This window comes from Schistocerca serialis, chromosome 8 (genome assembly GCF_023864345.2).
Source record: "Schistocerca serialis cubense isolate TAMUIC-IGC-003099 chromosome 8, iqSchSeri2.2, whole genome shotgun sequence".
Classification (NCBI taxonomy): domain Eukaryota; kingdom Metazoa; phylum Arthropoda; class Insecta; order Orthoptera; family Acrididae; genus Schistocerca; species Schistocerca serialis.
Genome location: NC_064645.1, coordinates 428,387,962 through 428,620,669, shown reverse-complemented (window position 1 = coordinate 428,620,669; position 232,708 = coordinate 428,387,962). Strand labels below are relative to the sequence as shown.

Here is a 232,708-nt window from a genome sequence, read left to right as displayed (position 1 = left end):
TCTATAGAGATGAGTCAATTGCAGTCCTTCTGGTTATCATAACTCTTGTTATAAATTGTATGAAGGAGAGTTAGATAGTATGAAATGACAAGCGATTTGAGTATGGCTGTATGATAGATTTGCCCTCAACATTTAAATTAAAATATCCTCTTAATATTACAATAGGTGCTGGTACTTGTGTCATCCTGTTTAAAGGTTAAAAACTTTAACAATGCGTATAATTATTTAATACATAACTCAAAATCATAAGAGAGAGTTCTTTCTGTCAGGACTATGAACTTCCCATCAATTCTTTTCCTATAGAACAAGCTTCAAAATGCCAAATGGGAGCGTACATTTTCTATTACTTCTAGATACAAATGGTAACACTGGCACCCACTTCCCTTCTCAGAGTAGTTCGTGGTCTATGAATAACTTTAACCTAAATTTCCTACTCAACATGGGCAAGGCAAAATGAAACAAAACTGCACAACCATGCTTAATAAATAGAGAGGTGAGCCATTGCCATATTGACACACACCGCTGCTAACAGCAATGCCAGGTCTGCATTTTTTTAAAAAAATCATGTTTCCATACATTGTCCTGCATGCTGGATAAGTCTCACTCTCAGAGTGTAAATTAATATAGTTTGTGTAGAAGTGTGTGTAGTTATATAACAACTGGACATCGAAATGGAGGCAGACAGATGGACAATAACTGAAAAAAGCCACTATACTGTCGCAAGCCAGCACCCAGCATTATGATAGCAATAATGACGTAACTTCCTGAAACTGTCTGAAGATGAACCTGAAAAGGTTCGAAAACCAGTTCATGGAATAAAACATAATTATTCAAAAAAGTGACTGGTTGCAGTTTTGTATAACTTATTTACATATAAGTGTGAGGAGGAAGTTTGGGTTAGTTACACCAAACAACCCCCATTTAGCAGTAGTAGCACAAGCTAGGCTCACAAAGAACTGGACATTGCAGAAGAGAGAAAACATAATCTTAGCTTAGTTCAAAGGTAGATGCATCGATGTTTGTGTCGATTTCATCTGCGCCACATAGCCCCCCACCCCCCTCCCCACGCAGTATGGAGTACTCTTGAGAGGCTGGGGGGGGGGGGGGGGTGACTGTCGTCGGCAGGAGTGGTCCACGGGAGCTGGACCACGGTCAGCTCGACAGCGTCGTCGGGGAGCTGTGTGCGTAGATGTTGTGAAGGAAGGTTCGGCCACCAAACCTTGAAGTCATTGAAGCGAGCCGGGCGTCGTACTGGGTGTGCTGGTCGTGCGGCGACAGGTAGGCCGGCAGTTGCGGGTGGAACGGAGCGACGACAACGGTGTCTCAGGTTGGCATGGCGAACACACGAAGCATGTCCAGGTCAACGTCGGGCAGGAGGGAAACACATTTCACCAGGTGGCAGGGAATCGCCAAGGTTGTGTCATGAGCACTGGATGAAGAGAAACACTCTACGAACAGTGTATAATTGCGCAGTATTATTGAGATGTCGTGGATTATGTCCGGGGGGACAGGCACAAACACCTCGAGCAAGGGCACACTCAAGATGGGGGGGCATGAAAAACCTCGACAGAGCGAGGCAGGTGATGGTGGAGAGGTCGAAGGGAACGGCGAAGGGCCCAGTGGCGAGGGCATGATTGTAGGTAAGCTCAACGTGAGGAGCATGTGGTCACTCGACGGAGTGCGTGAGACTGGAGTAAAGGGCGAGATAGGAGGGGAGCTCGACGATTGGAGATGGAAGTCACTCGACCGAGTGTGTAAGTCCGACGTGGAGGGAGTGGTCGGAGCGTCGTGAGCCACGACAGTGAGTGACATGGTCGTGGCCTGAAGGGGGGTAGAAGAAGGCTCGACATGAGCAGGCTTAAGTTTGTTGAGAGAGACTGTAACAGCTGAATCTTTAATCTGGATGTCATAGGTGTTGGCTGAGCGCCGGAGAACTCGGTACGGGCTGGTATATGGAGGTTGGAGGGGGAGCACGGACAGTGTCATCATAGAGCATGACGTACTCGCAGTTGTCCAGAGATTTCCGGACACGAACCTTAGGGCGGGAGTGGCTGGCGGGCAGAGGGATATGGAGGTTGATGAAGTGGCGTCTGATGCGGTCCATGAAGGAAGGTTTGCTCGACAGAGCACAGGGGAAGTGAGTCTTAGATGGGTGATGAAACACGGTGTTTTGCACTAGGTCCGGTGAAAGTTTGTGGTGTCGCAAGAAGTCAATGCCTAGTATAGGTTCACCAGTTTCGCACACTAAAAAAGTCCACTCAAGTTTGCAGAGACTGAGACGACGTGGGAAGTTGAACCCGAGCATTGTAGTTTAGTTGAAGTCACGGGATACAGTGAAGTGTGATGAGGGCGGATGTTCGACGACGCTAAGGACGTAGGCAGCAGTGAAACATCGGCGCCTGTGTCCACTAGGAAAAGGTATCCCAATGAAATGTCTTTAATGTAGAGTCATCCGCAATTATCCGGTCGTTCCCGGACAGAATGGAGCACTGGGGGATGCCTGTCATGTTGTGCGCAGGAGGCGGCACCTGGACCTACCTGCGATTGGTGTTTGGGAAGTAGTAGGGTGGTCTGCAGTTCTGTGCCGCCTCACCAAACCGTGTGTGGAAGTAACAGTACGGGTAGTGCAGTTGCATTTCCTGCAGAACGTTCATTGCCAGTGGCGGTGGCCAAGGTTCGGTAGCCGCAGCAGGCTTGTTTGCAGGAGGAGGCGTGACCGTAGGTGGAGCCAGTGATGTCCCAGTAGCTTGTTTACTGCTTCCTGGAGCTAGCGGAACGGTCGGCACAGTGCAGCCCCGGCCGCAGGACGATGAGCCTGAACCTGAGACTTGTCAGGTAGGCAGTGACTGGAGAAATAGAGAAGTGATGCATCGTGTAGCTTGTCAGCAATTTTTATTCTTTGCTCGACAGGTTAGGGAGACCTCTGAGCCAGAGCAAAGCGGATGTGAGAAGATAGTTTATCTGACCAGATGGCGAGGAGAGCTGTGTCAGAGAGTACCCGTCTCCAGAGCTGGGAAGGTTTGTAATTGCCTAGTTGCTCGACGTGGAGCACTTGCCGTATTGCTGCCTCAGTTGAGTATGCAAGCCAACGTAGGACTGTCTTTTTGGCTAGAGTGTACCGGGTAGATGAGTCCAGGGTGTTGACCAGGTCAGCAATAAAGTCCTCCTGGTCGTGCAGGTGGGTGATGGGGCACAGAAACCTGGTTGACTCATAGAATTTGTAATGGTCGAACACTTCGTCTGCAATTTTGAACCAGGTTGTAGCTCTGTCATTTATTCACCCAAACACAAGCTAGGCTCACAAAGAACTGGACATGCCGGAAGAGAGCAAGGATAATCTTAGCCTACTTCAAAGATGGATGCATCAACGTTGGTGTCGATTTCATCGGTGCCACAACTGTTTTTTGCACCCCTTATCTGTTGGTCAAAAAACATGTAGCTTGAGACTAGCTGATTTAGGTTGCTTTTGCTGGGTACCACCCTCATGCTTTACTGTATCACTTTTACCACACACAGTTTTTAGATTACACCACATGCGTAACAATAGGCATTCTGACCTTTCTTGCTATTTCCAAGCCAACCACTAAACACTGTTTCTGTTTCCTGTTGGGGATTATGTTGTTGTCATTGTTGCGGTCTTCCATCCAAATACTGGTTTGATGCAGCTCTCCATACTAATCTATCCTGTGCAAGCCTTTTCATCCCCAAATAATTAGTGCGATCCCCAAATAATTAGTGCGACCTATTTTCTTCTGAATCTGCTTACTGTATTCATCTCTTGGCTCCCTCTAGGATCCCCCCCCCCCCCCCCCCCCACACACACACACTTCCATCCAATACTAAATTGGTGGTTCCCTGATGTCTCAGAATGTGCCATACCAACAAACCCCTTCTTCTAGTCAGGTTGCTCCACAAATTTCTGTTCTCCCCAGTTTTATTCAGCACCACCTCATTAGTTATGTGATCCATCCCGTCTAAACTGTTTTTCATCCATATTTTGCTTCCATATGTGGCTACACTCCATATAAATAGTTTCAGAAAAGACTTCCTAACACTTACATCTATATTCAGTGTTAACAAAATTCTTTTCTTCAGAAATGATTTTCTTGCAATTGCCAGCCTACACTTTATATCCTCTCTACTTCAGCCATTATCAGTTATTTTGCTGCCCAAACGGCAAAACTCATGTACGACTTCAAGTGTCTTGTTTCCTAATTTAATTCCCTCAGCATCACCTGATTTAATTCGACTACATTCTGTTATTCTCTTTGCTTTTATTAATGAACATCTTATACCCACCTTTCAAGACACTATCCATTCCATTCAACTGCTCTTCCATGTCGTTTGCAGTCTATGGCAGAATTACGGTGTCAGTGACAAACCTCAAAATTCTATTTCTTCTCTCTGAACTTTGATTCCTTCTCCAAATTTTTCTTTGGTTTCTTCTACTGCTTTCTGAATGTATAGATTGAGTAACATCGAGGATAAGCTAAACCCTGTCTCACTCCCTTCTCAGGTGCTGTGCTGTCCCCCCCCCCCCCCCCTCCATGCCCCTCGACTTATAACTGACATCTCCCTTTATTTAAACTGTGATACTTTCAGAATTTCAAAAGAGTAGTTCAGTCAACATTGTGAAAAGCTTTCTCTAAGTTTACAAATGCTATAAATGTGGTTTTGCCTTTCTGTAACCTATCTGGTAATATATGTCATAGGGTCAGTATTGCCTTGTGTGTTCCCATTTTTCTCCATATTCCAAACTGATCTTCTTCAAGGGCGTCTTCTATCAGTTTTTCACTTCTTCAGTAAAGAATTCGTGTTTAGTATCTAGCAAACATGACTTATTAAATTGATAGTTCGATAATATTCACAACTCTCAACACCTGCTTTCTTTGGAATTGGAATTACTACATATTTCATGAAGTCTGAAGGTATTTTGCCTGTCTAATATATCTCGCATGCCAGATGGAAAAGTTTTGTCACAGCTGGCTCTCCCAAGGCTATCATCACATCTGATGGAATGTCATCTACTCCAAGGGCCTTGATTTTACTTGGTCTTTCAGTGCTCTGTAAAATTCTTCTCACAATAGTGTGCCGCCCATCTCCTTTTATCTAAATCCTCTTTGATTTTTATAATATTGCTGTAAGTTCATTTCCCTCATACAGACCACTTATATATGTAGATTGGAACTTAAATAGTGGCAACACTACTGTGGAGACACTATGCGATGGAATCTACTATTTTCGCTAATAGCACACATTGTTGACATACCTACCTTACCTCCGAGCAAATGGATTCACCCGTCCCATGTCACCGGTGTGCGCACAATCGAGGGAAACACAGCCACTTGTGAGCAAGCGATCTAACGTAGTAGTGTCACTATGTTTCTGAAACAGGAACAACAGAGTTGGATCAAGACTGAATGTGCCAGAGGCTGTATAGCACACCAGTGTCATCAAGGTTTTCAAGAGGCATGCGGGGAATCGGCATTGCCATACAGGACAGTGGCACGTTCGGTAAAAGCCTTCAACAAAGGTCAGCAAACTGTGGCAGACATGCATCGGGCAGGTTGTCCTAGCGTCTCTGAAGTAGTAGTGCATGCTGTTGCCGGGTTAGTGGACAGTGATCGATGCCATACAGTTCATGAGCTCATCCACGAAATTGGATTAGTGCATATGACTGTGCTTCACATCCTGAAGGAACACCTGGGCATGAGAAAAACTGCATACCAATGGGTTCCACATGACTTGATGGAAATCCAGAAATGGATGTGTTATGATGCTGCTCAGATGCACTTGGAGCTCTATGAGCGCGAAGGAGAGGCTTTCTTACACCGTATCATAACACTGGATGAGACATGGGCCACATCGTACGAGCCAAAACTGAAATGCCAATACAACAAATGGTGTCATTATGGGTCGCTGCGAAAGTCAAAAGTGTATCAGGGCACTGTATGGTGAAATTATGGTGATTCTCATGTACAACAGTGATGGTGTTATCCTAATGCATTACTTTCCTCCACAGCAGACCGTCAATGCATAGTATTACTGTTCGTTGTTGGAGCGTCACCTGTGACCAGCTTTGCGAAAGAAGCAGTGACACTTTTTGTGCAACCCACCCATCATTTTGCACGACAATGCACTAGCGTATACAGCGCAAACTGTGGCTTCTCATCTTGGTCAATGGGACTGGGAAGTACTGTACCATCCACCTTACTCCCCAGACTTAAGTCCTTGTGACTTTGATCTGATTCCAAAGATGAAGGAACCACTTCATGGCATTAGCTTCGGAACTGTTCCAGAGATTCGACAGTCAGTAGACCACTGCATTCACATCGTCAGTAGAACAGGCTCTGCTAATGGTGTACTACGCATTCCACAATGCTGGCAACGGCATTCTTCTGACCAGAAGTCCTGTTCTTCATGCCACCAAACTTCACAAATGCCTACTATATCCAGTTTCAACCTGTCCATTTCCCTTTTTAAATTTTCTGACCTACCTGCCCGATTAAGGGATCTAACATTCCATGGTCATATACATAGAATGCCAGTTTTGTTTCTCTTGATGACGATATCCTTCTGCCAAGGGAAACTCCCGATTGCACCAGCCTCAGATTAGTGGTAAGATTGCCCACTGGATAGCCTGTCAAAAATTGAACACAGATCAAGCATGATAACAGGAAGAAGGTGTACTGCACTGTGAAAATAAAGCAAAATAAAAACAGTGAACGGTCCAAACTTAACAAGTGCAATATCAAGGGAATATGAACAGCCCCGGTGTCATGGTCCAGTGGTCACGATGTTGGACTGTAAACCAGACGAACCCTGTTCGAAACTCCCTTGTGTCATTTATTTATTTATTTTCACAACATTATGAACTGTCCGTCCAGTCATTGAAATGTTGGCAGTTGTCATACTATACGTTAGTTATAGAATATGAGTCATGTGGTGAGATGCATTACCGTTGCATGTAAATATTACGAATAGTGAGAGCAATCAATATACCACATAGACATCTCACAGAAATGAAAACAACAAGCAGACAGGTGTGAACTATGTTACAACAAAGGAATTCAAGAGTCAAAACTTCCAAAACAGAACACAACTTCAAAAATGTTAAAAACATATGTCTTGACAGAGCACAGGGAAACTGTGTGATTGTGAAAATGCTGCATTCCTTCATTGCAGTTTATGTGACAAACTATTATGTATTCATCATTTCCTTGCGAGTGATCACATTCACATTTGTGTGAACACCTGAATCGGGCAAGGAGGCATATCCTACTCACTCACAGGTATAGCTTAGGTACATCGATAAGAGAATTCTCTATCACATGACACATGTACTGTCATTAATGCCGTGTACAACACACCAGACATGTTTTCAGGTGGAGGATTTGGCTGACTTGCCACCTTCTCATCCAATGTTTGCGGTTCCCAATCAAAAGCCACTTTTTTTCAGCTGCTAATACAATAGTTGTGCAGAATCATCTGCCGTTATAGGTCCTTACCTTACACCTCACTGTTGCAAGTGGGTATTACATCATAGCACAGACACAAAGTTGAATACAGCGAACAAAAAAAAATTGGCATGCGGGAGTTTTGAACACGGCTCACCTGCTTGGCAGTCTGTCATCGTGACCACTTAACCACGACATTGTTGCTTTCTGCTACTCTGTATTGCACTTCTTGGCCTTGAACTATTCTCTGTTTCTATTTTGCTTTTTTTTCACAGTTCAGTACACCTTCTTCCTGTTTTCATGCTTAACCTGTGTACAGTTTCTGACAGGCTGTCCACTGGGCCTTCATACCACTAAATCTGATGGGGATGCGATAGGGAGTTTCCCCTGTGAGCAGTCCGCATCCGGAAATCTGAACGGAGCACTATTTTACCTCCAGAATATTTTATCCAAGAGGATGCCATCATCATTTAATTATACAGTAGAGCTGCATGCCCTTGGGAAAAGTTACGGCTGTAGCTTCCTCTTTCTTTCAGCCGTTCACAGTACCAGCACAGCAAGGCCATTTTGGTTGATGTTACAAGGCCAGATCAGTCAATCATCCAGACTCCAGCCCCTGCTGTTACTGAAGAGGCTAGTGCCCCTCTTCAGGAACCATACATTTGTCTAGCCTCTCAACAGATACCCCTTCAATGTGGTTGCACCTACAGAACAGCTACCTGTATTATTGAGTCATGCAAGACACCCCACCAGTGGTAAGGTCCATGGTTCATGGGTGGAGCCAGGAATTACATTTCGTACCACATTTCATTTTTTGGATGCTATCACCACAGATACAGATTCTAACTTTGAACACACATGTAAACAAGCACGGCACCCCACCACTTTTCACAAGTTTGTGGTGTCACCTGCTGACAGTCACAGACTGCTCAGAGCCTTGCACCCACCTTTTTGCCCATAAGCTGTTTTGTTGAATCAACAACAATCTGAATACATAACCTGCGCAGTTTGTTTGTTTTTCATGGCTTTGCTGGCCCTTGCATCAAAACAATACTGTTGTAGTACAGTGGTAGTCATAGTTAACAAAATGTTTCCTTGTGGTCAAATAGAGATGTATTATGTAGCAGCATATACTATCAACAAAGGAAGATAAGAAAATGTACACAAAATTTCGTATTTTGTGGAATTAAAAAAAAAAAAAAAACGGAAGATCTGAAATTTCAGAGGACCTGGCAACACTGGCTGCTACCCAGCAAGGAAGCCATATTGTAAGCGGTGCATGAATTGCGTGAGATGCATCAGATTGCCTGGAATTTCCATGTGATCAGTAACCAATCACTGCAATTTGCCCACACACAGGCATACGTGCAGTCTACAAAGCGATCCATTCTTCATGTGTGTGAGTGTGGGGGCTTTAGAAATGTAAACAGTTGTGACGTCACATTCATTGAAACGTGGCCCCACGTCACAAGCAGTTTATTGTTATGAAGTATTGCATAGTCTTCTTCCTAAAACCTTTGACACATTTTGCTGTCGCCAGACATCTGTGTATGCACTGTGTTTTATTGTTGTAAATGGGATTTTCTTTGCAGCTTAAATTTTAATTTGATATTATTCTCTTGTTTATGTTTTACTGCTGCATTAGCGGGTTAAAGTAAAATCTTATGTTACAGTATCAGTTCGATACCGGTCAAAATTACAAAAATTTAGCTGAAAGCTAAAACAATGAAAAATTTCTGGGTTCTCCCTGGCTGTCCCAAGATGTATATGTCCTGGCATAAACAAACAAGGACTACCTGTAAGACTGGTAGAGAGGGTGAGGGGGGAGGGGGGGGGGGGGGAGAATAGCAATGGTTCAACTCGTGTTTATGACAAACCTTGTTGAAAGTTTGAATAAACCAAGTTGGGACAAAATACTTGGGATGAAATTCAATGTCGTTTTCTCTCTTTTTGCATCTGCACGGATTACTACTCTGGCAGTTAACCAACCTCAACTTTGCTGTTTCCCATTTGGCGATTCTATATGTAGTCACGAGCTTGATTGATACTACATTTTTGGTCTTTGGCTTGAACATTTAAAGATAGACTTGTGAAAAACATGGAACATGCTGTACAGATTTTGACGGCTATAGGGTAATCGTAAGGTAGTCAAATGGCTGTTCACAATTATGACTGCATACCACACTACAGGCCATAATTTGGATATTTGGTTTGAATCTTTGAAGATAGACTTGTGAAACACCTGAAATTCGCCGTACAAATTTTTGACAGCCATGGTCGATCACGATCATGACTGCAGGCCATGATTTTGAGTCTATTGTTTTGAAATTTTGGAAGAAAAGCTTGTGAACCATCCGAGACTTGCTGTATAGACTTTAATGGCTATGCACTATCTTCAGATTGCCAAACAGAGTGTCAGGAGCACATATGGATATCGTGCTATAGGCTGCAATTTATTTTGAGATATACTTGTGAGACACTCAGAATTTACTGTAAACTCATTACAAGAATGAATGGATTACACTTTCCAGTTCGCCATTGCTTCTCGCAATTACTTTTGCACTCAAAATTGTAAACTAGGGCTGTTGATAAAATATCGATATTTTTCCCAAGAAACATCGTATATATGGGCGGTATTTTTCTCCCATTATATCGATATCAAAATGACAATATCGAGTGTCAATATTTCTATATTATATTATTATTTTCTCACAATCTTCGGTAAATATTTGAAGTTGTTCCTTTCAAATTGCAGTAGAACATAATTTTACTTTCACTATGTGAAGGAGTCTGACTACTTTCTGAGTTTTCATCATGTCCAATCTTTCACTGTCTGAAGAAAGTATATGTGGCACAAAACAAGAAGTGGCGGTGTGAATGGAATAACAAGATTTCTGATGTGAAGAAATAGCACACCAGTGGCATTAAATAAAGGAAAAAAGAAAATGAAAAATAAAATAACCATTTTTAATACAATTAGTGTGGTATTTCTTCACATCAGCATTTTAAAAACAGTTGCTGAAAATTATTTACAAAGATCTAAATGACAAGACTGGTCTTTGCAGTGGGCAGACACATTTGATGGGAAATGCTGCCATAATCGGCACTCGCTGATGCCAACATAAACTGCAACACTTAGCTTCACCATGCGTTGGCAGAATATCAAAGTACCTCCATAGCTGTTCAAACTTCTATAAAAACTTTAAACTAAACAGTGGCCTGATGGTTAATACACACATAGTTCATTCTCATTTAGCCAACATTTGTTAATACATAAACTAGAATTTTTGCTTTCTCCTAGAAGAAAACTAAGATTATCTACCTTATTTTTTAAGGGTGATACTGACATGCAAAAATACCATAGAGTTATAACAAAATAGGGGGAAGTTTGTTCTGTCTCAATGCAGTTCACTTTGTACTTTGTCACCACAGTCTGTCTCCACACTTAAACTAAAGAAGAGTGCTGAGAGTGTTGATCCCATCCTAACATTATTTTCTGTGTATTTAGTATGTGGGGCTTGTTTACTATTATACAAAGCATTTTCTTGGTCACTAGATGTTTACCTGCCCCATTTAAATGTAAAACATGGGAAGTGTGAAATTGGTGTCTGAGTCCATTTCCACTTGATGGAATCACATTTGAAGTGTTTACATATATTTTCAGACTATTGGTTTGTTGTAGTTATTTCTTGGTTAACACAGGACCACCATAGCAGATCATAACTAGGAGGTTGATATCTGTCAGCAGACCCAAACATTTCTTCAATTCTCGAGTGGTTATTTACAAAGAAAGCTGATGCATATTTCTGAGAAGGATAGATATTTGTTTTATTCATACTTGAAGAATTTAGTACCATTTTTGAAGAATGGTGAGATTTGCCAGCTACAAATTTTATGCATCTAGAAATACCCAACTGAGATGCCAGGCTGATCAGTCAAAAACCATATACGAGTCTGTGCTGAAAAGTAATGCCTCTGAATTTTTTATTCTATTCTTAAAATCAGTTGACGTGTTATGTGTCTTGCATTCAGTAGACTTTCCCACTTTGCAGACTCAAGTAGCGACCCTCTGCCACTAGTGTGGAACATAACTATGTTGGTGTGAGAAACAGCTTGCTGTAATCAAGCTTCTAACTGCAGAATGGTTCATCCACACATGAAGCACCTTCTCCTTCAGCATATGACAGTGCCAGACTACACAGGAATGCTGCGACATTTGCAACAATCAGACACCTTGGGTTCACTGTCATCATCATCCACCATGATTTTCATCAGTTTCCAAAACACGCTTGAAGACTTCACTCTGTTGGTGATGAAACAGTGCAAGAAGAGGTGAGGTTGTGGCTCCACCAACAGAGTCAAACATTCTACAGTGCTGGTGTCAACAAACTTGTCTCTTGTTGGAAGAAATGTGTTCATTGCTGGGGTGACTATGTTGAGAAATGAAAATGTAGACTGGAAGTATAAAGATGGAGAATGTTGATAACATTTGTTTTATTTAAAAGGCATTACGAGTTTTTGCATAAAAAACATGGAGCCATTACTTTTCAGCAAATTCAAAAGAATGTGAAAATTCCTGATTATCAGCCTGCACAATGGGTGTTACTCAGCAGCTCCTGTAAAAAGGGGCAAGACTAAAAAGTTAACACATCTCTAGGAAGGCCCTACTGAATAAGACACTTAATCTCACCAGTAAATTTGCAATTACAGCTGCCAGACCAAGTACTTGTGGTGCACTTTGGCTGCCTGCAAGCACTTTGACTGCCTGCAACTTCATACAACATGATGGCAGTGTTTGGCAGAAATCAGCCAACACAATGCCCCAGACCAACAAAAGGTCAGCCGCACATCGTGAAACCACGCCTTAGGCAGCAGTGTACGGTTAAGTGTCAGTACAATCTATGGTCGGCACCTCTGTATCATTTTTGTTCAAAGGACTGAACAGCTAACAGTTGTGAGAGTATATTAGATTAAGATAGTCAGAAAAGTTACTATTTTTAACATATTTAATTAATGATTAATACATACACAGTTAAACGATGTGCAAGATGTAACATACCATTTTGGGGAAAGTTGTGTTTTACTCTCTTGGCTTTCTTGCCAATAAATGATGATCATGACCGTTGCAATCATGGTTTCATATTTGTTAAGTATTACATTTTGAATAGTATACTATAGGAAATTACGTGCATGTTCATGAGTTGAGATAGATGCAGTTTATTTGCTGGCTGGGGTGCTGTAGACAGTCTTCCCATGTTGCTGCACTTGCTGCTCACCTGATTACTCTGTGCCATCACCGTCCCACCTAGGAAATGTTCTGCAGGCCATCAAAGAGTGGACTGTGATGTCCACACTATTGTCATGGGAACACAAGCTGAAGCTGTTATTACATTCAATCAGATATCTATCCGCCTGGAAAAGAACTGTCAAACAAGTGGCAATAACAGTTTGACTTGCAAGCGTATTTCATGTATATGAAATTGTAGGAGGTGTTACAATGGTACAACATTTTTACTTATGAATAGTAGTTCTCAGTTGAAGAAATAGATGAGCACTTGGTTCCAGCACAGACTGCAAACAAGAAGTCCATCAGAAGATTGCATGGTTTAGGAGAACCAGAAAATCAAGAGATATTACTCTGGCTTTTTAAAAAGGATCATAAATTGAAATTCAATGGCAATACCACTTAATACCAAGTGGCATTGCATCTAATGTGTTTTTCACTTTGTCCCTTATTTTTGTGTGTCCTGAATGAGAAGTTAATAAATGTGGTGGACTGCCTTGCCGAAGATAAAGTAGATGAAATTGGTAATGAGATCTAATGTTTCACGTTTGATGGACGTGCTCCTTTTATGTCTGATGCCTATAATTGATGGGGACCAATAATGTCAGCTTTGTCACATACTGGTTGATGTAGCAAATGCCTTTACCGTACTACATTTGTTAGTGTAGAGTTCAATAGCATGTAGTATGGCTTTGTGGCAACAGAGACATATCAGTGGATATTGGCACAAGGATGTTCAGCCATGCAACACTTGTGCACTGGCAGTCCTGACAGATGAGAGTTGACCGGAATAAACTTTCTCTTTTACTTGTAAAAAGAGAAAATAATGGAAAGAAGGAAATTTGGGTTTAATGTTCCATCGACATCAAGGTCATTAGAGACAGAGGAAAAGCCCCTAGGATAAGGATGGGGAAGGAAATCGGCCATACCCTTTCGAAGGAACCATCCCGGAATTTGCCTGGAGTAATTTAGGGAAATCACAGAAAACGTAAAATAGGATGACCGGATGCAGGTTTGAACCATCATCCTCCCAAATGCGAGTCCAGTGTGCTAACCACTGTACCATCTCGCTCGGTACGAGAAAATAATGTGGTTTAGATTTTGATCTGTTAACAGAAGTAATCTACCATGAGGGAGATAATGGTGCAGCCATTTGTAGTGTTCTTGCGATTTAGTCATACCTTCTGAGACAAAGCCTTGTGTATTACAGCTGCTTAAGTGCTTTCCACTTCTTCTGGAAAATTGCATAGGTTTCCATGTGACTTCAGATGATATCAAATACCCTGTAGATATAATAAAATGACATAGATTTCTGTGCTCCATGGAGTTGAACCTCAATTGTTCATTATTCACTATAAACAGATAATCCCCTTCCGCTGCAGTGCAATCTCACAATTCTCGATGGAAGGAAAATAGCTGACCGGCCACTGCGACTAATTTCCTTGTCCACCGCTATTTCACTTATGCTTTGGAGACCTTCTACATCCCAGCAGTATCTTTAGTAGTATACTATATCTATCCCCTCCTTAAAATACTTTTATTCCTAAACCAAAACACACAGTTTTTATATTTATGTTCTAATAATCACCTGTGCTTTGTACATTAATGTCAGATCTACAGTGGTGCTAATTGAACCACTATGACGTAGAACCCTCCGACCTAACATTAATACCACTAAGGTTCCCTATTACTATTGATATTTGTTCTATCATATATTCCTTCATTTCCCACTGAAGAGTTGAAAACTGCTGCAGCAAATAAAGAAATCACTGATAATATGTGATAGCCTTTTCTCATTGTCATTTTCAATGTATTCAATTACTGCATGCATGTTGATCTTACAAGCAAACTTTGCAGTGCTGTGAAGTCGGTGCTGCCGTACCCACTTGATGATGGTGAATGCTCACACTGACACTCGCAACTGTCTTGTGTCACTGTTATGCTTCTGCATTTTGCCCCAGCTTAGCTGTTCTGCTGCTCTTACACGCTCATCTTATCACTAGAATCCACAAATTCCCTTTTTATTTTTGCCTATTTTCCATCAATAAGTTTAATATTTGTATTATATTCGCAATTTTCATGTTCTGCTTTGAACATTCTGACCAACACCTGGAACTGCCTAGTTCTACTAATGATGAATTAATTATTCATTTGGAATGGTTACTATACAAAAGAAAGAGCATCTCTTGTTGGGAAAGGCAATTCCCTATACTGCAGGCTTGCATTACAACAGCAAAATACTTACTCCAATTTATTTGATTATAGTCACAACTTTATTAATCATAGGAATATTTTAATAATTGTAGAATGAAAATATGCCATTTCTATTACTGCCCTGCATAATCTGTGTACTGAAGGAAATTATAGTCCCCCAAGAACTGGCAGATACTGGTGTATAGCTGCATATGATTAATCCAATATTATTTCACATATGAGAAAATTGGTTATATTTTGTATGTTGTAAGAGCATAATTAACAGATTTGTAAAGTGTGGCAATACATTTCAATTTGTTCCACACGTTAGTTGTTGCAGCTGAAAGATATTAAATTTTTACTAAATACTTTATTTTGGGACTTTATTCCCTAATGTACGTTTATTTCTGTTAAGGAACAGATTCTACATAATTTCAGTGCTATGCCCATTTGAAAGATTGGTGTACTTGAAAACAACATACATGGCATGCAAGAAGTCTAAGCAAGCATTATCTTATTTACTTCTCCCCATCCTCACTCAGTAATGAGTTATTGTGTTTCTTGCACATTTTACCTACCTTTTGGGATGCCAAATGCACGTAATGCTTGTATACAAGCGTCTAGGAATATTTTATTACTTTCATATTCATTTTAACAATGGTCTAGCTCAAGACTTTTTTCTGCATCCATGTGCTTTCCTACAATGCCTCATTGCTGAAGAAATCAGTTGCTTCCCTCTTATTTTGTCTCATGATTGGTTCTTGCAAGTTAGGTAAACCGGAGGAGAATGTCCTAGCTATTATGACAGCTATAGTAGAAAACCTCTACCATTTTATTAGTTAAGTCCTGATGATAAGAATGATCATTTTGCTGTACTTAAACTATTCCCAGATATGTAAATGAGGTCAATCTAATGCCCACTCATTTTCTTAGTCTAGTTTAAAGTAGTTAATTTAGAACCTAATAAGGCATTGGGAATGTGTAGCTTTTGAGATGACTCAATGTACCATTTTATGATGAATCAAATATATTTGGTTTATGCCAGTTTGCCAGAAATATGTTTAAATTACTTACTTTTGATTTTGTCACTGATATTCTTACTGTAATAATGTGCAATCATTTTATTCTCAAAGCAAAAATGTAAAAACAAAAGTAATTACTGTGAAGTTCTAACTTCCCTGTATCAATTAAAAATTTTAAGATATAATGTTCCATGGCCCACCTGTAGGATGGTAATGTAGTAATTCCCCCCATCACTGTGCTCATACAAGTAACATGAGATTCAGCTCACCTTCATGTACGTATTAGTACCAGCCTGGTAGCTACTTTGTCCCGTCTACTGCTACTTTGGTGTCAATTATGTCTTCATCTTGTTACCTCTAAAGTCAGAGCCTATCCTGTTACCTTTACTTCTAGCTTTGTCATTCTGCACACTTTCAACAATACTAAGCTGTTTATGTGGCATGTAATGACGTCCAAATATATGGCTGGTATCTGGGATAAGGAGCCATGGTGGCAATTGAAAAAGATGAGAAAGGTGACAAAATATTTGAAAAATATGATTAAAAGGTGATAAAACACTTTTAAAATGTGATTAAAAGGTCTCAAATTATTTCAATAAACATTTATGGCACAAATGAATTGTTTTTATTTATGATAATCTTCTATCAAAAAGGCTGGTTAAGACCATAATAAATATTTCTATTATGATCCTTAATGGGGTATGGCCATGTTTTTCTTCGTACCTACTTATTAATCTATGTGGGTACATTGGTAATTCCATTTTGGTAATTGTATATTGGTGGTAATAATAATTCACAAACAAAATCTACATCACATTTTTAAAACTAACGACATTCTACACTTTAATACTGAAGAAAGATCAACATATATATTTTTGGATTAGTGTTATGAATCTTAGCAATAAAAGAAATAATTGTACTAGATTTTATTTTCACAAGATTTTTCCTAATAGTTTCCACCTCCCTTTCTTTCACTCTTTCTTCCACTTTTTTGATTTGTGCACCCTCAAGCACACCCTTGCCAATTTTGATGCCTTTAAATAATTTATTCGAGGGTGTTTTTTTTTTTAGCTGAACCTCGAAAGAGGTTTTTTTTCCATGCTTCCTTCAATTTATTATTATTATTATTATTATTATTATTAAGTTTTCTTTTCCTTTCATAGTTTTTCTTTTTGTACGGAGTATAAGTTGCATGTGCTTGTTGTCCATACCTAATGAGCGATGAGTCAAAGGGCACAGAAAGAAATGGGGGTGTTGTCCCAAAGCATCCCTCACAGTCAAAACACTGTTTAAAAATGTTTTGGTCTTCACCGCCTTGTCTTCTCCTAATGTGTGCTCCGAAATGGAATATCTTCTATCTGTGTCTGCATTTCCATGGGGTTATGTAAGAGAAGCCTCAACAAGTTTTGAAACACGGATCATGGGGCTCTTTCTGAGATGTGCTTCTATAGTTCACAATTCAGTAATTGTCAAAAAATGGTTCAAATGGCTCTGAGCACTATGGGACTTCACATATGAGGTCATCAGTCCCCTAGAACTTAGAACTACTTAAACCTAACTAACCTAAGGACATCACACACATCCATGCCAGAGGCAGGATTCGAACCTGCGACCGTAGTAGTCACACGGTTCCGGACTGAAGCGCCTAGAACTGCTCGGCCACAACGGCCGGCAGTAACTGTCAATACCTTTATTATCTAAAGCTAGGTTATCTTTTTCAAACTGAAGAACCTTCCACTCATCTAATACATAATCTTGCAGGACATTAAGCTGTATCATTTTTGCAGCTTTTAATGAATCACTGCAGCTTCTGCTCTTCATTCTTTCTTTGGTGCTTAAAAACCTAAAACTTGTCAGTGATGCACTTGACAAGCACACCTTTTCCTTCACGTTTCCAAGGTGCAATGTACTCTCATTGGGCATTATTTAGAAACCACAACTTTTCACTCTCTTTCAGTTCACTACGCTTTTTGGTTACTTGTTCACTAGCAACTAGTTGATGAAGAGGAAGCAGATTATTAAATGTAAGGAGTTCATTATCAAGAACTTTGGAAATACTCTCAATTTTCCTCAAAGCAGAAACCTTCAAAACATGAGCCAAAAAATTAATTTTTTTTCTGTTTCTGTCTGCAACTTGTGAATCAAAGGTGTCTGGCTTTAAAAATGTTGCATGAACTTACTGAGTAGTTCTTTGGCTGAAATTAAAACATAAAGATTCACTTTCACTAAAGGCTTTTTAAGGCATTCACAGTGGCATTGTAAGATTTGGACTAAACAGTAGCAGAATTTTTCTTCTGAGGTATTTAAGAAACTAATATTGAATATGATCCCACTGTTCCAAAATCCTGTTGTCTGACAGTCCTAAAGTAAGCCGGCTTGTAGTTGTATGTCTCAAAAATGTGTGATGCGAAATTTAAATTTAGACTCAATTCCTCTGAGCAGGCTAACTGTCAAAATAATGGTAAATATTGGCCAGAAATTTGGATGCTTCTTCATATAAACACTCCAAAACTTTTACATGGGCATTATGCAATGTATGAAAGTTCCAAGGTCTGATGTTTATAAGTTGTCTGCTCGGGTCTCCTGGACATCACTATCTAAAAGCCTTCATACTTTTTTATTGACATTCAACCTCTCTGATCCCAGTATAAGGCATTTATTTTGAGACAAGTTGGCTTTGGAAAGTGCTTCACACTACTTCTGAAACTTAAAAAAAAAAAAAAAAAAAACTTATTTTCTTCCTAAAAAAAGGAAAAAGAGGTGACAAAAGATGACAACACTGAAAAAAGGTGACTACAGGTGAGGAAGATGAATGACTCCTGTCATTGGGTATCTGATACATGGGTCATAATCACGATGACCTGATGCTAGACACTTTTCACTATCACCAAGATAAGAGAGATTGATAAGACACCTATATCAGCGAGCAATATACATTTTGGCAAACAATGCAAATATGTGAGATGCAATATTGTGCTCCAGTATGAAAGCATTGTAGACCTTTTGTTGAGCCCCATATTCCGTAACCTGCAATAAAACCTCTTATTGTGATATTCTTCCATTTTTATAAGGGCTGGACAAAGTACTGTAGCATCATGTTTGGATATAAACTGCTTAGCTGAGTGTTTTGTTTCACTGACAATCAGTTGAAGTAACGCTACATTTAAAAATAACTGAAATATTTAATAGCAGAAGATCCCATCAGTGGGATATGCTTTGGTCCAGGCAGCTCGTGAGATGGTTATGGTAGTGACTGTAGAGCTTCAGGTACAATCACTTCAGTGTACTGTGCCCCTTCCATTTCATCTTCACTTTCATTCAACATATGAGCAAAAACATCACTGTCACTTTCTGAACCATTGCTACTTTCACTGAAATACTCTTTGTCACTAGTATTTTCTCGTACCTCATGAACTTAATTGGCAGTAAGTCCCCTACTTGGGCCACAGATTGGACTCACTCAACAAAAAAAAAAAAAAAAAAAAGTTGGTGAAATAAACAAACTACAAAAAGTAACTTAAAGCAAAATAGCACAGACATAATATTTAAATAACTATACTGCCAAAAACAACACTACAGTATGAAAAAAAAACAGAATGTAAACAAGTATTATGAAGCATGATGTCAACAAATGGACAACACAGTACCAGAGTTGTATGCTATTGATATTTCACTGCAATGATGCTCAAAGGTCAATAACTATCAATGTACACATAAATAGATGCATCAAGCATCAATACTGGAGCATGATAGCACATTCTATGACGAATTTTGTAAGCTAAGCAAAACTAAATAGAATACTGATGAATTGGCACTCTGACAGTGCTGATATCTGCAGGGAATGATTATTGTTATCTTGATATACGAAGTGTTAATGAAGGCCACCTGCAACAGTGGCTGATGGGTAGGAAAATGTCACACATGACGACTCACTTTCAAGAGCAAGATACAAGTGGCAACTGAGATAGTGAAGCAGTCAATTAGAATTGCAATAAAGCATACCGATTGCCACTGTATTAGTTACATAACCTAAATTTCTTAGTTTCCCATTAAATGTTCTACATTGGAAACATTGATCACTGAAATGCGCACACATAGTTAACAGCCAATGTCAATACTCCTGTTCGCAAAAGCAGCACGTAAATTCAGCAACACACAAGATACTAAATATGGATACAATTCCATGTGTGTCAGCTTACAAAACATTGATTGCCAGACTGCATGACTGGGTTATCCTAAGCTAGAATGTCTAAGAGGAGAAACTTCCCTTCTTTTCACATCTCCACTGTAAACCTTATCTTGGGATGATTATTATTTGTGTGATCAATGAACTACTGCAGTATCCCAGCTATCAGGCCATTTCAAAACCCTATCATGCATATAATGAAGAAAAAACAGCAGGTATATGTAAGCAGTGTTTGAGGCACAATTCTATCCATAAAAAATTTGGCTGTGACTACTGATAAAGAAGAATTCATGATTACCACATTAGGAATTTATCATATACAGGGTGAACATTAATGAAACTGACAAATTGCAGGGGTGGATTCCTGACTGGAAATGGAGGAAAAAAGGTCCTATGGACATGTGTCCAGAAATGGATGGTGTGTGTGTGCAGTGACAACAAATTGTCCTGGAACCCAGTACAGAGCTGCATTGCATCCACATCACAACAGATGTTCAAAGTAAACTCCATGGTAGCAGTTCTCACGCAGGATGCACATAATTGTACTTTGGCTTACACCATGCAGGCAGGCCACTTGCCTGGAGCTCATATTAGGGTTCGTCTCAATATCCTGTAGAATCTGGTCCTCCAAATCTGGTGTACACTGTCGCATATTTAAAAATGCAACGCCTGAAAGGCAACAGAACAGCAGCCAGAACAAATAAGTTTTCTAGAAAGTGCACAGAGCATAAAGGACATGCCACAGGAAGGGTGTTGGTTTGGGCATTGGCTGGAAATGTTAGGTACTCTCATGAGGTATCACATAAGCTCTCGTGTTGAGCCACGAGGCACGGCTGTGCATTGGCAGTGATCATATATGGTCATACACAAAGCCCCGCAGGGCGCTGTCCGGAAGTGCTAACGTGGAAGAGGTGCCATGGCCTGCCGAACAGTATAAATGCAGAGGCAGCGTAGCCCGAGAGAGAGAGAGAGAGAGAGAGAGAGAGAGAGAGAGAGAGAGAGAGAGAGAGAGAGAGAGAGAGAGAGAGAGAGCGGTACAGACTGCAGTCCAGGAGGGCTGTCTGCGTAGGTCAAGCCCAGGGCCTGGACTTCTAGTTTTCGTTCTGGCTCTGCTTGCACTCATACCTAGCAGCGTGCCTCCCTCCATGCAATTCTGCAATCAGGAGTAGTTTACTTTCATTCAAGTCACTATCCAATTCTTGCTAAGATGAGCAATTAAAGATTATAGTTATTCAGGTCCTGGCTTTGTTCAATTATTTCCGGACTGAGTTCCATAACTCTTTCAAATTTCCAGTTATTCATCTTCACGTTAACTGGCTGGATGGGTCATCTCCAGTCTCCAATGCCACTGATTGTGTAGACAACTTGCTGGACATGACAACACACAGTCTGCCGCCTCCCTACTTGTCTGTCTGTCTGAAAAGACCCATGATCACACAAGTGCCCAAAAAAGGGCTTGAAATGTTGTGTGATGTAGTAGGTGTCTGTGAGGGTAGTTGTTTTGGTGTAGCCACACTGCCTCTCAACTGTTTCCATCCGCTTGGCTATACACAGAAACAATCTTGGCTTGTTCCTGACTTGAACACCGGACCTTTCTGCTGTTTGCAATATGCTGTATCAATCACACAGCCTGCAACACACAAGGAACACACAGCACATGATATGAGGAAAGTTCATTTGTCAGCCCATCTACTGTGGCAACGATGCATTTCCAGACACATATTCATAGGACCTTCTTTCCTCATTTCCAGTCAGGAATGCATCCCTGCAGTTTATCCTTTTTATTAATGTTCACCTTGTATATGACTGTAGGAAAAGTAAGTGGTGGTGAGAATATGACAAAAAAAATCTGATGATTTGGGAGACAAATGGACTGCCAGCCATTTCATGATCTACAGGCACCTTCACAAAGAGCACATTGTGATTGGTCAAAACTTCAACTGAGCCTATCTTCAGTCGTTTGATATCATCATCAAAAATTTGAGAGTTCTTAGTATGGTGATCATAGCACCTGACAATAGGTACCAGTAACTTAATCCAATATCTGACAATTCTGTACACGGGATGTGCGAACTTCCAAGATTACCCATGATGCACTGGTTCTGTCAGTGCCTACTGTGCACATGGAACCACTCGCACAAGATTCATGCATACAATCGCTTGTTGACAGAACTGGACGCATCCTATTTTCATCCTTATGAAGGTGCTTCAACATGCACTGATGACCGAGTGGGGAGTACAGCTGACAAACAGTGCAAAGTTTTTTTTGTGCATTTTGTAGCTCTTTTCTGCTCAGTGAAACTTTGCAGTTTGTTGGTCTCATAAATAGTTAACGGATGAAACGTCCACTATTTTCTGTGAGTGTTATTTGAAGCTTAGTATTAGTTACAGGTCTATGTGCAAACAGACTTTCACTGCAACTTGTTCATGTTTATTTTCAATTAAGAATACTTGTTCACTGTGTACGTATGTATTTTGTAGAAATGGAGTGGAATAGAAGATTGGCTGCAATGTTAATTTCAGTGTACCAGGAGTAAGCATCACTGTTTAATACAATAGATTCCTTGCACCAGAATGAGCTAAGCCAGTAATAATTTTTCTTTGAACTATTTTTAGGCTGGTGAATCAATAGATTAAATGCACAGTTGTTACATTTTTTTAAATTTTAGATGTTAGATGAAGTTGTAGATGTAAGCACAAAGTGTTATAACACTATTTATATAAAATGACTGTTTTCAGCATGCAAGGAAAGAAATAATCACAAGAATGGCGAAGAAAGTAGGAGAAGTATTGTCCAGCATCACAATGGAAGATTGTAGAATGAAGTTTTCAGTCATTTCCCTCCTTTGAAGGCAAATAAAATCTAGCAGCTTATATTTTTGGTGTGTTGTTCTTCTGGCTTTTTCTTTGTGATAATAGCCACAGTTACAGTAATAAGAGCCAAAGTGACATTTTCTTCCACCCTACTGAGCTTCCTGAGCATTGTCTTCTGACAGTATTTAAAAGGCAATTATAACGAGGATGTTTACACATACGAGCAACTTAGTTTCACATAATGTAATTGAACAGATGGAAAAAAAAAATCTACTTACCAAGTGGCAGCAGGAGAAAACACAGATAAAGATATTGAAATTTTCAAGCTTTCAGAGCCAGTAGCTCCTCCTCCTGGCAGAAGGGTTGAAGGGGAAGGAAGACGATTGAAGGAAAAGAACTGGTGACATTTAGGAAATGGAGTGAGTTCAGAAAAGTCACACAGAACACTGGGTCAGGATGCAAAGGAAAGACCAATTGTTGGGAACTGCACTGGGCGAGAATTGAAAACCTGAGAGCTTGAAGATGGAAGATAAGGTAATAGGAAGACATAAGTTACTGCCAAAAAATCATCCATGAGTTAATAAGAGAAGAAAGCTAAGTGCCTCGTATTTGCTAGAGGTGGAGGGTTGGAAAAAAACAGACAGGCCAGAAAATAGCATAGGGTCTTACAAGGATATAGTGGAGATTGGGAAGGGACAAAATGCTTTTCTATGTGTGGTGGGCAAAATGTTGGACAGAATGGACCTCACTTACGGGCACAAGTTTAGGAAGTCATTGCCTTGTAGAAGGAGCTGATTAATACATTCAAGACCAGGAAAATACTGAGCGATAAGAGGTGTACTCCTAAGTTGTTTTTTGGAGGCATCAGCATTACCAGGATTGGATGCGAAGGCCCACGAACTCTACTTCTGAACTAGGCTGGTGGGGCAGTTACGTCCATTGAAGACTGAGGTGAGAATGGTGGTCTGTGGTCCACTGTTGTAAGGAGTCTGCCCCTGAACAAATAAATTTGCCTTGAATGCCAAGGTTGTATGGGAGGGAACATTTGACATCAAAAGGATGGCAAATGTCAAAATATAAGTACTGTTGTTTGTTAGTGGGTTTAATGTGAACAGAAGTGCGTGGCTGACTCTCAGAGAAGATGAGTTCAACATCAAGGAAAATGGAAAGGGATTCGGTACAGGACCAAGTGAATTTTAATTGGAAGAATGTATTTAGAGATTCCATGAACAGGCCAGCCTCGCCAAAGTCCATATGGCAAACCCACAAACAAACAACAGTACTTACAATTGCCATATTTTCCACATCTAATGTTTCCTCTCCCATATAGCCCTGGCATTTGAGGCAAACATATTTTTCCAGATGCAGATTCTTTACAGCAATGCATCACCATTCTAAATTTGGCCTTCACTTATCCCACCAGCCTAGTTCAAATTCAGTTTTCATATGCCATCACATCCAATCCTCCAATCCTGGTACTGCTGGGAAAAAAAGAGAGAGAGAGAGAGAGAGAGAGAGAGAGAGAGAGAGAGAGAGAGGAGTATACCTCTCGCATCACTCAGTATTATCCTGGTCTTGTACGTATTAGTAAGGTGGTTTGGCAAGGGTATGATTTCCTGCAATCATGCCCTGAAATGAAGTCCACTCTGTTCCAGATTTTGCCCACCACACTTAGAATAACATTTTGTTGCCCTCCCAATCTTCACAATATTCTTGTCACACCCTATGCTCCTTCTGCACCCATTTCCCTACCCTATGGCTCCCACCCCTATGACCATCCCCACTGTAAGACTTGCCCTATGCACCTTTCTCCCATCAACTACACCAGCCCTTTAACTGGAAAAAATGTATTCCATCAAATGGAGAGCCACCAGTGAAACAACACATGTACACAATAGTGTGACGAAAGTCAAACACCATACTATGCATGATGTGAGATGTGACAGTTAATTGTTTGTCACTCATGGCACATATCATATGTTTTAGTGATGTCACTGTGTTTTATTGATTCTGGAGCAAAGGAGACTACCATCCAATTCTTATTCTGACATTGGCTTATCAATGGTTTGAGCCTATTCCACTTCTGAATATGAAAGTTCAAACTGTCGAAACCAGTAAAGTGACGCAAGTAAAGGTTTTCTTGTGCATCTGATGACTTAGTTTTTATCTTTGTTGAAGAAAATCATTTCTGAAAATGACAAATACGCATTAGTAAGTACTTTCTGAAAGCATTGTCTAGAGTGTAGCCTTACATCAAGGCCAGCCATGGTGTGCCAAACGACATGCGAGATGGATGTGCCTGCAGGCCGAGGCTTGGTCTGTCTCAGCTTTGCTCAGTCCTCCTCAGAAGTACCCAGAACAGCACAACATTTCATTTAGTATTGCGGTGTGACATTTTTCAGTCACCACAATGCTCTTCAGTTCAGGAGAACCAAGGTGTCAGTGCTGTTTGCCCTTCACTATTTATTTGTGGTATGAAGGATAATTACAGGTCCAGTGGCTGTTTGCACAAAAAGAGCAGCCTAGCAATCTATCACCACAAGCCTTTAAAAATGAATGGTAGTCATGGAAAAAAGGATGAGAATTCTCAATATCTATCATGCAGTTGCATCATTCTTTGGTACTGCAAATTATCTATGAAATAACATTACAACTCCATGCAGAAATAACATACGGATTTAGTTGACAAAAAGAGCAAAAAATTACAATGACCGACAAACAGGATTCGAGTTCGGTACATTATGAAGCAGTTTGTGCTAAATTTGTGGGCATGAAGCGTGTGAAGAATTTGCTGGTATGACCAATAAAATTTCTATATTTGCATGTATTGTTCCACTGTCAGTTGCGATAGTTTTCAATGGAACTGGACGAGGGGTATGGTCTTTGTATATTACTGCAAGTGACATACCTGGTATGATTTTTCAGTTTAAAACCTGCTATTATTGAATTTATGAAGGAAGAAGTAGTGCAAACGTAGAACTTAGATCATCTGGAATGGACTGCATACCACGCATTTTAAGTGGACTTTCCACAGTAAGACACTTTAAAGTGAGAAACAACTTATTTCTGATTTGATGGGGATGCATTTAAAAATTGCATTGTAGAAGGGGCAGATTCTGACAAACAGTCCATTTCCCTAAGCTCACTGGCATTAAAGAAAATGCAAGGTCTGAAGAAGTCACTGGGGCTTTGATAGAATTACAAGAATAGTTTCCAAATATTTTGAGGGCACTGCCAATCTTACACCTGTTTTTGAGACCGTTTGTCATTGCAGTTGAAAGTTCCACCCCTGTGCATGTGCAAATGTAACTGATTTATATGTAATGTAATTTTCATTTTAAAGACAAATCCTTTTATGTTAAAACTATCCAGGACATCTACGCTGTTTCCCTCAGTTTGTTTCCACGTCTCCATAATGAGGTTGCAAAAGTGCTACAATATTTCGATCAATATATGTGTGTGATTATGTAGCAATCTGAGTGGGAGAATTTGTGAAACTGTCCGTTTCTGTCTGTGTACTGACAATTTGCACCAGATAAAAATAATATTATGTCTTAAGAGTGCCAAAAATAATTAAATAATATTGAACATTTGCTTTTTTGTTGTGATCTATGTTGTTGAGAAATATGAAACACACTATATTATGAAAAGTATGGATTGCTGCTCACTGTAACGATGACAAGTTGAGCTGCAGACAGGCACAATAAAAAGACTTACACATTTATCTTTCGGCCTCACCTTCTCCAGGGGGGGAAAAAAAAACCACACTCACACAAGTAAGAACACCTCGTGTACACAGGACCACTATCTCCAGCCACTCTTGCTTGAATGCAACTGTCACATTGGACGAAAGCAGCAATCTGGAGAAGGACAGGCAAGGGGGAGGGGTAGCATGGTATGGATGGGGTAAGTGAAAAATGCTGTCTGGCAGAGCACACAGGGACTAAACGCTGACAGGACAAGGCTGCTGCGTGCAGTATTGGGAGACTGTGCGGGAGGAGCGGGAATGGGGAGCAGAAAAGCAGAGAAGGGGAAAAGACCAACGGATGTACTGACAGAGAGCAGTGCACAATGGGAGTCAAGGGATGTGAATTGGGAAGAAGTGACAGGACAGGGTCGGCAGAAACTTTTGGGTGAAGGGTGTGGACAGTAAAGTTGAGGCTGGGAGTAGCAATATATCCTTTTCATCGTCATCATCATCCTCAGTATTTCCTTCTAGATAGCCAAGTAGAAACTCTGAACAATATGCCTCCATCAATTTCTGTCCTGGTATAGCTTTTCTCTCTCCAGTGCATCCTACATTACTCTTCTCCTCATGAGATCTTCATTAAACTGATCTGCCCATCTTTTCCTAGGCTGTCCAAGTGATCTTTTCCTAGGTACCTTCATCCCCAAATACTAATGTGCACTTCAAGTCAGGTGCATTCACTTTAGGAAATCTTACCACTTCAATCTCACAGTGCTCATTCTTTCTTCCATGGTGAAGGTCACCTGCAGGTCTCTCCTTACATATTCATTCCTCCCTCTCTCTCTCTCTCTCTCCCTCCTGGTAGAGCTAACCTAAGGAGCTTCATTTCACATGCTTGCATCTCTCTCTCTTTTCTCTTATTTATAACACACGTCTCCAGACTAAATGTCATGACTGGCAGGAGGCGCTTTTTATATATATATATAAAATCAAAGATGAGGTGACTTACCGAACGAAAGCGCTGGCAGGTCGATAGACACACAAACAAACACAAACATACATACAAAATTCAAGCTTTCGCAACCAACGGTTGCTTCGTCAGGAAAGAGGGAAGGAGAGGGAAAGACGAAAGGATGTGGGTTTTAAGGGAGAGGGTAAGGAGTCATTCCAATCCCGGGAGCGGAAAGACTCACTTTAGGGGGAAAAAAGGACGGGTATACACTCACACACACACACACACACACACACACACACACACACACACACACAGATATATACAGACACAAGCAGAACACACACACAGATATATACAGACACAAGCAGACATATTCAAAGGCAAAGAGTTTGCCTTTGAATATGTCTGCTTGTGTCTGTATATGTGTGGATGGATATGTGTGTGTGTGCGAGTGTATACCCGTCCTTTTTTCCCCCTAATGTGAGTCTTTCCGCTCCCGGGATTGGAATGACTCCTTACCCTCTCCCTTAAAACCCACATCCTTTCGTCTTTCCCTCTCCTTCCCTCTTTCCCGACAAAGCAACCGTTGGTTGCGAAAGCTTGAACGAGAGCAGAAAGACTTACCTTAGGGGGAAAAAAGGACAGGTATACACTCGCACACGCACACATATCCATCCGCACATACACAGACACAAGCAGACATTTTCAGCTGAAAGTACTATTCTTATAATTTATTATAGGACAAGCATGTCCTCCACTGAAAGCTGCTGCAAGTTTAGGGAAAAACTGAAGCAATCTCCAATTCAGTAACAGGCAATGTTAGAAAGGAACGCAAAAACGATAAGTTACAGAGAGAAAAAAATAAAGCTGCCTCGCAGGATGATCGAAAGAAACTTAAACATATGCAAGATAGGGAAAGACAAAGGAGGTATCGAGAAAAGAATAAAATTTCTGCTCAAACTTCCACTTCATCTTGAAAATTGTCACCCTCTAAATCATATAGTTCCAAAAGATCACTTGGGAAGGCTGTAAACAAGGTGAAGAAAAGCGTAGCAGGCAGCCCAAGGAAACAAAAGGATGTAGTGGCAAAGCTGTATAATGATGAGCTGCCTGAAGTTGCAAATAAACTTAAAAAAAGACATGTTCAAGAAAGGGAGTAAGTTTCTCAGTGCAGATACAGAAAATAAAATTAAGAACTTCTACCTTCATGACGACATAAGCCAAAAAGAACCAGGAAGAAAAGATGTGGTTAGTGTCAAGAACCCTGAAACTGGAGAATGAGAACAGAAACAGAAGTGCTATATGATGATGACAATATCTGAAGCATATGAACAATTTATTCTTGAATATCCAGAGTGTCAGATAAAAAAATCAAAATCCTTCTCTCTTCGTCCACCTTTTGTATACCCTGTATCATTTATGCCACATAATGTGTGTATTTGTCGATACCACACATACAGTATTTGGTTGAAAGCGTTGCAAGAGAAACCAATACATTTCCAAGCAGAGCACAAGCACAGAAAATTATAAGTGTATGTCCAGTGCCTGCAAAAAGTGTAACACCTTAAATGCGAAGGGCCTTGTTGATGATGAAGTACTGAACAATGAGCTTCAATGGACGCAATGGAAAGATGCTGAAGGTCGCCCTAAGCGTATAGAAACAGTTGGGACAGTTTTGAATGCCATTAAAGAAATAGAAAAACAGCTTCTGGGATTCAAACTGCACTGTTATGTTAAGAAGAAGCAATCAAAGTACTTTGAGGATGCAAAAGTAAATTTCAGTAATCACGATTTGGTTTTGCAGGTTGACTATGCTGAATATTATACTTCTCTATGTCAGGTTGAGATTCAGAGTGCTCACTAGCACCAACAGCAGACAACTATATTTACAGCTGTGGCCTGGATTAAAGATGGCACCGTACGCAGCTATGCCATTGTTAGCGATGACTTATCCCACAATAAATATTCAGTTTGGACAATGTTTAAGGTGCTTTTTCAGAACTTAAAGAGAGAATTTCCTTATCTTCAAAGAGTCAAGATTTTCTCCGATGGTTGCGCAGCGCAGTTCAAGAATCACTTGACATTATTAAATGTTACATATTTACAAGACTCTGGCATTACTGGTGACTGGTATTTTTTTGCCAGTTGTCACAGTAAAGGTGCAGTTGATGGCACTGGTGGTGCCGTGAAAAGAACAGTGTGGAGAACTGTAAAATCACGGAGGTATACTATTAACACTCCTTATGATTTTAACAAGTGCGTCGAGGAGAAACTGAAAGGGATTACAACCCTCTACTTATCATCTGAAGAAATTAATTCAGCAATGGCATGTTGGATAATCGTTGGAAAGGCGTACAGCCTATTCCAGGATTGCACAAACTCCATTGCACAATTGCATTACAGCAGTTAAAGAGGGAGTTCTAAGGGTTTCTGCTACATCTGCTCAAGAGATTACAACAGTGACATTACTTCATAACCATGAAAATGCATACAATTCGATGTGTAGTGTTGATAGTGAAGAATCCTTGAAACTTACTATAGGAGACTTTGTACTGTCAGAGTTGACTGTCACTGGAAAGTCCTGTTTGAAGAAGAAATACTTTGCAGAAGTTCTTAAAGTTGATGAACAAGTTGAGCAGGTCTTGCTGAAGTTTTTATCATTTTAACATAATAATTAAAGTATTTTCTTGCTGTTCTGTTTTAAATTACTCTCAATAATATTGATGTATCTATGTGTCACAACTTTTACCTTAGGGGGAAAAAAGGACACATATACACTCGCACACACACACATATCCATCCGCACATATACCGACACAAGCAGACATTTGTAAAGGCCTTTACAAATTTCCGCTCCCGAGGTTGGAATGGCTCCTTACCCTCTCCCTTAAAACCCACATCCTTTCGTCTTTCCCTCTCCTTCCCTCTTTCCTGATGAAGCAACTCCTGGTTGCGAAAGCTTGAATTTTGTGATTGTGTTTGTTTGTGTGTCTATCAACATGCCAACGCTTTTGTTTGGTAAGTTACATCATCTTTGTATATATATATAGAGGGAAACATTCCACATAGGGAATATATATCTAAAAACAGAGATGATGTGACTTACCAAATGAAAGTGCTGGCAGGTCGACAGACACACAAACAAACACAAACATACACACAAAATTCAAGCTTTCGCAACAAACTGTTGCCTCATCAGGAAAGAGGGAAGGAGAGGGAAAGACGAAAGGATGTGGGTTTTAAGGGAGAGGGTAAGGAGTCATTCCAATCCCGGGAGCGGAAAGACTTACCTTAGGGGGAAAAAAGGACGGGTATACACTCGCACACACACACATATCCATCCACACATATACAGACACAAGCCTTTTTTCCCCCTAAGGTAACCAGCTGGTTACCAAGCCCCCACCGAACGCATCTCTGCCTACGTAGATCAACACCTTCAACCCATTACATGCAGTCTCCCATCCTTCATCAAAGACACCAACCACTTTCTCAAACGCCTGGAATCCCTACCCAGTCTGTTACCCCCGGAAACCATCCTTGTAACCATTGATGCCACTTCCTTATACACAAATATTCCGCATGTCCAGGGCCTCGCTGCGATGGAGCACTTCCTTTCACGCCGATCACCTGCCGCCCTACCTAAAACCTCTTTCCTCATTACCTTAGCCAGCTTCATCCTGACCCACAACTTCTTCACTTTTGAAGGCCAGACATACCAACAATTAAAGGGAACAGCCATGGGTACCAGGATGGCCCCCTCGTATGCCAACCTATTCATGGGTCGCTTAGAGGAAGCCTTCCTGGTTACCCAGGCCTGCCAACCCGAAGTTTGGTACAGATTTATTGATGACATTTTCGTGATCTGGACTCACAGTGAAGAAGAACTCCAGAATTTCCTCTCCAACCTCAACTCCTTTGGTTCCATCAGATTCACCTGGTCCTACTCCAAATCCCATGCCACTTTCCTTGACGTTGACCTCCACCTGTCCAATGGCCAGCTTCACACGTCCGTCCACATTAAACCCACCAACAAGCAACAGTACCTCCATTATGACAGCTGCCACCCATTCCACATCAAACGGTCCCTTCCCTACAGCCTAGGTCTTCGTGGCAAACGAATCTGCTCCAGTCCGGAATCCTTGAACCATTACACCAACAACCTGAAAACAGCTTTTGCATCCCGTAACTACCCTCCCGACCTGGTACAGAAGCAAATAACCAGAGCCACATCCTCATCTCCTCAAACCCGGAACCTTCCACAGAAGAACCCCAAAAGTGCCCCACTTGTGACAGGATACTTTCCAGGACTGGATCAGATTCTGAATGTGGCTCTCCAGCAGGGATACGACTTCCTCAAATCCTGCCCTGAAATGAGATCCATCCTTCATGAAATCCTCCCCACTCCACCAAGAGTGTCTTTCCGCCGTCCACCTAACCTTCGCAACCTCTTAGTTCATCCCTATGAAATCCCCAAACCACCTTCCCTACCCTCTGGCTCCTACCCCTGTAACCGCCCCCGGTGTAAAACCTGTCCCATGCACCCTCCCACCACCACCTATTCCAGTCCTGTAACCCGGAAGGTGTACACGATCAAAGGCAGAGCCACGTGTGAAAGCACCCACGTGATTTACCAACTGACCTGCCTACACTGTGAAGCGTTCTATGTGGGAATGACCAGCAACAAACTGTCCATTCGCATGAATGGACACAGGCAGACAGTGTTTGTTGGTAATGAGGATCACCCTGTGGCTAAACAAGCCTTGGTGCACGGCCAGCACATCTTGGCACAGTGTTACACCATCCGGGTTATCTGGATACTTCCCACTAACACCAACCTGTCAGAACTCCGGAGATGGGAATTTGCCCTTCAGCATATCCTTTCTTCTCGCTATCCGCCAGGCCTCAATCTCCGCTAATTTCTAATTTCAATTTGCCGCCGCTCATACCTCACCTGTCTTTCAACTTCATCTTTGCCTCTGTACATCCGCCCCGACTGACATCTCTGCCCAAAAAATGCCCAAACTCTTTGCCTTTACAAATGTCTGCTTGTGTCTGTGTATGTGTGGATGGATATGTGTGTGTGTGCGAGTGTATACCTGTCCTTTTTTCCCCCTAAGGTAAGTCTTTCCGCTCCCGGGATTGGAATGACTCCTTACCCTCTCCCTTAAAACCCATATCCTTTTGTCTTTCCTTCTCCTTCCCTCTTTCCTGACGAGGCAACCATTGGTTGCGAAAGCTAGAATTTTGTGTGTATGTTTGTGTTTGTTTGTGTGTCTATCGACCTGCCAGCGCTTTTGTTTGGTAAGTTTCATCATCTTTCTTTTTAGATATATTTTTCCCACGTGGAATGTTTCCCTCTATTATATTTATATATATCTATATCTATATCTATATATATATATATATATATATATATATATAAAAATAGAGGGAAACATTCCACGTGGGAAAAATTTTTTGTTTGTGTGTCTTTCGACCTGCCAGCGCTTTCATTTGGTAAGTCACATCATCTTTGTTTTGTGAGATATATATATATACATATGGTTATAATAGAGGGAAACATTCCACGTAGGAAAAATATATCTAAAAACAAAGATGATGTGACTTACCAAATGAAAGTGCTGGCAGGTCGACAGACACACAAACAAACACAAACATACACACAAAATTCAAGCTTTCGCAACAAACTGTTTCCTCATCAGGAAAGAGGGAAGGAGAGGGAAAGACGAGAAGGATGTGGGTTTTAAGGGAGAGGGTAAGGAGTCATTCCAATGCCGGGAGCGGAAAGACTTACCTTAGGGGGAAAAAAAGACGGGTATACACTCGCGCACACACACACACATATACAGACACAAGCAGACATAAATATATATATCAATATAATAGAGGGAAACATTCCACGTGGGAAAAATTATATATAAAAACAAAGATGAGGTGACTTACCGAACGAAAGCGCTGGCAGGTCGATAGACACACAAACAAACACAAACATACACACAAAATTCAAGCTTTCGCAAACTGTTGCCTCATCTGCTTGTGTCTGTATGTGTGGATGGATATGTGTGTGTGCACGAGTGTATACCTGTCCTTTTTTCCCCCTAAGGTAAGTCTTTCTGCTCCCGGGATTGGAATGACTCCTTACCCTCTCCCTTAAAACCCACATCCTTTTGTCTTTCCCTCTCCTTCCCTCTTCCTGATGAGGCAACAGTTTGTTGCGAAAGCTTGAATTTTGTGTGTATGTTTGTCTTTGTTTGTGTGTCTATCGACCTGCCAGCGCTTTCGTTCGGTAAGTCACCTCATCTTTGTTTTTTTTATATATATATATATATAGTCTGTTTTGCTTTTGAAGAGACTCCCTTGTCCCAGATAAGGTGTCGTAGTTGGTGGAAGAAGCTGGATTCTTTTGCTGTTCTATTTAAAATTTCTAGTTTGGCAGTTCCATTACTTGACATGACACTACTGCAATAATTGAAACTCTGCACTCATTCAACCTTCTTTCCTTCCATTATGACATGACAAGATGTGGGTGTCCTACTCACTTCTATTGTGACTCTCTTGATCTTACTCACACTCAACTTGAATTCTTTGATTTTTTATTCCAGTAATCTTGTCTCCTCTGAACCTCTGTTTCCATCTCTCCGTGAATGGCAGTGTCATCAGCAAAAACAAAAGCACTGAGATCTTCATTTTCTACTTCCTTGATTTCTGTCATGTTTGTGTCCATAAGTGTAATGGAGAAAGCAAACTACTTTACTGAACACCTCTCTTTGTCTTAAACCATTCTGATCTTCCATCTCCCATCTGTACACGGCTTTCAAAACCTTCATACAGTATCTTAGGTTTTTTAATTAATGAATCAGGAACATTATGTTTACTCAAGCGTTTCCTTATTTTACCCCTAAGTACACTGTTGTAACGTTTTTAAGTCCTGAAACATTACTATCCGATACTTTCCTTTTTCCCAATACTGACAGAGGAAAAAATGAGGTCTATCACTCCCCTGTTACAAACCATGCTGTTGTCCTCAAATTGGTGTTCTACGATATTTCATCCTGGACTCCCTGGTGACTAGCAATCTAGCCTTTTCAAGATACTGTTGATATTCCAATCTGGCCTTTCCATTGTTTGAAATATGGATCCAAGATATATGCAGTGTGACTGCACTGCTATCTAAATACAGCGTGTTCACAGTCCCCTCCCCCCTCTTCACCCTCAGACAGCATGGCAAGGCAGTGGGGGATATGTGCAGCCAGACTGAGCACTATGGCATACAAGCCAGGGTGCAACTGATGAGCCAAATTATTGGCTGTCCTTATCTTATGTGGAACCAAAACATGGATGACAAGCAGTTCAGACAAGAAATGAATACAACTTTTTGAAATGTGGTGCTACAGTAAAATGCTGGAGATTACACAAGTAGATCAGATTACCAATGAAGAGATACTCAACAGAATCAGAGAGAAAAGAAATTCATGGCATAACTTAAACCATTTGTGGGGACATTTTTTGTAGCAACTCAGCGAAGATAATTTTTTTGCTTTCCTATTAGAAATGTGATAAACTGACAGTATTTATTGTTTGATAATTTTATTTTTGTGATTTAGGACCAAAAACTATGTGGTACTCGTATCCCCAAGGCACCACTGAGAGATATTAAAACTGGTGGTAAATGGATTTCCCACTTCCCTTTTGTGTGCTGTTATGCGTTGCCATTACACGTAAAATAAATAATGAACACTGTTTTCACTGTGTTTTCTTTTACTTTGTTTAAAAAATATTTGTTCCTAATATTAAAGTTCACTTACCACAAAGTGAAAACAATCCTTGAAACTTTATCACACAATAAAGGTATGAGCTGAACAGATCACAATAATGTATATTGCAGAAGCAAAGCAATGTGTTCTGACAATAGTAGTGATCCCATGACAAACAGAAACTGATTGTTGTAGCAGTTTTCATACTCCTAGTGCAATGTACTACCACAGGATGTCAGGCGTAGGCAGAGGAGGTAAAACATATTCCCAAAAGCTTTGGGATAACCCTAAAGTTGGTACATATGCTTCCCAGGACCACAAATGACAGATTAATTTTGTACTAAGTATACTTCCTACACCCCTTCCAGAAACTACACTGGTGGCAACCACACTTCCCAATAACCATCAAAACACTGCTGTTTGCTGGGATATATACTCCCCATAGTCTGAAAGCTATATTTCACAACAAACAGAAACTACAGCTGGCGCAGGGGACTGCCACTGGATGTCAGGAGCGTAAAGAAGTATTCCTTAAATGCTGTAAAGAAATACCTTCAAAAGGGTTAACAAAAAGAGGAGATAAGTCAATAGAACATGTCTTGAGCATCAAGAAATATTTAAGTTGGTATAGAGGGGGATTTTAGAGGGAAACATCAAGACTTGACTACTACAGTAAGCAGGTTAAAGTGGATGTAGGATATTGTATTAATGCAGAGATAAAGAGACTTTTACAATCCTGTAAAGCATTGAGAGCTGCACCAAGCTAGTCTTCAGTCTGAAGACAAAAACAATGTCATGTTATACTATGCCTTTTCAGTGAGGTAAAATAACTATTCACATATCAGTAATTTAATTTCTCTTCTTCTATATCTCCAAAGAGAGTTACAATGAAAATTCTTCAAGTTTTATTACATGGTCCACCTTAAAAGTTACCCTTATGCAGTGTCGAAGGCACTATCACAATTCGCCTGTTAAACGTGGGCCTCTCTTTATTTCTTTCTTTTTCTTCTTCTTCTTAGCTGGAACCTGTGAAACATATTCTTCTGTATTTGATGAACGACTTTCCCTCCTGTAAGGGTTAATGTAATCAGGATGGCGCTCAGTTATATTAAGTTCCATACTGACCTGAAGCAAACAATTATTTCTAAGGAACATGCTCAGTTACACATTGGCAAAACTGAATGTTAGAATGGTAAAAAATTATTTCTTACAAGATCAATAAGCTTTCTGGTACTACTGTCTAACAGTTGCGACTGATTTGCAAAATTCAAGCTCCATTCGAACATAACACGCCATTCATTATTGGAGTCAAGAATCTTCGTAGAAATTTCTGGAAGATGAAGTAAAATATCTCCAAACAGTGCTGTATTTTCCAGGATGTTGGCCAGAGCTGTTGACAGTACATAATGGAATGAAAGCATAATTTTAATTTACACAAAATTGAGCAGAATTTTGATAACATAGTTAATCAGGATGTTGATAAAATGCCAAATTTTTACAGTGTATGCAGATTGCCTTATCAGACATTTTTTCCAGACACAACGGACAGTGTATCAGGTGGCTGCAACCTGACAATTTACACGGTGTGTATACATTTTCATTAAATGGAACACTAGATCCGTATTCATTAAAAAACATGTACAGTGAAACCTCTTTATAACGTTCCTCAATATAATGTTTTCCTCTATGTTACGTCCGTTTTTTTCGGTCCCGACTAAAAGCCCATATAAACAATGTTAAATATTCCTCTTTACTGCATTTCCTCTATATTACAATTTCCTCCATGTAACGCTCATATTTTTGGAACCCTGGTCAATTATTTACCTCTTTATAACGTTTAAGTGACTGGATGTAGATGCATCGTTTTCTGTTCTGTGGATTCACAGTTTGCACCGGCTCGGAAAGCCCACGATCAGCGTGTTTCATATGTCAGCTGCAGAACCCAGTCACATGACGTGACACACATTCTGCTTGCAATCTTTTTGGCACCATTTCCATCGATGCTTTGTATTTGTAGCGTGTTATGTGAGCTGAGCAGCAAACAGTTCATGTGTCTAGTGAGAGCGTGTCTTCAATATAACTTTTTTTTAAGCTTTCGTCAGTGGACATGAGTGAAAAGCGGAAGAACATTTCTCTGGAAGAGAAGGTTTATGTTATTAAAAAAGTGGAGGCATCTCCTGGTGTGAGTCGCGTGGAGAAAACCGGGAAGCCAGCAGAGCTCACAACTGGAGCTGAATATTTTACAGGCAGTGAATTTAATTATGTACTCGTGGAGGGAAGTCAGTGCTGAAACTATGAAAAACTGTTTCAGAAAAGCAGTATTCTGTGAGAATGAGATGGCAGCTCCTGTGGAAGATGTTGCAAGTGATTTGCAAGAATTTCAGGAATTAATAGGCAGTGATTCTGTCACTTTTGAGGACTTTGTGGCTGTGGATGACAACATGTCAACCACAGGAGTGCAAAGTATTGAGGAGCTGACTGCACAGAGAAGCTTGGAGAATAATAGTGGTAGTGACAGTGACAGTGACAGTGACAAGGAAGATGACCCTGTGTCCTCATATACTAAGGCAGCTGAAGCCTTTGAAACATTCACGAGATATACGATGGCCCATAGACTAGAGGACAGAACAGTAGTTCAGCTTGCTTATTTGGAGCAAGAAATGATTGCCATAGAGTCTAGGAGAAATAGAAAACAAACATGCTTGCTTGAATATTTTAAAAAATCATAGGTATGTGATTTCCGGATTGCATAGGTTCCTAGAGTTTTGTGCAAATTTAAGTTCCGTTTCATAATTTAATTATTAAAGTATTTTTTTTTTTTTTTTTTTTTTGTAACTAGTTCTTTATTAATCTGTACCATTTACTGTGTTTTTATGTAATATGTTCAGTATATTATAAACAAAATTTGGCTCATATTCTATAATTGGCGCAACTGAAGAACGGGATACCACCTGTCAGCTTTGGACAATGATGTCATATCTTAAGAATCTGTTATAACTTTTTACAGTACAAACTGATCCATTTACTTTCACCCATCAACCTAATGGGCCCCTTTTTTTAATTACAAAAAACTAATCATTTGATCATTTGCAATGAATATCATATTACAGTGTTGTGAAAATTTAAAATGTCATCTATGGCACCACCTGTCAAAGCTGATTAGTGGTATCCCGATCTCCAGTAATGCCCTATAATTATTATTTGGAAGCATTCCCATTTATAGTGTTTTCCTCTATACAGTGTTCAGAATTTGTGGTCCCTTGAAAAATGTTATATAGAGGTTTCACTGTAGTCAGTTAGATATTATTTATTAAAATCCACTATGGATAATTGCATAAGGAGATGAAAGTATCAACACTGGTTTGATAATGTATCTAGTTCCTTAAATAACTGTTTATTAGAGACTTTTACTCTTATTATATGTTTTTCGATAATGAATAATAATGTTGGTGCACCCTATAACATTACTTCTTAGTCATAAAAATACAAGGACAGTGCAAATTTACTGCGCTTAGGTGTTTAAGAATAATACCCAATTTATTCTTACTTGTGAACATATTCAAAACCCTTATTGTGTGTCAGCAATGATTTCTTCTGATTGAAGAAAATAAATTCCTTATACAAACTCATGGGCATTCCCAGAATGACTATCTCATTACACTAACCCCTTCATTAACGTACATACAAATGTTCAGTTGGTAGCACATCTAGAGAATGGTTTGGCGCAGAAGTTTCCAGTGTCTACTAGACAGAAAATGCAGCACATTTTCTGGCAGTGAATGGTCTATTGTTACCTTCCATAAGGATTTTAAAAAGTATCTCAACAGATAGGCAACCACTATTCAATATCTTAGAGTAAATCGACATAGAAAATGAGTAATGATGATGCACTCTAATGTGCTATTTACCTTACTTCTGGGTTAAATAATGCAAGAATGGGGAGAACAATGGGAGAAAGAAGGTGCAACAGCCATAAAGCTTGGCCACCAGAAGGGAAATGTGAATACAAGCTGCTTAGCCTTTGTTGATGATTTAGTAATCCTAGATGAAAGAGAAGGCAAGGGAAGATGATGCTGCAAGAGCTACATGAAGTAGCTGAGAAAACAGACCTGGAAACAAACAAAGAGATAAATGTGATGGCAGACTGGAAAACTGCATATGGTACAATGAAGAAAGTTGGACATCTATTTATTTCGTGTTCCAGTGATCCTTGTGAATGTATAACAGATTATGGAATGTGCCTGTTTTACAAGTTTGTTGTGGTTGCATTCTATGTTGTTACGTAAACAGTGCGCTACTAATTAGTTTCACATTAAAGTATCTACAAATTAGATTCTGTTCCAGAAAAATAGAGTGATAATAATTAAACTTTCAAACCACTGTAGAAATAGCACTACTGGTCAGAATGACGTCAAATTACAACGGAATATTATCGGAGAAGGGGGAAAACATATGGCAGAAGACAAATAAATAGTTACAAAATGTAACAATAGATGGTGCTGTAAGCATCATAATTTAATAGCTGTAGACTACAAATGACAAATGAATCATACAAAAATGCCTAAGGTGTACGTTTGACGTTAAACAAACTGTACAGCTCAGTGTGCATAGGTGTACACGAGTGGTACTGTTAGTTACATAAGCCCATCCACCACGGCAAGGTCATATCACATCGGATGGGAAAAATCAATTTTTAATTGTCCTGAGGCCAAAAACCACATACTAAGCATCAATCAAAATCAAATTGGATTATTAATTTCCGTGTGACTGGTGCAAAACAAGTTCAATATACTGTCCACCATTTTCTGCAACAAGTTGAAACCAAGAAATAGCTTGTTCTGCAACTGATCAAAGTGTTTCCAGGGTCACGTTCAGAATGTGTTGTGCGATGTGTGCCTTCAATGCAGCTAAGTTTGCAATCAGAACACTGAACACAACATCTTTCAGATAGCCCCACAGCCAGGAGTCACACAGATTAAGGTCAGGTGATTGGGATGGCCAGGCTGTAGGGAAATAGTGGCTGATAATTCTAGCATTTCCAAAATGGCACTTCAGCAGCTGCTTATCTGGATTTGAAATGTACGGATGTGTGCCATCTTGCATAAAAATTATCTCATCCATACATCCATGCTGTTGGAGAGCTGGACTGACGTGGTTGCAGAAAAGACACTCATAATGCTTACCAGTGGCGCTACAGGTAACAGGACCATAAGCACCGGTCTCTTCAAAAAAATATGGCCCTATCATAAATGATGCCATAAACCCACACCACACAGTGACCTATTCAGGATGAAGTGGTGATTTGCATGTGGATTTTCCATTGCCCATATACGACAATTCTGTGTAGTGACATATCCTGTCAGATGGAAATGGGCTTCACCTGTCCACAAAATCTTCCATGGCCAGTCATTGTCCACTTTCATGTGAGCAAGAAATTCTAAAGCAGAGGTCTCACTTGCTGGAAGGTCAACAGGAAGCAACTTGTGCACATGGGTAATTTTGAATAGCTAGCAAAGAAGGATGTTTCATAGGATTTTACGCACTGTGCTCATGGGTATGTCCAATGTTCGGGCAATTGCCCGTACACTACATGTTTGCACACCACCACTCGTCTCCTCCTGCATTTCTGTGGCCACTACTACCACTGACGTTGAATCAGTTCATTTCCTCCCTCTACCAGGATGCACACCAAATGAACAAGTCTTTTAGAATTTCTGAATCATTTTCTCCAGACTCACCGCAGCCATCGGACCAATGACTTTTTTCAAACCCTTCAGTGTCCAGAACTTCTCCAGAGCAATGAGTGCACAGTCACCATTCTTGTAATACAGCTATATAAGCAGAGCACAATCCTGCATTGAGACAGTCATGGTGAACATCGCAGATGCGAAAAGATGAAAAGCCATGCACCCGGCGCGTTTATACCAACGTCAATGGGTTGTGAGCATGACAGGTGTTTTCATTTACTATTCTGACACATCCAGCGCCATCTATTGATCAATTTTCACACCTTTTTTTTCATCTACCATATTTTTCCCCCTTTTCCAATAATATTCCGTTGCAATTAGGCATCATTCTGACCAGTGGTGTTATTTCTAGTGTTTTGAAAGTTTAACTTTAATTATAATCACCCAGTACATCATATAAAATAAATATTACAGAAAATTAATCTATTACAGAAAAATAAACATTTGTATAATAATAAACACACATGAACACAAATAAAGATCTGGAGATGCAGCTGAATGTTATGAGATACTAAACATCATGGCTAAGGAACTCTTCCATAACGTAAAATGACCCTTGGGAATAGACCTGCCTTAAGAATTTCTTTTCTTTTCTTTTCTTTTCTTTTCTTTTTAGATCTCATCATACACTAAATGCTTAATTTGTGAAGGGAGTGCACTAAAAATTTTACAGCCACTGGCCCCTTTCTGTACACAGTTTTGTATCCTCACAGTGGGCATCATCTTTTATTCTAGTATCATCACTATGTAATATGCAATATTAGGTAAAGGGGCTTTTTTCCCCTTATGAAACACGCAAGGGAGAACACAGATAGTGAGGTGGATATGAGAATTTCAAGTTCCTCAAAAGATTTCTGCAGGTGGCTGTAGGGTGGACTTCACTCATATTTTTAGGGTTCTTTTCTGTGCATTTAGCACTTTTGTAGCTAGTGGCAAATTTCCTGAAACTATGATTCCATATGCCATAATGGCATGACAATAACCATAATAATCTGATTTGATGGTTTCCTTGTTTCTATAAGAGCAAAAAATGCGTAATGAACAATTTGCAACACACAGTCTTTTGCACAGAGCCAGGATGTGGTCTGACAAGTTTAATTTGCTATCAATAAGTGTTCTGAGGCATCAAGGGATCACCAATTTAGTACTGGAGGGCAGTGTGGATGGTAAAAATTGTAGAGGGAGACCAAGAGATGAATACACTAAGCAGGTTCAGAAGAATGTACGCTGAAGTAGGTACTGGGAGATGAAGAAGCTTGCACAGGACAGAGTAGCATGGAGCGCTGCATAAAACCAGTCTCAGGACTGAAGATCACAACAACAACATGTAGGCCAAGGTATTTTGAATTATCCCCCCTAGCTATCTGCTGATGACCTAGTTTTTCTCCTGTTTCTACATCTTTAGAGGCTGTATGACAAGGCACATAGTTTAATGTAAATGGATAGATAAAAATCTACTCACCATGCAACAGCAGGGGAACACACGGTGGCAGGGGAGCACATGCACAAAACAGTTTAACTTTTACAAGCTTTCAGAGCCAATGGCTCCTTCTTGTGACAGATGAGTTGAAGGGGACAGAAGAGGTGTGAAGGAAAAGGGCTGGAGAGGTTTAGGGAAAGGGGTACAGTTCAGAAAAGTCACCCAGAACCCTGGGTCAGGGGACACTTACTAGATGTGATGAGAATGAAAGACTTTTTTACGGATGAGAAAGAGAGACTGATCGTTAGGAACTGCACCAGATGAGCTTCGAAAACCTGAGAGCTTAAAGGTGGAAGGCAGGGTAATATGCAAGACAGAGGTTACTACTAAAACATTGTGCACGAGTTAGTAAGAGTGAAAAGCTAAGTGCAGTGTCCGTGACAGAGGTGGGAGGGGGAATGGTGAAAAATAGACAGATCAGAAAATGAAATATATAAAAAACTAAAATGGATTGAATAAATGAGTAGTTACTGTGAAGAAATGCTGAAGCAGAAGAAATTAACACTGGCTAGCAGAAAATTCATGAATTAATTTATGGAGACTTGTGATCCTATTTGTTGTGTTACTATTAAAAAAAAATATTCAATCACTATATCAGCAACTGTTTTTGAGTCACTAACTAGATGATTCTCACTTTTGTATGGATATTTACTCTACAAACTGCACTTTCCCCTGCTTCCTTCTTTATGAAATTCCAGACAGTTTTTATTTTATTGCTTGAGTTATCAATTTCTACATTCAAGAACATGTCCTTTGATGCCTGTATGGTCTCATTAAGAATTCTATTGTACAATTTGTAATTTCTAATATTATTGGGATCATTTGATTTCTTAGCTGCCACGTAAAAATCGCTTCCCGTTCTGCAAGAAATTTTGCTGCCCTTTACAGTCCAACACCCACAGTCCGATTTAAAAAATGTTTTCTCTCACAAACCTTTTATGAAATGTTTCTTCAAATAGACATTTAACCTCGCTGATAAATATATTACATTTGGAGTTAACATCAATAGCAGTACATACATGAGGCCAGCCCACAAGCTGCATCTGATGATTAAAGTTTTCCATGGTGTGTCTGTCTATGTCTGTTTATTCTCATGTTTCTCCAAATGAAATTTACCTTCCTCTGTATATTTACTTGGTTTATGGTGAGAAACTGTCCCTCATGATCAGCGAGGCCATTTATAATATTTTAATATTATTTATAATATTTTTGACAGTTAAATTATTATATGTAACCATATCAGTAATTCTGTTATTTACTAAAGCACTAGAACTCAAACAATGGAAAATCCAGGAAGGAATAACGACAATATTATGGGAAGTACAGACTGCTATTCACCATTGGGGTGCAGACAGGCAGAACAAAAAGACAGCAATACACTTGAGCTTCCAACCAAAAGGCATCCTTTTAAAGTAGAAAACACATATATGTTTGCACAAGCACAACGCAGACACACACGACCTTTGTCTTTTTTTCCACTGAGGCTGGGCTGTGTGTAGCAACTGCATTGTTGGTATACGCAGTCCAGCATCAGCAGACAGAGACAGTGGTCGTGTGTGTGAGTTGTGTTTGTCCAAATGTATGTGTTTGTGTGTTTTCTACTATAGGTGAAGACTTTGTGGCTGCTAGCTCAAATGTATAGCTGTCTTTTTGTTGTGCCTGTCTGCAACTCAATATGTGCTTTATATGGTATGCAGCAATCTACCCTTTCCACAATATTGTCCTCAAAGCACTGGAACTGGCTCTTACCCTAGTTGGAAACTGTGCCATCGATACTACATCGTAAGCACAAATCAGGTGTTCAGGGTCCATTCTGATTCTATTCTTTTGTTACACATTACAGTCACCCATTACAATGAATGAATTAGTTTTTCTAGACAGATGGGAGAGGGTGATTCAGTGTATCTCAGAGAAACACTCAGATTTCCAGCAGGTGCGCTGTAAATTGACAGCACAATAACTGTTGCACACTCTGCTGTTATTTCGATGCCACACATCTGTTCAGCACACTATTTGCTTAAATCTAGAGATTTATATACACTATTTCGAATAAACATTGCGACTCCACCTTTTCCCATACTAGATTGATAATGATGAACAGCTAAACAATAGTTTTCAATCTGCAACATGTGATTTCCATTTGTATTATGATATTTAGAGAAACATATTGTTTCGAGTTCACTTCCATATTCAGTAATATTACAAAAAGGGGAGATTGCTATTCACCATAAAGAGAAAATGCTGAGTTCCTACAAAATGACTGTTACACAAATACTCACACATGCATACACACATGAGGTGGAATCCAAAATTTTTGGGACGGGTGCTGCCATCTGGAAAGTAGGAGTAGTAGATCTTTGCACTGCTAGGTGGAGAAAGCTGCATATCTGATCAGTCAGTGTGCAGAGTGGCATTCAGCTGGGAGGACGTGTTGCATATCCACAGTGATTTCCGTAATACTCTGTTTTTGGTGTGTGGTGATTTTATGATAGATCCGTGAACAGAACAGCGCGTGTTTATCAAATTCTGTGTGAATTTCAGGAAAAGTGCTACAGAGACCCTTGCAATGATTCAACAAGTGTTTGGGGGACAGAGCAAGAGCCGTATGCGTGTGTTTGAGTGGCATGCTCGATTCAGGGCCAGCCGTACAGATGTCGAAGATGATGCTCACGCTGAAAGGCTCGTTCGCTGCACAATGGCAGACATTGTTGCCAAACTTCAACAATTGGTTCATGTGGATCGACGTTGAACCATTCAAGACCTTGCGGCTGAAGTGGGTATTGGTTATGGGACATGTCAACGAATGCTGACTGATGAATTGGGCATGCATTGTGTCGCTGCAAAATTTGTGCCAAGAATCTTGACTGCCAATCAGAAGGCACAGCATGTTGAAGCGTGCATGGACCTTCGTCACACAGCATCTGATGATCCAACCTTCTTGTTAGGGGTTAACACCGGCGACAAGAGCTGGATTTACTGTTATGACCGAGACACAAAGCAACAATCGTCCCAGTGGAAGAGCCCAGGCTCTCCAAGACCCAAAAAAAGTGAGACAGGTGAAGAGCAAAGTGAAGAGCATGATTGTCGTTTTCTTTGATACAAGGGAATTGTGCATAAAGAATTCGTCCCACCCAACCAAACAGTGAATTCCATGTACTATTGTGATGTCTTGCGACGGCTCCGTGAAAACGTGCGGCGACAACGACCCGAACTTTCGCGTCAAGGGAACTGGCTGCTGCATCACAACAGTGCACCCTGTCACATGTCCCTTGCTCACCAAGACCTTTTTGGTAAAAAACAACATGGTGGTGGTACCCCCCCCCCCTCCCCCGCATAATAGAAATAATAGAAGCAACCGCCATTCAATTTGGATAAGCAATAAATATGTCTGTAAATTTAAATGAAAGTGAAGTTGTCATACTGTAAAGAACACAAAAAGCTGTAAAATGTCACAGTGTAATCAAAACATATAGTCTTGTATGTAATTATACAACATGTATCAATTGAAATACATCAAATGGCTGAATAAATAAATCAATAAATGATGTTGATTGTACTACAATTCCAGTTTGAACAGACTGCCAATGATGCCCTAAGAATTCACCACACCTTTTGTTTGCAGGGCATTCCAAGCAGACACTGGAATATCACAGATATAATTATCACTTGATGCCTATATGGCATACTATAGTCAAAGTGTGATTGATGCAATTTCCTCCCAACAGCACACATGTAAATATTTCTGTTGCAGTTTAAGCTTGATATGTTGACTGCTCAGTGTACAAGGAATCACTGTATGTAGTCCACTGTACAGCAATGAATAAAGGAAAGTATTGTACATAGTACTGCTCCCTGCCAGGTTAATTTGAGAGGTATCTTGACAGTTCATCAACAGCACATGGATGATATTTTTGATATCCACTTATGTTGGCCTTTCAGCCAAAAGCTAAAATGTATAGCAGTTTTTCACTTGCCTGTCTGGGACTCAACATCTCCTCTACACAGTGAATGGCAACATATCATTTTCATAATACTATTGTTATTCATCTTGGACTTTCAAAGATTAGGATCAGTGTTTTCATTTTAAATGCGTCATCAGTGGTACTGGAATTTCACCTCCTGATGTTAAATGATGGCCAGACACTTTTTTTCCCTTTCCAGCACTTTACCTGCAAGCCTCTAACACCATTCCAATAAAGCTAGGGAGCCTGGTAAGTACAGTTAGTGCGTACGTTCTCCCTGCTTTTGAAATCATGACTTCCAAAAAGGTTAACTTAGAGTTGTACAAGTTACTCAGTACAATTAGTGGAATTCTGTATGAATTTAACTGTAAAAGGTAAGGAATATGGATTATTTTGCGTAGCTTGTGAAAGCTTTTGTCTGTGCAAATAACAACATGTTACTGAGGGGGAAAATACACCCTACGATATCTACATCTACATGGATACTCTGCAAATCACATTTAAGTGCCTGGCAGAAGGTTCTTCGAACCACCTTCACAGTTCTCTATTATTCCAATCTCATATAGCGCTCGGAAAGAATGAACACCTATATCTTTCCGTACGAGCTCTGATTTCCCTTATTTATAGTGGTGATTGTTCCGCCCTATGTAGGTCAGTGTCAACAAAATATTTTCGCATTCGGAGGAGAAAGTTGGTGATTGGAATTTCTTGAGAAGATTCCGTCGCAATGAAAAACGCCTTTCTTTTAACGATTTCCAGCCCAATTCCTGTATCATTTCTGTGACACACTCTCCCATATTTCGAGATAATAGAAAACATGCTGCCTTTATTTGAACTTTTTCGATGTACTCCATCAGTCCCACCTGTTAAGGATCCCACACCGTGCAGCAGTATTCTAAAAGAGGACGGACAAGCATAGTGTAGGCAGTCTCCTTAATAGGTCTGTTACATTTTCTAAGTGTCCTGCCAATAAAAAGCAGCCTTCGGTTAGCCTTCCCCACAACATTTTCTATGTGTTCTTTCCAATTTAAGTTGTTCGTAATTGTAATACCTAGATATTTAGTTGAATTTATGGCTTTTAGATTAGACTGATTTATTGTGTAATTGAAGTTTAACGAGTTCCTTTTAGTACTCATGTGGATGAACTCACACTTTTCGTTATTTAGGGTCAACTGCCACTTTTTGCACCATTAGATATTTTTTCTAAATCGTTTTGCAGTTTTTTTTTATCTTCTGATGACTTTATTAGTCGATAAACGACAGTGTCATCTGCAAACAACCGAAGACGGCTGCTCAGATTGTCTCCCAAATCGTTTATATAGATAAGGAACAGCAAAGGGCCTATAACACCAACTTGGGGAAAGCCTGAAATCACTTCTGTTTTACTCGATGACTTTCCGTCAATTACTATGAACTGTGACCTCTCTGACAGGAAATCGCAAATCCAGTCACATAACTGAGATTATATTCCATAAGCACACAATTTTACTACGAGCCACTTGTGTGGTACAGTGTCAAAAGCCTTCCAGAAATCCAGGAATATGGAATCGATCTGAAATCCCTTGTCAATAGCTCTCAGCACTTCATGTGAATAAAGAGCTAGTTGTGTTTCACAGGAATGATGTTTTCTAAACCCATGTTCACTGTGTGTCAATAGACTGTTTCCTTCGAGGTAATTCATAATGTTCGAACACAATATATGTTCTAAAACCCTGCTGCATATCGACGTTAACGATATGGGCCTGTAATTTAGTAGATTACTCCTACCACCTTTCTTGAATATTCGTGTGACCTGTGCAACTTTCCATTGTTTGGGTACGGACCTTTCGTTGAGCGAATGGTTGTATATGATTGTTAAGTATGGAGCTAATGCATCAGCATACTCCAAAAGGAACCTAATTGGTATAGAGTCTGGACCAGAAGACTTGCTTTTATTAAGTGATTTGAGTTCTTCACTACTCCGAGGATATTTACTTCTACGTTACTCATGTTGGCAGCTGTTCTCAATTCAAATTCTCGAATATTTACTTGGTCTTCTTTTGTGAAGGCATTTCGGAAGGCTGTGTTTAGTAAATCTGCTTTGGCAGCACTGTCTTCGATAGTATCTCCGTTCAAATTGTGCAGAGAACGTATTGATTGTTTCTTGCCGCTAACATACTTCACATATGACCAGAATCTCTTTGGATTTTCTGCCAGGTTTCGAGACAAAGTTTCATTGTGGAAACTGTTATAGGCATCTCGCAGTGAACTCTGTGCTAAGTTTTGAGCTTCTGTAAAAGATCGCCAATCTTGGGGATTTTGTGTCTGTTTCAATTTGGCATGTTTGTTTCGTTGTTTCTGCAACAGTGTTCTAACCCATTTTGTGTGCCAAGGAGGATCAGCTCCGTTGTTTGTTTGTTTATTTGGTATAAACCTCTCAATTGCTGCCGATACTATTTCTTTGAATTTAAGCCACATCTGGTCTACACTTATATTATTAATTTGGAATGAGTGGAGATTGTCTCTCAGGAAGGCGTCAAGTGAATTTTTATCTGCTTTTTTGAATAGGTATATTTTGTGCTTATTTTTCGACGATTTGGGAATTACAATATTCAGTCTCAATACGACAACCCTGTGTTCACTAATCCCTATATCAGTTTTGATGCTGGTTATTAACTCAGGATTATTTATAGCTAAAAGGTCAAGTGTGTTTTCGCACCGTTTACTACTCGTGTGGGCTCATGAACTAACTGCTCGAAATAATTTTCAGAGAATGCATTTAGCACAATTTCGGATGATATTTTATGCATACCTCCGAAATTAAACACGTATTTTCGCCAACATATCGAGGGTAAATTAAAGTCACCTTTCAGCAACTATATCATCTGAATTGGGAGGTAGGTAAAAGGATCCAATTATTATTTTATTTCGGTTGCCAATAGTGACCTCTACTCATACTAACTCACAGGAAGTATCTACTTCAATTTCGCGACAAGTTAAACTACTTCCGACAGCAACAAACATGCCACCGCCAACTGTGTTTAGCCTATACTTTCAGAACACCATTAGGATTTTCACAAAAATTTCGGCTGAGCTTATATCCGGCTTTAGCCAGCTTTCAGTGCCTACAACGATTTGAGCATCAGTGCTTTCTATTAGCGCTTGGAGCTCTGGTACTTTCCCAACACAGCTATGACAATTTACAACTGTTATACCAATGGTTCCTGTATCTATGTTCTTCCTGTGCTCAGCCTGCACCCTTTGTGATTGAGGCCCATCTTGTGTTTTCCCGAGACCCTCTAACCTAAAAATCAAATATCAAGGCTGTACCCACTATTTCCCCTCCACCGTGAACCATGGACCTTGCCATTGGTGCGGAGGCTTGCATGCCTCAGCGATACAGATGGCCGTACTGTAGGTGCAACCACAATGGAGAGGTATCTGTTGAGAGGCTAGACAAATGTGTGGTTATTGAAGAGGGGCAGCAGCCTTTTCAGTAGTTGCAGGGGCAACAGTCTGGATGATTGACTGATCTGGCCTTGTAACACTAACCAAAACGGCCTTGCTGTGCTGCTACTGCGAACGGCAGAAAGCAAGGAGAAACTACAGCCGTAATTTTTCCCAAGGGCACGCAGCTTTACTATGGGTTAAATGATGATGGCGTCCTCTTGGGTAAAATATTCCGGAGATAAAATAGTCCCCCATTCGGATCTGTGGGCAGGGACTACTCAAGAGGATGTTGTTATCAGGAAAAAGAAAACTGGCGTTCTACGGATTGGAGTGTAAAATGTCAGATCCCTTAATCGGACAGGTAGGTTAGAAAATTTAAAAAGGGATATGGATAGGTTAAAGTTAGATATAGTGGTAATTAGTGAAGTTTGGTGGCAGGAGGAACAAGATTTTTTGTCTATATATGACGGTAGTATCTGTTCCCGAAAAAACAGTTACCGTGGATGACCATGCAGCTTTGCTAGAAATGAAATGATAATTAAATGGACACCCTAGCTGCAAACAGACGTTGATGTACTTCATTGGGGACATGTTGAAAATGTGTGCCCCGACTAGGACTCGAACCCGGGGTCTCCTGCTTACATGGCAGACGCTCTATCCATCTGAGCCACCGCGGGCACAGAGGATAGTGCAAGGGATACGCACTATCCTTTGTGCCCGCGGTGGCTCAGATGGATAGAGCGTCTGCCATGTAAGCAGGAGACCCCGGGTTCGAGTCCTGGTCGGGGCACACATTTTCAACATGTCCCCAATGAAGTACATCAACGTCTGTTTGCAGCTAGGGTGTCCATTTAATTATCATTTCATTTCTAGCAAAGCTGCATGGTCATCCACGGTAACTGTTCTTTCGGGAACAGATACTACCGTCATATATAGTTAAAATATGGCTTCCCGGCCATTGACCTTCTTGTGCGAACGCACACGCTATGCCCGAACTCGTACGGGACTTGGTAGATTAATCTGCCATGAGTAATGAGTATGACGGGCAAACATCTATTAGGCGCACTACGAATGTAGTGGTGTGGATATGTTGGGAAAGTGAATCTCACGGGGAGTGTGCAAGGGATAAGTCCCTGCAGACGCACTATCCTCTGTGCCCGCGGTGGCTCAGATGGATAGAGCGTCTGCCATGTAAGCAGGAGATCCCAGGTTCGAGTCCCGGTCGTGGCACACATTTTCAACATGTCCCCAATGAAGTACATCAACGTCTGTTTACAGCTAGGGCGTCCATTTAATTATCATTTCAAGATTTTTTGTCACGTGAATACAGGGTTATAAATACAAAATCAAATAGGGGTAATGTAGGAGTAGGTATAATAATGAATAAAAAAAATAGGAGTGCGGGTAGGCTACTGCAAACAGCATGATGAACACATTATTGTGGCCAAGATAGACACGAAGCCCACGCCTCCTACAGTAGTACAAGTTTATATGCCAACTAGCTCTGCAGATGATGAAGAAATTGATCAAATGTATGATGAGATAAAAGAAATTATTCAGGTAGAGAAGGGAGAGGAAAACTTAATACTCATGGCTGACTGGAATTCGAGAGTAGGAAAAGGGAGAGAGGAATCATAGTAGGTGAATACGGATTAGGGGTAAGAAATGAAAAAGGAAGCCGTCTGGTAGAATTTTGCACAGAGCACAACTTAATCATAGCTAACACTTGGTTCAAGAATCATGAAAGAAGGTTGTATACATGGAAGAATCCTGGAGATACTAGAAGGTATCAGATAGATTATATAATGGTAAGACAGAGATTTAGGAACCAGGTTTTAAATTGTAAGACATTTCCAGGGACAGATGTGGACTCTGACCACAATCTATTAGTTATGAACTGTAGATTGAAACTGAAGAAACTGCTAAAAGGTGGCAATTATAGGAAGTGGGACCTGGATAAACTGACTAAACCAGAGGTTGTACAGGGTTTCAGGGAGAGCATAAGGGAACAATTGACAGGAATGGGAGAAAGGACAGTAGAAGAAGAATGGGTAGCTCTGAGGGATGAAGTAGTGAAGGCAGCAGAGGATCAAGTAGGTAAAAAGTAAAGGGTAGTAGAAATGCTTGGGTAACAGAAGAAATATTGAATTTAATTGATGAAAGGAGAAAATATAAAAATGCAGTAAATGAAGCAGGCAAAAAAGAATACAAACATCCCAAAAATGAGATCAACAGGAAGTGCAAAATGGCTAAGCAGGGATGGCTAGAGGATAAATGTAAGAATGTAGAGGCTTATCTCACTAGGGGTAAGATAGATACTGCCTACAGGAAAATTAAAGAGACCTTTGGAGAGAAGAGAACCACTTGTATGAATAGCAAGAGCTCAGGTGGAAGCCCAGTTCTAAGCAAAGAAGGGAAAGCAGAAAGGTGGAAGGAGTGTATGGAGGGTCTATACAAGGGCGATGTACTTGAGGACAATATTATGGAAATGGAAGAGGATGTAGATGAAGATGAAATGGGAGATACGATACTGCGTGAAGAGTTTGACAGAGCACTGAAAGACCTGACTCAAAACAAGGCCCCGGGAGTAGACAACATTCCATTAGAACTACCGACGGCCTTGGGAGAGCCAGTCCTGACAAAACTGTACCATCTGGTGAGCAAGATGTATGAGACAGGCGAAATACCCTCAGACTTCAATAAGAATTTAATAATTCCAATCCCAAAGAAAGCAGGTGTTGACAGATGTGAAAATTACCGAACTATCAGTTTAATAAGTCACAGCTGCAAAATACTAACACGAACTCTTTACAGATGAATGGAAACACTTGTAGAAGACGACCTCGAGGAAGATCAGTTTGGATTCCGTAGAAATATTGGAACACATGAGGCAATACCGAGCTTACGACTTATCTTAGAAGAAAGATTAAGGAACGGAAAAACTACATTTGTAGCATTTGTAGACTTAGAGAAAGCTTTTGACAATGTTGACTGGAATACTCTCTTTCAAATTCTGAAGGTGGCAGGGGTAAAATACATGGAGCGAAAGGCTATTTACAATTTGTACAGAAACCAGATGGCAGTTATAAGAGTCGAGGGGCATGAAAGGGAAGCAATAGCTGGGAAGGGAGTGAGACAGGGTTGTAGCCTCTCCCCGATGTTATTCAATCTGTATATTGAGCAAGCAGTAAAGCAAACAAAAGAAAAATTTCGAGTACGTATTAAAATCCATGGAGAAGAAATAAAAACTTTGAGGTTCGCCGATGACATTGTAATTCTGTCAGAGACAGCAAAGGACCTGGAAGAGCAGTTGAACGGAATGGACAGTGTCTGGAAAGGGGGATATAAGATGAACATCAACAAAAGCATGGAATGTAGTTGAATTAAGTCAGGTGATGCTGATGGAATTAGATAGGAAATGAGACACTTAAAGTAGTAAAGGAGTTTTGCTATTTGGGGAGCAAACTAACTGATGATGGATGATGGTCAAAGTAGAGAAGATATAAAATGTAGACTGGCAATGGCAAGGGAAGCGTTTCTGAAGAAGAAAATTTGTTAACATTGAGTATAGATTTAAGTGTCAGGAAGTCGTTTCTGAAAGTATTTGTATGGAGTGTAGCCATGTATGGAAGTGAAACATGGACGATAAATAGTTTGGACAAGAAGAGAATACAAGCTTTCGAAATGTGGTACTACCGAAGAATCCTGAAGATTAGTCTAGTACCTTCTGCCGCAGAAGTCGAACATGCACCAGAACAAATGGACGTGGTCAGCCCATAGAGGGCTCCGCCTCCGTGGCGGCTATTCCGCGCAGCGGCTCTCGCGCAGCGAGGGCACCACCGCTACGCCACGTGCAGACAGCGGCCAATAGCCGCTCCCTCTGGTTTCGTACATAGGGGCCCGCTCTGTCCTAGTCCAGCCAGTCTGGTACTCGCTCTGGATTTCGTTTCTATCTCGGCGGTACTGCGTTCTGGTCCTTGCTCGTTGTTGACATTTGCCTGGCTCTGGTTCTGAGTGGATTTACTGTTGGTGTTTAGTGTTGTGGTTTCCACAAGCCTCCGTTGTTTATCTCTTCCTTGTTGTGTCGGTCATAGTCGGTCATGGTCAGTTGTTGTCAGTTGTCGTTGGTCTGTCGCCCAACTCGTCCTGTGATTACCCGGTGGCGCGTGCTCCACCGCCGGCGGCTTCCCCGCCTGGCGGCTCCGATCTGCAGCCCAAGGCGTTCCCGCAGTTGGTTTTGGTTACTACAATTAGATGGGTAGATCACATAACTAATGAGGAGGTACTGAATAGAATTGGGGAGAAGAGGAGTTTGTGGCACAACTTGACAAGAAGAAGGGACTGTTGGTAGGACATGTTCTGAGGCATCAAGGGATTACAAATTTAGCATTGGAGGGCAGCGTGGAGGGTAAAAATCATAGAAGGAGACCAAGAGATGAATACACTAAGCAGATTCAGAAGGATGTAGGTTGCAGTAAGTACTGGGAGATGAAGAAGCTTGCACAGGATAGAGTAGCATGGAGAGCTGCATCAAACCAGTCTCAGGACTGAAGAGCACAACAACAAGAACCCACTATTCGGCTAAATTTTTATGAGTAAATAAGAGTACTTTTAAAAAATAGGCATATAACACTAAATATTGTTAATATACATTAAATACTCCATTTTTAGGGTGTTCAACATAGAACCAATAACCAAATAATGTTTGACAGGTGTAATAATTAACAGCAATGAAGCTTTCATGTACATTTTGAGAGATCTATTTGTCAGCATTTTTCTTGGGTTTTTGGTTATTCTTCTTCCTGAAGTTTGATAGCATGAGTGGTTGACAGTGTTGAAGATCTATCCTTGATTACTGATATCAGGCTTGAATCAAGCTGCAGATGGAGGTTTTAGACAGTCATATGTGTTCAAGGGAATGTGACTGTAATGTGAAAACTCAAGACTATGAGCAAAATGCACACAAATTACTGGATTAGAATACTTTCAGAAAGCAGATATGACAAAGTGGGTTGTACAAACTATGAAGTGATTTATCAAGGTGTCTTATCCCACTGTAGAGTTACATAAAAATGTAGGTAGACAGAAGGCTTGAGTTTTCAAACACATTCATGTGCGCGACATTTCACAAGATTAATAACATCACGGTGCCACTAAACATTTAAATGGAGTTTTATAGTTTCATTTTTACTGATGATTTCGCAAAGCAACTTCACATGAAATGCCATTTATGCCAACAGATGGAGGATGATACGATGTAAAGATGACAAGTCTCTCTCTCTCTCTCTCTCTCTCTCTCTCTCTCTCACACACACACACACACACACACACACACATGAGCAGTTTAAGATCATACACTCCTGGAAATTGAAATAAGAACATCGTGAATTCATTGTCCCAGGAAGGGGAAACTTTATTGACACATTCCTGGGGTCAGATACATCGCATGATCACACTGACAGAACCACAGGCACATAGACACAGGCAACAGAGCATGCACAATGTCGGCACTAGTACAGTGTACATCCACCTTTCGCAGCAATGCAGGCTGCTATTCTCCTATGGAGAGGATCGTAGAGATGCTGGATGTAGTCCTGTGGAACGGCTTGCCATGCCATTTCCACCTGGCGCCTCAGTTGGACCAACGTTCGTGCTGGACGTGCAGACCGCGTGAGACGACGCTTCATCCAGTCCCAAACATGCTCAATGGGGGACAGATCCGGAGATCTTGCTGGCCAGGGTAGTTGACTTACACCTTCTAGAGCACGTTGGGTGGCACGGGATACATGCGGACGTGCATTGTCCTGTTGGAACAGCAAGTTCCCTTGCCGGTCTAGGAATGGTAGAACGGTGGGTTCGATGACGGTTTGGATGTACCGTGCACTATTCAGTGTCCCCTCGACGATCACCATTGGTGTACGGCCAGTGTAGGAGATCGCTCCCCACACCATGATGCCGGGTGTTGGCCCTGTGTGCCTCGGTCGTATGCAGTCCTGATTGTGGCGCTCACCTGCACAGCGCCAAACACGCATACGACCATCATTGGCACCAAGGCAGAAGCGACTCTCATCGCTGAAGACGACACGTCTCCATTCGCCCCTCCATTCACGCCTGTCGCGACACCACTGGAGGCGGGCTGCACGATGTTGGGGCGTGAGCGGAAGACGGCCTAACGGTGTGCGGGACCGTAGCCCAGCTTCATGGAGACGGTTGCGAATGGTCCTCGCCGATACCCCAGGAGCAACAGTGTCCCTAATTTGCTGGGAAGTGGCGGTGCGGTCCCCTACGGCACTGCGTAGGATCCTACGGTCTTGGCGTGCATCCGTGCGTCGCTGCGGTCCGGTCCCAGGTCGACGGGCACGTGCACCTTCCGCCGACCACTGGCGACAACATCGATGTACTGTGGAGACCTCACGCCCCACGTGTTGAGCAATTCGGCGGTACGTCCACCCGGCCTCCCGCATGCCCACTATACGCCCTCGCTCAAAGTCCGTCAACTGCACGTACGGTTCACGTCCACGCTGTCGCGGCATGCTACCAGTGTTAAAGACTGCGATGGAGCTCCGTATGCCACGGCAAACTGGCTGACACTGACGGCGCCGGTGCACAAATGCTGCGCAGCTAGCGCCATTTGACGGCCAACACCGCGGTTCCTGGTGTGTCCGCTGTGCCGTGCGTGTGATCATTGCTTGTACAGCCCTCTCGCAGTGTCCGGAGCAAGTATGGTGGGTCTGACACACCGGTGTCAATGTGTTCTTTTTTCCATTTCCAGGAGTGTAGTTCTGGGCTCAACACATTTATTGTATGGAGTCATAATGAGAAAAGGCTTGGTGACTTCCTCATACATATGGGCAGCCTCAGTTCTACTATCCAATTTGCAGTGAAGCTGGAAAATAACAAACAACTACAGGCTGTGCTAGCCACTAGCAATGGTACCAAAATTGCCCAAAAAGTACATCTGCTAAAACTTTTGTATCACCATCTCATTAGCAAAAGGGGCATGGTCAATATTTTTGTGATGGTTGCAAGGCAAACACATGGGCCACAGCACTTCAAACAAGAGATGAAACGCTTGGGGGTGTTCTGAGGAGCAATGGTTACCCAAATAATGATATTAGAATGCCATAAGTAGCCTGGGTGATTTGACAGAATTGGTTGTATATTACACAAGCAAAATATAAGATAGTAAACACAGCAACATAGGACAGGTGGGACCCACATTGTCAAGGAAAACCTGAGTAAAAACATGCTGAAAGATCCACCAAAAACAGGATCACTGAATGAAAATGGAACTGCAAGCTGAAACACAAGGATGAATTAGCCACAGATGGGCATATACTGAGTGACCACAGTTACGTAGTAAAACCCAACAACATGCAAGTCTTGCTATGGGGAGTATCTATAATGCCTGTGTAATCAGAGAAACCACTGAAGTGCACAAGCATGGGGAAAACTCCCAAAATAACTGGACCCTGGGATGCCCTTTCACAGTGAACTCCTGTTGCACATAGAAGACTGTAAACCACACTAGAAATACCCAGGAAAAGCTGAAGAATAGATAGTGCACTGACTGGTTCACATTTGATTATTAGGCTAATAGATGCAGCTCCTTGTAGTTTCAATACATATAAATAAAATTTGCATATTATCACAAACCATTAAGCAGTTCCTCATTCTTGGGAAAACTGCTAAGTCCAGGGACATAACCAGAACTTTCCAGTGTGACACGGCTGTTCTGGATTACCTGCAAAAGTAAAAACACCGATGAATAAACAGTAATAAAATGTCAGAGAATACTTACAAAATAGATCAACTAATATTTTCACCCTCATATCTCCGATAAGTTTACAGTGGTGACATATCATCCTCCTACCACCACCTATACCAGCCCTGTAACTGGCAAAACATATACTATCGAAGGGAAAGCCACCTGTCAAATGACATATCATATACGAGCTGTTATGTAAACAATGTTCAGCCTTTTACAACAGCATGATTACCACCAATTTATCAGTTGGGACAAATGGACATAGGCAGAGGGAGTATACGGGCAACACACAATATCCTGTTGCAGAACCTCCTGTACAACATGACAATCGTGACCCTGCTGTCTGTTTCACCACATGTGCCATCTGGATTCTTCCCCCTGACACCAGTTTCTTAGAACTCCACAGGTGGGAACCAGCTCTACATGTCCTCGGTTCTCGCCACCTACCAGACCTTAATTTACATTAACTTCTTCCATCTTAGCATTTCTTCACAATGACTGCTGCTTTCTTCACTCCATTTTAGTTTTCTACATCTTTAATTTTCTTACCTGTCTATTTTTGCCGCCCCCCCCCCCCCCACCTGATATGTACAATGCACTCACCTTTTCATTCTTATTAACTCGTGCATGATGTTTAAGCGGTAATTTCTGTCTTCCATATTCTCAGGTTTTCAAAACTCATGCAGTGCAGTCCCCAACGAAGTCTTTCCTTCTTGTCCCGTCTGGTAAGTCTCCCCTGACCCGTGGTTCTGGGTGACTTTACTGAAATCTACCCCTTTTGCTAGACCTCACTAGTCCTTTTCCTTCACTCCCCTTCCTTCCCCTTCAACCCTTCTGCCTGAAGGAGGAGCCACTGGCTCCAAAGCTTGCCTAGTTATAACCTTCTTTTACGTGTGAGTTCTTCAGCCACTTGGTGAGTAGATTTATCTATCCCATTACATTTTGTATATATGCATAGCTCCATAAATAATATATATGTAAAAATATCTGTAATATAAAAATAAAAATATATGTAATATATGTCAAAAAACTTAGAAAATAGATTAAGGAAAAGCAAACCTACGTTTCTAGTACTTGCAGACTTAGAGAAAGCTTTTGACAATGTTGACTGGAATACCCTCTTTCAAATTCTGAAGGTGGCAGGGGTAAAATACAGGGAGCGAAAGGCTATTTACAATTTGTACAGAAACCAGATGGCAGTTATAAGAGTCAAGGGGCATGAAAGGGAAGCAGTGGTTGGGAAGGGAGTGAGACAGGGTTGTAGCTACTCCCCGATGTTATTCAATCTGTATATTGAGCAAGCAGTAAAGGAAACAAAAGAAAAATTTGGAGTAGGAATTAAAATCCATGGAGAAGAAATAAAAACTTTGAGGTTCGCCGATGACATTGTAATTCTGTCAGACAGCAAAGGACCTGGAAGAGCAGTTGAACGGAATGGACAGTGTCTTGAAAGGAGGCTATAAGATGAACATCAACAAAAGCAAAAGGAGGATAATGGAATGTAGTCGAATTAAGTCGGGTGATGCTGAGGGAATTAGATTAGGAAATGATACGCTTAAAGTAGTAAATGAGTTTTGCTATTTGGGGAGCAAAATAACTGATGATGGTCGAAGTATAGAGGATATAAAATGTAGACTGGCAATGGCAAGGAAAGCGTTTCTGAAGAAGAGAAATTTGTTAACATCGAGTATAGATTTAAGCGTCAGGTAGTCGTTTCTGAAAGTATTTGTATGGAGTGTAGCCATGTATGGAAGTGAAACATGGACGATAAATAGTTTGGACAAGAAGAGAATAGAAGCTTTCGAAATGTGGTGCTACAGAAGAATGCTGAAGATTAGATGGGTAGATCACATAACTAATGAGGAAGTATTGACTAGAATTGGAGAGAAGAGAAATTTGTGGCACAACTTGACTAGAAGAAGGGATCGGTTGGTAGGGCATATTCTGAGGCATCAAGGGATCACCAATTTAGTACTGGAGGGCAGTGGGGAGGGTTAAAATCACAGACGGAGACCAAGAGATGAATACACTAAACAGATTCTGAAGGATGTAGGTGGCTGTAGGTACTGGGAGATGAAGAAGCTTGCACAGGATAGAGTAGCATGAAGAGCTGCATCAAACCAGTCTCTGGACTGAAGATGACAACAACAACAACAATGTAAAAATAAAAACACAAAAATAAAATAAGTACTGTAAATCTAAACATATGTGTGCTAATTTAATATAACAGATTTCCAGTTACATCATTTTCATCTTCAAGTTTGGCTCAATGAAAAATATGCACACATGTACTGTCATATCACTTATAGCAGGCTGTTACTCAACTTTGTTCTTGAGTATAATATACTGAAAATCTATGCATTTTTCCAATGAAATCAGAATGATTTGTAACATTTGTAATATGAAGTTAGTTCGACACTCATCTTATCAGTTCAAAATTCAGAAAGCATGACGGTGCTCGAATGTATATCATATTTCTGGGAAATCTCCCTAAACGTTCTCTCTACGAAAGCCTATAGAGCATCAACAATAGTTGCTGGAAGACTGTGACAAAACGGTACGCAACCAACTGTATCCCAGGCACATTTGATGCATGACATGTTAGGTGAAAGTGCAGTCCAATTAGATGTGGTACCTCTTGTTCTTCAAAAGAAAGTTTGCAAACTCCTCATAACGTGAGGCTGGGCACTGACCTGAAATATGAAATGTGGAGCAGACTGGAGCAATTGCAGCACTTCACACTCTAAAACTTTGCTGTTACAGTGGCTGCTGTTTAGGACCTCCTTTGTTCTTACAAGTCAATATCACAGTTTGTATCCAATGGTGTTGCAAACCATCACACTTGGAGTTAGTTCATTACACTGTTCAACAGTGCAGATTGCCAAATTGTGACAGCCATGATAGCGTCTAACATGTTTGTAGTGACCACTGCAGAAACAGCTTAAAACATGGTTCATATCAAATCAATATATTTTGCCAGTCAGCAAGTCAGTGAGGTCATTTGCACGTCAATTGCTATCTGAGGTACTTGTGATTTCTGTACAACGGAACTCTATGTAATAACATGTGTGCCACCAGTCTAGCACACAGCAGACTGCATAGTGAACAGTCACTGCAATCAGGCTCCGACCTGCTACAGTGTTCTCGTCAAGTCAACTTCATAGATAAAAAATGTGGTATTCATTACAGAAATGCAGACAAAATTGCAGTCCTGTACTCTGACCACAACCCAAGTCCAATATTCTTTCACTCCTGTACACAATTCTCTTCAGGTTCTGCACATGAATCATTGTCGAAGCAGGATGCCCTGTAGGAGCTGAAATGTGATGGTTTCACTCACCTATTTCCCAAAGACAGATAATTCTATCTTGTTCGAACTATTCATTTGCTGATATTGTGAATACTGATGTAGGAGTCTGTTCATCAAATGAACTTAGTATTCAGAATGAGATTTTCACTCTGCAGTGGAGTGTGCGCTGATATGAAATTTCCTGGCGGATTAAAACTGTGTGCCGGACCGAGACCCAAACTCGGGACCTTTGCCTTTCGCAGGCAAGTGCTCTACCATCTGAGCTACCCAAGCATGACTCACGCCCCGTCCTCACAGCTTTACTTCCACCAGTACCTCGTCTCCTACTTTCCAACCTTCACAGAAGCTCTCCTGCGAACCTGCAGAGCTAGCACTCCTGGAAGAAAGGATATTGCGGAGACATGGCTTAGCCACAGCCGGGGGGATGTTTCCAGAATGAGATTTTCACTCTGAAGTGGAGTGTGCACTGATATGAAACTTTCTGGCACACTGTTTTAATCTGCCAGGAAGTTTCGAACTTCGTATTGTTATTTGCAAAACGCAAAAGACGTGCTTTGTTGGTGCTGCACTTTTTAATGCTTTTAATTGAGATAAACTCACTCTGAAATGTTCTTCTCCAGCACCCCACAGCAGAAGTGTACACAGAATCACCAAAGTGAAAAATCCATGCAATATGCATGTTTATGTATATATAAAGGCTGACTTAGTAATTTTCCCTTGTGTGAGACTGCATAAGGCTGTGAGATGATTTAAAATTCTAGATTCGCATATTTTACTGTTCGAATCACTTCTGCATAATCTTTCCTTGACTGTATCAATGCACATCTGTATTGCGATGTACTGTGAAATTTCGAACATTCACGAGTGCCATGATAAAACTAATACTGTTATCGTCAATTGTAGGCTTACACTTAATTGTACTCTTTTAAAATTTTTGAGAACAGTAGGCCTATTATCGTTCAAAATGATCTTCTAATTTCATTGTACAATTACATGAGAAACAGGTTAGTCTGAGAATTTTCGGATGCCTACAAAACTACATTTTCATAAGTTACTGGTATGAGTGTTTTGGATACGTAATTTATTTTGTTGCAAATCAGTGTTTGTGATTCACAGTTCAGCCACAGAATACATCATCCCTGAATTTTATTGTATATCAATGCAAATAAATGTGCATTTTTGAGAATTTTCTGAAGCTACCATTGTCCTTTACATAATCGAAGAGCAATTTATGGCAAATCAGCTTTTGTGATTTACTGTAGCAGACTTTCTAAAATGTTGTGTTACATCTAGTTCTCCCTTAAAGAGGAGTAGCGATATATATTGTGTGCATTTGTTGCAAATGAACTCTGTTTTCAAGTTTTCTAACAACTATAATTAACAACAAAACGTTTTAGTACACTAGTCATTTTTACCACAGGCTTTTGTGTTGCCCTAAGAGAAATCTTGCTTTGCTTATCTGTTTCAATTCTTACAGAAAATTAGCAACTTTTTAGCTCAACAGATTAAAAGATAATCAGGGGGGCTTAATTTGAAGTTATTTGTTCACTGCCTTGTGTTCATTGCACCAGCCAAAATGCAGCCCCACTGTGAATGCTGTTCTCAAAGACGGGATGAGTTTGTTGATGTCCGTACACAGCTGGAATTCATCCTGACTATTGTCAGACGATTGTCAGCTGCTGCGAATTGGTGTGTTTGAAGAATTCCCGAGAGTCGTGTCTCTGTGATTCCTGGACCAGAGGTAGCTCAAGTACTGTCCTCTATCGTCGATTTTGTCTCCTCTGCAGAAAGTACAGGATCTATCATTATCCGTCCACTTCACTGGAGTGGCATGTCAATAGATCTAGGCGTTCTATACAGGGTGGTTGGGGTCCAGGGAGGACTCAGGGTGTTGTACTGATCCCCGAAACCAACAAGTTTGAGATGCTGTCTTTGACTGAAACTGAGCCAACGAGATTCACTTCACCTGTTTTGTATGGTGTAAGGAAAACTCAAACAGAAAAGGGTAGGGGGTCTATTAATCGTCAGCAGTTCAAATGTATGCCGAATGAGGGTATCCCTTAGAGAAATGGCAGGAAGCGACAGGACAATACACCATGTGCACTCAGTGTGTATGCCTAGTGACCCCATTCAATACGTTGAAGAGGCTATTCTGGCAGCCAGTGAGGGAACAGGGTGCAACCAACTGCGGATTGTGTCTGTTGTCTGGGCTCCAAGGTCATTCTTGGGTCATTCCAGCCATTGGTAGAGAAGGTTGAGAAGACCAGCCTTGCAAATGGAGTTTCAACAAAGCTCAAAATTTTTAGCATTGTCACCAGAACTGGTTGTGGCCCTTTGGTTCTGAGTCGAGTGGAAGGAATGAACCAGAAACTTCGAAGGTTCTGTGATAAGTTAGGCGGCAACTTCCTGGACTTGTGCCACAGGGCTAAGAACTACAGGGTTTCCCTAAATAGGTCAAGTGAGCGCTACACATCAGAGGCCGCTACTCAGGTAGCTGACTAATATGGAGTGCACACAGGTTTTTTTTTTTAAGGTGACTGTCCATCCAATTTAAATATTATAGCTGTAGGAAACCCAGAAGTATCAGTGTAAGGTCGAAAGAACTGCCTCCCAAAGACGAGAGTATTAAAATCCTAATGATAAGCTGCCGAAGCATTCACAACAAAGTGCCAGGGTTTGAAGCGCTCATGAAACCTGAAATTCATAGCAGTGAGATTTTTGGAGGAAATTTAAGAATATGTCAAAAGGATAGGCAAATGGGATATACAAGAAACACAAATCTGATGAGATAGAAATTGAAGATGCATGTGAGGTGGTTTGGGCAAGACTCAGTATCAGGGATGGAGATAAAATAATAATTGGATCCTTCTGTCACCCACCACACTTATCTCCTGTTGTAACCAAAAACTGTAGAGAAAACCTCAGTTCACTTGCACATAACTTCCCCAATCATACTGTAATCATCGGTGGAGACTTTAATCACCCAGCAATCAATTGGGACAATTACAGTTCTGTTAGTGATAGGTGTGATAAGACATCCTGTGAAACATTACTAAATGCCTTCTCTGAAAACTACTTAGAACAGATAGTTACGAACCCCACTCATGATGGAAATATATTGGATCTCATGGCAACAAATAGACCTCTTTGAGAATGTCCACACCGAAAACTGTTATCAGTGAACATGATGTGGTTGTGGCGACAATGATTACCAAAGTACAAAGGACAACTAATACAAGCAAAAAGATATATATATATATGTTCAGTAAAATAGAAACAAAATCAGTAGTGTAGTATCTAAATGAGGAACTTGAAACTTTCAGCACAGGGCAGGAACACGTAGAGAGTCTATAGCTTGAGTTTAAAAGAATAACTGACCATCCACTGGATAGATATGTACCCAGTAGAACAGTTCATAATGGGAGCGAACCTCCATGGTATACAGTCGCTGTAAAGAAACTTCTAAAGAAATAGAGATTACTGCGTAACAGATGTAAAACAAAGCATAGGGCTGTAGATAGAGAGATGCCGAATGAAACGCATTTGGCTGTCAAGAGAGCAATTCGTGATGTCCTCAATAACTACAGTAACAGAATATTTGCAAGTCTTTCACAGAAGCTGAAGAAATTCTGGTTGTATGTAAACGCTGTTATTGGCATCAATGTTAATGTCCAGTCCCTAGCAAATTAGAGAGAAACTGAAATTGAGGATAGCGAAGCAAAAGCTGAAATGCTTAACTCCATTTTCAAATGTTCCTTTACAAAGGAAAACCCAGGAGAACTACCACAATTTAATACTTGTACCACTGAAAAGAAATAATGTGAAATAAGTATTAATGTCAGTGGTATTGAAAAACAGCTGAAATCATTAAAACTGAACAAAGCTCCAGGTTTCAATGGAATCTCTGTCAGATTCTACACTGAATTTGCATCCGAGTTAGCCCCTCTTCTAACTACAATCTATTGTAGATCCCTCAAACAAAAAACCATGCCCAGTTCTTGGAAAAAGCACAGGTCACACCCGTCTACAAGAAGGGTAGTAGAAGTGATCCACAAAACTACTGTCCAATATCTTTCAAACAATAGAAAATCCAGTTTGGTTTCAGTTGCCTGAGACTGCCGCCGTGTGTGCAAATTTCGTTTGTGTGTGTGTGTGTGTGTGTGTGTGTGTGTGTGTGTGTGTCGTCTACTGTTGATGAAGGCCTCAAGGGCCGAAAGATTTAATTGTAATTGTGAGAGTCTTTTTGTTGTGCCTATCTGCTACATGGTGAGTAGCACCTTCCCTTTTCATAATATTGTCCAATATATTTGATATCAATTTCTTGTAGACTCTTAGAACATATTCTGAGCTTGAACATAATGACGTATCCTCAATGCCAACCAGCATGGATTTCAAAAGCAATGACCATGTGAAACCCAATTCACACTTTTCTCACATAACATACTGAAAGCTTTGGATCAAGGCATCAAGTAGATGCAGTATCTCTTGATTTCCGAAAAGTATTTGACTCAGTACCGATCCTACACTTATTGTCAAAAGTATGATCATATGGGGTATCAAGTGAAATTTATGACTGGATTGAGGGCTTTAGGTAGGACATAACATGTTATCTAGGATGGAGAGTTATCTGTAATTAAGTACTATCTGAAAGAAGCTTTATATACAGTCAGGTCTTTATATAAGATTTCAACATGGTGCAGAGACTGACAACTTGCTCTAAATGTTCGTAAATGTAACATTCTGCATTTGAGGAGGGGGGGGGACCGTAGTCTCCTATGACTATAATATCAATGAGTCACAGTCAGAATCAGCCAGCTCATACAAATAGCTGGGATATGAAGTGGAATGATTGCACAGTTCAGTTGTGGGTAAAGCAGGTGGCAGACTTCAGTTTATTGATAGAATACTGGGAAAGTGCAATCAGTCTAAAAAGAAGATTGCTTACAAATCACTTGTGTGACTGACTACTGCTCAAGTGTGTGGGACTCATACCAGATAGAACACGGGGTATTGAATGTATACAGAGAAGGGTACCATGAATGGTTGAATCCGTGGGAGGGGGTCACAGACATACTGAAGGAACCAAGACTCTTGAAAATAGACATAAACTATCCTGAGAAAGTCTATTAACAAAATTTCATGAACCGTCTTTAGATTATTACTCCAGAAATATACTACAACTTTCTATGTACTGCTCACATATGGATCGTGAAGATTGCTCACAGAGGAAGCATGAGGATAAAATTAGAATAATTACTGCATGTAGAGAGGCATTCAAACAATCATTCTTCCTACACTCCATATGTGAATGAAACAGGAATAAACTCTAATAACTGGTACAACGGGATGTACCTTCTGCCATGCACCTCACGGTTCTTTGCAAAGTATAGCTGTAGATGTAAACTCTGACCTGATCAGTCACGCAAGTAAAGGAGGAGGGAAAGAAGAAAGATTAGGATTGACAATGAATTCATTAGAGGAAGATCAAAAGCATGGATTGCCGAAGGATCGGAAAGAAAACTGGGCATACATTTTTCAAAGACACTTTCCGCAATTTGCATTGAAAATTTTAGGGCAATCAAAGAAAACCTTAATCTAGATGGCCAATGGGTGATGGGGAACCCCTACAACTGAGTGTCTGTCTAGGGCTTTAACCACTGTGCCACTTGATGGACACATAGGAAAGTGTTGTTGGATAAATACATACACCATCAACGTGTGATTCTTTATCATTTATTTTTGGTACATTGCTCAATACATCCCACGAGTCTGAATTCATTTGCACCACTTTCTATGAGTGTTGTAATTTTCACAAATGTTCCTGTATTTACTCAAATATCTGCAATCTATTGCAAGTAATGAGCATAGCTAGTACATAATTTACTGAATTTCAACTATTAAGAAACTAGGTAAACCTTTGATACACATTCATATTAACGTAACTCTAAAAATCATTGGTATCCTGATTTCCTTGGCTGTGTGTAGTATTTGGGACTATATGTGTTGCCTTAAACATAGTTTTCTAATGTTTCGGGAATCAGTAAACACAACCAAATGGCACCATAGCACATGATGGCCAAAGTATACATAACATCATGTCCGACTGTGACTGATTTATACAAGTGTTTGTTCATTTCTGTGCTAACAAATTTCAAATGAATCTGACTGAATTATGATTGTCTCAGTTCATGTGTGTTTTGCCCATTGTGATATGGTGGCTTTTACTTGTGCTAACCCAACTTGAGATTCTCAAAAGATCTCCATAAAATGCAAAGCATCTTGCATTCATGGTGTGAATGACAGCTATATAATCTCTTTCACATGGAACATTCCTATGTGCATCTAAAAACCTCAAGTGGATATGAAATGAATGTGAAAGCTAATATAAGTGTACAAGCCTCCTACAGATGAAAGCTGTATATTCATACTGCTCCAATGTAAATAATCACATGAACTGTCATTGCTTCAGAAACTGTAAATCAATTTACATAATGCTTTTGAGACTGTATAGGAAAGGTTACAGCATCAACGGGAAAATTACGATAAACTGTTTATTGGTTAAAATCATATTACCCACAGGATCATACTACCACTAAGTCTAAGTTCCACAAGTTGATCAAAAGTTGTTCACTGAATGAATGTCATCAGTGGTAGAGCGTCTGTAAGACTAAGGAACTGAAACCATAGACATTACACTCGAGCTACGCAAATGAAGTTATCTTTGAACGACACAGCACTCCTGCTTATTCTCCAGCTGCTGCACAGAAATCCAGTAATTTTATCTCCAACTGGAACAGAGATGACATTTTACCAGATATAGACAATGGGGGCAGCTCATGGTCCAACTGTAGAAATCAAACAATCATTTTTTATTACTTACAATAAACTGCAACTCTGTTCACAATGTGTGTGAGTGATGTGGTGCTACAGTCATTACAGTTCTAGTATAAGACAGCCTTGGGAAAAAAGAAGATCACTGACAAATGATGACGTATAAGGCAAAAGCAAGTACCAGAAATCAAAGCTTCAGTCACTGCGAGGCAAGATAAGTAATATAACATTTAATCCATTCAAAGAATAGTGATAAAGCAGGGCTTATCAATGGAACTAATATGGCACAGTATGTGGAGCTTATAACAGACCTTTTAAGGGAAATGAAAGAGTCTGTATGGAATAAATATGCCGAGTAGCAGCAAAGAATTAATTTATATACATTTGAGAGGTGAAAGAGATATGTCTCAGATAATTTTTTAAACAAATGACAAAAACTTTCAATTATTATTCTTCTGTTCTGTCTACTAGAGTTGTAAGAGGAACGTCTTAGCATAATCTACCAGATGCTGTACAAAAGTTGATAAAGTAAGTCAACAAACATGTTGGTGTTTTATTTCATATGGCAATATACTGACCCTAATTGCTTCTGTCTTAAACAATTTGTATTTGTTTAGTGACATTTCACAGCAATCAGTGTGAAGATAATTGCCGTTAACTATCATTTTATTAGCAGCAGTCTCGTATTGTCATGTGTGTTCCTTCAGACCAGCAACTTGTATCTTCTAAATATTGAACTATGATGTTTCCTTGTCCACCAACTGAAAGTTACAAAACAACATTTTAATTGTTTTAATTACGAGAGTCATTATTCCTTCGAGGTTTTGCAAAAATTATTAAAAAGAAAGTCTCCATAAAAGTCAAGCAAAGTAACATTAAAATTAAAACTGGAATTCTATTTTAGAGACCACAATTCAAACCTGTAATATGAATATTTATCTCATTTCAGGAATAAGCCAACCTTTATTGGTGACCATGACAGGACCCGAACATGCAATAAGGGCAAACCAGTCTGCCACTCACACTTACAGCTTTAAGCACTTATCACCACCAGACGGTTCCTCTAAAACTGACATTTCCAGTAGCCCCTAAAGCTCTCATGTCAGTTTCTGCACTGGTGGAGTAACATCATAATAGTGGTGCCACTCCCAAAGGTCACAGTTGGCTTTGTTTTGTAGTGGTCCATTATTGTGTCATAAAACATTTACTTGAATTATCTGGTGAGGTTAACAAAAAGTTTAGTATATCAAGTATTCTACAAAATAACTCTAGCTTGCAGAGTATTTTAACACTGCAATTAGCCATTCATTCATAAATCGTATTTCATTAGCTCATCATTGAAGAGAAACTTCAGGGTTGTGGAATGAGTCATGTTTTACATTAATAGACAGATGCAACCACTTAAATCTGTTTCTGTAAAGTATACTAACAACATATTACAACTAAGCTGATTTACTAGCAGTGATAATTATGGGAACTTCTTCGAGATTACTTTATATACGTACATTAGGAGGAAAACAGGTACTTCACATACTGCCGGGCTGCTGTGTTTATCTAATACCTCAAACAGAGCATTTATGTAACTCAAAATGTCTACTAATACATTAGATACAACTCGCTGAAAACTATATAGCCTACTGTTCTGATAAAGGTGGTTCACAATAATCATTACTCTACGGGCTGAGCTGATACTCGTTATGTTGCAGATTGTATAATTGCACAATTGACAAGCAAACTTCTACTTGCCATAAAACAATCCAAAGATTATATAAAAAAGATAATAATACCCCAGAAGATTTCACTGTTAAATGTCAACCTGCTGTACGCGGAGAATTTTACGTCTAATGAAAATTTCTTCCGACCTTTCCATCTCCCTCTTAGTACACAGAAGAATGTCACGTTCTGCAAACAATTAATCTTTCAGCATCTCATTGTACCCACATGCAGCCTCTTCATAAGAGTAGGAAGATTAATTATTATTTTGTTGTAACAGTATAACTCTCCACATTATACCCGAGGACTGGTTGAAACAGAGAAAGTATGTAACACCACAGATGAAAGAAAATAGTATTAAAAATAGATCTTCATATCAACTTACATTGAATAACTTATCGACAATTACAGAAATCATTCTGTATTGTTTTTCATAGCTATCCATTGTGAGTAAGCCCTTTACAGCTTGTATTTGTTCAGCTCTCCGCTTCTTAAATAGGCGCCTGACTGTTCTGTTAAGGAAGAAAGCCGCAAATTTTACATTTTCATATCTTAAAAATATTTTATTTAGAAAAGAGGTACTTACATACAAACTGCTGTTACAGAAACACCAATAGTATGAACACCACCAATATGAATGAGGAACAAAATGTTGAATTTACTGTTAAAGCAGTGCATTTGTCAGAAGAAAGCGTCAGACAGGAAATACGAAACCACTACGGAAGAAAAGGAAATACTGTGAGATAGGGAGGAAGAAGAGTCAGAAGAGAAGGCCAAAGCTAGTTCCTTGTCACTTCTTACTTTCTTCTCATTATTCTTATCCCTCCTGAAAGAAAAGGTTCAGGAGAGAAGGCCAAAAGCTAGTTCTGTGTTACCTGCTACCCTCCTTCATAACTTATTTCTCCTAAGGGTATTTTTCCCCCATCCATCCAATATCTATGCATCTTTCCATCATTATTATTATTATTATTTTTTATTTCCTGGCTCTTTCTCCTGTCAAAGGAACTTCAGGATACCATATGACAAAATTACGAGCTAGTTACTATGTGAACAATGTCAATTTGTTTAGTCTTCTTTGTTTTGAAGAAACAAAATTGTTCAAAGCTAGGAATCATCTCATTTTTATTTCCTTACCTGTGGTAGCATAAATACATCCTTGTAGATGACTGGCAATCAAACATTATCATTGCTAACACCAACAAAGATTTATGGATAATCCATCACTCATTATCATGCCCTTGGACAACAAATCTGCTACAGAAAATCCAGTTCTCAAGTAAGTACTGTGTTTAATGATACCACAAAAAGAAAGGTACTTTCAATCAATTACATTTGCTAATTAATGTTGAGTGTCTTGTATGGTTGTGATAACCAATTTCAGTTGCTGGTGAATCACCTGCTTTACTTACCATGAGACGTGACAAGAGGGCAGGCCGTAAGAATTGTAGAACATTACTATGAGTCACTTGTATAGAAGAGGGAATGAAGGGAAGGATGATTACACTTTAATGTCCCATTGATGTCAACATCATTACAGACTGCTGTAATGAAGACATACAGATAGATTGGTTTCGTTCTGTCACTGACAAATGAAAGTTTAACCCCCTCAAAGAATGTTACAACTGGAACACAGCTGCATTACACAACAAAAACAATGCTTGGAAAAACTAGACATATGAGCCATGTCAGCTTTTTCTATGTTTTACATCTTTGGCTACTGGTGCGATCCATCTCTGTCTAGGTGCTGGGTGGCGCTTCGGTCGCCTGTTAGTTGTAGTTCCTTGGAATGGCTTGTTGACAATGTGGGCAGGCAGTCAGGGAAAGAGAGAGATAAGAAGCATATGTGACACACAGTAAGCTGTACATGGAGCTTACGGGTGCACAATTGTCTAAGTGGCCAGTTATCGGTACAGTTGTATTGGTGGGCCTAATGTTGACACATGCGCTTTACCCCAGATTAAGCAGGCATAGTTACTGATATTGGTGTTGAAGTGTTGTTCATTTTCTGGTGCTGTCTTTTCTGTCCTTTGAGGGTAAGGTACTCATTATGTGACGAAAAAAATCTCAGGTGAACAGCCTTGTAGGGGCATGCATAAACGGTACATCAGCACACCTGATGATGGCAACGTGGTTGATTGCCGAAATATTGTGTCCTATGCACACTCACACCAGGCTGTTCACCCGAGATTTATTTTGTCATAAAATACGCCTGGAGAAATTGAAGAATCACCTAGTCATTATGTGATTGACACATGTGCTCCCACATTGAAGTTGCTCCCACTATGGTGGATTGCCTGTGGGTTTCCATCACTCTGTCTCAAGTGTTAAAATTACTTTGTGGTGCCTCTGAAATTATCTGAGTATCATATTTGTGTGTTTTCAATTTCCTGTAATTGTAACTTGTTCAACAAATGCTTATCTTATCATTCGGGCCTGAAATTAATTGCGTCATATGTCCTAGGCCGCCACTTGTATTAGTGACCACTGAGGTTGAGACTGAGTTTTATTTGTATTGGAAGTTGTTGCTTCCCTGACTGATGTAGCGACTATAAAATTGCCCACATCCATGGTAAGAAAACTCTAGCGGCCCAGTGAATCTTGGTTCATTTGGGTGGTTAAGTTCCACAATTCTGGTGAGATTTTGCCCCCTTTCAAGAAAATTAATAATTCTTGCTTTAAATATAATTACTATTGTAGTTGTTTGAGTGTTAGCCCTCAAGATTTTAAGTCACTCAAGTTAATGTGTTGAACACCCTGTGATTTCTTGGTTATTAAATAAACTTGTTTTATTTTATTGTAAGATTAAGTGGCTAATCCTTTCAGTAGTTCTTAGGTTAGACTGGGGCTTGGGGCCATGCTCACACAGAGTTCTTGTCTTGGTCTGAGCATTTTCATATGTTCTATGATCATTATGCCCGAATTATTCGTTTGCTTGTTAGCTCTTGCCTTTCCAAGCTGTTCGTAGCATTTGGAGGCGCTGCCCCCTGGTGTTATCTCTTACCTGCCGGTTCAATTGGTGTAGTCTGTCCGGGTTGGCTGTGTATGTGTGGGCAGGCGGCGCACCACTTCCCATCTCACTACAGCCTCTAAGACGTTGTGGCCTCATGGCTTGCTAATGCATCCCTCATACGTTTAGTTTCTATTCCCTAGCAATCGGGCGTCAATTTAACCAGTAGTGTCCATTATTCTAAACCGTCTTATTAATACCTGGCCTGCCGTACCTGCCCCTTCCATGTTTTTCCTGTCTGAAGTTTGGTTTTATCGTAATAGTTTTAATATTGGTGTAATGCAGTAATGCACATTTGTTAAGTTGTATTTTATTATTTTTCCACGTCAGAATCTTGTTTATGACCAGGGGGCTTATCTGATTGAACAAATATTGGATATCTGTGTTGATATCAGACTTGCGTAATTTTATGTTACTGCACTTTTTGTAAGTTTTATTCATTAATGTCAAGCACCCCCTTGGGCCAGTCATATGTTTGAATTGTAATCTTTAGCATCATTGCTGGCATTGTTTGCCCACCGCTAAGTACATGTTTGAGTTATATTTCATTGTACTATGTGCTTGTCAGTCCTTCCTAAATTGGTGCATTTTATTCATTTAGATTAACTAATTAATCATCAATTTATTCAATTGAAGAAATTTTGCAGTAACTGTCTAAATCATTTGTATTTTATTAGTGTTTTTGGTATCTGTGCAATAGAAGATTGTTGGACTTTCGTGAAGTAACAAGTGACTTGTGATAAATGGCCTGCATCTTTCCCTTGCCCGTTTAGTCGTTTTCTTATCGTAGGGCATCCTCTGATATTTCACATAGAGAAAATTTTTCGCTAAACATTAGGTCAAACTGTATAACTACAAGACAATTGTCACATTGCTCCAGTGTCGAATGACTATGTGAAGACATCCACACAGCCTTTGAATATCCTGATTAACAAGCCTAACCATAGCAAAGGATCACTACATATGACCATATAGTAATTAACATTTTCACTTCTACAAAACCCTGTATGTTGCAGGTAATGGCCACTGTGGGATCCTGTGTCATCCTAAGGGGTCCACTGAACCTACCAATACTGCAGGTTGCCGAAATCCCACCATCCTTCAATGGGAAGGATGGATATACAAAAACATTGATAGTGCAGCCATAGGCTGCTTTTCTGAAATCCATTTAGGAGAAATTTTTCGTTTAAGAACACTTAAAAAAAGTTTCCAATCTTTGCACCACTTCGAAACCTATCAGTCCTCACTGACTATTGCTGTCTTTTTCAGTCAGTATTTCATTATAGAGAACAGCATCATCTACAAAAAGACAACAACAGACTGGCAACCCCAAGACTCAATTTGTGGTCACTCCCACACCACCTCTATACCTACCACCTGGGACTCTCCCTTTTGCAGATGATGCAGCTATCTGCGATTAAGTTCTATCTGAAGATAGCTTTACAAATATCCAGTGACATTTTGATAAAATTTTAAAGTGGTGCAAAGACTGGCAGCTTGCTTTATATGTTGAGAAATGTAAAATTTTGTACTTCACAAATTACAAAAATGTAATACGCTATGATCTCAATATCAATGAGACACAGCTGGAATTAGTTTACTTACACAGGGTGTTTGGAAATTCCCATTACAAACTTCTAGGAATTTTAGAGGAGAGTAAGTACATAATATTTTGAATATGAACCCATACCTGGAACTGTCATCCAATGACGCTAAAGAGCATCAAGGAGATTCCACTATTATGTTACAAATTTTCTAGGGTGATGGAGAAGGACAAATGTATCACTTTGAGGTAAGGGACCCTGTAACAGAAACGAATGAGACAAAAGTTATAAGTGAAAATCATTGTGATACCTCTGACAGTAGAATATGTGTACTGGTACTGTCCTTGCTAAGACTGTAGGGTTTGCAACTTTCAGAGGTTGTAGTATGGAACAAAACAAGGGAAAAAAATGTCTAGTAAACATGAGCTTTAAAATTCATACCTGAGGAACTATGAGCACTTGTTCCATCTTCACTAGCATTAAACACATCTCCTTTATTGAACAAGTGTTCTTAACTGCAATTTGGAGCCCATGTTCACTAGAAATTTTTTCTTGTTTTGATCCATACCACCACCTCTGAAAGTTGCCTACCCTACAATCTTAGCAACAACAGTACCAGTACAGGTATTCCACCGTCAAGATAATCAGAATGGTTTTCACTTATAACTTTTGACTTGTTCATTTCCGGTACATAGACCCTTATCCCAAATTGATACATATTTATCCTTCTCCATCATTCTTGAAAGTCTGTAACATCATCAAGAAATCACCCTGCATATAAATACATTTGCTGGCACATTTTGGTGCACTTGTCGATAGCTTTTAGCTGCTGTTTAAACTGGTAAACTGTTTAATATTGCTAAGGGTGATAGCTGAACTCTACCTCTACATTACTGCACTCAAAACAGTACCATCTACAGATGGGAAGAAGATTATATCCATACTAGTGCACGTCTGTTAACATTCTGCAACTGCGATTACTTACTGACAACACTGACACACATAACATCTTGTTCTTCCTGTGGATAAGAATAAAATCACTGTAAAGGTAATATCCCCCAGGAACCACAGAGCTTGCCAAGGCAGGGTGGCCTTCGTGCCCCAACAATACACAGCCCCGTATCAACGGTGGATTACCTATGGAGAGGCCAGACAAATGTGTGGTTCCTGAAAACAGGCAACAGCCTGTTCAGTAGATGCAGTGCCAACAATCTGGATGACTGACGGATCTGGTTTGTAACAGCACCCAGTATGGCCTTACTGTGCTGGTACTGCAAAAGACTGACAGCTATGGAAAACTACAGCCATTACTTTTGTGGAGGGCATGTAGCTCTGCTATATGGTTAAACTCTGATGGCATCCTCTCAGGTAAAATATTCCGGAGATAAAATAGCCCCCTACCCGACCTCCAAGCAGGGACTATTTAGGAGAATATCAATATCAGGAAATACAAAACTGGCAGTCTACATGAAAGAGCAAGGAATATTAGACCCCTTAATCAGGTTGATAGGTTCGAAAATTTAAAAAGGAAAATGTATATGTTTATGTCAGATATAGCGGGAATTAGTGAAGTTCAGTGGCAGGATGGAGAGCATTTCTGGTCACGTGAATACAGTGTAATAAATACAAAAGCAAATAGGGCTAATGCAAAAGTACATCTAATAATGAATAATAAAATAGGAATGTGGGTCAGCTACTATGAACAGCATAATGAACGCATTATCATAGCTGAGAGAGACAACACCCTATAATTTTATGTAATAAACCAACCAAAAAAAATTGATTGGTTGAAAGAACACATTCTGATACATCAAGAAATCGTTCATTTAATACTGGGGGGGGGGGGGGGGGGTGTAAAATTGTTGTAGCAGACCAGCAGATGAATACAGTAAGCAGGCTGAAATACATGTAGGTTGCAGTAGTTATACGGAGATAGATGGGCTTGCACAGGACAGAGTGGTGTGTAGAGCTGCATCAAACAAGTCTTCCGACTGAAGACCATAACAAATGTAATATACATTTGGAACAGTGGCCAGATAACAAGTGCCCTTTTCTATTTATCATTGACAAAAAAACAGATAAGTAGAGGAAGTTGCTTGAAACCTGAAATTGATAGCAGCGGGATTTTTCGGGAAAACTTAATTAGATATCAAAAGGATAGGTTAATGAGAAACGGAGGTGGTGAATTTGTCACAGTAAACAAGAAACTCAAATCCACAGAGATGTGAGATTGTTTGGGCAAGACACAGTTTACGGTGGGCATAAAATGGAATTGGATCCTTCTATTGCCCACCGGACTCATCTTCTGATGCAACCGAAAACTTTAGAGAAAACCTCAGTTCACTTGTATGTAATTCCCCTATTGTACTGTAATCATAGGTGGAGAGTTTAATCATCCAACAGTCAATTGGGAAAAAATTAGTTTTGTTAGTGGTGAGTGGGATAAGACATCCTATGAAACATGAATAAATGTCTTCTCTGACAACTACTTAGAACAGACAGTTTGGAATACCACTCATGATCGAAAAAAAATTAGATCGAAATGGCAACAGACAGACTTGACACCTTTCAAGTTGTCCACACCAAAACTGGTACAAGTGACCATGACACAGTTGTGGCAACAATGATTACCAAAGTACAACTAAAACAAGCAGAAAGATATATATGTTCAGTAAACTAGATTTAAAAAATCAGTAGTGTCATATTTCAATAAGGAACTTGAAACTTTCAGCATAAGACAGGAGCACATAGAGGAACTTTGGCTCAAGTTTAAAAGAATAGCTGACTATGCACTGGATAGATACGTACCCAGTAGAACCATTCATAATGGAAGGGATTCTCCATGGTATACAGTCACTGGACACACACTTCTAACGAAACAGAGACTACTGCATAGTAGGTGTAAAACAAAGCATAGGGCTGTAGATAGAGAGATGCTGAATGAAACACATTTGGCTGTCAAGAGTGCAATGCATGAAGCCTTCAATGGCTACCATAGAAGAATATTGTCAAATGATCTTCCATAGAACACAGAGAAATTCTGGTCGCATGTAAAGGCTGTTAGTGGCACCAATGATAAGTGTCCAGTCCTTAGCAAATGAGAGAGGAACTGAAACTGAGGGTAGCAAAGCGAAAGTTGAAATGCTTAACTCTGTTTTCAAATGTACCTTTACAAAGGAAAACCCAGGAGAATTGCCACAATTAAATCCTTGTATCACTGAAAAGATTAGTGAAATCAGTATTAGTGTCCATAGTCTTGAGAATCAGCTGAAATTTTTAAAATTGAACAAAACTTCAGTCCAGTTCATATTTCATACTAAATTTGCATCTGAGTTAGCCACTCTTCTAAATACAGTCTATCATAGAGCCCTCGAGGAAAAAACCGTGCCCAGTTCTTGGAAAAAGGCACAGTTCACACACATCTACAAGAAGGGTAATAGAAGTGATCCACAAAACTACTGTCCAATATCCTTGACACTGATTTGTTGTAGAACCTTAGAACATATTCTAAGTTCAAACATAATGAGGTATCTTCAACAGAGTGACCTCCTTCACGACAACCAGACTCAATTTTGAAAACATCGATCATGTGAAACTCAACTCGCACTTTTTCACAGGACATCCGAAAGCTTTGGGTGAAGGCAGTCAGGTAGATGCAATATTTCTTGACTTCCAAAAAGCATTTGACTCAGTACCACGCCTATGTTTATTGCCAAAAGTTCAATCATGTAGTGGGAGGTTGGGATCAAGAGACATTTGTGAATAGACTGATAACTTTTTGGTAGGGAGAACACAGCATCTCATCTTGGATGGAGAGTCATCGTCAGATGTATAAGTAATTTCGAGTGTGCCCCATGGAAGTGTCAGGACCCTTACTGTTCATGCTGTATAATAATGACCTTGCAGACAATATTAATGACAACCTCAGACTGTTTGCAGATGATGCAGTTATCTGTAATGAAGTAGTGCCTGAAAGAGGCTGCATAAATATTCTGTCATATCTTGACAAGATTTCGAAGTGGTGCAAAGATTGGCACCTTGCTTTAAATGTTCATAAATGTAAAATTGTGCACTGCACAAAACAAGAAAGCATAGTATCCTGTAACATCAACGAGTCACAGTTAGAACTGACCAACTCATACAAATGCATGGGTGTAACACTTTGTGGGCTTATGAAAAGGAATGAACATACAGAGAGAGTTGAGGGTAAAGAAAGTGGTAGGCTTTAGTTCATTGGTAGAATACTGGGCAAGTGCAACCAGGCTACAAGGGAGACTGCTTACAAATCACTTGTGCAACTAGTTCTAGAATATTACTAAAGTGTGTGGGACCTTATTAAATAGGACTTAGAAACTGAACTTGAAGACTCTTGAAGATAGAAATGCTCTATCCCGAGGCAGTCTACCAACAAAATATCAAGGTCCAGCTTTAAATTAAGATTCTACAAATATACCACAAACGCCTACAAATCGCTCACAAAGGGATTGTGAGGACAAGAACAGAATACTTACTGCACACATAGAGACATTCAAACAACCATTCTTCCCACGCTCCATACATGAACAGAATGGGAAGGAACCCTAATAACTGGTACAAAGGGGCATACCCTCTGCCATGCACTTCGCAGAGGCTTCCAGAGCATGGATGTGGATGTAGATGTAAATTAAATCCACAGATGGTAACGGATTGTTCCTCGTTTCTTGGTAGAACAACATAATTATAAAAGAAAAATGAAATATTGCATATGTTCTACATGATGGCCTTCTAAGCCGAAAACTGGTCAACTAAATAAATTAATCCTGTAGAACATACACAATATTGTGTTTTTCAGTTATAAATCTAGTAACATCAGGGCTAATTCAGAGTGTAAAAAAACTCTTAATAATTATCAATGAACAAAGACTTTAACTAGATACTTACACGCTGTTAATTATAAAAATATTGCATATATTACCTTAAAAATACAATGCACAGCATGTTAAACAACTTTAGGCAGAAACACACTATAAGACTTAACGTGAAACACGTCTAACAGTTCAAACGTAAAAGAAATGGGCTGACATCACCAGAACTGTTTTGTAAATGCTGCAATAAGTGAGATGTCAAAAAGGCTTTAGCTGCAACAATCAGTTTTGCAGAAGAGTAGACAATTAATTAGTTGCTATGCATGTATTCTGACATCTGCGGCAGTTTTGGAAACATCCTGAAGTTTTCATTAAATAGTTTTCAGAACTGACCGCAAACAACATTTTCGAGGAAATGTATTGCACACTGCTCTTTTAAGAAGTAATCTGAGACTTATTGACGGAACTTTTGTTGCTGCCGTTTACACACACACAATTTGGCAGCGCCAAGGTATATTGAAGGATACATAGTAATTCGTCGGGGTCATCGTTTTTAAATGGTTGATTATCAACCGGACCTTTGTTTTCATTAGTTTCAGGGTCCACAGCAATGATTAAAGGCACATACACCAGACTTAAAATTAATAATGAAATAATCACGTCCATCGATACGGGGTTACGTTAAACTATTGTAACAACTATAAACTCAATCTTAGTTTCACTTTCGTATTCGCAAAACACGTGGCTTGCACTTGTGCTCTACAAGGAGCACTTTGTAAAATTGATACACTTTCATATGTTTGGCGGCGAGCGATAGTCTAATGTTTTTTGTCTGCTGCTTGCACACGTAGACGACGATGTAAACAGCTAGGCTGGCCGGTTTGTTACAAGCGGAATAAACGAACTTTTCAATCATGGCATCGGGCGGCGAAGCAAAACTAGATGTATGTTAAAAATGTTTCGAATATTTATTGTTAACTTTGATATAAGACCTATGTGGTGTTCAGACATGCAGAGAAAACGTAACCTCAAATGTAATCTGTCATCCTGTAATTTTGATGACGTCTGGCATTTATATCGAAATTATTGGGAACTGAAGCTTGCAATTGCAGCTACACATCGTGTTATATGACCAAAGCAGACTATAAAAAGCGTTTTCTTCTTGTTTACTGGCTAAAACTTGGTACCTTGGTCGGGATTTGGAACTGTAACTTTTAATTTGTGACAGGCGATTGTAACCCAGTATTGTGATTTACAATTGCTGTATGAAAATCATGACACAAAAGCGGCAGTCTAGTACTAGTCGGTAGCATGACAAGGGTGATACTAAATAACAAATGAAATGACGTGTACAAAATATAATGTGTGTGTGTGTGTGTGTGTGTGTGTGTGTGTGTGTGTGTGTGTGTTGCTTTAGTGCAATAAAGTAGTGGGAAATAGCGGTACCAAAGTTTTGTAGAAATAAAGGGAAAGTAATTGTGCATGGAACATAGTTTTGATAGTATGAAAATAGTGTAAAATGTGGCCACTTAACATTGGTAATGTCATACACTATTTTAATCATGTCTGCTGCGACCTTTGGAGCTAAAGCACATCTGTTTGGAAGGTATCGTGTGTAACAGGTCTATTTTTTCGAAAAACAAAGCCTATACGCTTTGAATATGTTTATGTTCAGCACGTTGAACCAGTCTTTTCCCATAATCCCAAACGTACACAACCACTTGTGGAAAGCTCTAGCTAGAATGAATGAGATGTGCTAAATTCAGTACATGCCCTGTTGTCCCTTAGATATGAGATGAGAGTTTCTGCACCATGCCATTTTCTATGTCTTCTCTTTGATGTTTCATTCCATATGAAATTACATGCCTTTTACTATGTCATTGATCTTCCCGTCCATATGAAATTACTTTTGGCAGTAAATGTTGCTCCACAAAATATCTACATTTGAACATTACAGTCACAAACAGGTCTTTAATATTACCTCTGTAGTGAAGGTCACTAATATATGTTATGCATAGGCCCTTGACTCAGTTTAAGTTATGGCTGCAGAAGGAATCTTCATTACCAGTACAAGACTGGTAAGAGGAAGAGATATAGTGCTATAAAGTACATGACCCCTAAACTGTTTGTTAATATCCTAGGTTAAAGCTTATACCTCTCTGTAGTGTTTGTTGAAAAGGAGCATACAAAACGACATTGTGACAATAGTCCATTTGATGAGTACCTCTAGCTCAGTGACCCCCTCGATTTGATGCGAGACACCGAGAACACTAGTGTTCTGTGACAACAAGGCCATGGGCGTGGGAGATGTTGATGTACTGCATCTGTAGTGACAAATAAGGAATCTGCTGGTAATGGGACAGGATATGTGAGGAAATGATGGATGAAGTAATTAGTTTCTGAGTGTACTTTTGTTCAAGCATTACAACTACAAGAGAATGTGTGTTTTTCTCACCAGACACATTTTTGCATTACTGAGCTAAAGCATTGTCAGTGGTGGTAATTTCTGCTTTATTTATTTATTTTCCTAAATCAGGAAATGCGATCTTCTAGCAAAGTGTGGTATAAGTTTTCACTGCTTTGCAGAAATATGCATTTCTGACATTTGACTCAGTACAGTTTTGTACACTGCAGAGTTGTAAAATTATACCACAATCATCAGTGTCTTACTAAGAAAGGAACCAAAAGATATCTAGCAGACAACATTTCCTGTGTAAGTGAAAAACCAAGCAGAAATTACCACCACTGATGATGCTTTACTCCAATAAAGTGAAATGTGCCTGTTGAGAAAAACTTGCATTTTCTTGTAATTGTAATGATTGAACAAAAATACTCTCAGAAACTGTAAAGCAGCTACAGGCAATATGGCCACACAAATCAAGAAGTAATTAGCATCTTGGATGTTGGTAAATCCATCAAAAATTGATTTTGAAGATGTACAACAAAGGCAGGGGCTGTATCTGATGGAGCATCGTTAGTAGTAAAAATGGGGTGATCACCAGGGGAACCAGTCTAGTTAAGTTTGATGAGAAGGTACAAAGTGGATGTAGAAGGTGTTAAACCAAATGTTTTGAGGCTGTGCTGGGGTTCATATTGGACCTTAGGGAGGGGGGGGGGGGGTATCATAGTGGTAAGGTTTGTAAGTTGTATTGTTGGAAAGCAAATGAATATCCTCTGTCATGCTGTCATTACAGTTCATGACTGCATTGGTGGGGTCCTTGCCTGTAAGAAGGATATTTGCATCTGGATTGATTTTACACTGTGAGTACCTATCTCTTCTGTTTACATACCTTATGTTGAGCTTGGTGTGAAGGAATTTGGGGAATAAAGGTGAAGTCAGATTTGAAGTAAGGAATTCTGGGAAGATTATCAAAGGGTGGCTGGGTATTAGAGGTCATGCATTGTGTTTGGTGGGATCTTGAATTGTTTGAGTCCGTGATCTAGGCATGCTTTACACTGAGGGTACAAAAATCGTGAGGTTGCGGTATGCACATTTACAGGTGGCAGTAGTATTAGTATTATTGCATACTCAAGGTATAAAAGGGCAGTGCATTGGCGGAGTTGTCATATACATTCAGGATGATTCATATGAAAAGGTTTACAATGTGTGGCCGTACAACAGGAATTAACAGACTTTGAACATGGAATGGTAGTTGGAACTACATGCATGGGACATTCAATTTTGGAAATCATTAGGGAATTCACTATTTACAAATCCACAGTGTCAAGCGTGTGCTAAGAATACCAGATTTCAGGCATTACCTCTCACCATGGACAATGCAGTGGCTGACAGCCTTCACATAATGGCAGAGAGCAGCAGTATTTGCAGGATTGTCAGTGCTAAGAGACAAGCAGCACTGCATGAAATGTGGGATATAGATGAACATATTTGTTAGGACAGTGCAGTGAAATTTTGTGTTACCGGGCTGTGGCAGCAGATGACCAATGCAGGTACCTTTCTTAACAATACAACCACCTGCAGCACCTCTCCTGGGCTTATGACCATATCAACTGGACACTGGACAACTGTGGCCTGGTCAAATGAGTCCCAGTTTCGGTTGGTAAGAGCTGCTTTTAGGGTTCGAGTGTAATGTAGACCCCATGAAGCCATGGCCTCAAGTTGCCAACAAGGCACTGTGCAAGCTGCTGGTGGCTCCATAATGGCATAGGCTGTGTTTAACGTGGAATGGGCTGGGTCCTCTGGTCCAGCCAAACCAATCATTGACTGGAAATGGTTAGGTTCGGCTACTTGGAGATCATTTTCAGCCCTCCATGGCTCTCATGTTTCCAAACAACAATGGAATTTTTGAGGATGACGTTGTGTCATGTCACTGGGCCACAGTTGTTTGCGACTGGTTTGGAGAACATTCTGGATGTTGAGTGAATAATTCGGCCACCAAAATTGTCCAGCATTCATTCCATGAAACATTTATGGGACGTCACTGAAAGGTCAGTTAGTGCACAAAACCCTGCCTATCAACACTTTCGCAATTATCTATAGCTACAGAGGCAGGATGGCTCAGTATTTCTGCAGGGGACTTTCAAGAACTTGTTGAGACCTTACCATATTGAGATGGTGCACTGCACTGGGCAAGAGGAGCTCTGACACTCAATCAGGAGATATCCCATGACTTTTGTTGCCTTGGTGTAAGCTTGCTGTTGTCAGTAGGGTTGGTGGCAAAGAAATAATTCAGCTGAAGTGAATGAGTAAAGCAAAGCTGACATTTTACTAGTCGTGCAGGGTTAAATCTGATTTTGAGACTAAAGTTGTTTCGGTAGGAATGAGGCTTCTGTAGGTATAAGGATTTTAGAAGCTAGATTGACTTCAGTGGGGGGAACCTGATGGAGGTGCTCAGAAGCTGTGTGTTATATGAAAAAAGTTTACAGAGAATAAGTTAGAAAGATAGGGTATGGAGTGTTTAATGGGTTAATGGGCTTAAGGGGAGGATGTTTAGTTGGGAGTGATTGGTTCTTTGTTAGAAAGAGAGAATTCTGGATAAAAATAGGGCATAAGCAGCTAAGAGAGCTTCCTCAGATGTTAGGAATTTTATCCCAGCAGTTAGAGGGCAAATGCTCTGTTACAAAAATGGGATGCAGGAAATTACTGTCACAGTGTAAAATATTTTGTGAATGGAGTGAAACTGTTTAATTATGGTGATGTTGGACTGAATTATTGAAGCGATAGTGTGGAAAGGATAAGAACCATAGAAGTGTGCAAAAAATAAAGGACTCACATCCCTGCCCCACCACTACAATCCTCATCCTGAGTCCGGAGTAGGCCTACAGAGCTCTTATTCATTACAGAATTGTCATACACTAGTTCTCTGGGATATAAAAAGTTTTTTTTTCTGTAACTTATAAAATTTAGTCCCTGTGGCATGTATAGCCTATAATATTTAGTTCTTGTGGCATGACAAATCTCAAAACTGAACAATTCATTTATACGAAAAAATGGCTATTTTAGAGTCCCCCCCCCCCCCCCCCCACACACACACACACACACATCACTCACATGCTCTGGATAAATTTCTGTAGTTGCCCATGCCAGGAACTAAGAAATTTGTGAAAGGACGGGTGGTAGCAAGAGATTCTGATTCTGATTGTTTTTGGAGATCAAACAGATAAGGTCATCAGTCTTCTATTTATGAACTTGTAGCATGCTGCCTGTGAAAACTAGGTCCACAACTTGTGTTATAATTAAAATAAATGGTTGTAGCTCCATCATAACTTGCATTATGAAGTATCTTTTTTTATTTCTTGATGGTAACTAGTTTTGGACACCCGTGTTACTTTCAAATCATCCATATTGCAAGTGTGACAATATAGGCAATAGCCTGTGTACAAAAACTGTCCCTGCAGTGATGATCAGACTAGCGCTATGGCTGACGCAACAACAGTAATTAGACAACACAGGACAGACGTTAGAGAATGTCCATCCTACTTGGTCTAATTACTGTTGTTGAGTCAGGCATGGCATGGTGCCGCTTTGATCATCACGGCAGGGACAGTTTTTGTACATAGGTTATTGCCTGTATTGTTTCACGTACAATATGGATGATCTGAAAATGGACACAGCTGTCCAAAACTAGTTATCATCATGAAAAAAAAAAAAAAAATACTTCTCACTGAACATATGAAAGGGCTACAATGATTTGTTGTAGTCTACCAGGATAGAAGCAGTGTACCCATTCTCTCTGATTGCAGAGTAAATTCTGTGTGCCAATGCGAGAAAGTTTTCTGAATGTTTGTGTAGTGCATGTCTTAGGCAGAACATGGGAACCAGACCAGTATACACCTAGTGGTGCATGGGAATCTGCGTAAAAACCATAGCCAAGCTGACTAGCACATCGCCCCCTCATTGTTAATCCCCATCCCTGAATTGGTCATATTTACATGTGTGGCTTAGTGGTTGCTTCAAGATATAATATTTTTAAGTGTAAACCCATCAGGGAAAATACCTTCAAGCTACAGTGGGCTTTTTTCCTTCTATCTTGTGGCAGATCACATAATGTAATCCATGTGTTTTCATTTTGCTGTATGGTGCTATCTGTTCACTTTCTTTTGTGACATGTTCTATTATTCTCCTATTTAACATGTTGATTTTATCAAGTTTTTCTAGAATTACAAGAAACAGTATACAGTAGAAGTGAGTCCATTTTCCTCTCCTTTTGGTGTTTGTTTATGAGTCATTAAAAGACATATGTAAAATATATCTTCTATGAAATTTAAAATTAAATGCTTGTTGCAGATGTACGATGACTTCAGTGGGTCTGTTGAAGGGGAAATGATAGTCCCAAACCAGCAACAGAACCAACAGCAAGGAAAACCTGACTTCAACACTTTAGATGAACCAATCAGGGATACTGTGGTAAGATGGCAAATGAGTTTCTTCTGAAACCAATGAAGAAACAATGCCTTCAGTTGACAAAATTTTTGTGTTATTTGTGGAATATCATAGAAGGAGTAGCTAGTAGTTTAAACTAGCCGTTGTCTGTCATGCCTCACTGAAAGCTGATGACCACTTTGTTACATGTATTAGTAATATGCAGTACACCCTTCAGTGAAGATTTTTGGATGTCAGGTAGTAGCTCTGTTAGTTATAAAATCAGATATAATAAATATCACAGGTTGAGACTTGCATGTTGGCAGTTGGGATGGGCGATATGGATGCAAAAACCAATATTAATAAAATTTACATTATTTTATTATGAATTTGTTGTTCTGGGAACAGCAAAAGTCTGAATGTAACAATGAAAACAAACAATTTTTGGCAATGTAATGTAATTGGATGTTACTCGTGTCCTATACCACTGTAGTGCCCTTAGTGGCATTTTTATATATTGTTTAAAATTTTGACTATACCTGTTATGTATTCAGGTGGAAAATGTTTTAATTGTGGTTTTAATGTTTTGATTAGAACGATGATACTCAAATTTCCTTTTAAGCCCATGTAAGGTAACAGTTTCTTCTGAAGAAGGTGCCCATAGTTGGCGTTGAGAACTAGTTAAAGAATTTTAAATTCTGTTTGCAACCGTTTGGCTGGAAATTTGTGACATTGTAATTAATTACGGTTGCTAATCAAAGCCATGTTCAAAACATAAAAATATCTATTCATCAAGCAGCGGCACAACATGCACATAAAAGGAGATTATAATTTTACAAGCTTTCAGAGCCAGTGGCTCCTCCTTCTGACATAAGGGTTGAAGGGGAAGGAAGAGGGGTGAAGGAAAAGGTCAAGGTCTTTCCTTCTCATCCCGTCTAGTAAGTCTCCCCGACCCGCAGTTCTGGGTGTCTTTTCCAAAATTTATCCTTTTCCTAGACCTCCCCAGTCCTTTTCCTTCGCCCAGCTTCCTTCCCCTTCAGCCCTTCTGCTGGAAGAAAGAGCCACTAGCTCTGAAAGATTGCATAATTATGACCTTCTTTTGTGTGTGTGTGTGTGTGTGTTGTGTCGTCATGTGGTAAGTAGGTTTTTTATATATCGAATTACATTAAAAGTTTGAATGTACTACACAAAATTTGCATCCATTGGGATATATTGTGGTCTCAGGTAGATAGATGCACTAGATGTACAGGGTGAATCACCTAAAACTTGCACCTCAAATATTGCAGAAATGGAAAGTGCTATTGATGTGCAGTTTTGACAGAACGGATTGGTAGCCCATCAACAGACAGTAATAACACTTGGAAAGTGTATTTTTTGTGCAAACATATATCTTTTTAAATGGATCAATGCTAACTGACATTAAAAGACTAAAAGCAGGGCAAATTAGGATATCAGTGGTGTTTGTTACAGGCTTCTGGTGTGAGTTGTTTACAAGATATTGTATTCTGAAAGATTTCCACACTGACTATTGTTTGTGGCATTCAACCTGCATAACTGCTAGTTACAATGTTGTTATGTTTGCTCAAAGCATGCTTGTGTGTTCCTCAAGTGCATTGCAACTTGCTAATCAGTCAGTGTGTGACAGTTCAAACAGTAGATCATGTGTGGGTGATGGGATTTACTAATGCAGAAAAAGCAGACATGCTTATTGTGTGTGGAGAGTGTAGGAAGAATGCAGTTCATTCTTATACAGTGCATGCAGCGAAATACTCCAATAGGTCTCAACAATCTTGGCAGTTACTTATCAACCTCTTCAACCAGTTTACATGAAAGTTAAGTGTAGCACTTAGACAACATAACAGAAGAAAACAAGTGACAACAGAAGAGAGGGAAATTAATGTTCTTGCTGCTGTTGCAGTTGACCCAAAAATTAGCTCCTGCACAATCACACAAGGAAGTGACATGAGTCAGGGGCAAGTGGCCTACGCATTTTCCATTGACATAGATTCCACCCCTATCACATCTCTCTCTCCATCAAGAACTGCATGGAAATGATTATGAGAATCATGTAAACTTCTGTACATTGTCATTTAGTTATGAAGCCACATTTACCAATCATGGCCAGGTAAACCATCAAAATGTGCACTGTTGGTCTGTTGACAGTCCGTATTGGATTCATCAGATGAAACATCAGTGTCCATGTAGTGTGAACATATGGTGTGGGATAGTGAACCATCAGCTCATGGGCCAATTTTCCATAGACCGAACACTGAACGCACACAAGTATTGCAGCTTCCTAACAGACCATCTTCTACAGATACTAGATGATGATCCTCTGCAGACTAGGATAAACTTGTGTACCAACACTAAGTACTACAGCATATCTTCATGAACTGCTTCAAAATCATTTGGATTGATGCAGAAGACCTCTATGTTGGCCAGCCTGTTACCCTGATTTGATGCCTGTAGACTTTTCTCTCTGGGGAAGGCTAAAAGATGCTGCCTACAAGGACATACCAACTACATTCAATGATATGCAATGACGTTTTACTGCAGCTTGCTCTGTAATCTTTACTGAAATGCTAGCATGTGTGCAGCCATTGTTCCGTACATGACTGGAAGCGTGTATTATCACTGCCGGTGGTCATTGTGAACACATCCTACGATGGTCAGGTGTCTTGTTACAGTTAATCCATGTGACTAGTGTATGCAGTTGTATTGTTCTTTAATGTGTGCTACCACAGTTATTGTACAAGTGTTAGTGTGGGAACTTCTCAAAATACAGGGTTATTACAAATGATTGAAGCGATTTCACAGCTCTACAATAACTTTATTATTTGAGATATTTTCACAATGCTTTGCACACACATACAAAAACTCAAAAAGTTTTTTTAGGCATTCACAAATGTTCGATATGTGCCCCTTTAGTGATTCGGCAGACATCAAGCCGATAATCAAGTTCCTCCCACACTCGGTGCAGCATGTCCCCATCAATGAGTTCAAAAGCATCGTTGATGCGAGCTCGCAGTTCTGGCATGTTTCTTGGTAGAGGAGGTTTAAACACTGAATCTTTCACATAACCCCATAGAAAGAAATCGCATGGGGTTAAGTCGGGAGAGCGTGGAGGCCATGACATGAATTGTTGATCATGATCTCCACCACGACCGATCCATCGGTTTTCCAATCTCCTGTTTAAGAAATGCTTCTGCTTTAGCCTTTCCCGTAAGATTTTCCAAACCATCGGCTGTGGTACGTTTAGCTCCCTGCTTGCTTCATTCGTCGACTTCTGCGGCTACGCGTGAAACTTGCCCGCACGCGTTCAACCGTTTCTTCACTCACTGCAGGCCGACCCATTGATTTCCCCTTACAGAGGGATCCAGAAGCTTTAAACTGCGCATACCATCGCCGAATGGAGTTAGCAGTTGGTGGATCTTTGTTGAACTTCGTCCTGAAGTGTCGTTGCACTGTTATGACTGACTGATGTGAGTGCATTTCAAGCAGGACATACGCTTTCTCAGCTCCTGTCGCCATTTTGTCTCACTGCGCTCTCGAGCGCTCTGGCGGCAGAAACCTGAAGTGCGGCTTCAGCCGAACAAAACTTTGAGTTTTTCTACGTATCTGTAGTGTGTCGTGACCATATGTCAATGAATGGAGCTACAGTGAATTTATGAAATCGCTTCAATCATTTGTAATAGCCCTGTATTATATCTTGTAAACAACTCACCCTAGACTCCTGCAACGAACAGCACTGATATTCTAATTCACCCTACTTTTAGTTTGGTCATGTCAATAGGCACTGTCCCATTTTAAAAAAAAGTGCATGTTTGTACAAAAAATATACTTTCTAAGTGTTATTGCAATCTGTTGATTGTCTAACAATATGAACACCTGACTATCAATCCATTCTGTGAAAACTGCACGTCAATAGTGTTTTCCATTTCTGCAATATCTGTGGTGCCAGTTTTAAGTGATTCACTGTGTATATCACAATCCCTGGAAATTATGATGATGCCTATGTGGAGCCTTGAGCAGATGTTTGAATACATTCTTTGTGTATCTAGTAGAGTTCATAGTTGTCAATTTAGAGGCCAGGACATTAGCTACAATTGATTAGTATTCTTCTTATACCACAACTGCATGCTTCTGACAATGTCATGTGGATAGTTGAAAATATGGTGCAACTAAGACACAAATATCAAACAATGGAAAATCCAGGCTGGAATGTTACAATATTGTGAAAATATATTAAGACACAAATATGTATCTTGAAACTTTTTGAGAGAGAGAGAGAGAGAGAGAGAGAGAGAGAGAGAGATCCCCTTATTATATTTTCTTATCATCCAATGGCTCACTACCGCAAAGTGGTGTTCTCAGAATCAAATGTGTGTTCTTCAGTTTGGCTGTATTGCCACTGCTGATTTCTCTGTCCATTCCAGATGTACAAACCGAACATTTTCCCTAGAGTTATTAAATAACAATCAGAGGGTCGCCAGATGAAGAATTTTTAATGGACCAAGCAACTTGGGTACAAACTGTATGGACAGTGAATTGCCCCATAACCAGGATTGGTCGGTTGTTGTAAATGACTAAATAATATCGAGAAAGTAACAATAGTGGAGATCTCAAAATGACGGCACATTTCTAGATTTATGTTATGTGCCATTGTATCTGTGTAGGAGTTCATCTACATCTACATTTATACTCCGCAAGCCACACAACGGTGTGTGGCAGAGGGCACTTTACGTGCCACTGTCATTACCTCCCTTTTCTGTTCCAGTCGCATATGGATCGCGGGAAGAACGACCGTCTGAAAGCCTCCGTGCGCGCTCGAATCTCTCTAATTTTACATTCGTGATCTCCTCGGGAGGTATAAGTAAGGGGAAGCAATATATTCGATACCTCATCCAGAAAAGCACCCTCTCGAAACCTGGCGAGCATGCTACACTGTGATGCAGAGCGCCTCTCTTGCAGAGTCTGCCACTTGAGTTTGCTAAACATCTCCGTAACGCTATCACAGTTACCAAATAACCCTGTGACGAAACGTGCCGCTCTTCTTTGGATCTTCTCTATCTCCTCCGTCAACCCGATCTGGTACGGATCCCACACTGATGTGCAATACTCAAGTATAGGTCGAACGAGTGTTTTGTAAGCTACCTCCTTTGTTGATGGACTACATTTTCTAAGGACTCTCCCAATGAATCTCAACCTGGTACCCGCCTTACCAACAATTAATTTTATGTGATCATCCCACTTCAAATCGTTCCGCACGCATACTCCCAGATATTTTACAGAAGTAACTGCTACCAGTGTTTGTTCCGCTATCATATAATCATACAATAAAGGATCCTTCTTTCTATGTATTCGCAATACATTACATTTATCTACGAGTATGTTAAGGGTTAGTTGCCACTCCCTGCACCAGGTGCCTATCCGCTGCAGATCTTCCTGCATTTCGCTACAATTCTCTAATGCTGCAACTTCTCTGTATACTACAGCATCATCCGCGAAAAGCCGCATGGGACTTCCGACACTATCTACTAGGTCATTTATATATATTGTGAAAAGCAATGGTCCCATAACACTCCCCTGTGGCACGCCAGAGGTTACCTTAACGTCTGTAGACGTCTCTTCATTGATAACAACATGCTGTGTTCTGTTTGCTAAAAACTCTTCAATCCAGCCACACAGCTGGTCTGATATTCCGTAGGCTCTTACTTTGTTTATCAGGCAACAGTGCAGAACTGTATCGAACGCCTTCCGGAAGTCAAGGAAAATAGCATATACCTGGGAGCCTGTATCTAATATTTTCTGGATCTCATGAACAAATAAAGCGAGTTGGGTCTCACACGATCGCTGTTTCCGGAATCCATGTTGATTCCTACAGAGTAGATTCTGGGTTTCCAAAAGCGACATGATTCTCGAGCAAAAAACATGTTCTAATATTCTACAACAGATTGACGTCAGAGATATAGGTCTATAGTTTTGCGCATCTGCTCGACGACTCTTCTTGAAGACTGGGACTACCTGTGCTCTTTTCCAATCATTTGGAACCTTCCGTTCCTCTATTGTCAATTGTTGTACTTGCAGCTTGATGTAAAGCTTTTATGGCAGTGGTTCCCAACCTTTTTGAGGCCATTATCCCTGAGTGCAATCCGATATTAGACAATACCCCCCTCCCCCCTGTTCCCCACTCCATCAACAACATTAGTGCTGTTAGAATGGAAAAGAATTTTCTTTGAACACTTCCCTTTTTAAAGCAACAAAAGATAAATGATATTTAGTTTTTGTAGGGGTTTTATTTAACCATGAACTAATGAGTCAATGAGACAATTGGCACTGTTTATTTCTAACAAGCTATGAAGCAATTCTCAGTGCATCATGAGCGCTACCTGTAGCTCCTCCTCAGAAAAGAAAGCTAACTATCCATATTGAAGCTAGACTCTTGTTACAGAAATATACTGCCGCTCCACCAGTCTGTTCCCCAGAGGCACTTTCTTTACCCACACATTGAGCCACCATTCTGAAATAAGCCAAATTAAAATGTGTACACTATACTTACCATTTGTAGCTCACTTGATTGTTGGACTCCTTACTACACTGCATAAAGTGGAAGACTTTGTACTGCCAATGCTTTGTGCCTGACAACTGCCACTAACAACAACAATAACAATAGAGCAAAACTACAGAGGGACATTCCTGCTACCGGTAACATACAAAATTTTCTGGTGTGCCCTGCTGGAGCATTTGAAGTCCAAGTTGAACATAAAATAGGGAGATACCAAAGGGTTTCAGGAAAGATTGCTCAGCAGCCAAAGGGAGATCAATAATCGCAAAAGCAGTATGTGTCAGTCTTAGTGGACTTCAAGAAAGCCTTTGATTCAGTAGACCTTGAAGTCCTGTTACACACCCTTAATTGTAACTGATGGCATTAATTAGAGCTACCTTGATGAATACAAAATCCAAGCTAAAGTTTCTGGGATGCCCTCAAAATTCGCTGAGGTCTGAACAACAGTCAGACAAGATGATGGGCTGCCTCTTATGCTTTTAACTGTGTTCTCACATAAATCATTAGGACTTGGTGAAAGAGATTGAAACCAAATATACCCCAGTGAAAATGGGAACTAAATCCAAGGGTATCACGATAGGCCATCTGTCTAGTTTTTCCTGATAGTACAGCTATTCCGTCATATGACATAGAAACTGCAAGGACTCAAATCAAACAGTTACAGGGAACCGCCGAGCAAACTGCCCTGCAGAAATCAGTTAAAAAACAGAAGTAATGACTAACATCAAAAATGCTCCCCCTCCCCCCCCCCCCCCCCCCCTTCCTAAAACTCTGGACAAAATATATGGGAACTAGCCACCAAGTCATCACAAGAAAGTTACAATTCACCATGCAAGAAGTGATTAAAATTTAGACTTGAAAGTCAAAGAATTAACCCAAGAGAGGAGTTTATTTAATTGCACAGCACGCTATCTGACATTACTACGTTCACTCTGCTATACAACTAACTGGAGTGTGACCAGTTTTTTTATAATCTTCCAAAATTAATGATTGGTGGGAGCCAAGGAATGGATATTATGAACAGATAATTGCTGTGAGTACCAGAATAATTATTAAATTTATTCAGTTCAGCAGAGACAACTTAATTAGAATACTATTAAAAGTTTTCATTAAGTGGTAAGAAGAGAAATCTATACAGTAAAATTGGAAAAGAGCTTCTGTGATGTTGAACTCTCCCTATCCAGATATAAAGCACAACATTCCATGTATATTCTATTATAAGACTATCAGAATTAATTATGTAAAGTGGTGATCACGAAAAGTGTGCTGCATACATTTACCAATAATAATTGCAGCTGTACCTGGTGTTGTTGTGAAATACTTGCATTGCTAGATTGGTTGCTATATAGATGGCCCATGGAGCCGCAACTCCGATGATGCACTATCGCGGTAAACAACATGTTCCTGTCCAGGCTACCAGACAGGTAAATCTACTATCTCTGTGCTCCATAGCAGACAATACAGACTAATACGACTGCTTGCTAAAGCAGTCAGAATACAAATTGCCGTTTTTCAGATCGAGCATAGCATCAGTTTTTCCTACTCTGCACCAGCGGCTGCCCAATCGCCATCTTGCAACAAAATTTCCACCAGTTTCCTGTCTTCCCTCCAAACATTGTGTACATGGGAATCATCATTCCGCGTCATGCTTTTTCAGCCAGTGGCTCACTCCTGGGAGCCATTTTAAGATGAAACATTCTCGAGGCTTCTCCATCGCTGATGGAACCATCGGAATGTTTCTGCAGAATCTCACACCAAGAGCAGGGGTGTGAGAGGCTTTTAAGGAGTGCATCTCACCAACGTGGCCCATAGCATTGCTATACCTGTCTTTTGTGCCTTGGCTGCGAAAAACTGAGTCTGGGCCAGCTTTCCACATAGTGGAAAAATCACAGCTTTGAGTTTTACAGTGTGTGACGAGTGTGCTACAACACCCCCCATCCTATACAAAGCCTGCGAGGGATGGTATGTCAGCTGTCTTTCCTTCGGGCAACCCGTGTTGACCACTATAAACCACCCCTATTTGGTCATTCCCTCATTTCATTCCGCAAGGCGCATTGTGGCTCGCTTACAGAAACTGAAGTTTATTGAATTAGTTTCATATGCTTTAAAATTTGCTATTTGCATGAAAGATGACATTTAATCCCCACTTGCTTCACTTAATTACTACTGGGTGAAGATAACTAGAAATAGTTAGAATGATTCCGCAAAACCATATGCAAATTGCATTGTTGTGTTTTAAAAATGTAAGGTGGGCAAGTGATGTGGCTCTTACACTCAGTGTGGAGGGGCCACATTGGTTGCCACCTTGCATATAGATACATCAATGGTGTAGAAAAATTTAATTACCTGAGTGTCATTATTATGAAAAACGAACTAGATGGTCCCAGCAAAATAATAATACGAAGTCTGTTAGAAAAGTATCTGACTTTTGACCAGGGAAAGAAACTTGGCCTACCTGAAGTGTTGGACCCCTAATCACCCTCAAAGTACTTCCATTGTGACTCTACACACTTCTCCCAGATATGCTGCCAGTGTTGGAAGAATGCCGAAAAAGCCTCTTTTGGAAAGGAATTTAGCTCAGCTGCCATTGCTGCTATAATGCTCTCTCTTGTTTGTAACTTCCTTACAGTGGCCTCGTGAGTTGAGGGGGCAGCCAGAAGTTGCAGGGGGCCATATCAGGAGAGTAATGTGCCTGTTGCAGCACAGGAATCTTGTTTTTCGTCATAAATTCTGAAATAAGTGCAAGGAATGTGCTGGAGCATTGTTGTGGTGGAGGTGCCAATTTCCTGTTGACCACAATCCCGGTATCTTGTGCCACACAGCATTATTATCCTTTTAATATTTTTTGGTGGTTGTTTGACCCTGTGGCGCATATTCGTGGTGTACTAAGTGCAAGAGTCAAGAAGAACAGTCAGCATCACTTTGACATTGTTGCACTCTTGGCAGGCCTTTTTGGTCTTGTTGACAAGAAATGCTTTCACTGTGACAACTGGGGATTTGGTTACCAGGTTGTACCTGTACACCCAGGACTCGTCATCAGTGATTATGGTGTTCACGAAGTAAGGGTCACTGTTTATGGAGTCCAGCATGTCCTGTCAGACTTCAGCACACATTTGCTTTTGCTTCACCATCAGCAGCTTAAGCACGAGTTTCAGCGACTCTCTGTAAGGCTAAATCTTCAGTTACAATGGAATGTGCCGAAAAAGTGCTGGTGCCCACCTGTTCTACAATTTCTCTGATACCACATGAGAGTCCCTCATCATTATAACGTTCACTTTGGCAATGACCTGGTCATTTCGACATGTTGATTCCCGACTGGAGCTTGACTCACTATCCACCAATGTGCAGATGTCTTTAAACTGTTTTTACCACTCCTTAATGTGTGTAATGCCCATAGCATTGTCACCAAATGCAGCATGAATCTTCCGAATGGTTTCCACCTGGTGTTCGCCCACTTTCTGGCAATATTTGCTGCAGTAGCACTGCTACACTTGTTCTGTCATTTCTCTTGTAATGAGAAACCGATGCAAGCACTACACGCTACCTCACTCAACTGCTGCTTGCCAGCAACTGACACTATGGACAGGTGGGGAAAAATTCACACATGCACATGAAGGTTCAAGGTCATGCAAGTGCAATAGATTCAAATCCATCGGATATTCACAAAAATAAGTGAGGTCGGATGCTTTTCTAACAGACCTAATAATGATAATAATAATAATAATAATAATAATAATAATAATAATAATAATAATAATATGGTGTAGGTCATATAGCAATATAGTAGTCATTACTTAGTTACTGGTGTGTTGTTCTCTCAATTGGTTTGTTTATTGTTTTAGAGATAGTAATGAAGCAATTTCTAATCTATTGCGGGAACTACCTACAACTGGGAGAAGAGATTCTAATGAGAGATTTGACCTTACAATTTGCTTGTGTCTCAGTTATTCTGTCATAGATGCATGGTAAAAAGTATGTCTGTAGTATGTGATATATGAGGAGGAGGATTCATTATGAATAGAAAGGTAAGACAGAGAGTGTGTTACTGAGAACAGTTCAATGGTAGGGTTGTTCTTACCAGAATTGACAGCAAACCAATGCCGACAGCGATAGTTCTGATGTCGCAAGATGAAGATGTAGTGGAAGTGTATGGGGATATTGAAAGAGTAACACAGTACATAAATGGAGATGAGAATCTAATAATCATGGGGGAGTGGAATGCAGTTGTAGGGAAAGAGTAGAAGAAACAGTTACAGGAGAATATGGGCTTGGGACAAGGAATGAGACAAGAGAAAGACCAATTGAGTTCTGTAATAAATTTCAACTAGTAATAGTGAATTCTCTGTTCAAGAATCACAATCACAAGAGGAGGAGGTATACTTGGAAAAGGCCGAGTGATATGGGAAGATTTCAGTTAGGTTACATCATGGTCAGACAGAGATTCTGAAATCAGATACTGTATTGTAAGGCTTACGTAGGAACAGATAAAGACTCAAATCACAATGTGGTGGTGATGAATCATAGGCTGAAGTTTAAGAGATTAGTCAGAAAGAATCAGTATGCAAAGAAGTGGGATATGGAAATGCTAAGGAATGACAAGATATGCTTGAAGTTCTCTAAGGCTATAGATTCAGCAATAACGAATAGCTCAGTAGGCAGTACAGTTGCAGAGGAATGGACGTCTCTAAAAAGGGCATTCACAGAAATCGAAAGGAAACATACATACAAAGAAAGTAACTGCGAAGAAACCATCGGTAGCTGAAGAAATATTTCAGTTGATTGATGAAAGAAGGAAATACAAAAATGTTGAAGGAAATTCAGGAATACAGAAATGGAAGTCGCTGAGGAAAAAATAAATAGGTAGTGCAGGGACACTAAGATGAAATGGCTGCATAAAAAATATAAAGAAATTGAAAAAGAAATGATTGTTGCAAGCAGTGACTGAGCATATAGGAAAGCCAAAACAACCTTTGGTGAAATTTAAAACAAGGGTGGTAACATTAAGAGTGCAACGGTGATTCCACTGTTAAATGCAGAGGAAAGAGTGGATGGGTGGAAAGGCCTCTATAAGGGGGAAGATTTGTCTGATTTGATAGAAGAAGAAATGGGAGTCAATTTAGAAGAGTGAGGGAATCCAGTATTAGAATCAGAATTTAAAAGAGCTTTGTAGGACTTAAGATCAAATAAGGCAGAAGGGGTAGATAACATTCCCGGAAGTAGCAACAAAATGACTGACATCTTGGATATTCGGGAATCCAGCCGGATATTCGCATCGTTCTGGCACAATATTTCAACAGCGTACCTCGCTGTCTTCTTCAGGTGCTACCTGAGACTGGTCCTTGGGTCGATCGAGTCCAATATTTATGCCTGAAAGGAGCTGGACGTTCGTCTTCGGTCCACGTCGAGTCGAGTGTTCCCTCTGTGATCCGCGCCCGCCAGACTCGGCTTCAATGTACACCACCAGTTGTGGATGTTCCGACTGCCTCCTGTGCCCGTTTTGGCCGTCCCCAACGGTTGTGGACGTCATATGAGGTGTGTCAGACCCGAACTTACAATCATAGTAACGGTCATGAGACAGCGTACCCAACATCTCAGTTCGGGTCTGACACACCTCAGATGACGTCCACAACCGTTGGGAATGGCCAAAACGGGCGCGGACGGCAGTCGGAACATCCACGACTGGAGGTGTCCATTGAAGCCGAGTCTGTCGGGCGTGGACCACAGAGGGAACACTCGACTCTGCACGGACCGAAGACGGAACGCCCAGCTCCTTCCAGGTATAAATACTGGACTCAATCGACCCATGGACCAGTCTCAGGTAGCACCTGAAGAAGACAGCAAGGCATGCTGTTAAAATATCATGCCAGAATGATCCAAATATCCGGCTGGATTCCCGAATATCCAAGATGTCAACAGATCGCCAGGAAAGCATGAAGAATTACAACAAAATGACTATTCACATTGGTGAGTAGTGTGTATGAGCCTGACGACATACCATCTGACTTTCGGGAAAATATCTTCCACACAATTCCGAAGACTGCAAGAGCTGCCAGGTGCGAGAATTATTGCACAGTCAGCGTAACAGCTCATGCATCCAAGTTTCTGACAATAACAATATACAGAAGACTGGAAAAGAAAATTGATGACGTGTTAGATGACATTCAGTTTGGTTTTAGAAAAAGGAAAAGCACCAGAGAGGCAATTCTGACGTAGTGGTTATTAGTAGAAGCAAGACTAAAGAAAAATCAAGAAATGTTCATAGGATTTTTCATTTGGTGGTGTAAAATGGTGCAAGATGTTCAAAATTCTGAGAGAAAAAGGGGTAAGCTATAGAGAGAGATGTGTAATATACAATATGTACAAGAGCCAAGAGGTAATAGTAAGAGTGGATGACCAAGAACGAGGTGCTCACATTAAAAAGTGTGTAAGACAGGGATGTAGGATTTTGCCCCTACTGTTCAATCTGTGCATCGAAGAAGCAATGATGAAGATAAAAGAAGGGTTTAGCAGTGGGATTAAAATTCAAGGTGAAAGAATATCAATGATGTGATTCACTGATGACGTTGCTATCCTGAGTGAAAGTGTAGAAGAATTACATAATCTGCTGCATGGAATCAACATTCTAATGAGTACAGAATATGGAATGAGAGTAAATCAAAGAAAGACGAAAGTAATGAGAATTAGCATAAATGAGAACAGTGAGAAACTTAACATTAGGATTGTTGGTAATGAAGTAGATGAAATTAAGTAATTCTGTTACTAAGGCAGCAAAATAGCCAATGACAACTGAGCAAGTAGGACATCAAAAGCACTGGCAAAAAGGGCCTTCCTGGCCAAGAGAAGTCTACTAGTATCAAACATAGGCCCTAATTTGACGAAGAAATTTCTGAGAATGTATGTTTGGGGCAAATCATGGTACGGTTGTGCAACATGGACTGTGGGAAAACCAGAACAGAAGATCTGAGATGTGGTGCTACAGACATATGTTGAAAATTAGGTGGGCTGATAAGGTAAGGAGTAAGGAGGTTCTGCGCAGAATTGGAGAGAAAGGAGTATGTTTAAAACTCTGACAAGCAGAAGGGATAGGTGATAGGACATCTGTTAAGACATCAGGGAATGACTTCCATGGTACCAGAGGGAGCTGTAGAGAAAGACAGATTGTAATATGTCCAGTAAATACACTATGTGATCAAAAGTATCAGGACACCCCCAAAAAACATAAGTTTTTCATATTAGGTGCATTGTGTTGCCACCTACTGCCAGGTACTCTATATTAGTGACCTCAGTAGTCATTAGACATAGTGAGAGAGCAGAGTGGGGTGCTCTGCATAACTCACGGACTTCAAATAGGGTCATGTGATTGGATGTCACTTGTGTCATATGTCTGTACATGAGATTTCCACACTCCTAAACATCCTTGTACTTCGTACGTCGAGAGAAGAGGTCTGACAGCTGGCAGCGCAGTTACCAGTATTCGTCATGGATGGGCAGCGAGCCAGTAGCAGTCGCCGAGCACAGTAATATAAACAAAAGCTCACAATCTGATTGGCTGTTGTGGATGCATGAAGCACATGCGCTAAGGCCACGTCAACTGTCAGTGCTCTTCTCTTGCCGTATGCACTGTAGGTCAACTGTTTCTGATGCGATAGTGGAGTGGAAACCTGAAGGAACACGTAGGGCACAAAAGCATACAGGTTGGCCTCATCTGTTGACTGACAGAGACTGCTGGCAGTTGAAGAGGTTCATAATGTGTAATAGGCAGACATCTGTCCAGACCAACACACAGGAATTCCAAACTGCATCAGGATCAACCGCAAGTACTATGACAGCTAGACGGGAAATGATAAAACTTGATTTCATGGTCGGGCGGCTGCTCATAAGCCACACATGACGACGGTAAATGGCAAATGATGCCTCGCTTGGTGTAAGGAGTGTAAGCATTGGATGATTGAACAGTGGAAAAATGTTCTGTGGAGTCACACAACGTGGCTATCCAATGGCAGGCTGTTGGTATGGTGAATGCCCGGTGAACGTCATCTGGCAGCGTGTGTAGTGCCAACAGTAAAATTCGGAGGTGGTGGTGTTATGGTGTGGTCATGTTTCCCATGGAGCTGGCTTGCAACGCCATATTGAATTCCAGCATTACCAATGGAGGGCGCCACGAATTTGTAAGTCATTTTCAGCCAGGTGTCCGGATACTTTTGATCACATAGTTAATTGAGGACATAGGTTGCAAGTGCTACTCTGAGATGAAGAGTTTGTCATGGGAGAGGAATTTGTGGTGGGGTGCATCAAACCAGCCAGAAGACTGATGACTCAAGAAAAGAAACGAACATTATGTTGACTCTCTGAGGAAGACATTGTTCATTCATTCATTTTGCAAGCTGTAATGTCCACCATCTAGTCCAAAAAGTAATTGTTGATAACTTAAATAATTGAAATTACAATTTTAACAAACAGTGATTGCTATTGCTTTGATTACCTATTATCATGTTGTGAAATGAGGGTCTTCCTACCCGAGATCCTTCCCACCCCTCCTAAAGTAGGGTTCCATTGCCACCCAACCTTTAGAACATCCTAGTCCATCCCTATGCCACTCCCAATCCCAACACCGTGCTACGAGGATCTTATCCCTGTGGAAGACTCAGGTCCAAGACATGCCCAATCCAGCCATCCAGCACTTCCTATTCCAGTAGTCACAGGTTTATCCTACCCATAGGGGCTGGGCTACCTGTGAATGCAGGCATGTCATTTACCAGCTCTGCAGCAACCATTGCACAACTTTTTATATTGGTATGACTATCAACCAGCTGTCCAACAGTTTAAACGGCCATTGTCCAATTGTGACCAAGAACAGTGTAAACCACTCTGTGGCACAATATGCAGCTGAGCAAAAAATGCTTGATTTCAGTGGCTGCTTTACTACCCAAGCCATCTTGTTCCTCCTCTGCACCACCAGCTTTTCTGACCTCTGTAGATGGGAATCATCCTTGCAATACATTCTCTGCTCCCATAATTATCCCAGACTCAACCTATGTTAACATACTGTTCCCACACAGTCCACGTAACAGTTTCCACCCCTTCTGTCCTATCATTTCTTCTCCATTCTCATCTCCCAGCCTCTTTGTTTGTCACTCTCTGCCAATGCATTCCATTCACTCCTCTTTCCCTCCTCCTGTCATTTTTCCTCCACCTCCCTGCCCCATAATCTCCTGAGAGTATGCCTGTTCGCATTCTAGTCCTTGCACACTCTGCCAGACGGTGTTCCTCTGTCCCTCCACTTGTACACTACTATTTCATTCCCTTCCACTCGACCCCCACCCAGATTGCTGCTGCCATCCCACGTGATAGCTGTATTCTAGCCTAAGCTGCAGGGGCTGGTGGTCATGTGAGTGTGAGGTGTGCTTGCTTGTGTGTATAAATGATGTCTGCTTCCCTGTTTCTCTTTTGCTGATGAAGGCTGTGGCCAAAAGCTTTGCCTAACTGTCTTTTAATTGTGCCTGTCTGCAACATAATGCGTGTTCTTTATGTCAAGTAGCAATCTATCTTTTCCTGCAATAGTGATAATTGAAATGAAATTTGGAAAGTAATTTAGTTTCATAGCTTCCACCACTGTGGCCAGACTGAGTCATAACGGTGCTTGGTGGGAGTAGCAATCTGATAGTGGAGATGAGGAGGTAGCATGTGTGTGTGTGGGGGGGGGGGGGGGGTGGCAGAAAGTGTAATGTTACTTGTGATAGTGTCAGGGTCAAGGTGGGGACAGGGTAGGGCTGCTAGGTATCATCAGGAGTTTGGGGGGAGGAGAGAAATAGAGAAGGGGAGAAGGACTGATGGGTATGTTGATGGAGTAGATTGCTGTGTTGTGCTGGAGTGGGAGCAGAGAAGAGGATGGGTAAGTTAGGACAGGGACTAGCAAAGGTCTCCCCAGAGATATTATGGAAATGTAGGATATATTGCATGGAGAGTTCCCACCTGCACAGTTCAGAAAAACTGGCGTTGATGCTTAGAATCCAGATGATACAAGCTGTGAAGCAGTCATTGATGTGAACTACACTGTGTTGGACAGCATTTTCAGCAACTGTATAGTCCAGCTATTTCTTGGCCACAGCTTGTTGGTGGCCATTCTTGCAGTTTAGTTTGTAAAGCACATAACTGCTTTGACAGATAGCCCCGCTGTTGATGGAATAAAAGATGCCTGTGACTGAACTGGAGTAGGTGGTGGTGGGAGAATGTATGTGACAGGTCTTGCATCTAGGTCTGTTGCAAGGATATGAGCCATGACACAAGGGTTAGGAGTGTGGGTGGAGTAGGGATGGACAACGAATAATAAATAATAATAAAATATAATCAAACAAACTGCTGCAGAAAATGACTATAAAACAGACATCATAAACAAACTGATCAACAAGGTAAAATGAAACATAAGAATAGCGGCCAGCCACTCAGGAGCACAACCAAATGATCTGAACCACAGAGGCAGTACACACAGACAACACAGCAAATCACACCACATCAGAATAAAGAGACAGATGGTACACACTAACACACAACAACAAAGTAGCACATAGAATTGGAAACAGCTTGAAAGGGCAAGGGATCCCAATAACATTCAGAATGAACAACACAGTTCAGAAAATCCTAAGATCAGTAAGAAAAATATCAGACAGATTCAGCAGCACTGGAATATATCAACTCACATGCAACTCCTGTCAGGCCCAATACATAGGACAAAGAAGCAGAAACTTCTGAACGAGTTACACAGAGCGCCTGAGAGGTCTAAAGAGTGACAGCACACATTCAACTTTCGCAGAACATCTAATGAAAGAAAACCATAACCCCGCTAATATCTAAAACAATCTACATCTTCTGAAACACAGCAACAGTGTATACTGTCAACTTACAATAGAAGGAAATTACTACATACAAAAGGCTATAATAGAAGGGAAGAATGCAATAAACAAAAAAAACCACACTTTGCAACAACACACTCTGTACCGCTCTGAGAGAACTGACCAAGGACACAGAACAGAAAGAACAGATATGCAAAAGAACCGCTTCCCCATCACACACAGAGACATAAATAATGAACAGAGTTCGTTGGAATTCCCACTAGTTTTCATAGCCTTCTCGTAATGTGCGATACACCTCTCACGACACGGGCAAACAGGAAGATGGCGTAATGTTTTTGACCATAGACAAAGTGGGAAAGTTATGTTTTTCTGTGTATAGAATGTGCTACGTGCCATCCAACAAACGTGAGTACTCGAATAATTAAATAACTGTCCCGTACACACCAAAACTGGATTCCACAACACTACTGCAACCCCCAAGAGTATATTACTGGCATACTAAGTTCACCTTTTAGTATTTGTTTACTAACAGCTGTTCACACAGTTGCAGATAACATGATGTACGCTGAGAAAAAACGGCATCCGAAAAAAGCACAGAAAAATATGCAGCAAACAGTGACAATAGTTCTTAAAAAACATGCCATAACGTACAATAAATAAGGTGGTATGAAACTAAAGAAACTGCAAAAAGGTGGGAATTTAAGGAGATGGGACCTGGATAAACTGACTAAACCAGAGGTTGTACAGAGTTTCAGAGCGAGCATAAGGGAACAATTGACAGGAATGGGGGTAAGAAATACATTAGAAGAAGAATAGGCAGCTTTGAGGGATGAAGTAGTGAAGGCAGCAGAGGATCAAGTAGGTAAAAAGACGAGGACTAGTAGAAATCCTTGGGTAACAGAAGAGATATTGAATTTAATTGATGAAAGGAGAAAATATAAAAATGCAATAAATGAAGCAGGCAAAAAGGAATACAAACGTCTAAAAAATGAGATCGACAGGAAGTGCAAGATGGATAAGCAGGGATGGCTACAGGACAAATGTAAGGATGTAGAGGCTTATCACACTAGGGGTAAGATAGATACTGCCTACAAGAAAATTAAAGAGACCTTTGGAGAAAAAAGAACCACTTGTATGAATATCAAGAGCTCAGATGGAAACCCAGTTCTAAGCAAAGAAGGGAAAGCAGAAAGGTGGAAGGAGTATATAGAGGGTCTATACAAGGGTGATGTATTTGAGGACAATATTATGGAAATGGAAGAGGATGTAGATGAAGATGAAATGGGAGATACGATACTGCGTGAAGAGTTTGACAGAGCACTGAAAGACCTGAGTCGAAACAAGGCCCCGGGAGTAGACAACATTTCATTAGAACAGCTGACTGTCTTGGGAGAGCCAGTCCTGACAAAACTGTACCATCTGGTGAGCAAGATGTATGAGACAGGTGAAATACCCTCAGACTTCAAGAAGAATATAATAATTCCAATCCCAAAGAAAGCAGGTGTTGACAGATGTGAAAATTACCGAACTATCAGTTTAATAAGACATGGCTGCAAAATACTAACATGAATTCTTTACAGACGAATGGAAAAACTAGTAGAAGCCGACCTTGGGGAAGATCAGTTTGGATTCCGTAGAAATATTGGAAAACGTGAGGCAATACTGACCCTACGACTTATCTTGGAAGCTAGATTAAGGAAAGGCAAACCTACGTTTCTAGCATTTGTAGACTTAGAGAAAGCTTTTGACAATGTTGACTGGAATACTCTCTTTCAGATTCTGAAGGTGGCAGGGGTAAAATACAGGGAATGAAAGGCTATTTACAATTGGTACAGAAAGCAGATGGCAGTTATAAGAGTCGAGGGACATGAAAGGGAAGCAGTGGTTGGGAAGGGAGTGAGACAGGGTTGTAGCCTCTCCCCGATATTATTCAATCTGTATATTGAGCAAGCAGTAAAGGAAACAAAAGAAAAATTCGGAGTAAGTATTAAAATTCATGGAGAAGAAATAAAAACTTTGAGGTTCGCCGATGACATTGTAATTCTGTCAGAGGCAGCAAAGGACTTGGAAGAGCAGTTGAATGGAATGGATAGTGTCTTGAAAGGAGGATATAAGATGTACATCAACAAAAGCAAAACGAGGATAATGGAATGTAGTCGAATTAAGTCGGGAGATGCTGAGGGTATTAGATTAGGAAATGAGACACTTAAAGTAGTAAAGGAGTGTTGCTATTTGGGGAGCAAAATAACTGATGATGGTCGAAGTAGAGAGGATATAAAATGTAGACTGGCAATGGCAAGGAAAGCGTTTCTGAAGAAGAGAAATTTGTTAACATCGAGTGTAGATTTAAGTGTCAGGAAGTCATTTCTGAAAGTATTTGTATGGAGTGTAGCCATGTATGGAAGTGTAACATGGACGATAATTAGTTTTGACAAGAAGAGAATAGAAGCTTTCGAAATGTGGTGCTACAGAATAATGCTGAAGATTAGATGGGTAGATCACATAACTAATGAGGTGGTATTGAATAGGATTGGAGAGAAGAGAAGTTTGTGGCACAACTTGACTAGAAGAAGGGATCGATTGGTAGGACATGTTCTGAGGCATCAAGGGATCACCAATTTAGCATTGGAGGGCAGCTTGGAGGGTAAAAATCATAGAGGGAGACCAAGAGATGAATACACCAAGCAGATTCAGATGGATGTAGGTTGCAGTAAGTACGGGGAGATGAAGAAGCTTGCACAGGATAGAGTAGTGTGGAGAGCTGCATCAAACCATTCTCAGGACTGAAGACCACAACAACAACAACAACAACAACAACAACAACATGAGAGTATCCATAGAAAACTATATTTCAATAAATGAACAGTAAAAATGTTGATAATGTGTTACTGTGTTTGTATAACTATGCTATTTTCTGCATGTTTTATATTAAAAAACCACTGATGATGGTATTTGTCGCCAAAACTAGTTTGGGAAATAAATAAGTGAACAAATAACAAGGTGTGTTGCATCATGGCAGACTCACTTCTGATATTGTTGTTTTTCTATGCAAACATGGACCAAATGGAAGAGTTTCAAGATAAAGTAATGGATAAGGATACTGCTTAGGTTTTGGCCAGCAGAATACCACTGTGGGAGGGGTGGGAAAAATAGTGGGTAGGGTATTCCAGACCCTCCCAACCTTGTCCAGAAATATATCTCCCATGCTTTGTTTCACCAGTCACCTACCAGCTCCCACATATCCACTGTCCATCCACAAAGGAGCACTCCCCTTGTTACTCAGCGCCACCCAGGACTGTAGCATCTGAATCAACATTCTTTGCCAGGGTTTGAACTACGTCTTGTTGTGCCCTTAAATGAGGAATACCATACTTTCCATACTTCCACCCCTTCCACAGTGGTATTCTGCCAGCCACCAAACCTACACAAAATCCTTGTCCATACCTAGTTCATCCCTGTCCCCAACCTCTTGCCTCATGGCTCAGGTCACTGCAATAGACCAAACTGCAAGACCTATCCCCTACATCTTTCCACCACCACCTACTACAGTCTGGTCACACGAATTTTCTATCCCGTCAAAGGCAGGGCTACGTTGAAAACTAAGCTGCAACTACAGCACTGCTCTCTATGTGGGTATGATGACTTACAAGCTGCCTGTCCACATGAATAGCCACCGACAAACACTGGCCAAGAGATAGCTGGACTACACAGTTGCCGAACATGCTGCCCAACACAGCGTTCTTCACTTCAGTGACTGCTTCACAGTCTGTTCCATCTGGGTCCTAACTACCAACAACAGCTTTTCTGAATTGCACAGGTGGGAGTTCTCTGTACAATATGTCCTACATTCCTGTGACATCCCTGGCCTCAACCTCCGCTAGTCCCTGTCCTCCCTTTACCTCTCCTCTTCCCTGCTCCTGACTCCAACACAAAAGTGTTGGCCATGTAGGAAGTTATTGAGAACTTTTTGTTAGACTGCTGGGGACTTGCCACTTTTCTCAGCTGAAGCGAAACTAGATCGGGATTGTATTCATGCCTACATGCTGCTGACTTAAAAGTGGATTGACCTTTAGCATCAAACACAAGTCAGTGGTGTTCATCTTCTGCCCATGTTATTAGTGTGTTCCCATTACCATTGCAATCTTTGTATTTGCATTGCTTATTACCCTTACATATAGCAGGATCGATATGTGAGAGGATAACTTCGGCTGGCCAGGATTGGCTGGTGGTCTGTAATTTTTTGGAGATCATGATGCTTCTAGTTTTCACAACAACATCATCAGTAGACATGGAAACAAGAGATTGCACCAGAGTAGAATTTGGTTCCAGAACTAGTTGCCAGGTAATACGTATTTCAAAAGTAATTCCATAAAGGTAAGATGTGGTGGAACCCACAAAGTCAGTATTCAGTGCACTAAATGCAAGGTGAACTATTGTTGCTGCTGAGTTCATTTGTAGAGGCAGTTGAATAACAGCAAAACTAAGGCAGAGGAGGCTGGTGGGTGGTATTTTATTTGACCTTTTACGGACGCTCATGGGCCAGCTTGTAACCCCATTCCCATCATGGGCTCTCTTGCCATATATGTTCTGTTTTATACAGCTCAATCATTCATTTGTGTATCCAATAGGCCGACTAAGTCTGCTACCAAAATATGATCTATCATCAGCACTTGTACTACATGTAGGCTGCTATACTTTGCATAGTTTTATGCCTTGCTGTTACATGCACATAACATGTTGAGGCATTTCATTAGAAGTGCAGAGAATATTTTTGTCTGAAAAGTGTTCCAGTCATTTTAAACATGGATTACAAACAGTCTTGACTGTAATAAAATGTTTATTTCAGTGGTTACTGGTTTCAGTCAGTATGTGACCACCATCAGATCCTTGTACCATTATGGTTGACAGTGGCAGTGAATGGAGCAGGTGTTATGACTCAATGAACATCAATTGCTCTTGGAATCATAATGCCTGCTCCGTTCGTCACCACTGCCTACCAGCATGGTACGAGGGTCGGAGGATGATCATATACTGACCAAAACCAGTAACCATTGAAATAACTTTTTTTGTTGTGGTTGAGGCTGTTTGTAATCCATTTTAAAGTACTTTTAGCCAGATTACTGTTTCATCATGAGAAATGTTCTGAAAAGTTACTGTTTGATCCATGTTGTAGCTGATATCAGTTCAAGAATCATATGTAGCCATTACACAGTGTTTTATATAGAAATGACCACCATTAAACTGGCTGAATGCGCCCAGTACCCAAATGTTGAACATGCTCTATGGCATGACTTAAGGGATGTTAGTGCCTGCTATGCCATAGTTCCTCTGAACTTTTAAAATCCTTGCATTGGACATTTGTTTGGACTTAACCTCTATTAACACATTCTGTCCTCTTTTTTTCTTCATTATCATCTTTTTTAGGATTCTGCACCTTAATCAGTGAAAATAGAACCCTTATATGCTCACATCATTGTATGTCTGTCTGCCCAACTGTTAAGGTCACATTTTCTTAAGAAAGGGTAGAAGTATCAAGTTGGAATTTATGTCACATACTAATGTCTATGGTCCCTTGGCGATGTAAAAAAAATTAACCTTCTAAGTCAATGCAATCAAAAGATACAGCCATCTGTGAAGATCCCTTTTTCTAAAGAATGGGCAAAGATATTAAGTTGAAATGTATGTCAAATACTAAGCCCAGTGGACTCTTGGCAATGGAAAAAATTTAAGCTTCGATGTCAATGCAATCAAAGGTGTGGCCATATATGTTACATATTTTGAGACTCACTGACTCACTCATCAAAGCCTGTAGATGAACCTTCTATATATATGCTGTCACCTGGCGGTCTAGTGGTAAAGCCCATACCTGGAAACCGAGAGATCGCGGTATTGAATCTTGGTTGGACCACAGATTTTTCTATCCGTGTTTTAACCACACTTTCACTTTTCAGTGATATGACAAGTCACCAGAAATAGCACATGGTTTGGATTCTATGCTAAACCAAAAGTCCCCATTTCTCAGTTGGATAATTGGGTTAGGTTAGGGACACACAAGTCACAGAAGTGGTGTCCAAGAGAAGACTTGCACCAGGCCATTGAGCCACAAATAATAATAATAATAATAATAATAATAATAATAATAATAACAACTATCAACACAATCATACACAACAAAATAAATGAAAATACAACTATGGAAGAGTTACAACTACTGGTTTAATAGCAGCACTCACTTCACTCAATATACACACTAAGCAGAGATCAGAACCAACCAACACACAGAAGAAACCCACAAAACCAGCATGGCAACACAGGCTACAGATCAGAATAGAAAAACTGAGAAAAGACATCGGACAGCTAACACAATTTATAAGAAATGAAATATCAGACAAAAAACGAAAAAGGTTAGGTAAAATCTCACAACAAGAAGCGATAGAGCAATTAGATGAAAAGAAGCAGAAATTACAAGCATTGGCCAAACGACTTAGAAGATACAAAAAAAGTGAAAATAGAAGGAAACAAAACCAAACATTCAACACAAACCAAAAGAAATTTTACCAGACAATAGATAACACACACATTAAAATAGACAATACACCAAACATAACAGACATGGAACACTTCTGGTGCAACATATGGTTAAACCTGGTACAACATAACAGGCATGCACGGTGGATACAAGCAGAAACAGACACATACAAGGTGATACCACAAATGCCTGAAGTGATAATTTTGCAACATGAAGTCACCCAAGCAATTAAATCTACTCACAATTGGATAGCCCCCGGGAAAAGATAAAGTAGCAAATTTCTGGCTAAAGAAGTTCACCTCAACACATTCACATCTAACTAAATTATTTAACATATATCTAAAAACCAAAGATGATGTGACTTACCAAACGAAAGTGCTGGCAGGTCGATAGACACACAAACAAACACAAACATACCCACAAAATTCTAGCTTTCGCAACCAACGGTTGCTTCATCAGCAAAGAGGGCAGGAGAGGGAAAGAGGAAAGGATGTGGGTTTTAAGGGAGAGGGTAAGGAGTCATTCCAATCCCGGGAGTGGAAAGACTTGCCTTAAGGGGAAAAAAGGACAGGTATACACTCGCACAGGCAACTCTTTGCCTTTACAAATGTCTGCTTGTGTCTGTGTATGTGCGGATGATATGTGTGTGTGCGTGCGAGTGTATGCCTGTCCTTTTTCCCCTTAAGGTAAGTTTTTCCGCTCCCAGGATTGGAATGACTCCTTACCCTCTCCCTTAAAACCCACATCCTTTCGTCTTTCCCTCTCCTTCCCTCTTTCCTGATGAAGCAACCATTGGTTGCAAAAGCTAGAATTTTGTGGGTATGTTTGTGTTTGTTTGTGTGTCTATCGACCTGTCAGCACTTTCGTTTGGTAAGTCACATCATCTTTGGTTTTTAGATATATTTTTCCCACGTGGAATGTTTCCCTCTATTATATTCATAAATTATTTAACAGTTACATTGCAGACCCATACACATTCCCTGATACACTTACACGTGAAATAACTTATCTGAAACCTAAAGATCAAGCAGACACAGCAAACCCAGCTAAATATCGCCCCATAACATGCCTACCAACAATATACAAAATATTAACTTCACTCATTACACAGAAATAAATGACACATACAACACAGAACAAAATTATAAATGAAGAACAAAAAGACTGTTGCAAAGTAGGACGAGGATGTAAAGAGCAACTGATAATAGATGCAGAGGTGACATATCAAGCTAAAACTAAACAAAGTTCGCTACACTACACATACATTGATTACCAAAAAGCTTTTGGTAGTGTACCCCACTCATGGTTACTACAAATATTGGAAATATACAAAGTAGATCCTAAATTGATACAGTTCCTAAACATAGTAATGAAAAATTGGAAAACCACACTTAATATCCAAACAAATTCAAATAATATTACATCACAGTCAATACAGATTAAGTGTGGAATACACCCAGGAGACTCATTAAGTCCTTTCTGGTTCTGTCTTGCTCTGAACCCACTATCCAACATGCTAAATAATACAAATTATGTATACAATACTACTGGAACATACCAACACAAAATCACACATTTGCAATACATGGATGATCTAAAACTACTGGCAGCAACAAATCAACAACTCAACCAATTACTAAAGATAACAGAAGTATTCAGCAATGATATAAATATGGCTTTTGGAACAGACAAATGTAAGAAAAATAGCATAGTCAAGGGAAAACACACTAAACAAGAAGATTACATATTGGATAACCACAGCGAATTGACAGCAAGAAACAAGACAAAAGCTATAAATACTTATGCTATACCAATATTGACCTATCCATTTGGAGTAGTGAAATGGAGTAACACAGACCTAGAAGCACTCAATACACTTACACGATCACAGTGCCACAAATATAGAATACATCACATACATTCAGCAACAGAAAGATTCACATTAAGCAGAAAGGAAGGGGGAAGGGGATTTATCGACATAAAAAACCTACATTATGGACAGGTAGACAATTTGAGAAAATTCTTTATAGAATGAGCAGAAACTAGCAAAATACACAAAGCAATCACTCATATAAATACATCGGCTACACCACTGCAATTTCATAACCACTTCTACAACCCTTTAGATCACATAACATCAACAGATATGAAGAAAGTAAATTGGAAAAAGAAAACACTACATGGCAAGCACCCGTATCATCTAACACAGCCACACATTGATCAAGACGCATCCAACACATGGCTAAGAAAAGGCAATATATACAGTGAGACGGAAGGATTCATGATTACAATACAGGATCAAACAATAAAAACCAGATATTACAGCAAGCATATTATCAAAGATCCCAATACCACAACAGATAAATGCAGACTTTGCAAACAACAAATAGAAACAGTAGATCACATCACAAGCGGATGTACAATACTAGCAAATACAGAATACCCCAGAAGACATGACAATCAAAAATAATACATCAACAACTTGCCATGCAACATAAACTAATAAAACAACACATTCCCACATACAAGTATGCACCACAAAATGTACTTGAGAATGATGAATACAAATTATACTGGAACAGAACCATGATAACAGATAAAAACACCACCACATAACAAACCTGACATCATACTCACCAATAAAAAGAAGAAATTAACACCACTAATTGAAATATCCACACCCAATACAACAAATATACAGAAGAAAACAGGAGAAAAAATTGAAAAATACATCCAACTGGCTAAGGAAGTCAAGGACATGTGGCATCAGGATAAAGCTGACATTATACCAATTATACTATCAACTACAGGAGTCATACCGCACAATATCCACCGGTACATCAACGCAACACAGCTACATCCAAACATATATATACAACTACAGAAATCTGTAATTATTGATACCTGTTCAATTACCCGAAAGTTCCTAAATGCAATGTAACATATACTGTACAGTTAAAAGGAAGTCACACTTGATCAAGGTCCGTGTCACTTTCCATTTTTAACCAGACATAACGTCTGAGAAAGGAAAGAAATAATAATAATAATAATTGTTGTTGTTGTTGTTGTTGTTGTCATCATCTATATACATAATTAAGTTTATATGGAACCCTCGTAGAATGAGTCCTTCTGGCACTTGTCTGGATTTTCAGTCTGTTCATTCCTATTCCCTTAATATATATTCACTTTGCACTCTGTCATGATTATCTCTGGACTGTAGACAGAACAGTGCGCACCAATATGCAATCGTTAACCTCCTACTCTCTTGGACACATCTCTCTTCATCTTTGTCATGCCTCATCCTCACATGAGGTGAGTCCCACTCATCCTGAGATCTGAGTGACATGACTTTCCTTTTTAGCCTTCCCCATCCAAGCCCTATCTCCTCCTAGAGGAAGGAAAATATAGTTTCAAAAGCTAGGCTAGTGTCATGTAATTTTGTGCATCTATTGGCAGTACTAAATTTTCACATCTGAAGATACAGCAGCAATTCTGTCTCATCATTTTATAGTTTTCCCAAGTGAATTTTTCACTGTGTACTTGCTCTCATTAACAGATCTCTATGTGACAGATTTTGAAGGATGCATGAAGTAGGCTTATAAAGAAGTAAGCCCCATTAGATTTATTTGATACCTCTTAAACACTGCCCTTTTGGCTATGATTTATCCTAATGTTTTTTCTACATTTGAGTTAGTGATAGAGGATTTAGAAGGACACAACTTCTGTAATGATGAAGCCATTGAGTGGTGACGTGTGCTATATTCATCTGTTTTTTTCCTCTTCAATGAAAGGATCCAGAAGCTGCCTGTCTGTTGGAAAAGGTATTTATATTGAAGGAGACTTTGTAGAATAATTACAGACTGCTGTTTTTCTTTGTTTGTCACCAGCAGATTCAATAAGAACAGTCCTGTTTTATGTTCAATGTCAGATTCTTACATGTACTGTTGTAATATTTATGCTTGCCATAATTATATTGTAAAATCAAATTAGACTGTGTGTACTGTTGTAGAAAAGTGGAAACATTTACTAGAGTTTCTTATTATTCACAGTTACGTGACCTCAAGGCTGTTGGTATTAAGTTCTTTCATGTCCTCTACCCCAAAGAAAAGAAAAGCCTGTTAAAAGAATGTGAGTAAAATTTCCTTACTGCATGTTTGTAAATCTCTCGTATATATTTTTTCATTACAATTTGTTAAATTAATTTCAGGGGATCTTTGGGGACCATTACTTCTCTGCACTTTTATGGCTATGTAAGTAATTAGTTTAAATAAAGTAAAATGCAGAAAGGGAAATAAGCAACTGCATTTACTAAAATTTTATGAAAAATATTTGACGAAAATGGAAGTAAATATTGAGCCTAACTACATAAAACTAAATATTGAGTGTTCGGAATAGTTTGAAATCACTACTTCAAGGAATAAAAAATCCAGGATGGAATAACAATAATATTTTTGTTACTTCATCAAGAGTTTTTCTTTCCTATTTGCCTTTTGTGTGTCTTGAATATAATATCTGCTCCATTACATTTGAATCTTTGCCTTACTTTCTGTAATGTGTCCATTTAGTGTCATTTTGTTGATTGTAAGTCCACAAGTGAAGGCTACCAGTTCAGTTATTGGTTTTGAATAACTGTCAGCCACATCACAGTTTCCATTTTCGTGAATTGAACATTTTTATCACTTGACATTCAGGTATATGGATCATTTATTTGACTCTGCTGTGTAAGTTTTGCATTGAATTTGCACATTATGAGGAGTAATTATAGTATGCATATTATTGGCTGCAGCTGATGACAAATTGTAGCTTTGAGTCAGTGCATGTGGTAGCACACTGCCTTGGAAATGGTAGGGACCTGGGTTCAAATCTTGGTCACAACACACACAGTCTTAACTTTCACATAGAATCGTTGCACATTGTTTGTAATTTGTATTTATTATTCGTTCTTCATTCAACATTACTTCTATTTAGGATTCTTCAAGGCTCATCTGAAGTGGCAAATGATTCAAAAGATGGAGGGCCAGAATTTGCAGAGGTTTTTGTGATTGTCTGGATTGGATCAATGATAGTAACAGTGAATTCAAAGCTCCTTGGGGGAAATATGTGAGTACAGTGTGGCTTCGTGTAACTCTTTTGCTGAATATTTATTTCATGTCTGTCTATTTAATTGTTGTTTATTTATTGATGTGCTTTACCAAATTTAATATTAAAGAACCAGGAAACATATGATCATTGTGAAGACAGTTATAAAAAATTGCTCTTTTTGTTATTAAATGCTCTGCCTAGATGATATTATAATTCATATCTGAAATTGACTTTTAATCATTAGAATTTTAGCCCAACTGATAAACATAAATGTTCCATAATCTTAGACCATGTTGAAACACTGATAAAACAGATTGATTTTGTAGGTTGTAGGTGTTTATTCATAACCCCCCCCCCCCATGAACCATGGACCTTGCCGTTGGTGGGGAGGCTTGTGTGCCTCAGCGATACAGTTAGCCATACTGTAGGTGCAATCACAGTGGAGGGGTATCTGTTGAGAGGCCAGACAAACGTGTAGTTCCTGAAGGGGGGCAGCAGCCTCTTCAGTTGTTGCAGGGGCAACAGTCTGGATGATTGACTGATCTGGCCTTGTAACATTAACCAAAACGGCCTTGCTGTGCTGGTACTGCAAACGACTGAAAGCAAGGGGAAACTACAGCCATTATTTTTCCCAAGGGCATGCAGCTTTACTGTATGTTTAAATGATGATGGTGTCCTCTTGGGTAAAATATTCCAGAGGTAAAATAGTCCTCCATTCAGATCTCTGGGCAGGGACTACTCAGGAGGACGTCGTTATCAGGAGAAAGAAAACTGACGTTCTACAGATCGGAGTGTGGAATGTCAGATCCCGTAATTAGGCAGGTAGGTTAGAAAATTTAAAAGGGAAATGGATGGGTTAAAGCTAGATATAGTGGGAATTAGTGAAGTTTGGTGGCGGGAGGAACAAGACTTTTGGTCAGATGAATAGAGGGTTATACATACAAAATCAAATTGGGGTAATGCAGGAGTAGGTTTAATAATGAATAAAAAAAATAGGAGTGCGGGTAAGCTACTACAAGCAGCATAGTGAACGCATTATTGTAGCAAAGATAGACACGAAGCTCAAACCCACCACAGTAGTACAAGTTTATTTGCCAACTAACTCTGCAGATGACAAAGAGATTGATCAAATGTATGATGAGATAAAAGAAATCATTCAGATAGTGAAGGGAGACAAAAATTTAATAGTCACGGTAGACTGGAATTCGATAGTAGGAAAAGGAAGAGAAGGAAAAGTAGTATGTGAATATGGAATGGGGGCAAGGAATGAAAGAGGAAGCCGCATGGTAGAATTTCGCAAAGAGCATAACTTAATTGTAGCTAACACTTGGTTCAAGAATCATGAAAGAAGGTTGTATACATGGAAGAGGCCTGGAGACACTGGAAGGTTTCAGATAGATTATATAATAATAAGACAGAGATTTAGAACCAGGTTTTAAATTGTAAGACATTTCCAGAAGCAGATGTGGCCTCTGAACTGTAGATTAAAACCGAAGAAACTGCAAAAAGATGGGAATTTAAAGAGATGGGACCTGGATAAACTGAAAGAACCAGAGGTTGTAGAGAGTTTCAGAGAGAGCATTAGGGAACGACTGACAAGAATGGGGGAAAGAAATACAGTAGATGAAGAATGGGTAGCTCCGAGATGAAATAGTGAAGGCAGCAGAGGATCGAGTAGGTAAAAAGACAAGGGCTAGTAGAAATCCTTGGGTAACAGAAGAAATATTGAATTTAATTGATGAAAACAGAAAATATAAAAGTGCAGTAAATGAAGCAGGCAAAAAGGAATACAGATGTCTCAAAAATGAGATCAACAGGAAGTGCAAAATGGCTAAGCAGGGATGGCTAGAAGATAAATGTAAGGATGTAGAGGCATATATCACTAGGGGTAAGATAGATACTGCCTACAGGAAAATTAGAGAGACCTTTGGTGAAAAGAGAACCACTTGCATGAATATTAAGAGCTCAGATGGAAACCCAGTTCTAAGCAGAGAAGGGAAAGCAGAAAGGTGGAAGGAGTATATAGAGGGTCTATACTAGTAAGCTTTCAGCCAAAAAGGCCTTCATCCAAATTAGACAACATACACATATACACTCATGTGAACGCAGCTCCCACGCACGTGACCACAGTCTCTGGCTACCAAGACCTCTAATTCGGATGAAGGCCTTTTTGATGCGAAAACTTAGTGTTTGACAGTCTTTCTGTTGTGCGTATCTGCGTCTCAGCATCTCCGCTATACTGTAAGTATCAGTCTATCTTTTTCATAATATTGTCATTACTCCATCTTGGATTTTCCATTGTTTCATTCATTTATTCACTCATTTATACATTCTTCCTTCATGTTCCACTCCCAGATCTTGCCATGAAGGTGATCCTTAAGAGATGTGGACTGAGTCTATACATTAACAAAAGACACAATAATATTCACAATAAACTATCACTATAAGTTTAATATTATTCATGATTGTGCTAGCATAATTTAACCAAGGAAATCAGAAAGAAATCTCTTGCTTTGGCAAAAGCTGCAGCTTCATTAGTTGTATTTAATCAGGGAGGTGTATTCTGGCTTTCCACACGAAACTCAATCAGCCAGGGCTTCGTGCAGTGATGTCACTGGGGAGAGAGGGCAGCAGGCAGCACAAAGTCGCTACCTACAGTCTGCAAGTAATGCTTGTTTAGTATGTGGGTAGGGCCATTGTTTGTGTTATAATTATTATTTCTTCACTGAAAACTGAATTGCCAATGAAACAAATCAGAACAGGCATTGCTTGTTGCAAGAACATACCTACTTGGGATGTTATGAGTTACTGTTTCCTGAAAAAGTTACTGTTCAGTGCATTATGGTATCTTGGTGCAAATGAGAGCCTAAAATAAATGTTCATTATGCAAGGATATGCTCACACTGTTTCTTCCTTGAGGATTATATGTGAGATTTGAAAAATGAGCCATTAGGTCTGCCTCAAAGTAAGACATAGAAACCGCACATTGCCCCTTCACAGAATATATCCAATTGAGAGGTAAAATTCTGAATGCTGTAACAGATTCTAGCAACGTTGTTATAACGTATTATTTGTGGATATTAAATCCTATGTTTTTTGCTAGTTAGTAATTGTATATCACTGAGAATCTGTAAGCACATACTTACAATTTTTTTTTTACCTCTTGGTCATCAATTGGATACAATACCTGTGTAAAAAAAGTGTCTTAATGGCTTTATATTCATTATCTCTAGTAATTTAGAAACCTTGACTTGGTAGGTAGCACTGAATGTATTTCACATTAAGCTATATTAGTGAAAATAAGTAAAATGTGGACCCCAGGAAGCGAGTTAAGGCTAATGGCCATGCCATGTCATGTCTTGCAGAAGTTCATGAAATGAAACTTTAGACTGTTAATTATGATGTGCAAGTTATTTTGTCAAGTCCTTTAATGTCAGAGCAGATTAGATGCTTACTGAGAAAGGAGAAGCATATTACGTGGAACACAGTTTTCCGCAATTTTTAAATCTTCAGCAGGAATAGAGATAGCTGACAGACTTTAGCCCTCAGCAACCATTGCTCATTCATGTTTATGCAGTAGGTCCTAGCTTATACTTTGAATACTGTGGGATTGTTGGTGATCGCAAAATCTGTACAAATAATTGTCTGGACAAACTTTAATTACTCTAGCAGTCAATAAGTCAGAACTGTCCATGTTTCTTTGATCACCAACAAAACCAGTGGATGAGTTTACAGAAATAAAAAATTCTTTCTAAAATATCAAGGGACTCGCTCTTATTTCTACAATTGTAATGAAACAACCTTCAAAAACTTCTTAAAATATCCTGCATTTAAAAAAAAAAAAAAAGAAAAAAAATCACTCTTCTGGTGATCCAGTACAACTTTTATTAAATTCTTTGTCAAAGTCATGACATCTGGTGAAATGAGTCCTTCATCTACTAACTGGTTCCTTACCAATTCCAGCAATGGCTACATCCAAGAATACATATACTGTCCTGACACAGTCTGCAGGTATTAGTTTCTCCAAGTTTGGAAGATGCTGATTCCACAACTGTTGTTCAGTTAATCAAAAGCCTCTCCAGTTGTTTAATTAGAACGTTATTAAGTCCACACAACTGGTTTCAGCCTTTATGTTGGGCTGTTATCAAGCATATGTGACACTACCAATGTTAATAGATAATATGGTGAGGATGTATAATATTTTTAAATAGGAGATGAGAGACAATGCTTATATATGTACAGCACACATGTGGAAAGAAAGAATATACAATTTACGTTAGGCTGTAGACCAGAAATTACAGATGATAAAAACAGTTGTGCACTATTGGGTAAGGTAAGATCAGTGTTTTTTTATTAATTTGCTGACCATCTGATGTGAAACCTTCTTCTTCTTCTTCTTCTTCTTCTTCGTGGCCTTGTCTCGTGCCCTCACAGGGTCTGCATTTTATTTTGGATTGGCACTGTTTGTGGTAGTGGGTGGCCAGATGCCCTTTTTGATGCCACCACTTCCTAAGGGAAAAAATTAGTGTATTCCATATGTCTGTGTCTAGTGCAATATCAAGTACAGGTGTGACAACGTTTTCTAAATGTTTGCAAATTATGTATGTAGTAACCAAGTAATACACAAAACCAATCCAAGTCACACAAATACCACTTTATTCATACCTCTGAACTATAGTGAAAATAGCCTCTCAGGACTCCACAAGTCACAGCACACTGATATGACTGATACAAACTAGAATAATGTAGAGAGAGACATTCTGCACTGCTCCACATGTATATATATGTGAGTCTCCGGTAGACTGCGCCGCACTGCGTGCCACACCTCCCACAGGTGGCCTCCAGTGGCTGGCCCACATTGGTACAGTTGGTGGCCAATTGAAACAAACATATGCATGGCACTACTCTCGGTACACTCACAGTCATACGCATTAATAGCAGAATACAGCTATGTAACTGAGATGGGTCATGGGTACCAGTCCAGTATTCACCTTGTCAGATGTGGGAAACGACATAAATAGTCGCTGTGGGAACCACCTAAAACGCACATCTAGGTTGGATGACACAGCAGCCTACATCATTAATCAGCTGAAGGATATGATCCTGGGCCTGTGCACCACCCTGTGTCCGGGAAGCAAGCGCTTTCACATGCTTGGCTATCCAGGTGGGTATCTGATGTGAAACATTACCATTGTGAAAACAGTATCCATACTGATATGATACATTTTTTTAAAATGGTAAATATATGCAACTACGAAGAAGGGTAAAACCAGTTGCACAATGTTTGCTGATTTGAGTGATCTCATTCTATTTTCAACCCTGTTACTATATAAAACTTTCAGCTTGACTAATTGAAACAGCAGTTATTTTAAAATGTACCAAAGCTAAAATTTGTAGTTGTTTATGATTGATACAAAAAAATACAGTACCCAGAAACAACATTGGAGTCAGCACTTAGCACAGCAGAGAACTGTAGTCTGCAGCGGTGTTGTCTCCTTGCGTGATGTCAGGGGGTGCTGACCAGTAGCAGCGTTTTATCTGAGACTGGCAGCCTGGTAAATTTCCACCTATCTCAGTGTTTAATAGCTTTTGGTTACCACAGCTCAATATTTACATTGGTATTTTTCAAATAAAATAAAAAAGAACAAATAAAAACCTATAAATTTAGAATCCTGTGTGCAGTATAGTACTACTGCTGAAACTGTGTGCATGCCATTTTGGCTGGGGTCAAACTTTAAGAGGCTCTTATATTTGATACATAGTTGTTAACATTCTGTAGTCTAATAGAACTGCACCTTAATTTGAACATGTAGGAATATGGTGAGTTAGTTGATTTAAAAATCTTTGTAATATTGTGGGAATTATGATACGATTCAGAATTACTAAAAATTTTAGTGATGCTTCATTGTATTCAGTTCAGGATGGTCGATGCTTCATTGTATTTAGCTCAGGATGGCTCAAGTGTTACTGGCCTCATAGCTGGATGTCGCTGAATGATAAAGGTGGTAGTAATGGCAGCATGATTTATTCAGCAGAATTCACGCTGTCAGTCTGGACAGAGTCCTAGTGGCATGCGAGGACCCCGGGCACAGATGCTTGCCGAGCTAAGCATTTGGCCGTAGGAAGTGGTCATCAGGCTGGGATAGGATGCTGTAGCAAAGGAGCAGTGTCTGCACCTCTGTTAGTGTAGAGCTGCGTCAGGCCTGCAATCAGTAGGTGCAGAGCAACAGAAACCTTGGGTGTGGACTGACGATGCCATTAGGCATAGATGAAGAGACCAGCCATCAGCTTGTAGCAGGTCAAGTACAAGAGGCAACCAAGCATGGGCAACAAACTGAGGACCCCTGGAAGGCAACCTTGAGTCAGTTGACATCAGCCAGCAGTAGTCTCCAGTTAAAATGTTCCAGTTCAGGTCTTGGCAGTGTCAGGGCTAGGCGCAGTCCATAGACATGCGGATAATGAGGCAGCATTTAGTTGTACTTCAGAGTATATGGCCCATATTAGGTCTACAGCAGGTGTGGGTTACTTCTTGGTCTTGGTAGCATTCAACAACAGATGCTGTTGGGTCTGGGTGGCCTGCATTTATACTGGCCCACCTTAGATTTATTGTGAAAAGGCATTGCTTTCACTCATGTCCAAGTCCAGCAACAGTTGACAGGGCCCAGAATGTGGTAATGTGCACTTGGCAGAGTGGAGTCCTTCACCTTGCCAGCTCAGGCATTTTTATGTCACAGGCAGCAGAATGTGGTGAGCTGCCTGCTAGCATTATCTGGGTGCAGGCCATTGACATTAACTTGGAAAGGTACTGGTGTAACAGTTGCGTAGTAATTAAAGGTAATTGTTAGCCAAGTCTGCCCCTCTCTCTCCCCCATCCTTAATATTTTGTTTTTCCAGATGAGGAATAGGATAAATGTCTATTTGTGATTAAGCCTTCATGGTGGATCTGAAATTGGCACAGGTTTGAACTGTTACTAATGGAGTTGACCGTTCATTGGATGTTACTGATTCTGTAACACTTTCATTTTGCAGCCTGTCTAATTCCAATTTGACAGCCGTTCAGTATGCAAACAGGATATGTTGGTGTAGGTAGAAATATGGAACTGAGTTCTGTAGAAAATATTATGTGAGCTTCAAAGTTATTTGGACAGGTTGATCCGAGGCAAAATATTGGTGGGAATTTATGGCCTATAAATTATCAGTTTCCTGACAGCAGCAAATGCACCTAGAATAAAAGTATTCTCAGCTGAAGAGCTGCTTGGAACAGAAAATGGGTTTGTACTGACTACTTGTTGAAAGATTCTACCTCAACTTGACCTTTTATGGGGATTTGTTGGTTGTATGTGTGACTGATCAGCTATGCTGATGGCAACAACAGAAAATTTGAAAGTTAAATAAATTGATAAGAAGTTTCAGAAAGCGAAGCCTCAATTACTGCTTGAAATTAAACTTCCTATTGTTAGGTTTTGTGGAGGGGGACTACATGCTAATTGCAACTCATTGAGCTCATATGTGCTAAAAGACAGAGGACACAGACAGTTGTGTGGTTGGTTTTCCAAGTTTCAACAAACCTTAATGACATATTTCCATTTTAAGTTGGTCAAGTTCCCAGAGATGTGGCTAATCAGCCTGAGTGAGTTTTCTGAAACATGCAAGTTCCCAGAGATATGGCTAATCAGCCCGAGTGAGTTTTCTGAAACACGTCAAACATGATGATAGCACGCATGTACGCTGGAGAGCCAAAGAAGCTGGTACACCTGCCTAATAGCGTGTAGGGGCCCCGCGAGCATGCAGAAGTGCTGCAGCGTGACACGGTGTGGACTTGACTGATGTCTGAAGTAGTGCTGGAGGGAATTGATACCATGAATCCTGCAGGGCTGTCCATAAATCCGTAAGAGGATGAGAGGGTGGAGATTTCTTCTGAACAGCATGCTGCAAAGCATCCCAGATATGATCAATAATGTTCAAGTCTGGGGAGTTTGGTGGCCAGTGAAAGTGTTTAAACTCAGAAGAGTGTTCCTGGAACCACACTGTAGCAGTTTTGGACATTGGGGTGTTGCATTGTCCTGCTGGAATTGCCCAAGTCCATTGGAATGCACAATGGACATGATTGGTTGCTGGTGATCAGACAAGGTGCTTATGTACATGTCACCTGTCAGTCGTATCTAGATGTACCAAGGGTCTCATATCACTTCAACTGCACATGCCCTACACCATTACTGAGCCTCCACCAGCTTGAACAGTCCAGTGCTGACATGCTGGGTCCCTGGATTCATGAGGTTGTCTCCATGCCTGTACATGTCCATCCACTCGATACAATTTGGAATGAGACTCGTCTGACCAGGCAACATGTTTCCAGTCATCAACAGACCAATTTCGGTGTTGACGGGCCCAGATGAGGCTAAAGTTTGTGTCGCACAGTCATCAGGGGTACATGAGTGGACCTTGGCTCCAAAAGCCCTTATTGATGATGTTTTGTTGAATGGTTCAAACGCTGATACATGCTGATGGACCTTTACTGAAATCTGCAGCAATTTGTGGCCGGGTTGCACTTCTGTCACGCTGAACAATTCTCTTCAGTTGTTGTTGGTCCCATTCTTGCAGGATCTTTTTCTGGGTGCAGTGATGTCGGAGATTTGATGTTTGACTGGATTCCTGATACTCACAGTACATTCGTGAAATGGTTGTACGGGAAAATCCCCACTTCATCGCTACCTCGGAGATACTGTGTCCCATCGCTTGTGCGCTGACTATAACACCATGTTCAAACTCGCTTAAATCTTGATAACTTACCATTGTAGCAGCAGTAACCAATCTAACAACTACGCCAGACACTTTTTGTCTTATATAGGCGTTTCTGACTGCAGTGCCGCATTCTACTTGTTTACATATCTCTGTATTTGTATCCACATGCCTATACCAGTTTCTTTGGCACTTCGGTTGATGAGAGTTGTCGGCAGGAAGTGATTCTACTGCAGATTTGGATGAAAATCAAACAATGGAAAATTGAGGCTGGACTGTAACAATATTATGATAAGGAAAGCTGCTACTTATCATATAGCGGAGATGCTGAGTCACAGATAAGCACAACAAAAAGACTCTCACAATTATAGCTTTTGGCCATTAAAGCCTTCATGAACAATAGACAGACATGAGACTACAGTTGTGTGTGTGTGTGAGTTGTGATTTTTGTGTGTTTTTGTGTGTGTGTATTTATTGTTGACAAAGGCCTTAATGGCCAAAAGCTATAATTGTGAGAGTCTTTCTGTTGTGCCTATCTGCGACTCAGCATCTCCACTATATGGTGAGTAGCAGGTTTGGATAACATTGACAAACAACACAGTGATGGGCATCAAAAGCTGTAGCATTTAGGCATGTCTTATGCTAGGGGATATTGGTTTGATTATTAAACCTGGGATGTTCCTTGAATTTGGTTGGCTGTCTGAATTGTTTTGAATGCATAGTGGAAATCATCTCATTTAGATTTAGGTCATCAAGTTTTAATGCCTGATTGTGAATTTCATGATTGGAAGCTAAGAAGTAACAATGTATTATCAGTAAGTTATATATAGGAAAGTTTAAATTCTTTTTGCGCACGGAAATTTTACTTCCTTCTAAGTCCATGTAAATTTGTGATCCACAACCATGAGACTGGACTGCTTACTTATGGTATTAATGAAGTTCTAACAGCTATGGCATGTTGTTTATGCAAATAAAAATAGTTGTTGTGGTCTTCAGTCCTGAGACTGATTTGAGGCAGCTCTCCATGCTACTCTATCCTGTGCAAGATTCTTCATCTCCCAGTACTTACTACAACCTACATCCTTCTGAATCTGGTTAGTGTATTCATCTCTTGATCTCCCTCTACGATTTTTACCCTCCACGCTGCCCTCCAATACTAAATTGGTGATCCCTTGATGGCTCAGAACATGTCCTACCATCCGATCCCTTCTTCCAGTCAAATTGTGCCACAAAGTTCTCTTCTCCCCAATTCTATTCAATACCTCCTCATTACTTATGTGATCTACCCATCTAATCTTAAGCATTTTTCTGTAGCACCACATTTCGAAAGCTTCTATTATCTTCTTGTCCAAACTACTTATCGTCCATGTTTCACTTCCATACATGGCTACACTCCATACAAATACTTTCAGAAACGACTTCCTGACACTTAAATCTATACTCGATGTTAACAAATTTCTACCTTAAGTGTCTCATTTCCTAATCTAATTCCCTCAGCATCACCCGAGTTGACTCAACTGCATTCCATTATCCTCATTTTGCTTTTGTTGATGTTCATCTTATATCCTCCTTTCAAGACACTGTCCATTCCATTCAACTGCTCTTTCAAGTCCTTTGCTGGCTCTGACAGAATTACAATGTCATCGGTGAACCTCAAGGTTTTTATTTCATCTCCATGGATTTTAATACCTACTCCGAATTTTTCTTTTGTTTCCTTTACTGCTTGCTCAATATACAGATTGAATAACATCGGGGAGAGGCTACAACCCTGTCTCACTCCCTTCCCAACCACTGCTTCCCTTTCATGTCCCTCGACTCTTATAACTGCCATCTGGTTTCTGTACAAATTGTAAATAGCCTTTCGCTCCCTGTATTTTGCCCCTGCCACCTTCAGAATTAGAAAGCGGGTATACCAGGCAATGTTGTCAAAAGCTTACTCTAAGTCTACATATGCTAGAAACGTAGGTTTGCCTTTTCTTAATCTAGCTTCTAAGGTGAGCCGTAGGGTCAGTATTGCCTCACGTGTTCCAATATTTCTACGGAATCCAAACTGATCTTCCTCGAGGTCAGCTTCTACCGGTTGTTCCATTCGTCTGCAGAGAATTCGCGTTAGTATTTTGCAGCTGTGACTTGTTAAACTGATAGTTCGGTAATTTTCGCATCTGTCAACACCTGCTTTCTTTGGTATTGGAATTATTATATTCTTTTTGAAGACTGAAGACTGAGGGTATTTCGCCTGTCTCATACATTTTGCTCACCAGATGGTAGAGTTTTGTCAGGACTGGCTCTCCCAAGGCTGTCAGTAGTTCTAATGGAATGTTGTCTACTCCCGGGGCCTTGTTTCGATTTAGGTGTTTCAGTGCTCTGTCAAACTCTTCACACAGTATCCTATCTCCCATTTCATCTTCATCTACATCTTATTCCATTTCCATAATATTGTCCTCAAGTACATCACTCTTGTATAGACCCTCTATACACTCCTTCCTTCTTTCTCCTTTCGCTTGTTTGCTTAGAACTGGGTTTCCATCCGAGCTCTTGATATTCATACAAGTGGTTTCTCTTTTCTCGAAAGGTCTCTTTAATTTTCCTGTAGGAAGTATCTATCTTACCCGTAGTAAGGTAAGCCTCTACATCCTTACATTTGTCCTCTAGCCATCCCTGCTTAGCCATTTTGCACTTCCTGTCGATCTCATTTTTGAGACGTTTGTATCCCTTTTTGCCTGCTTCATTTACTGCATTTTTATATTTTCTCCTTTCATCAATTAAATTCAATGTCTCTTCTGTTACCCAAGGATTTCTACTAGCCCTCGTCTTTTTACCTACTTGAGCCTCTGCTGCCTTTACTACTTCATCCCTCAAAGCTACCCATTCTTCTTCTACTGTATTTCTTTCCCCCATTGTTGTCGATTGTTCCCTTATACTCTCCCTGAAACTCTGTACAACCTCTGGTTTAGTCAATTTATTCAGGTCCCATCTCCTAAAATTCCACCCTTTTTGCAGTTTCTTCAGTTTTAATCTACAGTTCATAACCAATAGATTGTGGTCAGAGTCCACATCTGCCCCTGGAAATGTATTACAATTTAAAGCCTGGTTCCTAAATCTCTGTCTTACCATTATATAATCTATCTGAAACCCGTCAGTATCTCCAGGCTTCTTCCATGTATACAACCTTCTTTTATGATTCTTGAACCAAGTGTTAGCTATGATTAAGTTATGCTCTGTGCAAAATTCTACCAGACGGCTTCCTCTTTCATTTCTTACCCCCAATTGTTATTCACCTACTATGTTTCCTTCTCTTCTTTTTCCTACTATCGAATTCCAGTCACCCATCACTATTAAATTTTTGTCTCCCTTCACTATCTGAATAATTTCTTTTATTTCATCATACATTTCTTCAATTTCTCCGCCATCTGCAGAGCTAGTTGGCATCTAAACTTGTACTACTGTAGTAGGTGTGGGCTTCATGTCTATCTTGGCCACAATAATGTGTTCACTATGCTGTTTGTAGTAGCTTACCCGCACTCCTATTTTCTTATTCATTATTAAACCTACTCCTGCATTACCCCTATTTGACTTTGTATTTATAACCCTGTATTCATCTGACCAAAAGTCTCGTTCCTCCTGCCACCGAACTTCGCTAATTCCCATTATATCTAACTTTAACCTATCCATTTCCCTTTTTAAATTTTCTAACCTACCTGCCCATTTAAGGGATCTGACATTCCACGTTCCAATCCGTAGAATGCTAGTTTTCTTTCTCCTGATAATGACGTCCTCTTGATTAGTCCCCACCCGGAGAGCCGAATGGGGGACTATTTTACCTCAGGAATATTTTACCCAAGAGGACGCCATCATCCTTTAACATACAGTAAAGCTGCATGCCTTCGGGAAAAATTATGGCTATAGTTTCCCCTTGCTTTCAGCCGTTCGCAGTACCAGCACAGAAAGGCCATTTGGGTTACTGTTACAAGGCCAGATCAGTCAATCATCCAGACCGGTGCCCCTGCAACTGCTGAAAAGGCTGCTGCCCCTCTTCAGGAAACACACATTTGTCTGACCTCTCAACAGATACCCCTCCGTTGTGGTTGCACCTACGGTACGGCTATCTGTATCGCTGAGGCACGCAAGCCTCCCCACCAACGGCAAGGCCTGTGTGTCATGGGGGGGGGGGATAGAAATAGTAATTCAACCAAGTTAGGCACACCAACATAAAACTTGATGAGTATCAACACTGTGGAATTTATAACTTGCTATCGCCGATAAGAGCAGAGGTGGGGGAAAAACATGTATTTTCAGTCTGTGCCATATAGGCTGCCCAGCGTGACAGGTGTGTCATGAGTAGTATCGGCCTGCCTTATACACATGCTTTACAGGGTAGCTTACGTGTCTGGGTCGATAAATAGTTTTTCAGTCCCCAACAGGTAGGCTGCCCTGCACAGCAAGCATGTTCTGGGAGCAGTATCAGCCTTCTTTATCTTCCTGTTTAGCAAGCACTACACGTGCAGATGGGCATGGCTCTGGGAAGGTTGATGAGGTGGGCAGAAGGAGGGGTGCAAGAAGGATGAATAGGGGTAGAGGGTCAGGAGGTGGTGGAAAGAGAGATGGAAGCAGGAGGAAATGGACCGGGAGAGAGGGGAAAGGAGGAGATGTACAGAGAGATAGGTGGGAAGAAGAGATTGTCAGAGAGGGGGGAGGAGGTGGAGATAGTCTGAGAGGGGAGGATAAGCCAATGGAGGGAGGGGGGGGGGGGGGAGAGAGAGAGAGAGAGAGAGAGAGAGAGAGAGCAGAAATTTTGCAAGGTTGTGTTTATTTTGCCACAAAACAATATAAACAGGTGATAGTAACGTAGAAACAATGTAAAAAACAGACAACATAAACTGCTGCAATTTGCATAACGGTAGGCAAAAATGTTCTTAGTTTTTTCCAACGTAACATATTTGCAAACACATTCCAACAATGGGTTAATGTGTTCAGTATGTGACGTGACCACTTCTGGCAGCAATACAGACCTGAAAACAATGGGCCATGCTGTGAATTACATCATCAGTCTCATGTTGAGGCAATAACACCCATTCTTCCTGGAGAGCTGCTCATAAGCCTTGGAGAGTGGTTGGTCGGTGTTGAAATGAAGCAACCCATCTTCCTAGTGCACCCCAGATATGCTCTATGGGATTCAAATTGGGAGAGCATGCAGGCCATGCCATGCGTGCAATATCTTCTGTTTCCAATAAAACATAAACTGTTCTTGCTCTATGAGATTGATCATTATCATCCATCAATACAAAGTCTGGGTTCACACCACTTTGCAACAACCACACCTGAGGTCCCAAGATCTCGTAATGATACCTGACAGCATTTAAACCTTTCCGATACACCCATACAATTTCATGAAGGGGTATTCATGTGGTCGACATAATCCCTGCCTACAACATTAGCAATCGTCCTTGATATCGGTCTCTTTCCATAATGTTTGGGTCCTGAAATCAAGTTCAATGTTGTACTCTCATCATACTCGTACTCAGCTATCACGCCGGTTTCGCTCAGTCACAATGGCCAACATGCCTGTCACTGCTCCCTCCAGATGTGAATGTGTCAAGGATCACTCTCCAGACAAAATTAGGACTCATCTGTGAAAGCAACATTGGCCCACTTTTAGACTGCCCAGGGCCATGCTGACGACTCCACTCTAGATGTTCCCTTCGGTGAAGACGCATCACAGGTACACATACAGTCGGTCTCCAACAAAAAAGGCCACTCTGCCAAAGCCTTCTGGACAATGATTGAAGCAGAAGAAATGAAATAAAATTTGTGCTGCGGCTGGGACTTGAACCCAGGTCTTCTTGTTTGCTAGGCAGAAATGCTAACCATTACACTACCGCTGCACTGTTGTTAACATTGCTGCACGAACTACCCAAGTTGAGTGCCCTCCCCAACACAAACTTCAATTCATATCTCCTGATTATTTTCCCTTACATTGTTACTCAGCTTACTCAAGTTGGGTAGTTCGTGCAGCAATGTTAACCATAGTGTGCTGTGGTGGTGAAACGGTTAGCATTTCTGCCTAGCAAGCAAGAAGACCCAGGTTCGAGTCCCGGCCGCAGCACAAATTTTAATTCATTTCTTCTGCTTCAGTCATTATCATAGATAAGGAAGAGACTTAAATGTCTCACGGAAAAATATAATTATAAGACCTTCTGCACAATGTTTATCTTGAAACAACATATCCATCGGATCTACATCTACATCTACATTTATACTCCGCAAGTCTCCCAACGGTGTGTGGCGGAGGGCATTTTACGTGCCACTGTCATTACCTCCCTTTCCTGTTCCAGTCGCGTATGGTTCGCGGAAAGAACGACTGAAAGCCTCCGTGCACGCTCTAATCTCTCTAATTTTACATTCGTGATCTCCTCGGGAGGTATAAGTAGGGGGAAACAATATATTCGATACCTCATCCAGAAACGCACCCTCTCGAAACCCGGCGAGCAAGCTACACCGTCATGCAGAGTGCCTCTCTTGCAGAGTCTGCCACTTGAGTTTGTTAAACATCTCCGTAACGCTATCACGGTTACCAAATAACCCCGTGACGAAACGCACCACTCTTCTTTGGATCTTCTCTATCTCCTCCGTCAACCCGATCTGGTACGGATCCCACACTGATGAGCAATACTCAAGTATAGGTCGAATGAGTGTTTTGTAAGCCACCTCCTTTGTTGATGGACTACATTTTCTAAGGACTCTCCCAATGAATCTCAACCTGGTACCCACCTTACCAACAATTAATTTTATATGATCATTCCACTTTAAATCCTTCCGCACGCATACTCCCAGATATTTTACAGAAGTAACTGCTATCAGTGTTTGTTCCGCTATCATATAATCATACAATAAAGGATCCTTCTTTCTATGTATTCGCAATACATTACATTTGTCTATGTTAAGGGTCAGTTGCCACTCCCTGCACCAAGTGCCTACCCGCTGCAGATCTTCCTGCATTTCGCTACAATTTTCTAATGCTGCAACTTCTCTGTATACTACAGCATCATCCGCGAAAAGCCGCATGGGACTTCCGACACTATCTACTAGGTCATTTATATATATTGTGAAAAGCAATGGTCCCATAACACTCCCCTGTGGCACGCCAGAGGTTACTTTAACGTCTGTAGACGTCTCTCCATTGATAACAACATGCTGTGTTCTACGAGGTCAGTCACCATGTAGTGTTGAGGCGGTACCATCGTGCCCTTACGTCTGAATAATGATCCTCTCTTTTTGATATTACACAGGGTGTGCCCTGTCCTTCCTTGCCTTGGGCAACTCCTGCCAATTCTAGACCTTAGAAACCTAATAGCCGTTTAATTACTTTCAATGTGAGTTCATGAGATATATCATAATTGCACTGTTGGTTGTCTTACATTGTTAAAGGTGGCAACAAAACAGGTTTTCCTATAATAGGTATCTTTTTGAATACTGAGATGGCTTATGATACTACTTGGTGAGATATTATCCTTAGGACAGTTTCACCAAGTTTGCTTCATGAGACTTCATCCTGTTTTTTTATGACCATTCCTTTTCCAATGACATCCACAATAAAGACCCCCATTCATTGTTGTTGATAAGTGAATGACTCATCAGATTTGTACTCTGACCTTCCAGTAACAACACACTAGTAACGACTTACAATTACAATGCTACACGAACGGCCAAAAAACATTAATTTTAAATTTTTGTGCTGAAAATTTGTTCTTTTAAACAGTTCACTTTCTTTTAATCCCCCAGAAATTATAGTGAGAGACGTGATTTTAAATTTAAAGAATTGTGTTCACGGTATCATTTTTTATCCTAAACTTATGTAGTTGCCACACCTTGTGGTTCTGAAATTGCTGTCCCCCATAATACTCATTTTAAATTACATCAGTCACAGGAGTTGGGGAGCATGCGAAACCCATGTGGTGCATCTATTTTTCTCCATGTTTTGCAGTTGTGGAAGTGACTGTATTAAATACACTGGAAATACGAATAATGATGCCTTCAGTCACAAATTTTTGTATTTTATTAAATCACAAGACGCATTTCAGACCATGTGGATCCATCATCAGGTGCAAATCATTTTAATACATCATTTACTTCAGCTCTTGAGAGGGGTGATGTGAAATGTATGTTACTAAAGATCCAGAAAGAAAATTTTTATCATTCCTTGATCTTTTGGAACATACATTTCACATCACCTTATTCAAAAACAGAAGTAAATAATGTATTAAATTCATTTGCCTCTGGTGATGGATCCATAGGGTCTGAAAAACATCATGTGATGGAATGAAACCCAAAAATTTGTGACCGAAGGCATTCTCATTCACTCTTCATTTATTGTAGTTTTGTGAGCCCCTGTATTATTTTGTTGCAGTTGGTGAAAAACATATGGTGGTTTATGGATCAGATAGTTCATCTTACCTGTATATACTTGCAGCAGTCCACCACGAAGTTACTACACTAGTGATATAAACCTTTAGTACTTCCACCATTTCCAGGACACACGGGGTGTCAGCTCCTCATGATGTAATGAGTCTACAAAATTTATGGAATTCCACAGATACCAGAGCATCCTACCATTGTTTGCTCTTCAATGGAATAACATTGTAACATCAGTAAATTTAAGGCTCTCTGGAATCATAATGCACACAGTATATAATATACTATTGCTTGTCCCCACTTTTGCTAAAACGGAGACAACAAGATATTCAGATTTTTATTTTTGTGGTATGAGAAGCTCAGAACACAAATATCAATCACCCAAAGCAGTTAGATGCAGCTCTCAAAATTTCTTGGGAGAATATCGACCTTGAAGTTTTCCAAGCATCTTTAATATGCTAAAGCAAGGTCACTTTTCTGGTGGACCATGTGGCTCAATGGTAGAATGTTCATCTACCAAGAGGGAAGTCTGGGTTCAATTTCTGGCTGCAGTAAATTTTTAAACAAAGATGCTCGTTTGATCCATGAAGCATAAAATACAGAAAGATGTTTTTTGATTTAAACAGTCTTTATTAACAGTCATTTGTAGAAGATGTGTAATTAAGAATTTTATATTTGCACAATGAAAACAGGGCTGTTGCGCATGATACATAATTAGAAATATGAACATACATTTTTCATAAAAATTACCATTAGATATGTATTAATTAGCATATACTTGATGAATTTTGTATTTAATCCTTTCCGACCCAAATTTTTTCTGGAAGAAAGGAAATTTTTACTTATGTGATAATGCTCTTAGGTAATTTGTGGTAGTGCTCTTAGGTAATCTTAGGTAATTTTTTAAAATGATTTTAGATGCAAAATTCATACAAAAATATGTACTTGGTTTCAAAAAAACATATTTTGTTCTCTTGGCTTTTTTTATGGACTAAAATAACTAATTACAAAATATTCTCTATTGTAATAAATAGTAAATGATCACTCAATAATTACTATGCAAAATAACGATAACAATATTCAGTAGTATGAAAGCAATCAATTTTTGACAAAATAAGGTAATTGGATAGATAAAAAAAGAAAACTACTTACCAAGCGGCGGCAGAACACACACATAAAAGATTATAATGAGGCAAGCTTTCACAGCCAGTGGCTCCTTCTTCAGACAGGAGGGTTGATGGGGAGGGAAAGGCATGAAGGAAAAGACCTGAAGATTTTTAGGAAAAGAGGTAGATTTTGGGAAAGTCATCCAGAACTGCATGTAAGGGGAGACTTGCTGGACAGTAAGTCTGCCACCGCTTGGTGAGTAGATTTTTTTCTTTTATGTATCCAATTACCTTATTTTGTCCAATATAATGAAAGGATAGTTGCTTCTTACCATATAACGGAGATGCTGAGCCACAGATAGGCACAACAAAGAACTGTCACAAAATAAGCTTTCAGCCAACAAAGTCTTTGTCCAAAACAGACCAAACACACACACACAACTCACACACACATGACCACAGTCTCTGGCAGCTGAAGCCAGACTATGAGCAGCAGCAGTTCATGATGGTAGAGGCAACTGGGTGGGGGTAAGGAGGAGGCTGGGGCAGGCAGGGGGAGGGATAACAGGTTAGGGGTGGAAGATGGTAAAGTGCTGCTTGGGAGCTTGCAGGGATAAGGTGGAGAGAGGGGTAGGCAGCTAGGTGCAGTCAGGAGATTAGACAGACAGTGGGGGTGAGGGGGAGGGGTGTAGCAGGAAAGGAGAGAAGTAAAAAAGACTGGGTGCACTGGTGGAATAGAGGGCTGTGTCATGCTGGAATGGGAACAGGGAAGGAATGATGTTACATTCCATCCTGGATTTTCAATTGTACAGGGTTTTTATAAATGAATATTGGAGTTTTAATGCTTTATAATATTTATCACATTAAACTTACAGTTATAAATGATATGTCAAATGAAAGAGCAACTCATACAGTTTTACCAAGCACCTTATAAATTTTCAATGTGAGCACTGGCATAGCGAAGTACGCGATTGGTTGAACTTCACTGTATCCAAGTGCTGGATAGGCCGCAAGGTGCCCAATGACAGGGCTTGCTTTGTATGACCTCCACATTCACCCGACCTAATGCCATGTGATTTTTTCCTTTGGGGCTTCATCGAGGATTGTGTGTACGTGCCTCTTCTACCAGCAGACCTCCCTGAATTAAGAAACAGGATTGAAGCAGCTGTTGCTACAATCACTGAAGACACACTTACAACATTTGGGAAGAACTCGGCTATAGACTTGATGTGTGCCGTGTGACAAATTGTGCTCATATTGAACATTTAATAAGGTTCTTCATAAAACTGTTTGAGTTGCTCTTTCATTTGACATATCATTTATAACTGTAAGTTTAATAAAATAAATATTATAAAGCATTGAAACCCCAATATTCATTTATAAATACCCTGTCTAATAACAATATTCAGTTATGCCATGGAATATAGTGAACCAATCACATCTGTGCATTCTGATGGTCACGAGATGCTGCACACTGTTACGAGCTTCTGCACTCTGCTGTATTGCCTTACTGGTATTTTCATAGTGATGCCCAACAGTTGGCAGTACTTGCACATGATGAAAAGACTGAACATTCACAAATGTGTACCTCTGGTTTCCACTGGAAAAAAAATACTTATGTTGCAGATGACACTGTAAAAGTTAACATACACAGCTGTAGCCAGAGGGTCGAAAAAGTTTAATGATGTAGGCATTCAAACTGAATGAAAAAAAAAAAAGAAGTTATGACTGAAACTAGACTCAAACCAGCAATTACGAGTCTGACTCACTACTCATTTCCTGCCATCTTTACACATTTTACACTTCATGGAAATCCTCATAGAACATGCAACATTGTTTAAAAATTCCTTTTCGCTGAGAACTGAGTCTAGCCTTCCTGCCTAGCAGGCAAGTATTCTACCAAAGAGCCTCACAACCCACTGAAAAATGGAACTTACTTTGTAGTTTTCAGTTTGCTCAGAAAACTTCAAATATGGTTTTCTTGTGAATTTTTTTTGTATTGGATGAACTGGTTTGCCAGACTGATATTTGTTTTCTGAACTTCATACACCATAAATATAATAATTTACAAAAATCTGATTGCCATGTGGTCTCCTCGTAAGTTTCACTTTTAGTTGTTACGAAGATACTATTTTTTTTTTTTCTTTCAAAATTCAAGAAAGTACAAGACAAGCACACAATTTAAAAATATCAACAATTAAGTAGAGATGGGCTACCATCAGTGAGAAATACCAGAGTTCCGGTATGGTATCTATCTCATTCCTGGGGATACAGCACACAATGTTAATATAAAGCACAGCAACTGATCAAATCAAGTCTGCAGCCAATGAAGAGTCATGTACTTAATTCCCTAGTATACATTAAGGTAGGCAGCCAGTGTGGAAGCAAGAACAGCCTGGTAGCATAGCTGTATTTTTAAGACCTGTCACTGGTAATGGTATTGGCCTATGTAATTATCTCCCACTGACCTGACCAAGTGAATGACACTTACTGCAGGAAGTTAGTCTCTGTATGGGGACCAAGATATTCCTCTCCAACTGAGATACCAGTTCACCTTTAATGTCCTTAATGCCTAAACTAAACCACAACTTCCTCTAATCTCAGTAATAGAATGATGTGACTACCATGGATGTCATGAGTAATATAAAGGGAACATAATGAAACAATAACAACAGTGTGGTAGGAACACTTCATTGAACTATCGTGCCCTACTGAAGGAGTGGAGAGACAGGTGAAGGTTGCACTTTCCCTCAACTCATGACAGTATATGCACACTGTTGTCACAGCATTATTTCTTTCATGTGGCAACATAATAAAATGACTGTTTTCAAACAGGCAGCAATTGCTGATATGTTTTATGTGGCAACAGTGCCCTTGGTTCACAAAACTGCTGATTGCACAGCTTGCTTATATTGAAGAAAAAAGTTTTTGGTGCTATTTTGCGTTGGTATTGTAAGATATAAAAAGTTGGAATGCATATGCTGAACCAAATATACTATTCGACCCAATGCTTCCAATTTCTGCTGACAGAATTGGAGTGAAATATGATGGTTAAGGAAGCAAGCAGAAAAAATGGAGAGAGATGTAATTTACTTGCCACTCTAACCAGTTCTTTCATGTCTCCCAAGTTTCAGTTGGTATGATCTGCTATGCAAATAAAAAAAATTGGAAATAAGTCTTCTGTGACTGATTAATAATATTAAGGATGTTGTTAATTCTTGTGTCTATAGACAGACATACTCATATAATTTAACCATTGTGTAAACATGTGTGTGGTCTGCCATTGGTCATCAACTGCATTGCTCAAGCATTTGGTGTCTTAAGACCACTGGAAGGAAGCCTTACTTACGCATATTAGGTTTTTTTGTTGTTATTGTAATGTGAATGAAACTCTTAAGACAGGTGGAAACATCAAAACTCTTAAGTTTCTTTGCTAGTCACTGTTCTTGTTTCAAATCTTATTGAACTAGCAGTTTTGTTGTGCCTGTTCATCTTACCCTTGTGGATGTGTCTTATGAATGCAGTTACAGTGAGATAAGGATGACTGAAATCTACTCAAGCTTGAATGTGGGCAAAAATATACTGTCAAATTGGGTATCTTGTCAATAGAAACGACACAGATGCTTAACATGACTTCATTGAAATAATCAAAGGATTTGCTTCGCCAAGAGCAAATAAAAGCAAAGTAAAATTATAATAAAAACATCTCCAGGAAAGGGATTTTTCTCAACTCTTAATTATAACCCATTTTCTTTTATTCCTAATTATTAATAATTTATGAGGAGCAATTAAACTCTGTTATTTATTATACGTCATGCTAAAACCAATTTACAGTAGTGCCATAAACAATAACCCATTGGTTTGACCCTGCTTTTGCTGTAGATTGTTTAATGATTTGTATGTAGCAGGATTATATTATTTGTAAACACTTGTTCATTACTTAATTACTAGTAGCTTGTTACACCAAATGTAGACCTTCAGTACTCTGTTACAGCAGATCTTGCGTTGTGCTGTTGTTGGACCACAATATTGTGATCTGTATATGGTATTTTAAGAACGCTACTCGCTCAAAGGACCCCACCCAAATGTATCATGGGCCACAATATTTCTTGATCTGCGAGCTTCCTATCAATCGAGAACTGGGCTGGGTTCACATGAGAGCAACGCATAGATGTCTCACTTGGCAGGTGCTGCCATCTTTTGTCAGTTTATAGAATTACTTCAAAAGAAGCAGTAGTGGATGTAAGCGCTGCTGTTGTGACAGACTGAGCTTTTGTGTGCTTGTGTTGTCATGAGATTCGCTGATTTTCTCATTGGGTTTGCCATTGGCTGTAATTCTGCCACAAATGTGTTACATCTATTGAGTTATCAAAAACATTTGGAAGCTTTAGAAGAAGAATTTATTAATGCTGGCTCAAAGGTAGGAATATCTGAGTGGTAACAATCTGAAGAAGATACATATTCAGGTAAGCTTCAGTCTGCTAGAACTTTTTGTCCATAATACCATTGCAACAGATACTGCTGCTACAATTACAACTTTGCTGTGTTCTATTTATCTTCATCTCATCTCTTTTACAGAGGAACCTGATGACACACCTGCTGTTCTTCAAAGATACAGCAATCAACAAAATACATAATCTGTAACACAGTCTTCTGCAGCGATCTCTAAAAAAGGCAACTGACGCTAGATTAGGCTCGACATACGAGGACCTGCAGCCTGCTGTGCCACAGTTCTCAGGAATAAGTGGAGTAAGAGCATTAGTTTGTGAAAGATCCATTCTGCAGGATGTGTTTTAAATTTTCTTTCCCTGCTCTGTGGTGAAACTCGTTAAATCAGAAATTGACAGGTATGCAAATTTGGTTTATGACAAACTGAAGACAGGGTGCAACCGACTTTCAAGAGATCAACCTCAGCATGATACCATGCATAAAATCAGGCCTTCTTTCGATCATTTATGATAAGAATTTTAAAAGGCACTTTACCCACACAAAAACCTCACCATTGACGAAAGCATGTGTGAATTTTGTAGGCAAGTGGTATTTTGAGTATGCATGAAAAACAAGTGAGACAAGTGTGGAATATAAATATTTTCTGTGTGATTCTAAGATTGGCAATGTTCTTGGATTTGAAGTGTACACTGGTAAAGGGCCAAAAGACAATTTCATATTACCATTCTTTCAGAGGTTTCCTGCTGATTGTTTGGGTAAAGACCATGCTGCACACCAAATCAGAAGGAAATGCCAAAAGAAAATGTTGTTTTGAAGAATTCAGAAGGCACAAGTCTGCATCAGTGAAGGAAATCACCTGTTTCATTTGAAGTAAAAGGACAAAAGGGATGTCCTCTGCCTTTCCTATTTATACAAAAAGACAGCCTCTGATATTTCTCTTTGTACAGAGGATAGTGTCAAGATCAAGTCAAAACCAGATGCTTTTCTGAACTATAATGTGTACAAAACAGCGGTTGATAGAAGTGATCAGATGATCTGTTGTTATACATTTAAGAGAAAAGAAATGAAAATATCGATAAAACTATTCTCCCACATGTTCATAATTGCTGCAACAAATGCTTTTGTTCTGTATTATGAGACTAAAAATCCCTTCAAGAAGAAAAGCTTCCATTCTTCCACTTTTGTTGCCAAATTGGTGAAGAACTCTTCCAGAAACTCACAACACTGGCTCAAGAAATTCCTGAGAAAATTCCTGCAACTGAGAAGCAGCAGAACATGGTTTTACAGTATTCATTCAGAGGAGACAAAATAATCTACTGACAAAGCAAGCAGAAAGGAAATGAGCTGATATTGCCAAGATTGCAATGACCTTCTGCATGCCAGAAAACTTCAGGCTTAACCACTCAAAATTCAGTTACGTGCCAAAGTGCTCAAGAACTCACCTCACACTTTTTTCGTAAAGAAAAACGAAAATTATACTTTCTGTTGTCATTGTAAAATATGTAATGTGTCAGAGAACTACAATAAAGATGAAAAATAAACATTGAAGCTTCGTGTTTTGAAAAATGTATTGCCTTGTTAAGATGTATCAAGCACAGTTGTACCAGTAACATTTTAAATAATGACATAAATGGCTCATTTTATGGGCCCAAAATTTTTCTAAGTGTCTGAACCTTGAAGTGTTAAGACAGTTTCTTCACAATGAATGCTATTGAGTTTCTTAGGCTACCATTCCCATGATTTGTATCCATCAATCCTCATGAAGATTCCAGCCCTACGCACTGTGTTAGAAAACTATTTTGGTTGTCATGGCCAACTTCTGTGTGACTCTTGTAGGTTAGTTTTCATATCACTACGCATTCTCTCCTGTTTGCTGACTTTGAGTGGGCACATATTGAAGTGTCTTAGAAGAAACAGTATGAAAATTACTTAACACCACTGAAGTTATGTGGCTTCCCTGATTTTGCTATTAACTTACAAATTCTCAAATTTACAGCAGTGTTGACTTACCATTGTACTTTGGTTGGTGATAGGTCTTATTCACAAGGTGCTAGCTGATTTACTAATCCATGTAGTAAACCACACTCACCTCCTTTGCTACTACCAGATCATAGGTAGTGAGTGTAGAGGCCACTTTCCCTCCTGCCATCAAGTGACCACCCCCATTGTAATTAGTCTGTTTCCTGTTGGAGTGCAATAGCTGGAGTGTAATACTCCAGCATCAATGAGTACACTGACAGTTTCTATCTAGTTATATGAAACTAACAGTGGAAGGAAAACAGTACACTGAATATTTGTTGTTATTCCCAGATCAATATAACAATGTGATTTTTAGTTATCCATTTTCAAAATAGCTACCATAGCATTCATTTTTGTCATCTGCTTTGTTTCTTTGTGTTGACTTGTTTTATAAGGTGTGAAAGAATGTCTGCTGCCAATAGTGAATGTGAACAGAAAAGTGATAAGGGTATTATGTGCCTGCAAGGTGAACTCAACTCTGCAGGTTAAAGGGCAAAAGGAATTCAGCAGTGAACTGCAAAGCTGTTGCTACTGCGGCCATATTGCTCGTGTGGGTAATGGTGAACTGATAACATTGTCCCTTTCCATATCTGTTAATTACTTTGTGATTCAGGTATAACTCCCTTGTTTCACCATCAAAGGTATTTTCATAAATGCACTGTAATGTTTTTGTAAAATCTATCAGAAAAGTACAATTATGCAGTATCAGAAATTGTATAAAATGTTTTCTTCTAAAATGTCTTTAACAAAGCTATTTTACAGTGTGATATGTAGCAACAGCTGTTGTAGGAGAGAACAGAAAGTCTGATGGAGATACAGACATTCAACACATCAGTTAGCACGTGATTCTTACTAGAAGAAGCCACTGACATTTTGTGCACATAAACTTTAAAACACATTTCTATGCTAAGGCATTATGAAATACAGTGTTGCTGCCTCTTGGCAGTGTTTCAAACAATGACAAGATTCCCACTAATCCTGTCTTGAGTATACTTGGGAAAATATCTCACATCAAAGTGTTGTATGTAGATGACTGCTTATCTATACTAATATTCTGTGCAATGTTGCCTGATTTTGCATAGCTTTATCGAGCAATGGAACTCGCCAAGTTAGTCGACAGCGCTGATGTGCTGCGTTCTGGACTCGGGTAGGCATGCCGGCCCCGGATCGAATCTGCCCGGCAGATTAATGATGAGGGCAGGCATGCTGGCCAGCCTGGATGTGGTTTTTAGGCAGTTTTCCACATCCCACTAGGTAAATACTGGTCTGGTCCCCACGTCCCACCTTAGTTACACAACTCGCAGACATTTAAAAAAAAATGTTTGCATTATTTCATGGCTTACACTAGACGCAGACAGCTGGTGTACACTAATTTGGCCCCGGCGACAGGAATGGCATCCGGCCACCCTCTGATACTAACATCGCCACATCCATAGTAACAAGGCCGACCCCATGTTGAAGTGGGACAAAGGCCCAAAGCGAATGATTATTGAGCAATGTAAATGACACGTCTTTTGTTAATAATACCCCATCAAGATTTTTCTTTGTACCAGCAGTGTTACTCAGTTTCACTGCACAAGTATTCTTGTTTTTCTATAGACACTTATTGAACATGCAAGCAGAAAAATTTGCATCCAACAGAGTACCAAACATTAATCAAATTTCTTCAGTGGATAAGTTATCAGATGAAACTATAATGCTCATGAACAATGCTCATTAGTAAAATAGACTGTTACAAAACTGCAAAATTGTGGTTTGACTTACTACTGTTTCAAGTTGTAGTACTGATTTATCACATTGATAGTGATGGAGTCTAGCTCCATTCCTCATTTACCACTTGCTAGCAAGCTGAAATAGCTCTCCATTTGAAAATGCTGCTCCTGCTATAACTGTATCTTTCTTCCAACTCTTTACCAGAGCAGAATTATCATTTTGGCATGTATTTCTGCGTATGATTCACCACATAACAAAAACATTTAAATTTATTAATATTTTAACTACTAGAGAGGATTTCTTTCAGTTTCCTTCGTTTGGGAACAAAAACTGGTTCAATAAATGCATTGAATATTTACATAGTTAATTTTTTCAGGAATGTGGGGTTTCATAAATGGAAACAATCCTGTATAGAAAGGCTTTCCATCAGCAGATATTGTATGCATGGCTTTACTACCACACTGTCCTCACTTCTTTACCTCGAGAAAGCAGTGTCGTCAGGTGTGTGGATTGTTATTGCCTGTAATGACACATGCTTTATAGTGTAGTACAAAGGCATGCTATAAATGATTGGCACATAGAACTAGGACAGTTTCCCTGGCAAAGTTCTTTTTTCAGTAATTAGATTTTTCTTCTGCTTGTGACTGCTTTTATGCATGTCATAGAATAGAGTCAGGAAATTACATACATTGCCTGCAGTAAGTTAGATGTTGAAACCGATTTGATGAATGCATTCATAAATTAAATGCACATTCTCACCCATTCTGTATGAGAAAATATAATAATAAGACTTTCCTGAGCTAATTATAACAGCACAGTTTGTTGCCATGAAATACTGTGCTTCTTACAAAATAAAAGAGATGACATTATTTTACAAGTCTATAGCAGTGCATATTTTCAGTTTTTGCTTCACTTTCAAATTTTTCTTCAATAGAAACCATTATTTAGCTGCGCCACACAGCACTCTACTTGGACATGTTGGTGAGTAGTGTAAAAAGGATTATAAATATTTTCCTCAGCAAAACAATAAGTTAGTGTTGCCTAACACTTGAGTACAGCACACATAACACCTTTGTTTGACAGCTTTTAATCTCTCCTAGCCCTTTTTTTTGGGGGGGGGGGGGGGGGGTTGAGGAGGTATAGGACTTCCTTTTTTTAAAAGGATTAACAAAAAAGTTACATGAGGAATAGGAAAAGTGAGGAACTGCTCCAGAGTTCAGTTATGCACTTTTGTCATTGCAGTGATTAATGTGTGAGGAGTGTCATTACCCCTCCACAAGCTTTTGTCTAGGCTTAAATACAATGTATATAAAGTAAACATTCAATAAAAGAAGACATAGTTACACTTTGCGGGCATGCACAGTTCATCACATATTTTCTGTTACACTGTAACATTAGTTTCATTTTCAATACTCACTCATACTGGAAACATCTGTGAGATACACTTTTAAGTAATTATATTACACAGCACATCTACGTGCCCTCCATCCCAACATTCTCCCTCTTTCTGTATCCAAATGCTTGTCTAGCTACAATAGTTCCTAAAAATTGTGTGCTGGTTACTTCTTTAATTGCCTGTCTTTTGAATAATGTTTTCTGGCCATATCAGTTGTTGCAAGGAAGTGTGTATTGAGGAAGGTCTGGCTGATTCTTTTTTTTTTTTTTTCTCGATATAAATTGTTTGCTTTCTTTATTCATTGATTTACTCATGAAAAACAAGCAGAGTAATATCTTTTAGGAATGCCCATAACAATTAATTAATTACCTAGACCACACAGTGCCTCATCTAAAAAATGCGTGACCTTATTGAGTTTGTTTCGGTAGATAACATTTGATCCTGATATTAGTAAAATGCACTACACATCTGAATCATTGCCAGGGCACATCATTACCACTTCATTATAGGGGCTCATGCCATCACATAACTTAACCTTAACATTTTGCCATGCCATTATTTTTCGACTTTTATCTGATTTTTTGAGATTTTGGCTTACTACCTTCAAGCTATGCCTTTTTATGTGTTACTTGTTTCAAACTGCTATCGGTTTGTAAGAATATTTTTATTCTTTTTGTGTGAGTTTTCTTATACCTCTTTTTTCCCAATGTGATGCAAGTTTCATTTTCTGAGTCTGTCTATAGACAGAATTTTTACACTCTGTTGGCCTAAAATTAATACTGACTCACCTTCAGGAGCACAATGGTTCAAACCCGCGTCTGGCCATCCTGATTCAGGTTTTCTGTTGTTTACCAAAATCATTTAAGGCAAATGCCAAGATGGTTCCTTCGAAACGGTACAGCCTTTCTCTTCCTCCATCCTTTCCTAATCCGAGCTTGTGCTCCGTCTCTAATGACATCGTTGTCAATGGGATGTGAAACTCTAGTTGTCCTCCACCTCCCTCAAATTTTTGCAGGTTAAATCGGAACTCCTGTCTCTCTTCCCTCGTAGGATGAACATAGATACTTTTAATCTTTTGACTTGCCTGTTTAAACATCAGTTATTCTTCTGTATTGTATCATATTTGTCTTTTAAACTTTGTATCTCATTGAGTAATTGAGAAAAAAGTTCATAGAGTCAGATTATAGATTTTCATAACAATTATGACACAGCCAGATTTTCTGGCTTGGGCTAGCCTCAGCACAACTGTAATGATGTACCACTTTGCAGTTTACACCTTTTGCAACTTGTTTTCTACAACAGCAGTAATTTAAGTTTAAACACTGAAAACTCTATGTATGAATATCAACAATGTAGGAAAAGATAGATTGCTACTTACTGTAAAGAAGACAGGTTAAGCTGCGACCGTCAACTCTGGCAGCTTGGACCAGCCCTGTCTGCAGGTTAACGTGTCTTCTTTACAGTAAGTAGCAATCTGTCTTTTCCTACATTGTTAGTAATTTAAGTTTATTATTTCTGTCACCTTTTTTATGGAATCACTATATAATGTGGACAATACGCATGCTCTCTCTTCATTATAATTTATCATTGTCACACAAGTTTCTACTTTTTGTAAAATTTCAGTGAAAAATACACTGTTTTTTTGCACTGATGTATTGAAATTAGTACCCACTCCTCACTTATTATCACAAGATTTAACTATATTCACCAGATTATCATGCTGGGTGTTTTCACTTGCCATCTTGTTTTCCAACATTATCTACCAAACCATATGAAAGACATCTCAGCAATCACATGAATCTTAATGTGAAAGTTTTTGGTTATGATACTTTAATGGAGAAATATAATAGCTTGTAACAGAAAAGGTTTCTGTGACTATTTGAAAACACTGACCATTGGAAACAACTGATAATTAAACCATTTCATCATATTAGAAAAAAAGAAAAATCTTATAAAATAAATGTATGCAAAAATAGATGCTCTGAGAAGAAAAATGCATATAAATTTGGAGCAACACGTGTTTCTCTGTTGGACTTAAAGGGCTTTTGCACCAGATGCGTAAGTTCTTTTTTTACATCATTTTCTATAAATTGCAAACCATATATTAACAAGAATGAAGCTTCCACTCTGTTAGTGGAGTGTGTACTGAATGAAACTTCCTGGCAGATTAAAACTGTGTGCCAGACCGAGAGTTGAACTTGGGAGTTTGAGTCTCAGTCCAGCACACAGTTGTAATCTGCCAGGAAGTGCCATACACTAACCAGCTCGCTTTCTCTCCAAACAATGTGTGAGCTTTGAGTCATCATTTAGAAGACGTATGTTAATTATAGTTTAAGAACATTAGGCATCATGTGGCACAAAAATTATAATCTTCTTGATATCATTTTTCCAGCTGAGTTGAAAATTCCATTTCTGCACACAATATTTGTGATAGCTGCTGGCAGCCAGATTCCAGGGAGAGAGCAGCATGCAAAGGACCACTGCTTGAACCACTTGAAAACTATATCAACCATCAGATATTGTGAACAAAAGCTTAAGAACATGCCTAAACATCAGTGTTGTCTTGTCACCCACATAGTCATTGTGGGAGCATATGGAGCCCTGTTACACATCCTTTTAAAGATACACAACACAGACCATGCCTCCTCCACAGGCACCTATTTTGAGGATGGTTGACAGATGCTAAAATTTTCCAGCTTCTCACTAAATTAAATCATGTCATTTATTACCATGCAGGCTAATCTGAGACTTATCCTTTGGGAGAACAGCCTTTCATTAATCTACAGTCTTTTCTACATATTGATGTGCAGACTGCAAACATTCTCTTCTGTGACGAGCACTGAGCAGCACACATGTGACTGGTCACCTTTTAAGTTTCCATCCTCTCTTGTTATATATTTCAATGGATATTATCTGTCATAAATCGAATTAAAGGCAATCTTTGATATATGCTCAGTATCACAGACATACAAAATATGCAAACATAATCAATGTTTCAAGTCACCATGTAGTGGAGATGCTGAGTCACAGATAGGCTTTCCATGTACTGTTACGTTCCACCTTGGATTTTCCATTGTGTGATATAGTCACTGTTTGTTAGACAAGCGACAAGCATTTCTACTGTAACAGTTCCAGTTTACACTTGCGCTCATCATAACTCTTACAGTATTATTTTTATTCTGGTTAGTGTTACAAGAAATTTCTTATCAGAATAATGAAAATTTAGACGAAAGGTACAGTGCAGAGCAATTACTATTTTTTATCATTAATGTGCAATTGTTAACTCAAATCACTTGAGCCACTTTAACTAGCACCCTGTTTATTTGACAATTACTTATCATAACATTTTCATCCATATGATTCATTGATATTATTCCTCTCATCACGTTTCCCCTACTTGATGTACCCTGTATATTAATCTTACATTTATATTAATTTATGGGTGCCAATCTCCCCCCCCCCCCCCCGCCCCCATCTCTCCAGCTCTTAACGAAAGGAAAAAAATACAGGGAATTCAGGTGTTTTTCTTCTGCATTACATAGGTTTTTAACAGGGTCACAACTGGAACTTTTTTGTGGCTATTTATAAGTCAACGCAAGTCTCCAAAAATATTAAAAATACACCCTACCCTCCGGCCGTGTGCAACCCCCCCCCCCCCCCCCCCCCCCCCCCCCCCCCCCCCCCCGCCCTACAAACTAATGTATATGTGTTCTTGTATTCATTAATATCCTAGATGAAACTGTTCCTCAAATTTCAACCCTGCAATGTCCAGTGCTAATTGGACTACTAAAGAACTTGTACGTCATGGATACAATATGCTTAAAACCTCATATGCAATCATTCTATACATATCAATCAATTATATTAACCTATTTGTGACTGTGGCATGGGTGTTCTGAGGTTGAAATCAAGTTGTATATTATATTCTGTGGCAAGTGTAACAGCAAATATTGGTGACTGGAAAATATTGTAGTTGTCATCTAAATATTGAACATGTGATTAGTAATTGCTGTCTTAACATATTAACAACATGGGGACAAACATTTGATCATCTAACCCCTGTCTGTTCATATGTACTTCATGTAGACAAAAACACTTTTTCCATATTTTTCTGAATGTTTAATGAGTTATTAATTCATACATTTTCAGCTGAGATAAATTGGATGCTGTTTTCAATGACAGTAGGAGGAAGAATAAGTGATAGATCTCATATATTACACGTGTAACAGCAAATAGTCTCATGTCATATATGGTCAGAAAGTATATCATAGTCAATGGAGTGCTGACTACAGAGAGAATATGGCTACTCCCTTATGAATCCTTACATTTATGTTATGGATGTCTGGTACTTGTATTGCATATACAAATTAAATTATCAAAAAATAGCTGTCACCATACTGATTGATGCAAACATTGTAACACAATGCACTGTAAAAATATCATTATCAATGAATAATTATTCCCAGGTTTTCTGGTTCTCCATAGAAACTTTTTCAGAAAGAGAAAGATAGTTTGTATATACACTCACCATTGAGAACAACATACTAGGTTCTTTTAGTTAAGAAGTTTTTGAGCCACTCACACACCTGGGAACTTACTCCTATGCATGTACCTTCGTTAGTAATTGGCAGTGTGGCACTGTGCCGAACGCTTCACAGAAATCTAGGAATATAGAATCCACCTGTTGCCCTTTATCCGTGGTTCACAGTAATCATGCCAGGGAAGGGAAGCTAAGGTTCATACGAGTAATACATTCTAAAACCATGATTTGTGGGCAGAAGCTTTTTCCTCTCAAGGAAAATTGTTATATTTGAACTGAAAATATGTTCAAGGATTCTGCAGCAAACTGATGCTAAAGATACTGGTCTGTAATTTTGCTGGTCTGCTCTTTTACCTTTCGTGTATACAGGAGGCACTTGTACTTTTTTCCAGTCGCTGGAGACTTTGTAAAACCAAATTGGGATTCCATCATAATCTGGTGACTTATTTGCTTTCAACTCTTTCAGTTGTTTCTCTACATCAGTGATGTTTACTACTGTCACAGTTTGCAGTAATTGATGGAAAGTAATCAAATAAAACAGAAGTGATTTCTGGCATTTTGCAAGGTAGTGTTAGAGCCCTCAGCTGTTCCTGATCTATATGAATGATTTAAGAGACAATGTGAGCAGCTGTCTTAGGTTGTTTGCAGATGATACTGTCATTTATTATCTAGTGAAGTCATCAGAAGTTCAAAACCAATAGCAAAACAATTTAGAAAAGATATCTGTATGGTGCAAAAATTGGTAATTGACCCTAAATAATGAAAAGTGTGAGGTCATCCATACAAATGCTAAAAGGGATCTGTTAAACTTCGTTTACACAATACATTAATCAAATCTAAAGGCTGTAAATTCAACTAAATACCTAGGAATTAAGTTACAAACACCTTAAATTGGAAAGAACGTGTAGAAAATGTGGGGAAGGTGAACCAAAGACTGCATTTTATTGGCAGAACACACAGAAGATGCAATAGATCTGCTAAAGAAACTGCCTACACTATCCTTGTCCATCATCTTTTTGAGTACTGCTGTGGGTGTGGGATCCTTACCAGATAGTATTAATGGAGTACATCAAGAAATAGAGAAGAGAGTGTTATGGGCATGATACAGGATTTGGAAGGACATCATTAAAAAAAAGGCGTTTCTCTGCGATCTTCTTACGAAATTTCAATCACCACCTTTCTCCTTCAGAGCAAAAATATTTTGTTGATGCAAGCTTACATAGGGAGAAATGATCATCATAATAAAATTAGGGAAATAATAGCTTGCATGGAAAGATAAAGCTGTTAATTTCTTTCTGCGCGCTGTTTGAGAGTGAAATAATAGAGAATTATTATGAAGGTGCTTTGATGAACCCTCTGCCAGGCACTTAAATGTGATTTGCAGAGTATCGCTGTAGATGTATGTGCTCATGTACATATACATGTACACAAACGATGTTATTTTTGCATGATTCTCATATGTGAACAAGTTCTTAAATGCAAAATTTAAAACTTCAAATTTCTTTTTGTTATCTTCTAATGCCACACCAGGTTGGTCAATGTGTGACTGGGTAGGAGGCTTAGACTCACTTAGCAATTTTATGTAGGACCAGAATTTTCTCAGGTTCTTGACAAGATGTATTGGTAAGGTATGACAGTGATAGCTGTTGTAAGCTTTGCACGTTGATCTTTTTACACACACACAAATTTCTGTTAACTATTGCCTGTTGTCAGCCCTTTTTTGAACGGAGGGCGCAACAGCCTTTGCTTCCTTAGCAATTTGTGAACTTTGTTATTAAACCGTGGTGGATCTTTTCCAGCCCACAATTCAAGAGTACTGTTTGCTGATGACAATAAGACTCTAGTCAGTGATGACTCTCTAAGTGTGTTAGGACACAAAGCTGAAGAAACACTGATGCATGTGTACTTGCCCAGGTGGATAGAAAACAACGTATTAACCCTGCATGTAAAAAAGAAAGGAAAAAATAGTTTCCACATGAGCAAAATGTGCAATAGTTACTCACTAAAAGTATAAATGAGTTCATAGTGTGTGTATCAAGAACAAAGTTTCTAGGGATGCATGTTGATTCACAGCTGAAGTGGACTGAATATATCAGGGTCCTTGGAAAATTAATAGCTTCAGCATGCAGAGAACTTTGAATAGTAACTTCACTGCATTGTAGCTCATATGCTAGAACAACATATTTTGCTTACATTCATTGTTGACTTAATTACACCATAAGCTTCTGGGGAACAAATCAATAGAATATACTAACAACTTCCTCTGCTACATATCTGAAATATACTACTTACAGCTTCTGGGGAACAAGTCAATAGAATATACTAACAACTCCATCTACTACATATCTGAAATATACAGCATGTTGCAGAACAATATTTTAAAAATATGTGAAGTAGGCTGAGTCAGGTGAACTATGAGCTGACTACAGGGCTTCCCAGTATTCTCTCCACATCTCATTAATTTTGAAGCTGTCCCTCAAAACTAGTCCTGTTACTAGTAGTGGGGGAGTTCCAGACTTTGGCATCTGCACTGTAACGTTACCCAGGCAACTATGAAGTGGAAGGTGGGGAATGGCAAAAGTTTTGTTGTATTCCTTAACTAATCTTTCCTGTGTACGAATAGGAAGAGGAGCAAGCAGGTAGTTAAAAGGGAGACTGTTTTTTTATACAGCCACTAATTATTCTTATGGTCTCATTCAGTTTGGTGTCAGTCTTCTTCACATGGTGGCTGTTTAAAGAGAATGGAGCACAGTATTTGGCAACTGAGTACACAAGACTAAGTGCTGATGTTATGAGGGTGGTTGTGTTTGCCCCCATGTGGTACCATACAATTTATGGATTATATTGTTCCTGGTTTTGATTTTTTTTTTTTCTGCAGTGTTTTCCAGATTTTTTCAAGATAATATTGGGTCCATTGTTATCCCTAAATGTTTTGGGAAAGGATTATACTGAATTAAGTTGTTGTTGTTGATGTATGCTTGGGGCTCTTGATAAGTTTGTTTATTATTGAGGTGAAAGCATGACACTTTAATTTTGTTCTTGTTTGGAATTAGTCTCCAGTCTTGATGACTGTTACTGGCTTCCTCTATGAAATTATTGCAGTCAGCAAGGACTAGGCTGTCAGCATACATAAATTTTGCAGATGTCATATTTGGTATACTCAAAAGTTAAACAGCACCAAGACAAGTACTTAATTAATTTTTTGTTGGAATAAATATAAATTAATTAAAACAGTGCCTGAGCATTGAGGCAACCCATTATTTAGATGTCAAACAATGGAAAATCCAGGACAGAATGTAACAATATTATGAAAAGGATAGTTGCTACTCACCATATAGCGGAGATGCTGTGTTGCAGATAGGCACAACAAATAGACTGTCAGAAAGTGAGCTTTCGGCCAACAAGGCGTTCGTCGAAAATAGGCAAAACACTCACACTCATGCTCCCGCTCACACAAACACGACTCACACACTCTCAATTTCTGGTTGCTGAGCACAGCAGCCACAGACTGTGGTCGTGTGTGTGTGTGTGTGTGTGTGTGTGTGTGTGTGTGTGTGTGAGAGAGAGAGAGAGAGAGAGAGAGAGAGAGAGAGAGAGAGAGAGAGAGAGATCAATTTTTGATGAAGGCTTTTTGACCTAAAGCTCACTTCCTGACAGTCTTTTTGTAGTGTTTATCTGCGACTCAGCATCTCCACTATATGCTGAGTGACAACTATCCTTTCCATAGTATCATTATTTAGAAGACTAATTTTATTCTTACTGTTTCTTATTATTAATTGATAAAGCCTGTCACAAAGCAAATTATTTAATAAATACATTATCTGGCCACATGCTACTACATTAATAAGGTTGTAAAGAAGACCTTTCCTCCAACCATGTCGTGTACCGCAGTCAAGTCAGTATACACCACTGTGGTTTTCAACCATTTCTGAAACACAGTCTCAATGTGTATTGTTAGGCTGCGTATGTAGTTGAAACAATTGCAGTGGCTTACAATCCAGCGTGTTCGTCTGGAATTTGTTCTTGTATTAATGGTCCTATTCAGTCTAGAATCCTTCTTTCTGGGAGTTTGTAACATGAACTTGGTAGGGCTATAGTGTGGTAGGTTTCAGGTTGGCTCTTTGGTCTGTTCTGTTTCATTGCTAATGTCAGAGCATGAACTGGCAGGTAAGATCTTTCTGGAAATTGTGAGATTTGCAACACATCATCCAGAGTCTTTGGAATGTTGTAGAGAATGGTGTTATGCTTTCAAATCCTTGGTATTTGGCAAGGAGGAGAAAAGGTGGTGATTTACTATCCCATTAACAACACAACTGTTAGAGACAAAACACAAGACAGAATGGGGAAGGAAATTGCAAAACGCATTTTTTGAAGGAACCATTCTGGCATTAACATTAAACAGTTGAGGGAAACCACAGAAAACATTAAAAGAGAGAAGTATTCTGGCCTTTTACAGATTAACTCAGAAAGAGCCATACCTCACAGACAAAATTTCATCATATGGCCCTCTTCATGATAGAAGTGCAGTCTTACAACTTTCTTTTGCAAATATATGGTGCACCTCGGTATCCTACCATACAAATCTTGGAAGTAGAAATGGTTTACAGAACTTGCAAACATTGAGACAACTGGAAGTTTTGAAGGTTTATTGAATATGTTTTTTTTATATTAAGAATTGAGAATCTTAGATCAGGAAATGTAGTTCAGTTTAACTAAAAATTGTGTCTGTAATTCCTTTACACTGAAATGAGTGAATGCCTGAGTGATTCAAAATGACAGTGGCACAGTGACCCAAGTACAGGCAGATTTCACAGTGCCTGAATGATAATGGCGCCTTGTCGGCCACAAAGAAAGAGGATGTACATATAGCCATAATAACATTCCTTTTATTGGATAGCATTCTTCAGAATCAAAGTATGTTTTCAAACTAAGGATTGTACTTTTATGACCAATATTTTTATCTGATGCAACAAACTTTGAAAGAAAATAGTCATACTGCAATTTTTAGTTTCTCATTTTCTACATAATTTATTAATAATGTTCTTTCTTTTGTTTGTTTATGTTTCAGATCATTTTTCCAGAGTGTTTGCGTCCTTGGTTATTGCTTACTTCCTACAACAATTGCTCTTATCATGTGTAGAATAATTCTTCTCATGGAACAAACGACGTTTCTATTTGCTATCAGATTTATAGTGACAGTTGTAGGCTTTGCCTGGGCAACATTTGGTGAGTTTGTAAAACTAATTATTTGATTTAATATGAAGTAAATATTCACTTTTTTTCAGGTAGCTGCAAGTTCGGTTATTCCGTACGGGCATGCCATATACAATAGACTTTTAGGTACTGTCATAGTCGGTGAACAATCTTTGCTTATAGTACAAAATGAAATACTGCAAAGCTTTTCAATGAGATAAATTTTTACTCTGAAAATGATCACTCTAAAAGTATTACCAATCAGTCAGAACCAACATTGACATGTGTGTGTACTAGCATATAGTCTGTTTTGGTTTCATGAATTCATTGATCATGTTGTGTAGACCCTGTCAAGGAGAACCTTGATGGATGTGTAATGAGTCATGGCATACCAAACAATAACAGAAGACACACAAATGAAAGAAACTGAATCCATGTACTTCATTGACTATAAACTACCACTACACCACTTAAAGCTATTCACTATACTGCTTAAAGCTATTCGTGCTTCTGCCAGCTAAATTTAATCAAGAAAATTGGGAAGAATGCTGCTACTTAAAAAGCAACTGCTACCTCCTCCATCATATTAAATAGCTGCTAGCTCAACATTTTGTGGATTATATTAATATTTTTCAAAGAAAATAGTTACCAGATACAGAGTCCTGTTTACTGTACACTTCTATTTATCATGCAGCTTTCCAATGAACACTGCTACTTGCCATGTAGCTAACAGACTATACAAGTTTTGAATCCATATATTTGGATAATTTCAGTTACTTTTGTGTCTTGTATTGTGATAGTGTACAGCACAGTTCAACCGAGACTAAATTTTTTTTCAGAAACAAAAACTGTATAGGGCTAAAAATGTATTGGGAAGTGAGAGTAAGAATTCACAATTCCTTAATAAGGTTTCTGCAACATGTGAAGTTATCTACTGGCCACAACAGTTTTACTTGTTTCTGCTGCTGTAGAAACACTTTATTTACTTTGGATACACTGCCTGGAAGATAATTATGTAAGACAAGAGGGAGTGAAAATGTGAACAATGTGCCAGCTCAAAACTGAGCTGCTTGATCAGTTATCTGTGTGTTGACTCCAACAAATTTGTTATTGACTGGACCTAGGAAACTTTTCACATGATGTTTCTAGTGTAATACCATTGTTGCTTAGCTCTGGTGCTAGCAGGTCATTTTCTCACGTTTGAAATTACATAATATGAACCTTTATGATATTAAGACATAAACTGTTAGCTGTGAATCACTTGTAGGCCAGTTCAGCTGTCATCCGAGCTGTGTTTGGTAGAGAATGTTAGTGTTCTACATGTGAGACAGATCAACATATGATCTTCTCATTGAGCCATTTTTCACTAAATGGTTCATTGAATGCCAACAGATATGTCAATTTCCTAACAGAATGTGTACTGCCACTAGTATCAGTTTGGTGACTATCTGCTTGATAGACAGAATGTTCTACTACCTGACATGCACCACAAGCTCATATCACTGATATGTGATACTGCCACTAACAGTCCGCCAGCAAACATTTTCCCACCCAAAACATTTTTTTCTTTTGTAGGTGTGTGACCTTCATTTCAAATGATGTGGAGGCAACCAACACTGGGGAAAATTAACTGATGATCAGTTACAAAGTGTTTTAGAAGAGAGTGATTATAAATTTAGTGACAACAAGACAGAGGCATAAAGTTGGTATCCTGAGAATGTGAATGCTCAGCTGAATTTTAGGGTAGCAAAACAGAAGCAGAAATGCTGAGTTCCTTCAGGTATTCCTTTCCAAACCTAAGCATAGGAGTACTGCCTCAGTTTCATTCTCAGACTATTAGAAAAATTAGTGCTGTATAAGTGTTAGATGCAGCACCCGAAATTGCTAAAATTGAACAAAGCTCCAGGGCCTGATAGACTCTCTGTTAGATTCCACACACAACTTGGATATTAATCATAATGTTCTGTAGATCACTTGAACCAAAAACTGTGCCAAGTAGGATGAAAGCAAAGGTCACACTTATCTGCAAGAACAGTAGCAACACTGATCCACAAAAGTGCTGTCCCATTCATTGATATCCATCTGGTGTAGAATCCGGTAAAACTTTCTGAGCTCAAATGTAATGAGGTATCTCAAACAAATGGCCTCCTCCATACCAACCAGAAAGGACTCTGAAAACAGTCATGAGAAACCCAATGCGTACTTTTCTCACATGAAAGCCATGGATCAAGGCAATCGTGCAGATGCAGCTCATCTTGACCCAGTACCACACCAGTGCTTATTAATTAAAGTGATAGTATAGGGCACCAAACGAAATTTGTTGCTGGATTGAGTATCTCTTGCTAGAGAGAACACAGTGTGTGGAGAGTCATACACAGACATAGACGTAACATGGCATGGGACCCGGGAAATTGTGTTGGAACCCTGTTCATGTCATATATTAATTACCTAGCAGACATTATTAACAGTAACCTCAGATTTTTGCAGTAATCTATAACAAAGTACTCTCTGAAAATAGGTGCAGAAATATCCAGTGATACCTTGATAAGATTTTTAAGTGGGTTAGAAATTAACAACTTGCTGTATTCATTCCTACATTTAAAACTGAGCACTTAAGGAAATGCAGAAAAGTAGTATTCTATGAATACAATAAAATGAGTCTCAGTTGGAGCAGCCAACTCATAGAAATATATGTTTGCAACAGTGGGGATATAAAATGGATTGATGACAGGTTCGATTGTAGGTAGTAGATGGCGGACTTTGATTGATTGTCAGTTTAGTTATTTGCATTTTCCTGGATTGTAAGTGCAGCCAGTCACCAAAATGTAGAATGAGTCATTTTTACAATTAATACATTTCCTGAGTGGAAAACTGGCAGGATGCTGATGATTTACACGATTTCAGTTGCTCATTTTTGGCATACAGTGTTTTATACTTAACTATAGTCAGTCTCTCTCTTTGTGCCATGGTAAGGCCGAGTACTGGATTGAGTAATTCATGTCTCCTTCTAGTACTGTTTTTCCAGACTGTGGTTGTTTGCTGACAGCTAACTTCATAAGGAAGTAAATGTACAAGACATGCTGAAAAATAATGCCTTCAAATTTTTTATGTGAACATTCTTAAAGCTTTTTAAATGAAACAAATTTTATTAACATTCTACATCTTTATTCTTCACATCTACATATTTATTTCCCAACATAGTCACCCTAGCGATGAACACACTTCTCGCAATGAGACCAGTTTGTTGATACTACCACTGTAGAATGATTGCCTTTGTTGATGGAACCATAACCTCACCTCAGTTTGCACTGCTTCATATTATCAGAGTGAAGTCCTTGAAGGTGTTCTTTTAAGTCAGAAACAGATGAAAATCAGATGGGGCCAAGTCAGGACTGTATGGAGAATGACGGATAACAGTCAACCCATTGCATTGGATTGTTGTAGGTGTCACAGTGCTTGTGTGTGGTCTTGTCATCATATGCTGAAGGAGAGGGTGCTCCATGTGTGGACAAACTTTCAAATTCAAAACTTGATTAAAGCATACTATTTCTCACACACACACACACATATATAGTTACCGCCATATTACACGCTACAATTCGAAGCTCTCTTGTGGTACAGGGCTGCAAGTATGTAAACATGAAAAATAAAGATGTAGTATGTTAATAATGTTTGTTTTATTTAAAAACCTTTAAAGAATTTTCACATAAAATATTTGGAGGCATTACTTTTTAGCAAGTCTTCGTGCATTCCAATTGCTGCATCTATGCATGTAATATATACTGTCAAAATATCTGTTTGTGGCCATATAATTACTCACTGTACAAAAGCACTGTCCTTTTATATGTGCCAGTCAGTGGAGTGACATAAACTCCCTTCATTATTAGCAAGCCACTTGTTTCACCTGAAGCTCTGCCTCCCTGCACTTAAATAGTGACTACAACCCCCCCCCCCCCCCCAAAAAAAATATATTCATTAGTTACTGCTAGCATCTTTTGTGTATATTGGATAATGATTCAGTGCACTATGAACATGACAGAAAGTCCTCTCTTTAACACTATATTGAGCCAAGTGAAATGTAAGCTGAACTTAGGTGACCAAACATTAGCATGCTTCTTATCTGTGCAACCCAGAAAATACTGGTATATTTTTGTATCATAAAAATTGTTGTACTCTTAATTTAAAACAGAGCAATAACACTGGTAAAGATTGGAAGTTATTTGTGGTGTATGTGGTTACATATTACTGAGATACCATTTTTGTGCAGACTATTATCAGTATTATCCTAACAGTTCCATTGTTCCTATTTTTGTATGATCTAGTATTCATAGTGAGTGCTCATGTCAAAAGGAAATTGTTAGCAAACTTTAGAATTAGGCACATTTATTTATTGTGCAAAGAATACATGTAGTGTAGAAGTTGGGAGAAAGTATGTTTAGGATGAATCAAATGTGCAATGGTGGATTGCATTGGAGATTCACTTGCAAACTGCTGTTTCATCAAGGAACTCCTACAGAGAGCCAAAAGCTTGAAATATCCTAAATTTCAATCCAGTTCTTTCCCCCATACAAGGTAAAAGGAAACATGAGATACCTATCTCTTGACCTAAAATCCAGTTAAAGGTTTTGGAAATTGCAAGGTCCTTAAACATAGCACAAAGAGAATTCTGTGGGAGTGCTGGTTGAGGTCACACATTTATATATAGAAGTTGCCTCTCTATATGGTACAGTACTTCACTGGCACAAAGACTGCAAGAAGATTTTACTAAGACTCTTGTCACTCTCCACGGGCACATAATCCAAATACAGCTACAACGAATCGACAATGCCACTGAGATACCCATCTTTTGTGACATGCCACACAATGTGACAATCGGCTATACCAGGGGAGGGGGGGGGGGGGGGGGGGCAACAAGTATTTCATTAAAAACAGCTGACAACTGGCATCTATTGCAGAGGGAGAAAAGCTCACCTCTTTTGTTCTCCTGAAGTGTAAAACTTTGCCAATGGAAGATTTCCCTTAAGGATTAAATGGTTCATTGCCTAGAAAAAGGCTGGACTGGACTGGCTAGCCACTGTATAGAATTGCAGACCTGGTGTGTTGCTCAGTGAAGGGCTATTTTAGTGTTGAATGCCAGTAAAGATCACATCATACCTGAAATAAAGAACAACGTTGATGCATTGAAGACAGACAAGTATAAGGGAACATGCACTCAGTCCATCTGCCAAGATTAAAGTGTTACCAGTAGAGTGATTCTTTCTTCATGGCATACAATGCCACCACATTCTACCATCAAAGAGTTCAAGACGTACTGCATGTCCAGTGCTCTCGATGGTAGCAAGGACAATGTACTTGGGGAGAAGAGTAACAAAAATCCTGAAAGTGATGGAACAAGTAACAGTAGTGAAGATAACAGTGGTATCAGTGAAGACATATTAGAATGCTGGTATTTGTGAATTTATCTATGTTCCACCAACTAAACTAAGACTCCCCACTTTGTGAACAGTCTTTGTAAATTGGTAATTTGACATAATTTTTTCCATTGAGTCTATCCCCCTCCCCGCTAAAAAGAAAGAAAGGAAAAAAAAGTGAGGCCAATACAGTAATTAAGATTTGTAACTCAAGCTGTTTTGCTATCATGTTTTTGAAGTGTTTTAGATTCAACAATTGTTTAACATCACAGCATTTCCAAGTTTCAATATTTTCTGCTTTCTAGTGTAAAATAACCATTTCAGATAACTGATTTTAAATTTTGTATGATCACTGCAAAGACATTTTGTACCAAAACATGGAACAATGGCGGCTGGGCTAAAGAAATTAAAATGTCAATTTCTTTTTTGTTTACAAAATTTGACATTGCGAAGGAAGTTATTGACAAATGGCAATGAAATTACTCTAAAGTTGGTAATAACATAATTCCAGAAGCAAATTGCTGTATATCAGCAGCAGTACACCACATGGGAGAGCGAATGAAATGCAAAGCACATGAGGGAATGGCAGGTGGAATTAAGATTTGCGAGGAGGAGGAGAGAGAATTACCGGAGGTGAAAGGTATTTGTTGTGGCCAAGGTAAGGAAATGCACCAAAAAGAGAAAAAATATCCACAGATAAAGGAAACAGATATAATATGAAGAAGAAAAATGATGTTTGTGTTAATTGAAATCACTTAAAAGCTCTTTCAAATTTTTCTCAGCCCTAATTCTGCTTGTGTTACATATGTGCAGATGTGTTCATTTTAACCCCTTAACTTAAAACCTCGAGATATCTCGTTTTTATTATTTTGACAGAAACTTAAAATCCTGAGTATACTCTGGCAACTTAATGAAAGGCCTTCGAAAAATAAAACCCTGTTCATGTCCATTTCATCACTGGTAGTTAAGTGTTCAGCCACTAGAGAGCATCTAGTACTACTTTTGTAATCTAGATGTTGTGTTTTGGTTGAGGTGATTGCCACTAGGTATTGTCTTTACTGTGTGCAGCTGTGGGTACTTGACAACAAAATGTGCACTGTCAGCTCCATCTTGTATTGTTGTTTAGCAGTGCTTTCAAAACAAAGGATGGCTATAATGATCCTGAGTTTGGCATTGACTTAGTGGTGCAGAAAGTGAAGAAGTATGTGATGTTACTTCATTAGAGGCTGAAAGAGAGAGCATTTCATCAGTTTAATGACAAGTGCTTGCTGGTGGTATGAGATATATACATCCACTGTGCCCCAACCAGCACCCCCAAGATTAATGTTCACAGGAAACCATATGTAAATACATGACTAGACTTCATAGTTACACTAGAAATGAAGTCATTTTTTAAAGTTTCAGGATAATTTGATGAAGTCTAGTGCATGAGCATACCCAGCATTTTATTATTGCCAATCTTCAACATTATGTAATTTCATTCACAATAGGGTGGTTTTGATCAATAACAAAATATTTGGAACATAATTTGGAAAAAAAGGTTAAGGGGATGATTGGCAATTCGTTTCTTTAGCACATTATTGAACGTTCCATTTATTTATTTCCTTTTGTCTCACCTGAACCCCAAACTTAAATGTCTCAGATTCTGATTGTGAATGGTTGATGTATTCCCCCTCTCTGTTTCATCTGAAAGCTTCCTTATAATTCTTATTTCAAAGACTCAATAATATTTGTTGTTTTTATATTTATTTCTTAAACTTTATTTAGTACATAATGTTTGTGTGGCATTTAGTGATAACTTGGAGACCAAAAACGTCTTAATACTGATTTGCCTTTCTTTTTGTCAGCTTCCATGGTTTTCCTTGGTGACAGTCAGCCACCGGGAAGGAAGGCTCTTGCAGTGTATCCAATGTTCTTGTTCTATTTCATTATATCATGGCTTGTGATTTCCCATACGACAACATAAATGTTATTTATAGATACAATTGATCATGTGATGAAGGTGCAAACATTCCAGATTGATTTGTATATTTTGTACAGTAACTGAGAAAACTGATTAAATATGCCAGACTTTTAGGCATTCAACTTGTCAATTTATTCTTCTTGTAAAAATCAATCAGTTGTCAGTTTATTTCTGTGCTACTTGCCAAAATGATTTACCTGCAGCGAAATAGTTGCTAGTTACTCAAAAATGAATAATGTGGCAATTCAAGCAAGATCTAGTCTTTGTCTAGTGAAATTTTATGCCTTTTTTGTACCTTTTAACTATAAATATTTTCCAGCTCAGTATAAGTGTGTAGTGAAACCTTGACTTCATTACATAAGGGACTGGCCAGATATACGAGGGTTGTCCAGAAATTAAGTTCTGATCAGTCGCTAAATGGAAACCACAGTGAAAATCAGAAACATTTTATTTGCAAGAGTTAGCTACACTTACCAGGTACTTTTCTACATAGTCGCCGCTCCGACTTGGAAATTTGGTATAATGCTCCAACAGATGTCTAACACCATTGTTATAGAAAGCAGCCACCTGTGCTTTCCAATAAATCTCTACGCTGGTCTATAGTGCGTAGCCTGTGCCCAAGTGTTGTCTTTGTATTCAACGTTTCATGTGAACAGAGATGATACTCAGGACAAGCCAACGAGGGCTGTGTTGTGGGTGATCGAACACTTCCCATTGAAAAGGTGCAGGAGCGTCTTCATTGCCCCTGCAGAGTATGGCTGAGAATTGCGATGAAGAAGTACGTGCGTGGCAGTTGTGTTAGGTGGGCTGCATTCATTAAGGCGAAGCCTCATCATTGTTCTAGGCACCTTTACTCGCTAACAGTGCACTCACAACTGGAAAGAGTGTCTTCATGCGATCGACAGTCATACTAGAGCCACAACCCAACACATCTGTGCAAAGCTTCATCGGGTTTTCACTGTGGTGTCCATTTCGACCGATCGACAACCCTCATATTATAACAGACGAAAGAAAAATGCTTGTTAATAGTTAACTCAAGTGCAGGCCAGGAGACATGAGTGGTGGTAGCCACCTTATTCATGTTGGTACAGCAATCCTGTGTGACACAAGAAAACATACATAGGTATCAAGGTTTCACTATATTACCTCTCATTGTCATATTATATAATTAATGCTGAATATGTTAGTGCCATAAGGAACAAAATGGTAGTTTTAAGTTGATGCTTAATAAATTATTCCCATGTGGACTCAGGATGTAAAAGTGATGCAGTATTTGAGGATACTTCTTGCTGTACATGTATGATAGTAATTTTAGTAACTGTTAACAATTACACTGTCTTTTAATATTTCATTTACATTTAAAAAATCACACACGACTACTGCATGTATATACATTCACATTTCACTTTTATTTCATAAATAAACTGATCACAAACATATTCAATTATGCAAATTTTTTACTGCTTCCTGAGCCCTTTCCAATGAAGATAAAAGATTCTTCAGTTCATTTCTGTCCATTTCAACATTCACAGTACTACTGCTCATTTCATCTTGTGATTTACCTTGAGAAAGGTGGAAATCCATTTGCAGCAGGGGTTCTCTTAAGGATGACATCTTGCTGCTGCCCATGACCCACTGGAAAAAGAAAGTATTCAGTATTACCAACGACATTCTCCAACTACTGCAAATTATTACTTGTATTTAATAAATACATTGCAAAACAAACAATCAGTAGTAAGTGAATTTTGATACTGAAATTAAAAATGAATAAGATATTTACTTTTCTCTTTTTACACAAATTAAAAATTTAATTAATTTACTTGCTGCAAGTCACACAGAAATAGTCCAATCAACATTATGGTTAGAGATGTCCCTGCTCCTCCAATATCCCATAATTAAAGAAGTCTACATTGTTCTATTAACAAACAAGACATAGTTAATAAATCAGGAATACTTAAGATTGGTGACAATAAATCAATGTTGAAACCTCTGTCATCAGAAGTTAGTACCAGGAACAGTTACTTCTGAATGCATGGTGCAGTATCATCAGTGCTGACTTTTTACATAACTTTGCAAGTGATTGACACATTTATGGTTCCCGACGTGTAGTTATCTATCTATTTATATAGTACGGACGTTCTTCTTAATGTAAATAATTTAGGAATAAACTAGACTACTCACCAAAACACACACACATTCAACTGTATGTCCAGCTGACACCATGAAGCGACACAAGCACATATGTGTGTATTCTAGCTCAAGAATGGATTTATTTCTTAAATCCAGGAAGTTTTTCTTCTCCTTTGTGTGTGCCGGTCGACAAATGAACACTTCCACTACTCAATATGTGACCTCTTTACTCCTAAATTATCTATCTCTCTGTCTATCTTGGAATAAGAGTGCTCTCTCACTGATATCTCTCCAGCCCTTTTCCTTCACCCCTCTTCCTTCCACTTCGACTTTTCTGCCTGAAGGAACCACTGGCTCTGAAAGCTTGCCTGATTATAACCTCCTTTTATGAGTATGTTCTGCTGCCACTTGTGAGCAGATTATTTGGTCATTATTATATGGGCTATTTAAAACTGAAATTCAAAGTTTCCTGTTCAGAATGTTTATGACTGTTATAGATCTGTTTCTTCTAATGAGTCTCCTGACTTCTTTTTGTATAGAAGAACTAAAAAATTCTTCTGTGTTTCAACAACTATTTGTCTTCTCAGTTCAAAATTGTCAGAGAGTCTGCTGCTGAACGTATACAATACCACCCCAATCCTCCCAATTGCAAGGTGACATTTGTCAACCCACCACTGACTAGAAATTTAGGAGTGTACCAGCAGCACATTACGTGATTCCTGTGATAAGATCTACCATATTCTGGATGCTCTCTTAGATTACAAGCCATGTCAACTGGCTACAGAATCCATTTTGTGTATCTCATTTGGTGGTTGTCCATTCTGTTGTGGATACGACGTGGGAAGAGATCACTGGAATGTGAACTAGTACCAACTGCCCAATAAACAAAAATTTTCAGATCTTCATTGCGTTACTGATCTATTTTTTTATGTTGTATCTGCCATAGTAGAGATCACTGACAATTCCAGGCAGGAGTTCAGTGCCTCTTGGATTTCCTTTTCAAAAGCCATATTTACAAATTTTTACTCACTACTGGATGTGAGTGCACTGTTGTTCTTCAGTTCAAGGACTGAAATGCTAGTCTATTCTGTGGAAGGTTCTTCATCTCTATTCAAATTCTGCATACTGTATTCAACCCTTGGTCTCCGTCTGCAATCCTCCCCTCCTTCCTTCCCTTGCCAAATTGACAATTACTTGATGCCTCACGAAGTGTCCTGTCAAGTGACCCCTTATTGAAGACACATTGTGCCACAAAGTTCATCTTTTCTGAATTCAGTTCTGTTCAATCTCATTTGTTATTTGATCAAACCATCTAATTTTCAACATTCTTCTATAGCATCATATTTCAAAAGCTTCTTATCTGCATTGCCTGTCATGCATGTGTCATTGCCACACAAGGCTACATTCCAAATACCTCCAGTAAAAACTTCCTAACATTTAAAATTAACAAACTCCTCTATTTCAGAAAAGCTTTTCTTGATACTGCCATTTACATTTTGCATCATCAGATAATTTGCTACTCAAATTCAGTTGCTTCTCTTTTCTTCAAAGGTCTTGTTAATCTTCCTGTACTCGGCATGCTATCTTTCCCCTAGTTAAGTGTGCTTCTACAGCCTCATATTTGTCATCTAGCCATTCGTGCTTAACCATTTTGCATTTTCTGCCAACCTCATTTTTTAGATATATATGAAGATGGTATCTGTTCTTTCGGACATGTCCAGAAGAACAGATACCATCTTCATATGTTGTTGTTGTTGTTGTTGTTGTGGTCTTCAGTCCTGAGACTGGTTTGATGCAGTTCTCCATGCTACTCTATCCTGTGCAAGCTTCTTCATCTCCCAGTACGTACTGCAGCCTACATCCTTCTGAATCTGCTTAGTGTATTCGTCTCTTGGTCTCCCTCTACGACTTCTACCCTCCGCGCTGCCCTCCAGTACTAAATTGGTGATCCCTTGATGCCTCAGAACATGTCCTAACAACCGATCCCTTCTTCTAGTCAAGTTGAGCCACAAACTCCTCTTCCCCCAATCCTATTCAGTACCTCCTCCAATCTTCAGCATTCTTCTGTAGCACCACATTTCGAAAGCTTCTATTCTCTTCTTGTCCAAACTATTTATCGTCCACATTTCACTTCCATACATGGCTACACTCCATACAAATACTTTCAGAAACGACTTCCTGACATTTAAATCTATACTCTATGTTAACAAATTTATCTTCTTTGGAAACGCTTTCCTTGCCATTGCCAATCTACATTTTATATCCACTCTACTTTGACCATCATCAGTTATTTTGCTCCCCAAATAGCAAAACTCATTTATTAATTTAAGCGTCATTTCCTAACATAATTCCCTTAGCATCACCTGATTTAATTCGACTATATTCCATTATCCTCGTTTTGCTTTTGTTGATGTTCATCTTATATCCTCCTCTCAACACACTGCCCATTCCGTTCAGCTGCTATTCCAGGTCCTTTGCTGTCTCTGACAGAATTACAATGTCATTGGCGAACCTCAAAGTTTTTATTTCTTCTCCATAGATTTTAATTCCTACTCCGAACTTTTCTTTTGTTTCCTTTACTGCTTGCTCAATATACAGATTGAATAACATCAGGGATAGGCTACAACCCTGTCTCACTCCCTTCCCAACCACTGCTTCCCTTTCATTCCCCCCCGACTCTTATAACTGTCGTCTGGTTTCTGTACAAATTGTAAATAGCCTTTCGCACCCTGTGTTTTACCCCTGCCACTTTCAGAATTTTAAAAGAGTGTATTCCAGTCAACATAGTCAAAAGCTTTCCCTACGTCTACAAATTCTATAAACGTAGGTTTTGCCTTTCCTTAATCTATTTTCTAAGATAAGTCGTAGGGTCAGTATTGCCTCATGTGTTCCAACATTTCTGCAGAATCCAAACTATATTCCCGAGGTTGGCTTCTACCAGTTCTTCCAGTCATCTGTAAAGAATTCTTGTTAGTAGTGTGCAGCCGTGGCTTACTAAACTGATAGTTCAGTAATTTTCACATCTGTCAACACCTGCTTTGTTTCGGATTGGAATTATTATATTCTTCTTGAAGTCTGAGGGTATTTTGCCTGTCTCATACATCTGAGCTTTGTCAGGGCTGGCTCTCCCAAGGCTATCAGTAGTTCTACTAACACCAAATGTTAGCTATGATTAAATTATGCTCTGTGCAAAATTCCAAAATGTGGCTTCCTGCTTATTCCTTTCCCCCCGGTCCATTTGTAATATTTTTCCTTCTAATTTTCCTTTTCCTACTGAATCCTAGTCACTCATTACCATTAAATTTTCATCTCCTTTAACCATCTGAATAATTTACTTTATCTCATCACCCATTCCTTCTACCTCATTCTCATTTTCAAAGCTAGTTGGTATCTAAACTTGTACTACTGTGGTGGCTGTTGGCTTTTTGTCTATCTTACCTACAATAATGCATTCACTAGGCTGTTCATAGTAGCTGCCTGCATTTTTATTTTCTTATTCATTATTAGGCATACTTCTGCTTTACCCCTTTATGGTTTTGTGTTGATACCTGAACTGAGCTGACCAGACCTGATCTTTTTACAGGTTGAGTAACAGCTCAGCAAAACCTCCATAAGACTGCATGTTAATGGGTATTTAATTTCAGCACTTAATTGCAATCTTATACATTGCTCTCATAATGAAACTGAAAGCTTTTTAAATGAAGGCACAATTTTTCCACATACGCAGTATATATTTGGATCTCCTTTTCAGGCAACAAAAAGTCTAAATAAATAGGATCTACCATATTTATTCGAATCTAAGCCGCACCTGAAAAATGAGACTTGAAATTGAGCATAAAAAAATTTCTGAATCTAAGCCACACCTGAAATTTGAGATTCGAAATTCAAGGGGAGAGAAAAGTTTTAGACTGCAGCTCCAAATCTAAACAAAGTTGGTCCATTGTAACATGAGACACAATTTAGGTCAAATGGATGAAGATACAGCTGCAGTAGTTTGGTTCAAGTAGTAAGCTCAGCAGTTAAGCTTCACTAGATAGTCATTGCTATGCGTCAGGCGCTCCATCTGTATTTATACGGGCACCCTTCCTTTTTCACGTGCTTCATCTGGTTTGAATCGATCGAATGTGTCATGCATTGTTTGTTGCATTCTGATAATGAGTGTTTGACTTGTCGCCACTCGCAGCATGGCTTGCTTTTGTGCACACTACTGCCGCTCTCAATTAAAAAACCAGAAGAATTGTCTTATTCATTTAAAATCACTTCTAGTGCATGTTATCGGCCACATTTTGGCTCACTAAACGCTTTCCTGCTACTTCAACATTCAAATAATTTTTCTCTCTGCAGTCACCATCGCCTGAAATTGCTCTCATCAATCCCGTATCGCAGACCTGCAGCACGATTAGAGCTTTGTTCCGCAAAAGAAATAACTCCTCTCTTGAATTTGGCACTATAATGAAAGTGCTTCATTATGGTTTACTAACACCAACAAGCACTTAACAAAATTCCACAAAGAAATAGGTGTCGCTACGTGAAATCTTAATGAGCCCCAGCATATCAACTCGAGCAACAATCCAAAAGCCTTGTGCATTGTTGTTATTTTTGTGTAAAGAAATTTATTTTTGTTGCTATTAATATTTAAAAAGCTGCTACATTCGAAGATGAACAGTACGGGATTTCTATTTACTTCATTGGATAATGTATGAAAATGCAGTGGTCGAAACTCAGAGGGGAGAAAAAAAGCTCGTATTCTACTTTCTTTTTTAATTTATTTACTGACGCAGAGGTTTTGGCACCAGTATTTATCTTTGTGCCTGCAAAGCACTACATATATTCGACAGCAGAAGTTAGTTGTGGCAGCACCTACCAACATTTTTCAGAACTTCTGCTTACTTTGCACTCGATTCTAAGCGGCAGGCGGTTTTTTGGATTACAAAAACTGGAAAAAAAGGTGTGGCTTAGATTCGAGTAAATACGGTATATGAAAAAATGCCATCTTGACTCTGACTGTGGTGCCTACTATGAAGATGACAGTGTTTTATTTGTACTGTCTTCAGAATGCAGGTGCTGAATCCAAAACCTGCGTTCTCTGCAACCCATGGTGTTGTATGTGTAACAGTGATTGCTACAGCAGAGACGGATCAGCAAGTACTGCAAGTCAACTCCCAGCTCAAGTATCCCATCTTCACCATATAAAAAGCAGCCAGTAATGGATGAGATTCCAGAGGTTTACAGCTTCCTTCACCAGAATGTGTAGTATTAAGTCTACTGCAGGTGTGATGAAAATGATCCTCCTCCCCGCCGCCCTCCCCTGGCAAACCCAACCCTGCTACAAGCATTATTATATTTAAGATGATTTTCTGATCTAAAGATCAACATCAAATGACCATTTTATTAGTCACAAATAGAATTTTTCTTTGCAAAAAATTATCACAATATCAGTATAAGTCTCATTTATAACACTGAATAATCTTAATAAACATAACATTCTCATCTGACCTACAAAATACAAACACTGAATTTACCAAAACTAGTCTTGTGATGGTAGTGCCACAAATACATCTTCTAACTTTTATGGAACTATTAACACTGATACAATACTGTCACTACTAGCTATTTTCTTCAATATCCTCCTCACCCTCATCTCACATTTTATCCTGTTCGGTTAGTTAAATCTGCTAACTGTTTCTTTAACTAAAAGTTGTCATGCTATCAATGTTTCAGTTTGATTCTCTTCTTGCAATCTCCTGCAAAATTTTAGTGCCCATTCTGCTGTGCCAAAAGTACTTATCGCCATTATTAATGCTGATAAGACATAGAGAGTGCATTCAGTCTAAACTTCTTAATGAGCTGCGCAAAAGTAACATGTCTCCAAAGCACCGTGCACCCTAGAATGAGGTAAATATGAAACTTTTTAATCAAAAGTCATCTTAACGAGTTTATGATTTAAACATTCATTTTCAGATGGATTTCAGAAATCTGAGACCTCACCTTGTAATCATAGCTATATCACATCCTTGAAATCACATTTTCCATTTCTTACGTGAACTGTAGCATCTATTGAGAATTCTGATGTAGCGTTTGGTGCCCAAGAAGAATAATGCTTATTACATTATTATTTAATTAACTGCGCAGCTACATCTTCAGTGCACATGTATCTAAAATTCTGGAAAGCTATATTTGTACCATATGTTATGGTTGTGTGTATCAGGAACATAATATGTTGCACGACAAAATGAGGCCCTTCAAAACTGGTTATGTTGACTTTTGCACATTTTCAACAAGATAATAGAAAATGTAACTAATAATAGGGACCTTTAGTTTCCAGTCAAAATCCTTCAGTACTGGGCCTGATATGGAAGCTAAATCTGCAATTAAAGTTCTCTTGATATCTTTCCTGTGTATGTCTAAGCAATCTAGAAGACATTTCCGATGGGACACATCCAACTCTGGTGCATTTGCAAGGACCTGAAATATACAGTCACATTACTCTAAACCCAGTAACTGAAGAAACAGATAATACATAGAACAATGATTGGACATAATATTTAATAATTATCTGCAAGCACTTTAATTTTCCTTTTCTAGATCACAAGTAGAAATGTGAATTAATGTTACTGACTACTAGTTCTCAATCTCTACTGCAAAAATTAATGAAAAATGCTGGTGTAAAATTGCAATCTTCAAATAAAAATTGTATCAGTTGCTGATGAATGCTCTACTGAGCATGACACAGAGGCACCCTCGCAGACAGAGGCTCCCCTTGTCATTTGGGGAATACACTCTGATGATGTTCTGGCTGCAACATATTGGTTTTAGCTTTATAATTTAGAGAGAGAGAGTGCACTTTCCAGAATAAACAATGTCACGTAATGAAGCTGAACAATGACGAATGGCAACAGGTTTGTGACAGTGTAAGCATAGAACACCTGAGAGGTACTGCAAATGAATTGTGGAGATTATGGGCACTCAATGTCGAGGTTATCTGAGCACAAATGAATTGAATGGGCAGGGCATGGACTGTATCCTCATTATCTACATGGAATGACCATCAGTGTTTTGTAACTGTTGAAGTTCAAGATCTGCTGAGCAGGTGGTTTTCTGATAATCTCTTGTGATCTTTCAAAGTGGAAATTAGAAGGCATTGACCTGCTAAAATCATTTTCTTTGCTCAACATATCTAGGAATGAACTAAAAAAAGTTTATAAGCAATACCAACAACAGTGAAAGAGAGGCAGGTCGGAGAGATGTTAATAGAACAGAGGAGGCGAGTTATAGCGTAGATGCCGATGATGAGGAAGATGTGTGCCTCGAAGGAGTGAATGCAGCAAGAGTAGTGCTAATATCAGCTAACAGTAAAGGTATCAGAAGAAGCAAAGGTTGTATGTATGTGTTGCAGTATGACATAAAGTGACAGTGGCTACAAATACTTCTGTGAATTAAAGTGTAACAAATAATATGGAAATATTGTGTGAGCCAGTGAATTATTGTATATCCTACAGTCTCTGCAACAGTAGCATGTGTAATTGTAATGTAGTTTAGCAATAACACATTAATAACTATTAATAAAGTAATATGCAACTATTTAGATGGAAGGAAGATTAAATTTTGACATCCCATTAAGGTCTTTAAGAGACAGAGCACCAGCTCAGATTGGGAAAGAGTGGAGTAGGGAATCATCCTAGGATTCACCATAAATGATTTACAGGAATTGAGGGAAATGGCCACATGGGTATTATAATAGTCGCCCGTCCTGATTACAAGTCCAGTGTATTACTACAGTGCCACCTCACTCAGTTATAGTATGTTTAATATTCATAGACTGATGAGGCCTCAAGATTTTTCCAAGTTGCACAGTATTTGTACAGTTACTTATAATATAATGTTAAGTGAAACGTAGAAAAGTATTATGCAAATGGGATTATGTATATATGGAACTGCTGTGACTCAAGACGTACTGAACCACACACACTAATCAAAGAGCTATTCACGCTGTAACTACAAACCAAATTCCATACAGATATAGATTCTAAACGAAGCTTATCACTTTACATTTTTGTTGTATTAATTAAATTTATTCCAAATTAACTAAGACTGGCATTTTTGAACACACTTATTCTTAAGGTATCAATTAAAGAAAAAAACATTATGCAGAGGATAATGCCTGTATCAAGCATATTGTAGGACCTGCTTCAGACAAGCAGAAAGCCAGGTTTTTACAAATCAATAAATAAATAAAATATGACAAGACAGGATACACAGTGACAGCGAACTGTTACTTTCAGAAATCAACTATCGGACACCACTACTAAAGGCATCGGACACTACTACTAAAGGCCAGAGGAATCTATTGTATTGTATTTGTGCTAAAAGATTTCATAGAATTATCATCATTAGGCATGAATACAATAGGGAGAGTAAATTTTCTGCATAGTGAGTATAAAAATTAAAGATATTTTATGATAATTCTGCTCCACCTTACATTATTCCTGATTAGTTTTACAAATAAATACGCAATTGATTTTAGCTGCATTATTCTAGCAAAGCATACCTTAAAAACAAAAGAAAGTGAATGTATCAAAATATAAAATGATTTTCATCCATGAGAGCACGGTGTGAGGTACAGTTTCTGTCACCCCGTGGTTCTATTACATGAATAATAAAAACAAGGATATCATACTACTACTACTCCTCCTCACCACGACCACCACCATCCTCATTGTCAGCAAACTGACATCCACTGGATGACTGCTTTAGACGTTTCATTTATGGTATTCAGACAGGTTTGCCAGAATTTTTTAAACCAAAGTCAGGATCTTTTTCAAACATGACACTTTTAAACTAAACAAAATTGGGATTTTTAATAATTCAGACAGGTTTGCCAGAATTTTTTAAACCAAAGTCAGGATCTTTTTCAAACATGACACTTTTAAACTAAACAAAATTGGGATTTTTAACACTTGCCCTTAATGTCAGTTTCACATCACTGAGACACACTAAGCTGAGAGGCATACAATACGGTGAGCGTTATAGCTAATCATCTTCACCATTGTGAAGCCATGAGTAAGTTTTACACTGCTTGTCATTAAAATTGGTTTCCAATTTCACTTTCTGCTTCTTTTTTGACACTGATACTTCATCAGTTTTGCTGACTGTGCATCTGGTTGTAAAAATGCTTTACCGTCAGTAGCAATAACCATCTGTTATGATCAGTTTCTGAGTCACTACTGAGATTGATGTAGGGTAGAAGACTGTATTCCCTACCCCTCACATTCACCATCACTGTGTAGGCAGCTGCTTCAGCAGGCAGAAATCAGTGATAAAAATTGATTGAATGATGTTCACAATTGTCCTATGTATTGATACTTTAAATACAAAATTGTAACTGCAAGAATTACGTAGGCTTATCACAAGTAAAGGAAACACTTAAAACAGAGTGAAGTACAACACACAGTAACAAAGGAAACAACAATGGTTACCTAACACAGTGCTGTCACAATAAGTAACATTGGCTGGAGCCAAAAACAAATGACTGTCTTCTGCCGACCGAGGATTTTTTGTCCTAAATTGGCATTTGATCACTGTGGTCTAAGGAGCTGATTGGCCAAATTAAAAATGAGACTCTTAATAGCAGCTGAGTGCTAATCTTTCAGGACAAAGAGCTGTATTTTTAAGTTCAGTTACATTTACAAAAATGCCTCCTAACTTATATAATGAACAGACTATATTGTATGAAATATAATCCATCCTGCTGTAATCATGAATTTTATGTATCCTGACAAGGTTTAATCGTGAGTCACATTTTCAACAGAAAAATCAGGACAATTCCGCCCAGATCGGGGTACGTGGCAATCCTGTCTTCAGCTGCCCATTCTATTATGTCATCCTCATGGCCTTCTCTACCTCCCCACTTCCCCGAGCAACCATCATGTTCTGAATGGTTTTCGTGAAATGGTCCATTATATCACACTGCCATAAATCAGCTGGTACGACACACTGACTTAATTTTTAATGTCACTCACATTGCAGTCTTCATTTTAAATACTGTCTAAAGCATTCAAAACTATTTACTCTTCAGTCCATTTCTTTTGTTGTCCACCCAGCTACCCCCTTCAGTTGCCCACATACAAAAACCAGTTGTATGACTACTACTTAATTTGTACTATTTTCTTTTTATAATATGTCGACTATATATTATTTTAGTCTCATTATAATTGATTTTGAGCCTAATTTTAAAAATTAATAGAGCATGTCCCTCCATTGATTGCTGAAGTTTCTGTACTGAAGACAAAAATTACAATGTCATCAACAAAATTAAAGTGGCTGATATATTTAACTCGTAATAGGGATACTGTAAACTAAATACTGAGACTTAAGTTCTGTAATTGAGTTTCTGCAGAGAAAACAAATAAACAAAACTGATTGTATAAAGCCAATAACAATCTTAATAGGGTATTGCCATATTGCTCTATCAAACATGTTCACTTGTAGAAATACTGGCAATTTCGAAATTTGCAGCTGAACACTCATCTATGCCCTTCATCCCTCATCCACAAGAAGGCCTTCCTTTTCTTCTCCTGCTATTACCACACAAATCTTTGATCTTACATATAATGTAGCTCATCTTATAGCAGAACTAAGTCATCCATGTTATTTCAGAGGGGGTACAGATAATTTTTTGTTATTTGAAATCCAGGAAGAAGGTTTGCAGGCTTCAGTTCCCGTGTCACCAATAGAACCACGAGAATATTTACCTAGTTCAAAGGAAATTGGAAACGGTACTTAATTTTTTTCTGCAAGAAGTCTCATTCTGCATTTGCACAATACATTAATCACTTCACTGAGGGTTTTATGAGCTTATGATATTTCCCTTTTACACTTCAAACTTTAACAGAGATGGTAGTTACAGAAATACTAGTATCATTACTTATGGTCTAATAATTCGTACATTCCTCAATATTTTCTTGAGGTGGAAGTTTCTCAACTTTCAGCAATATGACGTGACTACATCAACAAAGAGAACATTTATACTGGGATTGTGTGATTAAAAAGACAGTTGATATATACATCTCTGATGGCGAGAATGAGAACACACTATATCAGTATAAGAAAAACAGTAAACATTTCTGGTTAGAGCCACATTAAATAGTTGCGTCAAACTATACAACAACAGGTACGTGTAGCTATAAAGCATAGCAAGACATCTCATTTTCCTTTTACTGGACCGATGAAAAATATGCATGTGGAAAATGTGACTTTAATTAGTAATAACATAAAGAGCATCTACTGTGCCTGGGTTTGCTGGAATTTATGTGCAGATATGAGAGAGAAAAATGTGGGCACAGTGCACAAAGCAACTATGGATGTGTAATTTGGACTGGCTAGTGAGGGGTCACTTGCACTTTGCATTTGTGTTTTGGGGGTGCTGTCGACTCCGAAGAAGAAAGAGGCCTGAGACAATTGTCAAGCACTAACGAAAAATGAATGTTGTTATACAGACTCTATGCTGCGCTATCTCGAGTTAAGTATGAACTTATGGTTTTGGTCAAGCACTGAAGTATCATGTATAAACATGTCTTAAAAACTTTGTTAATTATCAGTTGTTCTAAGTTGAGAACTTATCTGAATATAGAAGAATTATGGAAACCATGTTTTGTGATTTCATAGTAGCTGTTTAAATGTGAAAGCTCTCTCATAGCCCTTGCCCTCTGCAATCGGAAAAGAAGTCAGTGGTCAAATACATGGCACTGCATAGCAAGACCACAACATTGAGAGAAAACAAGACTGCAACCTGGAAATTTGGAAAAGAAGGTAACTATAGTTATCAGGAACAAGTAAAGACCTGGCATCTCACAATAAGGCAATCACTTAAAATCAACCCACAACAAGAAAAACACTTCAAGCCTCGTAAAAATAGTATAGAATTTTTGGTATTACTTAGTGCTCAAATATCATATTTAATAACAAATTTATAATAAAATCCACAATTAACCAAGCATTTAAAATATATTCCCGTAGTGACATTTTCGTATCATGGTTTAAAGTAAGCAATTGTCTTCCCAAAAACCTACCTGCATGTTCCAGAACACTACTATCTGTTATATGTTTGGAATAAGTTCACTTACAGAGCAAACTTGTTCCCAACACTTGTAATCTTAGAATCTTAAACTTTCGTATCAGTTTTACAAAATATAAAAAAATAAAGAATACCGACTTGTGCGATCAAAAAATCATGAAAAATATGTTTTTTTTTTTTTTTTTAAAAGATTAATTTTATTGGCTTTTTGTACCAAAAAATACAGCCAATATTCTGAAGTTCTTCAGTCCAACTATGACTAATCAGATGATCCTTGCAATACACAAGGAAAAAAGGAATATATACAAACGCATTAGTGAAAAACAATATTCAAGTGAAATCTAAAAGTCTTGCATGAAAGTTAGTACGCTTAGAACTACACATAAAAATGTAAAACATATTCCATTTTTTACACAATTTTACCATTTCATTTCCAAGTGAATTACCAACAACTTCTGAAAATAATTTCTTTATTTCATTACAGATACAACTGTGTTCTTCTGCTGTCCAGTCAGTTGATGCCTTAACAGCTTCATATTTCATTGCATTTCTGCCACATAGCTCATCTGCACAGGAATGAAGGACCTGAAAATCATATATGTATTAATAACGAATTAACAAACAATGTAGAAAAAGACAGATTGCTACTTACCGTAAAGAAGACACATTAAGTTGCGGACAGGCACAATTAAAAGACAATTTTAGAGAAGGAATGTTGCTACTCACCATATAGATGCTGAGTCGCGATAGGCACAACAAAAAGATTCACACAATTATAGCTTTCGGCCATTAAGGCCTTTGTCAGCAGTAGCCCCTACACACAGGAGGTAAGGTACTGGGAGCAGGGGTTATGTAAGGATGGATGAGTATATTTTGTAGGTTCGGTGGATGGTGGAATACCACTGTAGGAGGGGTGAGAAGGATAGTGGGCAGGACATAACCCCTGTAATAGACATAGATGCAAGACCTGTCCCATACATCCTCCTACCACCACCTACTCTAGTCCGGTCTCTAACATCACCTATCCTATGAAAGGCAGAGCTACCTGTGAAACCAGTCATGTGATTTACAAGCTAAGCTGCCACCACTGTGCTGCATTCTATGTAGGCATGACAACCAACAAGCTGTCTGTCCACATGAATGGTCACCAATAAAGTGTGGCCAAAACACAAGTGGACCACCCTGTTGCTGAACACACTGCCAAACATGATATCCCTCATCTCAATGACTGCTTCACAGCCTGTGCCATATGGATTCTCCACACCAACACCAGCTTTTCTGAATTGCGTAGGTGGGAACTTTCCCTGCAATACATCCCCATAACCCTCCTGGCCTCAGCCTTCATTAGTCACTGTCCTCACCCATCCAGCCTCCTCCCTGTTCCCATTCCAGCACTAGACAGCCGTCGTTTCACCACCACACCCAGTCTTTCAATTTCTCTCCTTTCTGCTACTTACCCCCCCCCCCCTCTTTTCTCTCCTGCCTTCCGTCTAAACTGCAGCATTTCACTGTCTGCCACCCTAACCATCCTATTCCTCCTTCCCTCTGCCCCAGCCTCCTCCTTACCCCCACCCAGTCGCCACTCCTATCATGTACTGGTGTTGCTGCTCGCAGTGTGGTTTCAGTTGTCTGAGACTGCAGACGTGTGCAAGTTGTGTTTGCATTTGTGCGTGTGTGTGTGCGTGTGCGCGCGCCAAAAGCTATAATTGTGTGAATCTCTTTGTTCTGCCTATCGCGACTCAGCGTCTCCGCAATATGGTGAGTAGCAACTTTCCTTCTCTAATATTGTTACATTCCATCCTAGATTTTCCATTGTTTGACAATTAAAAGACACTTGCATAAAGCTTTTGGCCACTGTCTTCATCAGATAAGAGAAACAGACATCATTTAAGCACAGAAGCAAGAACACCTCATGCACACATGATCGCCAACTCCAGCAGCTTGGGCCGAGCTTCTGGAGTTGGCAGTAATGTGTGAATGAGGTGTGCTTGCTTGTGTATATGAGTAGTGTGTGTTTCTCTTATCTGATGAAGGCTGTGGCTGAAAGCTTGTGTGTCTTTTAATTGTGTCTGCCTTCAACTTAATGTCTTTTTTCATACATTGTTGATATTCCTACCTGGAGTTTCTATTGTTTGAATTACCAGACAGCTTTACATGTACAAAATGTGTCCAAAAAGTTGGTTAAATTGATCACTAATCAAACAAAGTGTTTATCAGGAGCAGATGAATGCACATGGGCGCACATGCTAAGAAGCAACAGCTCATGCTGAATGCACAGGCTGAAGCTGATTTGTCAGTTGCAGCCAGATGAACATATTGAATGTGAAGATTGAAGTTTTATGCTGTACGGTGAAAAACTATGATGAAGATACATGTGACAGAAGTCATGGTGAATAGACTCATTCTGAGCACTAAACATCTCTGTCTTCAGTGCCCATATGACCATTTGTTCAATCACAAGGTGAAGCCAAGAGTAGCTATTCCCGGAATGGGCTAACTGCAGTATACCTGTAAGTGTTCATTTACAACACCATTTTATTCACTCTAATGCTTGGAATAGTGTTCCCATTCAGTTGCCCAAACTGATATTGTATTTTTCATGTGGAAGTTTTGATGTCCAGTTGATTTTGCAATCATCTGAAGGAACATGAATTGTAAACATTAGGAAGAGGCATCCAAAATGTCAGAATTATGGCCTTGCAGACACTCTGAGACTAGTGGACAGTGTTCAAGAAGCTTCTGAAAATAAGGGAGTTGATACTGCAACATCCACTGAACAGATGAATGAGAAACATTTTACTGAGTTTGTAAACAATGTTTAAATATTCTAGTTAGTCAGTGGCATGTTCTATGAATCGCAATTGCATACCCTTGCTAAGGAGTGGAAAGAGTCAGATTTAAAATCATAGTATGTTTTCTCAGTGACAAATGTGGCAACATACTGGCCATATACATTACTGTCTGAAGCATAAATCATTGTGCAAAGAGAGAAAGATAAAAAACGTAGCTTGACATTCAAGTCCCGAGGGAAACATCCCACGTGGGAAAAATATATATAAAAAACAAAGATGCTTTAACTTACCAAACGAGAAAGTGCTGGTATGTTGATAGACACAATAAAATAAAAAAATAAAAAACACACAAACACACACAAATATTCAAGCTTTCGCAACCCATGGCTGCTTCATCAGGAAAGAGGGAAGGAGAGGGAAAGACAAAAGGATGTGGGTTTTACGGGAGAGGGTAAGGAGTAATTCCAATCCCAGGAGCGGAAAGACTTACATTAGGGGGAAAAAAGGACAGGTATACACTCGAGCACACACACACACGGATGGATGTTTGTCAATATGGCCAACTCTACATTCTGAATTTTTTCCTACCTGTGAGAAGAGATGGTTGCTAATAGGAACTTTTATGAATTGTGAATCACATGCAATATTCTCTTCACCATGAGAATAATATCAGTATAAACGTTCTGCCATGTATTGTTTCATGTTTACTGCTATCTCATTTAAATCCTGTCTGCCTAATAACCTACGAAACTAGAGTGAGACAACAGCAAACGTGGAAGAATATACATATCATGTCATGTTTATATTCATATTATTCTTATGCCTAATAGTGATACAGTCAGAAATGAAGCATGGCAATTGACTAGATTTTTAAATCTAAGATGACTCTAATTTCTGGGCAGAATGTAATGTACTAAAGAGGCGCCCACAAAGATTTTCAGACGGAGAAAAATTTTCGCTAAACTCTCGTTCAGAACATCATCTATCATACGCAGTCTATTGTTTGGTTCTTGTTGATCATTATCAAAGAAAGCAGCAGTGTAAGTAACAACAAATGGCAGTCTCTTGCCAACAGGCCGTAAACACTATTATCAGAATGCGACAAACAATGCATGACACTGTACAGTAATGCATTTTCAGCTTAGAGTGACGTAAACACCTATAACAAAGAGAACGGCACTTCTCAGATCAAAGAAAAATAAGCAATCAATTCAAACCAGACGAAGCACGTGAAAAAGGAAGAGTGGATGGAGTGCCTGACGCTTAGCAATGGCTACCTGGTAAAGCTTAACTGCTAAGCTTACGACTTGAACCAAACTACTGTAGCTGTATTGTCATTCATGCGACCTAAATTGTGTCTCATATTAAATGGACCAACTTTGTTTCGATTTGGAGGTGCAGCCTAAAACTTTTCTCTCCCCTTGAGTTTTGAGTCCAAATTTCAGGTGCGGTTTAGATTCGGGAAATTTTTTTTCCTTGATTTCGAGTCTCATTTTTCAGGTGTGGCTTAGATTCGAGTAAATACGGTATATTTACACATTAATTTGCAATGTAAAGGTAAAATGACTTGTTCCATATCATTATGATGTATTATGTGAATGATCCAGAGAACATTCTAGTTATAAGGCCAGGGCTTATGCAGTACTGAATTGCATATACTGTACTTTATCAGAGACCCAATTTTAATTTTTCTAGAAACCTTGTGTTCTGGGCTACTTCTTCTGACAAAACTTATCACAGCTTATTTCTGAAGTAAACTATAGATGGACTCACTGGCTCCTTGTACATTTTAGATAAAATGATAAAGTCAATTGCCATCAACGGCGATGTAAAACTTGGCCTGTGCAGTGTATGCATATCACTTTTCTTGAGGTGCTGGTAGGGGTGTTACTGCTGTGAAAAAGCTGGCTGGAAGCCCAACCAAAGAGAAATTTCCTATGTGGTTGCCGAGCCCTTGCACAAGAGCTCTTAGTACAAGAGAAGTATGCCATTATTCCATGTGCTTATCCCTTTAAACCCTTCTCTATTTTGTCACGATTAGTTTTATTTTTCCATCTAGATTGTAAATATTTTTTGTAATCAAGACAGAAAAATAACACAAGTATTCTACAGTATCACTGCATTCTCCATTGACTATACTGACATTTCTAATAATTGTCACTGCTTCAGTGTGCGGCATGGAGCTCAAGTTTGTGTTCGTTCACAGGAACAAGAACTGCCAACTCCTATATTGAGTTTGGCACGCACATGCAGTGACTTGATCTGGGTGCCAGTATACTAACTTTGTTAATTATAGGCTCATGATGAACTATAAATCCTACATTTTCACACAGATCTCTCCTTTTTGCAACTCACAATAATATGAAGTTTTCCAGGAAAACAGGTTATTTTACATGATATTACTGTGCATGAATATGAATATTTTATGCCTTTCATCAGAGGGCTGAAACAAATTTGAAATAGGTCTAGAGCGCTAATAAAAAATAGAGAACATAGTGTACAGTTAATATGTTGTCAGCATTAAAGCACTAGTCATTTTTAAGTGCTGACTGCAATCCAACATATTGGGTTACAGATTCCTTAGTGTAAGAACAGAAAACATTGATCACAGTCGTATTTGACTTGGCTCAAACTGGAAAGAAATCTTAGTTTTACCATCTAATGGTGGATCAATACTGTTGCTGCTGGTTTTTGGGGAAGGAGACCAGACAGCGAGGTCATTGGTCTCATCAGATTAGGGAAGGATGGGGAAGGAAGTCGGCCGTGCCCTTTCAGAGGAACCATTCCGGCATTTGTCTGGAGTGATTTAGGGAAATCACGGAAAACCTAAATCAGGATGGCCGGACGCAGGATTGAACCGTCGTCCTCCCGAATGCGAGTCCAGTGTCTAACCTCTGCGCCACCTCGCTCGGTCAATACTGTTGTTATGACAACATTCAAGTACCAGACTACATGTGCCATGACAGCTGAAGAGCATGACAGTAATTGGTTAGTGACTGATGATTATTGTGATAATGATGACTTGGAAGAGAGAGGTTGAAATGATAAATGAGTGGTCTCAAACCCTTAGTGGCCACAAGGGGCTCTTAACTTCCAGGGTTTGTTCCTTTTAGATGCCTCGAGGCTACAGGTGGACCAGTTTCGAAACATACTACAGGAAAGATAAAAATTGGTAACTACTGCCTTGCATCACCGTAGCAATTGTGGGACAGCTGCTTCATGGGCAAAACAGAAATCTTAATGAACACTCACCAAAAAGCTATGTTCTGAAGCAGGTGCAGCTTATGTATCTTGTCTGAATTGGCGTGGGCCTGCTCGGGACACGCGTACTCCAAATTTAAGCGATATCAGTTGAAACAACAATTCACAGTTATTACCCAATACAACTGTGAGACACTACTGTTAGGATTGTTCTACGAAGCTTTTGCTAAATTTGACCAACTCTACAAGAGTTGAACATAAGAAACTTTTTTAATTCTTCCAATTGTTAATTTAAATCCAACTGAGATCACAGCATGAGCAGTGAGTATTACGAACAAACATTATATTATTTTTACACACCCAACCAACTTTTAATAACCAGAAAAAAAATTATTGGGGAATGGGCCTCATGATGGGAGTAACAGAAAATAACATAAATGGCAGGGAAACACAAAATCTGGGAATGTAAAAACATGAAGTATTTCATGTTTTAAGAGGTGGTAATATGGACCAAACAAAGTAAACGCGGTCTCTAAAATGCATATCTTAAGAGCTATGAAAACTTGTTGATCTTCACTACTGTGAATCACATCTCTTCTACTGCAGGCTCTACACTGTTTTGAATGACTTACAGGCTGCGGTAAACATATGACAACACATTCCCCATTATGTGTGGGCCGATACAAATCCACACACAATTGAAGATGAAAGGCATCAGTGCCAATTTTCATTGACTTTATGTCCTACAACAGTGTACATTGTCAGCCAATTGCACGTTCTACTGCGTATAGAAGCACTCTTCAATAATACAAAATCAGTATCTCACTGTGCAGTCAGTGGTTGCTGTTTGTGATAATCATGAGAGAGCATTTCAGAACTAATCCAGGCTTTCTGTTATATGTTTCTCCTGAGCTGAGACCACGTTAGTTTACAAAACAGGTAAGACCTTTTCTATTTGTGATTGGAAAACTCTGTAACTTAGCAATATACATGCCTGTAACCTATTAAATTCTCATTAATATCAGAACAATAAGTTTCTAGTTATAAGGTGAACAATTCCTAGTGAGAATGCCCAAAACTTGAATTGTCTTCTGTTCTGTATGCCCAAGATAGTTGCTGATTAAACTGCAAGTATTTTGCTACACTGTTCATCTTGTGAAACATCTGATGTGTCTGTTCATTAGGATGATGAATTCCCTTCAGATTGTATATGTTTGTGTCATTTGTTTTGTGCAGATTATGAATTCAAATTGTACATATTCAATCAACTCATAAAAAAAAAGAAAATCCAGGAGAGTTGAAAGCTGTAGCAGCTGTAGTGACTTTCTGACATAACGAAGAATAGCAGTTGATGTTGGCAGGAGTGTCGAAATGCATCCACAACCAACCTGGAGTTTTTCAGACAGTGCGTGATTATCTATGATGTTGGACAGACACATGCCTTATTGTAAGTGGAGACCTTATCAAGCACCTCCAGTAATGATGGCTCACAAGTCACAGTATAAGGAGACAGGACGACTTACAAAATTTCTGTTTGGTGTGATGATGAATGGCAGTTTGCTCTAAATCTAAAAAAATGTAAGTTAATGCATGTGAGCAGGGAAAAAATCTTTGAACGCAGTATTAGTGCTGTGCTATTTGACACAGCCACGTTGACTAAATATCTGGGTGTAACATTGTGAAACAATTTGAAGTGGAATAAGCATGTAAGGATGGTAGCAAGTAATGTGAATGGTTGACTTGGGTTTATTGGCAGAATTTTACAGAAAGCTTAGATCATCTATGAAGAAGTCCATGTATAGAACACTAGTTCGACCCATTGCTGAATATTACTCGAGTGTTTGGGATCCCAGTAGGTTGGATTGAAGGAAGGCATTGAAGCACTTCAGTGGCGTGCTGCTAGATTTGTTACCAGTAGATTTGATCAACATGCAATTATCGAGGACATGTTTTCCAAACTCAAATGAGAATTGCGAAACACTACTAAGAAAATTTAGACAATGGGCACTTCCAGTTGACTGTAGAATGATTTGATTGCTGCCAATGTACATTCCTCTTAAAGAGTGTGAAGACTAGATAACAGAACCAGGACTTGTATGGAGGCACAGATAGTCCTTGCTCCATTTGCAGGCAAAAGATGAAAGGAAATAAGGTACCCTCCACTATGCACCATATGGTGGTTGTGGAGTACGTAGATGGGGAAGTGCAGGTCATGTGTAATAGAAAGCAGATTACATTAACGTAATTAGGAGCTCTGCTGTTTCACAGTAATAGAACATAGTGTCCTCTTTTTGTTAACTGTATTGAAAGTTTGATCCATACTACCACCTTTCAAAATATCAGCCAGCCATGACAAAACTATTCCATCTGATGTGTAAGATGTACGAGACAGGGGAAATACTTCTGACTTTAAGAAGACTGTAGTAATTCCAATTCCAAGGAAAGCAGGTGCTGGCAGGTGTGAATATTACCAAACTATCAGCTTCATAAGCCATGGCTGCAAAATACTAACACAATATATTTACTTAAGAATGGAAAAACTGGTAGAAGTTGCCTTCAGGGAAGATCAACTTTGGATTCTGGAGAACTGTAGGAACACGCTGGGCAATAATGCCCCAATGACTTCTCTTAGAAAATAAGTTAAAGAATGGCGAAGCTGTCTTTTATAGCATTTCTAGACTTAAAAGAAAGCTTTTGATGTCGACTGTAATACACTCTTTGAAGTTATGAAGGTAGCAGGGGTAAAATACAGAGAACAAAAGGTTATTTACAACTTGTACAGAAAGCAGATGGCAGTTATATTGAGATGAGGGGCATGAAAGGGTAGCAGTGGTTGAGAAGCAATTGAGACAGGGTTATAGCCTATCCCCGATTATATTCAATCTGCACACGGAGCAAGATGTAAAGGAGACCAAATAATAGTTTGGAGAAGGAAAAAGTTCAGGTAGCAGAAATAAAAAATTTACGGTTTGCCAATGACATAGTAATTCTGTGAGAGACAGCAGAGGACTCAGAAGAGCCACTGAAGAAAAAAGCAATGTTTGAAAGGAAGGTGTAAGATGAAGATCAACAAAAGCAAAAAAACATTAACGGAATGTAGATGAATTAATCAGATGCTACTGAAGGAATTAGATTAGGAAACAAGATACTAAAAGCAGCATATGAGTTTTGCTATTTGGGCAGTAAAACAACCAATGATGGCGAAAAGACTGGTAATTCCAAGAAAAGCATTTTTGAAGAAGAGAAATTTGTTAACACTGGACATAGATTTCAGTGTTAGGAAGTCTTTTCTGAAGGTATTTGCCTGGAGAGTAGCCTTGTGTAGAAGTGAAATGTATATGATAAATAGTTCACATAATAAGAGAGCAGAAGCTTTTGAAATGTGGTGCTACAGAAGAATGCTGAAGATTATATGGGTAGACCATGTAACTAAAGATGAGATAGTGAATACAATTGGGGAGAAAAGACATTTGTGTCACAACTTGACTAAAACAAGGGATCAATTGATAGGTCACACTCCAAGAGGCGTCAAGAGATCACCAATTTAGTACCGGAGGGAAGTGTCGGTGTAAAAATTGTAGGAGGAGACCATGAGATGAATACCCTAAGGAGGTTCGGTTGCAGTATTTATTCAGACATGAAGAGGCTTGTACAAGATAAAGTAGCATGGAGAGCTGCATCAAACCAGTCTTCAGGCTGAAGATGACAACTGACAACAACAACATATACCTATAATGATGAGCATATTTTGGGTGGGATGCTACCATAATGGAACCACATGCATACCAAAAATATTTGTTTATGTGCTCTCAAGAATAATACAAGTTCAAAAATTGAAAACTACAATGAGTAATATGTTTGTGTGCCTGTTTATTGTCTATCACATCAAATACATAGTACATGGTCACCTATACTCATCAGTTTGTCTGGTTTGTTCCCTCGACATGACACATTGCCCAGTTATCACATTCTGCATAACATACACTCACTGCTGATTGCTTCTGCAATGTTCCATTGATCATTTCCAATGTCAGTCATCTGCTAACTGAAGACAAACTTGTGGAATTATTGCAAATGCATGCTTTATTAGAACATGCATGGGTTCAACAGGATGGTACAGTTAAAAGCAGCCCGCCTCCCTTTTGAATGCAAATGCAATATTTTGCCTCTGAAATAGATTAAACAGCTACAACAATGGACAGTTTTATGCAATGATTTATTGTCCGCATTCTTCTGCCAGCATTTCAGTTTATTTTGTCAGTGAAGTTAGACATTTCTCTTTGCAGTCTCCAAAACGACTTTCTCGATAAAAGAAAGAATTGAAATTGTGGAAGCATACGTGAAAACAGGTTCGATTAAGGAAACTTACAAATTTTCATGGTCAGCTATCTAGATAGAAGACTACCAGCAAAGAGAGAAATATAGATTCTCTATAAAAACTGGTGCACCTACAGATCTATGAAAATGTAAAATGACACAGAATTCCTTCAGTTCACACACCAGAAATTTCTGCAGACATTCACTGAAGAATTATTCAGACCCCAAAGAAGTCTACATGTAAACTGGCCCAACAGGTGTGTGGTGGTGGTGGTGGTGGTGGTGGTGGTGGTGGTGGCAGTAGTAGTAGTCGGAGCAGCAGCAGCAGCAGCAACCAGTGGATATTGAAAAGCCTTAATTTGAAACCATATTGTGTGACAGTTGTGCAGCAATTATGGGACGATGAGAGTCAGAAACATCTAGATTACTGCATGTGGCACATAACATCAGCGATGGTTTGTTAGACCCATACCATTACATCATTTGAGTGATGAAGAATGGTTTCATCTTAATGGTGATGTGAATTTACAGAACACGAGGTACTGGGCAACGGAGAACCCTAACACTGTGTATCAGTAACTGCTCCACGATGAAAGAAATCAGTATTTGGTGCAGTGTAACAGGAACGTGCAGCACCATTTGATCAATATTTTTTGACAGTACCTACAACATAGTGGCATATGCGGAAATTTATGATACTTTTTGTGCTCAACTCACTGAATATGGAAGATAAAACTCCTTCTTCCAGCAAGATGGGGCAACACATCACGTGTCTAAGGTTTCCTCGCAAGGAGTTCGTAACGTCTTCACTGAGGAACAAACTGTCAGTAAGCATTTACAGCCACCAGGTTCGCTGGATCAAACAACATGTGATTTTTTCCTTCGGGAACACATGAAGAGCAAGGTCTATGAAACACATCCACACACACAATACACGAGCTGAAAGACAACATCAGCCATGAAGTTGCTGCCACTGACATCCAAATTTTATACTGGGTGTATCTGAATATGCTTAGACATGCAGGGCTGAGTATTGATGTTGCATGGGGTCACTTTCAGCATCTTCTATAAATGTACTTTTCATTGTAAATAAATGGTAAGTCCACTTCAGCTCTTAATTTCTGTAATTTCACTGCATTTTCTTTATACTTATATGGGCTACTTTCATTTGCACTATGCTGTATAATACTTCCAAGAAGCACAGCCACTGTTATGGGTTACTTTGGATAAGGATTCTCTACAGAAAAGGAAATATGTGATCTCAAAAGCTCAGTTCTGGTCGAACTCAACAATAAAGATTACTATGGTGGCATTTTCTATGATTTTGCCAAGGCTTTCAACTATGTAGATAATAACTTTCTATTACAGAAACTAAAATTGTAAAGTTGGTCGTGAGAGGGTTGGTTCTGGACAGCAGAATTGAAAAAAAAAAAAAAAAAACTCTTAGGTGTACATCTGGTTTAGCATTATGAAGTTTTGAAATGATCAACTTGTTTAGACGACCATGAACATTTTATCACAAGATCATGTACAATATATTGTCAGTGTGGAAACGTCTTTAGCTTTAGAACCACTGAATCTTTTGAATCCCCTAGAACTGCAGTCGGGACAAAAATGTCCCATTTCTAATCGATGTGTTTACAATTTGTTCTTAGCGTTTTTTATTTATTTTTTTGTGTGTTTCTCTGTAACAGATACTTACTGTAATGGTCAGTTATTTTGTTTTAGTTCTAATCAGTCATGCTACAGACTTATGAGTTTCAACTTTACCGGTAAACGTTTGCCTGATGTGTGTTTGCATTTTCAGCTGTTTAGAATATGTAGTTTATTGTCGACAGTCGGAAAGGCTATATGTGTTTTTGAGCGCTCTGCGAATTTCTACTTTTGAAAAAGATGGATCGAAGAATTTGCATTAAATTTTGCTTGAAAAATGGAATAAAGTACAGTACTGCATTTTATATGCTGACACTTTTTTTTGGTGGATCTACTATGATAGGGTGTATACGCGGACTAGGAAAAAAAATCCCCGGATTTCCCGGTTAAAAATACACTTTCTCTCGGAACTGTATAACTTATCATATCTTTGAATGGTTATGAAACTCAAGGAAATAGACACGTTTTGGAAAGATCTTTGATGTACAGCAACATGTACGCTGCACATTTTCGTATTACGAAAGTATAAATTCGATTTCCACCAAACACCGCATTTTACTTTCCGAAGCATTGAAATCGAGACTGCGATGCGCTTTTGTAAGCCAGTAGTACCTAACGCCACGTGATCTCGCCAGCCGATGGCAGCGGATATTCAGAGCTTTGGACACGTGATGTAGTCAGCCAATAGCAACATCACTGTTAAGTAACGCGAACACACTAACAGGAAGTGTTAATGGTTTAAATTAATGTTCATAGAGTTGCTACAAGAAAAGCAAAGCTTTCACATATAATATTGGTTTCTAAGGTTAATACGCTGCAAGAGAAGCTAAAGGCCCGTCCACACGCAACGATCTGTCTGCGCACATCACATCTGCGCAGACAGATCGTTGCGTGTGGACAGAAGATTTGCACCAACCTGAGATGTGTGCAAACCTGGAAGTTGGAGTTGGAGGTTTGAGCGAAACCTCTCAAATCTGTGGGTTCAAATCACATCTGCGCAGACAAGTTGGAGCGTGTGGACAGGAGATCGCCGCAAATCTGGCGCGAAACAGCTGTTTGCTTAGTCTAGTGTTTGTATTTGTGCGTACAGGGCATTAAAATGGCTGATACTCGTCAGTGTTCTCGAGAGTTTGTAAGTGAATTCATTGAAATATATAGAAACCACCCATGTTTGTGGAAGATTAAAGTAAAGAATATAGTGACACAGGCAAAAAGACAGCAGCATACAGTGCTCTAATTGAAAAATTGCGGGTATTATTTCACTCAACTCTTGTTTCGATATTGCAGTTGAAAATTCCAAATCCTTGTAGCTCCTTCCTGTTGCTAGGAATCTTAATGTTACCGCCAGCCGTTCATGAGGAGAAATTGCCCTTCTCTATACAAGTATTTTTTTCTCATAATATGAGGGGTTACAAGCTTTAAGAGATAATTATAAGTTTCGACATCCATCCGCAAATAATTTCGCCAGTCGCTAGGTTCGCTCTGCAACTCCCGCAGTAAATTTACGTGAGAAATCTGCTTTCGCTTTAGCAGCCACTGTCTACACCATTTTGACAGCTTTCTCTGTTTCCTGCGGTTGGTCTGGATGTTTTTTGCAACATAAGTTGCGAACACAGACCACAACAGAACTTCCTCCGTTTCTATATTTCAAAATAACTGAATTAAATTTTTGACGTTCACGGGGAGCGTAGTCGCTTGCCACTGATATTTCTTTTCTATACCGACAGATGGCGGGCGAGTAGTAGATTGGGGTTTGTGTCGTGTGAACACACCACATTTGCAGCGATCTTTTGCATGTACAGACATCTGCGCCGATGTCTGCGCAGACAGATCGTTGCGTGTGGACCGGGCTTAAGCTTTCACATATAAAGTTGGTCTTTTATGCGCGTATTACACTTTAAGATATATCACACAAAGCGCCAGTAAAATTTCAATAACGACATAAACGTCTGATCTTCTGGGCTCGAAAGTCATGTAAATGGCTAGTCATCAAAGAGTTGATTTTTAAATCGGAGTCAAACGCTCTCTGATTTACGAAATTCATCGTACATTCTCGCTCATAGTTCAATTTGCATAAAAGGAAATTTACTTTGAAAGTAACGCTTTTCAAATCACCATCCGCAATATTTTCCCGCGACCCGTTAGAAATAGGTTCGTTTCAGCAGTTGCCAAGAGGGCCCCAGGTAACAGGCGCCACCGCGCTTGCACAGCTACGATGACGCAGGAGGCCCATATGTTCGTACGTGTTAAACATTAAAAGATCTTCATTATGTCACAAAAGAAACAAGACATCAGAGGATACTCCAAGAGCATCGTAATTTCGTAACCCACACTGAAATGTGCACTTTTAAAGTGCACATTCACATGTCAAGATTCCCAGTGCAGTAGGCCTCGAACTGATATTAAGCTTTTCTGTGACGTTTTCGGGATACACACGTGCTAGAAGATAAAACGTTCACTTGAAATGCTACGAACAGTTGAAAGTAGCCAATAGTCTGGAATTAAACACTTCGTTTCAAATATATTGACTGCCTCAGCGAAAGAGATTAACAAAATCGACAAAAATTGCTTCACTGTTCTGCAAAGTCTGCTTGACTGTCAGAAAGATGGAAATAAAATAAAATCTGAAACTAATATCATATTTTAGCCTTCCGTAATTATGTGAATGCATTTTAATTAGCTTGATAGCTCCCGGCCACAGAAAACCGTTTTGTTTTCATTTGACGTGAGAGCCGTAAACGAAGAGGAAACAGCGAAACCACTAAATGTAAACACGGGGCACTTGTAGACTACCCACTTCCCCACTAATGCCCCCCCCCCCCCCCCATTTCTCGAGCGTTTGAGATAGGATGTGAAAATAAAAAAAAAAATAGAATTTTCAAAAATACGTTCATTTTGTAGCGCACATCTTTCTGGAAAGTCTGATGCAAAAGACATATGTGGTCGAGGAAATGTAAGACATGTTATTTGGTCTTAAATGTGCCGAAGTGCAGTGCCACGACTCTTCACACAGCATTCTTGTATCGCACGTAACTGTATTTTGCTTTGTGGAATTGAAACCTGTATATTTTGTAATGGATGCCATCAAACTATATTCAGGACAGAGGAAATTAAAATGTCCTGTGGTGCCTCTCCTCCTCCCAGTCGGTCGGGTTGACATCCTGCCCTCTCTTTCTTAAAAAAAAAGAACTATTTAGAAAATTTGCACTCTTTATTCCCTATTAGCTAACAACTTGCTGCTTTGTGTGACAAAATTAAATGTAGGATACATAAAACCAATAAAGACAGGCAAGACAGCACACATTTCTTCAATCCTTAGCTCCTAGAATTCTTTTTTCTCGATTCTTGCTACAGCTTTACATAGCGTGCTTTCCTTTCTGCGAAAAAATCTATTACTTCATCAAAGTTCGTTAAACGTTTTGCCACACGAAAAATCGAAATGTCCTTATCTAATACTTAAAAAGCTGCTAATACAAATAGGACCCAAGATTGGTGTGGTTTCTCGATCTGATTACGTCTATTTTGTCACTGTCTGCTGTATAAAACAAAACAGGCCTTTCTAATAGGCTTACTGCATCTATTGTAACAAACACCAAATAAACGAGACTGTCTTGGCACAAATGGTCATTTTTATAACACGACAGAATATAATTCACAAAGTACCAATATCAAATTGCTATTAGGCCTACTACAAACAAAAACCCTGACGTTAAGAAATAGTTTCACACTTCATTCATACGCTCCAGTTTCTCAAGCATGAGATCGAAAAGTAGTAGTACGAAATTTTGATACGAATTTGGAATCTTCATATTCTTCGATAATTTGTGTGATGTTCCCGTTTCTTCTCCTTCCTAGTTCTAACGAACAGTCTTGTCATAATTAATTCTGTAACTATTCCTGCCAATGTCAAAGCTTATTCGCCGGTTAACTTCACTAACTCTGCCAGAATCATCGGTTTAGTTATCCCGCGATTATCCTCCGGTTAGGCGTTGTTACATATTCGTTCAACGCATTTTCCGCGCTACTTCAGAATAGACCTTAAACGGCTGCTAGTCGGCCCTTACTAGTCAGCAACCTGGCCAAAAATTTGTCAAAATTTCATTTCCTTGGATACCCCGAGAAGATAATACGTAATCTTTCTTACCTCGTTTATTTCCACTCTGGTAGTCTGAATCTATGGATTTCTCCAGTAATTACAACGCTGATCATTCCAAACCCAATCAACCACATAATGAGACAGCGCTTGGCATTCATCCGTTCGGCTTTACTCCGCTCAGCTCGTATAGCCCCTTTTGTCTGCAGGAAAGTTTGTTTCTTTATTCCCCTGACAGAGACATTACGTACACTATGCCCGCATTCACAAATCAACTTATGATTTATTAAGAAATCAACTTAGAATGTGTTCAAAAATCGACAAGGATGCGTTTCAAAGTCATTTGAATAATCGATAGACCAAAGTGCCGTGGATGCTAGGCGCTTTGCAAAACATATTTCCCGGTCGCATCTAGCTGCTTGCTGCGACTGCTTTCACAGCCAACAGCCACAATTCTGTAGCCAGAAGCGGGAGGAGGTCTACTCAACTGCGGATGCGCATGATCCCGCTCGTAACTGTTGAAACGAATTTAATGTAAACAGTTGTGACATAACGCACATCGGAGGCAATTTGTTGTTACGAAGCATTGCATAGTCTTCCTAAAGCCTTGACACAGTTTGCTGTTGGCAGATGCTCGTATGAGCACTGTTTTTTTGTTGTATATGGCGCATTTCCTTTGCAATTTAAGTTTTATTTTCGTTTTTCCTCTCGTTCATGTTTTATTGCTGCATTATTATTCTGCAGTAGCAGGATACAGTAATACCTTTTGTTAGAGTATCAGTTTTTACCAGTCAAAATTACAAAAATTTAACTGAAAACAAAACAAATGAAAAATTCCCGGAATTCTACAAAATTCCCGGGTTTTCCCCGGTTTTCTCCCGGACGAAAAAATTCCCGGGTTTTTCCCGGATCTCCCGGTTGTCCGGGCCGTATACACCCTGTATGAGTAAGGTAAGAGTTTATGAGCAGCAGAAACGTTTCAGAGGGTCAAGAAGACACTGTAAACGATGACCATCCTGGATGCACTAGCACATCAATTACTGATGACAGCGTGGAAGTAGTAAAGAAAATGGTTCTGGAAAATTGCCAAATCACCATCAGAGAGGTTGCTTATGATGTTGGTATATCCTTTGGCTCATGCCAAGGAATTTTTTTAATGTTTTGGGCATGAAATATGTAGCAGCAAAGTATGTTCTGAAATTGTTGAATTTCGACCGAAACTGACATCACATAGGCATAGCACTGGCATTGCCGAATGAAGTCGATACCAATCCAGAACTTCCAAATAAGGTTATAACGAGTGACAAAACATGTTGACAGGTACGACATTAAAGCCAAGGCCAAATCGTCCCAATGGGAACAGCATGAAAAGCCATGACTGAAAAAAATTCTACAAGTTTGATCACATGTGCAGGTTCTTCTCACTGTTTTCTTCTATTACAATTGGACAGTGCATTATGAGATCCTGCCTGGGGCATGTGGTCAATAAGAAATACTACCTGGAAGTTACATGCCATTTACGTGAAGCAATCTGAAGAAAATGAGCAGAGCTGTGGCAAAAACACTTGTGGAAATTGCAACACAATAATACTCCTGCTTATATCTCAATGCCCGTTCATGATTTTTTGGCAAAAAACGAAACTGTTGCCTCAGTCACCATATTCCTTGGACTGGCCCCCTGTGATTTCTTTCCATTCCCGAGGCTGAAGAGAACATAAAAGGACATTGTTTTGCCACCACTGATGAGATAAACACAAAATTGCTGAAGGAGCTGAAGACCATAATGAAAAGTGAGTTCCAGAAGTGCTTCCAAGATTAGAAAAAATGCTGGTCTAAATGTTAAGGGCGTTACTTTAAAGGGGACGATGTTGATGAGTAAATAGAGATTCTTTAAGGAAGACAAAATGTCCAGTTACATTCTGGTCACACCTCATACTGATAATCAACAGCTGTCCCATACTTCTGCCCAAACTTATTAGGTTTTGAAACCATGAAATGAGTGAACCAATATCTAAACTCGGATGGGAGCAACTGCTTATCGACATAGATGTATGGACAATGAATTCTTTGACAGTTTGTTATTACTCTCTTCCATATATCAAACAATGGAATGTAACAATATTATGAAAACAAAAGTTACCACTCACCATATAGCGAAGATTCTGAGTCGCAGATAGGCACAACAACAAGACTGCCACAAATAAGCTTTAGGCCAGTAAGGCCTTCGCCAAAAAAAAGGTTGCCAAAGATTGCAGCTGTGTGTGTGTGTGTGTGTGTGTGTGTGTGTGTGTGTGTGTGTGTGTGTCATCCATTTTTGACAAAGGCCTTGCTGGCCGAACTCTGTTATGGTGTTTTTTTTAATATGTTTGAGAACAGATTTGTCAATAAAGAAGTACCAAGCATCTGACGGAAAATCACTTGACATGCCTTTACACGTATAGAAAGAGACCAAATTTCTACCAAAGAACATTCTGCTTTCTGCTCCTTCTGGGAATTCCAATATTAGTAGGAACTACTTCCCACTTTGGTCCATCAGGAACTTCAGTCTCTGTACCAACAATAAAATGACTTAGTAAGCATTTTTTTTATCTGAAGCGCAATGCCTTTTAGCATCTACATGGCTCAATTTTGCATCATTTAACTGTAACTATACTCTATTATCTTGAAAAAAGCCAACCATAGCAGCTCTGACTGCACAGCCATGAACCATTGTGACGGAACTACCTCTGCTACCTTTCCTATTGGGATGAGGCAGCACAAATGAGCGTTATTCATGAAATGAGCGTTATTCATGGAATGAACAGATTTGCAATGAAAACAGGGAAAACAAAAATACACATTCTCAAAAATGTTTTGCCGGTGAACCATTTACAAACTGAGTGAGGATATAAAACGGACTGAGTAACCTAATAAACATTTTTGTTCAACATAGTTAGCTTCCTGTCTATTACTTAAAAGTGAACAGTATTTACAGAAAAATTGAAATTGTTAATGTTTAATACAGATTTTATTTGAAAATAGTTGATTTGTAATGTGAAACAGGGGGATGCCGTAAAAAGAAAGGAAACAATACAGTTTCATCATACAGTGCTAGAACACGCAATTTCCTTATGAAAATGGTGACATAAAAATGTGCTGTGGATTTGTTTGTACACCTTCTCTTCACAGGAGAAGTAGTTGTGAGTAAGTAAGTAAGATGTGTGAGGAATGAGGCAGTACATTTGGAGTCTGAAGGAGATTGGGAAAAGTAGAGTCCACAGCCAAACTGGGGCCAAGAGCAAAGTAGACCACCCTGTGGCACAAGATGCGACTGAACAAAAAATGCTGGATTTCAATGGCTGTGTTTCAACCTGAGTCATCTGGATCCTCCCCTCCATCATCTGCTTTCTCAACTGCACAGTTGGGCTCCTTGCAACACATTCTCCCGAAATTATATCGGCCTCAATCTATGGTAACCTACAGTCTCCACACCCACCACCCAACAGTTTCCACCACCTCTGTTCTATAATCTCCTCTCCATTCTCATCTCCCAGCCTCTTTGTTTTCACTCTCTGCCAGTGTACCCACCGATCTTTCCCCACTCCTCTCCTTTTCGATCTTTTTTTTTTTTTTTTTTGTTTTTCCCTAGATATATTGTTTTCTCAAGTCTGTCTTTTGTCTATGCTTTCTACCTACATCAGTTTTATCCATTTGAGAAAATCTATTATCTATTTGGAAAAATTTTTCGTGTATTTGAGCAAATTTATTGTTCACTTCTGCTTTTATGTTTAATACTTGATTTAAAATTGTCTGCTTCAATCCGACTGATTGTTATGCAATCATCTGTGCATTGTTTATAAAGTAATATTATCATCTATAAGTGATAATATGCCAATTTCCTGCAAATATCAACGTAAAAGTCACAACTGATGTTGCAAAACATTACTAATAACAAATTATTTGGTTTTCTTTTGTTTGCATCTTTCCGCAATAAAATAAATTTCCTCATCTAGTTTTCTTTCTGAATTGAAAAGCATTTGACAAATTGAGTTTGTAACTGGTTATTCCCATAACTGACCAAATAAATTGCAATTAAGAAATTAGTCCACAGTGTATTGTATTTTAAAGTAACAGAACCCCTCAAGTTTTAATAGTCTGACACTCCGTTGCTTCTTGCTGTTGTATTGCTGACTCACTTCTGGCTGTCATTGCTTTTAGTGGACTTGTTTCTTGTAGGGATATGTTAGATACATGCAAGCCTTACTCAAAGTGACGACAAAATGATGTTAATGGGTAAGCCATGCTTATGTGTCACAAACACGCAGCACTCTTATCGACTGCTAAGTTGATTTTGACACCAGCTCTTTCCATTGGGGAGAGGACCCTCAGAAATCGCAGAAAAACACCTAAATATTTCACTCACTATCCTCTTAGGTTCCTGCGTAACCATTTGTTGTCGTGGTCTTCAGTCCTGAGACTGGTTTGATGCAGCTCTCCATGCTACCCTATCTACATCTACATCTACATCTATACTCCGCGAGCCACCTTACGGTGTGTGGCGGAGGGTACTTATTGTACCACTATCTGATCCCCCCTTCCCTGTTCCATTCACGAATTGTGCGTGGGAAGAACGACTGCTTGTAAGTCTCCGTATTTGCTCTAATTTCTCGGATCTTTTCGTTGTGATCATTACGCGAGATATATGTGGGCGGTAGTAATATGTTGCCCATCTCTTCCCGGAATGTGCTCTCTCGTAATTTCGATAATAAACCTCTCCGTATTGCGTAACGCCTTTCTTGAAGTGTCCGCCACTGGAGCTTGTTCAGCATCTCCGTAACGCTCTCGCGCTGACTAAATGTCCCCATGACGAATCGCGTTGCTTTTCGCTGGATCATGTCTATCTCTTCTATTAATCCAACCTGGTAAGGGTCCCATACTGATGAGCAATACTCAAGAATCGGACGAACAAGCGTTTTGTAAGCTACTTCTTTCGTCGATGAGTCACATTTTCTTAGAATTCTTCCTATGAATCTCAACCTGGCGCCTGCTTTTCCCACTATTTGTTTTATGTGATCATTCCACTTCAGATCGCTCCGGATAGTAACTCCTAAGTATTTTACGGTCGTTACCGCTTCCAATGATTTACCACCTATGGCATAATCGTACTGGAATGGATTTCTGCCCCTATGTATGCGCATTATATTACATTTATCTACGTTTAGGGAAAGCTGCCAGCTGTCGCACCATGCATTAATCCTCTGCAGGTCCTCCTGGAGTACGTACGAGTCTTCTGATGTTGCTACTTTCTTGTAGACAACCGTGTCATCTGCAAATAGCCTCACGGAGCTACCGATGTTGTCAACTAAGTCATTTATGTATATTGTAAACAATAAAGGTCCTATCACGCTTCCCTGCGGTACTCCCGAAATTACCTCTACATCTGCAGATTTTGAACCGTTAAGAATGACATGTTGTGTTCTTTCTTCTAGGAAATCCTGAATCCAATCACAAACCTGGTCCGATATTCCGTAAGCTCGTATTTTTTTCACTAAACGTAAGTGCGGAACCGTATCAAATGCCTTCCTGAAGTCCAGGAATACGGCATCAATCTGCTCGCCAGTGTCTACGGCACTGTGAATTTCTTGGGCAAATAGGGCGAGCTGAGTTTCACGTGATCTCTGTTTGCGGAATCCATGTTGGTTATGATGAAGGAGATTTGTATTATCTAAGAACGTCATAATACGAGAACACAAAACATGTTCCATTATTCTACAACAGATTGACGTAAGCGAAATAGGCCTATAATTATTCGCATCTGATTTATGACCCTTCTTGAAAATGGGAACGACCTGCGCTTTCTTCCAGTCGCTAGGTACTTTACGTTCTTCCAGCGATCTACGATGAATTGCTGATAGAAAGGGGGCAAGTTCTTTAGCATAATCACTGTAGAATCTTAAGGGTATCTCGTCTGGTCCGGATGCTTTTCCGCTACTAAGTGATAGCAGTTGTTTTTCAATTCCGATATCGTTTATTTCAATATTTTCCATTTTGGCGTCCGTGCGACGGCTGAAGTCAGGGACCGTGTTACGATTTTCCGCAGTGAAACAGTTTCGGAACACTGAATTCAGTATTTCTGCCTTTCTTCGGTCGTCCTCTGTTTCGGTGCCATCGTGGTCAACGAGTGACTGAATAGGGGATTTAGATCCGCTTACCGATTTTACATATGACCAAAACTTTTTAGGGTTCTTGTTTAGATTGTTTGCCAATGTTTTATGTTCGAATTCATTGAATGCTTCTCTCATTGCTCTCTTTACGCTCTTTTTCGCTTCGTTCAGCTTTTCCTTATCAGCTATGATTCGACTACTCTTAAACCTATGATGAAGCTTTCTTTGTTTCCGTAGTACCTTTCGTACATGATTGTTATACCACGGTGGATCTTTCCCCTCGCTTTGGACCTTAGTCGGTACGAACTTATCTAAGGCGTACTGGACGATGTTTCTGAATTTTTTCCATTTTTGTTCCACATCCTCTTCCTCAGAAATGAACGTTTGATGGTGGTCACTCAGATATTCTGCGATTTGTGCCCTATCACTCTTGTTAAGCAAATATATTTTCCTTCCTTTCTTGGCATTTCTTATTACACTTGTAGTCATTGATGCAACCACTGACTTATGATCACTGATACCCTCTTCTACATTCACGGAGTCGAAAAGTTCCGGTCTATTTGTTGCTATGAGGTCTAAAACGTTAGCTTCACGAGTTGGTTCTCTAACTATCTGCTCGAAGTAATTCTCGGACAAGGCAGTCAGGATAATGTCACAAGAGTCTCTGTCCCTGGCTCCAGTTCTGATTGTGTGACTATCCCATTCTATACCTGGTAGATTGAAGTCTCCCCCTATTACAATAGTATGATCACGAAACTTCTTCACGACGTTCTGCAGGTTCTCTCTGAGGCGCTCAACTACTACGGTTGCTGATGCAGGTGGTCTATAGAAGCATCCGACTATCATATCTGACCCACCTTTGATACTTAACTTAACCCAGATTATTTCACATTCGCATTCGCTAATAACTTCACTGGATATTATTGAATTCTTTACTGCTATAAATACTCCTCCACCATTGGCGTTTATCCTATCCTTGCGGTATATATTCCATTCTGTGTCTAGGATTTCGTTACTGTTCACTTCCGGTTTTAACCAACTTTCCGTTCCTAATACTATATGCGCACTATTTCCTTCAATAAGAGATACTAATTCAGGAACCTTGCCCTGGATACTCCTGCAGTTTACCAATATTACGTTAACTTTTCCTGTTTTTGGTCTCTGAGGACGGACGTTCTTTATCAACGATGATAATGTCCTCTCTGGTAAGCCGTCAGGTATTTTATCGTTTCGCCCAAGGGGGGGTCCCTCTAACCTAAAAAACCCCCGTGTGCACGCCACACGTACTCTGCTACCCTAGTAGCTGCTTCCGGTGTGTAGTGCACGCCTGACCTGTCTAGGGGGCCCCTACAGTTCTCCACCCAATAACGGAGGTCGATGAATTTGCAACCATTATAGTCACAGAGTCGTCTGAGCCTCTGGTTTAGACCCTCCACACGGCTCCAAACCAGAGGACCGCGATCGACTCTGGGCACTATGCTGCAGATATTAAGCTCAGCTTGCACTCCGCGTGCGATGCTGGTTGTCTTCACCAAATCAGCCAGCCGCCGGAAGGAACCAAGGATGGCCTCAGAACCCAAGCGGCAGGCGTCATTCGTTCCGACATGTGCTACTATCTGCAGCCGGTCACACCCAGTGCGTTCAATAGCTGCCGGAAGGGCCTCCTCCACATTACGGACGAGACCCCCCGGCAAGCACACCGAGTGCACACTGGCATTCTTCCCCGACCTACCCGCTATTTTCCTGAGGGGCTCCATAACCCGCCTAACGTTGGAGCTCCCTATAACTAATAGGCCCGCCCTCTGTGACTGTCGGGACCTTGCCGGAGAATCGGCCACTGGCCCAACAGGCGAGGCATCCTGTGGTGGCTCGGAAACGATGTCATCACCACTAGGAAGCACCCCGTACCTGTTGGAAAGGGGTAAGGCAGCTGCCACGCGGCCAGATCCCACCTTCGCCTTTCGGCCAGGCACGCGCGAGCCCACCACTGTCCGCCATTCACCCTGGAGTGATGGCTGACCGGTAAGATGCTCACTGCCGGAAGACGCAGCGACATCAGGGGTTCCATGTGATTCCAAGGCCACCGAAGTAGGCATAGGTCTCACCACAGTTGCCCCAACGCCACTACGAGCCGACGCCTGCGCCTCGAGCTCGATGAGCCTAACAGACAAAGCCTCCACCTGCCCCCGAAGCGTGGCCAATTCTCCTTGCGTCCGCTCACAACAACCACAGTCCCTACACATGACTATGTTTACCCTACTCTATACGGTGACAAATTCCCAAGATAATCTTCTGATGAGCTACTCTGATAATCAAGAAACACTCACTGAAATACGAGACGCGAAAACTACGCTAGGTTTTCCCAGAAAAACTATTTAAAAGCTAAGCGCAGCAAATAAGTACAAAAACGCTTTATACAAACAGTACTCGCTGCTGCTGGTGCTCTCCTGTGCAAGCTTTTTCATCTCCCAGTACTTACTGCAACCTACATCCTTCTGAATCTGCTTAGTGTATTCATCTCTTGGTCTCCCTCTACGAGTTTTACCCTCCACGCTGTCCTCCAATGCTAAATTTGTGACCCCTTGATGCCTCAGAACATGTCCTACCAACTGGTCCCTCCTTCTTGTTAAGTTGTGCCACAAACTCCTCTTCTCCCCAATTCTATTCAATACCTTCTCATTAGTTATGTGATCTACCCATCTAATCTTCAGCATTCTTAACGATGTCCTCCTGAGTAGTCCCCGCCCGGAGATCCGAATGGGGGACTATTTTACCTCCGGAATATTTTACCGAAAAGGACGCCATCATCATTTGACCCCCAGCCCAGAGTGGTCATTTCTACTGAGATCACACCCATCTCCTATACGAAACTGCTGTCTTGACATGGCCAGCCATTGATAAAGACATCCTGCACCAAGTAGGTTTGGCAGCAAACTATGTCACCAAATTATTATCTCCCTGGCCACCATCGGGTTATAAGAAATGTTTCCACATTGACTTCGAAGGTTGTTTGGTTGGTGAATGCATACTCTAAATTGGGGTATGTCACACCTATGTGCTCAGTGAGGGCCTTCCAAAGGCCATTGTCTCAGATAACAGGTCCCAGCTTGCATTCACCCAGTTTCCACAACAGCATAAGCAACAAGAGATTCAACACTGTCTCAGGGCACCATTTAACCTCCAATCAAATTGAGAGGTGGAAAATATGGTGCATACTTTCAAAGAGAAAGTGGGGCAATAATGAAATTCTCACCATCAGAAGATGCCTTTATGTTGTTTCAGCCACCTCCAGAGCCATAACAGTAGCAGGGAAAACCTCAGCTTTGTTGTTCCATGGTAGGCACCCTCCCTTTGAGTGGCTTCTGACACACCCCGATTCACCATCCTTCATCAGATTGGTGTCAGATATGCTGACAGAGGCTGCAATTACTGCACCAGCCAGGTATCTGTTGCACCTGGATTTTTCCTCTTTCCACTGTCCTATTTTTCATTATGTCAGGTAGAGATATGGTTGCGGTACCTGAGAAGGGCCCATGAGATGAGCCAATGAGACTGGTTGTGTGAACACAGTTTAGCCTAACAGGCTGTGTGGACTCGTGCACAAAAAATTACAAAATGTGATGTACTGGGGTTGCTGGTGAGAATGTGATGTATTGGGTTTGCTGGTGAGAAGGGCATTATACCAGGCAGTGTAGGAAGACAGTTTAGTTGAGATGAAGAAAACTGTCGGTACCAGGAAAATTTAGCCAATGTAGATAGTAGGTGACTGTAGGCATAGTTTGTTATAAATAGTACTGTTACGTGTATTTAATAGTTCTCCAAGAGTTTGCACTAGTAGGTACATAGTTGGATGTACACAGAGCACCTCAGTCATGTATGAAGCTCTTCTCCACATTCATGTTTCTGTGGCACACTCATTCTTCTTCTCCTATTCTCTTGTGAAGTAGTTGTACTCTGTGGTACAGTGCTGGCAAAGTAAAACTTAGATCAGGATTGCAACACTGTCTTATGGCTTGGGTTTTTGGCTCATCATCGTCAATGCTGGCTCACAGCAGCCTAGCAGGGCACTGAGACTCCACGGATATGAGATGGGTCACTGGCAGTAATGCCATTCTTATACTGCTCCAGGTGTCTCAAAGTTCAGTGGACACATTAGCAGAATAAGCAAATAACTGTCTGAACTAGTATATGGCATAACAGGAGAATATAACAGGTACCAAGAGATTATGACAAAGAGAGAATGAAGGGGCAAAGGTGTAGCTGGTAAGGCAACTGTGGTTGATTAAATATGTCAGCTGTACTACAGAGCTCATGAAGCATGATACACTTTTCATGCCTCTCAGGGATGAGAAGTGAGTTTTTCCATCATTATCATCAGAATTGCTACTGTAGTAACTTTTTCATCAATTCCTTCCTTCTTGTCAATAGTTCATGCAAAGCTTTTCTTTCTGAAATTGTGTGTTTATTTTTAATGACATAGTGTTAGGCAGAATATGCCATTAGAATAGCGAGTTCCCATTATACCTATGGACAAAGATCCTGTGCAATGTTGTTTTCTCCTGGACTGTGAGTTGGACTTAGTTGTTGCCTAACACTGACATTTGGTTCGCATACAGACTTGCCTGTTTGCCTATTTTTGTTCCGTCTTCACTCACTGTTCAATGGACAGTGTGTTTTCAGTACATGAAACAATGGCAGATGAGTGCCCAAGGGTATGGTTTGTATTCGAGTGCTCCCTTACCAAAAACTACAAACATTGCACATCTGCACTAACATGTAATTTATTAAACAAACTTCCACAGTATTTTGTTGGCCAAGAGGCACCCACCACCAGAAGTTTTTCATTTAGTGTACTTCTAGAAGACTCAAGAACTATTACTTTCTGTGATTTATTTGTAAATAATTTTTGCTTGATAAAATCTGTGTTGTTTAAGAAAAAGACTTACACAACAATTATAATGAGGATTTTTGGAACTGCAACCTATCCTGTCCTGGAATTGGACTCTTCAGGCCATTTTGCTTAGTGTCCCAACCATGATGGACAAGGAGTTTTCAAATTCTAGAAAAAATAGGTTGAGCAGCACCACAAGTTTGTACAGAAGCTGATCGATCCAGAACACTTACAATCACTTCTGGCAATCTTGGCTTTCCAGCCATTCAAAGAAGCTCAAGAGTACTGGGAAATATATCAGAAGTCTTTAGCATATTTTCAGGCAAATGACAGTGAGTGTTCTGAGCGGCACAAGCCTTTCTGTAAGCCACAAACTCACTGGCTCTTTTATCTAACCCATGAGTGCTGCCCCTCAACACTATTCACTTACTTTTAAGTGAATATTTTGGCCACTTCTTTAGAATTCCTTCAAAACTGTAAGGCAACATCAGACGGTAATGCAGCATGGGTTGCAGACCTAGAAGGACTGACTTGAAAATGTAAGTTTATGTATTCTTGTAGACTGTCATTCACACAATCAGTAATACATGACGTGGCGATTAGGTTAGCACTGGTTAAGTGTTACGGCAGTCAGATCCTCCTTTAGCCAAAGTTTGGCAAGTTTTCAGGGCTTTTAAGGTTTTTTTTAAGATAACTCAAGCAGCTCAGGCTTCCATTTCCATGGACTGTGAGATACCAGAACTGTCACCTTGATTGGCAAATGCATCATAACCTAGTCTGACCAGTGGTGACATTTTAAATTGCTGTATAGTCCAGGCAACAGTACATGACAAGTTAGTTGGTTTAATGATTAAAGGGACCAAAATAAGAGGTCATTAGTCCCTCTTACCCGGAACAGGCAAGTCAACAAAATTACATACCAAAGAAAGGCCTAGTACAGGGAACCCAAGAAAAGAAAACCCCAAGATCTAATTAAGGTCAACAAAGCCTACAGAAAAGAAAGATGAAGAAGAAAAGAGGGTAGGGGGGGAGAGGGAAGAGAGGAAGAAACTCAGATTAGGCACCCCATTCAGGGAGCAGCCAGAGGTCCCAAAGGCAGAAAGCGCAATGGGGGCAACCCCCCCCCCTCCCCCCACCACTTATCAGGGGCACCCCACCCGACAATATCCAAAAGAGACTCGTGACAAGGCCAGGGCGAGAGAAGCACAGGAAAACAGAGGAAGAACACAAGGTCAAACAGAACATACACGAGGAAGGAAGAAGAGCAAAAGAGCAGGCAGGGTGATGGCTGGGGTGGACCACCAGTCCCCAGACAGCTGCTGTCTGTTCAGAGCAGAGGAGGCAGCAGGACATCCTGCCAACCCCTCAATGGGCCAACAAGGCTGAGGCATCCTTCCTTAGAGATAGTGTAAACACCCCCTTTGCAAATAAACTGTAAAACCAGGTCAGCTGCTGAGGCATTGTCCACTGACACTAGGGGTAGTGAGCAGGAAGCAGAGTTCATTACATCCTGTGCAAACAAACACAAAACCCGCATAACCAGCAACCATCAGTATAGACTACTTCTGTACCCCGAAACCTGCTGAGAATGGTGGAGAATTGGCGGCAGAGGGCCTAAGGGTGAGCCGAGTTTTTCGGACCTCCTGATAGGTCAAGACAGAGCTGTGGATAGGGGATGTACCACCGAGATGTATGTGAGTGGGCCCAGAGAAGAGGTTGTAGAGGGGAAAGCTGGAGCTCAGAAAAAAAGGGACCAGTTGCAGATAGTGATCATAATCCCAAAACTGGGCCACTGTTGTGGGTTATGGATCTCCATACCTGGAAAGAGTTGGCAGTAGTTCAGGGGCAGGGGACAGTGGATGAGTAGTGCTTGAGTGATCAACTGTTGTTGGTGCAGAACCCACAACAGTGGAACCCCTGCCTCTGTTAGCAGGCTGATCATGGGGCTAGTCTGAAAGGTACCAGCTGCCACTCAATCCCACAATGATGTATTGGGTTCCGCATCTATAACATTGAAGGTGATGCCGAACCATATGCAAGACTCCCATAATCTAGACAGGACTGGACCAATGCTGTATAGAGCTGTATCAAGCAGAACAGTCTGCACTCCAGTTGGTGTTGCTGAGGCATCGAGGAGCATCGAGGTGTGGCCAACACGTCTGCTTTAGTTGAGGAAGATGGGGAAGCCATGACAACTGAGTATCAAAGACCAGACATGAAAAAAGAGAGGGTCCATAACATTGAGGTGCTGCCCACCAAGTTACAGATCTGGATGGGGATGGACTGTGCAATGAGGACAGAAATGCGTAACGCAGGTGTTGGCAGCCAAAAAATGGAAAACATGAGTGAGAGCCCAAGATTGCACTCAGTGCATTGCTCCCTGCAGTCTGTATTCAGCAACACTCATCACAGACAAACAACAATAAATGCTAAAATCATCAGCACACAAAGAGATGGATACCGTAGGCCCCACAGCTGCCACCAAGCCATTGACAGCCACTAAGAAGAGAGGTACGCTCAAAACAGAACCCAGCAGGATGCCATTCTCCTGCAGATGGGAGGTACTATGGGAGGCACTAGCCTGTAGGCCTACCTGAAAAGTGCAATAGGAAAGAAAGTTACAGATAAAAATTGGGAGCAGGCCACGGAGGTACCACTCATGCACAGTGGCAAGGATGTGGTAGTGCCATGTAGAATCAGAAGCTTTATGCAGATCAAAGAAGACTGCTACACGGTGCTGACACCACGCAAAAGCCATTCGAATAGCAGACTAGATTATCTGTAGTAATGTGGCCTCAGCGAAAACCACCCTGGCCGAAGCTTAAAAGGTCCTGGAATTCAACACTCCAATACAAACTTTGACTCACCATAAGTTCAAGTAACTTGCAGAGGACATTAGTTAAATTGACTGGATGATACCTATCCATCTGTGAGGCGGTTTACCCAATTTCAAAACCGGTTTACCCAATTTCAAAACCAGTATAAGGACACTTTCAAACCACTGGGAAGGCAATTTCCCCTCATTCCAGAGATGATTAAAAAGGGCAAGTATATGACATTGGTTTGCTGCCAATAAGCGTTGAAGCATTTGGCTGTGCAACCGATCTGGTCCAGGAGTCACGTTGGGGCAGAGGAGCAAGGGCACTGGTGAATTCCCACATACTAAAAGGGGCGTTATAAGACTCCAGGCAGTGAGGAACGAAAGATAAAGGAGTTTTGAGGAGACACAACATGGGTGGATAGTGGACGACACTGGGGCCTGGGCAAAATGCCAAACAAAATGTCCAGCGATGGAGTCCAGGCTGGTGAGGGAAACACCATTCAGGGAAATTCTTGGGACGTCTTTAGGAGAACGGTGCCCAAAAATGCAGCGACATATCCTTCCCAATATATCCTTTACTGGTGTTTACGAGGACAACAGGCCCAGGCATGAAGCTGTTGCAAGGCCAGGAGGTAGTCGAGAGATGGCTGCCATTTGTAGAATTGGAGGGTATGTCAGCAGTCTTTAATAGCCGCAGCTATTTGAGGGTCCACCAAAGAACTGTCTACCATCAGGGAGAACCCCTGGAAGAAGGAATCACTGAAGCAGCTGCCGAAAGAATGACCGAGTGGAGTAGCACAGTGGTTAGCAAACTGGTCTCACATTTGGGAGGATGATGGTTCAAACCTGAGTCCGGCAATCCTGATTAAGGTTTTCCATTATTTCCCTAATTTGCTTCAGGCAAATTTCTGGAGTGTCCTTTGGAAGAGCACAGCCACTTTCATTCTCTATCCTTCCGTAGTTCAAGCTTGTTCTCTATCTCTAATGACCTTGGGACGTTAAAACTCTAACCTCTTCCTCCCCCGAAACTGGTTCAAACTCCATATGGACTCACCAAGCCCATCATGTGGTGGAGTGGTTGGGCTGGCAGCTGAGGAAAAGGCATCCCAATCCGCATTAGTAAAGGCCCATCTAGAAGAGTGTCCCTGTTAATGATGCTGGAGAAAAGACAAGACAATCAGAAAATGATTGCTGTTGCACAAATCATCATGAATTACCCATTGAACAGAGGGGAGGAATTCAGGGCTACAGGTGGAAACATCAATGGCTGAGAAAGTGCCATGTGCCACACTAGAATATGTGGTGGTTCCAGAGTTGAGGAGATAGAGTTCAAGCCCTGCCAGCAAGTCTTCAACAGTTCTGCCCTAGTCAGTACCACCCCACAGATGGTTATGCATTTTAACCCATTTCTGCCTAGCTTAACATATATGTCACGGAACAGCCTGTCATTGTTTTCTCTCATTGGCAACAATGCCTGCGTTTGGAGTGGCTATTGTTGTATGGCTTTCAGATAAGGAGGCTTTGTTGTTCATGTTTAGGTAGGTTTCAGTCAGTTGCAAGTATTTAGTGGTCAGTGACTTGTGCTTCAAGTACGGAAGACTTTTCTGAGTGAGATTATGTCTTGGATAAGAAGTAAGTATTTTTTTATCGCAAATTATAATACAATTTGTTTAAATTATGGTTGATTATAATGTTAAAAGTACTGAAATTTATGTTAATGGTTATCTACAAAATGCAATTCTTATTTTTGTGGCTCCAAATACAGTTTTAATTTTGTGTCGCATATATGTCATACTAGGCAAAACAGTGAAAATAACGATGCATTCTGTTTAGAGGTCTATCTCTCCATGAGATCCTGGCTATTCTTGAAGGGGAGGAAGAAGATGCAACAGACATATTTATTGAACCTCCTGAAGCTAATGTGGATTCGGTTGAAGATTCTGGGGAAGAAGATGGGGGAGGAAACGTTGATAATCTTGGACCAAGGCAACTCCAGGGTGGTGCAGAAGTGGTTTTAGCAAGTAAAAAGAGGTTAGGTAGTGAACCTGAGATTAATTTCTCTCCTGATGATAAACCAGATGAACAGGAAAAGTCACAGATCTTAAAAACTGTAACCAGAGATTGGAAAAAAGACGATCTTGTAGTGTTAGTTCTGTATTTCCTGAGAGTGATTATAGTAAACACAGAAACTTGTCTCCAGTTCAGTGCTTCGAATTATTTTTGAACGATGAAGTAATTGAATTTCTTCTCACTGAATCGATGAAGTAACTGCTCAGGTCTGGAAAAAACATATGAAGAGATAAAAGGTTTTCTAGGAATTCTGATTCTTTCTAGCTATAATCCTTTACCTAGCAGAAGATATTACTGGGATTCTGGATTGGACATGAGAAATGAAATGGTTCACAGCACGATGAGAAGGGACAGGTTTGAAACAATTATGAGATTCATTCATTCATGTGACAACACAAAAATAGATGCTAATGATAGAATGTGGAAACTTCGTCCATTAATAAATATGCGAAGAAAAAAGTTTGCTCTCCACTTTCAGCCTGAGCAAGATTTGTCTTACGATGAGAGCATGACAAAGTATTTTGGCAGACAAGGACGTAAACAGTTTCTGAAAGGTAAGCCCATTACATTTAGGTACAAAGCATGGTGTCTAAACACAACCATGCGTTATCTAGTGGACTTTCAAATATACCAAGGAGCTGATCCTTAGAGGAATGAAAAATATGAGAAAGCATTTGGAAAATGTGCTGCTCCTTTGATTCAAATGATCGATTCTCTTCCTGAAACGAACAAACATCTTCCCTACTGGTTTTATTTTGACAACCTGTTTACATCACAAACACTGTTGATTTACCTGAAGCAACGAGGTTTTGGTGCAACTGGGACTATTCGCGAAAATCGTCTGCCTAAAGTGTGTCATCTCATACCTTCTAACACTATGTCCAAAAGGAATAAGAGAAGAGATTTTGATTACGACAGCAGCATGGAAAGTGGAATAATCGTTGCCAGATGGCTAGATAATTCTACAGTAACAATTGCTTCCACAAGCCATGGTATCAGTCTACTCAGCCCCGTTGCCCGATACTCTAGACAAGAGAAGAAAAGAATACTTGTACCTCGACCTAATGTAATTGGAAAATACAACAAAAATATGGGAGGAACTGACCGAATGGATGAAAATGTAGCGTTATATAGGGTGAGTGTCAGAGGAAAGAAATGGTGGTGGCCAATTTTTACATGGCTTCTAGGTATCTCTATACATAATGGGTGGCTTCTTCATAGGAAGATTGGTATAAATATGCCTCAGCTGCACTTCCGGCGCTACATTGTTAAATGTTACCTGACTTTCAATGCTGCAGTACCAAGAGGTCCTGCACATCCTGCAGGTAATTCAAACCAAGGTAGAGTGCTGCATGATATTAGATATGATGAAACAAATCACCTGGTAGCCATGGTGCCACAGAAAGAAAAGACGACGCTATGCGGCGGAAAACTGCAAAGGAACCCCAAGAACAATGTGCCGCAAATGTGATGTTGGTTTGTGCATAGAATGCTTTGTGCCATATCACAGAAAGTGAGTACTGTTGTCTGAACTTGATGTAAATCACATACAGTGTATTATTTTACTTGCTGTCATATAGTCTGCCTAAAATGTATGTTCTGCCTAGTGTGACATATATGTTACGCCCTTTTTTGTTTCAATTATTGATTATTTTTTGTTTTGATTGTTGTATTACCTTTCTTTGATGACAATAAACACATAAATATCTAATTTGTAGAAATCAGAAGAAAAAAATAATTCAGGCAGAAATGGGTTAAAATCCCCAAGGAAAGGAAGGGGGGAGGGACCTGCTAAAGGAGGGCAAGAAGAGCAGGAAGCATAGGAGGCTGATCTGGGGAGAGATAAAGATTGTATATCATTATACTTTACAGAGAGTACTCTAAGGCATTGGCCCCTTACCTAGCTTGCACCTATAATGAATCTCTCACCGAACAAAAGTCCAGAGCGACTGGGAAAAAGTGCAGGTAACTCCACAATATAAGAAAGGTAAAAGAACGGACCTGCATCATTACAGACAAATATCCATATAACTTCTGTTTGCTGCAGAATCCTTGAGTGCATTATTAGTTCCAATATAATAAAGTTTCTTGAGGCTAAGCAGCTTATGTCCATGAATCAGCATGGTTTTAGAAAGCATCACTGGTGCAAAACTCAGCTTGCCCTTTTCTCACATGATATACTGAGAATTGTGGATGAAGGGGAACAGACAGATTCCATATTTCTTGATTTATGGAAAGCACTGACACAATGCCTCAATCCAGACTGTTAACAAAGGTACAAGCATATGGAATAAGTTCACACTTATGGGAGTGGCTCGAAGACTTCTTAAATAATAAAACCCAATATGTTGTCCTCGACAACGAGTGTTGATCAGAGAAAAGGATATCGTTAGGAGTGCCCCAGGGAAGTATGATAGGATCGCTGTTCTCTATATAAGCAAATGATATGATGAACAGGGTGGGCAGTAGTCTGCAGTTGTTTGCTGATGATGCCATGGAGTACGGTAAGGTGTCAAAGCTGAATGACTGTAGGAAGATACAAGATGAGTTAGACAAAATTTCCAATTGGCATGATGAATGGCAGCTAGCTCTAAATATGGAAAAATGTAAGTTAATGCGGATGAGTAGGAAAAACAAACCTGTAATGTTCGGATACAGTATTACCAGTGTCCAGCTTGACACAGTCAAGTTGTTTAAATATCTGGGCATAACAGTGCTAAGTGATGTGAGGTGGAATGAGTATATGAAAACCGTGGTAGGGAAGGTAAATAAATGGCCATTGGTTTATTGGGAAAATTTTTAAGAAAGAGTGGTTCATCTGTAATGGAGCGTGCATACAGGATGCTGGTGCAACCTATTCTGCTGCTCGAGTGCTTGGGATTCGTACCAGGCTGGATTAAAGGAAGGCAGCAAAGCAATTCAAAGAAGGGCTACTAGATTTGTTACTAGTAGGTTCGAGCAAAATGTAAGAGTTATCATGTTTTGGGAACTCAAATGGGAATCCCTGGAGGGAAGGTGCTTTTCGGGAAACACTATTAAGAAAATTTAGAGAACTGGTGTGCGAAGCTGACTGCCGAACAATTCTGCTCCCGCCAACATACATCACGGATAAGGACCATGAAGATAAGATACGAGAAATTAGGGGTCATCGAGAGGCATACAGACAGTCGTTTCTCCCTCGCTCTGTTTGCGAGTGGAACAGGAGGGGTACGAGAAATTTGGGGTCATCGAGAGGCACACAGAAAGTGGTTTCTCCCTCGCTCTATTTGCAAGTGGAACAAGAGGGGTACTGACAAGTAGTGGTGCAGGGTACCCTCCACCACGCATCTTATGGTGGCTTGTGGAACATCTATGCAGATGTAGATGTAAATGTAGATTACTGTGTGGTCTAAATAAATCTGAACGGCTACTGCTTCAACTAACAATGTCTATGTGGACCAGCATACAGATACCACCGGAGGCTCACAAATGGGTGACCCGGTTTTTGCAGAAGGCTTGGAAACTTTGAAGAGTCAGCGAATGAGTACCCAAAAAGGATATGCCTGCAATACAACACAAACTACGGAGTTAGATAGATAGATAGATAGATAGATAGACAGAGAGAGAGAGAGAGAGAGAGAGAGATTAAAGTTCTGGAAGGTGATAAAAGCAACCATTACAGTTCCACTGGAGGAGAGTAGTACAAGAGGCTGCATGGAGGTCGAATGGGCCACAATTGGTCATAGTGCCAAGTCAGTGTCCATCACTGTTAAAGACAGAGGGACATCCCTGAACGTAAGATCAGGCCCTGATTGAGTGGGAGGGGTAGGCACCCCCTGGGATGTCAGGGAGAGAGGAGGGGGCACTCATCCCGAGATTTATGCGACTTCTTCTGTTTTGGAGGGCAAGAGGAGATGTGGTCACGAAGAGAGCAAGACACAGCAATATCATGATCCGAAAGAGAACTAGTGGCCCCGAAACCCAAAAAGTGTGGGTCCCAAGTCCGATCTGAAGTAACAGGCTTTTTGTCCTCGAGTTGCAGGAAGGGGGCTTCCTAAAGGGAGTCCCATCCCCGGCAGGTGCCGAAGAAGAGGGTTTTTTCTTTGGCTGATGAGAAGGAGTAGTTCCGTGAGAGGAAGGAACAGGAACTGCCAGGGAGGAGGGAAGGGGGAAAGAACAGAGGTAAGGATGAGGGGGGAGGAGGAGGGGGCAGAAAGGACATAACAGAGGCAAGAAGGAAGGAGGGGGGGGGGGAGGAGGAGGATGTAACAGAAGCAAAGGTAGATGTTAAAGATACTGAGTGGAGATGGTTGAATTTCTGTGAGGCCTTAGAGTATGATATATGGTCAATAGTTCTGAATGCCTGAATCTTCCTTTCATTTTCATAGATAGGGCAATCTGGTGAGCAAGGACAATTTTGGGTGGAACAGTTCATGCACTGTGGTGGTGGGGTGCAAGGACACCTCGCATGGAGGGAGAAGCTACGGTCGCTGCAAGTATGATTTGTCTCATATCACAAAGACATGAGAGCAAAACGAAGACACCAGAAATGATGTATGGGAGGTGGGATATAGGGCTTCACATCACAACAGTAAATCATAACTGTCTTTTTCTGCAAGGGTTTCCCCCTTAAAAGTCAGGATGATAGTGCTGATATCACCACGATTGTCCTTAGAATCTATCTGGACTTGCCGCATAAAATGAATGCCGTGCCACGCCAGATTAGTCGTGAGTTCCTCATCAGACTGAAGTACTTGCCGCATAAAATGAATGCCGTGCCACGCCAGATTAGTCGTGAGTTCCTCATCAGACTGAAGGATGAATTTACCTTGACCTACAAAAAAAGAGTGGTGATTTCTTCCTGTCCTTGAACAAATCAAGTAATGGAAAAAGGGTTTTACCCCAAGCTGGTGGGCCTGTCCTCCTGCAGGTGGTGGCCAGTTAGGGGAGGGCTGAGGTAAGAACACACACAGAACTGTTCCTGTCTGAAGAAATGACTGCGGAAGAGTGGCCAGAAGTATGGAGCTTAGTAAGCTTCATGTGCAGAGCGTCTGCCCTGGTATCACCCACTCCGATCAGGGGCTCACCCTGTGGGTGCCAACCAGCTGTGGAAGATTCGCCTGGCATGGCAGTCATTGCCAGGAATTCTGATGCCCCAAAAATATGAGCAATTGCTCCTAGGCATACACGAGGAGGTGACACTCCTGTATTGACAGGGGTGAAGCCAGTTGGGTACACAACAACCCCACCACATGGATTGGCTCCACGTGCTGGTCATCTAGTGGGGGAGGGTCCTATGGTGGGGAAGGAAGGGGGGATGGGGGGGCCTACAAGTACCCATGCTGTAGATGGTGGGGAGGGAGTTTTTCCCCAAATGGCTCACACTACAGAAACAGAATTCAGAAAGTGAGTTCAAACCCTGTGGACCCCCTGCAGGATGTGGGTACAAGACAGGAATCAAACTCAGCACTATAACATTTTACCACTTGGTCATTGCAAAAATGTCACAGACTGCTCAGTTGTCCTCACTGTTCTTCCATACATGTTAGACATAGTTGCCCGCATTACTATCACACCTGTCAACAATGTTTTCACCAGTCTCATATAGCGAAAGTTTGTCAGGGCCTGCTGTGCCATCAGCAGCCGAATGTACTGATGCAAATAAGCAAATTATGATAAGGTAAGGAACGAGGAGGCTCTGTGCAGAATCAGAGAGGAAAGGTATATGTGGAAAACACTGACAAGGAGAAGGGACAGAATGATATGATGTTTGTTAAGACAACAGGGAATGACTTCCATGGTATTAAAGGGAGTTGTAGAAGGCAAAAACTGCAGAGGAAGACAGAGACTGTAATACATCCAGCAAATAATTGAGGAAGGGGGGGGGGGGGGGGGGAGGTGAAGGACCTGAATCAATCAATATAACAGGTTACTTTTTGGTATTGCTAGAGCAAAAGCAATTTTTCAGAAATTTTTAGAACAAACTATAGCCAGTATTCCACAATGTATCAATTATCTGTATGACATAGTGGTCATAGGACGGACTCAGGAGGAGCATATGTTGAATCTTTGGTGAGTTTTTCTGACCTTATGCAAGCCACGTTAAAGTGTAACTCGCTCCTTCTCACTGAGCCTTCGGTTATGTATAAAGGATAGATCCTTGAGTGGAACGGTCTTAAACTGATGTCAGATTATGTGGCAGTCATTTCTCATATTACTTCATCAAAGAGCATAAAGGATATGCAGATTTATGGGAAACGTTATATATTAGGCCCCATTTAGCCTCCAAATTGAACATGTTGAATTTACTGCGGAGAAAGGGGTCCTTTTCCAATGGTCCTTGGACTGTCACCAAGCATTTTTTAAGGTGAAGCAATGTCACCAAAGTGATTTTAACCGACTCTCTATCAGTCTTATTTATCTCTTGTGTTGACCATGTTCATTTCCCCATATAGTATCATGCCTATCCTATGGCATAAGCATCTGAATGGATCAGAATAGCCTACTGCATTCTCCTCTAAGATGCTGATTGCAGGATAAGAAAATTATTTCCACATAGAGGAGGAGGCATTGGCAATTATATTTGGTATCAAGAAGCTCTGCATTTTCCTGTATGGTAACCAATTTCACCTAGTTACAGATGTTGTCTGAAAAGACATCTCAGAGTTTACAACCCTGGGCTCTTTTCGTATCTAATTACCACTGTTCCATTCATTATCACACATCTGCCCATCACATGAAGGCAGGTGTGCAGCCACAGTTCTCTATGGGTCCTGATGAGGAATTTCATAAACAAGAGACTGTTTGCTTTCACAATGATTCACTATTGGGGCAGTCAGTGGGAGAATTTCCCAACACTTCCAGGGATGTCACAGCGGTCATACATAAGTATCTACTCTTGTTACAGGTGCGTCAGTTCGTACAAACTGGCTGGCAATAGGTCCTTCCTTTGGCAGCCTCATAGAACTTCATTGTTTCATTTCACAATGCCATGTCTTTCATCTTTTCAGAGGTGTCCTATTACTGAATCATGATGCCATGGCAAATGATAATTCCAGAGATTTGCAATGCTGTATACTGCGACTCCTGCATCAGTCCCATGGGGGCATTTCCAGACTGAAGAATCTGGCTCAGTAATGTGTATTTTCCACATGTTGGTGAGAATATTGCACATGTGGCTCAACATTGCCCAGTTTGTCAGACACAGCAATGTTCGAAACAATACCAAGCTTGAGTTGTTCCTTCCTTCCGTGGGGTTTGAAGCATTCAGATTCTGTGGGTCCACTCCATGAGGTCATATGGAAGATTTTAGTAGATATTTATTCTCACTTCCCACACATAATCAGTTTGCACCTGACCACAATGGAGGACATCACTAAGGCCTCACCATAGTTTTTTTCTACTGAAGGAGCTCCACATGCTCTTCTCACAGATAATAGACTGCAGTCTGCACCTGCTGTTTTTCAGTGGTTTTGCATCTGAAATAGAATCAAGCATATTATGGCACTTTCATTTCACCTTACTTCTATTGATATGGCAAAAATGTTTGTGCAGACATGCATCCACACATACCAATTCTGCACTGCTTTCATTTTCATCCTCTCAGCGGGAGACACTGATCCACAATTGGAGCTCAGTGGAACTCTTGCACAGACCCGTGTTGTTATATCTGTTGTAGCCTCTGTTGCTACAAAAAACAGCAGCCCACCAGTCAAGCTGGGCATCTACACCCAGGCCATACTGGGCATATGCCTGGATGGATAAGTGACTCCATCAATGCCCAGCAAAGACACAAGCTGATACTAAAGGCCACACTTCAAGGCGTTCTTCACCAGCATCAGAACCAGCTCTGTTTGTGTCATTCAGTGCAAACTCCCAGATGTGCTGCACCAGTATGGGCAACCTGCCACATCCAGCCCAAGAACCAACAGCAAATGAGGCATACGGGTTCAGGATGACATCCAAAGTGGTAGTAGGCTTTTGCCATTCCCAGTTCTCCACCTTCATCCATCACCCCTATGGATTTGGACCCAGATCACAGATGAGACACATGAGCAACCCTCCCCCCCCCCCCCCCACTGCCCCCCCCCAGTCTATGCTGGGTCTGACCCACAGCCTTCTCCGAAACCAGCAACAAGCTGTGAGTCTGAACCACTGTTACCTCCAACATTTCCAGTGCTGGACCCAGGAGCAGTTCCTCTACCACAGGCAGCATCCGAGGCCATACCCATGCCTCCCCCGAATACGCCAGGATGGTTCCAACAGACCTCCGGGACGATTCAAAAGGGGGAGAGATCCTGAAATTCTGCTGTTATATATTAATGGATCAATTTATATAATTATACATCTCCTGGTGTGGCACAGAAGGATACACCTACTGCCATCAGGACACATGGCGAAACACCTGCAGCAAATTTAAGGGCTGCCATGGGTCACCTGTTTCAACCAGCCAATGTTTACAGCAAGATCTCTGGTGTACCTACTGGTAATGACCCTGCCATAGGTGGTTTTTCCTGGGCTGTGACCTGGACTTTGTTGTTACCTAGCATCAATGTTTGGTTAACAAACAGACTAGCCTGTCTGCCTAATGCAGTACTGTCTTGGTTCATCATTCAAACCTCAGTTGTGTTTTCGCTGAACAAACTTATGGTCTACGAGTGTGCAGTTCATATTTAAGTGCCTCCCAGAGGAATCTATAAACAGTTCCCACTTGCACTAATGCACGAGTTATTCAAGAAACATCCCAATTACCGTAATCAACCATTTACCAATAGTGGATCAATGCATGGAATGCAACAACACATAACAGAAAACGGCATTCACTTTAGCTTTTATCCAGAAACTGCTGGTTGTGTGTGTGTGAATTTGTGTGTACCATTGTTAGAAAAAGAGCTACTGCTCAAAAGATAGTATATAGGCTGTTTTCTGTTAAGAAACACTACACTTGTTGATCTGCTACAGGTGAATGGCTGCCTTTCCCTTATTTTATTTAGTGCTCCTTTCAGGAATTTCCTTTATAGATACCCAGATTACTGTGTTGATTACCTCCAGAAGTTTTTCATTTTGAGTATTTCCAGAAGAGTCAGGAGCTACTACTTTATACGATTTATTTGTGAATATTTTGTGCTTAATATACTCTCTGTTGCAAACTTACAACAGTAAGCATTTATGGAAAATGTTGAAAGACATTGAAACCATGGGTACACAACCAAGTTTTGGATGACTCTGACTCATGGCAAAATGTGGAGGTTGGAGGCTTGACAGCTTTTAAAGCTGCGTAGTTAACCTTATGTGGTAGATATGATGATAAGACACAATGTAGGTGCAGGCACAAATGTTTCACAGTTCTTCGTTCAGCACTTATTGCTGAAAAGGGGACTCCGCAGCACATAACCCCTATGTATTCTCTTGTTGACCCCAACGACATCATCGATAATGATTTTGGGCATGGTATCATTTAAATTGGATCATGAATCAATGGAAATGTGTTGCCTGGTTTGCTGAATCACATTTCTCACTATGCTATAATGCTACCAACTCTCTCCCTTGCTTTGACAGATTTGGGTCTGTAGTTCGTATGATAATCTGTTATAATTTCCAGTTCTTGGATAGAATGTCAAACTTGACCATATTTCCTCAGATGAAATCAAAACAATGGACTACACTGTGGTTAGTAATGACCTGGTAGCTACTATTTTTGGATTCCATACCTGAATCAGTAAAAACAGATAGCATCACTGTGATATAGTAGCTTATGTTACAAACTTCAATACTTGCAAACTCACTCATCAAAATCTGTAGATGAACTATCTATATACATAATTAAGTTTGTACAGATCCCTCAGAGTGAAAGTCCTTCTTGGATTTGTCCATTCCTTTTCTTTTCCTTTTTTTTTTTTTTTTTTGCTAATTGGCTGCAGAATAACCACTTTTCACTGTACATGTAAACTATGATTGCCACAAAAACCCACCAGCATCCATTCTATAAGCAAAGAACAGAATGATTACCTCCATGCCAACCAGCATGGATTCTGTAAACAATGGTCTGTGAAACCAACTCATACGTTTCTCACGACACCCTTAAAGAAATGGCTTGAGGCAATCAAATGAATGTGTTATTAAACTTCCCGGCAGATTAAAACTGTGTGTCAGATCGAAACTTGAACTTGGGAGCTTTGCCTTTCGCGGGCAAGTGCTCTACTGACTGAGCTATCCAAGCACGGCTCACGACTTGTCCTCACAGCTCTTCTTCCAACAGGAAGTTTCACATCAGTGCACACACTGCTGCAGAGTGAAAAATTTATCCTGGCATGTTTTATTATTTTAGGCTTACTTCTATACAACATTTGATTTGGTACCATGCCAATGTTTGTTATCAAAAGTACATTCAAACGGGATATCAAGCATAGATGCCCACATTTGCCGAGAGGCAAGATTTCAGAACTGGCAATTTTTGACATGCTGTAATTGATTCCAATAGTTTGAAAATGTGTTGTGTCCCAAGAATTAAATTTGACAAGAAGTACATAAAACTTACTGTATCTCAAAAGATAGTTATATCTTTAGTAGTTTTAAGATGGATTACTTTAGTAAAAGAACAGTACATATATTTCAATAGTATGTGCGAAATACATTATTTAATGTTAGTAATACCACCTTTTTTATTCAAGAATCTGAAACTATGTCCTCAAATGACTGAATCCAGAATATTCAAAGTGTTATGAAAGGAAGCTAAAAAACAGCCACAAAAAATTTATTCATACTCCAATGGGACTCGGGGCAAGTAAGGCTAGCAACCTGCTTCCCTGCTACTTTAAATATGATGCTGGCAACAATCAGAGCAAAATGCCTCGGACCTTTGGATGTGACGGAGTCCCACCTCTAACCGACAAACCAGAGACTCCTAAGATACGACTTGGCAAACAAATGGTAATGAGATGGGGAGCTATTAATATCAATGGGGGCTACTCTGGGAAGAAGGTAGAGCTGGCAGAGGCTGCAAGTAAGATGGGGCTGGACGTTTTAGCTGTTAGTGACATTCGGGTAAGGGGTGAGAAAGAAGAGGAAGTGGGAGAATACAAGGTCTACCTGTCAGGAGTCAAAGCAGGAATAGCACAATGGGGTGTAGGGCTTTACATCAGGAAAGAAATGGAACCCGGCATAGTTGCAATAAGGTATGTAAATGAACGACTGATGTGGATAGACTTGACAGTGTCTAGCAAGAAAATTAGGATTGTGTCAGTATATTCGCATTGCGAAGGGACAGATCAAGATAAGATGGATAGTTTTTATGAGGCACTCAGTGATGTAGTTGTTAGAGAAAGGACAAGGACAGTGTTCTGCTCATGGGTGATTTTAATGCCAGGATTGGAAATCGAACAGGATATGAAAAGGTTATGGGTAAATTTGGAGAGGATATGGAGGCCAACAGGAACGGGAAACAACTCTTTGATTTCTGTGCCAGTATGGGCTTAGTAATCACAAACTCCTTTTTTAAACATAAGAACATTCACCGGTATACCCTGGAAGGCAGGGGAACCAGATTTGTCATTGACTATATAACAACAGATCAGGAATTCAGGAAGGCTGTGAGGGACACAGGTGTATTCAGGGGATTCTTTGATGACACTGATCATTATTTAATCTGCAGTGAAATTGGGATTGTGAGGCTGAAAGTGCAGGAGGTCAGGTCCATATGTAGGAGGATAAGAGTGGAGAAACTTCAGGATAAGGAAATCAGGCACAAGTACACAACAGCGATCTCAGAAAGGTACAAGTTAGTTGAATGTAGTCAATTACAGTCATTGGAAAAGGAATGGACAAGGTACAGGGATACAGTACTAGAAGTGGCTAAAGAATGTCTTGGAACAGTAGTGTGTAAAGGTAGGATGAAGCAAACAGCTTGGTGGAATGACACAGTCAAGGCAGCCTGTAAAAGGAAAAAGAAGGCGTATCAAAAATGGCTACATACTAGAACTCAGGTAGACAGAGAAAGTTATGTTGAAGAAAGAAACAAAGCCAAACAGATAATTGCAGCATCCAAGAAGAAATCTTGGGAAGACTTTGGAAACAGGTTGGAGACTATGGGTCAAGCTGCTGGAAAACCATTCTGGAGTGCAATTAGCAGTCTTCGAAAGGGAGGTAAGAAGGAAATGACAAGTATTTTGGACAGGTCAGGAAAACTGCTGGTAAATCCTGTGGATGCCTTGGGTAGATGGAGGGAATATTTTGAAGAGTTGCTCAATGCAGGTGAAAATACGATCAGTAATGTTTCAGATTTCGAGATAGAATGGGATAGGAATGATGATGGAAATAGGATCACATTTGAGGAAGTGGAGAAAATGGTCAATAGATTGCAGTGCAATAAAGCAGCTGAGGTGGATGACAAAAGCAGTAATCACACCAATCTTTAAACATGGAAACAGAAAAGATTGTAACAACTACAGAGGTATCTCTTTAATCAGTGTTGTGGGTAAAATCTTCTCAGGTATTGTTGAGAGGAAAGTGCGAGTATTAGTTGAGGACCAATTGGATGAAAATCAGTGTGGGTTTAGGCCTCTTAGAGGTTGTCAGGACCAGATCTTTAGCTTACGGCAAATAATGGAGAAGTGTTATGAGTGGAACAGGGAATTGTATCTATGCTTTATAGATCTAGAAAAGGCATATGGCCGGGTTCCTAGGACGAAGTTATTGTCTGTTCTACGAGATTATGGAATAGGAGGCAAACTTTTGCAAGCAATTAAAGGTCTTTACGTGGATAGTCAGGCAGCAGTTAGAGCTGATGGTAAATTGAGTTCATGGTTCAGAGTAGTTTCAGGGGTAAGACAAGGCTGCAACCTGTCTCCATTGTTGTTCATATTATTTATGGATCATATATTGAAAACAATAGACTGGCGGGGTGAGATTAAGAGATGTGAACACAAAATAAGCAGTCTTGCATTTGCGGATGACTTAGTTGTGATGGCAGATTCGATTGAAAGTTTGCAAAGTAATATTTCAGAGCTAGATCAGAAATGTAAGGACTATGGTATGAAGATTAGCATCTCCAAAACGAAAGTAATGTCAGTGGGAAAGAAATATAAATGGATTGAGTGCCAAATAGGAGGAACAAAGTTAGAACAGGTGGACGGTTTCAAGTAGTTAGGATGCATATTCTCACAGGATGGCAACATAGTGAAAGAACTGGAAGCGAGGTGTAGCAAAGCTAATGCAGTGAGCGCTCAGCTACGATCTACTCTCTTCTGCAAGAAGGAAGTCAGTACCAAGACTAAGTTATCTGTGCACCGTTCAATCTTTCGACCAACTTTGTTGTATGGGAGCGAAAGCTGGGTGGATTCAGGTTACCTTATCAACAAGGTTGAGGTTACAGATATGAAAGTAGCTAGGATGATTGCAGGTACTAGTAGATGGGAACAATGGCAGGAGGGTACCCACAATGAGGAAATCAAAGAAAAACTGGGAATGAACTCTATAGATGTAGCAGTCAGGGCGAACAGGCTTAGATGGTGGGGTCACGTTACACGCATGGGAGAAGCAAGGTTACCCAAGAGACTCATGGGTTCAGCAGTAGAGGGTAGGAGGAGTCGGGGCAGACCAAGGAGAAGGTACCTGGATTCGGTTAAGAATGATTTTGAAGTAATATGTTTAACATCAGAAGAGGCACCAATGTTAGCACTGAATAGGGGATCGTGGAGGAATTTTATAAGGGGGCTATGCTCCAGACTGAATGCTGAAAGGCATAATCAGTCTTAGATGATGATGATGATGATGATGATGATGATGATGATGACGGTACTCCAATAGTGTTAGTTTGAAACTGAAAATTAAAAATCTGAAACAGGGAAACAAAAATGTGAGCATGATGAGAAAATCCTCTGGATATCAACAAAAATGTGACTTTAATATCCATTACAAAGGAGAAACAGGAGATGTACTATAAAAAAAGACTTATTCAACCTTAATGCCGTCTATAACACTTCATTTGCTTATAAAACTTTATATCTGTTCACATTAATAAATTTATTGCATTACTTTCATGACTTTTGTCCATTAGTGTCAACCAGCATTAACTGCAGTTGAACAAAATGTATTGTGATATCTACAAAGGTTTTGGGTTGGTTACATAAAGTATAGTACAAGGTCAATATACAACCAGGTGAGAAACCTTCCAAAACCATCTTCAAACTGGCCGGCAGAACCACCTTTTAACAGCATATGACAGCACCTTGTTGTCTGAGTTTGTCACATTACTATGCAGCATGCCTACAGCAATGAAGAATTCGTGGCTTTGTGACTGCATGTGGCACCATGTTGCACCCACGGACTTTGAGAAGGTTCTCTTGCAGAAGAGAGCAATTTTTTTTTTTTTTTTAAAAAAAGCCCTTATAGTTTCAAACTTTTTTCCTCCCTCTTCTAATGCAGAAAATGTATTTGGCATTAACTATCGATGTACAGAACTACAATATAGCATGGCTGTATTTTTCCACATGTACTATAAAAAGTCTGTAATGTAAGACAGAACGCAGAATCAGTAGTTCAGCTTGGTTTTTCTTTTCCCACACACAAATCGTAAATTAGTGGTGTGATTTCATTGTGCGCCATAAGGAGGGAGTGTCCTTAGGGGATGGATGACTAGTACACATACTGCAGTCATATTTGTGTGTAGGGAATAGATGACAGAATATGTGCACCACCATGTTAGACTGCCTTCTTTTTGGAACTCAGTAAGGGGTGAACAAGGAAGTTACGGAAGAAGATTGAAGATGTTATTTCAGCACAATTCTGTAAAGCTTTGTATCCACCTTTATCGTATATCAGCATCAAAAACACACCACAGACTCAGCATATTTTCCTACAAACAGGATGACAACTAAGAAAACAAATGATATATCAGGTATACACAATAAACTTACCACAGTGGTGAGACTAAGAATTCTATATAGCATAGTTACAATCTGTTAAGTTGGGAAAAATACCTCAAATTAGGCTACAAAAGCCACCTAAGCTACAGTGCATCCTTTGAAAGCTTCTTTCTCAATTATTTTTTAAGAGCAAAAGGAGAGAAATGGATCTACAATAGCAGGTCTGTTGCTTATCTTCAATTTTGTTTACTAACATTCCTACTGCACACTTCAATCTTTCAGGAAATATAGTGTGACTCACTGACTGCCTCCAAAGGAAACTCAAGGATGGGACTACCATATCAGGACAAGATTTTAGTGCCTGGGCTGAGACACCATCATAGTCCTAAGAGTTAGTAGTATAATAACTTTTGTGATCACTCTTAACACAACTATGGTAGGCCTATGGAAATAAATAATGATAACAAAGAATCTACAATCAATGAAGCAACACAAAATCAATATGTGAATAACATTTCTTTTAACAAAACAAAAACTGACATCAGTAATGATAAAAATGCGAGTCTTTCAGAAGAGAAGAATGTTGTGATAAGGCATTTTTATTCCAGGGATCAACCAATGCCCCACCAAAATAGACACTTAAATTAAAACTCAGGGTCACAGATTATCATACAGTGTTAATGTGCTGTGTTTAAGAACGAAAGTAGACCTTTTATCATTTTTTGTGGAAGAATCAAGACCTGATGCTTTATGTAAGCTACCTGTGAGTACAGTTTCACTGGGGCAGAAGGTGAGCAGTAACTTGTAACAGCATATTATACACTATTTCACTGCCATAGTAATTATTGCCAGCTATTATGAAAACACTGTTCTGGTTGCATGAATGTGTTAATGCTTATATAATATCTTAGGATCACCACATCACGTGAAAGATTGGAGCACTGTAAGCCTGTATTCATCTGGTTACAACTCATGACCATCTTCAGTCAGTATTTGTTTTTACGTCTCATCAGTGTAAAAGAAAACAGAAGACGATGCGGCCATTAAAATACAGGGTGCATCAAAACGAATCCTCCGATTTGGCACATCTATATTTCTCAAACTAATAAACATATACAATGAATTTTGTTTTTTGATGAATGGGAAACTCAAAAAGATTTTTTTCATACCTTTTCATAGGTGTTCAATAGAGCCCCCCCTTGAGATGCACAGCATATGTCAATGTGACATTCAAATTGTTTCCACATTGCAGCGAGCATGTCTTGAATTACAACTTTCACAGCTGCTGTTATGTGACGTCTCAGTTCATTCACTGTTGTTGGTAATGGTGGCACATAAACAGAGTCTTATATAAACCCCTACAAGAAATAATCACATACAGTCAGGTCCAGTGACCTTGGACACCAGTAATGTAAGGCTGAATCATTTGGTCCAGTGCAACCGATCCATTGTTCGGTAATCGTTTGATTTAAAAATTGCCGGTGCCCCAACAGTGGCAAAAGTAATTTCTCAAGCATATCAAGGTACGTGCTTCCTGTGACAATGTTCTTGGCAAAGAAAAATGGACCATACATCTTTCCCATGAAACTGCACATAAAACATTAAATTTTGAAGAGTCAAAACAGGAACCACGTAAAACTCAAGAGTGTTCTTTCCAACAGTATATTGTTCATGCACATACCTCAAACAACATAATAGTTATGATTTTTTTTTAAAATCTGATGATTCATTTTGATACACCTTGTATAATGACGACACCCACAACAAGAGGAACGCTAAATACCAAGCTATCACCAGTGTGGAAGACAAGATAGTATCCATTGGTTGCTCTAAAAATTATCAACAGTCATTTTTCTCTCATTCTATTTGCGAGTGGAATGGGAAAAAAAATGACTAGTGACAGTACAGGGCACCCTCCATCATGGGAAATACGGAAGCGTCCGATCCCGCCCATCTGCTTTGACCCATGACATCACAAATATGGCGGAAACAAAAACAAACACACACACTTTCCACAAGAAGCCTAATGACACTAACGGGACAAGCGCGGGAAATGGGGTGTTTTGGGTGGGGGCAAACTAAATATAAACAAATTTAGACGCCTTGCGTAGCTACAACGTGTAAGTGAAGACAGCCATGCATGAATACCCACCCACCTCCCCAGGGGTCGTAACCCCTGCAAACTATAGAAGATAAAGACGCTTCAGTAGCTGATTAGTGTTTTTTGTCTTTTTAAAAAAAAATCTCACGGGATAGAACGAACAGATCAGAAAGATAAATATAATAAACTAAAACAGAAATTGGAGGAAACAGATAATTAAAATAAGTAATAAGTGTTTTTAAATTAAAAAAAAAAAAGAAAATCTCACGAGATAGAACGAACAGATCAGAAAAGTAAATAAAATAAGATAAAACAGAACTGGAGACAGCCACACTCAAACCAAACTCCGCGCCGTCATGACATCACACATAACACCCTTACGTCACAGGTCGAAGCCGACGCGTGGGATCGGAAGCTTCTGTTGACCCTCCATCATGTACCATACGGTGGTTTGTGGAGTATTTATATAAATGTGTTCTTGTTAAATTGTTCATGTGTAAAAATGCAGAAATGCCTGCTGAAATGCATTACCATAACCTTATTTTTTTAAAAGTAATAGGATGTGTCTCCAGTACAAAAATTTTTGATTTGTAACTATACATAGATGTATAAACACACTGCTTCAAGAATTGCAATGTCTATGACTAGCGTTGTTCAAAAGGAAAATTGTAATGGGTTTGAAACAGCACTCATTACACTCCAGTGGAAAATTTTTCAACAGTGATCAAACTGATTGGGCAAAATAATAATTTTCATCTATTATATGTATGTTATTATTGTAAACAATTTTCTTAACATGTTATACAAAAAGTTGTTGACAGGGCAAATCTATATAGCCTACAGAATTCTGATGCAGTCTGTCCAGCCATAACTGGTAAATGAGGCATATCTAACTATAAGGTTTGGCAAAATTGATGTCTGCTGGTGAAGTTTGCTTTGTCTATGTAAGTAACTCTAGTGGATCTGCTTACAATGGACAATTAACACTCCCCATCCCCCCGCCACATTCCTCCAAAATGTTTCCAGGTATTATAAGCAAAAACACAGAATCTTTTGACTACAATAATGATGAGTCACAATTAGAATCAAATAATTTGCAGGGATGTGAAATGGTATGTTCACACTGGCTCAATCGCAAGTAAAGCAAATGAGACCCTGAATTGTGATGAAAATGTTGAAAATCTAAATTGGCAGACGCTTGTACATCGGCAACTACCCAGTTAAAACCTGCTCACAAAAAAACTTTCAAGAACTGTTACGAAACGAGGACTCTACGTACAATGGCTAACGGGAAGTACCACCCACTGGCATTGCAGTGGGCTGCCAAGTATGGAAATAGATATATATTTTGCCGTGTTAACAGTCCTGTTGTTGGATGTAGCATCTATCAAACTGAGTACAATACAATGTCATAAACTACTTTTGTGGTGAATTTACAGCGGCATTTGAGCTGTATAGTTACCTTGTTTAGGAGTTGGCAATCGAGTTTTTGGAGTTTCTCTTGGCAATTCACGCTCAACATTTCTGAGAAATCTTTCAATAGAAATAAACGAGCTAGTTTTTTTTATTTAATCATTTATTTCTCACAAAATGTTAGTTCGAAACATACTCATAGTTCCAATCCATCGTAAACACTCAAACTAGTAAACTACGTTTCTCAAAGATAATATTATTGCAAAGTCTACAGCCACTTTCCTGTCGCTTCAAACACCCAAATTTACTCCAAACTTCTTTTGTTATTCGTGTGAATACTAGATACGAGCGTTCAGGAGAACCCTTCTACACAATAAAAATAAAAAAAAGAATGTGACAAAATTAGAAAATGGAAAGAAACGTGATAAGTCCTATAATGATAGGAACTTCATACCAAAAACAATATTGTAAAATTTGCTCAGTTACTGGCTTTGTGCCCTTTACGTTGAATAGCAATATTACATGATTCCCTTTCAGTGCTAGATACTATAGAATCGTGATTCAGAATCAGAGAGTAAGCAAAACACATTTTGCAATCACAAAAATTTTTCCATAGATAACGATAGAAATCGGTAGTCATGTGTTTTCTACCCGGCTGAAAAGAATTAAAATGAGTGGTACGAGGAATGTTGTTTTGAAATTATACAAAACAATGTTGAGGGAAGCTGAGAAGTTTCCATCATGTAATTACAGGTGCACTATGCAGACAATGGTGTTTGAAGATGAATCACGTTTTGCATTAAAAAATCTCTTAAGGTTAAACTAGGTACATGATTTTCTTATCGCTAAGTGTACCTGTCTTTACAATTGTTTCAGGACCTATGCCCTGAGAAGGATAAGAGCGTCGTTTCGAGAGAATAAAAGTCAAACAAATTCAGCAGAAATAGATAAGGCAATACAATATGCCACAGATAATTTGGGTGCCATTCGAAGACAGGTTTGTAGCTTTCAAACAGCTCTACGGAATTAATGTCTAATTATGAGTAAGGCAACACGTACAAATGTTCACGTTGTAATAATGTGTGTTTTAGGTTAAGTGAGGTACGGTAGAAATTTCCAGCCCAAGATTGCTAATCAGATTTCGAATTATTTACAGCTGTTATCAGGCGGTTCTATCCTAGATTCTGCTATGTCAGACGACGAGAAATATAGATACCAAGAAATAAACTCTTATTTATATCCAATACTTTTGTTTGGGAAGTAGGCTATGTTTTCTTCATTAGACCTTCCACCTGCTTTAATTAGTTTCGCCTTAAATTGCACATAGATATTTGTCTTTAAAGTAAAACTTCGGTGAAGATTATGATATAAAAAAAATCACCAAAAATGATATGTTGATCGTAAGAAGGCAATCTTCCATTAATAGTTGCTAAAGGACTATTATTATGAAGCATCTGTGTTCTGATTCACATGAAGCACCTTTGTGTAAGATTTTGGACAGTAAAGGTTCTGCTTTTTAGATTACATCACCCGTGTAATTCATAAGCATCGTATACCTCACAAAAAGTTTTCGCTAGCCCTAATTAAAGAAATTTAAAGACTGAAGGGAAGTAATATTGCACAGTTGTTTGTTGCTGCTACACACAACTTACGAACTATGCGCTATTGGGAGTAGTTGTTTTGGAAGCACTCTCTTATCTTTGGCAATGCTGCATCTATATGCTGTTGTAATTTGTGCTTCATAGCATATGCTATGTGCACCAGAAGTAACATCCAGGGGTTACAAGTGCATAAATATGTTAAAATTGGAAGTGCTTTGTTCAAAACTACAGTACTGCTCTACAGACAAGTACAATATTGCGAAGATCAACAGTTACTGGATGAGAAAGAGGAGTGACCTGAAGTCTTATGGAGCAGATGCTGTATATGACAAATTTCACTCTGTATGAACAGAGCACTCAGAAATACATTTGACAGTTATGTGTGAGCAGATTAAGATCATGTAAATTCTGGAGGTTTGTCCAATAAATGGCAAAATAATCTCGGTACAGCCCTGTTAATGACAACGTTTTTTATACATTGTCACTTGACAGTTTGCCTTCCCATTGCCTATCCACATAAACCCTCGTCCAATGTGCCTTAATCATTTTACACTGCCAAATTCAGCTATGTAATTTATACAAGTAAATATATAATTTATATTACACACTTCTTTTAGGCCCTACTGGATATTTTTAAGCTGTATCAACTGAAAGTAGAAAATCTCTAATATGTGATATTGGACCCCCTCTAAAAGTGTGGTTCTGGTGACAGAATGATCTGTAGCATAGCTTGAGGTCTAGGTTAGTATGAAAGGAGACAGTTTGAGTTGACGAAGCCAACAAATGTAAAAGTCAAATAAAGATTTTAGTAACGTAGTGAGCTCTAATGTAACCTTATGTCTATGACCACACCCTATTTAAATGCACTTTGCCATACTTAACATACTTTTCATAAAAACTAAAATAGTAAGGTAAATTCAGAATAGATAAGTCTCTGATGAGTATTTTGATGCATATTATATACATATATCATAAATAAACGCCGGCCGTGGTGGCCGAGCGGTTCTAGGCGCTACAGTCTGGAACCGCGTGACCGCTACAGTCGCAGGTTCGAATCCTGCCTCGGGCATGGATGTGTGTGATGTCCTTAGGTTAGTTAGGTTTAAATAGTTGTAAGTTCTAGAGGATTGATGACCTTAGAAGTTAAGTTCCGTAGTGCTCAGAGTCATTTGAACCATAAATATACCGGGGAAAAAAAATATTGGAACGGGAGGTGGTTCCAAGGGTCGACAGAAGCATCCGATCCCTCACGTCGGCTTTGACCTGTGATGTGAGGGTGTTGTCGTGTGTGATGTCATGACGGAGCGGAGTTTGGTTTGTGAGTGTGGCGTGTTTGTAGATGTCGTCGTGTTGTGGTTTGTTGTGCACTCTGATGGTATGTTCAGGGTTTTCGTTTGTGTGGTGTAATGGGCTCAGTTTGCTTTTGCTCATTATCCAGAATTGTTCGAGTGTCAGCTGTGTTCGTAGTTGAATTCGTTTCAGTGAGTTAACGATTTTGTGTGAAGGTTAATTTAGTGCTGTTCGCTGTACATCATGTGGTAATTTTAGTAAAATTAATCGGTTGTTGTTTTTGTTCAGGAATGGATAGGACGGATAAAATTAACAGTGCGCAGGTCAAGGGAAGTGTTCTATCCCAATGTTGATATTGGTATCGGAAGATGTTTTTGAGCTATATAGGCCAAGGAAAGTGTTTGATCCTAATTTATGGGATCGAGAGCTGCTGTTGAGCTATATAGGTCAAGAGAAGTGTCCGATTCCAGATGATATTGTGTTTAGTGGTATTGGGAGAGTTTTGTGATGTAGTTTTTTTTTTCGTCATTTTGTGAGGTTTTGTATGGGGGTGGGTGTCTAAATTTGTTTATATTTAGTTTGCCCCCACCCAAAAACACCCCATTTCCCGCGCTTGTCCCGTTAGTGTCATTAGGCTTTTTGTGGAAAGTGTGTGTGTTTGTTTTTTGATGTATTTTCGTCCTCATAATGTGTACGTACCGACTTTATATGCGCCATATTGGAATCGTGGTTTATGGTAGTTTCCGCCATATTTGTGATGTCATGGGTCTCAAAGCAGACGAGGGGGATCGGAGGCTTCAGTGTTCCCGGTTCCAGTATGTAACTGGTATCACAAAAAGTGCTTCGTGTGGTGTATGCTAGGAGAGACTGTAACCACTCGCTGTTTAGCTGAAGTGATGGGCAGTTGAGAGACATATTAACAAATGTGTTAAAATACTTTAATTAATCTAATAAGATTGAGTGACGAAAACCGTATAAGTGACTGTAAAAACAGTTCAGAACCTCATTTTTTATTAGTCCAAACCCTCCGCCCCCCCCCCCCCCCCCAAAAAAAAAAAAAAAAAAAACCCATGAACTGCAGATCTCACGTTGGTCTTAGTGGGGTGGCTTCTGCATCTACATTTACATTAAACTCTGCAAACCACCATGAAGTGCATGGCAGAGGTTATGTCCCATTGTAGCAGTTACTAGGGTTTCTTCCCTGTTCCATTTACATATGGAGCACAGGAAGAATGATTGTTTGAATGCCACTATATGTGCTGTAATTATCGTAATCTTTACCTCATGATCCGCATGTGAGTGATATGTAGGGGGTTTGTAGTATATTTCTAGAGTCATCATTTAAAGCGGTTCTTGAAAATTTAGAGAATCTGCCACTTCACTTTCTTCAGTCTCTCTGTGACACTCTCCCATGGGTCAAACAAACCTGTGACCATTCTTGCTACCCGTCTCTGTACACAGTCAATATCCCTTGTTAGTCGTATTTGGTATGTGTCTCGCACTTGAGCAATATTCTAGAAGTTGTCACACAAGTAATTCCTGTGCACTCTCCTCTGTAGACTGATTGCATTTCCACAGTATTCTACCACTAAACTGAAGTCTACCACCTGCACCCATGACTGAGCTTATGTGATAATTCCATTTCATATCCCTCCAAAGTGTAATACCGAAGTATTTGTGTGGTTTGGCTGATTCCAACAGTGACTTGTTGATGTTATACTCGTAGGCTACTGCTTTTTTTTTTTCTTTGTGTGAAGTTCACAGCTTTACATTTTTGAACACCTGAAACAAGTTGCCAATCTTTGCATTGCTCTGAAATCTTATCAAGATTTGACTGAATATTTATACAGCTTCTTTCACACAGTACTTCATTATAGATAACTGCATCATCTGCAAAAAGTCTGAGAGTACTATTAATATTGTGTGCAAGGTCATTAATGTACAACCTGAACAGCGAAGATCCCAACACACCACCTGAAATTACTTCTGCATCTGATGATGACTCTCCATCTAACATAACATGCTTGTCCTCCCTGCCAAAAAAGTCCTCAATCCGATCATAAATTTCACTTGAGACCCCGTATGATTGTACTGCCGACAGTAAGTGTAGGTGTGGTACTGAGTCAAATGCTTTTCGGAAATAGAGAAACACTGCACCTACCTGCCTGCCTTGATCCAAAGCTTTCAGTATATCGTGTGAGAAACGTACCTGTTGGGTTTCACGTGATTGATGTTTTTGGAATCCATGCTGGTTGGCATTTGATACCTCATTATGTTTGAGCTTAGAATATGTTCTAAGATTCTACAACAAATCATTGTCAGCGATACTGGATGGTAGGTTTGTGGATCATTTCTACTACCCTTCTTGTATAATGGGTGCTAATTGTCAAAGAACTGTGCGTGGTTTTTTATCCAAGAGACCTGCATTAGATTATAGTTAGAAGAGGGGCTAACTCAGCCACAAATTCGGTATAGAATCTGACTGGGATTCTATCAGGCCCTGGAGCTCTGTTCAGTTTTAACAATTTCAGCAGTTTCTCAACACCACAGGCACATTCTTATTTCACTAATCTTTTCAGTGGTACTAGGATTAAATTGTGGCCATTCTCCAGGGTTCTCCTTTGTAAAGTAACATTTGAAAACTTGGGTAAGCATTTAAGCTTTTAGCTTTGCTACTCTGTTTCAGTTCCTGTCTTATTAGGTAGAGACTGGATGCTAACTTTGGTGCCAACAGCCTTTACGTACAACCAGAATTTCTTAGGATTTGTGAATGATCATTCAACAGTATTCTGCAATGATAGTCATTCAAAGCTTCATGCAGTTTTCTCCTGACAGCGGATTTTGGTTCATTCAGCATTTCCCTATCTGTAGTCCTACACTTTGTTTTACACCTATTGCGTGGTAATGTCTGTTTCACCAATTTAGACGGGACATCCTCAAAGAGGTCAGTTTTATTTGTTGTCATTAGCTGCAATATATTTCCATCATGAGTGGGTTTCCAAACTATCTGTTCTAGCTAGTTTTTACCAAAGGCATTTAGTAATGTTTCACAGGATGTCTTATCACACTCACCACCAACAAAACTATAATTTTCCCCGTGGACTGTTGCATGATTAAGGCTTCCACCTATGATTACAGTATGGTTAGGGAACTTATGTACAAGTGACCTGAGGTTTTCTCTAAGGTTTTTGGTTACATAAGGAGATGAGTGTCGTGGGCAATAGAAGGATGCAGTTATCATTTTATCCCCACCCTGATACATTGTCTTGCCCAAACAACCTCACAGGTAGCTTCAGTTTCTTTCTCGCTGGATATGTTTCTTGTTTACTGCGACAAATACACTATGAGATTATCCTTTCAATGTGAACTTCGCTGCTTTTGAGGTGTGCTTCAAACTCTGGCAATTTGTTGCGAATGCTTCAGCAGTTAACCATTAGGATTTTAATGTTCTCACATGTGGATGGCATTTCCACTATCTTTCACTAATACTACTGAGTTTCCTACAGCTGTTTGTATTTGGATTGGGCGGAGAGTTGCCTAATCTGGAAAAAACCTTCTGTGCATCCACAAACAGTCAGCTGTCTGAGTAACTGCCTCTGATGCTTGGTACACACCTGACCCATTTAGGAATACCCTACATTTCTCATCCTTATAGCTCAAGTCCAGGAAGTTGCAGCCCAGCTTGTAACAGAACCTTCAAAGTCTTGTTCAGTCCTTCCACTCAACTCAGAACCAAAGGGCCACGATCAGTTCTTGGAACAATGCTGGAAGTTTTGAGCGTCATTGAAACTGTTATGTGCAAGGTTGATGTTCCCAACCTTCTCTGCCAGTCACTGGAATGACCCAAGTATGACCTCGGAGCCCAGACGACAGGCATCATTTGTTCCATCATGCACCACGGTCTGCAGTTGGTTGCTTGTGTTCCCTCAGTGACGGCTGGAACAACCTGTTCAGCATCTTGAATGAGGTCCTGAGCATACACACTGAATGCACCTGGTGTCCTGGTTTCCCTTGCTGCCATTTCCCTAAGAGGTACCATCATTTGTACATTTGAACTACCACTCTTTTGTGTTTGCATCCTCTTGACACTGGACAAAACAGGTTTCCCCAAAACAGCTGATGTGGGTCCCACTGGCCCAATTTCAGTTTCAGTGAAAGACAGCACCTCAGACTTGTTGGTTGGGGGGATCGATACAACACCCTGAGTCCTCTCTGGTCCCTTTCCACTCTGTACAGGATGCCTAGCTCTATTATTGAAATGCCACTTACAGTTAAGTGGAAGATTAATGACAGATCCCATACTTTCTGCAGAGGAAACAGGATCTACAGGAGTGGGTAGTATTTGATACCTTTGGTACAGGTACCACAGGCATGTGACTGTCTTCCAACACTCTGACTCACAGCAGCTGCCAATCATTGACAATAGTCAAGGCGATTTTCAGCTGCTTACAAATGTCAACCAACTCATTCTGTGTTTGAGAACAGAATTCACAGTAGGACTGCATTTGAGCTGCATCCTTCAACGATACAGATCGCTATACTGTAGGTGCAACCACAATGGAGAGGTATCTGGTGACAGGCCAGACAATTGTGGTCCCTGAGGAGGGCCAGCAGACTTTTTAATAGATGCAGAGACAATAGTGTGGATGATTGACTGATATGGCCATGTAATGTCAGCCAACATTGTCGTACTGTGCTGGTACTTCTCATGACTAAAATCAAGAGGAAACTACATCCATTACTTTACCCGAGAGCATGCAGCTCTACAGTATGAGTTAATGATGGCATTCTTATGGGTAAAATGTTCCGGAGATATAATAGTTTGGATATTGGGGTGAGAACTACTCAGGAGCAAATACTTTGCCAGCTTCAGAAGTATGTATGCATCCTCTTTGGTTTGGTTTGAAGCTGGCACAGTACTTACAGTAGAATATCTTTGGATTCCCTCTGACACCCATGCCTCCATCTTTGCTACCCTCCCTGTTAACCTTTCCCCTATTGCTTCATAACCTGGGTTGTGAGTAACTGAATCCGCTTTCCCTTCTTCCCCTTTTTTTCCTCTCTCTCCTCCCTGACGAAGGAACAAAGTTCTGAAAGCTAGTAAATTTTCTATTCTGTTTTGTGTATCTATTGGCTGTACTGAGCTAAGTACTGGTCAGCCCCTCTATCTCTTTCGAGGTATTAAATGTCATGCATATTATTCAGTTGACTTTCCCATTTCATTGAGATAGTTGCAAGCCTTTGTTGGTCTCCAAATTGTACCATATTGCGGTGTGCAACATAATTATGTCGGTGTATGGAAACAGTGTGTGGTAATTGACTTTCTGAAAGTATGAATCCAAATAGTTCCTCCACACATGGAGTACCATCTCCTTCAGTAGAAAATGTCAGGCCACACACAGGTACTGCACCATCTGCAACAATCCTATGCCTTGGGTTCACAGTCCGTCCAGTATCTTAGGTACTGCCCTGACTTTGCCCCATTCTATTTTCATTTGTTT

The 232,708-nt window shown here is 39.8% G+C and overlaps 3 protein-coding genes and 1 non-coding gene across 8 annotated transcripts; 2 read left to right on the top strand and 2 right to left on the bottom strand.

The window, feature by feature from the left end:
- Positions 1–36,189: 36,189 nt before the first annotated feature.
- Positions 36,190–79,801, bottom strand: LOC126416720 (coiled-coil domain-containing protein 134-like). Of its 4 annotated transcripts, none has more exons than XM_050084530.1 (5): positions 79,519–79,801; positions 69,982–70,103; positions 57,631–57,718; positions 36,568–36,746; positions 36,190–36,481 (listed from the first exon to the last, which is right to left on the bottom strand). In XM_050084530.1, the coding sequence occupies exons 1-5, from the start codon at positions 79,655–79,657 to the stop codon at positions 36,314–36,316; spliced, it is 696 nt and encodes a 231-aa protein (XP_049940487.1). In that variant the 5' UTR covers positions 79,658–79,801; the 3' UTR covers positions 36,190–36,313. The 4 variants fall into 4 exon arrangements, with proteins under 4 accessions (XP_049940487.1, XP_049940488.1, XP_049940490.1 ...); XM_050084531.1 differs by having other exon boundaries at positions 69,982–70,099; positions 79,519–79,657; XM_050084533.1 differs by lacking the exon at positions 79,519–79,801 and adding an exon at positions 68,462–68,644 and having other exon boundaries at positions 69,982–70,099.
- Positions 50,690–50,764, top strand: Trnat-ugu (transfer RNA threonine (anticodon UGU)). The gene has a single exon. It is a non-coding gene; the product is annotated as a tRNA-Thr (tRNA).
- On the top strand, positions 79,778–159,900 carry LOC126416721 (protein YIPF6). Of its 2 annotated transcripts, XR_007575507.1 has the most exons (8): positions 79,778–79,935; positions 85,740–85,859; positions 113,808–113,886; positions 113,966–114,008; positions 114,727–114,858; positions 141,652–141,776; positions 152,280–152,437; positions 159,663–159,900. XR_007575507.1 is itself a non-coding variant. In XM_050084535.1 (7 exons), the coding sequence occupies exons 1-7, from the start codon at positions 79,906–79,908 to the stop codon at positions 159,779–159,781; spliced, it is 681 nt and encodes a 226-aa protein (XP_049940492.1). In that variant the 5' UTR covers positions 79,778–79,905; the 3' UTR covers positions 159,782–159,900. The 2 variants fall into 2 exon arrangements, 1 of the variants encoding a protein (XP_049940492.1); XM_050084535.1 differs by lacking the exon at positions 141,652–141,776.
- A 1,268-nt stretch (positions 159,901–161,168) lies between these two features.
- On the bottom strand, positions 161,169–224,568 carry LOC126416722 (COMM domain-containing protein 8-like). The gene is made up of 4 exons (XM_050084536.1): positions 224,366–224,568; positions 174,405–174,566; positions 168,221–168,373; positions 161,169–161,413 (listed from the first exon to the last, which is right to left on the bottom strand). The coding sequence occupies exons 1-4, from the start codon at positions 224,423–224,425 to the stop codon at positions 161,219–161,221; spliced, it is 570 nt and encodes a 189-aa protein (XP_049940493.1). The 5' UTR covers positions 224,426–224,568; the 3' UTR covers positions 161,169–161,218.
- Positions 224,569–232,708: the final 8,140 nt, after the last annotated feature.

Excerpts from the sequence above, each read along its gene's own strand:
- LOC126416720 (XM_050084530.1), bottom strand. The coding sequence starts at position 79,657 with ATGGACGTGATTATTTCATTATTAATTTTAAGTCTGGTGTATGTGCCT. Across the intron at positions 70,104-79,518 it reads TGACCCCGACGAATTACTAT|TCAGGCGCCTATTTAAGAAG; the intron begins GTATCCTTCAAT and ends TTAACAGAACAG. Across the intron at positions 36,747-57,630 it reads GAATGAGGAACTGCTTAATG|CTCTGGCCAACATCCTGGAA; the intron begins GTTTGTGATAAT and ends TACTGTCAACAG.
- LOC126416722 (XM_050084536.1), bottom strand. The coding sequence starts at position 224,425 with ATGTTGAGCGTGAATTGCCAAGAGAAACTCCAAAAACTCGATTGCCAA. Across the intron at positions 174,567-224,365 it reads ATTGCCAACTCCTAAACAAG|GTCCTTCATTCCTGTGCAGA; the intron begins GTAACTATACAG and ends TATGATTTTCAG. Across the intron at positions 168,374-174,404 it reads ATTCACTTGGAAATGAAATG|GTCCTTGCAAATGCACCAGA; the intron begins GTAAAATTGTGT and ends TGTATATTTCAG.
- LOC126416721 (XM_050084535.1), top strand. The coding sequence starts at position 79,906 with ATGGCATCGGGCGGCGAAGCAAAACTAGAT. Across the intron at positions 85,860-113,807 it reads AACCAATCAGGGATACTGTG|TTACGTGACCTCAAGGCTGT; the intron begins GTAAGATGGCAA and ends TATTATTCACAG. Across the intron at positions 152,438-159,662 it reads CTTTGCCTGGGCAACATTTG|CTTCCATGGTTTTCCTTGGT; the intron begins GTGAGTTTGTAA and ends TCTTTTTGTCAG.